We start from the raw sequence: 229615 nt of genomic DNA, 5'->3' as shown, positions 1-229615 counted from the left end.
AGGCACATGCATTTTATCAGAGAGACTAGGACAACAAACCTGTTCTGAAGTGTTTCTGGTGCATCATTCAAAAGAACATACACACACTGTTTCCCATCTCCTGGCATTGTACTCTGCTCTCTGAGGAGAAGTTACAGTTACAAAAACCAGAGGAAAGCCAGGATTCTGCAGAGAATTTGGTTTCATTTTTTCCCTCCTCACGTTTCTAAGTACTGGGTATATACATAAGTGTTTGACTTGTGAGACATAGGACATTTCATAAGTCATCTATTTTTGTCATTTGAAGCATCTAACTCTATTTTTACAGGAGCATGCCAATAAAATAGCCCACAAAAATGTTAATAGTGATCAAAAGCTTTCATTAAATTTGCACAAAGACCAAACTCTTAATTTGTAATTTCAGTATGCCATGCTTTGCGAATTCTCATCATAGCAGAATATTAAACGCTTTCACTCCTTTGAGAAAATCTGCATCTTTTCCATCATAGGTGAGTAGGTAAATAAAATCAGTAGGATTTTTTTGACAGCCTGAGTTCCTTCTATAATTGTCTTCATTTTATCATGTCCATGAGGGTAAACACTGGGTCTACATGTGCTAAGTAGGAGTTGCAGTGTGTTATGTCTTCACCTTTGAGGGTTTAATGGGAGAGTTAGCACATACACACTTCTGCTGATAAACAATTAACTGTGTGCTGGTGTCAGCTTGTCTTGTTAGAAATATTGCAACACAATACCACAGAAAGAGGAATATATATGTATAAAAGAGGAATTAAGTGCTTTTATTGAACGGCAGTCAAAATATACATAATTTACTTTAGCCTAACAACTTTTCTGAATTACAAGAAATCACATTTTATTCTTAGCCCAGAACAGAGGTTGAGAGAGGAGTTCATTAAACTTATTCTACTCCGAGACATAAATGCATTTCTTTTCAGTCATGTGAGAAAAATCACACAACACAAATTATTTGAAGCAGGTTTAAAAAGGTCTGGTAACACATGGGGAACATAGTTTTTCTTGCTGTTTGGCATGGATACTGGTAGACTGCAAGACAACAGCCAGTGAGATTGTATCCTGTCCTAAAGCTTGTAATGGAGTTCCTTAATCCCATTATTTTTTGTATTACTCACATTAGCGATTAACATCAGTTCCTGTCCCCTAAAGATGGTAGATTTGGGTATGTTGCACTAACCAGCACAGTTCTTAACAGAAGTGAATTCCACCATTTAATTTTTTATCCAGTATTCCAACTTCTGAAGCATAAGTCAACAGTCATATTTGTTTTCTTTATTTTTAGTTCTAAAAAATTACAGTATTTATAGATGGTTTCACATGCATATTCAAACCTTTTTTACTAGAAATAGGCTTATGGTCAGAAGACCTTAACAAAATATCTATTGTACAACTCTCACAAACTGACAAGAGTCAGTAGACAGGTAATAGACTTCCTAATTTCTTTGAAACATTTATATTCTGCATAAACCAGACATGAAATTCAGGGTCCTGATCACTAATGTAACTTTTCCTATACTCTCTGAATTTTCAGAAAAATATATTTATGTGCAAGATCTCTCTGTTAATATACAGCCTTAATATAGTTAAATACACTCACTTTCTGAGTAAACAGCAGCTGAAGTAAAGGGAAAGTACCACTTTTCTTCTGCCAAAAACCAGAAGGAAATTCCCAGCTTCTGTTCTGTTCTTTGCTATGGCAACCTACTCCTGGAAGAAGAGTCACCAGGAGTGAGAATCTCTGTTGGGATAACAGTAAAACTAAGCAGTATTTGAAGATTTTCTAGTTCTCTCACATTTTGACTTCATGTATCAGGAGGCTGTGAAAACAAAGTTGCTGCAGCTGGCACTCCTCTAACTCCTTTTTGTACAGAAAAAGCCCTTCCATCCTTCCTTTTCTCATCTGACTTCCCCTTTCTGTAGGGATCTATACATTTTTCTTGAATTCATGGTACAAATTGCTTTTTCCTCCTCCTTCTTATCTAAGATAAGAAGTTGCAATGAAGCTCAATCCTCTGAGCATTCCTAAGTCACTGCTCAAGGACAGGAGTAACTCCAGAAAAGTTAGGAAAATAGTAAGAGAAGAGCATGAATGAAGATAATTTGTGAAAAGGGACAGCAGAGAAGGACAATAGGACATAATGGTAAGAACATTAACCTTTACTTATAATAAGTTTCAGGATTACTGTTATCATATTCCATAGCACTAATATAGACACAGGAAAAAAGAAAAGAGTGAACACCGAGTGAAAGAAAAAGTCAAAATTAGAGAGGGAGATAAAGCCAAGGAACCATGGTAGCAGAAAGAGAATAAGAACTGTTAGTCATTAGAAGTGAAAAACAAATTTAAAGACAGAAGAAGATAGAAGGAAATTAAAGAAGATTGATAAGATGGAAGAAAAATATATTATTGCAAAGAAAATCTTAAAATGTAATATTAAAATAAAATTCAAATAACTTAACTTAGTTGCCAAGGGTTATGACTGTACAGGGGAAGAAGGAAACTAGACTGATCACATGGAATGATTATGAATGCAAGAGCTCCTCACATTCAGATGCAACGAGGAAGCAACAAACACAAGCTGAAGAAGGGATTTTCTCTTGCAGATTACATTGCCAACCCTGATGTGTTCCATATGTGTTTTGTCCAGCAGAAGCAGCTGAGGCCTAAATACATGCTTGACTATTTGACATTGCTCATTTCAGTACTTAATAAAATCACTTTCCGTTGAAAGAGATGCTGCATTTTTGCTCTATTTAAAATTCTTTCTTTTTTCCCCTTCAGTTCCTAAGTTTTTCCTAAGCAAGAAACAAGACATTAATTCGACTGTTGATGAAGAATAAGATCAAATTACTGATTTTAATCTTTTTTAAATTAATTGTATTTGTACCTGTGTTACAGAGAAGCCTAAAAGCCCCAGTCACCATCGCCTTGCTGCTTGCTGCTGTTGACACCATATAAATGTATGGATCCAGTTCAGAGCTGGCACGTAGCCACCCAGTTTGAAACAGAAACAGTGTGATCTTGCATCTCCTCCCAAAAGACCACACAGACATTCTCTGGGGAATTTAGAAATCAGGACCTCCAAAATTTCTGGCCATCTTCCTGAGCACTTGGTCATCTTTCTCTAGAAAAATGTTTTCTGCATCATATGTGTGTAGCTAGAAGGAATTTAGGATAAAGAGCCGTGAAGAAGGCACCCTGTATGCCAAAAGGATTCACCAGTGTACACCCACTGATTTCTACCAGTCTGCATCTTTATTTTTCCGTTTGTTTAAATTATTTTAAGGCACCTCATGCACTTAAATCTTATTTGAAGTCTCAACTAAAAGGCACTATAATAAGGGTGCAAAGGGTGATGGTGTCAAAGAAAGGAAAATTATCTTGATTAATCTTTGTTAAGTACAGCATTTTAACAGAAGATAGGCAATGAAATGCAGACACTGAATTACTTAAGTAATAAGTTACTTCCTATCTTGTAAAGCCTCACAAAGGTTCCCTGGACATTTAGAAGTTCAGGTGTGTTTAACCCAACTCCTCAAAACTATGTTCAGCTCTTTTTCTCACCAGTTATCTCAGAACTCTCAATTCTGCTGATTTCAGTAATTTCTTCTGACTGAAGAGGCACCACCTAAATTCCTTAAATTTTGTTCGTCTGGGAGAAAAAAAACAATTTCTTTGACTTTTTTTTTCTGCTGCCTAGCTTCTTGAATTATTAATAATGCTTTGTTTCACGTTGTTTATCAGCAGGATTTCTGGATTGTGACTATGCGCACACAGACACATACACACACACACACACACACATACACACACACAGAGTCACAACTATTTTCTTTCTTTTCACATTCTGAGTATTCTTGGCTTTCCCAATAATATCCAAAGCTATGCTCTTGGGGAAAAAAAAATAGGTGAAGTTACATGAAGCAGATGAAATAGATGTTTCCAGCGAGACAAACTATGTGAAAGGAGCAGATGAAGCTAAAGAACAATGTACTGCACTGTTCCCCAGTACCAAGTATGGAAAACACCTCACGAATACTGGTTGTAAATGTAAACATGAGTTGTCCAAGGAAAAGAGAAAAATTGGCCAGAAAAACAGTAGGTACTTTAAATAGGTACTTTATTTGAATTTCTGAGTTTTGAAATCAACTTAAGATTTTTGATATGTGAATGACTTATAAATCCAGTGGGAGTCCGAAATTTATTCAGTGGAAGAAAAATCTTTACCCTAAGGCATTACAATTGTTTCACTATTTGTGAACTAGTTTTCCTGAAATTGTCTAGTATATTTTTAAATTTAGATAGGGCTAGTGTAAGATATGCAGATCTACTCCATAGTAATCCTTCCTTTTCCTTGTAGCTGAAGACTGACCTTTCAGTTCACTAGCACAAATTTTCTTGAAATACCTGACAGGCAAAGCAAAGCATCCATCTTGGTTGTACATTTTGAAACAACAGTTTGACCATTACAAATCCACCAAGTATTAAAACATTCCACTCTACATACAGAGCTGCTTTCCTTTCAAATGCAGACTATAATTAGCTAAAGGCTCCCCTCTGCTCTCCTGAGTATAAAGGGTCATGCTAGCTGTGTGTGGAAGTACATATAGTCAGGCATAGCTGGTATACTCATTTCTTGGTTCTCACACTGGCAAAAAGCTATTATTACACAAACAAGACAGTTATCTCCAGAGAGGCAAAAAGTGCTGGGCAGCAGCTTGACATTACATATTTTACATCTTGTAAGCAGCAATTTAATTAAAACTACCAAGATAATCTGAATATCTGTATTTTGCTTTGAAAATAAGAATTATATACAGGACATTTTTTTTCTTGTACAAAGGCAGTAGTTGAGAAATTTGCCACACTCTCAATTATTTATGTGAGCATGAAGTTAGGTTGGCCACACCAACTGAGAGTATGACCTGCAAAACCACAGCTACATTAGCTACCCTGAGGGAATTCTATTTCATTCACAGTGACATGCTTGGGCTTACCTTCTATTCACTTTCACCAAGGAAGAGACAATCACTGATATTTAGATTTTTAAATTTTTTTATGAGGTTAAGAGCAATCCTCTACAATGGACCTTCGTGGACAGCAGTTCATGAACTTCGGACTCTCCAGGGAGACAAGGATCCAGAGGGAGAGTACTCCTTCCTCAGGCAAGCTGGTTTTGAAGGTCCATTGCTGGAACTGCAGAATCAGTAATAAACAAATTAGTCCCCTACTATTGATGGAAATAATGATGCAAAATTATTTCCAGACAACCCCATAACTCTGAGTCACTGATAAGATAGTCACTATTTCTGTCACAGTCCCTTTGCTTTTCAGGCCTATTCCATGTTTCAAATACCTGATCATATTTCCTACTATTACTGCCTCTAAATAGCAATAATCCTGTCTGCAATAATGCCAATCATTAATGATAAACTACATTCCTTAAATAAATGAACAGCTAAGTTATCATGTGATGCTGCCCTTTTTTATTTTGCTTTGCCTTTCCAGGACTCTGCAGACTACAGCCATTTGCAACAGGTCTTCTCAGGACCTTGTCTTACAAAAGACAAAACGTTCTGGCCCTAATCCAGGAAAGCACTTAGATACATATTGACATTTAAGTAGATGAGTGGCCTTAGTGAGGTCAATTGGACTGCTTACTTGTGTAAAGCTAAACCTGTCCTGAAATATTTTGTTCGATGGACATGCACTATTCAACGCTTTGAATGATTGAACCCTTTGCGAGATCATATGCAATTACTATTATTATACAAATATTTTATGTGATAATAATTGCCTTCCAGATTATTTGAAATATGCAATTTTATATTCAGTGAATAATTAATGTCTCAAATTTCAATGCAACCCCATGTAGAAGGTACACAATTACTTCCAGTAAATATAAGGTGTTTCTAATTTGATTTGTTTTCTAATTGATGTTGTTTCCATGCAGTGTTTTCGTCTGTTGAGATTGCAAGGATAGGTCATACCGGAGTCTGAGTGTGACCCCAAATCTGCCCCACAGAGCATGGCTAAGTCTGTCACCCCTCATTTGCTCTCTGGCAAACACCTGCAGCAGTGTGCTTTGTAAAACAGGGCAAATGACCAGACCACAAACTTGCTAGAACTTTTGAAGGAAAAATGACATCAAGATACCTTGGCACTATGTTGCCTCTCTAGTCATAAAGTACTATTGCAACATGGAAGCTGAATGCTGCTTTTTGCCCTATAATCCAGCCGGTCCAGTTTTTAATGATGTAAGACATAACTCAGACTTTGTTTTTATTCTTCCTCTGTAGATACTGAATGGTTGTCTGCCCTCATTACATTTCTTAAGTAGTGTCATTAACAGAAATTCACAAAATATGAGATTTTGTCATCACTTACAGTTTCTTTCTTGGAGGTACAAAGCAAGGAAAAGAAAGAGAATACACCTTTTATGATGTTTCATAGGAAAGTTCAGCTCTGTATGGCACTTACAGACCTCTCCAAAACAGGTCTCCAAAATGGTTTCTCCTGGGATATACTGAGAGCAAGACTTTGAGATCTCAGTGAACCACTCTGCTAGGAGAAAATAATTTTTTAAAAGGGGCATGATCACAGAGTCACAACAACAGGGTTTATCTCATAGCTTCCTCCAGACATCTGTCAAATAACTTAGATTAATTGTAGAAAAAAATCCAGAAATTTCTATTAGAGCTAAATTTCTTCTTGGTCCTGATATGTGTGCAATACCTATATAAGTAAATAGGAAATAATAATTGGTGAGATTCTAATTAAGAATTTTCTAGTGCTTGTCTACTTGTATTTTTATGGTCTTCAAATTGTTCTAGAAGAGAAAATGTGAAAAATTAACACACCAATGTGAAGGGTATCTTCTCCTTTATGCTTTCATCACACTGTCCATGAGCTCTCTGCCTCCAGCAGAATGCCACAGAAGGTTATAATGGAGGAGTTAATCTCTGACCTTAATTTTTCCAGTAGCTAGTAATCAGTGAAGTGATCAACATCCAGAGTGTGCACCTCCTCCTTCTCAGAATTCTGATGTTCACATGAAGTAAAGCACTACTCCACAGGTAAAGCCAACGAGGTTTACAAAGCTTCTGAGTTTAACTAGCTGCCAGAAAAAAATAAAATTTACATTCAGTTCTATTCAAATGAACACCTTGAAATTTGAAGACTATCTCCACTATCACACTTGGGCTACACAGCCCTTTTCACTTCTCAAAACTCTGTTGTAAATCTTGCAGCAATAAAGGGCCCTGCAGCACTTCCTGCTCGCCCTGCGGCAAGGAAGGGCCACGCAAAGAGCGTCTGCCCTGACACTGGTCAGGGGCAGGAAGCCAGGGAGGCATCAAAGAACAACACAATAACCCAGACTCTTGAATCCCTCACCAGCACTTTGTCTGAGCTTGGCCAAAGGTTAAACTGGCTCCTGTGGGCTCATCCCTTCTGCCTTGATTTTATGCTGACTTTCTATTGCTTGTAAAACAGGAAGCAATGGCCAGACTGAACTCCAATGAAGATATTTTCTGGGTGTGTTTTGTGATTATTTGTTTGACTCAGCAAATCTACTCTCTGTTAGTTGTTTGTGTTATGATACCTAGGACCTGTCTAATTCAGAAACTGTCAGAGCATTCTGGCTTTGAAAATATGTCCATGATCATTCACAGTTCATAAGAATATCAGTTCAAAACAGTTCTGCGTGTTTGTTTTGTTACAACACTATCACTGTGCTATTCTAAGGAGAACACACCTTCAAAAAGTATTCAAGAATGCATGTGAAGGAAAAAGGAACACTTCTCTTTCTGAAGTACACAAATTGTAAACATGGCTTGAAAAAATAAGCTTGGCCATTAAATTCAAGTGCAAGAAAATGTCCTGCTGGGCTTTTTGATGTCAAAAAAATTTATGAAACCCTATGAGAACCTTGACCCAAACTCCTCTTCAAATCTACCTGGAACAAATACCAGTTTTATAAGTCTTCTACTCAAGTGTGTGCAGTTGAGCTTTCTCTTTCTCTTTTTCTATCAGTGTTTCCAAAGTGCCTCCCTCTCACTGGTTACCAGGCAACAGAACAATATTGCTCTGCATACACAGCCAGCAATAAATGGCATTATACTGTATTTTTGCAGAGTTTCTCAAAGAAAATAAAGATGTCCTGAAATACTGTCTTGTGAGATAAATAGCTACTGCCCAGAAGTCATTTAAATGCTTAAAATGCTGGGGTTTTTCTTCATAGAAGGCACAGCTTGAAAAAAACCAAACCACTTCTCTAATAGAGGAGCTCCCATCCAAAATGAATTTATAATGCTAAAATAGACCACACTCTAAAAGAAAGCTGCTTCAGTTGACATTTCAAACAATTAACAGCCTTTTAGATTCTACAGCCACTTGCATAAACCTTTATCTTACAATCTAGGCAAGACTAATGAAGCAGCAAGAGACATCAAGGTAAAGTACTTTCAGTGTCCTAAACACTAAAATGCTGCCTGTATGACAAAGCTCTTTTTTCCTGTTTTGTTTGATGGTTTGATGTCAATAAAACTCAAGAAAGTTTAGCAATTTTTCCCAAAAAACTTTGGTTGTGATAGCAGTTATTAAATATGAGCCCAGATCAAATCAAATCCCACACTTTCTCTTAACCTAAATAATCACTGAGAGAGAGGGATGGTTTGCAGCCCTTCATCTGCAATCAAAATGCATTTAAGAAAGGTCTGACTCTAGATCCTGACCAAAGTAACTTTAGATTGTTTTGTGTAGATTTGATTCAGTTTCAGATTTCACATTGTAGGTCAAATTCACCTTTATGTAACACTAAGATAAGAAATTGTAGGCTTCTGCAGTTTTTTCACTCCAAAACAAGGGGGAAATCTTTAATTATAAACAAATATCCCATGTAATCCTACCAGAACATGAAATGTTAATCCCTAATTCTTAAATATAAAGGTATGCACTGGAACCAAAGAATAGCCCCAAAAGTATTTGTGTACTACACAAATATATTTTACAATAATGTCAAGACTGAAATCTCAGAATACTCATCAGCCTATTTCTTTGATTCTGCAATGGTCAAATTACACCATTTTCTAGGACAGTTTTTATTTAAATTTATATGGAAAACTTTCAATTTGTTACACTTCTGTTAGACTGAGTTTTGTTTGCTTGGCTTAGAAGTTAAATTGTAAGTGATTAATGTTTTTAGACTAGATAAAAATCTGTTCCCAGAATGATTTGACACATGACCTTCAGGACAGACAGAGCACTGGGATATATATGACACCTGAAAAATAGTTCCATTCCCTGCTGTTGTTGATTTAGTAGTGGTATAGAGTTACTTGCTAGATAACAGCAGGAAGATTTGTGGTTTGCTTTCTTGGATCTGGGAAAACGCAGTACAGCAAAATGATGCATTCTCAGCTTGTCTAGATAACATAAATAGCATTGCTCTATGCATACATTTGACTCTTTATTTACTCTGAAAGTTAGCAGAGATGAGCATCGAGTCTGTACTATAAACACCTCAGTTCTGTTTCTAGCTCTTGCAGGAGGAACCAAATGCAAACATAGGATTAACTTATTTACAGGATGGCTGGAGCATTAGCTGGCAATTGCCTGTAGTGGGAATATTATGCCTTGGTCAAAAGAAAGACTCCAGTCTGCACTGAAATATAAATAGCAATCACAAGAACTAACACCTCAAGGCATGACCTGGCTCGTAGTTTACTGACATTTCTTCTATGCCAGTCCTTCCCCACACAGAGCTTGTTTTAACTGAGCAAAAAACATTATCAGCTTATTTTACAGTTCATAAAATCCTGTACACTCAAGAGTACTTGGTGAGACTTCTATAAAGTACCCAAGCAGTAGGCAACAGCATGTTTTCTCTGCAGAAGAAAGCAAACAATTATATCAGTTGGGATGAGAAGTGAGCAATAACATGACATGTTTAGAGAAATCAGTTAGATCCCTTATGTGTTCATTCTAACAGTTTATTAATAGAATTTTTATGATAAAAATGTTCTAGTCACACAGCAAAAGAGAGATGGTGGCCTCTGCACTCTTCTGAAGCCAACTTAATTTTTCATCTTATTAAAATTATATTTGAGTAGTCCTACTACACAACAGGGAAGAAAAATACTTAAAAGTGAGTATTTATTTTTTATATGTTGTCAATGATGAGAGACAATATTTGCATATTGAGTCCCTTTCCACATATAAAGGCACACAACTTGCAATCCAATTATTTTAAGCTAAGCTAAATGAAAAACTAGACTGCTATCTCCTAAAAACCAGTCAATAGCAGCTGTAAGGATCAATAATCTAAAAAACTATTGATTGCTCATGTAACAACCTGTACTTTCCATTACACACTAAATACTATTGTAGATCAATATTTGCCAGATGTCCATTTATAAATGAAACATTCTGGCTATGGTGTCTGTCCTTAACCTTGCAAAAAGGGCTGGTCCTTACATTTAATTTTAACATCTCCTGGTGTGCTGCAGTATTCCACCAACAGCATCTCCCAGAAGCCTCATTATCTTCCTTTTCCAAACTTAGTGAGAGAGTTGCTTTCCATGGCTTTTATTGCTCTGCTGGTAACATTGTACAAATCAGTCTTCATCATTTTGACTGTAGAGTGATGTATATTTGGAAAAGGGTCAGAGGAAAATGCCTGATCTAGTAATGAGGGAGAATTCCTTATCTTTGGAGATAGCTGACTATCAAGACTAACACATTGGACAAGCAAGCAAAATTCTCATTTGCACCTATTTTATTAATAGATCTCCTTAAAACAATCACCCTTTGTTTTTTTTTCCTAATGAAAGGCTGAACAATAGAAAAAACCAGCTGTTAGAATCCCACTGCTACTCCCAAACAGCTTTGAGGCACTGAATTTGTTGAAATGTTCCCACCTCTTAGTTGTGGGTGGCATGGGCACAGGGCACTGAGAGCTGTAGCACTGACTAAGGCTCCAGTGGTGGGGCAGAGGGGCAGTGGTGGATTTCTTTCCTGAGAAATCACCGGATTTCTCTCCTGAGTCCTGCAATGAGAACTCAGAAAGCACTGGGGCACTTTGCATCTGAAAGAGGAGCTGGATTTTGTGTTGTCAGGGAGGGAGAGAAGGTTTTAAATAGGTAATTTTTAGAGGCTGTCAAAACTGAAAAGTGTAAACATTGTTAACATCTCTTTAAAATTCTGGCAGGGACTGAGAGCCACCTGGATGTGTGCCATCCCCCAGTTGCAAAACCGTTTAGCAAACCATATGCTGCCCTAGAAGACAGGTCCTAGACAGAGCTTTGCTGATGGCTTTGGGAGCAGCAGCCAGTAGCCATTGCCCAATCCATGCAGCACCACTGCATTTCCTCTTTCTGCAACAGCCTTTGCAAGATGGGACCTAGAGGCAGCAGGCACTGCTGGGGAAAGTATGCATGCATCTCTTTTCAGCCTTTCAGTGCCCCTTTCCATTTGCATTCATATAGAAGGGATTCAAACATCCTTCTGATTTACCTCTACTAAACAGAGCCTAAATCTCCTTTGGATTTGATTTTGCACTCTATGGTTCTCGATAAAATAGTTCCCCTTTATCAATATCATTCTGCAGTAATTTTATGGGTGTCTGAAGTTCTTCATCAGTGAGAATGGATGTGATTTCAGGCAGACATTATGATTTTTCACGAGTTTTCTGTTGCTTAGAAAAAAAATCCGATTAAATAACTGCAATGTAGATGTTTTTAACATGCTGTCAATTGCTGATTGCTATGCAATAAGACTCTGAAAATTAAAAAGTCAATTGCTTTCATTTTACTGTCTTGTCTGAGCAGTCCTGGTGAATTTGTACACCAGTGTATCTGAAGGAGAATTTGGCCCAGTGATGCAAGATGTCATTAGCATTTCAAAATAGGCAATGTTTTGCAATGTGACAAATAGCCTATAACTCACATAAATTACATACACTTGCACAGACCTGTTTGGTCACACAAAAGACTCATTTTTTTCCCTCAGTTCCAAGTGGCTAAATCTGGATGCCTTATCCTCAATCCTGCATGCCTACCATCTCAACATTAATTAATAGTATGTTTCTCAACCCTGTATCTTCTCAGTCTTATAAATTATTCTGACCCTTTCAGTCTGACATTAATTACAGTGCCTCACAATTCACACTGACACACTTTATCTTGGATTCAAACTGTCTCTTAGGGTGATAGCTCCAACCATACATACTGGTCTCTCCCAGCTTTAGTACCTGTAGCCTATCAGCTTCATCATCCTATCTTGTCCACTGCCCATCACTGCTACTTCTGCACTTACCTAGGTTCCCCACTGCTTTTTCAGGCTCTGTGAGAAAACTTCAGACATCATTCACCCCTGTCCACAGCCCTGAACACAAGGCAAAAGGACAAACAGGGTATTTTAGCATTTTAGGGGTACATAGAGAAAGCTTAAAAACACTGAGAGCTCTTGTTATAGATTAATGTCTTTTCCTAGTGGATTAATACAGAAGTTGGTTTGAGCACTGTACTCATACAAAGATTGGTAATTTTTTTGGCTGCTGGCTATAATCTAGATTTCTGCTGTATTGGGGAAAATACAAAGTTTCCAAAAGGGACTAATTTAGACATCCTGGGCAGGCTTGCCTAGTCGGGTAAAAGAGCAACAGTGTGGTCAGCTCCTGTGGGAAATTTCCAGCCCGATGGCTCTGCAGCATCTGTATTTTGGCAGTTTCACCAAACGCTCCCGGGAGCGCACAGCTGCCAGCTGGAGGCTGGCACAGCCCTCGGGGGTGATTGCTGCCAGCAAACGCCCTGGAGGCCCCGCTGCTTTCCCCAAAGGCTTCTCCCAGCTACGGGATGCTGGTGCCGAGCAGGGAAGCCACAGCACCGGAGGCAAAACAGCAGGGAGACAGAGAGAGGTGTCGGGGAGGCTGCAGCAGCAGGAGGGCTGCCGAGCTTTGCAGGAAATGATCAGGTGAAGGCAAGGAAAATACCCAACCTCCTTCTAGCTAAGTACAGTGTTCTTCCTCTGTTGGCCCCATCCCCTTTTTAGGATTTTTAGGAAGAAGTAGACCCCTGCCACCCTGTCAAAACCTCCCTCTTCCTGGTGAGCACACTCCCAGGAGTCCCCCAGGAGCCCCCCAGCACGCCTGGAGTTCTGGCTGTGCATTTCAGGCACAGCCATGGTAAGGCTGTCCCAGCCACAGCCAGACCACTCCAAGGATAGCAAAGCCTTTCCTGCTGTCTCAGGAGATGTTTCTGTTCCCTGCAGCTGCGGCAAGAGGTTTAAAGTGGATGTGTTACATCTGTTAGGGAGCCTGGCACCATGCACTGCCACACTGTAGCAAGCAGCAGGACCGGAGGTAGAGAAATGGAGCAATATTGTCTATACAAGAGCTGTTTTCCCCTAAATGTCACAACTGCTGACCTCCTTGTGACAAGAAAAGAAGCAGAGAGTGGAGCAGTACAGCAGACACAGAAAGAATCCAGGCTTGAGTATAAAAACAAGGGAAGGATTATTTCCAGTCAGAGAGCAAAATCACAGCTTAGCAGAAGGCTCTTGCAAGGGACAGAGTCCCTTTGGGAAGGAAGCCTGCTCAGAATTTTCATTTTAGTCGACAAATCTAATATGATTTTTACAAACATATATGCCAGATCTTTCTCTTACTGTAGCAGGTTATTATTCTCCCTCTCAGCTTTAAAATCAGAAACCTAAACTCCAGCAGCGAGTCACAAACCTTTTTAAAAATAACCTATTTAAACTCTTCTTTATTTGATTATAAGACCATGAAAATTTCCAGGTGCATTTTCTGAAATTATGCTGCCAAGCACCTGAGAATCTTTGTTGTCACTAGTCAGCTAATGCAGTCACTCAGGACATCTGTATTTCAAGGAAAACTACCAGCATCCCAATTCAAACAAAAATGGCTTGGAGAAGCCTGAGCAAACCAGCAAGAACATGACGCAGAAGGCTGTAGAAATCATCGATGTGTTTTACTAATTAGATTAGAATTAGCTGAGTTTTAGTAAAGACATGTGAACATTTACTGTGTCATGTACTCTGCTGACGTTAACATGATGTTAAATTACTGCTACATACGAATAAAAGCTTTTTCAGTGAGTAATGAAACCAATTTTTTCCTAGTGAACTTTTGAACCTCTATTATTTCAAAACGAATTAACATTGCTGGTAAAGGAAGAGAGAGAGATTTATGTCTGATGGTTTGGAAATTCTTGCTTTGTGAGGCATTCTGAGGACAAAACAATCATGAGAAATCTACCCCCTATCTGCCCAAGCAGTTTGTGTTCCAAAGCCAACCAGGAAACCATCCCAGCCAGTATTCAAACAGATGCCAAGAACAAATATAATTTGTTCAAGAAAATATGTTAATAATTCTTTAATCCTCAATGGATGTATCCATATATAAACAGGCCAACAAACTTATGGCTGGAGATGTCACCAATAAAGACTAGAAAGAATCAAGCTATCAAAAGCTACCCTGATGGTAATCAAGTGACACCTGGGGCCTCTGTAACTTGCTCAAGAATGTCCCTGATATCATTGGATATGATATTAGCCAGTAATTTATAACATATTGAAATACTAAGCATAGTTTTCCCCTTTGTAAAGGGAATAATGAAAGTTACTTTAAATCTATTAATGAGAATCAGTTTTTTAACAAATAAGTACTAACATCAGTTTTCATCTTTGTTACTCTCTTTCTTGTATCCTAGTTCTCAGTGATAGCTTTTTATCTTCCATATTATCTTCTGCTGAATATGTTGGTAGAGACTGTCTGGTCTGACCACATGCATGACAGGCCAGAGAGCACAACACAACCATCTATGCACCAGGCCCATAGAGTTTGCTTGGGTTGTGGCCAACAAAGATGCCTGGGTTTCACTCTTTAGTTTTACTGCTCTTTCCCTACTCTTTTCTTCTTCTCCAGCAGGCTGAAATAATTCATACCACTGGAGACATAGGAGCCGTGTGACGCATTTCCTCGCCTGTGGGGTCCATCAGCTGAGAGATTGTGTTTGATTTCTTTTTCTTCATTATATAATTTTAAAATATAATAATTAATTGTAGCATAACTTTGAAATTTACCACAGGCCACAAAGAGACGTAGTTCATTTTATCAGAGTGGAGTCTCTCTGCACAGATATTGCAACAAAATACTGTACCTCACAAAATCCATAAACTGGGATTTGACTTAATACATTGGGAATATTGTTTAAATAGTGAATTTATTGACCACCTTTTTAAGACAAATTATGCAGAGAATTCAAATTCTATTTATTCTAGCTTTGCAAAGAGCTTAGGGACTATCTGATAAAAGATGTGAAGAACTGTATATAGTATTGTATATTGATACTATATTTGTTTTGGATTTATTTTAGATAAATCTTTTTTTTTAGTGGATTCATATTTACAGATTATAGTAAAATTTCTCCTTCCCTCTCTTCTTACTGTCCTTATTTGCCTCTCCCACTCCTTCACTTATTTTTAAATACCTCCCACATTTCCTGGCCCTCATGCTCCCCCTCCCTCCCACTTCCATCTTTTCCACCGTTTTGCAGTATTTTTGTTTTCTTCATTCTTTCTTTGGACAGCCCATCCAGGATCTATGAAATAATTCCTTCTGTACTGTTCATTATTCCCTGCCTGCATACAGTATCTGAAATACCATAAATGTCTGCCTGCATCTCTGCTCCCTTCTCAGAGCCTCTCCCTGTCCCCTGTGCCGGGGAATGCTTTCTGCACATGCTGCATACCCTGCAATCTTCTGCTATTATCCCTCCCGCTATTCATTCAAGCTCTTGAAGCCCATCCAGTTTCTGCTCTGTACTCTGGCTCTTTTTGCTGCCAGAAAATGGTTTAGTTCTCATATTTCTGGGCAAGGAAACAATCTCCATTTCCTATCTCACTTCCTAGATACTGTTTCACCATCAAATGCCTCTGTCCTTTATATTCAATCCTTCTTTCTCCCCAGTCCTAGCAGATCTTAAATTTCTGTCTTGCTTTCTGCCATTTAGAAGTTCAAGTATCACAGCATTGTTTATCCTCAGTGTGTCTCTGCCTCATTTATTTGTAACTAATCCAATGTCAAATATAGATAACCAACCTATCCCAAACTCCTCCAGGAGTACACAGTTACTGATAGACAGTTCTTTCTAGAGAAAATATTTACAGGTCCACTTTCGTTGTAGAATAAGGAATGACATTTCCTCCTGCCTAGAAATCACTACCTCTCAAAGGTACACTTGAAACTCCTATTCAGTACAGTTTCATGTTCTACAGTGTTTTGAATTTAAGCCACAATAGAGATTTTAATTAGTGTGTGGGCCAGGTTAAAATCCTAAGAGAACTAGAAGTTATTTTCTCTGAATATCTTGGTTTTCCCCCATTTCCTAATTCATCTGTCAATTCTTGTTTCTGTAAATATCAAAGATCTTTTAGGTAATGAGTGCTCTTTTGGTCAGTTCTGCTTAGAAATTTGTACATAATTTTGATCATAATTTATTTCCGGTGTCCCAGGTCTCTAAATCCCAAGGTCAAGCTTCCCTTTTTTCCTTCTAAGAATGCCCACTTTACAGGTGACATATTTAACCTTTGGCTTAGAGGCTTAATTCTCTGCTAGATTTTTCTGAGATAACAAAAGTCATATATGGCCTAGCTCTCTGCTGCTTCTTTGAAGGAATTAATTAGAGCAGTGTTTGCTTCAACTCTCCAATAAAGTAGTAGGACCCCTAGATATAGAATAAAGTTTCATATTCAAGGAAAAAAAAAGTGAGCATTTCACTTGGGCTTACAGTTAACTTCTCTAGTCTAGACTTCAAAGTGAGACTGTGTTTATGAGATTCAGTAAGTCCTGAGGGCTCTTAGTCTGAAAGTCACTGAAAAAGTCTCTGAAAAGCAAAAAAGTGTGGGATCTTCTCTTCCTCTTGGAACAAAGTTATGATTCATGATCAGCAAGCAGGCTAAAACCAACTTTGAAAAAAAAAAATCAAAAAGAAAAACAGTGATTATAGTGTCCAGTCATATCATATTAAGGTTCAAGTTGTTAATTCTCAGTCGAAGTAAATTCTGCATTTTTTTCCTAACAATTGCTGAAGGAGTCTTATTCAAACTGCCTTCATTTTGGAGAGATATTAAGCTCAGCTTCTTAGGAATATGTCTGTAAGAGTAACCAGGGAGAAACCCTCTGCTATTTTTCATTGCTTCTAATTCAGTGCCAGGATAGACCCTGAAGATGAAACCTGCCCATCACCTGCACTTGTGACTGCCACAGCTGCTGGTTGCTCAGTCTTGCCCCCTTTAACAAGAAGTTTCTTGTAGGTTACAGAAACTGGAAAACTCTTTGAATAGACCCTATCAGAGAATTCCTGTCCTTCAGCCCTTTTGTTTTCATTTGATATACCAACCACCCGGAGAGGGGATCAAGAATGTTACTCGATGGTCTCTAGAGCACACAAAATGAAGCAATCCTCCCCATTGATTTGCCACTTACTTGGTCAGGGGGGCCTCTGTTTTATAGCAGAAAGTGGCTGTACAGCATTAAAGAACATGACCAATTATTTTCATTACTGTCTATATGGCTCATAGAAGGCTGCTGCCAGCTTGTAAATTCTAGATGTGAAACAGTAGTTTTGATTATATTTTATTAATGGAAGAACAGTCTGCTCTTCTTGGAAATAGTTCCTCCTTTCCTTTCCTCCAAGACATACAAAAATGATTTCAGTTCTTTTCAGCACAGGGATTTCAAAGTGCCCTTTCAATTAAAAACTGTTTTTACTAGCTTGCATGGTTCTCTGGTAACGGTTTGATTTTTATAGTTCTAATTTTAGGAATATGGTAATCTGAAACTACAAGGGACGGAATACCACTGGTTCTTCCAGCAGCTGAAGATGAAGCACATTCCAGGGTTAAATGGCTCTTGGTTAATACTTGAACTAATTTCATCTATAATTATTCTCAATGCCTGAGAAATGTCTGCATAAGTGGGAAGATTATGGTTTTGTGGTTTTTTGGCATGTCTGAAATCCTTCTTGTTCTATTGTGTTGCATCTGTGCGTCTGCTAAAAAAGATAAAATATAGCTGAAATTCAAAATATATGGCTGGTGCAAACTTTGAGGAGTAAAATTTGTGTGGTGTGATTCAAGAGAAAAAAGGTAGCTGGAATTCTTCCAGACATGCCATCCTTGAGCACATTGCCATAGATATTCAAGATCAAACACTTCTCAGTTAGCAATAGCTTTAGGATGGATGCACACATATCCTGCCTCCTCCCACATTGAGCACAGGTATATGGCATTATGCCTGCTCACTTACACAACCCTAAGAGATTAAAGAGACCCTGGAAGAGAGGAAGGAGAGTAAATGATGAAAGTGCATATGGATGATGCATCTTGAAGGTCGCTGTTTACAGAGTGGGTCTATGCACAGACTGCCATGCTCACTACGAGCTACAGGCACAGACAAAAGAAGAAAAGATTTAATCCTTTTGAAACAGAATGACATGGCTTGTTTGACATGCCAGGTGTGACATGATCTTTTATCCCTAGAAATGAAAAGTCTTTTAAAAAACATAAACAGGTTAATATTCTGGTTTTGATGAAAATCTGCTTTAGCATAGGTAGAAACTTTCTGTGAGGGAAAAAAAAAAACACATCAGTTTCACTTGTTTTATGAAAAGTCTATACCCAGCTTTCTGTTTGCTTTAAAAAAGAACAAAATTACCCAAACAACAACAACAGAACTGTAAGGAGGAATAAGGCTGAGAAAGAACTAAGCTAAACTCAGGCTGAGGAAGGCAGAAGAGAATAATAATTTTTGAAATGTTTTGAAACTCTTTATGGGACAAATCAAAACCCACAGCTCCAAGTAAACCTCTGAGCAGTGCAAGAGAAATTAAAACCCCTGCTATCGAATCCCTACCTGATCTACTGCAGAATTTCCCTCAACTCATTTCAGTCAGTATAAATAAGCAAGATAACTGAGTCTGTGATTTATATTTCTCCACCTTCCTACTGTTTGGTTTTTTATTAGGTACTTTGGGCAAGCTTTTACATTAAATACTCTAAGAGAAGAGGGCAAACAATAGTTCAGGAATGTTTTCTGGGCATATATATACACACACACACACATATATACTGAGCAGAGATAGAGGGTGGATGACACTGAAACAGTGCCAGAAGGGGTGAGATGAGGTAGGTGTGACAGGTAAAACTGGAGCCTCCCTGGCTGCCTATGAACAAGGTCTGCTGACCATGTTTTAAAGATGAATATATATCTTTACCTAGGTGAGAGGAGGAAGATCAAAACAAGACTCCCCAAAACCTGGTTCAGAAATTTAATGAAAACTTTCCCCCTCTAGGGCAGTCAATTGTATTCACTACCAGTTGTATTCTATTTTTTATTGTATTTTTATTGTTTTTACATCATATTACATAGTACTGTAGGCATTAACAGAGATCATAAGACAGCCTAAATTTATGCTAGAGATTGTACAAAGTCATCTAAGGAAATGCTTTTTGCTTCAAAGAACTTGAATCTACTGTTGGTTATAGATAATAATATTTAAAAAAAAAAAGGTGAGGAAGAGCAAATTATGAACAGAAGTATAATGATCGCACAGCAAATGAGCAGCGAGGTCTGACTTTGATGTTGCTTATGCTGGAATAAATCTGGAGAGGGTTGACTTCAGCCAGAAGTCCTAAACTAGTTTAGGAAAAGCCACAAATGTATTTTTCATCATAAACAGAGAAAAAGAGAAGTTTAAAAATAACACAGGGTTGAGAAATAAGATGTTGCCACTTGTTCAGGAAGCGTTTGACAGCATTTATAGCACACCAATGCCCTTTCTCTGAAGTGAACCTGGATGAGCCCAGGAGGGACTTCATATAAGCAAAACCATTGGAAAACAATTAATTTGGTGGAAAAGCAGCATGTTGACAGTGCTTCAGGCTGGGATGAAAAGGGGAAAACAAATATATTAGTACAACAACATACAACAGAAATTATGATGGTGGGCCACTAAAGACACAACTCAGCAGGGTTGGAGTCTTCCCCATTTTGCTCCCCACACTCCCTACATGGTGCTCCCCAGCAAGCATTCCCACAGGTCTGCCTGCTGCTGGAGAAACCTGAAAGATGCTGGAAGGACACACAGGAGGGTAAGCCAAGCAAGGGCCACACATCCCCTCCTCCCTGGCAGCCAGTGCTCAGTCAGCAGCTCTTGTCCACAAGGACCTTCCCAGGAGAGGACAGGAAAAACACAATTTCTTATAGGTGTCCCCTACAGCCAGGAACTGAGATTGTCAGTGTGAGTGAGTGACTGACTGCAGGAAAAGCTCTTCTCTGGACTAAGTTGCTATTTCTTAGGGTCATACAGAGAACCACACAAGCCACAAAAATATCTTTCAGCTGCTACAGGGAAAGAAGTTACTTGATGGACTAAGTAAAGACCTCAAAGAAATGCAAGGCACCTCTTTTTGTCTGAGTTCCCCTTTTTGGGTTTGGTTTTCTTCACTTTTAATGTGATGACAATATCATGGGAGAAACATGGCGAGTCTTTACACAACAACCAACCAAGTGCAGACCTGATCAGCAAGATAAAGCTGAAATAATGGACTGCATGAAAAAGGTTTTTAAGTGGAATGATATTTCCACCCCCATATTGCCCAGAGATAAAATGAATACACAACAAAATGAAATTGAAAGGCTTTAGGACAGGTAAAAAGGGTAATTCTAAAATTTAATCATCCCTCTTGAACCAGAGGAATATTAATTCCCATTTTTGTATGCTGCTTAAATGAGAATCAACAAATCAGGCATATTGTTTCTGTCATTTTAATTTTTTGTGCTGCAGCTAGAAGAAGAAATCAATAGATACTAAAAAGGTACATCTCCAGAGAAGGCTAATCAACCTATTATTGACTTACCTACAGTTATTTTTTGAACAGAAAATATCAAGAGAGTTTTCAATACTCTGATGCCTTGATTGAACACAAAGCCTTGGCAACATGTAGAAGAGCCATCACAGTGGCAGAAAGACAACAGGAAACAGATTTCACTGAGCAGAGGTCACAGCTAGAATACAATATTTCACTGCTAAGGATTCTCTAGGCATTTGAAAAAAATATAGAATTTGCATTATCTTTGCATTTTATTTTTCCTTTAAACATAACCAAAATAATATGCAAATTTACTTTGGAACACATAAATGCATATTTAAATGTTTGCTTTCAGTAATATAAATGCTTGTCCAAAGTTAGATATTCAGTCACCTCAACATTCTTGCATCTAAATCTTTCTAGTAGGAAACTATTCATCAGTGTCTACATTCAGAGTGGACAAACCCTGAAAAGGTACAAGTAATGCAAGAGCCCCCTCACACTCTACAAGTCCCAGGACAATGTGTTACATATCACATAACATTCTTTAGTTTTTCTGCAGAGCAATGATTCCATCTGCAGTGCATCTGCTCTCTGTCTGCTGCAATAGCTCACCTCATTCACTCAGAGGATATTTTCTAACACAGAGCTGGTCTCACATCTCAGTTTAAGAACAAATAGCCCTTTTCAAAACAAATATCTGGCCAAACTCTTATAATAATTGCAAATGTTATCCCGTAATTTAAAGAAATATCTTTACTGAAAAAGGTTGTTCCTATTCATATGCCAAGAAGGTTTTGATTTGGTTATTTTCCTGCTACTGAAATAAATTCACATTTTGTACTCACTTATATTTCAATTAAAGAATTATTGGAACATGTAGAATTTGCTTCCTAAATTAAATAGGGGTTTTTTGCCATCAGTGTAACCTAACAGATTAAAATCTTTAAAAATCTCAGGTCAAACTTGATTTTCTGACACACTCAAGTTTATTGCTCAGAGAGGAACATATCTTAATACAGCATTTGAGTTTCCTTTTTCTCTACAGATCAGAACAGTAAGGTGGCTTACAGAATTAATCCTCAGAATCAGATAATTCAAGTCACTGCTTATTGATTTAATAGATGAGGGGTTTATTTGATTTTGAAAATGTTATTTGTAATTGCTAATCATGTTTTTACCTGCATCCATTAGTATTTTTATAGTGAAAAAGACAGTGCATGGAAGTCATCTTAAACACAATAAAGAACTGCATCATCTACCACCTATACCTCTAATCTCTCATCCCGCACAGCACTGAAATTCCAAGTAATCCAAGAATTCCAATTGCATTCATAAACTGAAGTGGTAAAAATTCTTTCATGGCATAGTAAGTGTAGTAGCCTAGTTATCTGGAGGAAAGCCTGTTTTAAAAACCATTGAAAGTTGGAAATTGGTACCTATTCTCAGCCTGCAGACAGGTGTCAATCTTCCACAAGCACTCATGTATATCTATAGTGGAAGAGAGTGGATGCAAGAATGTGACCTTCCAGTGCTGTGCAGGCTGTCACCGCAGCAAAGTTGTTCACTCTGACTCAACAGATATCTCCTGCCGTGCAAAACACAAGTTACTGAGGTATTCCCCAAGGCTGTTATTTTAAGGTCTGTTCATTTTATGAAGCTTTCTGATACCCATTAATAAATAAATTTTAAAATAAGCAGGGTTTTCAAAATCATTTAAATTACATAGGGTGTATAAGACTCTAAATCCAATTTTGCCTAGACTTTTCTTCATACAGAATCAGTTATGATGCTTTAAAGAAAGAGCAAATGAAAGAAATCTGTTCTTTCATAGTTTAAGTTCCAGTCCTCCATGTGAAATTCAGAATAAAATGTGCTCCCAAGGGGCTCACAGAAAAGGAGTTTATAGCAAACCCCAGGGGTTTATAGGAAAACCCCTTTGGAAGGCAATTACTTAAAACTTCCTTTCCCTAACAAAGCCATACTAGCTGACAACATTAACATAATTCAGAATTTCACATCCTGGTGGATATATTAGCTGATGGTATTTGAGTTGCTTTGAAAGGCTGCCTGAGCCTACAGATGCTGCCTTGAAGCACCAACACCAGCTTTGTCAGGTGGCAATAATTCCACTGCTGCTGCATTCAAGAGTAGTTATCTCGCTGTTAAGGCCGCTCCATTCTGTGCTCATGCCTGAGATTTTCTCATTCAGAATACTTGAATCAAAGCCCTTATCTCCCTCCTTCCTCACATTCAAATAAAGCACTATTCCTGCACAATCTGCATCCTTCTGATGTAAAAAGAAAAAATAATCATGACTAATTGACTAATTCTTATGGTAGTACAGCTTTTTCAAACATAATTTCCTACAGTAGTTATGGACAGTATCATTTTCACAAGGAAATGGGATGCTCCAAGAGCTAAATCTAGTGGTTTGCTCCATCTACCCATGTAATCACTTTAGTGGTTTTCTTCATGTTTCTGTGATTCACCTGCATTTCTGACATCAGTTTCAAAGAATATGATCGTATTGGCCTTATGAATCCAAAGGTTGAATGAATTTTAAGTACAGAAAATGCTGGTTTCACATGTTTTTTTCTTTAACTTGGCAACCCTAAATATGATTCAGAGTTTAAGTTTACAAATCATTAATAGTTTGCTTCTTATTTTGACAATCCCAGTAATCTGTAAGATTGGCAGTCAGGGTATTCAACATTTGTACAGCTCAATTGTACACCTCTGCAAACTACTTAAATTCATGTCCAATAAAGTGTAGCCTGTGGCAAACCAGAATGTGCTTAATTTGCAGCCAGAATTTCCTCAAAGTGTTATCAGCAATCTAAGCTGTAAATACACATTATAATTTCAGCAGAAAGCATTGTTATTCATGTAGTACTGGAAACTCAAAGAACCACCTGCCCACATAAGCTGGCAAGCAGAGGACTAGGGAAAAGCTGACCTTGTAGCCAAAAGTGCTTATTGCCTTGATCTGGATCTGTTTATTGCCTGGCCACGGACCATTTATCTGGGCCACAATCCTGATCCTGTGGGTTGAGGTTGTCCCTGTGTCCCAGCAAAGATATGGCTGGTGATGGGGACTGCAGGCTGACTGTAGCTGCCCCCCTGCCTGTACTGCTGGCTCCACAAGGAGACCAGGGCCCCACTCCTGGTGCTTCAATCCCCAAGGAACAGCCTTTCCCAACAGGTGTGAAGAGTGACTGACAGGTTTGAAATGGAGAAGAGAAAATGGAGAAGAAGGTCCTGGCCCTAATATAACCCAGACAGTGCTGACAGGATGCAAAGAACAGAAGAATCCAGATGCATAAGAAGAAGAGGGGCTGATCAAATCTCACTTACCCACAGTTTTCTAATCTGGAGTAGGCAGAGGTTAATTTGATGTACCCTTGAGCTGCTGACAATCAGTTTGCAACTCAGGTGACACAGTAGGTCACTCCATCCCTGTTTTTGCTTTCAAGTGGTGCAGCAAGGTGGAACTGCTATTCATCCTTACGGAGGAGTATCTATATCAAGCTTCACAAGAGATTCCCTTGCCGTCTTCCTTTTAAAAACCAGCTGGTGGGTGGACTGAAAATCTTCCTTTAATTTTCTAGACAGACTGCTGAACAGCAGCAGTGTGCTGCTGGTATGCAACAAATGGAGTTGGATTATTTTTGCAGCCTGTCTTAACATATCCATACCTATTTTGCTTTAGGAGCCCAGCAATTTCCCTGCTACCAGCTTGGACTCATTTGCTCATCCTTGCTTCATGTATTTTCTTTCCTGTATTTTAACGTACCACCTTATGAATCTCTGTCCTTTTACTTTCGAAATGCAGATAAAATTGCAGCCTGATTCTTTCATTGTCAAGTTGGAGCTGGGTAACAGTCTTCTAGTCATTCTATGATAATATCTTTAGGACTTCTCAAATAATTTAATCAAACTCCATACTTCATCTATGTCCAGCCAGGTTTACTTGGTTGGTTTTTCTTTGCAGGTTAATGTATGCATAAAGCAGTTTATTACATTGACATGCTATGCAGTGCTGAAGACGGCATATTTGCCATCACTGAAATTCATTCTGGAGGTGCAGTCTGCTTGTAAATGTTTACTTGTGGATGAAAATACCCCCTGTGTCCTTAGGCAGGTTTCTGGCAATAACTTTTTGACATGAGAAGCTTATGACCAGCTCTGCCCAATGCTAACAGCTCATACAGAAAAACCAAGGCCTTTTCTGCCTAGGGATGTCTGCCAAAGCCTGCTACCCTGCTGTGCCTACAGGCTTCCACTTTTTAGTATCGACTACTACGATTCACAAGTGCTGCACTCCAGATTTCACACTTCTGGGAGATAAGGCAAACACATGCCCTCTTCACCTTTGCCTAGTCTCACCTTCAAAAATAAGGCTCAAATTTCTCCCATTTACCCTCTGCCGATCCTGACTTTTCTTTCCAAGATAAGGCGGCTGCTGCAGCTGCAGCAGTGACTGGTGCACTCGACTCCTACTTATAATTAACAAAGCACTTTCTATTTGCTTGGAGAATGACAGCCTGCTCGGGTTATGCTGCCCTGCTCTCCAAGAGTCCTGGGAAGGGTTATTCTCTGCTGTATCATCCAGACTGTGCATGGTTTGGAACTGCCTACAAGATTCATTTTCTTGTCTGATAGAAATGTCTCTCCCTGTGGCATCCCAGTCACAATCTGGGCTTTTTTAATAGGATCTCTGTACCCCATCCATAGCTACAAAATGGATCTTCTGCCTTAGATCAGTCACAAGAATTGTTCTCTCTCATACTGATTTATATCCATTCATTAGTATCATTTCTTAATATGTGTTGTTCTTCTGTCCCAGAGTTCAATTAAAACCAGTGAATAAATAGAAATATATTTCACTCAGTGTGTGGTTTTTTAATTGATTTTTGCCTTTTTTATTTCTGAAACAAATTATTAAAACAACTCTTTCAGGGCACACGATCTGCAGAAATACTACTGCTTTCAGTAAAAGACAAGCACCAGGATGCAAGGCTTGGCAGCCTGGTAATTGACTGTGTAACCTAGGTGTAGTCAAATATTTTCTTGCCCAAAGCAGAAGGTGTTCTATAGAGCAATAGAGCTGATTTTGGACACACAACTTTAGCTTTTGGGTGTCGCATACTTGACTAAAATCAAGATAACCTCTGAGTATATATATTGGCTGATATATATTTTGTACAAAAAACCTCAACAAACATCCCAGAAATTCTGTAGTGAAAATCTAGTTAGTCGTACATCACATTCAAAATTTTACTATGAGAATTACACAAGCATCATGTCTTTACTCTAGGTTACTTACCACTCCTTTCGAATGCCTTTTCTGCTATTCTCCCATTTTCTTTTGTCTCTAACCATATTTTACTGCCAAATCATGAACATTTAGTCTGTGTAAGTACAAAATAAGGACACTAAGTATAATTAAAATCCTTCTAAGCAAAATTATTATTAGTCAATTAATAGAAATATACAAAAAATTGTTCCTTTATTTAATCTGTTGACAGTGCAACTGCTGCTTCCAGTGGTCTTTCTGTATGCATTGACTCCCCTAGTCAGCAGTATTACATCAATAAATGCATATACCTGTCATGCCCTGATTGAATAACAAAACTAAACACCTGATTATTATCCAAAACCTTCTATCTCACTTAATCTAAATTTTATTTTTCAACAGTTTGAACTTCAGATAGCTACAGTTAAAGCAAGAGACTTTTGAAATTATAGGCAATATTAAATATTGAATACTTAGGGAAAAGAATATATGTTATTTGTATGTTGCAACAACTTCCCCAGATCAAGGTACAATTTGTTCAGTAAGTTGTAAACACTTTTAGAGGGAGAGTATGAAATAGTTAAAGTAGATAGTACACTGCAAGATAAAACCATCTGATTTTACTTTTTCTAGTAATTAGCATATCGAAGACAGAAACTCAGCTGGGATTTCCGTTTACTGCCATCAGAGAAATCATCACATAAATAACTGAAACAATGTTATTTTTAAAGGATACATAAAACAATAGTTGAAAATACTGAAAAATAACTTGCAATATGAAAAAACCCATTACTATACAATAGTGAAATGCAAGAAAGAACGGGCATTGTTTTCAATAAAAAGAAGAATGGGAAGTATATAGTTTCCAGAATTTACCTTGTCAGGTTTACTTGCTTTCATTCCAGTTAACTCTTCTCACAGAGATTTTCTGATAAAAAAAAATCTTCATTAATAGCACAACAAATTGTATTTAAAATTAACACAGAAACTATGGTTTATGCTTTGAGGGGAAAAAAAAAAAATAAAAAAAAAAGCAGTAGCCCCCAGAATGCTCTTCAGTACTTCAAAAAGCACTGGTATGTGGTCAGTGCAGTGTCTGCCTCTCAGCATTGATCATCTATTCACTTTGAAAACAAGGATTACTTTTTTTAGACTTTTAAGCACATGGAAACACCACCTGGAGTAAAACAGAATTTATGAGCAAACCTTACGAAACCTTTGAAGTCTTTGGGCTCTCTCTTGCATTTGAAAATATTGGTGCTATGCATGCCTTGCAAGTGTGTTGCCAGCTGTCAGAGACACCCGACACGCGGCATGCTGCGATCTGCGCACTTTGTACACGTGGCCTGAGAGAGGGGTGAAGGAAAGCGGTGGAGAAACACAATGAGACAGGATCAGGTTTTAAGCTTTTGGCTTAGGGCAACATGTTTACACACCAAAACTACACAATATTACTCTACAGAAGTCAGGAAAATATGAGTAGCTTGAGCCACCTCTGGTCCTCACCTTCTAAGAGTTTATTCCCTCACAGAACAGCAGGATAAGCTGTAGCAGTCAGTCTGTCTATAAAGGGTGCATGTGAGGAACTGATAACACAGCTCCACTGGAAAAGAAATTGCAACCCAACCTCACATTCTTCTCATATTGATATAACTACATGTTGATCAAGCCTTAACAGGGGCAGCAATTTGCCAGGGCTGAGAGTGTCCCTGCGGATATCAGAGAAAGGAAAAGAACCCTGATGGGAGAAAAGCCTGAAAATATATCAAAAAGCATCAAAACTGACTAAAGTCTTAATAGCTAATACATAAAATAAGCCAGTAGTTTAAATGCAGGCAGATAATAGTTGAGAAATGAAACATGAAGTCTTTTTTTAATTCAGGAAGTGCTCAAAACTGATTGGGGAATTGGAGTGTGTATTTGTTATGGTTTAGTGACTGAAAATGATGATACAAATGAAACCACTGAGCAAGAAAGTTCATTTCAGGCTAATGCACAGAGCTAGAAAAACTCAGGGCTCTATTATCTTATAAAAGTAATAATGGCATTCATCTCCACCTGATGTAGCACGCTTTTCTGGTTGAACAGCCTTACACATTATGAGCATAGCCATAGTTTTTCAATAGGGGAGGCATTATTCACAAAGTTAAACATAATTGAAAAAAATCATTTTGCCAAAGACTTACTTTTCAAAGCTTGCAAGAAGAAGAATGTCATTAATTAGAAATAGAGAACTGCCCATCCAGAGATCAATGCCTCCAGAGATCAATGTTTGTCACTCAAGGTATGTCCCTGTCACACGTCTGTTCACTCACTAGGGAGAAGGAATTATAGACAGGAAAATGCAATTACCTTTTTTAAAAGAACTCTTTGTTCACTGCTAACCACAACTAAGTGAAAGATAGAGTGTAAAACTTCATTTTTGCTGATCCAAACAGCATTATAAAAAGGCAGCCAGAGAGAAGGTCAGGGCAAGATCTATCTTCACCTGCACAGCCCTCATTGCCCTGTGCATGTCCCAGCTCACTGTGACAGCATAACTGCAAAAATCCCTTTCCTCCTCTGACTACATTGTGGCCACATCCATCTCCAAATGCATTTAAAGCAGACTATTCACGTCAGTAGAAATGTTTGGTTGTCAAAGAAGGGAATTTGTCTCAAAGGCAACATGCACTCCTCCAAGCGTGTGGTGCCCGGGTAGCCTCCCAGCCACTCACACACAGGCTCCAAGAAACAGAGGTGGCTGTGCTCATGCACAAAGATCCCATTTCAGACGTCCCCTGTTGTCCTTGCCATCCTAAAACATTTTTTTAACCCCTATCTTTTTCCATTCCAAGTGACCAAAAAAAAAAAAAAAAAAAAGTGAAGACAGTGTTATTGTAACATGATGCTGAGGGCATGTGCTGCGCACCGTGAGGGCGCGTAGGGGTTGAGATGGGACAGCAATGGAGGGCTAAGGAGAGGGCAAAGAGCCAAATTAGTGCAGTCTCTACTGCCACCTAGGACAGTAACTGAGCTGAAGCCTCCAGGCACACCCGAGTTTTCCCCCACGGGGAACCAACAACTCCTTTCATCCAAGAGAGAATCTGGGTATGAAGCAACGTGTGAGCACTGTGCACAACTGACACAGAGCCAGGAATGAAGCAGAAAACTACAGCAGATACACCCTACTGTAGCCCCCACAAATCCACAGTGCAGGGACAAGCTTGGTATCATCCTATCCCATCTGTCACCTAGCAGAAGTAGACAGTAAACTAATGGAAAACGTAGTTGGAAAAACTCAAACCAAAGCAAGATAAATACGGTAAAGGCAGAATTAATTACTCATGCGAAATTATATATTCATTATAACTGTATCTGGTTTGACATTATTGAGCTCCTTCTAAGGAGCGATGGGAGCAATGTGGATGTGTAATGTGGAGCGATGGACACAGGCGAACAGTTTGTGACAGAATGAAGATAAACACCCACCACTGAAGCAGTCCTGGAAAACAAATACCTAACTATGTATGTCTTTTATAAAATATTATTAGCTATGTCTGACACTAAATAATCTAAGAATCCCACCACAGTCTGAGAAAACTTCTAATCTATCACTATTCAAAACAAGGACATGCTGTTTTTCTCTGAAAATTCCCTCTGCTGATATGCTAATCATATTATTGCTGATACAGAGAGGTGAGAGGGTGGAGTAACCTAATACAGTGAGAGAAACATGAACCAGGGAGTATAAAACAAGGCACAGACATGCATTCTCATAAACCTTGTTTCACATTCAATATAACTGCTCCATTTTACTGACAGTTTAAATCACAATGACAATGAAACTGAAGATTCCTATTGACTTTAATATAACTATCCAGCACTTTCTTAATTTCTTCCAGCAGCTTGAATATACTCAGAGTAATAAATAAAAATGTGTGTTACAGTTTATGGTTGCTGAGCTGATGTAACATTGCAGATAATGGGGTTTTTTGTAAAAATAAGGCTTTTTTCCAACCTTCAAACAAATTTTCAATTAGGTTGGATTAGTAGAGGTCAGAAAAGACAAACATTTTGTAATATCTTTCAAATATCTAATCCTTTTCCAAAACAATTCAAAGAATTGTTCAGAAGACATCTCCTTGTGTGTCTTCTAGTCTTCACTTGAGCAGTAATAGCCTCTTATCAAGGATGGAATGCAACAAGATGTCCCCTATTGCCAAGATATTCCTTCCCTACAACATCGCATAAAGCATAAAGCTCAGGAGAAAATTATTTCGGTAGTAAACTAGTTCTCTTTCAAATTAAAGTGTGTTGCAACTCAATTTTCTACATAATGACCCTTCTCTCCAGGAACGTTCAATGATGAACTAGCAGCTTGTTACACATCAAGGGCACTCATACACCCCTGCTTCTGTCCAAGCATCTGCACTTGGTACCACATTTACTCCAAAAATCTCCCCCCACCAGCTTGCTTTTGGTGAAAGCAACCCTTTCCGTTTTTCCTGGTGTGGCTTTAGCTAGATTAGCTGATAACCAGATGGTCTTTGTCTTGCAAACAGCAGGCCATCAATTCGGGAGCTACAGACTCTAAGCTAGGTATGGCGGTGATCGCTAAACATCCTGAAAGTCTTACTAGGATATGAGCCAGCTTTATCTGCATGTGTGAAACCACAGACGATCACTCGCTTGAATAAGAGAATTCAGCCTTTTGTAAATCTTTTCTCCAAAAACATCAGATTTAGGAGTGCGAGCCCAATGTTAAAAAAAATCCCAAACCAAGAACCCTGTGTCTTTAAAGCTACTCCACCGTGTAATGTCAGGCCTCAAGTGCACATCCACACTATAATCTCTTTCCATTCATCCCCTACCCAGGAGTCTGCCTACCACTCTTCGATGTCAGCTTCCATACAGTGGAGTTGTGTAACTTTGAATCAGACTGCTTCTAAAAGTATAGTGTGATAAAGAGCTGTGAGATATGTTATCTGGGGCCTCTGCCCTTGACTCAGAGGTTGTATTTGAGCTCAGGGCCCTGCTATCAGTCCTTTCCTGTGCTGCATTATGAATATGGCTGTGCCTGGTTATTTTCTTTGCTAATCCTGTGATTGCTTTCTGATTTGAATTTGCGGCTTGGCCTCAGACCTGTCTCGCCATTACGACTGCCTCTGTGTAATTTGGTACTTTGTCATTCAACAAGCAGTGGAATCAGCGAGTCCTGGTCTATTATGGATCCTCAAATGCTACAATTACTCTTCTCCATCTAGTCCATCCTTCACTCAGAAAGCAGCAGAGCTGCCCGTGCTGTGTCTGCAAGAAGTAACTTGTAGTTAAAGTCTGAGCTCCCAACACACATTACTTCCCCATCCCCACCATGCCTCCAAATCTCTGATGGTGTGTAGTTTTCTGAGCTTCTTTCTCTGCTGAAATGAGTAAATGGAAAGTCATGACCAAAGCAGATGGACCTGTGATAGAGGCCATTTAAACTCTGGACATTTACTGAAGAAATCCATTATTACAAAAACTTAACTTGTCAATGGTAAATGAGCAACAAAGTCTATAGTGTAGACTGTCAGCTTCTCAAGTAAGAACCTAGATGGCATCAGCTGGTACCAACTCATGCTTGTTTTGTCAAGTAAGAAAAACTATGGGAGCAGTTGGAACATCCAGCCCTCACTACTGATGGAGAATTTATAATCAGTGTTATGACAACTCACTGGTGTGCATCATGAACAAAGTGTATTGATTTTGTCTCTAATTCCTCCAGAATGATACATTTATGAGTTATTTGTTTGTCTTGCAGGAAATTTCAGTCCAGCTCAAAGCATAGCAGAGATAAATTAAATTTGTTATGATTATTGTCTGTTTTGCTGTCAGGATGCCATGTAATTTCTGCTCTAAAACACAGACTAAACAAGCACCTTTATATTACTCTTCTGAAACAGCAGCAAAGACTTACCCAACTTGTTCAAATGCTTCCATAGTAGAAGACAGTACTTCTGTGTGTTCAGAGTATTCAGGGAAGATAAAAATTAGCAAAACAAGAAGTCAAACATCACATTTTTAATCTCTTGGTTTGTCTTCTATGACATATATAAAGAAAATAACAGTACTTCACATTTCTCTAAGTCTTTTCAGTGTTAACTGTACAATAACAGGCAAAGGAACATGATCCAATGGATCTGAATTCATGGCCAAAAGATGGGGTGTCACTTTTAGTGACAAGTCAGTATTTCCTCTCATGGATGAAATACTTTTTCCTTGGCTTCTATAAATCTTCTTGAAGAACCCATAATGATTGACCTCAAGTATTTGGGTAAATGTGACTACTATCTCCAGCTATTTCTACCTCATTCAGGAAAGGTAAAGTAGCACGTCATTTTAAACTCTGGTCACTTATAACTATGATTTTCACCAATGCAAAATGAATCTGCACTACGTTTGTTCAGGACATTTTAGATTTCATGCTTTCAACAGTTTTACTGATGGACATAGTTTGGAATGAAGTTTTCATATTATGATAGAAGAATTAAGGAAGACTGAATTACTTGTAATGAGTTTAGTGATGGGGCTTGCATAATTATAGCATTCTATGCTGAACCTGGTCCAGTTCTAGTGAAGAAAGTATGTTCCCCTGAAAGGACAATTTTATCTGAAGTGGCATTTGAAATTTCAATTCTACTAAGCTGATATATTGCAATGTCCTGTAAATGTTCTCTTTGTTTCACAACTCATCAGCTAACACTGGATTTCAGGCTTCTAACTAAAACCACTAATCATTACTTCATTTTAAAATATTCAAATATATGGCATATATTTTAAACACCAAAGTGATCCAATGAGCATCATTTCAGGACTGTGAGGGCTTTGTTAATTTTGAAAAACACAATGCAAATCAAGATTTTAATACAATTTTGCACCTTGAACACTTGCATTAAGCCTGTGTAGACATGGTTGTCTTGCAATCATCACAACTTTATTTAGCGTCTCTAGATCTAACTAAGGACAACATTTTCTTTATTCCTTGTAAAAAATTGTGAAAATACCGACTAAAAAGATATTATTTGTTTGATAGAAACCTTCAGAACAGATCTTTAACTGCTGACAATGCCTCATTCCTACAGAAATTGACAGCTGACAGAGTATATTGCCTGGTTATCACATGAAGTCAAATTCTAACTCTGAATAATGCTTCACACAGCTGTAACTGCTCTCTGAACTACCTCATGTAATTGATTAAAACTGAATCACTGTTATGGGAATGTTTAACAATGTGGAAGCATTTCTGCTTGTTCAGTGTAGCCAACAAACTTACCCCCTGTAGGAGTATAACAGGTCAGGGATGCCAGCAGTATGAGTCAAAAATCACATTTGCAAAGAGGCAGCCAAGCACAGGATTTGTTCCCTCAGGTGGTTTATGAGATTCAGTCTCGATAAAGTGACAGCCTCGGAAAAGATTGATTTGAACAGAACGCCGGCACACATCTCCAACATTAAATCTATAAACTCACAGCCACTTTCTGAATGCAGCAGAAGTAAAACCAGCATCACTCGTTCATAGCACGCTATACTCAGTCCAGGGACAAGTAACTTCCCACTTCTGCTCTTCATGCAGCCTTAATTAAGTGTCCAAACAGCTTTAGGAGGGTGTGAGCGAGGGCTGCTCCAGGCGAACAGTGCAGGCTGCCTGGGCTTCCACAGCCTCGCTGCGCTGGAAACTTCTCGCGCATTGGGAACTTGCCGCCCTCCGGCTGCTTCCAGTGCCCACAGCCAGCCAAGGTCTTTTCTTTTCTGTCTCAGGCTATCTGAAGGGCACCCTCTTCTGTCCAGCACCCAAACTGCAGCAGCACAGTGATTTCCCCAGATGTTTCTTGATTCTACGAAGGAAAATTGCAGTACTGAGGTTCTTCTGTAAGATTAGTAAATGCCATGACCCAGCCTGCTCCATTATGGATGGAAGACTGTTCTGCATATGTTAATGAAGACAACAGGTGTAAAGGAAAACGAAAATATTACATGAAAAGCAGGTAAATTTACAAAGGGTAGAATTGATGGATAGAACTAATTTTCCAGTGGAAATACAGACAGCTGAATTATAAGGACTACAATGAATGTTATTGTAATTCTCTGATGAGCTGTCCTTGTGGACTAAATGCAAGAAGTTTACTGGGTTTTGGGGGGAGTAGGAGGAGGGGTGTGTTTCAAACGGCAAGCTTTCAATAGAGAAGTGCAAGACTAGGAATTGCCATGTCTACTTCCAAACCAGGTTATTTTGCTTAGTTTTGTCAAAATTTTAGAGAGGAATTGTCTGTCCCAGGTCACACCCATTCCTGCAGGTATGTATTTATTTAATTGAAACAAACAAAATGTTTCATTTAAGTTACTTTATTTTCAGGTGATTTTGAAGTGGCTATCCTAAGGAAACAAGGCTTCTGTGGCCACCCTGTATCTCCACTGACTCCTGATAATGATGGAAACCATTGGTCCATTTCAGACCAATCTGGCAGATGGACAGAGATCTCAGACATAGTAAATTCTGGCGAATTTTCTGACAATCAGCAGCTGGACAGAAGAGCTCAATAAAAAGGGGCACCTTAATTAGTGCCCTCACTCAGCATGAGCCCAGAGTCTGGTTAGATCACAATCAGTCAAGCCAAGCTCATCCCACATCCCCAGGGACTGCAAAGGAAGAGCAGAGAGAATGGAGGGGAGGTGAGAGGAGACTTGGAGGAGGAGGAGGTGCATGACCAAACCAAACGGATGTGAAATACAAATCACCAGGAAAGGAGATTCCATTAGGTCAGCTAACAGATGAACTTATTTTCTCACTCCCTTATGCCTCATAGTGGTTTAGAGTAATGTTGTTTGGATTGACTTTGGCAGCAGGTAACTAGAAGATCAAAATGCTATCTGTCCATCTGTCGTGTCAATTACTGTAATTTCTTCCCCTATGTGTTGTTTATATCATGTTTAGATGTTATTTAGAGATTTTTTTATCAATAAACATGGCAATAACTACCAGGGCATACAGATCTTTGACAATGTGAAGGGGGGAAATAAAGCTAAAATTATGCATTTGGTAATGCTTGCTGAATTAAGAGATGGCTCTTCTAAACATAGGGGTTTTAGGAATTGCTTGAGTGCTGTATAACATCCGCTAGGATAAAAAAAAAATTTGGTTTTTATCAACTTTGGTATTTTTCAGCTTTTAGGAGAGAATAAACCTAGAGAGCATTAGTTAAATATTTTTCACTGATCAGGTCATGCCAGTTTCAAATTTTTTCTTGGAAAACAAGGTGACCTTTAATTTCATATTACATATGGTGCACCAAAGCAGGCATGGTCATAGAAAAAGAATTTTACAGACTTTATAAATTCAAGATTTCATAACGTATTTCTAGATAATAAGAAACATGCTGCCTGTATTAAAAGAGATGCACTGACATGCAATTGCATAACCAAGCACTGACCTGACTGAATTTTTATCATACTTCATTGCTATATCCTTTGTTATTTTCGATCCGATCTAAAATATCATACTTCTTTGATGGGGTATGAAACAGGCTATATCTCTTTTAATCCTGCAGTTCTTCATTTCATTACAATCATATGGTTAAATTCAGATTTCTTGGAACAATAAAGAAAAGTTCCCTATGTTTTCCACAACTACAGGAATTGTTTTCTTCAGAGTAGTAGTTTAAAATAGTTTTTCTTCAGACTAGTAGTTAAAAATAAATATTTTAAAATAATTTCAGAATCAGTAATTCTACCTTTATGGTTATAAAGAAAATTTATACAATGCGGAAATGTTCTTTCTAAATTTAAAGATGGGAATTGGTAAAAATGTGTATTACAGCTAAAGAAATAGCAAAGATAAAGGCTCCTCGCTGCCAAAGCTTATACACACCTACCAGCCTCGGATGAACTTAAATGATGCACTAAACTGTGCGTTTAGCACCTGAGGGGTGCTAAACAAGGTGAATGTTCCTCTCTTTGTGCTTCTGCATACACGGGGTACTGAACCCAGAAACACACCAGGAGACAGACCTGGAAAATTTGGATGCCGTTTATGAGCGGAATAATAAAATGGAATGAAATGTTGCAGTGCAAATGCTCTGTCATGCTGCTGGGAAGCAACAAGAAAAATCTTCAAAATGAGCTGAAAATACAAAAAAAAAAAAAAAAAAAAAAAAAAAAGACAGTCACTGGAAACTGTTAGCCACTCAAACTATGAGGCACAATGTGCATAGCTGTGAAAAAGGCAAATATCACAAAGAATGTAAAAGATACGTGTTTCTGGTAAATATCTGAGTTACTGCCATTTAAAAAATTATTAATTCTTATATAAAATGCTGTGTTCCCTCTGTGCACTCTTCAGGAGAGATTAATTCACATTGGACCACAACTACTTGGATGACAAAAGAGAGGGCAGAGCCTCTCTTTGAAATGTAACTGAAAGAGTGCTGTTTACCTTAGTCTGCAAAAATGAGGGAAAATGACCATTAAAAAATCAGATGGTAAATGACATTTTGGAGAAAGAAACCAAACCTAAAGGACAGTGGGTTTTATATGAAATATAGGATGGTATAAATGGATTATGAGCACATTTAACCTAGCGATCAGAAAAATACTTTTAAACTTAGGAGGCTCTTAACAGCTTTTCATTGGGAGTAATGGCAACAAAAAGCTCAATAATTTCAAGATAAGAAGAATAAATCTGCAAATCACAGGATAATATATGTGGTGTGACCTGCATTAGGCATAGACTAATGTCAGGTCTATGTACATATTGTGTGGAAAATGACTCTGTGAAAAGCCAGTGTCTGCAAAAGAGACAGGAGTCCTGCAACTTTATTTGAATAAAGGGAGAGTGTCCACTGGGACGTACGCCCATGGGGATTCTTTCTCCAGGTTTTGGAGGACCCAGTAGCCTCATTTTATCCTGAACTCCTGCTCACCTGTTGCCCTTTCCTTTCCCTATTGGCTGACATATTAGAAAGGTACAACTTTCCTGAACCGCCTGCCACATATTGCCCCCTTGAAGATGTCATTTTCCTCCGAAATTTGGAAATTCAGGCTATGTGGGTCCTGCAATAGACTTTGTGCTGACCCATTTGACTATTACCCTAAAGTTCAGGAGTCAAACTGGTTGGGCTCTGTAACAAGCTTGTGTAGCTCGAGGTTGGTAGAGACAATTAACATCCATTTCAAAGACATTAACATCCATTTCTCCTAAAGACCTTTACTCATTAAGTTGTTTGTAAAGACATTAGCACCCATCTTGCCTATCAATAGCAGCATCCTCAGAAAACCAGGAGCTGTGACTACAAGAGTGCTGTAAAAAGCTCTGAAACATATTTTGGAAATCCAGATATCACCACAATGTATTAATTATTATACTGCTGCTAATTCTATTCGAAATCTCTGGGCAAGTCAGTCTTATGTCACAGTGATGTATTTACTTCCAAACTGAAAGACTGAGTTACCTCCAAGTTATCAAAGTTCCTATTTTCTTAACACTCCTCCTGTCTTGCATTTTTAAAATTTTAATTTACTTAGCTTCTAGACATGCCATCTTCAGTTTTAAGTATTCTTGTGAAAGGGCAGTGTTTCTCTGTGATCTTATTTTACCTCCAGAATTTTTTTTACTTCAGAAATTTTCAGAATCATTCCTCAAAGCTTTTCATAATTGTCACTATCAGTATGGTTTAGTGGAGCCATATAGTCTCTTCTGTGTAAAATTATGGACTATATTTGTGAAGAATTATAAAGCAGAGATTCAAAGGTTTTTCCTTTAGTGCCACAGCTCTAATTGCTCCAAGGACAACTTTATAATATCTGCAGTCCCAGTAGGCAATAGCACAGAAGGAAAACCTTAGCAGTTTTGTTTTTCAAAACCTGCCATGTACTGTAAGCAGTGATGACTTCAGATACAGAATATCAAAAGACACACACAGTGTGTTTCCCTTCATTAAACAAGCATTTGGTTTTAAAGAATGTATTGGCTGCCAACTACAAATATACTGTTTTCTAGATCAAAGAGTCTCTGTGAGCTACAAAATCATTGAGGGTGGTTGTCATCACAGTACTGGATACACATATTCTTTCAGGATACTTTAAACAGGTGCAGCCAAATGTATAACCAGGCAGCAGAAGCAGACCAGCTTGGTAAGAAAAATTAAGCTGTCTGAGCTCCATGCTGCTGCCACTGGGATATTTGCAATACCTGTGCATATACACCTACGTATAAGTAGGTGGTTTATGAAACCACTGCACTGCGGTGTGCAGCACAAATATATCTGCAGATTTGGAAGAAGAAAAGGGAATAGATGGTGATGCTGAAAATGACTCATTGGATTTCAGGCAAGCAGCTGGGATGCTGACTTAGCACAAGAGTTGAAGAACAGAATTGAAGTTATCCACCCTGCACCATCCCTGCAGGAGGACAGGCAGTGAGGTTTGGGACTGAGGAAGAAAACAAAAGGAAAATCCAGGGGATTTTAAGGCAAGACAAAACTGCTGAGGTCTCTGTTGCCCTGTGGTTATCAACCCTCTTTGAAACAAGGCTAGAAATGGCCAATCTAGGGATGACCCAGAGTGCTGACAAGGAGATTGAGTTCAGGATTGTCAGCTGCACTTGGCAGAAGTTTCTACAATTAGCATAGAATTTACTGCTTTGCTGATGGCCTCTGTAGATGTCAGCAATGTCATTTCTTTTTGTTCAATATGAATGGATAAAACCACAGACAATGGAACATTTAGAAAAAGTAAAATGCCCTCAATACAAAAAAAAAAGGTATTCTACAATGTTTAAAATGACAGAATAAGGACCATCTGTGAGGCCTTATCTCCACTTGTTGTGTGTATCCTTTTCATTGTTCATTTGTGTATCGGTCAACATCATGGCTGGTTGTTCTTTGACACTTGGCATCTGGAAGGTTTCCACTTGCAAACCTGAGGTGACGCAGCTGAGGTTTCTGAAAGGTGTAAGATTGTGTTCATAGTTAGGTTACAAACTGATCCTTAGAAGCAAACTGACTGACAGATTGATGTACACTCAGTAAAAAGAGAGGGCTGAATTAACAACCAAAATATTAAAAATTTTATCATAGTGCACACACATAAGATGGCTAAAGACAATTGCTCTGTTACAACATGAGCAAAGCTTTATGTAATTTTTTTGTACTCAACTTTGCAATACTTGTAATGTTCTTTCAACAATATTTGCGAGCTGTATAAGCTTAAGACAATGAAAGGTATTAAAGAATCACAAAATGGTGTTATAACATTAGGCTGAAGTACACAGTGACACAATTCAATCTCTTTCAGGACATACCCATTAGGATGAGAAATAGATTATAGAGTTTTAGGTTATACAGTTATGGCAAGCGCTATAGTTATACAAATTACATTTCCTTGAACAAAGCAGAGATCAATCTTTGATTGCCCAAGCAAAAGAGAGCAATAGGTCAGTTGGGATATAGTGAACAACTATCAATTTGCGATATGACTTACATTAGGAATTTTCAGTACTATAGGAGATTGATAAGAATTATTTACATTTTCAGGTGTGCTGCAGTTTGGCTATATTGTCTGATATTACTATCTTTAAGCCAGATGCTACAGATTTATTCTCACATTGTATTTTAAAATTTTTGTGCTTTGACAGCCATAGCTGGAACTCTGAACTGATGCTGAAATTTTGATCTCTTTTTTACAAAAGACCATAGTTTTACTATATATTTGTACAATGAAAGAGTGGTGCTTTCCTGATACTACAGCAATATAAGTAAACTAACAGATACCACCAGAATAGGCAAAATACAGTAAATCTCTATTAATCTTAATCACTTACTAAAACTTAATTAATTTAATCTGTTGTATTTTCTAAGGATCATAGAAATAGGGTTTTTTCAAGGAATTAAAAAATTATCAAGTATTGGGACTAGTAATTTTCAATGGAATTCTATTGGTATAAATTAGATGATTATCAGGCCAATAGATGAACATTTATCCTTGGTTTACTAGCATAAATACTCACAGTATTGCAATTAGAAATTATATCTATATTTTACAAGTGAAGAGAGAAAGAGCAAGCAATTTGCCCCAGCAATCAAACAAATTCTACATCAGAAGCTCAGCTGCTGCAAAGAATATGCAAAATGCAAGCATGGAGATATATATATATATGAACATTCTGCTCTACGTAGGAGCATATTATCTATATTCATTCAGAACATTAGAATAATTTTTAATCTTAGTTTGAATCCTTGAAGTAAATCATTACTGTAATATGAATTAAATTTCTGCTTTAATTTATGTCAAAGAAATTGCTTGAAAGGGGACTCACTGTTTGAAAAACATTGTATTAACAGTTTTTCAGATTATAATTATACATACACCATGCTTAAAACTTTGGTTTGTGAAGCTTTTTTTTTTCGCTTTGAAACAAATTTTGAAGCAAACCTCATGTGAGTTGGTGTCAAGAGTGAAGAGAAGCGTTTTGTTTTTGAATACATGAGCCAATTAAGAAATACATATAATTCTTTCAAATGAAGTGACTTGCTAACATCCACAAATTTAAGGAAGTCAAAACATGAGTGTCAGTATGAATAGCCAGGAAAGATACTGGAAGGCCTGAAAGAACGAAGGAGCAAATGAAAATTAGCACAGATGTGGAAAGCTAAAGATGTGGCTGAATCAAGTCAAGAGAAATAAAACTGGGAATCAAATGCTGTAATAATAATAAGCCATTTAGGAAAATAAGTAAGAACTATCGTGAGAAAAGTCACAGGAATGAAAGCAATTAAAATGACAAAATTAAAATCTGCATTTTCTCATTTACTTTTTAATCGCACCCAAGAGGCAAAACATAATTCCATGTTAATACAGAATATATTTTGGATTTAGCTCATTGTCAAAATGATTTATGAAACAAAGATCAGATACTAAGGGTGAACAAATAGTAAAGCAAGGTCTTATAGCATTGGATGTAGAAAGGGATATGTGGAGCTGCACAAGAAAATATTGCAGCAATGAATGAATGCAGATACATTCTGGTCTATTTTAGTATGCATTCAGTTCTATGATAAATATGAGCTTCAAAATGCAGCAAATTGCACACATAAAGGATAAGCAAAGAAGTATCACCATATGAAGATTTTACATTATCTGAAGAAGTGAACTGCCAATTCAACATTAAAATTCTATGTATTTCACTAATATATCTCCATCAGCTATAGAAAAAAAAAACATTTATCATGCTACACATTAAAATGCATACTTTAGTGCTATTTTTATATCACATATAAACTAACTTCATTCTACTGCTTCCTCATTTTATGCTATCCCAGTTAACAGACAAATCCTTCAGATCATGGACATGCCCAACTGTGGGTGGTTATTTAGTAAATGGAAAATACCAAATAGCCACATATTCCAAATACATAATTATTTTAAGCACCTCTTTTTTAGGTGGAGAGATTTGATTTACAGTGTGGTAAACTACATGTGCACAAAAGACAGGTCTGCACAGCAGCTAAGGAATGTGACTGTCATGTTTACCAGTATCCTGGGCTTTGAATTATCCATAGCAGGGCAGTTGCAGCAGCACAGACTTCTCCCTCATGGAGCAGAAGACATCTATTGCCCTGGTTTAACCCTATCCTGTCCCTAAGTACCTTGCAGTTGGTTGCTCACTTCCTGTTTCCTTCCCCTGGTGTGACAGAGCGGAGAATCAGAAGAAAAAGACAAAAACTGTGGGTTGAGATAAGAACAGTTTAATAATTGAAATTAAATATAATGAGGATGATGGTAATGAGGATGATGATAATGATACTGATTAAAAGATAAATGAAGTAAAGAGAGGAACAAAACCCAAGACACAGTTCAATTGCTCACCACCTGTTGACTGGTGCCCAGCCTGTCCCTGAGTAGTGATCTCACAGCCAGGTCCCCCCCAGTTTATATACTGGCCATGATGTTCTGTGGTGTGGAATATCCCTTTGGCCAGCTTGGATCAGCTGTTCTGACTGTGCTGCCTCTCAGCTTCTTCTGCACCTCCACACTGGCAGAGCACGAGACAATGGAAAATTCTTTGTCCTGGGCTAAGCACTGCTTAACAACAACTTAACACCATCAGTTGTTTTCAACATTATTATAATCCTAAATCCAAAATACAGCCCTGTACTGGAGAGCAATGGGCAACTAATCTAGGATGCTGACATCTGCTGCACTCACAAGTTTCTATGATCTCTAGATATGCCTCCAGAAAAAAACAAGGGTCTCTAAGGGACGTCCCTTAGAGGAGAAGACCTGAAAAGGCCAAAACTTGTGAGTGGCATGAGTGAGAATGATAAAACGCCAATTTTTAGTTCATGTTCTAAATGCTCCACTTATTCTAGCCTCTGATGTTACCCATCAGACTTAACAGAACTTTTACATTTACAGTTTGCTTTTCAGGTGTGTAAATTCTGCTTGGAGCAAAGCTTGCAACATTAAAGCTCTACTAAGTGATCCCTTAAGGATAACTTTGAAAAGAAGAGTCTGTAAAGAAGCAGAAAGGATAAATTTACTCTGAGCTAAAAATACAAACTCACTATGTAGCCTGGTGTACAATGTTAACTTCAAGTGGTGGAAGAGGGAAAATAAAATCTCCAGGACAACTGTATTTATGGACTGGGACTTCTATTCAGAAGAACACACAGTAAAACAGTTTTAAGCCTTGAAGAACTGTCTACCTTTGAATTTCAAAGTAGAAAACCTTACAAATACACAGAAATGCCTCCAATAGTAGGAGGATGTAGTAGTTTAGACACCTCCCTAATCAAAAATTTATATTGGTTAAACTGTTCACAATTAATAATAATTTTTAAAAATCTTAGGTACATGTTAAAAGAGGGCAGGTATTCTAATGGAATGAATAGTCTGTGTTATAGTCAACATTACATATGACAAAAAAATCTATAACCAACCTTATTCCATGATAGACCAGCTACAAAGGTGGACATATACTCTTATTTTTAGGAGACCTATTATCAAATTAAATAAAAACCTTCTTTAAAGAAGTTTGGCAAAGAAAATAGAGAGAAATAACTAAGTATTTAATCTTTCCAAATATAGTACAGCATGAAGTCTCATTATGAAAAGGACACAATTAGTTCCTTTCTTTAAATTTAAATATAAAACAAAGGTATTATATTTGGAAAGGAACAGTATAAATTTCAGAGTAAAGCTCAGGAAAAAAAAGACAAGTGAGTCAACTGGATGTTATATAAAAGAAGCAAGGACAGTAATGTCATCCAGGAGATGAAAATATTCCTAGACGTGTCCCAGTAAATTACTGATAAGATGAATATTCTTATGAGGTAATAATTTCACTCAGTATTCTTTGTTTACAGAAGTACAAAACCTAGAGGTGCAAAAACTACTTCTGTTCACAGAAGTAAAAAAAAATTGTTTTTCTTTTAGTTACATGGGTCTTGCTATTTTACACTCTTCGGCTCTGCAGTGTCCTATTCTTTCAACCAGTGTTTAGATGAAGTTTACTTCTATTTCCAATGTATTCACATAAACACAGACTCACAGAATGGTTGAGGTTGGAAAGGATGGCTTGAGGTCATCTGGTCAGTCCTCCATGCTCAAACAGGGCCACCTAGAAGAAGTTGCCCTGGGCCATGTCCAGATAGCTTTTGAACATGTATCTCCAAGAATGAAGACTCCACAATTTCTCTGGGCAACCTATGCCAGCACTCAGTCACCCACACAGTAAAAAGTGTTTCCTGATATTCAGAAAGAAAAGACTTTTCTCCCCAAGCAGAAGGAGGAATAACAGGTGATAAACTGACCATAACCATAGGTCAAAAGGGGCACGGTTGGTCTCAGCAAGTGTAGAGAGGTATCATATTATAGCAAGGGGCCAGCAGGAGAAAATAAGGTACAGAGGTTCCTGGGTGATTGCAAGAGTGCTGAGGGTGTAGTTACCGCTGAGGAGGACAACGTAGAGGAGGATAATTGCTAGGGTGACCTCATAGGAGATGGTTTGAGCTACTGCCCGTAGTGCCCCAGTCAGGGCGTCTTTTGAATTAGAAGCTCAGCCTGATCATAGGATGGAGTATACTGCCAAGCTCGACGTGGCTAATAGGAAGAGTAGGCCTAGGTTAAGGTCTGCTAAGGAAAATGGAAGGGGCAATGGAGTTCAGATTGAGATTGCCAGACGTAAGGTTAGTATTGGGGTTGTGATAAATAAGATTGGGGAGGATGTTGATGGTCAAATAGGCTCTTTGATAAATAGTTTTACTCCATCTGCTAGAGGCTGTAGGAGCCCGAATGGGCCAACAATGTTTGGGCCCTTTCGGCCTTGTATATAGCTTAGGATTTTGCGCTCTACTAGTGTGAGGAAGGCTACTGCAGTTAAGATTGGAAGGGCATAGGAGAGGGCTATGATGAGGTTGATTGAGAGAGGGTAGTTAGTCATGGGAGATGATTTGAGTTAAGCTAGGGAGAGGATTTGAACCTCTGAGTTAAAGTACTTTTGTATTTTCCAAGCTCTGCCACACTAGCTGGTCCTTTTCTTGGACGTGGTGTGGTGTGATAGCCTGCTGTACTTCTGATGGGGGAGGATGTAGAGCTGGGAAGGAGGGAGAGGGGGTAAGGTGTTTTCAAGATTTATTTTACTCCTTATTCTCCTGCACTGATTTTGTTAGTAATAAGTTAAATTAACATCCCTAAGTTGAATCTGTTTTGCCAGTGATGATACTTACTGAGTGATCTCTCCCCATCCATAACTCATGAAATTTTATTATATTTTCTGTTCCATGTCCACTTGTGGAGGGGAGTAATAGAGAGGCTTTGGTGGGTGCCTGACATCCAGCCAGCATCAATCCACCATGGGGGTGCCTGGAGTTGTTTCTCTCCAGGTGCAGAAGTTTGCAGTTCCCCTCACTGCATTTCATGAGGCTTCTATCAGTCCATTTCTTCAGTCATATAAATCACCACATTAGAATTCCTTGATAGCTGTAATCTACCAGATGCTGTTGAAGAGCTGACTGCACAGCTAATCTCACAAGTTGACTACACCTTCTAAAGCATTTGAAAAAATAAAGAATGGTTGGTTATAAAAAATGCAACAAATGACACAATCATAAAAAATGCTTAGCATAATTCTTCTTCAAATCCATGCAAACCAGAATTAATCCTCAAAAAGTAACCATGAATCATTGTTTCTTAAATAGATGAAATTTAGGGCTTAGAGAACATGGCTAGTGCAAAAAGGCAATCATACTGAAACTATAAAAAAAGAATCTGCTAAATTTCAGCCCTACATTTATTTACCAAGACCAAATTACTCCTTCATGCTGATAACAATAATAACATTTATGCACAGCTAATATTTATCATAAATGTCATAATAAAAATACAAGATAAAACAAAACTGAAAAGTAGGTGTTATATTTTGACAAACATTTCAGGCTAAATCCTGGTCCAATGAATTCATTATTAAAACTTAACACAGACTTCTACTAAATCAGGACTTTGTTTTCATGCACCTGCAATGGGCAAATGGGCTCTTAAATCATGCAATCTTGGTGAAAATGGTAACGTTATAGAAGCACAATATGCTAAGTACATTTAGCAAAAAGAAGATAAAACTTTTAGCTATTATTTCACAGAAATGTAGAGGTAGATGAGGCCTTGGGAAACTACCCAGACTGAACCTGTCCATTTGTTCTGTACCTCTTATATTTGTCTACACGTTTTAGAGTCATGCAAAATGCAAACATAGCGTTCCAGCTGAGGTCTCACCAGTTTTGAGCATACCAGAATAATTTGTTTCATTATCTCATTCATGACCTCCCTGCAAGTATTTCCCAAAACAACATTATTTCACTCTTTTGTACCACTACTGTATCACTGTCTTATATTTACCTTGCTATCCAGCATAAGCTCTGGATTCCCTCTGCTGTATAACTGACATATACATTCCTTGTTTTGTTTCTGTGTATCTGAGCTCTGATTTCTTAAGCCTTGATTTTCCAGATCTATTATGTGAATTTATCCTGCTGATTGTGGACCATGATTCCAATTTGTTAAGACAGTCCTGTCCTTCACAGTACTTGCCCTCTCTCTCAGATTGCTCTTACTCATAAATTTTGTAAGCACATTCCGCTCTCCACTATCCAAGTGTTTAATTATAATATGAAATAGAAATGACCTTAGGACAGACTCTGCTGGAACCTAACTTAAAATTCCCTCTCAGTTTGAAGCAAAACACTGGTTACTCAACTTTAAGAGCCATTTTTTGCTCTGTCTCTACACTCTGCTCCACTGTTTGCTTGCAGTATAGAACAATGTCACACCCATTTCTAAGAGCAAGATCGCAACAACCCCTTTGGCCATTAAGCCAATTATTTCTTTACAGTGCAGCTCTTGATGTCTCTTTTAGTCTCTTCTCCTAACGAAAGTATCCTGGAGGTTCAGAGGCTGAGAACAGGAAGGCAGTGGTGGATCTCTGACTCTTCTTACCCATCACTGAGGCCTTCAGCACTGCTTTTCTGCTCCAAACAGTAGTAAAGTGTGCCTAGAGAGCTTGGAGGAGAAACCCTGCTCTATAACCCTACACTTCTGCCTCTTCCCTGTCCCATCACCCAGATCTGCAGCATGGAAGATGTCCAGAGAAGAGAGAAGGCATTGCAGATGGGGGACATTGCAGAAAAAACCTACCTAAAATGGCTGGGAACCAGCCTAGGAAAATTGGATTATATTCTCTAGTTTTGAATATGTGCCATTCTAAATTTTCTTTAATTTGTTCTGCCTCCCTTTGGGATAAATTTTAAAATAGAGAAAAAAAAAAAGAAAACGGCTAGAGCAGCTTTTAAAATTTGTTTTAAAAATCCATATGTTCATATCAAAATTACATTGTTTAGTCCCTAAAATGCAATATAAATTTTTTACAAATACATCAACAATGTATTGCAGGAAATGTTAATACTTTAATATCAATCTCAATAGCAAGAATAATCAAATGAATCAATTATACCTATTACCTATTTTTCTTCCTTTCAGTTGAACACAAAGTGAGGAACAAGTAGCAGAGATGAGGAAAAGTAATAGCCTACAGCATCCAGGTTTGAACAGTTACATGTTTGTTAAGATATTGAAAGTCCTGGTTTTACTTTCCTTCTCCTTTTCTTCCTTGTTGCTAAATTATATGGTGGATTTGGGGCATTTACAAAAGATTGATATTTAAAGGCATTCCAGGAAAAAAAAAAGGTTTTTTTCCAGGATTGGAGCTGGTAAGAAACCTCATGAACCTTCATGAGGTTTTATGAAATAGCAGAGATAAAAGGGGTGAGATCTGCATAACAACTGCTATATCAATGCTGACATCAGCTAGTGCTCTCAGAGCTGAGTGTTAAAAATAATTTGGGCCCATTGACACAAACAATACTTTTTAAACAAAGATTTTGATGTCTGAATTACTGTATTAAAGGTGAACTGCAACCAACACAATAGTATAATTTCTTTTAAAAAAATCCCTAAAGGCACACACACTACGAAATTATAAAACACATATTTTGGGGGAATGAAATGCTTACTTTTAAAACAACACTTGCCCTCTTAAGAATAATACAAAAGAATAGAAAGAAGTCTATAATCTTTTCCTTCGGGGATTTCTTAGACATTGTTTTACTCAGGGCCAAGTATAAAGCATTCTGCATACTCCTGGCCCCTATGAAAAAAAGTATGTTGTGTAATTCCTATGCTCCAAAGGACTTCTCAAAGATAGAAGACAAAGAACATGTGTTTCACCTATCTTTTCCTTTTGATGTACAGAAAGAAATATTCAAAACCCAAAATCCACCAAAGCTGTTGGTATAAATTTGCTATATGGGTTATAATCCCTTGTGAATTCCCTTCAGTTATAAGGCTTGAAGTTTACACTTATATGCATGTATATGGTATGAATTTGTGTGAAATTTTCTTCTTTAAAACAAATGTTTAAATATAACAGATGTTCACTTTGTTTGCCTCTATAGTGCTGGGTAAAAACACTAAAGTTGTTCCAATATATGGTCATAATATTTTCCCTTTTTTTGGCAGACATCAGATGCCTTTAACTTCATTCAAACTCAAATGAGCAGTGCTGTAGTCGCAGTGAAGGTCTGATCTCATCTTCTCTCTTAAGTGATGTAAATTAGATGTCCAGGACAGAAGCTGACCCATCTTGTGTTACTGTTCTCTTCTCCCACCCTTGTTGTTAAGTCCAGGAAAGGATTCCCCATCATTCTGCTGGATTTAGTAATTAGGAGGTCAAGAAATGCCTTTCTGTGTCCAGCCAATGGTTCATGTTATCCCCAAACTGACAATCGCAGTAACAGATGCTGCAGAGTGAGAACAGTCTCTGTCCAGAATGAATGTTGACACAAATTTTAACAACAGAGGACAGGATCCAGGACAATGCCAGATACACATTGCTTTTGAAAATGCTCAATTTTATGGTACTTTTTAGAAAGAAAACCATTTTAATATTCTCTCATAGCAGACATAGCCTGTTGTTGACTGTTAAAATAGACAAGATAAAGATCTCACTCCTGTTTGCTCCACTGTTCTACATTACCTTTTTGCTTTCTGGAAACATGTCCCTAATTCTGTGACCTTTCCTGTTGAAAGTGATTGGACACACATTAACCATTATAACATCATTAAGCTTTGCTAATTTGAAAGATGCAATTCCAGATGTGGAGCAGTATTCATCTCCTAAGCACAATCTCTTGGTTTCAAATACCTCTGTGGGCATCCTGTTGGTTTTCATCATTTGATCTTTCTTATTTGTTTTGTTAACTAATGCAACTAAATAATATATACAAATATCAACTATAATAACTGTGGAAAAAAACCCAAGCAGGAAATAAAATTAATTATTACAGCATCTCACTGGCATGATATGTTTCATGTTTAATCTTCAATTCTTTCTCTAAATACCTTTCATCTGTACCACTTTGTCTTTCTGTGCTAATACCTAAAATTGCTTATTCCTAATCCTTAACCCAGCTTGAAAATTATTCAATAATGGTTATATTTTATTACACCATTATGAAATCACAAAGCATTGCTTATATTTTTATTACTACTTTTGACCCCTTCCATGTGTTCTTGACAACCATACAGTTGCATTCACTACTTCAATGACAAACTCTCTGCCCCACCAGAAAACTGAATCAGAGAATAGACCTTAGAAAAACTTCTTTACTTTTTCCCAATCCCCACCCTAACATAATCAAATATTATTTGCTACTTCAGGCATAGTCATTCACACAGACTGCCAGTTTTCATTCATGTTACTCCAGCTTTGTTAAAGATTGTGATTTTTAGATCTTTTGCTGCCAGCACTTTAACGATAAGGATGTTCAGAAACATTCTGTATCAGTGGAGTTTGAGTGGGTGGATTGCCTTCAAGTACTTTGTTATGGGCAAACAACACTAAATTTTGGCATTAATAACCATGACATTATTGGCACAATCACAGAGATAAGAAATTAATTTCTACAAGAGCTTTCAACAGTCAAAACAGATTGATGGTTTACTACATTAAGTTCTATGCCTACTGCTTGCTCCATTTCTTAAGATACTTGTCTAACTTTGGAAGCCCACAAGCAGCTCAATCAACTACTGTGCATGCTGGTAGTAATTTGTTAGAGCTTTTAGAGATATAAGGGACAACTGCATTTGCCTCTTTTGCAAGGGGTGTTGCAACAGGATGATTACAGAGCTTGTATTTCACATAAAGTCATTAATTTTGTGGACAGTAGCAGCATTTGCAAATATACTGTCTTGCTTTACGACAATTATATGGGATGGACAGTCCAAAATTACCTAGCTCCCCTTTTCACCAATAAGGAGAATGCCAGAAGATATAGGTGAAAAAATATCAGTTTACTAAAAACAAACCAGCAACAATTAACCCAGCATCAATAAGCACTAAATACAATGTTGCTGAATCCCATGGACTGCCGGGAAGAAATTAAAATGAGAAGGCGGAGAAGCCCCTCTTCAGTATGGTGGCCTCCCTAGCAGACCATGGATCAGAAGGTAGAGACAATAAGGCAGAGAAGCCCCACATGGCTGAACCTTAGCCCTGGAACAAAACCTGGGAAGTTAGGAGCTTACAAAGCAGTTCTGGTAGCAGGGGTGCCAGCTCCATCTGGTGTAGCTCTGAAACTGCAGTCAGTCCCTTTGCTTTTTTTGGGCCAGCTGGACCCACTTGGTGTGGGTGCTGCAGTTCTGGATTGCTTCTGCATTGTAGCAGAAAGAAAAATGGATTTGCTGAGCACTGAAACTCACAGGCCTGGCCCTGACACTCTGGATCCAGAGATGGGGGTTGCCCCCTGCAACCGTGGCCAAAAAGTTTTTGCCAAATTTGCTCCAAAACATTTTAGGATTGTGGAATGCAGCTTCTTGGAGATCTGTGCCAGGCAATTTCTCATGGAGAAAAAGAAAAGGTATCTGCCTCTCTCTGCCCTCACCCCAGGCAGCTCTCTTGGCAGCGCAGTGAGAAATAAGAACTCCATGTTTCTGTTGCCTGTCTCTTACCGGGACCCTGGGCCAAATTCCTCCACAAACCTGGGATAAAACACCCTGGTTCTCCCCCAGGTTCCCAGGTCTTAAAGTGATAATTTTAAGCAGGTTGGCATAGAAAAAAATATGGAATACAATACGCTTGATTTTGGTTACTCAGAACATAAATACTTCTACACTGGAAATACTGATCTCTAGGAACAAAGGTTGGGAAGATTCTTTACAAGGAAGCTCAGAGAAGTACAGAAAGTTGCTTGAAGTTGCCCACCTGAGAGTCTGAATAACTGCAACGTGATAGCTATTACTTTTGAAAATAAAGCCTCACTGACTTGGACTATTATAACAGTCTGAGAGAGAATTTAAAGAATTTGTGCACATAACATTACATTTTAATCTCTTAGAGAGCTGAGGGGAAGTGAAACACAGGAAAATAAAATTAAATCTTGCAATGATTTGTCAGTATCTTCAGGATTACAAATTTGTGTCTGCTCTATACACTTTCACAGGTTTGCAAAGATACCATCTTAAATATTGTAGCATTGAAAATATGCTACTTTGTAACTGGAAAATTTGGTTTGTATTTGATTAATGTTTTAATATTTTCTGTGATGACACTTCAACATTTACTTTGCATACTGCTTAGCTCTTGATCTGCAAGGCATTTTGTAAAGAGTTTTCTATGGAAACTTTTAAAAATCAGGTATGTCAAATGTCACAGTGACTCAGCAGGAAGTGGAATCAGTCTGACTGCCACAGGAGTTGGAGTCAGTGAAGTAAACTATTAATTTGTGGATATTGTGAAAAGTTCAAAACTGAGCCTCTAACAGTCCTTATTTTTGTCATGCAGGAATCATATTCAAAGGAATAATTGACTCACATCCTTGCAACATAATCATGTCAAGTTGAACCTGACAAAAGCAACTCAACTGTAGGTATAAGTATGCAAATTGATTAATCACAATTAAGTCAAATGCAATTAAAAAAAATATTTACCAATTACAGAGTCTCCTGAAAGGTTAATAGGTTGAGGATTTTCAGTACTAGGAAGTCAATTGAAGACAAGATTGTGAGGCTGAGTGCTTATTTCAAGTCCATGATTTATTAAGCCTTTGGAATCCAGATAGTCTTTTTTTCCTGAGAAGAGCTCTTGCCTTTTAACAAGTTCTCGTATCAAAAGCCTTATTGATCTCTAAGTCATCAGCTTACCAGAAGTGACAGCTTATGACAAAGATATGGGCAGCTTCTCAATTAACAAGAAATTGGCATCACAATTAGATGATTCTTTTTCTTGTAAAAGCATTTCATACCCTTACTATTGACTTGCCACGAGGCACTGGCTGAGATCACAGCATCATTACTTGGTTCAGAACTCCTTTGATGTCTAGCAAAAGCCTAAAAATATTATTATTGAAATATTTCATCACCAGAACTTTTGAAATATTTTCATAATTCCCAAGTTTATAAGGTCATTGCAATGTAAAGACATTGACAACAATATGAATAAAACTCTCCTATATAGACAAAGTCCCACATAAAACTATCCAGTGACTTCTAGTCATTTGAATTTTATGAGACAGAACAAAGAAGACAAATTAGCTGAAGCACACTTTGATTGCAAATGAAAATACCACTTAACACTCTAACAATTGAAAGAGCACAAATATTGAGTAAGTGGTACAACAGATTAAGAGTCTTCATCTCTCCCATGAGGTACACATGAGCTAGAAAAATATAAATGTTTCTATTATTACACTGCATAATATTTTTCTCCCCAGCTCTTCATGTTCATGCATTTTGTTAAAAAATTGATGAAACACAAAAGGGGGATTTTTTTATTCAATGTTCTGTTGTTTTGATTCCTGTAGTATCACATAGTAAAACACAGACACAGATCCCTTTCTCAGCTACACTGTTACTGGTCAAAGCAATGTACTTTCATTGAAGTTGGTGAAATTATAATGGTTTAAGTGTTGAACTACTGACAGGAGTAACTCCAGTACCCAGTTGCCTAACTTCTAACTCAGGTAATTCTCCCATTCAATTAAGGGAAAGAATAGCCCCGCTAAAGTGTAGAAAATCAGGCCCATAGTCATGATGCCAGAGAAAAGGTTGATGTTCATATTTTGTGCTATGAAATAACCTTATATGAAGGATAAATGCTTTAATACCATGATGGGGCATAATTAGTCTCTTACACTAATGTAAGAGACAGCTGCAACACCTTAGAAGGTGTCAAAGACTCATTAAATGTCCCATGATCCACTATTTCATCAGCCAGGGGAGGTACAGGAGGTGTTTCCACCTAGCTCAGCGTAACACAAATCCCATGGACCAGGTGTTTCCTGGATTCTTTCCCCCACTACTCAAGGGATACCATCAGCAACCACCACTTCGACAAGATTCCAACCACTGAGAAGGCCAGAAAAAAGAGAACCAATGGGATGTCATTGAAATCTCTGTAGTGGTGATATTTTTTCTACTTATTCTGTTTGTCTGTCATTCTCTTTCTCTCCCCCTCCCTCTCTCTTTTCTCCCCTCTCTCTACCTCACATTTACTGTTAAATAATAATCTATACTATTGACTTCAGTGTATTGTCTCATTTGTGCCTTTACTACAAAAGAGGCATCTCTCTAGTAATTGTAATAATCAGATCTTAGCATTATTTTCACTCACACACAGTCTATTCCTGTGTTCTTAGCAGGCACTACATGGTAAACAACCCCTGAATTTGTCTTCCATATGCTAAATGGAGCTACTTTAAAATTAGAACTTGACCATCAATTTTCTTCTTGAATACTTTCTGAGAACAGCATCTGATTTGAGAATGCTCATTTGTCACAGATTTGATTTACAGTTAGAAAAGTAGCTTATATACAGTGTTACAGGAGTGAATTTAAGTCAGTTGGAAATGTGTGGAAAGACAGCTTCGATATATTTGGAAAAGCTGACAAAAACTACATCTAACAAATAAACCATGTCTGTAGACACAAAGAGAAAACCACTGTCACGTTTTTTTTAATCTTCCTTAATTATGAAGAACAAAAAGCAGGCATGGCATCTGTGCAAGAGAGAATTGTTGTAGTTCAACTCAGATTTATATGTAAAGTTTCAGTTTCACAGAACCCACCAGGGAAAATACTCAACAAAGTTGAACATAAAATTGAGACAAAAATCTCCTTTCTCTTATTTGAGGAAAGCTGTGATTATTCAGGTAATATCACAGAATCACAGCATTGTTACGTTGGAAGGGAATTTTGGAGATCATCAAACCTTAGTCAAGGCAGAGTCACCTAGAGCAGGAAAGCATCCAGATGGGATTTGAATACCTCCAGAGAAGGAGGCTCCACAACCTCTCTGGGCAGCATGTTCCAGTGCTCTGCCACCCTCAAAGCAAAGACATTTTTCCTCATGTTGAGGTGGAACTCCTGTTTCTGTTTATGCCCATATCCACATCAGAACTTTTAGTAGTGCATATATTTTAGCAAGCCTCCATTTAAAGAAAAAAAACTATAAATGCTAGTTAAAGAAAATTTTGTAATTAGCACAATTTTTCTGGTGTTTCAATAGGTGTTGAAATAGATAAACCATCTATGTTGCTGATTTGCATATTTCAGAATCAAATAAACTGAAATAGTATGGGTTTCATTCAACTGCAAGAGTTGTTCCAAATACAACATGGCATTTGTATTTTCTTCACAGTCTTAAATTAACTTGGCTAAGAGCTATCCTGTAATATAAGAATTCCACCACTCCAGTAATTTGGCATAGCTGCACTCCTTATGACAACGCAGGACACTAACACTTTCTTTCTGGACACCACCTGCATAAACAACACTGACAGACTACCATATTTAGGGGTTGTCAAAACATTGAGACAGCAAGTTTTAGTAATCTAGAATTGGCATCATAATTAAGATGGGCTCAAGTTCTACTGAAGACATAAAATTCACTTTTTTTCATAAAGTGAAATATGAAAAAATTGAAATGAAAAATAAGTTACTTTGCTCATAAAGTGAGCAAAGTAGAAATTCGATTCCCTGCCAGTTTTCAACTTGTTAGCCAATTCGACTGGAGCTCTGAAAAATCATTCTTCCTCTACTTAGATGATGTAGGTTAAAACATACTTTTAATTTAATGAAGATGAAGAAATTTACTCAGCCTAATGGTTTAAATATGAACTACTCTAGACAGAAAATTACTTCAAAGTGGAATTACTATTCTATTTACAGTTAATCAGTATTAGAGTATCAGTCAATGAAATCAAAGCACTCCCAGCATAGACACACTGGGTTTGTACCACTCCAATAAAAACTATCATTCCCAGAAGGAATGAAGGAATGTAACAATAAGAACAGCTTTTTTTTTTGTTGGTTTTTTTTTTTTTAATGAGAGGAACAGATGTTATGACAGAAATCTCCAGAGTAGACACCTGTTATAAAAATGAGGTTCTTGAGCTCAATCATTTAAAAACAGTGGTAAAACATCTAGCAGTTTAAAATCAGCTCAATATATCTGAATGAGAACAGAAATAAAAATTTATTGTGTTTCAGTAAATCACAAATAGAAGGAGTCCTTGACTAAAGAACTAAGGGTAGATTAAATTATTGTAGTTCTACTTTAATTAAAGCCAAAGAAACTTCATTTTTCCATGGACTACATACCTTGCAAGGGTCAACAATATTTAATGCTGAGCATCTGCCAGCTATTCCTTTGCTTTCCATTTGACATTAAAATCAAGTGTAACTGTTTATTACAGACAGCTCTAGAACATTCATCCTCATAGTAAGTATAGAAACTACATGTCAATAGATACTAATTTCTGCCCCAGAAATAGTATTTCAACATACAAAAAGGACATAATTCACTGTGCAAACATTATTTTTATTCTCTAAAGCTAATTTCATCTCACTAGGTTTTTATATGGATATTTGCAGATCCTCTTGCTCTACTGTAGAGTGCATAATCTAGATATTAAGTAGACGCACCAAGGCAATGCAGTAAAGTAAGTAACAGATGCAGGTTTTATCACAAGTGGTATATTTATTGTTATTCAAGTTGAGCCATGTGAACCTATATTTCTTGTTTTAACTTTCCAGTTTGATTATTAGCCATTTAAGTCCCCAAAATATAAAGTACATGCACAGTAAAAGCCTGAGACCCACCCAGAAATCTATGCCAAAGTATTTTTATTAAATGTCATACTTCTAAAATCAATTATTTTTGGATGCTTAATTTAGAACACTTGGTTTTCACAGAAAACTTTTCTAAGTTTTGGTTGCTAAAAATAGCTTAAAAATGCAGATCCAAAGAACTGGAAGAAAAGAAAGCAGACTACACCAACTAGAAATGTGTATCTTTCTCAAGTGTCCAATTTTTAAGGCATACAATGATTTTTTTGACCTAAACTATGATTTTGGAATGCTTGAGATGAAAATATTATAAAAAATGTGACACAAGATCACTACTAAGACATCAGGAATTGCTCCTAATGCCCAGTCACAGGCAAGAATCAACTCTCTGGATGACAAGAAGTCAGTATGCAGCAGCAAATGCATGTGACATCTCTCAGGATACTTACTGCAAATCCCATAGTAGGGCAGAAGTTACCAAGCTAACTGTAAGCAGCTTGGTTTGGAACTAGGGGCAATTTAGCTTCAGCAAGAAGTAACTATTTAGATGCATGGAAACCATATGCATGCAGAAATGTTTACTGGGACTGTCAGAGCCATGACTGATGGAATGGCAGAGTCCCCACTTCTACAGGCTCATGTATAACCTTGCCAAGCAGTGAGAAATACCAGAGAGCTGTGAGCATTGCCAAATCACTAAACTTTACCCTTGAATTTTATAGAGTTTGGCCTAGATTTTGAACAGTCTCCTTTGAACTTAAATCATTGTCCATAACTTCACCATTTCTCTCTTCCAAGTGCAGCAGTAATGATTTAAAGTTCTGCATCAACTTGGTTAGATCACTTCTCCTGCAAATAATGTGTTTCAAACTAACTCAGCCATCTCTATACAGTTGTGTTATGTAGGGGTGCAGAATGAAACTAAATTGGATCCATGATTCAAGGATCATTCAACAGGGGTCTTTAGATATGGTCTTTAGAACTGTTACAGGTTTCCATAAAACACATAGAAAAATAATTAAAATTGACAGAAGAGATTCTACTGTGAGTAAGTGAATGAAAAGGGGAAAGAGAAAAAGCAAACCTCCCAAAATCTTGCTTCCACTTAATTTACTGTTACTTCCTTTCCCATCTTCCTTTAACCAAGACTGAAAAACTACCTCATTAAAAAGCAAATTTAAGCATGTCAGTCCTGTTTCCAAAGAAATAAACAGAAGATTTGTGAGGATGGACAACAGCATGTATGGGCGTCCTTGTTACAGAGATAAGAGGTGGAGTTTAGCTTTAGGGGTGACGCACAATCATGTATACCATATCTTCTCTGCATCAACCCACGCAAGTTAGTTTGGTGTCTCTTAAAGGCCCGGAGTCAGGATCAGAACTCCTGTGTTTTACCCCAGCTCACGGCAGGGCAGGCCAATCCCTTCACTGACGCCCCTGCCATCGGGGGAGGGCGCAGTGCGCTGCTGATCGCGGGTGCGCCGTGGAGAGAGAGCCTGCTGGGCTGCACCAGCGCCCCGGCAGCACCGAGTCCTTTGGGACAAAACCAGTTCTTCCCAGGTTTTGTTTTCCTGCTGCTCCCCACTGTTTTGTCAGTTCTCGGGGGAGGGAGTTTGCTTAGAACCGGGTTGTTGCCGTGTTGTTTCGTTTGTTCTCCCTCTCAGCCGCATGGCCACGCTGTGTCCGTGTTGCCCGGGACAATTAGCAGGATCTCCTCCGGCATCGTGGGTGGGGGTTGAACCGTTTGCCTTTGTACTTCTTGGTTATTGCTGTTTTCTCTTAGTAAACTGTAATTCTTTCACTTATATCTCTGCGCATTTGTCTCCCCTCATTGGTAGAGGGGAGAGGTTAAAACTCCGGGGAGGTAGTTTATCTTGGAGTCTCCACCCCAAAAACTGTCTCAAACTAAGACAGTGAGCAAAAAACGGAAGATTCCAGTGATGTTAACAATAACACAATACAGAACATATTTTCTCTCAGAATTGATAATTTTGTCATTAATTCTGCTGAGGTGTGAATCTGTAGTAATTACATTTAGATCAGCAAATACCTAATGATAAACGACATTTATCACGGTACCTAATGATGTAAACAACATTTTTCAGCTACTAAGTCAATTGTGAAACTCTACCGTTCAGATATGCAAAGAACTGGAGTTTTCCAAAGTGTGATGAGATGATTATATTGCTCATATTCGCATACTTCTTTCTGTCTATCAGCTCTACAGCAAAAAAATAGCAAGTTAAATGCCTGTTAAAATTTAATTGCTTTTCATTATTTTTCTTCTTTCAAAGCTAAGGAAGGAATACACATTACAGGTATCAAGGTCTTTAAATCCCTCTCCCATCCTCCCTTCTTAAAACATTTTCTTAGTAACTTTGAATATATAGCATTTCCTTGAACAAATCAGAAGTGTCTAAGATTTCTCATGTTTCATAACCTTTTGTAGCTAGTCCTAAGTAAAATTCTGACATTCTTACTTGATTCAATGTCAAATCCACAATTCAGTGGCTTTTCACCACTTCTTGGGTTGAAGTATGTTATTTTCACCAGCCTGGACAGTTTTCAGTGTATGCTTTTTGCAGCTCAATCTTCAATTTATGCTCGGCTCTGATGTTACAAGGAGCTATTTAAGAAAAAGGTGTCAAGCGCAGTACAATCAGTTTAGTTACACTGAATGGTTGCTCTCAGGCCTAAACACTTGAGTTATCTCAGCCTGGTACCAGCTAGTACTCGTTCCACTGCCCAAGGCGTTTTTCTTTCTCAGCACCTGTGGCTGTGCTAACCTCCACCTATTGTATAGTTCTGTTCAGTCTACTGTGGCAGCCATGAGGGGATCCATCCTTTGAAAAACTAAGCGCAACAAAACTAAGAACACTCAGATTCTTACACAAAGTTCCTGATTTCAAGCAGATCGTTAACACAATTCCAATTACGAAGTCAAGGATTGCCTGTGCAATGGAGGACACAAAGGAAACAGTGTAATCTTTAATTCAAATTATTCAAAAGTTTTAGACAAACAAGAATTTTCTGAGCTGGTAACTGATGCTTCCCCAAATAAAGAAATAAAAAATTCATTTTGGAAACAAGATTATAAGAGCTTTGTTTCTTTCCTCCCCCTGACAAAAAGCATTTCTTAACATTTGCTAAGTCCACTGCCACACCAACAGGAGACACCAGTCACAAGGCCTAATATAAATATCCTTGACATCAGTCATATTCAGGAAAGAAAGAAAATATCAAAAGCAGACAATAAAATAGAGACTTTCTTTAGAGAAACATAATTAAATTGTGGGGACACTTTATATACAAAGGCACTCAGAAGTATTGGAAACCTCCTTTGTTCTCTGACAGTCATACAACTCCAACAATGTATCTATAAATATCTATTACCATACTAATCTATAAAATTACCTTACTAAAGAAATTTCATTGTAGCAATTAAAGCTGACGGTGAGAAAATTTACTTCAGAACATTCAATGTTACCTACAGTAACTTTGTTAATTAAAGCATGTAAGAGGTCTAAACTGCTATTTATTTTTAAAATAAAATCAAGAACCTAAACTTAGAAACAGGGAAGGGCTAGTCATGTGATGTAAAATCAGAAAGCACAACATACCGACTATTTTTTTTTTAAATCTTGTTCTAATTTTGTTTTCCCACCAATATATTATAAGATTTTTGAAAGAAAAGGAAAAAAATCATAATTAGAACTTCTGGCAAAGACTCTGAATGAAACATGACCTGATTTACAAGTAGTTTTGTATCCTATATATACATCTAGATCCAAATATACATGCCAGCAAAGACACTGCAAATGAAACTCACTCAAAAGTTAATTAATGCTTTTATACACATAGAACTGTTCCTGATTAATTCCATATGGGCCATTCTTAATACAGAAATGCCTCATTCCATTTTGGTTAAAACAAACTGATTTGTTCAGGAATGAGTCACTCCTAAATGCCATAAATCAGAATAATTTCTACACTGTTTTAATTACTTGTGACCAAACGGGATGAAAATACCCCCAATCAGTAGGCTTTAATTTCTAAATGTAGAGGTCCATCTGTAGGGATCTCCTTTTAAGCTTGTCTTAAATTAAGAATCTTCTAAAATATTAATATTTTTACTTTTAAAAATAGATACAGGAAAAAAAAGAAAAGAAAATACACACTTGTGCAAAGACACACGAGCCTTAAGTTTCTGAAGAATGGCTTTTAGATTTCAGGCCTTGTAAATAAATCCCTCCTCTCACTTCATAAACGATTTGATCTTCCTTGAGGGTCAGAACTGTTTCACAGTCCACAGTTGCATGGCAAAGACCCATCAGAAAAGGAGACACAGACGTTTACTATTCCTCCTCTTTGTTTCCTTTGATTCAAACACTTTTGAATACTTGAGAAGTTTTTTTGGCTGCCTTTTCAAATGAGGGACCACCAAATAATACCGTAATGGAAGGAACTGCAGTTTTATTTTTATAACCCTTTACCTATTAGCTTTGTGAGAAATACCTCACAATGATAATCTTTATGGAGTCAATACCCTGTGTATTTCTTACATTATTTAAATTTATTATTTTCACCTGGTAGAGGGAAGATTGAGAAGGATTTGGAAAAGGATTTGGAGAAGGATTTGGACAGGGGCATCTGTCAAGTCAAGTGCATTTTGGAATGCAGGCGGTTACTCCTAGCTTAGTGAGTACAAACACTGCAATGGACAAACCGTCCTCCTGAAGTGCACCAGGACGGTTGGAGCACTCGTGCTGCAGTGAGATGCAAATGCAGCAATTAGCACTGATGTGAGGCACTGATAGCTGGGGAGTTGTATTGAGCAGTTCCCTAGAGGAACAAAGACGGCAAATGTCCACTGCTGGTTTTCTTGCTTCATGGTTTCAGCACACAGTATGGATCAACCAATAACAAGATAGAGAAGAAGCCTGTGACTTTTAGCCATATTTGAAAACAGTCCTAATATGACAAGGATTTGTCCAAGGTTCAAAAAACAAGCAGACATCTGCAGACTATATGTTTTCTTTTTAGGGTTTCCCCATTTCATACAGTAGTGTTAAGAGTCTGGATATAGGATTGCAGGTCATTATTTCAATCATGTTAAATGCCTATGTGATTTTTTATCTGTGGTCAGGAATAATCTTAAAAAGATCAGACCATTTAAAACATATACTGTAAATATAATTTTGATTTAGGATTTTGTATAAGAAAAAGTTTTAAAGTACCTTAATCCCTCTCTGTTAAAAACGCCAATCACTTGTTTTTAAAATTTTCAAAAGTTTAATAGTAATAAAATGGTTATAAAAATAGTAATACAATTAGAGTAATAATAATTTGGACAAATTGAATTAGGACAATATGAGACAATACATACAAAGAGTTACGGACGTCCAGGTACCTTTTTCTGGGCAGCACGAGCCCGAAAAAGGACACCCGTTAACAAAGGATTAACCCTTAAAAACAATAACCTGTTGCATATTCATACACTTCATACACGATGCATAAATTCCATTCAAATACAGGATTCTGTCTGGTCATTGTCAACTTCTTCCTCCGAATCCTAACAGCGCCTTCGAGAGAGAGAGAGACGGGAAGAAGTTCCTTTCTTCTGATAAGAGGGCCATAAATTCTTCTCTGAAAGATTTAGGTGTCCTGTGGCTGCTATCTCGCTGCGAGTCCTTTCTTTTAAAAAAAAGTATCCTACATAGCATCGTTTCTACTTTAACAATTTTTATAACCTAAAGCTATATTTAACACAGTACTTAAGAGAATTATTACAGCATTACTTTCTAACACGACACATGTAATATTCATTTTAATATTTGCAAAAAGCCAATCATAAAATACATGCATTTTTCACACTCTCTCAGTTCTATCCTTTTCAGAGAATAATTTTTATAAAAATGGAAAATGAGAAAAAACAGATAGTTGGGGTTTATTTAATCGAGTATAAAATGGAGACTGTGAAAAGTTGTTGCTTTTTCAGAAGGAAACAACTGAGTGAAAGATGGACTAAATCAGGGGCAAAGCAGAGAGCTGAGAGGTTTCTCTAAGCCATGTTTCTGTAAAGGCTGGCAACCCGCTCAAGAGTATACAGAAAAGCAATAAAGGGTCCTGCTTTTTACTCCTTTTTTCTACAGCAGATGGAAGGGTAATTGTCAGAAATAGGTTAGAAATCTCACAAAACTTGTAAAATAGTTGATAATTGTTAAGCATGTTCTGTTAGTTTGGTTATTATACTGTAAAAGGGGTTAAAAGGGTAGTTATAAGAAATACGGTACTCCACGTACCATATTACACCGAAGTAAAGTGCATCACAACCCCCCCCCACCCCACACACACACACAAAGCAAAACGAACCAGCCTGAACAGAACTGTCATGTGCCAATCAAGCGCCTTAAACCTTCATGTAAATGAAGGATCCAAACAGAAACCAGTCCAAAGGGACAAAAAACAGGATAAAAAGGGGCATCTGACCCAGTGAATCCGTGCCGCTCCATCTGGGACATCGCTGCTCAAGAAAGAAACCAGCGCCGGCGCTGCAGCATCCTCGACGGGACCGCTCCTGCTCGGCCCGCGGGCCCCCATGCTTTAAGCCTTTATTTTTTTTTTAATAATAAATGCTGAAATCACTTTTAGTACCGGGACTGTGGTCCCGTTTTTAACAGTAATGCTCTGCAAGGAAGTGACCAATATCAGACAGTGTTTATTCTATTCGTTCTGGCTTCTACATTCTGTTTTTTCAACACAAGACACTAAGATGAAACACCCTGAAGGAAGGGACGTGGCTCCTGTCATTGCAAGTAATTTGAACTTGTAGCATGGCGAGGGAAAAAAGTTTTCAGGGTCTGTAAGTTTAGAGAAAAGGCAGAACTGCTAACAAACGAATTGTAAAGCAGACAGATATTAAAACTCCCAGTGCAGTAAAAAAACTCTTTTATTTTGCAAAAATTTGTTGTAATTCAGAGCAGTCCTGGAAGCATAGGATAGCAAGGTGAAATTGTTCATAAACATATTTTACTTTTATTATTAGTGTTGAATGAATGACATGGCTCTAGTTATAATGAGAAAAGCTTAAGCAACCAAGTACTTTTTCCATTCAATACCTTTTTGTCCTCTGGCCCTCAGTGTTAAATGCTCTTGTGCATGTGTTAACCCCAAGTTCAAAAAGAGACCACAGAACTTTACACGAAAAATCACTGAGTATCATCAAATACAGTCATGAAAGGGGCTCAGGACATGCTTTGGAGTCTGGCAAGCACAGGGAGAAGCTAAAAGTAAGAAAAATCACTCTACATCTGCCCTGTCTTCACATCCTTTCTCTGGGCACTCCTGGCTACTCTGAACAAAGACACTGAGCTGGAGGTACTTTTGATCTGAATCATGCACAGCTGTCTTTACATATTCCTGTGTATTTGTAGGAGTCATTCTTGTAGAATGTTTGGATGAAGAATATTACATACCTCTGCAACACACTGAAATTTTTCAGTCATGCCATAGTACAAACTGGAGTGTGGACCAGCTTTGCTACAGTAGTTAAAATTTTTCAGGTTAAATTTAAAGAACTTGTCTGAATTTAAACGCCTAAAGGCTAATCATAATTATTGATAGTGCTAAACATAGCCTTGACAACCTTGTACAATAATTTCATCAGTGTCCTGACTTAGGTATAGATAAGTTATGTATGGTTTAGCTCTTAAGTTTTCACTTAGATATTGACTGTATGAGTTAAATTTATTATCAGATGAATTAAAGTGTTCTAAAATAATGTAACTTCTAGAAAAAATAAGCTCCCAAATTCTACTAGTGAAAATTAAATAATTAATGTTGAAAATAATATTCCAGTTTTCATCCAAATCAAGGGGGGGCGGAATTAATTTTATTGGCATATTATATATGCAGAAATTGTGGTTTTTTTAATAGAAGTTTCTTGTGTTGCACTACTTAGAGTCAGGGGAGAATATAAGGAAAACCATTCAGCAAATTAGTCACTACATTTTGAAGGATTTTATTGTACTAGTGAAAACACAGATTGTGTTTTGATTATGGATACTCTAGTGGTTTCAGTGCAAATTATAACAGTGTATATTTTTTAAAAAAAAGTTAGATGTTCATCAGAACATTATGATACATCCTCTTAAATAGCTACTCTAATGCAAAGAGCAGCAAAGGAAACATCCAAAGTTTAACCGGATATAGAATGACCCCTTCAGGGCTTTAAAGCCACTGTGAAATGTATGTGGCACTCTCTCAGTATGAAGTAGGAAACTCAGAAAACAGATATTCAAATCCTCTTTGGTTACCCAGCATCTTTTTCTTAGGCAAGTTTGCTGTCTAAACATTGGGACCTTCTTCTCTTGTTCTTAATCTAATAGCTTGAATATCTCTTTCATATTCTCCTTTTCATATTTATGAATCTCCTAAGAGTAGTAAGCTGTTTTAACTTTACAGAAAGAGTCAATATTATTCACAAGAAAAGATCCCAAAATTGCAGAAAAGTTACGATAAATGCTACAAAAATTCAAATGCTACATGATACCCTTGCTATCCACTTTTAGGTCTACTTCTAGGAAGACTAAATCTAACCTGACTTTTAAAGCATGTAGTCCTGTACTTAGGAGTATTAAATTTCAAGATGCAACCTCTACTATCTGTAATCAGACTGGTAATTTTTCAGGACATATTTTGTAGAATTCTCACCCACTGCAGTCTATCAGATCCCAAGCCAGAGGCTCTCCCTGAATTATTCTGATTTACTAAATTAATTGATTTATCAATGTTCTAATTAAAGACAAAAAATTAAACAAAAAAAATTGGTGTATTAAAGTGGTAAGTACTACATGGTGCAGCAGAATATAAAATCTTTCTTCTTCTGCTACTTAGTGCATTTAACAAATAAATCTATTGAGCAACAACCATTCTAATAGCTGTATTAATAAAACAAGCTAAGACGAAAATTTCCTACTCCACTTCCTCCACTCCTTTTGAAGTTTGTGTATTGGCAGCAGAAAATAAATTACTTTTTCCTTTGTTTTAAGCAACAGATCTTCTCCAGTTTTAGAAGCTAGTACCTAGATAAGGAAAACAGGATACAAGCCTGACCCAAACCCAGTACAAAAAGCTCGGAACAACCTCACTTGTTGCCACCCTTAAGGTCAAATATGAATCCATTACACCAAAGTAAATACTATGTATTACTTTCCCCTCATTGTTGGGGCCCATTTTCAAAGTCTCAGCCATTTCAAATAAGATCTGATAAAGTATTGTACAGCATGCCTTTCACTTAAGTAAGTGGGCATTTGCTGCATGAAAGCCCAGGCATATGCTTATCTTTAGATAATATTGCAACCCCACTAGATTTAACAAAATCTCTTCTATAGGTAACATAAACACATCTATTTGATCAGGGCTTTGTTATTGGTATTACCTAAACCAGCTCTGGGTCCCATGTAAACCCAGTAGAGCAGTCTACTGGAAAAGGTAAACACTTGGTAAACCAATTAAAAAAAATCTTATCATTAGAAGACATAAAATTTGATTGGAAAAACCATCTTATGTGTTAAATACACTCCATCAGTTTTGCTTTCTACTTCAATTTTTCATCCCTAACAAGGATTACTTGTATGTCTTTGCTCTAAGAATAACCAAAACAGAAACAAATTAAAACCATAAAACAAAACCCCAAAACTCAAACAAACAAAAAAGCAAAAAACTCAAACCATAAATTAAACATCTTATTAACCTAGCCCAGTCAGAGGTTGAGTTAATTTTGGTGAGATGTCCATAAGATTCTACTCTCCCTGGAACTTTCTAAAATCAGTATATGTTCTAAGCATTTGATTCTAGTGGTAAATAGCTATTTAAAACTAATTTCCAAATCCAATCTTATTCCTGTAGAATCAGGAGGGGCTCCAGAGAGGTTTCCTTCTAGAAAGGCCTTGGGCCACTGGTGATCAGACAGAAAGCTGGAATTCAGCACAGGCGGTCACAGGATGGAGACCGAGCTTTTGCCTCAAGACGTGTAAAGCCTCTTCGATAACACACGATTCTCAAAACCTCCATAAGGGAAGCACCAGCTCTTGTCAAACCGGCAGAAGCTGCTGCTGCTGTGCCGTGCACTCAACAGCAGCTTCCTGTGCAAAGATGACACAAATGATAGTCGCAGCCTAATTCGCTCCCCCCTCAAAAAAAAAAAAAAATCCAGAAAAGCCACGGCATTTTCGATCCTTTGTCTTCTAAAAGTCAGACACGAAGGGACAGGCGCCATGTGGCAGGGGGGTGGGGGGCGCACGACGAGTGCGAAGAGCGGAGGGAGGGTGTGGCCTCTTCTGTGCCATCCCCCAATGGGGCTATTTAAGGAGAACGGGATTACTTACCGCTGGCTTTTATCGACGTCGGCAATTCAGCTTCGCGAACAAGGAAGAGCGACCGTCTGCGCTTAGTTTTCTCGAAAAAGTTCATACGGGTTTTGTTTGAAAATCCTTATATTTTTTAAGTGTGTGAGCGCAGCCCCGGCTCCAGTGAGTGATGGTGAGTGAACACCGAAGGGGAGGTGCGCTAGGGCGGTGGAATAGGGGTTGTTTGAACGCCGAGCTCCCGTGCGGGTTTCTGCTGGGTGATGTAGTGCCTTGAGGGGGGACCCCAGCGGGCAGCGGAGCAGAGAGTGGAGCAGTAACTTCTTCGGGTTGTTCTTGGGGTGAGAAACGGGAATGCCCTCAGCTGGAGCAGTGTCCCATTGTAACGCGGTGACGGCGCTGAAGCCCTGAGGGCTACTAGCATTATAACTATCTTGAAGGTTTAAACACCTTACAAGGTGAGCGGTTAAGGTGAAGGAGGGAGTACCGCAATTGAAAGGCCGGGGGCTTCTGCAGGGGAATCTCTGGCTCGTACCTGTTGCCGATACGGTGTTTGCGTGGGGGGCGGCTTGGCGTCGGAACACGCTTCACACCCTCAAGCGGCCATTTTGTGACGGCGCTATTTTAGCGCCGTCCCGCACGGCTGGGCGGGCGCCCCGCCGCCTGCCCGTGGCAGTGTACCCGCTGCGCGTAGGCTCCGGCAGGACCCTTTGTCTGGGGCTTGTGACTAGCTTTCATTGTCCTGTGGCGCCAAACCTTCCTGCCCACGCCCCGTCGGCGCTGGGCAGCCGAGGTGTGAGGTAAAATGGCGGCGGCACCACGAGCGGCGCCTCGCCTGGCCGAGGTCCTACGTCTCCCCCTGCCGGAGCAGAGGCCCGGCGTCGCCCGGAGTGCCGCGGGTTCCTCGGCCCGCACCGGCGTGCTGCTTGCTCTTTGTTCTATGTGAGAAACGTGATTTGCGACTGTAGCGCTGAGGCTTCAAACACTATACGAGTAAGGTAGTGGGGCTTTTTTTTTGCTTTGTCTTTTTTGTAATTTATTTTTTTTTTTAATACAGGAGAGGTTGTGCCTACCGTGTAGTGCTGGGCCGAGGGCTCCACTTAGTGCCCAGCGGGAAGGCTGCGGCGCCAGCCGCCTTCTTCCCTCAGGCACCCGCGCTGTCATGGAGACTGCGCTCAGTGGCCGCGCGGCGGGACGTGGGTCACGGGGTTTAAATGTTTCAATTAAAAAAAAAAAACCAAAATAAAACTAATGCTTACTTTAAACGAAAAATGTGCTGAGGCCAGGGAGAAGCCTGAAAAATCAAGGGCTTGTGTGGCCAAAAATAAGTGAACGTTTTTCTCTCCTGGATGAGCGTAAAACTGAGTGATGTTTGTAACACACGTGGGCGGGTAGATAGGTATTTCCTCCACGTAGCCCAACAATCGTCCTTTTCCACCTTTTCTTTTGCCAAAATTCTTAACTAGTCTCCCGACTGCTGTTATACCAGTTTCCCCTCATCAATTTTAAGGTTCATGCTTCTGCTCATCAGTTTAAACTTCAATAATAGAGAGCAAACAGATTAATTTTATATTTTGATGAGAGAAGAAAAAAAAACGCCTGTTAATTCTGATAAGCTGAAAAACTGAATAAACCCCAATATTCGTGGCGTCTGGAAATTTGATTTCAGAGCTACTTCATGAGATAGACAAATTAGACTTCTTTTAGAGTAATTTTAAAGGGGTGAGTCACTTCAGCTGATGCTGTAGTTCCGGTATCATGGGCAGAATTTTCCACTTCAGAACTTTGACTGATTTAGGCTTTGGACACTGATTCAGCAGCAGTGTGAGGTCTTTGTGCATCGTCTATGTAGAACAGTCATTTGTGTAGTGCTATGTTGACAAAATTATTTAGGTTTAGATAAGACAGTAGTTTTTTGCATCGGCAAGTGTTTTCCATCATCATACTGAGGACTTGAAAAGTAGCTTTGGAGGGAGATTTTCTTTCTTTTTGTTCTAGAAGACTTTTACCACTGCATTTTTGATCTCCTTTTCAAGTTCTAGGAAATACAGGTATCAATAAATCTTATTTTTCATGTTGCCCAGCTTGCTAGAATGCCTAAGTAGTCTGTTTATTCTTTCTTTCAGGTACATAATGTGTGAGAGTGTTGAATAAGTTATTTTCTTTGCAATTCTGCATTATTAGTGTGAGACACGAGCACTGCACTTCCATGGTGGCCAAGGCCGTGTGTGACAGGTGTACCAGCAGTGTCTGTGGTTACCAGCAGTGTCTGTGGTTACCAGCTTCCTTCAGCTGGTTCTGGCACTTGCTGGGCTCCTCCCCTGAGAGCCGTTTCCTGTTTTAGGGCTGCCAGAGAGCTTGCACAGCAAAGTGAATACCACTTCTAGCTTGGTTCACTGACACATCCAGAAAGAAAGAAGTAGAAGCAGCAGTTAGGTCAGCTTGAGGAGTTGCCATCTCAGATTTCAGTTCAAATGCCCTTTAGCTGGGTATGCAGCCAAATAAAAGCAGAATACCAGGTGGGTGAAAAACTGCTCACTTCATGTTAATCTTCCTCCCAGATTTTATAGAGCCAGTTTCATTTGAACTGAGAAGTGTTGGAACCAATGAATGGTCCATTTGTGCTATTGAAATTCCTTGTCACCTGCTATATCTATAGGAAGATGCAGGCATTCTGGTGTCTTCAAATGTAATCTAATTGACTAAAATAAATATTTCTGTTTAAATTTTTTAGGCAGCACATGTGGAGGCCCAGCGTTCAAGCACCACAGATGGCAGTGCCTATTCAGCAACAGTCAGTCAGGGCTATGTTTTACCAGAAGGAAAAATCATGCCCAACACAGTCTTTGTTGGTGGAATTGACATAAGGGTATGTATACACTTTTGTTTAAAATGGGTATAGGGTACATCAGTGGAGAATAAGTGGAAATTTTGCTCCTGTTTTAGTGTGGATTTTTAAATTTTTTTGTGGTGGTGGGGTTGTTTTTTTTTTTTTGCCAATCTAGAAGATATTGAAATGTCATGGGAGAATTCTGGAACGTGTCTTCCAAAACAAACTTTTAGTTCTTATGGTAGTGGAAAATGGGTTTAAAAAATGGTACTGCCTGCTTTAAATCAGTTCTAAGCAGTTGAATGTTTCTGAAGATGTTTAAGACCTTGTTTTCTTTTAGATGAATGAAGCAGAAATTCGGAGTGTCTTTGAACAATATGGTACTGTGAAGGAGGTGAAGGTCATCACTGACAGGACTGGTGTTTCGAAGGGGTGGGTAGAATATGAGTAGTTGTTTTAAGTTGCTGCTTGTGTGGACAGCATTCTGTAATAGGTGATATGAGCAGATGCTTAGCAACACACTTGACATGCTTAAGCCTTAATACTAGCTGCAGTCTTCTGTTATGGTGAGTTAATACTGAAACCAGTAAATCTATACTGCCCCAAATTAAATAGTATAATCTTACAAAGAATAGCATTAATTTTTTGACTTCAACCTCTCTGTTCAGGGAAAAGAAGCTCACTGTCACTCAATCATTGAAAACAAAGCCTGACTCTGTGATGCTTACACGGCCAATTCTTTTGTAGGACTCTTCTGCTGGCTAGAGTAGTTAAAAATCAGGGGACAGTTCAGGATGATGAGGAGAATTAAGATGGCTTATTCAGGGCAATGACTCTGCCCTCTCCTGACACTTGTGAGTAAGTTCTAGAGTAAAACAGCCCAAACTTTTTTTGGGTGAAGACTAAGTATGTGAACGAAGTTGAAACAAGGAAATTCCCTTTGAATATATTGAGGAGTTCTGGATTACCATGGTGAAACCCTTAAATAAGATGATGAAGGACCTTACCCTGTTGAGTTCTGGGGAGGCCATCCCAGTTTTGAGGCTATTCCTCCTGATGAGAAGGAGACAGTACCCTCTTGAAGTTCCTTCCAGAGAGAGTTTTTCTTAGATTCTATGCTTAGCTCCTACAGTGTCACGTCTTTTTTCAGCATATATAGCAATGGAAGAGCTGGAAATAAAATTCATTTTCTCATATCCCTTCCTAGTCTGCAAAGTGAACCCTGCTGTGCAGTTAGTGTATGTTACAAGTATTGATAATCATTTGACTTATTCCATTAGTGGGACACAATTGTTACTAAAATGCTCTGAAATGATCTTAATTGTGTAGACCAGATAAACTAGGAATGCAGTGAAATAAACTGAAAAACCTCTTCAAGAATTGCTTCCCTCCCACTGGCGTTACTGTTCCTATAATGCCTGCTTTCATCCAGACCTCTGTAGTAAATGCAAAATTTAAAGATAAGTCAGATCTTATTTAAATTTTTAACTTTCTGAGTTGCTAATATTAATAGCTGTACTCATTTTGAGTAGTTAAAGTGGAAAAATAGGCCTTATTTCATGTTATTCTAAAATCTGGCATTTAGTTTCTTGCATCTGGCCTCAGTCATAAATTAATGTCCTAGTTGATAATTTGGATGTGCAGTATATAATGTACCTGGCATGTTGTTAACTGGTCTTGTTTCAAATAATTTGGCTTATAATCAAATGATACCAATTACTGAGTAGTCTGTTCTTCCTTTTTAGGTATGGATTTGTGTCTTTCCAGGACAATGTGGATGTTCAAAAGATAGTTGAGGTAAGCTCAACTTTGTCCAAATGACTCTAAGTAGTTGAGGTATGAAGGTTAGAGACAAGTTTGTGGAAGCCAAGTTATGTACCCTGTAGAGTAAGTTAGGACACAAAAAGTCTAGGGCTGCCCAAAAGGTAAACTTTCTAAAATGTGTACTGGTGGTAAAATCTTTCTGTATTTGCTTAAATAAGAAGCAAGATTAGTTTTCAGCAGGTTAGTAGTTTTTAGCCTGTTAGTTTTTAGCCTGGTGTGGTCAAACATCTAATGTAATTTTGTTTCTGATTGCTGTCATTTATTTATGTGCTTTAAAGCCTTGAGTTGTTTGGCTGCTTGCTTTTGGTAGTGGATGATTGTAATAGAACCCTTTTGCTTATGGCAGAAATGTAGACATTTAGTTATTGGGATGTCTTGGTCTAAGATAATTAAAATGGGATGCTCTAAAATGAGTCATCTCTCCTTTAGATTAACCAATCCCTTTCCACCAATAAGGAGAAACAAATATGGATAGATATAAGTGAAAAAATAACAGTTTACTAATAAAGAAGGAAGTAGCAAGGGGCAAAAAAATAACACTAATAGTCTCTAGTTACAAAGTTGCTGAAATCTCCTGGACTCCCAGGGACCAAAGAGGAGCTTGAAATGTTAGGGCGACACCTCCCCAAAATAGTGGCCTCTGCAGCTGACCAACCTTGTAGTTCCAAAGCCAAGGGGAAAATGGTGACAACTCTCCCCCTTCTTACCTTTTCATTGATGAATGCAGCTGGCACTCTTCAGCAGCTGGTACTTGGTCAAGGGCTGGAACTCACAGGAGGGATTTGCCTTCCTTGGCAGCCAGGCAAGGCCAGGCAGCTGGGCTGGGGTAGCCCTGCCTTCACTTCTGCAGGGCTGCTCTGTGCTGGCTGCAGACAGGCAGTCGTGGGATTCACCCTGAGCCAGTCCAAGACGCAGGAGAGTATCAAAAGAGGGGGAGAAAAACCCAGAGCAGAGCATCTGCCTTGAGCAAAGACCATGAGGCAAGAGAGAATGCTGTCTCTGCTTGAACTTTGAAAAGGCTGGGGCACTTGCCCCACTCTGCCCCATGGTTGTGTTTTCTGGCTCCAGGGTCTTAGGAGACAGTAACAGTTTTGGGCACAGATAGATGAAATACAATAACATTTTGGGTTCCTAGGGCATAGGAGTAACAGTATCATGGAAGGCAGTATTAATTTTTTTATTTATGTCTCAGTAGTTGAAATATTTCTCTTGCAATATTTGTGCATTTGGATGCTACTTGGAGTGCAAGTATTTTTTAAGCCTCCTAGATTGTCCTGTGGCTGTTCCTGTGTGTAGTGGGTCTAAGTGCTGGCCAAACACCAGTGCATCCACTAGAATTATTTACTAATTTTCTGCTGTGAGATAAGGATAAGGAGGAGAGCAAAGCAGGCTCAAAACTTTAAAGGATGTAAAGAAAACTTCTTTAACAGGACTAAAAACAAAACAGAAATCAGAATAAACCTTCATAACACTTTTCCTACCCCCAAGTCTTCTGTCTTTTCCTACTGACAATGCTAAGAGACAAATGTGGTATTTTCAGTCAGTTTACCGCTTTTAAAATAATCTTTTCTTCAGTTTATTTAGGGAGAGGAGCCTCTCCTGCCATGTAAAGGAGACCAGGCCTGCAGGTGGTCATGGGATCTCTGCTGGGCAGCGGCTGCTCTGGCTGTGTGGCTGCAATGCTGTGGTCAATTCCAGCTGCAGGGCTGCCTTTGTTCTTAGCTGCTGCCAGAAGGATGGCTCAGCAGCTCACAGCCAGAGCAGGGCCAGGCTGTGGCTGGAACTCCAGCCACAGAATCTCCACCAGCCTGCCTGTGCAGCAGAGCGGGGCCAGGCCTGGTCCAGCCAGCGTTCAAAGGCTGGAAGCAAGAGAGTTTTTCCCAGGCTTTGTTCATTTTTAAGTGTGGTTTCACAGAGGCATGTTCAGCTTTTTTTAAGTGGTTTAACAGGGTGTCAGTATTGAAAACTAGCCAGCTGATTGGTTTTATCAGGTCTGAAGAAAGCTGCCAAGGTCCTTTTTGCTTAACTAAAAACCAAACTGCATTAAACCACAACACAGTCACCGTATAGTTTTCCTGTAGCAAACACAGGAGATGAAGGGGTAGAACTCTTACAGACAGTTCTGATCTTTGGAGTTTGGTATTGGAGAAATTATAAATCTCAGCGCTTATAACCAGATCAGGTACTTGGTTCTGATAGACTTGGGCAGGTCACAAACCACTGACAAAGCTTTTTATTTTCCCTCTTTCTCCCCAGCCTGAATACAGTGACTGTGAGAATAACATGTATTGAAATACTTGCCTCTTTAAAGTCTTTGCCTCAGAAAACTCCTGTGTCTCTGGAGGATGAACAGTGTCTCATTTGCTTCTGAAGCTCTTAGATAGGGAAGTAGATCAGAAAGACAAATCCAGATAGATGTGCCAGGCATAAATGTAGTGTTTTGTGGTGTGCAGATGTGTTTACTGGCCATCCAGCTCTGTAAGTGGGAAGAGAATATGTTTGAATAAAGTGGAGAGTAATGAAACCGCAGCAGGACATCCTTGATCCTCACCAAAAGATTTTAAAAGCTTGCTGTTACTTGATGTGGTATGATGACAAAAATATACAGCGACTGCTGCACTGAGCAACAGACTTCATCTGAGAACACCTTTTTCTTTTTACTATGTATTACATTTATTATGCTACATCAGTGTGGAATGCTTGCTCTGAGGTAACAATTTCTGTGGAGACCTCTTGAGTAGCGTTGACATTTGAGCCATGCAGAGTACTGATTTTCTGTGTGTGCTCCAAAACTGGAGCCTGCAGTGTTCCTCTGTTAATATAGTACTTACTGATCTGAGTTTGTATACCAGAGGTCTTGGAAGACCCAGAGGTATATTGTGGGTTTTCTTTTCAGTGCACATTTCAGGTCTGCAGGCAGTACAAATACCTGCCATCTCAGGAAGAATGTTCATGTAGAACCTGTTGTCTTTTGGAGGGGAATAAAGAAAGGAAGAAATTAACATGGGTGTTGTAGAGCTCAAATTGTATGCAAAGGTTACTGCACTAAATCACTTAAAGCCTTATCTGCACTGAGTGCTCAGTGTTTTCTGTAAATAAGCATGATAGAGCGTCTAACTAAAATTGCTCTTGGTGCCTGTGTTCATCTGCCTGTTTAACAAGGCCTTGTAGCCTTGTTCAGCCTGACAGTGTTTTTCTTCTGCTTAGGTCTGTAACTGCACTCTGGTCCAGCATCAATCTGTTTGCAGTTCAGATTGGAAAGTTGTCTTTCTTTAAGTTGGGAGGCCTGTCTCCTAGGACTTCTCATTGTTGAGGTGGAAAAGGTAGTTGCATGATTTTGGGCACAACAGGATTCCAGAATTAATTTTAAAATACCTAAAATCACCCAAGACACTTTCCCCTGAGAAAAAGAAAACCAAAAAAGTCCACCTGTCAAATTAGTCTATTTGGTGCAATAACTAGGTTATTGCACCTTTTTTCACCCTCATATGTCTGTTGAATCATCTTCTCATGCTGATAGAAATTAGAATGAGCAAGATTTTTGTAATCATTGTATTTCTTCTTATTTTACAGGCAACAATACAGTTGCTGTTGCCTGTTCAAAGCACTTCTTTAGCAGAAATGGGAGAAAATTGCAAAACCACGTATTTTCTTCTGAAGCAGGCATTTCTGTAGAGTTGCATGTGATAGAGAATCTAGACAGACTGTCTGAATCCAATACTGACTTGATTGCTTGGTACTAAAATTGTGCTAATGTGGCTAAACCAAAAATCTTTCACTAGAAACCTGAGACTGTGGTCACTTTCCAATAGTACTTTCACCGAGACAGGAATAGTTAAGCCCTGTGTGTGTAAAGCAGCAGGGCTGACAGTCAGTGATACATAGTTGCAAATTCTAGTAGTGCATGTTACTATTAGGGCCAGTGATACATAATTTTGGAGGGCTGGTGAGTAGGCAGCTGAGCTGAGGGCACTGCAGGACAACTGAGGTAAAAGGCACATGGTGTTGAGACAGGAGACTGGAGGCTGCTGAGCCTTTGAGAGTTGATGTACTGGGATGTAGAAGCAGAGCCCAGTCTCTTTAAAATCCTACAAACCTCTCACCTTGCTGATTCCCAGCTAACAGAGAATAACCTGTCTTTCAGTCACAAATCAACTTCCACGGTAAAAAGCTGAAACTGGGGCCAGCAATCAGAAAACAACAAAACTTAAGTAAGTATATCTAAGTAAATTTGTTCATATTGCAGGTATTATAATATAACAAGATTTTTTTCTTAATTATACATAATTATCCTTGCAAATACTTTTATCTGGTGCAGTATGTATATTTCAGTTAAACCTGGGTTCTAACTTCTGTGACCTCACTTGTATGGTGTTGTTTTAATAAGAGGGAGGTTGGTAGCGCAATACAATATAGTTCATGTTGAGTTAAATTTGTGACTCAAAACCTTTAAGATTTTTTCCAGCTTGACTTCAGATTCCTAATGAAATACATGTAGTAATGTCTTAATACTATTTTTATCTGTTTCAAAACAAGATTCCTGCATGCATCCCAGACAAATAGTTCTTGGTCCTCCTCCACCACAGTTCCAGAGCGTGTGGGGTAATCAGGGTATGGAGACATACGTGCAGCCTCCAGCTGTCATGAACCCAGTAACACCCTATGTTCAGGTAGGTCTGCTCCTGACACTGGTTTTGAATCATAATTAAATATTTTTTGAAGGTGCAAGCACATATGACTTTTGGAGTATGTATTGAGATTCCAATCTGATTTTACCCACCTGTTATCATATAGCTTTCCCCAGTAAGAAGGACCCAACTTCAAACCATTTCAAAGGAATACCAGCAACCTTGAAAATTTGATTCAGTGATGTTAACTCATTATAAAACAAAAAGGAGATACCTTTTAAGAATGAGAGCTGTTGAAATTTAAAATGTATTTCTGTAGACTAAGAGTGGGATAAGAAGTTATCTCAGGTACTTTTCTCCTAGCCAAACATATCCTTGGTTTTAAACTGCTGTTGTGTTATAAGAGCACTGTGTTCCAGCATCAGCTGTTAATAGCTGTGCCCAGAACAGTATTGCAGATGAGCATTCATTCTGAGGTGTGGGTACAGTGCTTCTGGCCTGGATATGAGTCCTGTGCTGTGTGAGTGAACCAGATCAGGCTCTCTTACTGCATTACTGTATGATGGAGCAGTACTGACTACAATCTGACCCTGTCTTGTATGTCTTAAACAAGGAGGAAGAACGAACTTGCAGAAATACTTTCTTGCAAGGCAGAGAGCTTGATAATAGTATTCTTGCTGATTCTCTTTAGTTTATTAATTTAAGAGCATTAATTCTCTTAAAGGCTGGAATGTGCCTTTAACTATTCCCTGAAGAATCTCGTAAAGTTCCACGTTCACAGTGTCAGAATACTTTCAGGAAAGAAATACTTGGAAATATCTTAATTTGAGTACTTACCTTCCTTTCCTTCAGATTGTACTCCATTATTTCATAGATGTCAGTCTGCTTCAGATCTACTTCTCAAAGTTTATGGCATGACTTGCACTTCTGAAATTAAATAAAATATCAGTTACAAGTGGAAATGGGATTTTTAGATTTATAAGAGTTTGAATCTCACTTTATAGATGTTATTAGTGCCTGAAGTACTGAAGCAAGCCCTGTGGGAAATCTAAGGGTTGCTTTTAAAAAGTGAGTCTAGTCTGCACAGGAATTGAAATAACAGTGTAACTTCTAAAAGTGTGCTCCTGGCTAATACCTCTACAAATATCATATTTGTAACTTGCTTCAAACTTGCAGGGTTTTTTTTTAAAAAAAAACCTTTCTTTGCAGCCCTATCCATACAGTTCATCACCAGCTGTGCTGCTAAAGCAGCAAGTTCCCATAGGATATCAACCTGCTTACAACTATCAGGTATGTCAAGTTTTACTAGAAGCAGAAAGGCTGTTGGATACCTGACTAAGCTGGAATGAAGTGTTAACTGGAGTCTGATCTTTGTGCTTCTCATTCTTTGGAATCTATCTTCCTTCAGTTCTTCACAGCTACCAAAGCAAAAACAAAATAGTGATGAAAACTGTTGAGTAAATTAGCACACTCTTTTCTTTTTATAGTTTCATTACTATTTTCTTAATTATACTGTGATAAAACAACTTTGAAATTAGAAAAAAGTACGTGAATTAGTACTTGTGGGAGGGAGCTTTGCATTTGTACATGCTGCTGTAGTGTAGTATGTTAGGAACTTGGAATCAGAGTCTTATCAGATGATACCATGTTTGATGTATATGGGTGGGGATGTGCTCTTGCACTATGAAAATGTCAGAGAAAGTGCTTAGCTCATAGTGGGGTTTGAACTCACAAGTGAAGTGGGTGGCTAAGTCCTAGGAGTAACTGGAAGCAGCTAGAGGCTTGAGATCTGTTTTCATTGTAGGTATTTGGTTTCCCTCATTTTCCTAATATTTAGAAATATTTTAAAATTTTTCTTTAACTTGGAGTGAGAAGGCAATAGTTGAATAAAGTAAGGTATCTTGCTGGATGTAAGACTATATTAATTAATTGTTTTGTTAAAAATCCAGACATGAAATGCTATAAACAATGTCTCATACAGAGCAGTTACTTGTCTGTGTTGAAAATTAATAAGGTGGTTTTCTAATTTTTGTTTAAGGCTCAACCACAGTGGCTTGCTGGGGAGCCAAGAAATTATGTAATACCTCCAACTCCGGTAAGTCTACAAAGTTAGACTTCTGAAACTGTCTTCTTAATTAGCACATTGTTTTTACAGCTTGATACTTAAAAAAAAAAGTCTCTTGTCTGGATCTGTGTAATCTGGTCTACAAAAATCTGTAATTGCTGATAAGATTGTATGTAGTCACTCAGAATTTCTACTGATGTAGTGCTTTTTTGAGTTACCTGGTGGAAGAGATCTGCCTGTTTTTGACACCAGAACTACATGTTCTAGTTACAGAACTCTGGAATGCTAAGTAAAATGGAGTTGGTTTTTCAGGAAAAGTTGAAGGAAAAGTAAGTTGACCTGATGTACAATTTTAAGTTTAAAAAGTCTCCATGTTCTTTGCAAATACTGATGAATTTTTTGGCTCCTTCCAATATGTTTTAAAAATTTTCTCAGGCTACTACAAACTGTAGATGGTGCTGCTGGCCTCTGAAAAAAATTCTTGCTTTCTGTGACTTAATGCGAGTAATGCCTGTAAGAAAAAAGAAAAAAAACCCCTCTATTTGTTTACAATGTCAGAATTTAAACTTGCCCTCTGGGTATTTTTGTATATTTAGGTGTATTTATTGACTACAGTTTTGATTAAGTGTTTAAAAGCTGTAGTAAGTAATTTTCTTGTGAATGGTATTCTCTTCCTGAAAGTTGTCAGAAGTCATTGAACTATTGATTACACTATTGGCTTGAAATAGTTTTTTTAATAACATGCATGAATGTAGATACATTATACAGCCATAATGTATCACTTTACAATTCAATGGTAGCAGGCCAAAATGTTTTTAGAGTAAGTGTGCATGGGGGTTTAGTTGTTAAATGCTACAAGCTTGATTGTAGGAGCAGACAAGTTGTTCTAGAACTATCTCATTTAAGCAACTTTAAGTATCATTCTTAACTGTCTTAGTAAAACAGGTCATGACACAATATTTCCCCTACTCATGAAACTTAACAAAACTGTGAAGATTAAACTTGGCACAGTTTATGGATAGATGAGGTGACGCCATAACTGCGTGTTTTTCCAGTGTTACTGAAACATTGTAATACTTAAAACTCTATAGGTGTATACTTCAGTGAACTATCATGGCTCTGAGGATCCAGGATTTATACAGATGGAATGTGCTGTTCCAGAGCCCATGCAGTTGCCTAGCAGCCCACAGAAGGTAACCGCTTTCTCAAAACTTTTAATATTCTTTATCATAAATGCCATGCCCAGAAATTTGCATGTGAGGGTTATGTAGCTTTGTCAAGGGCCTTGGACAGATATCCTAGAAATCAGGATTAGAAATTATAGTTGCTCCTTTCAGCCTCTTGTTAAGTCCCTCCCATGTATCTGATTTCTGTGTACAACTTCAGAAGTCTCACGTTTCCTTGAAACTGTTAGTGCTTGTTTGCAGTGCTGAGGGCTGGATAAAGTGTATGTACTACCTGATTAAGTCTACTGACAAGACTTTGCCTAATATGTGGAAATTACAGGTACTAAAAAAGCAGATTCAGTAGCACTGCCTGCTGTCTTAGGTTGAAGCTTAGGATGAAAATTACCGGCTTAGATTTATTTTAAGCTTCAAATATCTATTTTTCTTACTGTTTTGTGGAAGATGGCTCCAATTTAGTGAACAGTTGGCTTTGAATTCAGTTTTCTAAGGGAGATATTTCATTTCTCTGTGGTCAGCCTCATCCACAAGAGAACTGGCATGTCACTGATCAGAATTGTTACGCTGTAACACTGAATGGGGATAATGAGTTTGTAATTTTAGAAGATTGGGAGGGGGACAAAAAATTACAAGTATCTCAGGGAACACAAGGCAGTTGAGGAATCCTGATTTCCAAGTAAACCCTGTGACACCCTGACATTGCTAGCTAGTAATGCTTTAACTAAGAAAATAACCTATAACTATATATGCACCTATAACTGTATTTCAGAAGTCCGTGGACAGGGGCATGCAAACAGTACTATCCTGTCTGTCTAATCCTGAGAACCAGCTGACAAATGACTTTGTATCACAAGACAGCAATGTAAAGGTATGTAGTGGAAGTAAAATTTATCCCTGAAACATAGGTGACCTTCAATGTATTCACCTACAGGATACTGTAAAGATGAAGCAATTCAAATCTGTGGATGCCACTTGAAGTTTTTCTTCCTTGTACATGCTGTGAGATGTGTGGGTTTGGCTCTCTGTTGTTTCATGATGGAAAGAAGTGCTGAAATTGGATTCAGTGGGTTTAATCAGGGCAGCATAAAAAATTGCTGAACAGTCAACTAATGAACAATTAGAGCATAAGTCTGGCTAGTCATTTCTCAGTGACGTGGCTGAAAGACTAGTTTGGACAGAGGATGCTGGGTTTAAACCTTGATAGTCTGTACAGTGAAATAGCTACTGTGGATGGTGGCTAGTTATGCTTTGTCTCTGCTTTAACCAATAAATCATAGTCCAGGTTGGTAAGCTGGTTTGGTTTTGTTTTTTTGGTTTTTTTTGGTTTTTGTTTTTTTTTTTTTTTTTTTTTTTTTTTTTTTTTTTGCTGTATGTGTTCCATCTTTGTAGATTTGCAATCTCTGATTACATTCCAAGCCATGTAATTCCAGGTTATTAATTTCTAAGACCTTGCTTCCTTTTGTAAAACAACAGATATGTGAACTAGACAGGTGTACTCTGAAACAGGAATGCAGAAGCTGTGTTTTGTCAGTTTTGGAGAGGGGTGAATAGAGTACAGGGTGTCTGGAGATAGTTTTCATGAGACTTTGGTTCCTTTATTCTGATTAATTGAATTTTTTTCTTGTCCTCTTTTCTATCCCATCCCAGGAGGGTAAGACATACCACTTCAGAAAAGGAAAGACAGTACACAAAGCCATTTGATCAACAGAGACTTCAAAGTATCTAAATTAATTAACTAGATGGTACTACAGTTCAATTTAGCAATACGGAATGTAACATTTCTCAAAAGTTACTTCAAGTTATGTTTGTACTCCTGTTCTACGTGTTTTGATACTGTTGTTGTTGCTTGAGTTGTTTGAAGTTCAAAGTTGTAAGAGTTGACAAACTTCAGTGTTACTGTTTGTGTGCTTCCCCTGATAACTGACTGGAATGTTGGAGAGTTTATATGTTTCCTTTAGGTGGATTTTTCTCTGAGCTTTAAGGTACAGTTTGCATATTACAGTTGTTTTTCATTAACACATGGTTTTTTGTTAACTACCATTTGACTCACATTGACCAGTTAACTTCTGCAGTTTAAAAATGGAAGTAGTTATTTGCCCAAGAGAATGTATTTTAAGACTGAGCTTTTAAATCAATGCAAAGGAAGATGAGAAGTTATAACTGAGCTGAAGCTCTGTAAGTCCTGCTTGGCTTTAGACAACATAATCGATGTGATTATGTTCATTGATGATAGTCTATGTACCTGCAGTCTTGAGCATCACTATTATTTTTGGGTAAGTAATGAAGAGAATCCTAAAATTCCTCTATGTAACTTAAAATGCAAGAATGTTATCTGTATTGGACGCTCAGTCAGCCAATACAAGGTTTTTTACTTGAAAAATCTTAGCAATACCTGTATTTTAAACTTCTGAGAAAATACTGCACTTATATAAACCTTTGTTATGTGATGCAAACTGTTAATCAAAGAATATGTGTATGACTGTTTTAATAATCATGTAGATTTTAGGTGTGTATTGTGAAACAGTGAAATAAATTTTTACTTTGGCTTGGTTTCCTAAATTTCTGGTGTGACAAATCTAAATAATAACTTGTTAAAGCTGTTAAAAACTTACTGCTCTATGTGAAATTTCCAGTTACTATAAATCTATAGTAACAAACCTTCATTTTGTGTAGATACTAGCTGAAGCTTCCAAAAAGTAGAACTGAGAAAAGAGAACAGTCTTTTTATATGTCAGGTCCTAGCTTGCTTATTTTCTTCTACTCAAACACCTCAATCTCTCCAGATAATAAAAGAAAAATATGCCTCTCTGGTTAAGGATGTATATACAGGGCTGTTTAGGACTGCCTGTTCAGCTTCAAATTTCCAGGAGATTTAGAGATGGAAATGGCTAGGCAGAGACTTAGCCAGACATACATGTTAGTGAAATATGTAGAAGGGAACTGGATGTATAAGGGAATATGGCTAGAGCAAATGTCCAAGGACTGCTTCTCAGGAGTGTTGTGGATAAAACTTTATTAAAGGAGGGTGGGGGAGAATGATGATAAATTTTTTTTCAGCCACTTTATGCAGCTTTGTACCGATGTTCTGATAGCATAAATTAACCTGGAAAAAGCAAAGCCCATACCAGTTTCTCTACTCACTGTTTCATGTTACTGAAGATAGTATTAAGTGTTCCCATGATACTGATTTGCCATGTTTTTTTCAGATTGCTCTTTTAAAAATAGTGGCTTGATTGTGCTTAACTTCTGTGTTAGCAGCTGTTTTGCAAAGGTTTTTTTAGTATTGAATCAGGACCCTGTCCTTTCCAACTTGCAGTATCTAAACAGCCTGCATGTGGTTTCAAAGCTGTGATGTCAGTTTATTGATAAAACCTAGTTGTTTCTTTGCAAATGCAGATTTCTTTTTGGCTTGATTTACATTGGCTTGGTTGCCCCAGACCTTAGTTGAAGCTTTCTGCTGTAGCCCTTAGAAAATGCCAAGGGCCCTGTGCATAGCTGTCTCATTGAAGAGTTCCACTACCAAAAGAGGAGATTAAACCAAGATGCCTACATAGAGTACACATCTTCTGTTTATTTGACTGAGTGTTATGCACAGGACCATCTGGTGAGCAAGTTAATTGTACAGTGCACTTGAAATGGTACTAGATTCTTACAGGCATGCTGAGAGGTTCTATCACAAGGGAATAGCCAAGGCCTTGTAAATAGAATTTGTTTTTTCTTCCATTAGATCATGTGCTGGTTCTGCTAGCTGTTTACCTGTAGAGCGACCCATGCATTTTTATTGTTCTTTTGAAGTACCCTATAGCATGTAACATAAAGCATAACACAAAACCAATAAGTACATCTCTTTCCTGTTTCATTCAGAAAGTTGAAGCATCTGTTTAATATTGCTGTGATGGAAGGCATTTCCAAAATCAGTGCATGATTGGAGGCTTTACAAATTTGTACCTTGCATTTTTGCAAAATTGCAAAATTTACAAATTTTACCTTGCATTCTCAAATCAAGTGGACCATGTTAGCTGTGAGCTAGCAGGCAGTAGTCAGTCCATGTGCATCTGCATTTGCTTGCACACAGTATGTACATTTTGTGAGAGACTCAAAAGCTTTGGGTGTACTTTAAATATTAAGACAGCTTTTTGTCAAAAGAAACAATTGTTTAGACAAGATGGAAAAATACAATGCTTGTATTTAATTGCTATTCTAGAGCTATGACACTTGGTTTGTTTTACTTCCTGCCTTAAGTACCCCAGTTTGCTGTTTGATGGCCTTTTCATATCTTTTTACACACTTAGCCACCTGACAGAATTATTCTTGGAATGAGACAGCCAGACAGATGGTATTCTTGGATCTCCATTAGAGTGATTGTCTGGCACAGATGCTAATTCCCTGTCAAAATGGAAATATTTTTTTCCTTCTAGGTATTTGTGTGCAAAACTATCTTAATCTGAAGGTGATGTGATCCTTTATTGCTATAAAGAAACAAAAGTGTTTTCCCTTTTGTATTTCACAGGGTTTTCTTTTGTATGCCTTACTGAAAGAGATTTTTTAAAGTCATCTAACGTATCTACACTCTATATTCCTTCTAGGAATTAGTTTCTAGAATTAGTTTCTAGTACTTTAGAAAAGATAAATTTAAGAGTTTTAATGTCTGCCACTTCTAATATTGCTGAGAAAGTTAAAAAAAGGTGATTCCAAGCTATTAAAAAATTGAGGCTTCTTCAGGTAGAGCATGCATCTTAAAAATCACTTAACTAGCTTTACAACTCAGAATCTTACTTCCTGCTTTGTTTCTGCTCTAAAATTTGGGCTGAAGCTTTGGAGACAAACTCATACTGTAAGTTCTTTTAAAGAAAAAGGCCCCAGCTGAGTTTAAAAAGGCCTCTGTGTTGTCCCAGTGACTGTTCAAACTTCAACTTAGGGGCTTGTTTGTGGGGATTTTGTATTATGTGGGGGTTTCTGTTTTATTTTGGGTATTTGGGCGGTTTTTTTTTTCCCCCGAGTAGTGTGAATTTGTGTAGTGGGTGCTCAAGACAAGCATGAAAAGGGTTTCCTACTCCTTCACCTTAAGGTTGTGAGATTGTAGAAAGTATAGAAATGAGGGCAGGGTTTATATTTAAAAACATTCCTGTAGAATATTGATGCTGCTAGTCCAAAAGCAATTACTATATGGATATTTAAAATCAGAAAAAAACTGTCTCAAAATTTCTAAACATGTAGTCAAATAAAGGTGCATGCTGTACTTAATACATTGCTGATTTAGTGGAATATTAGAAGTACTGCTTATAAGACAGTACTGATGTGTCAGCAGTACTTCTCTTCTTGGGATGTGTGTATCATGCCCTTTAAGCTTCTGTTCACCTTTTCCTGTAAGTAGGTGTCCAAATTTCAGGGTATTGTTTCAACTCCTTGGTGTTTATACTAGATGACCTTAAAAGATCCTTTCCAACCCAAACTGCTCTATGATCCTGTCAAGGAGTCTGCTTTCCCCTATCCCATCCAGAATCACTCTGGATTTATTCTTTGGAGGCTGTCTTAAATTTAAAAGAATGTTTTGCTGTGTGATGCCCTTTTTTGTCTAGAACAAACCTAACCAAATCTCTTTTCCCCCATTATTTTTGCTCCTCTATGAAAGACTCTTCAGTGAACTTTTAAACTTCTTGTAAAGTCTTTCTAGAACAATTTAGGATTACACTCACTGATTTAAATAGAGGTTGTCTTCTTTTCCTGGGAAAGAATTCGTGCTTAGAAATGTAAATTAAATTGTGGATCATTTCATGGGATGGCTTGGGTTGGACAGGACCTCTAAAGGTCATCTAGTGAACCCTCCTGCAGTGAGCAGGGATATATCCAACTAGGTCAAGTAATTTAGAGCCCTCTCCACTCTTACCATTAATGTTCCCAGGGATAGGACATCACCACTCCTGGACAACCTCTTCTGGTGTCTCATAGACCTCATGGAAGACAATGTCCAAATTCTGTCCGATATAAATCTGCCACCCTAGTTTAAAACCATTACTCTTTCTATCACAGCTTGCCCTACTAAAATGTCTTCATCTTTCTTACAGGTTTCCTTTAGTGTTGGAAGGCTCCAGTAATGTCTCCCTGGAGCATGCTCTGCCTGTCTTCATAGGAGAGCTGCTCCAGCCCTCTGATCATCTTTATGGCCCTTCTCTGGACCTGTTCCAACACATCCATGTCTTTCCTGTGCCCAGTACTCCAGGTGGAGTTCCACCAGAGTGGCAGAATTGCTTCCCTTGGGAGGAAAGGGGACAAACAACCCAGTGTTTTGGCCTGTAGCAGTTAATAGGGTCATGCTGATGAGTTATGCAGCCATTCAGTTCTTAGCATAAGCTGATTTTATTATTCCTGAGTGTAAGGAAGCAGTTAAATTATTAAAATGGGATTAGTGGCTCCTGTATATCACAAAAAGGTAAGTGATGCCTTCTATAAGACATATAAAGAGGATCCCACATACACATGGTAAAGTAGCCATGTGGAAATGTGTTCTGAGCACACACACTTCAATTTCTAGCCTTTAGGAGGACAGTGAGGCAGGGAATAGAATATGAATTGGTCAGAGGCCATACATGAAATCAGAATCATTTAGATTGGAAAGGATGTTTGAGATCATTGAGTTCAATCTGTTAACCTAACACTGCTGAGCCAAACAAGTCTCCCCAAGTGCCACACTTTCTCAATACCTCTAGGAATAGTGACTGCATCACTTTTTTGGGCAGCCTGCTCCAACACTTGACAGCTCTTTTTCTGAAGAAATTTCTACTGAACATCAAAGGTGACCCTCCCTTGGCAAAATCTGAGACCCATTTCTTCTTGTCCTGTAACTTGTTACTTGGGAGAAGGGGTGGACCTCCAACTTGCGGTGTTGAGTGACAAGGTCTGCTCCAAGCTTCCTTTTCTCAAGGCTAAACAGCCCCATCTTCCTCAGCTGTTCCTCATCAGACTGGTGCTTCAGACTCCTCACCAGCTTTGTTGCTCTTCTCTGGACATGCTCTGGTGCTTCCTTTTTCCTCCAGTGAGGGGTCCAAAAGAACACAGTATTCAAGATGTGGCCTTACCAGAGGGGAGGGAGTTACAATTGCTTCCTGGGAGACAGTTGTCTCCCAGGAAGAGAGTACAGGGACACAATTGCTTCCTGGATCTGGCTATTATATTTTGTGATACAAGCCAGGATGCGGTTTGCCACCTGGGAACACTGCAGGCTCATGTTCAGGCAATCCTGTCTCACTCAGAGCCTAGCAGCTATTTTGGGACTGCTGTGGACCAGGGGAATCTGACTGTTTAATTAAAACAAAGCATTACAAAGGCCTGGGGTGGGTGTTGATGCAATGTGATTTCATCCCAGTGCCCAGAATGTCAAAGTGAAGAAGTTCAGTGAAGTGCAGTAGATGGTGGGAGTGACTTAGGATTTTCTTAAGAAGAGATTGTGGTTGCTAGTGGGGCTCAGCTGCAGAGGTTGCAGCTCCCCGTGGTCCCACCTGATGTCCTTATGGGTAACCCAATTTGCCCAGTGGCATGTCTTGTTCAGCATGGTGTCCAGCTCTAGGCTATGTGGCTCTGAACCCCAGGGGCATCTTGGGGTAGAGGTGACCAGCACTGGGGTTGCCCAGGTGGTCCTTTTCTGGCAGCACAGTTTTCCAGACACTCTTCACCAAGCCTGTAGTGTTTCAGGCAGTTGTGACTCAAGTGCAGGACCTGGCACTTGGTCTTGTTGAGTCTCATCAAATTGGCTCATCAATCCAGCCTGTCCAGGTCCCTCTGCAGACCTCCTTCCTGCCCTCCTGCAGATTAACACTCCTGCTCAAATTTGTGTGTTCCACAAGCTGGAGAGTGAGCACTTGATCTTGTCCAAATGAGTGATAAAGACACTAAACAGAATTGGTCTGAATACTGAGCCCTTGGGAGCCCCATAAGTGACCATCTAGATTCAACTCCTGTTTGCCAGTATTCTCTGGGCCTGGTAGTCTTGAAGATTTTTACATAGCAAAGCATCCACTTCTCCAAGCTGTGAGCAGCTGGTTTGCCCAGGAGAATGCAGGGGAGAACTATCAAAAGTTCTGCTAAAGTTTACTGAAGTCAGGGTGCTGAGTACCCCAAGAGCAACTGGTGGAAATCTGAAGGTAGCTTCTTAACTTATTAGGGGAAAACCAGCTTGTTTTACAGTGCCTCATGGAACTGAGCAGCTCACATGTGATTTTCAGGTAGGTTTCAAGTCTGCTGCAGGTGATGTTTTCATTACAGCCATCAGAGGGCTCTCACATCCAGGCCTACATAACAGACTCTGTTTGTAGCTATGAAATGCCAAAGAGCAATTGCACTGATCAAGCCATGTGCTCACTGTATATAGACAAAAAGCTTACAGTCTGAATAAGATTTCCCTTAATGTTGTTTATTAAATTTATTTTGAGCAATTGTGTAGAATTGATATGCCTAAGAATATTGGGGGAGGAGAAGGAGGGGTGTGAAAGGGCACCTCCCAAAGTAGGTATTTTCCTTTCTGTTAAATGTTTCAATTGTGCCAATAAAAATTACCAATACAGCACTAAATGTTAGGAACATTAACTGAGATTGCTTACTTGCTACTCCTGATTTTACTAGAGAAAAAACTTGGTACTCCTTACTTTCACTAGAGTAGAGATCTTTATACATAATTAAGCAACCTACTTACTGAATCTCTTCTAGAGAAAAGTTTTGCAATGATGAGTTGTGGCTCAACCCCAGCTAGCAACCAAGTACCACACTGCTGCTTGCTCTCCAGTGGGATCAGGGAGGTAATTATTAGAATGGTAGCTAGAAAAACTGTGGGTTGAGGTAAGGGCCCTTGTAATAGAAAAAGCAAAAGCTTCACACACAGGCAAAGCAGAACAAGGAATTAACTCACTTCTTCACATAAACAGGCAGGTGTTCAGCTATTTCCAGGCCAACAGGGGCCCATCAGTGTAACCGTGACTAGAGAAGACAAATGCCACCACTTCAAATGTCCCCCACTTCTCCTTCACCCCACTTTATAGACTCAGCATGAAGTCCTGTGGTCTGTAACATCCCTTTGGTCAGTTGGGACCACATGTTCCCACTGTGTCTCCTTCCAGTTTCCCATGCACACTCAGTCTCTTTGCTAGCATGGCAGTACAAGAAGCAGACAAGGCCTTGGCTCAGTGTAAGCACTGCTCAGCGATAACACCTCTGTATTAGCAGCACACTGTTGAGCACAAAACCAAAACATCCTCATGGTAGCCATTGTGAAGAAAACTAACTGCACACAGATCTTTATTGGTAAGGCACTTCCTGTAAATGCTAGATTCCATGTGTTTTTGACAGTGAAGTAAGTGTGTGGTCTTTGTTACAGTATTCATAAAACCTAAATTGCCAGTTGTGATTATGAGTGTTGCATTGGTTATTCCCTGATTTAGGAGAAAGACAGACACTGAAATTACATATTTTCTTAGGGGATCTGTGATAGTTTCATTAATTAAAAGTGCAATTGTGTTAACAGGTTTTAAATGTAGATTTTTCAAAGTAAGCTAAAAATGATAAATGGTGGTGAAGTTTCCAAAACGGTATTTTAGTGCTGTTGTTGCCCATTAGTAGATTGTGAATGTAGGGCTGATGAGCTTTGTTCTGCTGTGGTATCCTGAGCTCAGAAAAGTGCCCAGCAAACCTCAGAATGCCAGGCTTTAGAAGATGGGCAGCTTCTGTGCTGTGTGACAGCTCACATCAAAGCCTGCTTTTTGCACCGAGACAGTACTAAATGTGGCTGCTGGGCTGAAGGAAGCCTGGAAAGGGATTTTTTTTTTACTTCCCATGCTATATGTAGCTTGACTGTATCTCTTCAGCTTTTAACAACAGCCTTTTAGGCAGTTGATTCCATGAAGATGTACCTGTAAGAGTTTAGGAGCCTTGAGCTCCTGGTGAGTCAGTAAATTGAAATAAAAAAATAATCCTGGAACTGACACTTTAGTGAGTCCTTCTGTGTCCAGGGAAAGAATATCTTCTTCTTTCCTGTGTAAATTCAGGGCCACTGCAGAGACATTTCACGTTCATTTCAGTTTCTCTTAGCTTGGTGGGGAATTGAAGCACATCAAGTTCTGAAAGGGCTCTAATTCATGCTTTATCAAACTCATAAGCAGGCCTTAAAATCAGGCTGGCACTAACTGCAAGCAAGAGTTCCTCCAGGCAAGTAAGGTTTGGTTAAAAAAGTGAGAAGTAGACTGTATTCATTCTTTAAAATAAGCTTTAAAACTGCTCTTTCAAAGAGCATTCTCAGAGAAATGAGACTAAAACATTTTTTACATTTTAAGCCTTTACTTCAGCCTTTGGTACTAGACTATTTGATCCATTTTTGAGAAACTATGCCTGAATATAACATAGATCAGTATGGTGACTGAGCTGGGTACAGATGAAGGTGTAGGAATTCTTAGAAGTTAAAGATACATGAGGAGTTCACTGGTTTTGTATTATTTCTTGTTCGCATTCTGCTTTGTAATAATTCAGTGTGATCTGTCTGGCTTATGTCTGGTTTATAACCATCTCGGTTCTATTTCTGCCTGCTAATCTTCACACTGTGGTGGACCCAGCTGTGCAGTCCATCTCGTACGCAGAATGGTAGCAGTTGCCATGACAGCATATAGCTACCTACTGGTGGCAGAATAATAGCCATGTGTGACTTCTTTGGGAAGTGTCACCAATGTCATTTAGTCGTCAGCCAGCAGGTGGGGCATTAAGCTAACAAACCTGCCAAATACTGTCATTTATAAAACCTTTCTCTTGGGGAACACTGCAGTTTGTCCTTTTGACAATAAAGGCTGTCCATTGCAAAATGTTGCAATTCTTATTGTGGGCTAATTCATTTTTTGTTAAAAATATAGCCATAAGAAATGCAATGAGAAGGCTCTGTAGATTGCCAGAAACCGTGTTATGAGTTGTAGTGGCTTTGGAAGAAATGTGGGGTTTGTGAGCAGGTTTGACACTAGCTCAAGTACGTCATCAGGACAGAGCTGGGCATTCCATAGGGAAGTTTGAAACACTGATGTGTTCCTTAGCTGAAAAAATCCAGCAGCTTATTCATAACTCTTTTCACTTCTTCTCTTTATTGTACAGTGCTTACAGATCAAATCCTTAAATGAACACAACAGTATTTCAAAGGATTATAAGTCCAAAAAGGTTTTGGTTTTCTCTTCTGCTTTCAGGTAAATCTAGTTTATTCTATAATGCCAAGAATTTGACAAATACAAACCAACAAAAAGAAAAGTCTGTAGAGCTACCTAAACTCAGTATATTTTGAATCTACTTATTTATCCACCTTCATTGTTTCCTTTTTTACAGAGGTGGTGTTGAAATGAGTAAGAACATAGACCACTTCTTTAAACTGGATACTCATTCTTAATCTCTCTGTTCTTGTAAATGGAACACAGTAATTGCCAGTGGGAGGGAACTCAGATATGTGGTTTACCCTTCCTACCAGTGCTTGGTGTTACCTGCTGTTTTCAGTGTTTCCTAGGACCAGATTCCTCTAGGTTGGTTGGAAAAAGGGAAGTGGTTATCTGACAGAAATTGTGGATAACTTAATTTTCAGTTGCTATGTCTGCTTCCCCTAGGGAACTATGAGCTCTATGAAATGTTTGCTTTCTTGGATGACATTTTCCAATATAAATGACACTTTATGATAGGGTATTATGAAGCCAACAGTGAACAGAGTAAGAAAAAAAGATTTAGGGTTCACTTACATATTTGCTTACCTTATTACAGAAACACCACTAAAGAAGTGAAAAAATAATAAAATATTATTTTGCTGAGTTCCTACATTTGATAGAGACTCTTAAATAGTCTTAGTTAAGAACTACTGTGTGTGTGTCCAGATCAATGTTTTTCTAGTTCAGTATTGTATGTCATTGTCATTATTGGAAACCTGTCTATAAATGGGAGAGTAAAAAGGAAAAAATAGATCCTTGAGAACATGGCCCAGCTTCTAGTAGCTTGTGTCTGAGGTTTTCATCTTGTCTTTTATTCTTCCTTTTGGTATATATTGAAGAGAGTAGCAAGGCAGGCTGTACTAAACTATTTTGCCACAATCTCATAAAATGCATTTATAAATAAAAAGAATAATATTTGCTGTATGAGTGCAATGTGTTTTCATCATTGCCTTTAAGACTTAGTGATGTTTTAACCTAAATAACAATCCATTAAATGGTAACAAGCCTGTTACTTAAAAAAAATTTAAAAGATGAAGCTAACTTCTTTCATAGACCATTAGGATTCTTTAACAGATTTTTTTGCCATACCCAGTGTTCTGAAAAGGGCTTGAATTCTGTACAGAAAAACCCAATCCTGTGATGGAACTGCCTAAATAAAAGGCAGTCATTAGTAAGAATATGTATTTATACCTGCAGGTCTCCAGAAGTATTCTTTCTTTGTTGTGAATATGGTAGTTTCAAATTCTGTGTGCATGCTGCCTAAGCATCCAAAAATATCCTCTGTGAAGAATTAGAAGCAGCTCCTTAGGCCTCAGGACAAGTTAAGTCAGGAAGGTTCTAGTCTATCTGGTGAAGTATTGACTGAATAAGGTTTTTGTAACAAATGTAAGGGACATTTGTAGCTAATGTCTGATTGTGTCCTGAAGCTTTGAGTTTTGGTGACCGATCCTGTTACAAGCTACCAGAGTGTTCTCAATCCGAGTGGCAGGGGTCTGTGTTTTGGTAGGAGGTGAGGTATTACCTCAAACCAGCCTGCTTGGCTTTTAATGTGCAGCTTCAGAAACTATGAAATTCATGTTTCTGTGTTTGTTCCCTCACATATGTGTAAGCTAAGGATGAAACAGAATTGTGTTAGTTATTCTGGAAAGAATGCTTTTCAATTGCAAAGCAGATGTCTCATACTTAATTGGAAACAGAATTCTATCTTAGGTTAAGGACAAGGGCAGTTAAGGGAATTGGTCAGTTAAGTGCCCCTGGCAAAACTGTGTGGGGGAAAAAGACAGAATCTGTCTTTCCTCATACAACAGCAATTTTTTTTTTTACTTTTGTCTGAATTAAGTAACATGGAGAATTAAACTTCCATTCTGTTGATCTGTTAGGAAATGGAAGTTTCCTAACTTGATTTTTTGATACTACATGTAAGAAATCTTATTAATTACTCTTTCAACCTTTGCGTGCACTTCATACCTAGTGACAAAGAGAAGGTGGAGCTGGTGGGGAAAATGCATTGCTGTGACTAGTCACAAATGTACTGTATATGTTTCTTACTGTATTTTTTACCTGTCACAACAAGGATATACTTATGCTATATATATTTATAATTTTAAGATCAAGGATGAAACTTAATGGTTTTGTTTTTCACTCTTCCCCAAGTGCACTGCATAGTGAAGTAAGGTTTCTGAAGACTTGCAGCACATTTTTTCACCTTACTACTCCAGAAAACTGGAATAGTGGAGGAAACACCAACCTTTGCAGTTACAGAAAGTTGGTCAACTAAATTATTTATTAGTACAAGTGCACAGGTTTGTTTTGTGTCTGTATGTAAATGCTAATGAATACAGAGTCCACATTTGTCTTGTTTGAATGCTACTACTTTGTTAATTCATCATGTGCTCAAGCAGCTTCTTTTCATCACCATTGGCTTTCTGTCTTTGGTGTCAGAAAGTTCTGCATGCTGAAATCACTTTGTTAGTGGAACTGCCTAGAATGATATGATTTTACAGTTTTCAAAATCTGGAAGTAATCCATAGGTACCCTGCTTATGATTTTCTCTTGAAAATTGACTCTCTTCGGAGCAGGCTTTTCTCTCCTGCACTGTTACTTCTAGTTGGATCTAGAATAGAAAGTGCCCTTTGGTACTTATTATCTCCACTGCTCCACTGCTTCTTAGGAGTCTGGGTTAGCTCTGGTCCTTGTTCATAGTGTGTCTTGGCAAACTTTATCCTATTAGGTATAATTGATCCAGTTACACAGAGAGATCTGGAAAGATTTTACTGTGGAGGGTGAAACACTGTTTAAATAACTTTTGATCTGAGAAGTTCTAAGAGAACATAGAGGTAGGATAGTTGAGGCCACAGTGATACTTTTGGTGTATAAAACAATGCACTCAGAATGCACAGTTCATGTGCAACTTCTGTGACATCCTAACTTTGCAGAAGGGACTAATTCATTATAACTTATTTTTTATTCATTTTTCAGATTGTTTAATTAAGTATTGAATTTTCTAGGACTGTATCTATGTAGAGTTTATTCAGATGGTAATGAAGCAAACTCTTCCCACAAGTTATTACCAATCAGGGTAGAATCAATTGCTCAGAACTATAAGATAGTGACCCACTCTTGTATTTTGCCTTGTTTAGCCATTGTTTGTGCTACTGGAAGAGCTGGACTGCTACAAATACCCATCTACAACTTCCTCAGGAAGGGAATTGGTGATGCAGGCATTGATCTCTTTTTCTCTGATGACAGTGACAGGACCTGAGGGAATGGCATGAGGCTGAGTCAGGAGAGGTTTAGGTTGGAACAGGTTCTTCTCTCCAAAGGTGATTGGGCACTGAAATAGGCTTCCCAGAGAAGTCCCCCAGCACCAAGCCTTGTCTGAGTTCAAGAAGTTTGGACAACACCCTTGGGCACATGGTGTGATTGCTGGGCCTGTCCTGTGCAGGACCAGGAGTTGGATTTTGATGACCCTAATGGGTTTTTCCAACTCAGGATATTCCATGATTCTATGAAATTCATGGAATACTACTTTTCTGGGGCATATCTTACCTTTCCATTTACTAGAAAGGTAATAGACTATTTAACACTTAGTAAAAATTGCATGAATTTTTGCATTATTTAAAGTGCCTGGTTCTCCAGGCCTTTTTCCTATTAGTGAAATCTCTCAAATGAGAATCTCAGCTGACCTCATTAATACAGTTAGGCACCAGGTATTGGGTAGGTGGAAATTTACAACTTGGGAAATTCTAATTACTTTCCTTTATATGTGATTTAGCTTAATGCAATGGTAGAAGGGGAAAATGCAATGATTTGTTCATAGTGCTCTGTTAAACTACTGGAATGTTCAGAAACAGAAATATGTATGAGTATGTATCTAACTCCTTATTGGTGGTACTAAGTAGTGCTTAATCTGGATATCCATAGAAAGGGAAAGGCACATACTCTAGCTCCTTCAGTAGTTCAGTGCTTCTTGTTAGCACAAGTCTTAGCCTTCTGCACTGGCTTGTAACTAGCTATAATTTATAGAGGGCTTTCACTTGCAGGTTTTTTGAGTGCCTATGCAAGACAACCAGTTTGTGTTCTGTAATCTGAACAGGTCATAGCTTCTCTCATGCTTGTTAGAGTAGCCCTTCTGACAAGGAAAATTTGGCCACTGTTCTCATCACATTGAGCAGGGGCAGCTTTAGTGCCAACTTGATAGAGCAATAAACCTCTCTCTCTCTCTCTCTCTCTCTCTCTCTCTCTCTCTCTCTGGACAATGGTCTTCAATATGCAGCCATTTGGGGGCATATCTCTCCTGTTTCTGAAGGTTCTTCTACAGCCTGGATTTAACCAAAACTATTAATTAGATGAGAATGTGAAATCTGTGTTATCTGCCAGATGTGTACTAAAACATTCAAGAAAGGCAGAATAAATAGAGATGAATTAAATAAATTGTCAGAAATTCTTAAATGTAGCCACAATTTTCCCCTTGCTCCTACAGAGGCATATCTTGTCAGTACTGATCATGTGAAAAATTACGTCCACACAATGTTATATAACTATGTGTAGGCTTCAGAAATTTATGTCCATAAATGCATTTTAGGTTTCAAGACTATAGAAAGCAGCTTTCAGAAAGAGCTTCCAAGCAGAAAACTGATTATTAATTAAATCTAGCTTCTGCAGCTCCCTAGTAGTTGCTTTCAAATTAACAATAGAAGCACTTCAATAATAATAAAATTTTTAAAAAATTGCCCCGTGCCATTAAAATGCTGTAGTGGTAGAACTCATATTCAAGGTAGTCTCCTTGGGAAATAAAATGTGAGTTTTTTTCAATAATTGGGCTAAAATTGTGAGCCAGTCTGAGTTGTAGACTGCCTCCCTGCTCTGGAACCCTGGAAAATCAAAAATAGCTGCTGCTTCTGAGCAAGGGTCAGATTGTGTGCTGCTGTGGGACAGAAAGGGTTACACCGCCATCACCATTAGCAGCTGGGGGCTGATCTGATTCTCTCTCTACCAGCAGTACAGACCTGACTTCTGCAGAGTTTTCTAATCTGTCCCACTTCTTCAGGCTGGGAAGCAGTTTTCCTGGTATTTCTGAGAAGTTATGGCATAGTTCTAATAACACCCAATGGCATTACTTCTTTGCCATAAAAAAAGAGTTCATCAAAAACTGAAATTTTACATTTCCACTCAAGCTTATCATCACCTCTGTGTCTGGAGTGCTTCAGTCTGTGGAAGACTCCAACGTTGAAAGCTACAAGACATTCAAGTTCTTGTGAGTGCAAGAATCTTGGAAAAACAAACTGGAACCAGACACAGGCCAAACAGTTACAGAGCCTTTCCTGGAGCTAGCAGGTGGCAGCTTGCTTGGCACTAAGGAATTGGGCAACACTGAAGGAATGCTTTTCCCTACCAAACACACCAATTCGTCACAATTGAGGAGGAAATGCAAGTGAGGGAATGATATATTTAGCATTGGTAAGACAGAGGTACTTTCTGCTACAGGACCCAAATACGAACTAGAAATCAAAAATGTGGTTTTTTAGCAAATAAGGAAAAAAGTCTGATCATTGAGTTATACTAAGATGTTTCATAGCAGTTTGCACTGGTGATCTGAAACTAACAGTAACAATAAATGAGAAAAGTATGTCAAATGTCTTGTCTACCTCAAATGGAGCCTAGTTTTTTCTGATTTTGCATTTTCTTTCATATTTTGTCTTGTTAATTAAAAATTCAGTATATCTTAAACTTTATTTTGCAGAGTGGTAGACAAATAAAATTAATTTTCTTTACTGATATTTTAGTATCTCTTTCTGATTAATGAAAGTCAGTCAGAAGTAACTTGAGTTTTGCTGAATCCTGTTCAATGTGATGATGCGGGTGTCTGTTGCTTTTTGACAGAGGAAACAAATTTTATCCTAAATGAGCTTTAAGCCTTTTTCACACAAGTGTGAAAACTAGAAAAATGGGATGTGATTATTTTGAATGCTGGAGTCTAAGTTTGTAGTAAAAATAACAGCAAGTGGCATTGTATTGTCATGCAAAAAAAACCAAAAAAACTTTACTTAGACCAGTGTGGATCTTTCCTAATTAGTTGTTCAAATAGTGCTTGGAGTAGTGAAGCAAGGAGTTTCCTGGTGGCATAACTAGAAACACCTTGCACAAGACAGAAATGCTGTGCATGTGTTTTCATGCTGCTTTTGCCTAGGCCAAAATAAACACAGACATTTGGCCAAGCAGAATTCTTAAATAGCCCACCAGTAGCAATTTACACCTATGCTGAACTTGCCTTACTCAGCTGCACCCAGGACTGCAAAGTGCAAATAGAAATCGTGATCACTCCTGCTTGTGGTACAGTAGGTTGTAGAGCTCTGCACTGCTAAATGTGTGGATTTACCAGAGAGATTACACTGGCTAGACACAGAAATAAAACATTTTAAAGCTCTTCTTAACTCCCAGGGCAAACTAATATTCCCTAATGGAGTGTCTAGGGGCAACGTCTTACTGTTGATTAAAGCAATAAGGTCCTTCAGTTAAATAGATGTTAGAGTAGTATTTTATACTTAATTAAGTAAGTAAATTGCTACTGCTTTGCAGTAGTTTATTGCTCTGCAGGGAGATGTATGTGTATACATATAGATATATATATTTTCACCACAACTCTGAAATCTGTCTAGGATCCTTGTTTAGGATTTTTTCAAGCTGATTAGATTTCTCATGGAAAGACTGTTGGCTGTTTTTGGAGTACCACATGAAACACCTATTACAGATTAAGTTCTAAATTGTATCTTAACAGGTCTTTATCAAAATGGCTCTTAAGGACACAAATAACCCCAAAATATGTCAAAAGTGCATACTTAAAAAAAATAATTGAACACTACCAAGCCAGAATTGAATTCTGAAATTCTCACAGTGGTAATCTAAAAAGAATAGTTTAGATGTATATCATCTTTTTAGATTTTATGCTATGTTTCAGTTTGCATGAATTACATAATTTCAATATTGGGACACCTAAATAGGTGATAACAGAGGCATCTCATTCAGGTAATCAATCTGCTGCTTCTCTAATACACTTTTGTAGTCAGAGGAAAACATGTTAGCATCAAAACACCTATGGAACCAACTTTCAATTCCAATTTTTTTTTCTACTGAAAAGCTCAGGACTGCCCTAATGGGTCATGTATATAATGCTGGAGTAGAGGAATTCCAGGTTGAAATGGTGCATCAAAAACCTCCTACGTGATGGCTGTAAGTTCACAGTCATGTCTGATACATGACCATGAAGTGGGCAGTGGAAAAAATGGTTAGTACTTGCCTCAGTTTGTGCTTTGTGACCTGTTACAAACACTAATTTGAAACACTTTTCATCTGTACAGGACTGCTACTTCATAACAATCTACAGACATCCAGGAATGTTGGTTTTCTGGTTTCCTTTATGTATCCAATAAGATTCTTCTTCTTTGCACCAGCAAAAGTCTTCAATGTTGTTGGACATTCTTTCAATTCAATCCCCAAGGTGTAGATCTGCAATTTCTAAGGTGTTGGCATGGTCTGGTGCCTAGGATGTTCCTTCTGGAGCCATCTCTGTCCTGATGTGTTTACAATACAGGGAAAGCTGCACTTTCACTTCTCCCTACACACTTAGCAATCCTTCCCCATATGCTTTAACAGTGGTATTAGAAAAACAACTCAATTACATGGCACCCTGATGTGACTGCATGCTGCTTTCTCACGTGGTTGGAAAGCCAGAGAAACTAATGAGTGGAGGAAAAATGATAGAGGGCAAGGAAAGAGGAAAACCTGTGTGTATAATTAAAAGAAATGGAGAGGATAAAACCAAAACACACAGAAGGAAATAGAAAAAGGAGATGAGTAAAGCTCCCAGACAAAATGCATTGCTAGTGTTTGTTTCATAGTTTTGTGCTGGTAAACTAACTTGATTTCTTCATTTCCAATGTGTTGATGTTATGCTTTCGGCTACTGACTACTTGCTAATGGTGATGGTTGTGCTTTAAGAGGACTTGAGGCCACTGAATAAATTTTTTTGTTCCCTGATGGCACTTGAGGGAAAAGTGGGGGGAGTACTTTCAAATAGATGTCATCCATCACAATACCAGCATTTAATAGAGAAATATTCTGCACTTAGGAAGGAATTAATGTGCCGATGTAGTGGTTTCTTTATATATTTTTACATAATTTAATTTCGTTTATGCACCTACACACTAGGGAGAGATTCTCAAGTGGACCAGGTGTAGCAAATGTATTTGTGCCTGCTGTGCACAAGGACTTCAAGTAGTTTCCATACTAGTCAAGGGTGTTTTAGGAGATGCTGAACAGGTTTCTGGCCTAATAAGGGAAAGTACAACGAAGGTGGTGCACGAAGTCCCAGACTTGGTTCATAAGCATGGCATTGGGAATGCATACATGTTTTTCTGGAGAGACAGGGAAGATGAGGGCAGAGGGTTGCCTCCTCTGTAAAATGAGCAGCTGGAGCGTATGGAGCTCTTGGACTGACAATCAGACTGGCTGAGAACGCTAAAGATCAGAGGGTTACAGTGGTGGATTACAGGCCAGCTGCTTTTGATGAAAGTTGATTAAAATAGCAGCTCTGTGACATCTATGGGTCACAGACACTGATTCTTGGGGAGGAGTGAAGCTTCCTGCCAGCTGGATGAGTAACATGGTGGGATGGAAACAATCCTGCAAACTTCAGGAAGCTTTCTTGGTAGATATCCTGGGTGTTGCACTAATGGATGTCCAGTAACGATGAAAAATTGTCTAGGAATGTGAGAATGGCAACTCTGGCTGTAGTCATGGTCATACAATGGAGCTCAAGATCCTGAAGGGAGTGAAGATCTCAAGTCTCTGGACTTCAGAGAGCAAACTTTGGCTTATTTGAGGAACTGGCAAATGGGAGGTAGTTTTGAAAAGTGAAGGGAGCCTAGGAAGGCAGGCGGATTTTAATGGAGCCTTTTCCTGATGCAAGAGTGACACATCCAAGTAGGAGGAAATGAATTGGGTTACCAGCTACGCTAAGTGGGGAACACCTGACTGAACTTCATGGTGAAAATATCATGGTGGAAGCATGAACAGGTTATAGTGAAAGAGTTACAGAAATATCAAAGCATGTAGGGAAGGGTGTAGACATACACAAGGGCTTGTGAAATCTGATGTTGCTCTCAGAAACCTTTGTTAACAGTAAGGGGCTGGACAAGGACCACAAAGAGGTGTTGAGTGTGAGCACAGGTAAGGCTGATGTACTCAGAGCTGCCTGTGCCTCAATGACCTGAACTGTTCACTTGGAGGCAAGATTGGAGCAAGCAAAGAGCTACCAGCAGTGGATGAGCATCAAGAGAGGGATTCTTCTGAGAACCTGACCTGGACAAATCCAGCAGGGCTGGGGTTCTGGGCTGTGTCTAAGGGTGCTGAGAAGATCTGGCTGATGCCTTGAGAGCAGCTGCTCTCTGTGCCAGCAAGCCTTACCAAATGTTTGCCATCTTTGATAAAATGTAGGTATTTTCAGGCATGGGGATGGTAGTTGATGCCGTGGCAACTTTAGTAAGGTGCTAGGCACTGGCTCCTGTGCTATTTTTGTATATGCTTAAGACTCTGTAATCTGGGTGGGTAAAAAGCTCATTGCATAGCTGGGGTCAGAAAGTTGCAGTTTAATGGGTTGCACTTTGCCTGGAGGACAGAAGCAAGTGGGATCCTCTTGTATTTTAACATGTCTTTCAAGGACCTGGAGGAGATGACAGGATCCACTGTTGCCATATTTGCACATAGCTGCATACTGAGGTATGATCAAGCAGCTTCAGGGCTGGGCTGCTGTCCAAAAGGAACTGGGCAGGTTCAAGAACAAGCCAGCATGAACTTCTGAAATTTAACAAGGACAAACATTCAGCCTTTGGGAAGGGAGGGTACCTTGCAGAGATTCAGACTTGGGACTGTCTGGGTAGCAGCTATATTGCAGAGGCTGCAGACTAGTAGGCAGTATGACCACAGCCAACAAAGATAACAGCATGCCAGTAGCTTGGAAAAAGTGACGATCCACAGCTATTTGGCACTCACTAAGGCTCTTGTAGACCACATACTGTGTCCAGGTATGTCATTGCCCTCTCAGAATCCAGTGCCAAGAAAGTTGTTGACAAGCTGGGACAAACTCAGTGGCCAGCCAACAAGGCCAGGGATAGAGTATGTGTCCTACAAGGAGAGGCTGAGGGAGCTGAACTCAGTTGACCTGGAGCTGCTTGGAAGGGACAACATCTGGTCCAACCTCCCTGCTCAAGCAGGGTCATCCCAGAGCACATGGCACATGATTGAGTCCAGATGGTTTTTGAAAATCTGCAGTGAGGGAGACTCCACAACCTCTTTGAGCAACCTATTCCAGTGTGTGGTCACGTGCACAGTAAAGAAGTTCTTCTTCATATTCAGGTGGAACTTCCTGTTGCGACAGCTTCTGTCAATTGCCTCTTGTCCTAGTTGTTGGCATCACAAAGAAGAGCCTGGCTCCATCCTCTTCATACGCACCCTTTAGATGTTTTATACACGTTAATGAGCTCCCCTCTCAGTTGCCTCTTCTTGAGGCTGAACAGGCCCAGCTCCCTCAGTCTTTTGTTGTAAGAAAGATTCCCCAGACCCTTGACCAACTTTTGAAAAGGAAATCTTGCGAAACAGAAAAGAAAGACTTACAAACACTCTGTAATGGAGATATGATCAAAGGAAATGCAATTGAAAAAATCCCCAAAAAACCAGAAATTTGGGACATTTAGTGACTACAAGAAAATGCACCAGGATTACGTGAGGTGCAGTGCAAAGGACCAAAACATGCCAAAACTAACCTTACAGATGTTGCAAAAGCAGGGGAATATTGAAAAAGCATGGATACTGAAAAAAAAAATCTTTGCCAAAGTGAAAGCCATCAAAAGGCATGGGATGCCATGAAGTGCAGGGACATGGACCAAAGCTTGCCAAAATTGATCCCCATTGCAATCACAAGATTTCATTTCCCTTCCCATAAGGAAATCTGTCTGCTGGACCTGCTCCAGAAGCTCCCTGTCTGTCTTGTACTGAGGAGCCCAGAACTGATACAGCACTGCAGGTGTATCCCTAGGGCTGAGCAGAAGGGCAGCACCACCTCCCATGACCTTCTGGCAATGCTTTTCCTGATGCATCCCAGGATTCCCTTGGCCCTCTTTGCTCCACAGGCACACTGCTGGCACATCGACAGCTTGTTGTCCCCCAGGACCCCCACGTCCTCCTCTGCAGGGCTGCTTTCCCGTAGGTTGGCTCCTAGCCCCAACTGGTGCGTGGGGTTATTCCTCCCCAGGTGCAGGACCCTGCATTTGCCACTGTTGAATTTGAGATGGTTCTTCTCTACCCAACTCCCCAACCTATCGAGGTCCCTCGGAAAGGCCGCACAATGCTCTGATGTATCAGCCACTGCTCCCAGTTTGTTCATGAGCGATGACGGGGGAGTACAGGGGAGCTGGGTCGGGCCGGGCTGGGGGCTGAGGCGGGCAGTGCGTGAGGGACTTCCCGCCCCGGCCGGCGGGCGGAGCAATCCGCCTTTGGGCTGTGCCGCTGGAGCGGGCGGGAAGCGCGGCTGCCCGCTCCCTGCGCGCCTCGGGCTGGGCGCGGGGCTCTCGCCGCCGCTCGGAGGAAGAGGAAGTGGCCGCGGCCCCCCGGCCGGGCCGAGCGGGAGCGGAGCCGCCGCCCCGGGCTGCGCCGCGCAAACTTTGTGCCGGGCCGCGGGGCCGTGTGGCGGCGTGGCGCTGCCCCGGCACCTCCCCGTCGCGGAGCCGAGAGGGGAGCGGCCCCGGAGCGCGGCGGGCGGGCACGGGCGACAGCCGGAGTAGGAGGAGGAAACGCTGTCAGCGGGGCGGGCCGTCTCCGCCCGCCGGGCATCCTTCAGCACCACCGGGCTACGCTTCGCCCGCTGCCTGCCCCAGGTACTGCCGCGCACCCCACCGGCTCGGCGGGCAAACTTGGTGAGGGGGCGGGAGGGGGTTGCTGCTGGGCAGGGTCTGCGCGCCGGAGCGGGGAAAGCCACTCCGGGGCTGCGACTCGTCGTGGTCCTCTGGCTCCCGAAGTTCGGAGCGGGGCGCGGGCTGGCCGGCGTGCCCAGGTTCGGAGGGGCTGCTGGAGCCCGGCGAGGGGGGGCACTGCCTCCCGCCCGCTCCCCGGCCGGGTTTCCGGGCTGTGCCGCTGCTCCAGAGGGTCCGCTCGCTGCGGTCCTGCCCAGGGGCCGGAGCGGAGCCCGCCGGGAGGGCGGCGGGGCTGGCGGGCGGTGCCGTCCTGTCAGCCCGCGAGTGCGGAGACTGCCGGGCTCCGCCGGGCTGCCCGCGGCCGGGGCGAACCGGGGGCGGCATCGCCGGCAATCCCTTCCAGCCAGTGGGATGGTTATTGGCGTCCAGCCCCGCGGCGCGGTGAGGCAGAGCCGGGAGGGGAGGGAGCTCTGAGGGGAGCCGGGTGAGCGCCCGCCTGCCCGCCCAGCCCGGCGCCGCTCCTCACATGCCGGGCACCTGGAGGCGGCGGTGCCGTGCCATCGTGTGGCTGGCTGGGGTCTGGGATTTTACAGTCGCTGTTTTACAATTTCATTGCTTTTTCAAGTTCTTGATGTTGTTTCAGCACGGTTTTCTTACAATGTAAAGCGGCAGTGGTTCAGCATTTTAATGTCTGAGTGTGAAATACATCTCTCTTCTCTCTGGTTTGTCTAAATTCTTGTCAAAACAGTCTCTTCTTACAGCCTGTGTATTTCTAGAAAAGGGGAATTTAGTTGAATGGACTTTACAGTTCTTCTTTGATACTTTCGGCTTAGTCAAATAATTAATGGGAGACATTTGTTCTCCATTACGCCTGAGCGTGCTTCCCTCCGGAGCGCTCCCGGCTCGGAGCGGAGAACGAGCTGAGCCAGAGGCTGCTGTGTGGCAGGACAGGGAGCGGTGCTGGAGTCCTGGTAGGGGTGGCTGTTGTGCTAAAGAGGATGCTGTATTTAAAATAATAAAAATATAACTATACCTGAAAGAGTGTTTTCAGCCAGAGTTTGGAAGCTGTGGTCTGATTGTATACTGCTTCAATTTTAATTCCCTTTAAAAAAATGTATTTATTTATTTATTTTGTAGGAGAATAACCTTATCAAGCTGTAGCTGGCCTCTAGCTTACAGGGGGAGATCTTTTTAGACATCTGCTTTTATGTTTTATTTTTAATAAATCCAATCCATTTCAGGTCCTGGTATTGAATAACAAGTTAGTGGCAATAACCCTCTTTTTCACAATGGTAGTGGTCACATATGTGTATTTAATTTCTGTTTTTTCTAGGGAAAAAGTAAAGTCTCAGAATGAAGGGTTATTTTAGGAATCTAGCTTAACCTCAAGTAAGTTACATTAGACAAGGGGCTTTCCACCTCTTGAATGTTGGCATTCCCCGGTCTGAGAATGAAGCATGAAATGAGTATATACAGCTGTGATTAAATACCCTAAGGGAGTTCTGAGCTGTGGTACTGGGAAACATAAATACCATGTTGGGTATAATGAACTGGCCTCAGCCTCTGTAGTGGAAAAGCTGGGGTCACAGACTTGTGAAGAATTAAAATCAAAGCTGATGAAGTCTCTATTTGAAGTAAGTAAAAAATATTCACATAACTACTGTTCCATCCCTAACTTCATGTGAGATCCCAGAGCTTCACACCTTGCACTAGTGATCTACTTTACTTTTTGCCTTCATCAGGTGGCTGAGGTTGTACTCCTAGGCAAACTAGCAAAAGGCATAGGACTGTCAAGTCTGTAGTTTCATGTTTTACCATGGTTTTACTCACTGTCATTAAGCAGCTGTGCATACATTGTAATATGCATCTGTTTCTTATGCCTGCTCTCTGTGGGTTCTGAGTGCTGTGGGGTTAACTTTAAAAGAAAGTTGGATTCATATCTAATTCCTGTGGATGCTTTTGTCAGGTTAATTCAGTCTTTATTTTTTAATCTGCTGTGATTTCTCTTTATGTTCTTGATAGTACTACTCTTTCTTAGCGTCCTGGTAGTCTCCTGTTGTCACATGGAAGCAACTTGCTTGAACATTTGCACATGGTATTTTGGCATAAATTTTACCTGTGCATTGTTCAGTGACATTAACACTTTGTTATCTTGACCAGAAATACACTGTCTAAAAGTATTTTGCAGAAAGATGTGGTATCATCTGAATCTTTTGCTTTACTGAAAGATGGTGTTGTGGTACGAGCAAGTGTTAAATATTTTGGATGAATGTTACAGGATGATGTGGGTGGTGTGGGAAGCAGGGGTCTCCCACCAACCTGCTGTTCCTCACATTGCCCCCACTGCTAGCACAAGGCTTGCCTTATTCCTCCACCACTTCTCCCTGATCCTGCTTGCTCCTCTTCCTCCCACCCTGTTGCTCACATGCCCACACACACCCACACACCCCAGCTCTGTTTCCCTAGAGGAGTTTCAGTGTGGCTGGTGGCAGGGAGCACACAGAGGTGGCCTGCTGACTTGCAGGCCCAGGGACAGCACAGGGCAAAGTAAGTGTGTTATGCAGGGCAGCAGAGTTGAGCCCAAGCTGGTGATGTGAATGCTGCAATGAGAACAATAGCACCTAATAAGAGTTTGTTGAAATCATGTTATCATCCTGGTGTGTTATTTGACATGCTGCATGCTAGTGCTGGGCTTTCTGTGTAACTTGTGTTTACAAGACCTGTCAGGGTAGTCTGTTCTAACTTTACTGAATCCATATCATAGTTATCCATGTATTACTTTGCTTTCTTCCTGAAGCTTAGAAACTCTGGAAACTAGACCAGCAATTGTCTTAATTGGCCAAATTATGTTTTTCTCTGTTTTTTTTGTGTAGTCAGTACATTTTCTTGTCTCCCTGGGAGACAGTACCAAATCTGATGAAATAGTTTGGCTTTTAATTCTAGCAATTGGGGCTGCAATTCATCATGACAGGTCTTCCAGAGTTCTTGGTATGAATCCAGATTAGTCCTGATTTGTGTTCTGCTTCTGTTGAGTTGTGGTATCTTTGGCTTCCACCGCTTGCCTTGGCTTCTGGCACATTTCATTTTATGCTGGTGTTTCTTGATCCGAGACTGTTCCTCTGCTGAACTTTGTTCCTGTCTCTTAAGCTCTCTGCTTATTCTACATTTCCTTCTTTATTAGGTAATTCATCTCACTGTGTCTGGAAACCTTCTTATGAATTCTCTTGTCACTCCTTGGGTTCCTAGTTCTGCAGATACTCATATTGTAGTTTAAACATGTTCCAGACCTCCCCTGTACATCCTCCAGTTGCTCATTCCTGTTCATCTTACTAATGAATTCCTTAGTTTTTGAGATTTGCTTTTTGAAATTGAAAACCTTAACTGCAGATTTACTTGGGTTGCTCTGCAGTTTAATTTAAATCAAATCAATCATAAAGGATAAATCTGGGATTATTCTTTCACCAACCTTCCTAGAAGCTGAGATTTAGTTATCAGCCTCAAGTCTAAAATCCTGACAGCACTGGTCAAATTCATAGATATGTGGTGAAAAAAAAATTGGTCAGCTGTCACATCTGACAATAGATGGGACTGATTTATGGTAATTGTTCCTTGTATATATATGTTTTTCAGAATGTTTCAAATTGTTTGGTAAACATTAGTTACTTAAGCACAAATCCCTCCACACAAATAAATATTATTGCACTATTTATTGAAGATATGCTTACATATCTTCCTGCATGGTAATACTACTGGAAAAAAGACTAAGTGGGTATCTCTTAGTAAGGAATTTCCCTCTTAGGTGGTGTAATCTCACAAAAAAACCTGTGCAGTGGTAAGGAAACCTGTGCAGGGTGGGAAAAATTAGGAGAAGTCAGAAGCATGGCTCTTTTTTGGGAACTGACAAAAGATCATCCTGGCGTCCTATTCTGCTTTCTTTGTTTACCTGTGCACCCAGTTTGCCAGGTCTGGTGTTTTTAATTCTCTGCTTTGGTTATGCTGGTTTTTTTTTGCCTTGTTATTCTTCCTCTGCTTCATTGCTTTAACTATGCTGGGAAAGGGACTTGACTATAATTTGCAAGCACTCTCAGGGTTTGTTTGGAGCTGAGTGGGGGACTAAACACTCTGGTGTTTCATAGACTGAGAAGGATGCAAGAATTAAGTGACCACATGCCAGCAAGTGAACTGAGCATGAAGTGCTTATTATTTTGAAAATGGAAAGGTCAGGATTACAGGAGTGAGGGTTTAAGAAAATAAGCATGTCTCATTACTGCACAACAAATGTGAAGTCCTGCAATTATTTGTAAATGCCTTCCAGCATCCCTGTGAGGTACCTAAGTATTACCCATGGAAGGAAGAATGAAGATGAAAGGTCTTAACCAAAATCAAGAGAGAAAACCTGTTAATACATTGCAGTTATCTTGTTTTCCAGCTGCTGCATTCATCAGTAAGAATACTATATTCTATATTTTGTGCAAAGAACCTTAGCAGTAACATAGGATATGTATTTTAAAAAATAAATTAATTCATGATAAAGCTTGCAAAATAGGTTCACTAGTCCTGGGCAATAAATGCTTTAAATATGTTAATGCAAGCAAGCTTGCTCTCACTAATTTTGCTTAAAAACAAGCTGACAAGCATTAATTTTCCATACAACATGTTTTCCTTGGATGCCATTGTAAGTACTAAAATTACCTTGTTTCTATTTCAGCTGGTAGTGTATTTCACTTACACGTTTGCTAGAATACTCAGTCTAATGCTGTATACTTAGCAGTTGATTCTGAGATTATAAGTACTTAAAATGATTGTTTTGGAATTATTTTCAAATCATCCCTCTAAGTAGTCATTGACATTATGCATTGATTAGTTGAAATAAACTATTTAGCCAATATGTACTTAGTTGATAAGCATCCCTTAAATTACTTATTCTGGTAATCTATTCAAGCTTCCATTAGCCATGTGGTTCTGTTACATTTCAGTGCAATTTTCATTATTATTCCTTGGAGATAAATTGTTAAAGATTTTCATGAAAGGATGGATCAATAAATCAGAAGATTAGCCTCATTTATTCCCCATTATACCCCCCAAATGAAAATCAGATAGAAGGCAAGAGGTTTTTTGTTTTTCCTTCTTTTCTTTGTGCTCTTTTCCTTCTGAAAAGGAATCCTGGGGCCTGAATCACTGTTAATAAGAAAATAAGTTGTTAGCTACATGGTATTATTTTATCCTTTTTCTTTGCTAATTCTGAACTTGTTGTATTTTGTCTATTTTGAACACACACTATCTACCCAAGAAAGTGAATTCAAGCTGCAAGAGAGTATTTTAGCAAAGCTGAGGTTCAGAAATCATCAGCTGAGAACTTTACACATCTCTAAAAGAGCTGTAAAAATTCCTATGATACATTCAAGATACATTCATTGTCGTGGATCACAGAGGTGATTAAAAGTGGAAATACTGCTGGCTTTTTTTTTTTTCTTTCTTTTGCTGGCTACAATTTGTTGTAATTTTTGGGGTTTTTTTCATGGCAGAGGACGGTATTGGTTTCAATAAGACTTATATTGAGGAGCGTTCAGGGTCAGGTCATTGGACATGCTGGGATGGGTTTCACCAGGTACAGGTACAGCACTTGTACCTCCAGATGCTCCCCAGAGCTCCTCTGCTCTTAAAGTACACAATGCAGGACAGTACTGGGGAGGAGGAGGTGGCAGCAAGGGGTTTATTCTGCAGTTTGTGAGTTGGGAGTTGGTTTGGGATGTACAAATCCTGGGTTAAAATTTACATTCAGTTTGCAGAAGCAAGCTGCTCCTTTCCTAACCAGTGAAGGCCTTTGCTGGCCTTCACAAGAGAAACTTAGGAATTAATTGGCGAGGCTTTGCTGTTGTTCTGCAACTCAGCATACCTTCTATTCTTGATGCTTTGCAGAGTTAAAGTGAAGATGTAGACTAAAAAACTCCAATCTGTTGTGAGATTGGGGTTTCAGTTCTGGTTTTATCATCATGTGGCTGAACACGTGAACAGTTTTGAGATCAACAAGATCATAGACCACATGTAAGATTAATTTGCAATGTAAGTGAGTTTGTGGACAGAATTAGTTTTTCTGGCATATGTAATTGTAAAAGCCCATAGCTAAATCATAATTTTAGGGGTTAATGTTCTTCATTAAATGTTACTTTTCCAAGGTTTTTTTTCTAAGTATAGAACTTCTGAGTTGATAATTAATTTCTGCATTAATGAAAAAGAAAATGTTTATCTTAGAACCTACTGCAAAGCAAAAAGAATTTAAAAATTTGGCAGCGTCTTTGAAGGATTGTTTTTCAATTTGCTAAAAAGTGAATATTAGTGATAATATTTTTGTTTAATATGAATAAAAGTGGAATTCACATGTAGGTATAGAAAGCCAGGATAAATCTATGTAGTACAGTAACCTTAAGCATGTCTTACAGCAAACTAATACACCTGAAAATGTGCATTGGAGTGAGTTTAGATTACTTTGAATGCATCAGTGATGAACATTTCTTACAGCAGTCTTTGATAACTGCAATGTAGAAAATTAAGAAGGGGAATAATGTCCTGTTGACAAGAAAATTTGTAAGTGAAAAGCAAGGAGATACTTTCAGATGATGGTGGGAAGACTGAACAGCACTAACTTTGCTGTGAATGAAAGGAAGAAGGTAATAACTGATATTAAAAGCCTTTGAAAGGTTGTAAAGCAAGCTGTCCCAGAAGGACATTTGTGGGATAACTTTGAGCAGAATCTGGTGATTGAGTGATGACTTGTCATACACACATCATCAGTATATTTGAGAAAACTTTTAAGGATTCCTACCTCTGTGGAATTATTTTCACACTTAGAGTTCTCTGTTAAAATAGGAACTTAATTTTTGAAGATTTGTTTTCTACTGCTGTGGCATGTGTATTCTAATTACTGTGGAAAGATTGTGATGTTGTGAAACCTAATTTTTGTCCCCTGATCCCTCATTTTTTTCAAGTGGAAGCATCTTTTTTCATCATCCTTTTCCATATGCCTGCTTTAAGTAACACAACTGCCTATACTTAGCAAAATGTGAGGAAGCCTTTATCCTCAAGGATACTATTTGAAGTTTTAGCTAAACAGCACAAAGGTGAAAATCAGTCTTCTAGGAAGCAGTCACTCAGGGAATTAGTAACAAAAAAAAGTGTGTTTTCAGTGCATTCCCAAGTGGGCAGGTAGCTTGTGCTGAATGACTTGTGAGTTCTCTCTGTTCGCAGAGGTCGTTGCTCACATGGGTAGTGAGGGTGGAGGAGTTTTTCTCCAAAGGGCTGAGAAAATGTTTGCTGGAGAAGCACAGGAGAGTGTCTGTGGCTGCTGCTGGAAGTGCAGGCTTTTATTTTTTAATACTTTCGCCCCAGTTTGGGAAAGAATGCAAAACACTCTGCGATGTGAAATGCAGAGTCCCCAAGGCCTCCTTCTGCAGCCATCACTGTCTAAGAGTCCTGTGGATTTCAGACTATTTGTATAACTAAAGGTTGCAGGCACTGCAGCAGAATGACCTCTGAAATGAAATTTTTTTCCTTACAAAACGCTGTGTACTTATGATGTGTAAGAATTACTGGGCAATTGCTGAAACAAGAAATTTGGTACACTTGCTAAGACTTACTGCTATTTTAATTCATCCTTAGCACAAGAATGCTGCTAGATTTGTTCCATTATAGCTCATGGAAAAATACCTAGTGTTTTGTTAGGCTCATTAATATGCAACACATGTTTATGTATTAAAATAAATAACATTTTAGACTGAAACAAATAATATTGCACAGGCAAAAGAAGAAACTGCTGTAAATATGAAAGAATAATCTTTTAATGGTAATAGTTGTCATTACAAAAAAAAAAGGTGGAAAGTATTTTGGAACATAAAAAGATCATGAGGATTTTTAACCTTAAATTCCAAATTTAAAAAAATTGAATCTGCAAACCTCGATTTCATTGATAGAAATTGTTAAAGTAGTTTTTAGCTTTCCTTCAAAATAATCAAGGAAAGTTGTTTTCTGCTGGATGAATCCACCAAATATTGAAACTTCAGGAATACAAATATCACATCATTCTTTTTTCTCAATTCTAGAGGTCTTTGTAGCAAATGTTTTTTCTGCTTCCAGGTTCTATGTGATCAAATATTTACTGTATTACTTTTCTCAAGTTTGATGTGTTGTTCAGTCCTATTTTGATCAATTTATTAGGGACTTTGCAGGAAGATGTAGGTGTGCATTTATGGACTTTGCACATGATAAGAAGGTGGGTGGTATTGCTAAGCCCAGGAAAAACTTTCAGCTCGTTCTTCCAGGGGTGCTGGAGAATGGGGTGAGGCTATTACTGAGCAGTAGAAGCAAATAGGAATAGAGAAAACTTATGAGAGATGAGTTGGAAACTTCTCAGTTAGTTGTGTTGCATAAAAATAAGGAGAAACAGGTTCTTTGTCTGCTAGGAAGTTGACAGTAAACTGTGAATGTGATGATTCAGCTGTGAATGATGATTTTAGGTGCAGTAGGTGTATTATTTGCACTAGAGAAGCATGAATGTTATTTTCATAAGCCTTGTTAAGATCTCATTTTGAGCATATGGCCACCTGTGTTCATGTAGAGAAATGAGAACAGTGATGCAAATGAGAGTGAGTGGGGTGATGAAGGTACCACACCACAGATCCTGTCTAGGAAATGGCAGAAAAGGCAGAATGCATTTATCATAGTAAAATATAGCAAGGGACTTGGGAAATATTAATGAGAATGATTTTGCAAGGAAGTATGAGGAAGGAACAAAATTTATAAAAGTTAAACCACAGTATAAGTAAAAATGTAGATAATTTTATGCAAGTGGTTTCCAAATACATTGGGGCTGTATATTTGCCTAACTTTGTAAGCTCTTGGGGGATGGAGCTGTGGCATAAGCTTACTAGCAGCTCTTTGGAGATGGTGAACCTGAGCAAGGTTTTCATTCTCTGCTTTAGGTTTATAAACTGTCAAGGTAAAGGCAGCTCTGATCTGTACCTGAACTTTCTCAGGTGCTCACTGCTGTGTGTCACAGCTTGCAGGGAGGCTGTGGCACTGACCTTCCTGGTGCTCCATGCAGTGTGTTCACACTATATGGATCCCATGCCTTTGAGCATCTGGGGGGGCCTGTGGGAGCCACTCTCTCTAACTGGGTGTTTATTCTGCATTTCCCTCCCTGTTTTCAGAGCATGACTTTATCTGTGTAGGCAGTGGCAGGATGTTAGGTGGTTGTGATGAAAAACCTTAGGTGCCTACCTGATGTGTCTTCACACTTTTTGTTTTTATACTTGATGCTGGTTGAAATAATTTGCCTGAGCCCCACCAGTGTTGTTGAGAGGAATTAGAGGGTTTGGATCACCTGAATATTTTCAGCAAGTAATTCTTCCATTCTTTCATACCCACATGAGCTATAATGTGCAGGATATTGAGAAACATTTAATGTGTGGCAGGAATGGTTGTCAGGAATAATCCTTTAAAATGTTGTGGGCTGGCAGCTTATTAAAGAGAACCAGATTTATCTAATGCAGTTCTGTGGCCAGGTGCCTCTTCTGTTTTGAAGACAGATTTGTAAAGTGCCATTATCTCCTAAAAAAATGACGTGGGAGGAAGTGAGGGTGTTCTGTAAATGCAGGTAGTTCTCTGCAGAGAGAACTTGCTTTTTACATTAAATTACAAGGCTGGATATTAATTTGAATATTACAGAGATCTGCGTAAAAGTTAATACTAGATGCTCTCTTAGTAACTGCATATATAGAAATTGTTACTAGGCTGACAACCTTAATATTAGCAAGTTATTTTGCATTTTCAGCTACTTTTTATAATGGAATGTGTGTCTTCCAGAGTGTACGATTGAATACATTTGAAAGTTGCAAAATACATACATTAAACTGTCGATTTTCCAATAAAATAATAGTATGTCTGAGGGTAGATATGAGTAGTATATTCTTCAGTTACAGCATTTATTTGATTACGTGATTTTATGTAGTTTGTAGGCAGCTTGCATTTAAAAATTAAAAATCACCCTAATGTACTAGTGAAAAAATGAAAACCAGAAGGAAAAACCTCAAAGTTAATCATGCTTATGCATTTTCCCTTTTCCCTACCTCTTTGTATCAGGAGCTGCTGAAATGGGTTGTGGATTGAACAAATTAGAGAAGCATGATGAAAAACGACCTGGTAATATCTATTCAACTTTGAAGAGGCCCCAGGTAGAAACCAAAATAGATGTTTGCTATGAATATCGATTCTTGGACTTCACTACACTAAATGATAGTAAGTACATAATAATTTTCTTTAGATTTTTTTTCTCTATTAAAGTAGGTGTGTTAATTGGTCCATAATGTTTTTTGAATTGTAGTTATGTTCTTAAAATGTCTTCAATTTCTTTAAGTAAATGCCTTTTCTTCAGTCATAATGCTTCCATGCAGAGATCTAAGTGAGAATTTTGTGTTAATTTTTAGCCTTATAGCTAGTTACAGGGTATCAGATTTTAGGTTCTTTTACCCTTCCCCCATTATCTGGTTTGTTTTCTTTGATTTTTTTTTTTTTTTTTTATGTTTTTACTCTGCAGTGGACCTTTGTTTCCTTAATTTGCATCTTGTCCAATTTTCATATGGTAAAGCAATTCAGGTCTGCAAGGTTATATACTTTGCTTTATTGCTCACTTTCCTTGCTCCCCTTGTGCCTCTGGGCTCTGTGAGAGGTATTTTGAGATGCTGAAGTTAATGTCTTCAGTTTTGATAGCTTGCCATAAATAACTCTTAGGCGGTTATAGATACTTACAGGTGCACCCATGTAGGTGGAAACAGGATAGTGGGAGACACTGAAGAACTAAAATATCAAAGGGGTGAAGATTCAATCTCACGCATTTTTTACCTTGTTTTTTTTTCTTCAGTCTGAAGTAGTCTGGGTTTAATTCTTGTGGCAATCCATAGATATTCTGGTTTTTTCCTTGCTGATTGACGTCAAGCATCTCTGCCAGTATTGCTCACACCATTGCCTGTGCCCTCTTTCACTTCAGAATTAGCCTGTTCTACAAGCAATTACTCCTCACACCATTTGGGAATCTGCAGCTTGAGCAGAAGGCTGGGACCTGCTTCTTGCTATATATAAAACACCACAGTACCAAAATCTGCTAGAGCTGGCTGGCAGGACGCCAGGTTGAGCCTCTGTGCCCTGCAGTGTGCTCCAACTTCTCTTGTTTTGCAAGTCAGGTCAAAGGAGAAGCTGGAGCCTTGAGTCTGTCATGGTGTGAGACAAAGAGCTGCTGCTGGTTTGTCACTTGATGAGACACCTCATGCAGCTCAGCACGGCAGCCCAGAGTAGTGGGAATTGGTTGGGTCTTAAAACCTGCTGCAAGCAAACTTGAGTTTGAAAAAGGTGGAGTTTTAGCACAGGTGGTTGGACAGGACTGCTCTTGCAGGCAGTTGTGAGAGTCGAGAAATTTTGTCTTTGCAGTCTTTGAGTGCCTGTCTTCTGTATTTGTGTTCTCTTATGTTTTTTGATACACTAATTGGGATGCACTGCTGTTATTGAGAGCACCAAGCAAATGGTAGAGGAATTTTTTTCATGTTTATGTATTGCAGTTGTTTCGACATTTATGTGTTTTTATTTCAAAGTGAACTGTTTATGTCCTTTGATAGTTTGACAGCTTTTACTGAGATGTATTGCAAGTTGTGTCATTAGCAAAAATGAATTAATATTGAGGACACACTTCTCTGGGCTTTTCTGGAATGTTCATCACTGTTCTGTCTGAGTGTCTCTCGAGCTTTAGCATGTGCATTATCCTGTTCTCTCATGAAGTCTCATCTTTGACACTGTGGAGGAGGAATCAGTACTTGTGGTAGCAATGTGGCATGCCTCATTGAAGGATGTCTGGTAAAAAGAGAAAAAGTTAAACCCAGGCTTTCTAAGTCTGGTTGAATACATAGGTTCATTGTAAAGCATACTTGTATATGTTTTTCTTACTCATCATAGATTGTTATAATATGATTTTAGGAGGGATGGCTTTAAGGAAACTTAGTAGAAGCACTTCTATCAGATTCTTGGGCTTGCCAAATAGCATAAGCTCTCCAGCTCCACTGAGTTCTGCTTTGGCATGTTGTATCCCCATCACTCCAGTCTCTGAAGATGTCAGCAGATAGGCAGATGTGGGGGGATAGAGTGTTGTTCCTGCTCTTTTTCCTTAGTTACCACTTATGACTATGTGCTCTCAGGATTGGCAGTTCCCTCCCTGATCTAGTCATTGGCTATGTAAAGGCTCATGTTGCACTATGTAGTGTTATGACATTCCAGGCTTTTTGCATCATGAATGGTTCATTTTTGGTTTTGCTGAGAAATAACCTCTGCAGATAAACAGAGTTAACAATGAGTGTTTCACCTATATCTGTGTGGATTTGGAGGCTTCTAAGAATGAAATGCTCCTAGAGGTGTAAAAAAACCATTTGGATTGTGAAGTCTGTCTTCTGTGAATCTACTTTAGCTCTTCCAGTGTGTATGTATATTGTATATTTTTTCCACAGGTTTTCTCCTTCACTGGGTTTTTAGAATAAGCCATGTTAAATTATGAGTGGCTACAGAGTATTTTATTGTATTCTTGTGCTAGGCCTTGTTTACAAAGCTAGTGAGCCTGGTAGTGCAGACGGGTACTCATTTTTCTCTGTAGTTTTTCTACAGCAATGATTGCTCTGATAACTATATCTCTCACAAGTCTTTAATGTTAATGGTGAAAAGGAGGTGATTATCTGCATGTTGCAGGTGGGAGTACTGCTAGAAGTTTTCCTAGCTCTTAGCATTTCTTCCTGTGTTCAAAAAGCAGCTCTTGTTGACTTGAAATATAAAGGTGGATACTGGTCATATTTGCAGTTTAGAACAGCGTGTATTTGCAGTTTTGATACGCAGATAATGAGAGATCAGTTCCAGAATGTGGCATGTGTTTAAAGTCCTCTTTGGCTGGCTGGTTTTTTGGGGTTTTTTTGTAAGTTTTTGCAGCTGTTTGTGGGGAAATCCTGCTCCCCTCTCTTGCCTCCTGTCAGCTCTGTGAATTAATTTAACTTGTATATCTGGCAGGTTATGCAGTTTTTCTGTTTGGTTATCCTCTGCCGTATGAGTGTCTTGTGGAAGGGTCTAAAGAATGCTGGAGTTGGTTGAAGTGAAGGGAGCATATTGTCAGGAAGAGAAATAGAACCTTCTTTAAATCAGCTCACACTCTTATGAACTCACAGAATCACTGAGTGAGCTTGGAAGGGACAACAGTGGGGTCATCTGGTCCAACCTCCCTACTTTAGCAAGGTCATCCCAGAGCACATGGCACATGATTGAGTCCAGATGGTTTTTGAAAATCTGCAGTGAGGGAGACTCCACAACCTCTCTGAGCAATCTATTCCAATGTGTGGTCACTTGCACAGTAAAGAAGTTCTTCCTCATATTCAGGTGGAACTTCCTGTGCCATTTCTGCCCATTGCCTCTTGACTTAGTTGTTGGCATTACGAAGAAGAGCCTGTCTCCATTCTCTTCACACCCACCCTTCAGATATTTTATGCATATTAATGAGCTCCCCTCTCAGTTGCCTCTTCTTGAGGCTGAACAGGCCCAGCTCCCTGAGTCTTTTGTTGTAAGAAAGATTCCCCAGACCCTTGACCAACTTTGTAGCTGTCTGCTGGACCTACTCCAGATGCTCCATGTATGTCTTGTACTGAGGAGCCCAGAACTGGATGCAGCACTCCAGATGTGGCCTCCCCAGGGCTGAGCAGAGGGGCAGCATCACCCCCCTCGACCTTCTGGCAATGCTCATTCCCTTAGCTTCACTCTCTTGAAAACAGGGATAAAACTGTCCTGACAATCATTTTTCTGGAACGTTAGCTAGAAACTTAAATTTGCTTGCTGGCTGTCTTTGGTTACTGTTTATCTTCTGCCATGCACAACTAAAAAAGAATGTAAGAAAATATGCTCCTTTATTAAATTTTTTTATTATTTTTTTAACTTTTGCCTTGCTTGGCCTGGATGCAGATGTATGTCCAGTGGAAAATGATGTTTGATCACTTATTTGAGTGCTGTGTAAATAATGCATAGATGCAAAAGACAGATTTAAGGTTGCAGGTGTAAGCTTCATTTTTATGTTGCTCAGTGTTAGAAACTGATTTACTTGAAAGTGAAGTGTCTATGGAAAGACTATCCAAGCTTTCAAGGAAAGCAGGCTATGAAGAGCCCATCAGTTTCCATTGTGTGCCTCAACACTGATAATCTGCATGGTTCTCCAGAATTGAAGTGGTTGGACTTGCCGCTGTCCTTTACTTTTTGAAAAAGCATGTAAATTGCTATCAGCAAAGGGTTATCTAGTGTAGATTGGCACTTGAGGAGTAAGGGGCACTTTGCTAAGACATTTCAGGCTTGAGGTGGGCATGCTTGTTTTGAGCTGTCTGCTTTATAAATCTGCTTATGAGCCTGATCTTTCTTGTTTATGTTAACGTGGCCTCTTCCAAGAAATCCATATCTGTCTTCTGTGTTGTCCCTTGACAGTGCCATTCTGTGTTCTATTCTTTAGTCATCTGTACTGTCCAAAGCTTATGGGCTGCTTTTCTCCCTCAGGTGGAACCACATCCGTTTTCACCTAAATTAAATTGATAAAATCATCACACATTTTTACTTGTGAAGAAGATATTACTATATTTGTGAATTGAGTGGCTCATTGCTGGTTCAGCAAAATGTCAGAAGTGCAGAGGAAGTTGTCTTCTCACTGCCCTAGAGACAATACTAATGTTAAGTTGCAATGACTGAATTTAAAACAATTAAAAACCCAAGGAAAATAAAAGAGTTGCAGCAAACCTTTTGCCACAAAGCTGGAAGAGACAAATTAGGGTCTGCTCTATAATACTTCAGGCCTTTACTATAAAAAAACCTGAAACAACAAAAGATTGTATCACCTGCCCAAAAGCCAAAAATTGTTTCTATTTTCCATCCTTTGCCTTATAAAAAATGGGATGAAGAATGATCATCTTATATCTCTGCTATCTCCAAGTTTTACTGGAAATAAGAGGCAAGTGGTGAGCAAATCTCAGGAGGATATATGCTGGCAGATGGAATAGTCTTAAGCAACCATGTTTTTCAACAGTGCCTCTATGGGGTAAGCTGGTTTGTTTTGTTTTGGAATTTTGTTGGAAAGAGAAATATTTCAATAATCTGCATTCCTTCCTTGCTCTTATCTGATCTACTTGTTTTGGAAAACTGTCCTTGCTTAGACAGATCGTACAGAAACTAAGCTAACTTATTCATCCTCTATTTCTTTTCTTTCACCTCTTTGGTTATGATGACCTTCTGAGAAAAAACAGGAATCTGATAGTAATTTCACTCTTCACTTCTCAGAATAGTGTGGAATTTTTTGGTGTTTAGGGGAATTTTTTTGACTGACTTGATTGGATTTTTTTTCTGTTTTGCTTTACATTCCTGTAGTATTTCATTGGCCTGATGAGTTACGATAGGTTTTGGCCTTGAATAAAGTTGGCATGAAGCATATGCTAGCCATGTGATGAGAATGGAATGGGGTATAAATTTTTTTTAAATGGGAAAAGGCTATACTCTGAACAAGCCATTTGTGCTGTAAAACCACTAAAATCCAGATGTTTTGAAGGAATGAAAAATACCAATACTACATGTCTCAAAGAAGTTTTTAAGTTATGATGTGAATACATGAACATATGGTTTTTATCCTGATTGTCAAGAATTTTGTCTCTTTAGTAAAAAAAAAAAACAAAAAACCCAAAAAACCAACAAAACAACAACAACAAAAAAAAAAAAAAAACAACAAAAAAACCCCAAACCCAGAGAACAGCATGAAGGAAATTATTTAAAAGGAAGGTTATTAATTACATTCTAACATTCCCACTATATTTTTTGCTTGAATGTTGTAAGTGTTGTAGTCTAAGGACATGTATTTTACCAGGACAGTACTCCTAGTTTAATAAATTTGCTACATACATGAAACCTTCTTATTTGAGGCATTTTAGGGTGTGTGTATATATATATATATCTATATATGTATGTGTATATATATATATATATATAAAATTTGAAAGTGTATATATCTTTCAAGTTCTGACAAGCATATGGATACTTTACCATCATGTTTTGGAGACAGTTATAGTGCTTAAAAACCACTTACTACCATATTATTAAAACTGCTGTGGCTGGGCTTTTGATTTTTATTGATTTTTTTCCTAATACAAGACACAAATAATGTGCTAGTGGACCTTTATGGGGGCATTATTACATTAGAATCAATAGTTAAGAGTATATCCATACTGAAGTCTTTTATTTGAGATTAAATTTCAGTTTTGGCTTAAATTAATAGAAGCCCCCTCAGTTTTCTCCTTGGAGAAGGAAAGAAGTCTGATTCAGAATTTGAAGTGTCATGCACTGGAAATTGTGCAAGTAGAGGACAGAGAAGCATTTTTCCTGTAAAAAGTGTATGCATTTTTGGTGAGGAAGTTCTTTTTGGTGTAGAACATAGTACTTGTTGATTTCAATGCTTACCTTCTCTTCCTATCAGTAATTTTTACATTAAGCAGTTATTTTTGCCTGACTTCTGCTTTCTGTTTCACTTCACCATTCACCTGGGAAAAAACCCAAAACCCAAACATAAAAAATAAATAACTCCAAGCAAGTGGCTGTGTGACTGAAAAAAGAACAAAACCTGCAACTCTGCATTTGCAGGTGTGATTTGATTTAAGACTAGTAAAAGCAAATATTTCCCCATTGGCAAAGTTACCTAATTTTATTTTCATTTCTGTAAGCAGAAGAACATAAATTAAATTAGCATTTGAGTTTTGTATTTCAAGTTGACCAGGTCTGTTACCACCATTTAGTCCTCAGGAGTGATGAAATAAAATTAGCAGGGCAAAACATTGTTAGTTTATTTATGAGATGTGATAACTTGAACCAGACTGTGTATAGATTGCCTATAACTGACTAAAACAATCCTTCAGAGCAGATTAATGTCTAGCAGGTTCAGAGCAGAAAGATGATGAGCAGGAGAGGCCAATGGATTACTGCTTTGTAGCCCAGATTCTGCTAATGCTTCCCCTTTCTTAAAGCTTTGTCCATGTGCATATCTCATTCAACTTAGTCTGATTATATGTGTGTGATCTAAAGAACCAGCATAAGGGTTTTGCTGGTTTGGAGCTTCTGTCCTTTCTGTTAATGCAAATATGAAGAAATGAATTTTTTTGGCTTGGTTTTCTGTTTCAAGTGAATTCCAGTCTGTGGCAATACAGAATCACAGAATATTCTGAGTTGGAGGGGACCTCCAAGGATCATTGTGTCCAACTCTTTAAATAAATGGCCCATGCAGGGATCAAATCCACAGCTTTGGCTTGCTCCAGCCAGCTGAGATAATTTCCAGTAACCCTTCAGGACTTGCCACTTTTAAGTCACAGCAAAATGAAATGTTCCTGCTGTAGCAGTTTATAAAACTCACTTGTGTGTCTCAGGCAATTTGCAATTTGACATAAAAGGAGCATTCCATATGTTGGGAGTTTAATAAATGCCATAAATTACATCATAAATGTAATTGCTGGAAAGAGTCATTAGATTTGAACTTTACTGTTTTTTAAATAAGGATGCACAACTGTGAGATGTATTTTAGTTTTTAAGTGGAAGCTCTGCTTTCCATAATTATTGGTTGTATCTAGATCCTTGTTGTGATAGACTGCATGCACTCACTTTTTCTTCTAACATATGTATATATATATATATGTTTTGTATCTGTACATTAGTGAGGTGTGCAATACACAGACACATATATATCATTGAGAGGAGTAATTCCTGGGGATATGAGTCTTCAATCACTTAAATTTTTCTTTATTTATACACTTAATTATACCAGAATGGAAAGTGCAAAGAGCTTTAGCTGAAGTCCTGTGATGACTGTGACAGAACTGGGAATAAGTCCTGGGTAGTCCCCTGTGCTGGTGGCTAGATCATGGCCTTCAAAGCAAGAAGCTGATCAATGGTATGAATTAACTATTCTAGCCCAAATGTTAACAGCTACATACCTGCAGAAAAGCTGTACCATTCACATAATTATGAAAAATGAAAAAAAGCCTAAAGTTTGCTGACATTTCTTGTCCCCTCAAGATCCAGCTGAACTGTGACATCGCTATTTGGTGTTGTAATAATACATTATAGACTAGATGAAACCTTAGATACAATATGGTATGTATGTTAGAGAATGTAAGTATGATGTGTTTTGGAACTCTGTTTTCAACTTGTGCTTGGAAACAGTTTTGGTTTAGATGCTTTTATGGAATCCCAAGTACACCTAGTGATGTCATAGCCACGCTTTCTGTGTGGATTCTGCTTGTGTATTTAGACAATGGGTGTGTGCAAACCAGAAATGGACTAGGGAGGAAAGGAACATCTGCAGGATGTTCTATTTATACATGTTTCACTTTGTCAAAAAATGTGTCACAATAGTCATGTGGGTACTAACTTTCTAGTCTGCACTCATTCTTAGAATGAAGATTGGATTCCTATAATACTCCATTCTTATCATGCAGTCATTCATTTTATCTACTCTGTGAGCTCAGGGTTCTTCTTAATGTAGTTAGTGAGTTCTTCCAAGAGATACATTCCATCATCACATTTGCATGAATGCTGTAATTCACTCACATCATGGAAAAGTACAGATACTGTCTAAAAAGAGTTCTCAACTTCTAAGAAACCTTTTCTTTCTCTCAGCAACTCAGGAACTGCACATGATCCTTTGAGTGACTGTGTCTTTTCTTTGGCCTCTGGCTTTGCACATTTTTCCAATCTTCATGTGGTTTTCATCCTCCTGATACTGTTCAAGAGCCAAGGGGCCAGATTTGGCAGTCTGCAAGGCTGGCAGACAGGCATTTCTCATGGAATGGTGAAGTTATTAAAGCCACAGCTTTTTTTTCTGTTTTCTCAGAAGCAAAACTTGCCCTGTGTTTAACTGGAGCAGGAGATCACACAGTAACTTCAAATAGTAAAAGTCTCATGGTTTTATTATGAGAGAGAAGTGATTAGGAGTCATTACTGTGGTAATCTGCTGAGTCTTTTTAGAACTTTTTGCTACAAATTCCTTGACATCATCCAGATCAAAGATAATATACAAAATCTGTGCAGTATTGTAATGGAGTTCTTAATATATTTACAAAATAAATTATTGTTGTTTGGCGAAGATCTCCTGCAAACAAAAGTTTAAAATTGGTTCATCCTGAGCGGAGTATAGCCCCTTTGAGAAAAAAGAAACTTTCTGTGTCAACTGCTCTTGACCTTGAGATAGTGAAAGCACCAAACAGATGTACATTGATTGTGCAGGATTTTAAAAAATGTTTGCATTTATATTCCTCATGTTCCAATGTGAAGAACAAAAAACCTCTGTTCTGATGGAAATGGTGTCAACATTCAGCTGTTTCACACAGCCTATAACTGTCTTGGTGGGTCATGTCCAAGGGTCTACAGGACAGGCTGGTGTCAGGCTGTGCATTGTCTGAAGCCAGTAGTGTGGGGCAAGAGGAGCAGACAGCCAGGTTGGGGCAGTTGCTTCTGGGAGTTTACACTCACCATTAACTGTCTTTGAGGGTTTTACTTTGGACAAGTCATGTGTTCTGCTGTACACTGGGCATCCCACTGCATGTGTTTCAGAGCAGCCTGCAGGAAAGGTATCTGCAAAATGCTCCTGTCTGGCTTTGAGCCCTTCTGGGGGCTACTCCAGGACATGCTGGTTTGTCCCAGCATCCGTCTCACGCTTATGAGAGCTTATCTCTACTTGTCATTGTTCTGCCCAAGTGACACTTGTAAAGAGATTTCACATTCAGAAGCATGTCTGATTTCTGTTCTACATCTGTTCTGGGTTTGTTTTCTGTTAATGCATTTTCATACATGCTACCAGTGCAGCTACTGCTTGATGACTTCCCTTGACTTCTTTTTGCCGATGGCAGCTGTGGCAGCTACTCTGTGAGCACACTCCAGATGGGCTGACTGCCTCCTGCTTCCTCCCTAGTGTTGTCTGAGGATGAAGACATGGACAGTGTTTTAACCTTTACAAGTTTTTGCTCTTCTGTGTGCTCTGCCCTACACCCATGGGGGAAGGTACCACGGGTGTGGGACACAAAGTTGGACTGGTAGGGTTAGTGCTTGCCTCTCCACACTGGGGATGGTGTGGTAGGTCAGAATTTGCTGTTGTACAAGCTACTGCTGTGACTTTGCCATTGTTGGATGAAATTCTGGGAGTCCAAACCTGTGTTCACAGGTGGCTGTTGCCCTGTGTTGTCTGTCCCATGATTGCAGTACCTGTTGGTCAGTGGTTAGGCAGTTTGGGGAGGGAGGACAGCTTTGCAGTGTGATCCTGCAAACGCTATTACAAACACTGCTCTTGCAGAGAGGCACAGCAGAGCTCAGTGTCTAGAAGAGAGGAGATCCAGTTTTTTCCTGGTGGCATTTAGCTGTTTATCTCTTCTATATGGGCATAGTTATTTGTCTCTTGCCTGACTTTCAATGCCTATTTTGACTTTTTCTCCCTGTTGGCAGGTGCCTTTGGTTGCTGATTCAGTGGCCCTCAGGAATCATTACAGACTTGGGACTGAGTTTTTTGCTAAGGAAAAACATGGCTGAAAAGTAGCAGCAGCAGCAGCACACCATGTGGGAAAAGGGAGGGGTAAGAGTGAAACTTGTGCCCTTATCTTATGAGAAGTGATAAAGGAGGCAGAACTGACAAAAGGAATGGTGAGAAGGTCTGTCCTTCTGCTCCCCTAACTTGTAGAGAGGAGATAAAGGAGAAGGAAGGGGAATAGTACATTCTGATCAAGTCCTGCAGTATGGAGATCATCTCCCCCCTATTCTCAACAAGCAAACATGTATTTCTCCCTGGGAGAAGCATCTGCTCCTTCCCTGCTTTTCTTTCAGCTTAAAGAGGAAATGGCCTGCCAGTCCTCTTCCTAGGCTTTTGGCTGAAGCATCCTGTTCAGAGGACCGTGCCCTGTCAGCTGCTTGATAGGCTGTCAACACTCAGCTGACATGTCAGCTCGTATGAAGCTCCAAAGGGTCTTCACAGCCAGAATCCTTCAATCCTAGAAACTGCCTCCACACTCTTTCCCACAAAAAAAAACCAAAAAAAAACCCCACCAAAAAAAAAAACAAACCCCGGCAATCAAGATATCTGTCAGCCTTGTGATGAGCTATAACATCCCTAGCCCAGGCTCTGTGCCATAGCATTCCTGGTGCTGTGCCCCAGACAACACAGACACTTTAGGCTTCTCCACTGAAGAAGTGGAGTGGAAGGCACAGCTGCAGCTAAACAGCAGTGGGGCAGAGAAAGGGTTCAAGTAACATATTGGCTAACTTTATTGTCAGACAAGATGAACATGGCCCAAAGTTACAAGTAAAGTGGTAAGAAAAACATGGAAGGAAAGTGGGATCTGGAACTCCAGGAGCAGGGACAAAGACAAGGAAAAAGGATGATGGGGTGCTGATATGGCCTGAACCAGAAACATTCCCCCAGGGACCAGCATGACCAGAGAATTAACTGGAACAAAATTTAACTCAGCTTTGCTGCCTAGCATTGCACCTCCAGTCACAGAGAGAACGTGAGAGGTATGCACCTTGTCTGTGGGCTACATGTTGGAATGAGGGGAATAAAAGCAAGTCTTCCAACATCCTTCCATTGAATAGCAACAATTCAATAGCATTGAATTGTTGAGATGGGGAATAAAAGCAAATCTTCCAACACACTTCCACCGAATAGCACCTCCCCTGGTACAAAATGAGGCCTCCATGCTCTGGCTATCTCTGCAGCAGATCACACACAGAGCTGAGAAGAGTTCCAGGAGCAGGACCACGTTGGTGCTGCTGTTCCCCTAAGGGGGTATGGGACCAGTTGGCTTTTCATGAGTGCAGTAGGAAAGGGCACTGCCCTGAGGCCTCTGCCACCTATGTCTTCCAAAGAGGTAGAGCCAACCTGGCCTGGACCAGTTGTGGGTTGTGGACGTGGAGACCCCCAAACATTGTGTGTAATGCCATTGCTCTGTTCTCCTGTGTTTGGATTGGGAAGGGATTTCACAGCAGCACCTCACTGTGTCTGGAAGCCTAAGAAGGAGGTGTTAGCTTGACACTTACTATGCCCTGCTCCCTTGATATGAGCACTCATGCATGGTGGAAAGAGGAGAAAAGGTCTTCAGAAAGGAGTGGGCATGAGGAGAAAATAGAGCAGATGAAATAGGGAAAGAATATCAAGGGAGAAGAGTAGCTGAACACAAACTAAAAGAATTTGAGGGGTCATGAGTGACTGTAGAAATGGAGGGGGACAGATAGCATTTGACATGTTGAGCAGGAAGAGAAGACATGGCCTTGCATGAGTTTTCAATATTCTGGGAGCTTTCCAGTGCCAGAGGGATGCCTTTTTGTTGTGTTGTATCATTGAAGCCCGGCAGGAACTGCGGCTGTCACTCTGACAAGATTTGCTATCAAGTTCTGCTTAAATAAAACCCATCCTATCATGCATGGGCAGGCACATGGTCTTTTACTGAAGAAGACAACGTACATTTCTGGATTCAGATCCCTTTGGGTCTTTCATGACAACTTCTTTTTTATTTTTTTCCTTCTTTTGAATCTCAGTGACAGGAAAAACGTCCTCTGAGTGTGTTAGACTTACTTCATTATTGAACAGGGGAAAGCTTACTTTAAACCTTAAAATGCTGTCATTTCTAGAAAAAATCAACAGTCAATTTAAATTTTGTTTAGAGAATAACCTGAGAACATTTATGTAGTTTTAATCTATCATGGAACTGCACAATTTCTCACTTTCTTTGCCCTGCTCTGTAAATACATAGAATTGTTGCTTTAGCAACAAGCATAATTGTGACTGCAGTTTTAATTAAGGTTGTGAATATTGTACTCAGCAAAATAATGTAGTTTGCAAACCTTAATTATTGTCTCAATCTTAACTGTTCTTCAGGTTAGTGTTCTCACAGCGTGGGTTTTGTGTGCGAAAGCCTCACCTGCATTTTCTTTACCTTGACTTGGTATATAGAGAGGCATTGATCCAATGCCTGTGAAGGTGCTTTATCTGCTTCAGGCCTTTTTTACTGTTTTGTTTTTCAGTGCCTGTGTGTATGTGCACAGGTGACAGGTAGCCTAGTAAGTCTGTAGAAGATGTAAATATGCTGCCAAGCAAACATCTCACACTGGGCCTGGTATAAAACACCTTTTTGCCATAGTTGTCAGTTCAGTGCTGTATTCCGGGTGCCTGCTGGTTCATGGCTAGTTTGCAGCAGTGTCAGAACTCTTCAGTGCAGTCACTTGGTGAAATACCATTTGATCATTACTGTCTTGCAGCCATAACATATTACAAAGCTGATAAAGATTGATCCAGGCCTCCAGATTGTGGCCTTCTCTTTAAGCGATGAGGCAGCCTGAAAATATGTTCATTGCTTCTGTAGAGGACAAGAACTTATTAGCATTTGCCAAACTCTGTGCTAGTCTTGCTTCCAGTTCCCCAGCTAGCTCCTTTGGCACTTGTTCAGCTATCTTGGCAAAACCCTGGCACGTGTTGCATATTTTTGTCCCATGTTTTAAACAGTCTCAGTGACTTGCTTTTATCATACTGCAGTCATATAAGTGTGTAATTTCCTGGACTGAGAAGTGACACAATTACTACATGAAATTGCAGCCTGCTTTCTGTGAAACAACTTGCACACCCAGCAGACTCTTGGTTTGTGTACAGTAATGGTTTTGCAAATGAGTTGATATTTGTGACACACTATACTGTGTGATAATCTTAGGAAAAGCAGGGGAATTTCCAAGATATGAGGTGGCACGTGAGAAGTTTCAGCTGAGTCCGATGCTTGCTCAGCAGCTGCTGTAGTGAGCTGGTGTGGCTCTTCTGATACGTGGTAACCCATGGACTGTGATAAGGTCTTGCACAGGAACTGCAAGCTTAAGGCTTCCCAGCCAACTGGTTTTTGCAAAACCTGCTCATTTCATATAAATGAAGCTTCTTTAGTTGAATTGTGCAGAACTCGCAACTTCTGTCTCCCCCCAAATAATCATCCTCTCAACTTGAGACTTGCAGTGATTAGCTACAGATTCTTCTTGAAAGAAACAGTCCTTTCAAGGGGAAGAGAATCTCATTAAGCCTTTGCTGTGAGCTGCAGCTCTTGATCAGCCCACGAAAGACAAGCTTGACAGTCATCAGGTGAGTTAAGAACTGCAAAAATATTATCTGTCTCTGTTAAACAGTCATCAGTTGAAAGAGTTCATCTCAGTCTGAGAATACAGAGGCTTTTGTGTACGATGTGGCACATAAAAAATTAAAGACATCAAGGATGTGAGAAGTCCTAAAGGTGCCACGCGTTTCCAAATGAATTGATAAAAGGCCTTAAATCTGAAAGAGAATGAGGTATGAGGTTTACAAATAAACAGGTGGAATTTTTGAGAAAGTTAGAGATAAGCCAGGACGTGGTTACTAGTGAAGTATAAATAAACAGCAGTCTACTGCTGTAGTTCCTCATTTGCTAAGCCCTTTGTGGCGTTCTTCTATTTGAACAATTGTTTCCTGAGTTTCTTAATAACAACTGGTAAAAGAATTGACAAATAGTCCAAAATTGCATGGGTTAATTCACAAGCAGTTATTGTACAGATTACTAGTAAGCAAAAAAAAAAAAAATTAGCATCTACTTCTATCTCAAATCACAAAACAAAAGAACAAAAAGAGAGTGACAGAATAAATGGTCTTTTGTTAAGTTATTGTTTCATAAAGTTTGGAACTGTGTCAGAATTGCCTTTTTTTTGTTTTGTTTTGTTTTTGTTGTTTATTTACTTAGGAATGCTCAGCTCAGATGCAGCATCTGTCTTTCTTTGCAGTCCATCTACCCTATTTTTCCAGCTGGGTTGAATGCCTTGATGAAGCCTTTCAAGTAATCAAATAGATAAAATTGGACATATTTTGTGGGATTATTTTCATTGTTCTTCACCACATGTTCAATGAATACAACACTTTTTAATTGTAACACTTTGTTGTCAAGCTGCACTCTTGCACTACTTGTTGTCATTGTTGTTTGTTTAGTTTGTTTTTTTTTTTTATTATAGTAAATTTTGGTGAAAAATTGGTCTTCTCATCAGCAGATACTTTCAGAGTACCCTTCCAGAAACATTGGTGGAAGCTCAGACTACTTTATCAGTGATATTTCATTATTAGCCAATAGCAGGTCTGGCCTTTTTTGACATAAGAGAAGTTAGAAATTCTATTTTGCAGAATCCACTTAGGACTGGGGAGAAGTGAAAGCGACTTTGACGTGGGCTGTCATATGATTAGAAGTTAGAGCCATGTGGGGCTGCCTGTGACCTCTCTTTGGGTTGCTTTATCAGGAGCAGCAAGAAGACAATATTAGCCAGGGCACAGAGGCACTGTGCTTTACACTTTTCCCCAGGTTTGCTTCTGAGGTATTTTCTGTGCAAGGAGGGGATGACAGGAATAACAGCCTGCAGTTCTGTTGTATGGAAACTGTGAATATGCGTTGTCACACCGCACTGTGCCACCTGTAAAGGTTATTTTATATTCCTTGTAAATAGAACTGTGAAAGTGACCTGCTCATTTGCCTTTGTATTCTATTATTTAATCAGTAAGAATGTGCATTTAAGAAACTAATTTTTGATGTTACTAACCCAAAAGAGATCCTATCCAGGGGGTAAGGCAAGTCTTAGATCTTAAGACTGTGTAATGCTTTTTAATTACCACCTTCATACCGTGAAAGTGTTCTGTCCCTGTTGGACAGGACATCTGTTACATCTTTATTGAATATACTTACTACTTTGGTATTAGATTATATTTACTTCATTAATTTGTTCCTTAGCAGCTTTGAAGATAAGGTTTCTCTGCATCTTTCCTTTTAATTTCCAATAAATGTTGTAGTTGCAGCGCTTTTTCTTACAGAACGACTCTGAGAAATAAGGGTAAAACAATGCCTTCTCATAAACTTTTGGAGAAATATTCTGCTACTATTTGCAAACAAAATTGCAACAACAACCATTTTATTGCAAACTTAAAAAAATAAACTAAAAAAATATAATTTGCTATGGTTGTTCCATTGTAATGATGCTTGAATTTGTGGCCATTTTCCCATGACCCATATTAAGCAATGGATTTCCATGCTATCAGTATCACTGTGTGGGAATTCTTCACTTGAAAACAGAAACTGGCCACATTTTTCTGAAACGAGGGAGTAGGAGTTCAAATTCTGCAGAGTGACAGGAAAATTTGCTCTAAGCAAAAAAAGCAGGATTTTTTTGCCAAGAAAAGCTTTTTTCTTTAGTAAATCCATCACCCATGCTCTAGCAGACTTGCCTAAAAAAACAAAACAGTACTTTTGGGAAGTGCTTTGTTAACTTCTAACAGCCTTTTCCACTACTCTTTGGCATTCTATCAAGCATTCTTGCCAAGTTGAAGTGATGTGGTGTGTTTGGCAGTGACATACTGCTTTTAGGTGCCAGTGGTGAACTATTGCTTGCTAGTAGTTTTCAATATTCTGTGAAAGCCTCATCACTGTTACATACACTGTTAGAGGTGTTACAGAAGGCAATATCCCATAATACCTTTTGCAGGATTTTCTTTCGAGGTCTTTATTTTTGAAGGAATTTTTTTTTTTCAGAGGGTTTGTAGGTGGTAGTGTGATGGATTTTCTGTTTTGTTTCTGAAGCGGTTTCCTAGGGAAACGAGAGTTAAAAAAGGCTCACAGTCTGTCTGTCTCATTCCTCCAAATAATTATAACTGCACAATTTCAAAGCAATTTGCGAGAAATTTAGGCTGCTCCTAGAGCTGTGGAAACTGGCAGTTGGGCAGAAGACTGAGACCTCTATTAATCAGGGAAAGGCAAGGAGAACCAAGATGTGTACTGGGAGCTCACTGGCCAGTGAGCTTGTGCATTGGTCCAGTGTAGCCACATAATCACTGTTCCTCATCAGTTTGAGGAATCCAAGAGGTGGGAAGAAAAAAAAAAAAAACAAAGGAACATTTGAGGCTGTGGCAGCAAGGTTGAAGAACAAAAGCTTCATTAGTGGGAACCACTCTCCATTAGCTAATGGAGAAAAACTTGAGTATTTGAGGGGGAATTTGTATAATAGCACAGGTAGCAAAAAGTCAGCAAGAAATATTTTATCTTGTACTGATCTTAATCAGATCTTTGATCACCCTTGTGTACTAACAGAGTCGGCAAATCCAAAAACGTATGGACAGGAAAATAGGTCCTCTTTGGAACCTCTTACCTCCTTTAACACTTGCCTAATTCATTGCAAAATGACCAATCCATTTGGTAATTCTGACTTTGTATCTTCTGGAATTAGTTTATCTGGTCACTCTAAAAATCATCAGTGGGGTGATACATGACTCTTCCACATGCCAAATTAATCAGGAACCATTGGGAATTTGCTTGATAGGGATTGCTGCTACCCTGTATTTTTGTATTTCCCATGCAAACCTTTGCATGTTAAGTCTGTCATGGGTTTCCTGTGATGACTTCGAATAACAAGGATTCAGACCTGCAAATTTTGCTGCAAATACCAGAACAGCTTCAGTTCTAGCTGGATGGCTCCCTTTGGTGCTGTGGGGTAGCTGAAATGTCCAAGTACAGCTCACCAGTGGCAGTGAGGGCAAGTCTCATGAGGGGGGTGACGTGACGTCTGCTGGGACAGTAAAATATTGATCTTGCTTTTGTAGACACAGACTCTTCACGTGAAATTCAGATACCCTGACAGAGGTATTCTTACAATTAGCAGTGGTGCAAATATATTCTCATTATCAATACTTGAAAAAAAAAAAATTAAAGCGTGGGGCAGGAGAGCTGAGAGGAATAGTAAATATTGTAGAATATTTTCCATTTGGTTTTTCATTGATATTTTCCATTTGTTTTTTCATTGCAGTTCCCCAAGCAGGCCTAGCAATTGGAAAATAAGCCAGATCTAATTTGCTTGTATTCCTTTTTAAAATTTGGTGTTTTCCTGGAAATTTTCATGGAGGTAAATAGCTCAGCATTGACTCTGTTTATAATCCAACAGGCTGTTGTGTTCTGAGTCTTGTGTCCACGGAAGTGTTCATCTTAAAATTACTGCGGGATAATGTGTTTTTAAAAAATCCAAATGCATTATAAGCTCTTTCCTCTGAAATTAATTTACCTGCCCCTGAATATCTCCTCTTTATACTGAATTAATACTTATTTAATCATGTAGCATTCTCTTACCCAACTTTCTTTTCAAAAATGACTAAACCTGGGGCCAAAATCTAATTGAGAGTATATCTTCAAGTAACACAAGTAACACTGCTTGCTTGGTTATACAACCTGTGTTACATTTCTGGCTGCTTTAATATTTATTTAATTTTGCCAGTAAAGCTGAAAACAATTTAACAGACATCTGTGAAAAATCACAGCATTTTCTAAATAGGGGATTTTGATTTAATAGAGACCAAAAGAATAGTGAGAAGTTACACTATATGTTATCTTGCAAATGAAAAACATGTATCATTTGGAAGTGTCTTCTCTTTATCTAAAATATATAATATTTCAAGCTAGGAAAAAGATAGAAAGATGAAAGTCACTATGATGCTTAATCTAATTTAAAATATTAAGTGCTTTGTATCTTTGACTGCCTTTTGAAGAAAAGGAGTATCATTGATACAGTAAGAAATGAGAACATCTGAAACAAGGTTATATATGAACTTTAGAGACAGGATTAGGAAAAATCCCTTTCTAGATTTTAAAAAAACCAAGCCAACTTGGCACACAGTATCATTCTAAATAAGATTTTATAAGAAAGTCTAAAACATCTCTTGGAACAGAAGGGGAGAATGCATGTGAAGCACTGGCGATGTAAAATGACAAGAAACAGAAACCAGCAGGTAATATTTGAATAAAGCCTTCAAGCATTTCTTAAGCTGTCTGTCCTTTTCTGTATATATAATGCAAAGTGTTATGTATAAAATATATACAGGCATGACCTGCCAAGAGGATTTTGGTTTCCCTGGAGACTATCAGTTCTCAGTTGCAGGGGTTGGCTTGGGGAATAAGAGCTATCTTGATAGATCCTAACCTTTCTTCCTGAGGTTATTGGATATGTCGGAAAAATTTAAATCTTCATGTTGAAGGCTGAATTTATAAAATTCAAATTTTTAAAATGTTCTCTCCAGATTCCAGCTTTTTCTCCTGGCATATATTTATTGTATGAAGCAATTACCTTGTTTTTTGGGGGAAAAAAAGAAAACCTTGATGGTAATACTTTGGTGGAATACTTAGTTTTACCTTCTTTGGCTGTGCCAAGTCATTGATTTTAATCACAGTTATCAGTGTGTCATGAAAAATGTGCATGAGATCATAGCAAGTGTATTCAGCCACAGTTACTACTTAGTTGACTTACTTCTCCCTTTTCCTCAAATGTTTGAAATCCTCTTGTCATTTTTCAGTTTGGAAACTAGGCTTCGGTCAGATTTGTAGTTTATAGCTACCTTGTGAGTATGAAAAGAAATCCCATGTAATGAATGCAAGCTACTTCTCCACAATCTCTGCTTGGTTAAAATTGAAAACAGTAATCTCAAGGTTGTTCTCAGTTGGTTTGGATGGAAATACATAGATAGTTATATGTACCTTTCTGCTTTTGACCTCCTTAAAGAATCAGCACCTGCAGCATTTTATTGACAATAGGATATAGTGATTTGGAAAGCTAAGAAATGCTAAAAATTCCGTTTCAGAGGAGATTTTTCTCATCCAGCAAAGTATACCATAAAATGAATAAATTCTGCATAATTTGAAACTTAATAAAGTAGACAATTTTGTACTCATCTGAGGATATTATCTATGCTTTTTACAGTTTTTTTCTTACTTCAATGCTGTTTTCTTACTGCTTGCTTTTTTGTAAAATTTGCAAAGGAACCAGTGTTACTTTATTATATTCTGCAGTTCTAAAATTCAAAATGAAAATTTGCCAGAAATATGGAAAGAATATTGAAGTGAAGCATAAAACAGAGAGGAGAAAAAGGAAAGGAAAAGGAGGGGTTATGACAGGGGGAAAAGACAGAATACATTTTAAAGAGTATGGGGGAGAATGAAGGTTAGGTAGACTGCAGAGTTAGCTGTGAAACTTGCCAGTATTCATTATTATTGCTGCTAAGAAAAATCACAGGTGCATTTGTTAGAGAGGGGTCAAAGCAAAAAAGATGCATCAGCCCTCCAGCTTTTACTATGCCACCAACTTGTAAGATATCAGAAGATCTCTTCAGTGAGTTGTACTATCTTTTGGTCATTGGGTAGCCCCCCTTTCTTTTAAAGTATTTGATAACTGGCTGCTTGCTGTGAGACATGACTTGCTGCACTGCTGGTGGAAGTGATGGGATGTCCTGTTTCACTACTGCTTAAGCTGTTAAAGAGAACAGCAGTCAGTGTTAGACTTTGGCAGCTAAGTATTGCCATCAGCGGATTCATTTTGTGTCTCAACCAGATTTAGGAGAGGGAACCAGTCTTTGGGGGGGCTGTGGGGGGGATGGGAATACATGTGAATCAGCATTCTGGTTCTTCCTGTAATTCAGAATTAAACCTTTCTCTCCTCTGTAGTTCAGTGTAATTCTCATCTTTAGGAACTTATGCAGATAACAAGTCTGTATGGATAAAATGTAACTTTGAACACCTCTTGTGTTTTGTTGGACATAATTGGCATTTCCTTGGTTTTGTGATATGTAAATCGCCTGTCTTTGTTGTCTCTGTGTTTGGTCTGGATCAATTTAGGAAGTAGAACCAAGGAGGAGGGAATGGCAAATAGAAAAGATAGCATTTTGAAGAGCTATTCAAGTGCAGAAGGGATAGGATTTCCTAGGTTTATTTCTGTGCACGTTTAAAGGAGAAGTCCCTCCCCTTTTCCACCGTCTTTAATTTTTCTTTTTGCACAGTCATTAACCCTTTTAACCTCTAGTAGGTGGTCTTCTGTTTGCTCATTTTATATAATTCTGCCCACAGGCTAATGAGTATAAGCTGTGAGTTGTTTAAGAAGTGCTTGTTAATTTTTTTAGGTTGCTAAACTTCTGTTTAGTCATTGTTTTTAACTTAGTGGAGGAGATAGCCTGGGTATTTCCTTTTTTTTCTGAAACACCAGAAGTTAAGCCATCCTATGCATAACCACATCATTGTGGCAAACATACCTTGTTCTTAGGATACTTATCTTATACTTGAAAGACACAGAAATGAAACTTTGACTGGGCAACAAGCAAGGTAACTCACAGATGAAATGAGATTCGACAACACAATTGATCAGATGAGTTCATGTAGTCTCATTGCATCTGTGAGTTATCTTAGTACTTTGTCAGTTTGGCTAATGCATGTATCTGCTGTTTGCTAAAGGAAAGAAAAACATGTTGTGTATATCTCTGTGTACCTTCATACATGTATATGTACATTTCTGTGTATTTACATGCTTTCTAAAGGTGTATATGCAGTTTCACAGTCTTTCTGTGGATTTTCTCCCCTCTACCACTTTAAGATACAGTGCTTTGCTTTTGAATATCTTTAACTTCCATTATTACATTTTCACTAAAAGTAAATACTAGGAGCTTATTGAACAGACACCTTCATTTATGAAGCACTGATTGCTCTTGCATATTCATCCTTACTTTCTTTTATGGGGACATTTATTGTATTTGTCTTCAAGATTGAAAGAAAAACCACTGAGAATGTCATTTAGCATAACTGAAAAATCCATGAGTTATATTAACATCCAGTATCTTGCCTCTGTTAACAGTCTGAGGAGTAGTGCACCAATACTATCTATCTTCTCTTTGAAATTAAGGAACCTATGTATGCACCTCATGGAAGTTCAAGCTCTGTTCAAAAGGAAGAGAGACTGTAGTATAGCTTGTAAGTTGTTGCTCCAAAAGCTTGAGCTATTAGCTCATTGAATTCTAGAATTAGTGTGTTTCAGGTAATTCAAACCATGTTATAGTGTCACAAGTACCATATATTTTCTGCTAGGTTAGTTATACTGCTTTAACACAGTTGTCACTCGGTTTGGTAGGTTTTAGTTCAGAAACAATTATTGGGAACTCATCACAAGACTTGCTAGAAATGTATTTACTGTTTTATGTTCTTTAAGTTACATTACTGGTAGGTTTGTCTTTATTTTCATTAGAAGTACTTTAATAGCTTTGTGTTGGTAGCAAGAAATTATTTGTGGGTTGAATGAGGAAAGAATAATTACAGTTAAGTGAGAGTAGCATGGTTGCATTGTTCTGGCCTACAAACAATTTGTGCTGCATGAAAGAGAGTTCCTTAGTGTTTGTAACAAAGAATGAAAAATTTGCAATAAATGGCTTAATATTTTTTTGTGTGTGTGAGATTGACACTGAATGGAAATAACCTTCTCTCAGGATGAGTCTGTAAGTGTTTTGCAAATATTCAAGTACCAGTTTGCTGTCTTCCCTCCAGAGTAGTAAATTGGCCTTAGCAAGCCTGAATAGTTGGAAAGGATCATGATCTGGATTCCTTCATCTGTTTCAAACTAACTGCTGAATAAGTCAGTGAAAGGTACCTTAAAAATTTTCTTATTTATAGTACAGAGAGGGAGGGGATCTTTTCCAGTCTGTTCTGCATTATAAGAAAAAAGCCAACACTTCACAATAGGTTGTTACCCTGCACCTTCCTTCATTTAGATTCTGATGATCCCCAGCTCTCTGAGAGGTGCTGTGGTACCATTCAGCCCTCAGGGCCTGCACAGAGAAACCCAGGGACTTTGGCAAACCAAAAGATGGCCTGACAGGATGGTCCTCCATTTAGCAGTCAGTGTTCAGCTTACCCAAACCAGCTGCTCCTAGTGACTGGTTTGTTTGTGTATCCCAGTTGTTGTGACTGTGCACCTTCTGTCAATGCAGTTCTACCTTCCATCAGGAAATCACAGTTACAGTAATGCAGGTAATTCCAAAATTTCAGGGGGAGTGGAAATTCATAGAAACACTGAAAACAATGTGCTTATTTAACCACTCTGATCTTGTAAAACATGAATACATTACTTTTATTTCTGAACATTATCCAAATTAAAACCTTTGCTGCAGTTGATGTGTTCTTACTAAATGTTTTAAGGTAGGTGAAACTGCATCTTCTCAGGGTAAACTTTTTAATTAAATTTCTTTGGCTGGTCCTAATGCAGTGTTTTGCTCTTCTAGAAGTTAGTCTGCTGTAGATTTGATTTCTTTAAATTAGATTACAATTGCTGGAAAGAAATTGATATTGAATTAAGGAACAGCAATCCTCATACTAAATAGAAGAAGCATGCTTGCCTTGCAATTCTACAAACTATCAGGGCTGTTATAAACAGTCATAAATGTGCTCATGAAAACATGTGTGAAAACATGGAAGACTTTCTGGACTTGAGTGCACTCCCACGTGTTCTTTGTAGTGCAGAAAAGAGATTTGGGTGCTTTGGAAGCACAGCAGCACAAAAATCGTGCTGAGTAGGGAGGTGCATGGAGGTAGTGAGTAGGAGTGGCAAAGTATGTAGTGTGCCTTAATGTTTGCTTCTTTATAGCTCACAGGCTCAGCCCTGCTCAGGGGCAACTATCTGGCTTTGAGCCCTCAGTGGGGGAGGGAGAGCTGCACTGAGGTCACCCCTGTGGCCCTTCTGTCAGGAACTTCCCTTTTCTGGGAGGGCTCCATGGACCCTGGGCTCCCCTAGGGAGGAGACAGGAGGACATCATTCTTTCTGTGAGTGACCTGAAGCGTCTGTAGTTTGGTGGAAGGACCTGCAAGATTTGTGATGCTGGACGGAGGAGGTACAAGAGGAGCATGAGCAGGTCCATAGTTCACTGGCCTTGAGCAGGAGTTGCTCACAGGAATAGCCATGGATTGGGTAACAGTCTCATCCTGCACTTCATAAAACAGTTGGACCTGTATTGAAGGGTCTGAGCCTGATAATACATGTTAGGCCTGGTCATATGACACGGAGTGCAAGTTTGTGCATGACAACAGGGTAAGTGGTGCAGGTGACACCCCTGAGGGATGTGGTGCCATTCAGAGGGACCCTGGACAAGCTAAAGGAGTTGGCCTGTGTGAACCTCATGAGGTTAAAGGAGCCAAGTGCCAAGTCCCACACTTGGGTCCGTGCCACCCCGAGTACCAGCACGAGCTGGGGTGAAGGAATCGAGAGCAGCCTGCTGAGAAAGGCCTAGGGATATGGGGGTGGATGAAAAACTGGACATGACCTAGCAGTGTGTGTTCAAAGCATCCAAAGCAGAGTGGCCAGCAGGTCAAGGGAAGGGATTCTGCCCCTCTGCTGTACTCTGGTGAGACCCAAGCAGCAGTGCTGCATCCAGCTCTGGGGCCCCAGCACGGGAAAGACATGGACCTGGTGAAGCAGGTCCAGATGAGGTTCACAAAGCTGATCACAGAGCTGGAGTACCTCTCCTATGAGGAAAGACTGAGACAATTGAGCTTGTTCAGCCTGGAGGAGAGAAGGCCCCTGAGTGACTTTATCGTGGTCTTTCAGTACTTAAATAGGAGGCTTACAAGAAAGATGGAGACAAACTTTTTGATAGGGTGTGTTGCAGTAGGAGGAGGAGTGATGGTTTTAAGCTAAAAAGATAGATTTAGATTGTACTTAAGGAAGACAATTTTTACAGTGAGGATGGTGAACACTGGAACTGATTTCCCAGAGAGGTGGTGGATGCCCCAACCCTGGAAACATTCAGGGTCAGGTTGGATGGGACTCTGTGCAACTTGATCTAGTAGAACAGGTCCATGGGCCTTAAAGATCCAGATGATCTTTAAAGAGCCTTCAACCCAAACCCATTCAGTGATTTTATGAAATAGGAGTAATATGGATGCAGCTACAAGGTAACTGAGTTGCTACATCACTTAATAGTGGGATCACTTGCCAATCTGCCTTTGTTTCAGACACCATGATGTGTCACACCTTGAGCAAAGTGTTTTCTTCTGTACCTGGTATGGGCAGAGAATGTGTACAATCTATGTACACTCAGATTTGATCTTTGATTGTTTTAATGCAAAGGCAGAGGGACTGGAACTAGATGATCTTTCAAGTCCCTTCCAACCCAAACTATTTTGTGATTCTATGAAAAAGGCTTATTTAATGTTCCATAATAAATTGAGAAACATTTAAAATGCAGATGAACATGAAAACTTTAAAAGGTAACAAGGAGTAGTTAAAAGGAGTCTCCATTATTTTTGTGGAACATTTTCACCTGTAATGTGAACTGTCATTAAGGGCTCCATCCACCTTTAGCAGCTGTGACTGAAATAAGAGCATAAAGGCTTAATCAGAAAAACATGTTGAAAAATGAAGACCAAAAAATGCCCAACACTTAATTGTTGGGGTAAGCAAACTAAGCTAATGTTACAGGGTAGTAGATAGACAGGATAATAGAAATTTAAAGTAGAACTTTATGCTTGCTCTTTTAAATAAAATATTAAGGATAGGTGCCAAGAAACCAAGACCCAAATTTGACCTCAGATTTGACCATTTCAGTAAAGAGAAATTAAATAAATGCCATTTTGGCATTTAACGTTTCAGCTTTTCTGGGGCATAGCTATCATTCACATATAATAGGAAATTAAAAAATAATAAAGTTCATTTTATCTTTGTCTTAAATGTAAGTGTCAGGAAGAGGAAGTTGCTGTTTATCAAATAGAATAGAGTTAAAATCACGTAATTTTGTTGAGTATATATATTATATAAAGATGTCATGTACTTGATGATGGGTGTCATTAAGCATGGGCTAATAGGTAAATTGAGGGATTATTTATAAGACATACTATACCTTTCTTACTTCACAGTGTTGGTTTACAGCATCTCAAAGGTAGCCAAATCTATTGTTTTAATACACAAAAATCAAACTACTTTTTATGGACGGTTGTTGTAAGTCTCTTAGTATTTGATCAGGAGGTGTCTCCCTCATTAGTGTGGACTATAGCACAGTTGTCAGAGGTCACATGAGATGCTTCAGTTTGGAGCCAGTCAATGGCTGTTTGTTCTCGGTGGTAGAAGCCCTGGATGATCCACTGGGAGGGAAAGAGGAGCTCCTTAACACAGGAAGAAGTCCTCTTCAAAATCTTGTTTCTCAGCCTGCTCTTAGTCCCTCAGGATTCTGGTAATAGACTGTGCCTCCTTTCTCTTTTTCCCATAAATTGCTTTTTGGAGCTACAGAAATGACCACTTTCAAATACACATGAAAACCTGTAGATTTTTATGGAAATTCTCTCCTCTTTTTGGTTTCTCTGTGGTAAGATCAAGGTAAGTGAGAATATCTGGTCAGGTTTTTCCATTAGCAGCAAAGAATGCACAAGTCCCTAGACCCAGGAAAGTCACCTTACAGATATCAGTTGTATAATACAAACTTTCTTTCTTTTTGAAGAGTCTGTAAAGTTGTAATTTTTTGTATGTATCAGGCAACAAACTAATTTGTCTGGTAATCCAGTCCAAAAGCAGCAAGCGCCACTATTTCCACCTTCAACTTTAACCTAAGTGAAGAATTTGGCTTCTTTCATTTACAAGTTTCTTACACATTCATCTAGATGATAAACAAAGGAATCTTCTGAGGCCTCATTGAGAAATACAACAATAAACGTGCAAATATGGACCAGAACCTAAAACTTAGAGCCAACTGCAGTTCAAGAGCAAAAAAGAGGCTGATAAAAGAAGTCAGCATTATGTTTTGGCAAAACAAAGGCTTCTAAGCACTGGTGTTATACAAGTTTTTATTTGGTTTTCCATTTGTTCTTTTACCGTGCACAGGTCCCTGTTGTACACAATTTTAGTCTTCGTTTTGCTTCCAAAATGATATAGTTGGAATTCTCTTTAACAACTAAACCAAGCATTTTAATATATTTTACTGGAAATTGAGTAAGGCTTTCTGAAAATGTAAGCATTTTTCTAAGGTAACATAAGGAAAGACTAGATTGACAACTGATTTGATAAATTAGATGTTTCCAAGTAGGCCAAACTTACAGGTATGCACTGTGGAGGAATTAGCTGAAGAAATAATTGAAATTTTATAATTTAAGATTGGAGACTGTTGAAGAATGAATACAACTCTAGCAAAATGTGATGTCCTTTTTTAACCTACACTGAAAGAGTTTTGTGAGATTGTTAGCTCAACTTAATGCCCAGAAAGATACTGGAAAAAATGTGTTATGAAATACCCAGAGGATGATGTGTAGCAAGGATTTCTGGGGAGGAATCTGCACAACTCAAACCAGTTGGAGAGTAACAAGAAGGCACAGCACAGGTCTGTAGATCCAGAAAACTCTCAGACCTTGTGGGCATCAGTTGTGTAACAGGAACTTGTCTTTCTGCTGTGAAGGATCTCTAGTCTGAGGAGAAATTAGCAATAGTTCAGTGTCAAACAAAAAAGATGTATTAGCTGTAAGGCTTAAGATTGTTCTGGTCAGAGTCTGTTAAAATTAATAGTTTCCATTAACTATTGCAGCAATGACTGCTGAATATATTTATTACAGTTTGCCAGTCTGAGAAGTGCTGTTCATACTGTGAGAGTCAGAATCCAGAATGGCCCTTGAGAAATGAAAGGAAAAATCCTAAAATTCACAAAGAACAGGAAAACTGGCCACTGTTAGTTATGGGGAGAAGAATTTCCTTTGTTTTTTTTCCCCTGGGATGATGTAAACTGACATAAGATGTATTAAGTGTTAGAGTTTTCCATTTTACAGAGCAGTGGTGAGGCTTGTGCTGGATCATTGTGGTCAAAATTAGGAACTATACTTGAAGAAAAATGTGGACCAGTTGAAGAGAATCAGGAGAGAACATCAAAAGTTACTTAGAAATACAGAAGACAGGAGAACAGGAACATTGAAAGGACTGAGTTTATACAGTATAAAGAAAGTAAGATTAAAGCATGAATGGTGTTAGGAGTTATGAAATGCTGTTGCAGAAAAGGAATACTCAAGTGGAGAAGTAGCAATCATGAATTTAAGAGAGGGAAATTTAGGCCACGTGCTAGGAAGGGGTTTTAAGTAGGAAGAATAGAGAAGTGCTGAAAAATGACTTAGGGGGCTTGTGGAATTTCCATTACTAAAGGTTTTTAAAAATAGATGAGAAAAACGGAGAAACAGCTAAACTAGAACTGATCCTGCCTCTAGGTAGTAGGATGAGCTAGCTGAATGATCCCACCCATCTCTATTTTCTATTATGTTTCTTTTTTAATCAAGTTACATCCCAAGACTCCAATTACATGCATTTCCACACTTTTTCCTCATGTTTAGCTTTTAGGAGGAAGCAGCCAGTCTCCCATGTTAATGACTAGACTTTTTACCAATCTTACTCAAGCTATCCTCAGAAGAATCCTGATGCTACATACATACTCCAGTTTTCGTAGGGGATGGTTAAAAATTGGAGCACTCTGACCAGAATTAACAGTGCTGAGTAGTGTTTAGTCATTCCATTATTTTATCCAAATAAACCCCTCATTTAGAAATTAATTACTTGCAGTGTAGTCAAAAATACTTGGAGTCTCTGAGTACAAGAGGAAAAATGGAATTCTCTAAAATCTGTTTCCCTATTTTTATCCCCAGTAGGCTCCAGTAAGTAACTGTTTGGTTTATTATTTATTATGCATTATTCATTGTGCCATCTCTTTTTATGATTCTGAAGTGATTTGTATGCTGTTGTAGAAGGTAGAGCCCTATTGTCTGTCAATGTGCATGTTGCTTGGATCTCATTTTATTTGTTAAAATAATAAAAAATTCTACATCTTAAACTCCTGGTCAAAAAGTTCCATTATTCCCTTCTGGAATGTGGTCTTATATGAGGAAAAAACATACCAAGCACATCTATTCTATTATTATTTAAATTATTCCTTGGTATTATTTGGTTTGAATATTTATTAGTTTTTTGATAACCCCTTAAATTATTCATAAAGGGTAGCCATACGGTTTGATGGAAAAAGCAGTACAATGAAACCTTATTTTGCATTGCCTGCTTATTTCATACAAACTATTCTCCAGTGCTTTTTTTTTAGCAAAGGATTGCAAGGTGCTGGGAGCATTTGCTGTGTTTCTTTCAGCATCTCCTCTCTCCTGGTTTCAGTGGGAGGGAAGAACACCCAGGACCTCACCACTCTGTATGCCCTGGTGTGGTTTAGATGACATAATAAATATCCTCCAAGCAAGATGGAAATGAAGAGGCAAAGGTCAGGAAAGAGAGATGTCGTTTCCCATAAAATAAGAAAAGTGTATGAGGAATTACTGATGTAGAGAAGAAGAGAATAAAAGATTGTTTTAGATGATTTATGGGATTTTCTTTTGAATCCCACAAGACTCCAAAGAAATAAGGGCAGTTGCTATACTGACTGAAATATCCATGTGTATGTCAAGTGTCTGACAGGAGTCAGCAACAAATACTTGACAGGATGGCATAAAACCTTGCAGTAAGCAGATTGGGGAAGGATTATTTTCATATACTGTGTCTCATCCTCACCTCTAATATGTATAGGTTTGCTTAAATCCTGAGGTATAAGATTTAGTGTTTATTCTAAAAGGTTTCTCATTGCTATAGGGATGCATCATTCAACGTTCCTATTATCAATATACCTACAAAAGTCTCTTCAGACATTTTGGCAGATACTTGGTCTCATCAGCATGTTGCATCAGTGATCTCTTAGTCTGATTTTGTGTAGATTGATGCTTCTTTTTATAGCTTTTGAATTTGACATGTTCTGCCTTCATTGACTCTTCTCTCTTGTTTTGTGTTTTTGACTCATGGCTCACTCTTCTTTACTTGCATTACTATGACAACTACTAAAACCTAGAATATCTTTTGACCAACTGCCTTGTTTTTATTAAATTCTTCGACTTATCTCTGCCAGACTGTGTGGTGGATTTGGCATTTTAATGTATCTGATTTCTTGCTTAATTGCGTGAGTCTCTTTTGTAATACAAGTACTTCGCCAAGACAGCCTGCTTAAAATATGAAATACAAAACGGGTCTCAGGAAAGGTCAGTTTTGGTGTTAATATTGTAGATCTGTGTGAGGCTTACTTGACTCTGAAGAGCCTGGATTTTAAAATACATGATAGTCCAGTGTCGGATTACTGACCAATTTCTTTTTGTTTCCAGCTGAGCTGCCAGGATCATCTGCAATCAAGCTCTCCTCCTTGTATGATCTTCCAGCTCAGCTGGAAGAATTGTACCAGCAGGGCTTTGTCTTGGCTGCTGTCCACCCTTTTGTGCAACCAACTGATGAAAAAGAGAAAACTCCCCAGGAACAAATCTTCAGGGCTGTGCTTATCAAGAAAACAGAAAGGTAAAGCACTTCCAGTGAACTGGGATAAAAATAGACAATGTGATTTCCTGCTGAGTTTTGACCTACATCAGGAAATTATAGCAGAGTTTACTGTGCAAGACTTGATTTTTTTTTGTGGGCTTGAATAGGCTTAACATGTTCTTCATGTTTACAATTTGTCTGCAGTTTGGCAAGCGACTTGGAGAATAACAAGTTGAAATATGCTCTGTATTTTGGGATGTGTTGTCATGAGAGCAAACAAACAAGCCCTATGCATGACAGTTTGTGAGGATGGTCTTGTTGGTACCCTTTAAAAATTTATTAGATTAAATTATGACAGGAGAATTGTTTGCTTAGAAAAGACATATTTTGTGTTTAGACGGTTACAGTTAATGCAATTAATTTGAGAACTGTAGTACTAACACATACTTCTTAAATTTATGCGTAGACTTTAGGCCCTTCTTTCCTCTAAACAGTACAAGTTTTAGTCAGTGCAAACTCCATAAATAAAAAGACTGCTTTCCTGCTTTGTGCACTTATTAAAATGTTTTAAGAATATTTTACATAAAGTCTGAATATGAATAAAGAAACAGGAATTCTGTTCTTTTATTATTTAATATGATTTAAAAAAAACCAAAACTATAGGATGTGCTGTTAAATAGCCCAGAAGAAAATTAAAATGTGGATATTTGTAAACATATGATTTTTGGTTAATGATTTAAAACCTGATTGTCTGACCACTCCCAATTCTGCAGCTACCTATATTGTTGCAGCCATTCTCTTCAGTTTCCTACATCAGCTGCATTCCCCAGTCCAGCCCTTCTAACCATGACCAATTCTGAAGGCTGGCAGATAATTAAACCTCCATCTGGCAATCCTAGTCCCTCTCTTTGTGCTGATGCTTGAAGAAAAGGACATAGCTGGTTTATACTCCTATTTAAAAAGCAAACCATTCACCATTCAATTTGCTTCAGTTGATAGAGGCTATGGACAGAGTTGAAATTCTGCCTCTGACCTAAGGAAAAAGTTCTGCATTTTGTTAGCAAGTGTATGTAAGTGTTAGGTGTCACAGGAAATTTGAGCTTCTAAAATAACTCTTATTTTGCCTTGACTTGATTTTAGTTTTATTAATACAGAACTTCATGCTGGCTTGCCTGTTATTATTGTTTAAATGGCTTCCAGTTTTATGGTTAAAGCATAGAATGTTTGGCTGAACAGTGGACTTGTTGAGTGATGGTGGGCTGAGATTGCGTGGTTTTGGGGCCTTGTCTTCCCTGCCTACACATGCTTCGAGCAATGGAAGTGTTTACATGCATGAAAGTAATGTTAAGTAAGTCCTTAAGGACTTCTGTTGGTTAGGGGACTTGAGGGCTCAGCATCTTCTAGGTCTGAGCTCTGAAGGCCTGCCAGGAAAGAGCAGATTCCTTCTCAGTGATGTGGTCCTCAAGCCAGAGTGCTCAGTGTCACTGCTCTCACACCGTGTCCAGTAGTTCACATCTGTGCAGAGTGATTGTGGAAGAGTACAAAATCTTAATTGCCTGCTCACTCACTTGGGTGCCAGTGTCACAGGCTTTAGACAGCTGTAAATGACTATACAAAACTGAAGACAGTAGAGAGTCTTGAGCCAATTATATTTCCTTTTACAGTCACAGTCCATTTCTCTGCATTTTCTTATCTGTCATTTTTGACTGCCTAGGTGAAGCAGGAAAAAAACAAGTACCAGAAAGGGAAATTACATCAGTTTAATGTTTCATGTAGCTTAAATGTTCCTGAGTTTGGCTGAGAGTATGGAAGCAGCTTCTCCCATAGTGTGTGGGTGCAACAAGTATTTGCATTGCCAAGTGTGATGAAGAGAAGTGGGTGTTGCACAGATTTCGGATAACTATGGCCTGCATAGAGACCACCTGTATCTGAACTCCATGTTCATGTCATTCCACAAACAGCTGGGAACTAAAAATATGTAACAGTATGAAGAAAAAAGACATACTGTACTTGTTTTAATTAACCTTTCTCATTACACTGCTGATAATGATGAAATTATATTTTTCCCCCTGAGGACTGTCAGGTGTCTTGTCATCTCAAGGCAGTCTCTGTATATCACAGTTAAATCATGGGTAGAAATTAGGTCTGCTTAGGCTAAGATCAGATGAATGTTTATTTCTGTCATAAGATTTTAGGAGTAAAAGTAGTCCAGCCACAGTTGTAGGATCACTGGTAACATCATTTATGCTGTGGAGTACAAATCTATCCCTTTGGTGGTATGTTGTTCATGGAGAGCCAAGAGTTATAAAAAACTCTGTACCTTGGTGTGGAGCCCATCCTTGGGGGGCCTGGGCACTTCCTGCAGAATGCCTGAGGCTGCAGCTCTTTTCTCACTCCTGGTGTTTCATCCCAGGTGGCTCCAACACTGCACTTCATGTGTCTGTTGTCTAGCAGATACAGAGTGTGTTTTCCACCTTCCTTTTTTTGTTCTCTGAATGGAACAGAAATGAAATTGTTGTATTAGTGCCTACAGTAATGCCAATTCTGTCTATACAGAGATAGAACTGACTGCTTGAATTAGTATTTAGTCTAAGTGTTGCACCTTTCTGTGTCAGTTTTATGGTTTAAAATTAATACTGTTGATTTGTGCTTTGAGAACTTAGTTTTATAGCTCTGCCTCCCTAAAGGTAGGAAGAGGCTATGCCAGCTGCAGCAGATGATGGGTATCAGGAACACCATGCTGCTGCTGTCAGTGAGATTTGCAGTGCCTGAATTTGTTCAACAATAAAATGGAAAAGGTAGTGCTGAGGCATGTTGTGCATTAGAATTCATGGAAATTACCTGTTAGTGTTATTTTATCCTATTTTGCCATTGTCATGTAGTGTGAAAATATTCCTAGTGAATTTGCAATGGCATTGTACATTAAGGTGACTTTTAAAGTCACTTTGATAGCTTTCTGTTTAATCTGGTATCACTGGCTTTATTATCTTGGCTATGTAATCATTTGTGGTAAATATGGAAATAGGAGTCATTCCTGCTGTAGGACATTTGAAGAAACACATCCCTATCATATATGGAAGTTGTACATGTTGAAAATCAATGATTTTCCACCAAAAGTGTTTAGGAAAATATGGAATTAAGGGACAGATTTTTTTAAAAATCAACAATGCAATTGTTTGCAGTGCAAAAGGCATCACGTTCAATAAAGTAAGTGAAATAAATGTAGGGGTGTTTAACTCTTCAGAGGCACTGGGCATGAAGGAAGTCTACCAAGTTGCTAAAAAACTTTGCCATTGCTGTCATAAATTTAATATAATAAATTTAAATATTTCTGTAGCATCTAATGGCATGGTGTACACTAAGCAGTTGATTGGAAAGTGGTTTGAAAGTCATGGAATATAGTCAGATAAAAGAACAATAAATTCAACGCTCATGAATATTTTATTTCCCCCTCTAAATTTCAGTGGACTTAACTAAAAGGCAGTTGTCTGTTCTATTGTCTGTGCTGAGTTCTGAGATATGTGGGTTTCTTAAGGAAGAAATCTTGAAGAATCCTATATCAGTTGTGTGAAGAAAATTCTTTGAGCCCAAGTTTTTGTAGATTTTTTTTCTGAATTTAGGGAAGGCCCCAAGAGTGGAGTGCAGGTGTGGCCTGCTGTTCACACTCCTGCTTGAGAAGAGTAGTTCACACTGATTTACACTTACAGTCTCAGGAAAGGGAATAAAAGCTGGTACCTGAAAAGTGTGAATGTGTGACAGTGGGTCTCTGCTGATGGAAGGAATGGGGGAAGGTCCATGTGTTTGGGAGGTTCTGGCTAAACAAGATCAGGAGAGTAACACATTCTTACATTCCCCCAGGAGCAGAAATCAGTAGTTCTTTGTGTCTGCAATAACCTTTTTCTCCTTGACCTTTTATTTCCACACTCACTGGCTTTTTTCTTTAACAATCTTTGTGCAGGTGTTTTGGGTGCATTCTTATTTTGGACAGCTTGTGGCTGTGGCAGGTTATCTGTTTCCTGCAGAGAAATTGCTAAGTCAGCCCCTGAACAAAATTACAACAAAACCATAGCGCAAAGCAGCTTTAACTTGTTCTCAGCAACCTGTAGCGTGATACCCCTGTCTGATATCTTAAAGGTTCAAAATTCAGTGTCAGTTAAAATGTTTTGATGTCCAAGTGCTCAGCACTGGAAAGCAACCTCCATTCCCTTTTACCAGGAAAGGTACAGGATTTGGGGCTCATAAACTGTCTGCTTATAATAGTTTTGACATGTCTGCAGATGCTTTATTTCACCATGATAGAGAAGCAGGGGATATAAATGGTATTCCAAAGAATTTCTCTCCATTGTTCCAGCTGTGTCTAAGGATGTACCATCTACAGGTTTTGCCTTCAGTCAGTAAAGCAACCAACAGGGAAACATTGCTCTGCAGAAGTAGACTAAGTTTAATTTAATAATAATTTTTTAGAGTTTCTAAATGTTCTAAATTTCTGTTCTGACCTCAAACAGCTTTGCAGCTGTTTTCCCTTTCTGCAAAATAATGAGGTGTCAAGTGTTGTAGAGATTCATTTGATGAGATTATTCTAATTCTATTTCTGTAATTCCTGTGTCTGTTAGTCCTGACAAATTCAAACTATCATCAGTTGGATAACAACAACTCTATTTATCTGCAAAGGAATATGACAGACTGAGTTCAAAAGTTTAATAGTAAACAAAGATTTTTACAGTTTCCTGATTTTGCTGGTATTTCTCTTTGGTGTTTTCACTTTGGTGAAAGTAGGTACTTTGCATAGATACAATATATTTTATTTTGAATATAAATGTGTGTGTGTGTCTATTTGGTTTTCATGTAGGATTTAAGCTTGAAGATGAGAAATGCCTGAATTTACTCTCTTCATGAGCATTAGGGATCTTTTAATGCTCTCTTCATGAGCATTAGGGATCAAACAGGTTTGTGTGCAAATGTAGTCTGTGTTGTTGCTCTCAGCAGGCTGATTTCAACTTAATGAAAAGATAATATTTATTCCATGCCCAAGAGTCAACAGATATCTTCCTTTAGCTCAAAGGACAATGGTTTGAGTTTTGAAGGCTTGTTATCTGTTACAAGTTCAAAGAAATACATATTTCCTCACAATAACTTCTAACAATGACCTGAAATAAATGTCCTTTCATCTGTATTCTGAAAATTATAAACACTGCACATTAAAGATGCCTGTGTATCAATACATGCCCAAACTTTTCTCAAGAAACTTTATATACTGTCATTTTAAAAAGTTTATAAATTTTACTAACAAATAATACTTATTCCAGTGATAAGATTTCCTATAGTAAAGAAAACGTTTAGGTAATAACATTAAAACAGTGTCACATGGGTTAGACTTGGCTCTTAGCATGCAATATACCTGCTTCTATTTTTATAAAAAATGGTGTGGTTTTTTGCTGGGCATCATAAAACCTGTGGATTTTTAGTTGTTGGGTTCTTGGTTTTCAGATACTCTAATTTTGCTGGAAATTTAACCTGAAATTGTAGAGATACCAGCTGCTCATGTCAATCACTTTGGTGTTTTATTTATTTATTTTATTATTATTTGGTTTTATTATTTTTGTAATGTAGACCCGTTAGTTATGAAGGTACAGTTCTATTTGAATGGTAGAGCTATTCTTGTGTAGTGGAAAATCTCCAAACTCTGCTCACATTCTTAGCATCATCTTAATGAGATAGTAATTTTAGAGCATCTCTGCAGTTTTACAAGTGTGTTTTGGCATGCTGAGCTCATGGGCATAGGGAACTTCAGGAAGATTAGGACCAAATGTTGGCTTCCTCAGTTCCTTCTTGTATCTGAAAAGGATTGGAAATCCAGTCTGTAAGGGACACCAAGTTGTCAGCTTTAATAGTTACTGTGTAAGTTACTGGTTTTCCACAGCTGGTTATGGTTTTTCTACCATGAAATGGTGCTTAACAGCAAACAGCTGTGCAGGAAATGACAACCTAGTGAAACAACCATTGTAACATATTTTTGGCCAGTGAACTTCCAATTATAAGTTAAAATCTTATTTATTCAATGTATAATCTTCTTGTTTAGTGGCACTAGAAACCCTGTTTAGGATTCAGGATGACATTTTTTGGAAGTCTGTGGTCCTGAGCCCTTTCCATATTGGTAAAATTTGGCAATGTTTGCGCCACCAGGCCTGTGAATGCTGACCCTCTGCTCAGCATCAGGTAGACTGAAATTCCACCTCAACTCTTTGCCATCCTATGATTAAGGTTGTCCATGGTGAGTTTACCTTCAGTGGCAGAAGAGCCCTTCTCTTTGTTAATGATAAACAACGTATAACAAAAAAAAAAAAAAAGAAAACCCAGGGTGTGTAAGTTGCAATGAAATTTTCTGGCAATCTCCAGGGCTAACCAGTGGTTGTTCTGTCCTGGGGTGGGAGGCAGGAGACTGCTCTTCCTCACTGCAGGGGAAGTGCTGGTGTTGTTCACACTGTCCCTTGTGTTCCCTCTCAGGCATCCCAAAACATGTTACAGTGAGTACAGGGTGTTGTAGTGAGTCTGGATGTAGCAGCTTCTCCAGTTCATCCTGCCTTCCAGGAAGGGCACAGCATTAGTGTATCCAGGTGTGCTGCTTTCAGGGCTGGACCTTTTTTAATTAACCCAGCGATTTTTTTAATCAGAGGAATAAAGGTAATACAAAACACCCAAATGTTTGCAGGAGTGAAGGGAGGAAGATTCAGTTTTCCAACGAAGGAGAAGGAAATGAAGAACTTGATGACTGTGCATCCAGAAGAAAAGGAAGATCTTCAGAACTGCTGGAGCTTCCATATTTTTTTGACTAAACTGATCTCAGCATTTCTCTTTTCTCCTTTTTGTTGAGAAATATTTTATGATGGGAAAGTGAAAATCAACTTTACATAAACCATTGCTTGAATTTTAAAGTATTTTATATGTTGGACTCCCAGTAACATCCTGTGCTATAAAACTGGTAAGAGACTCCTGGGTATGGATTATTGGGTTATTTCTCACGATTGATATCAGTCCTTTTTCAGAAGAGAGCAGAGGAATGCAAGTGCACAAAACTGTGCTTTTTGGACTTTTTCTCTTGCTTCTGGGATCTTGATAGATGTACATTTTGTGGGGGTCCTATTTCATAGTTTCTAGTGAAAGTGGTCCTAAAAGTAGTCCCATTAAATTAATAAAACTAAAACTTTATTAGTAACTGTTAATACAGAATTATTAACAGTTATAGCTGTTTTATTTTTTATAGCTGTATTTATTACAGTTAACCTGTACCTATAATTATCTACTTCTCTATGGCTATACTAATAATATTCAAAGAGTTTTATGAGAGACTTTTATGATATTTATGGCATACTTTGTGATACACGTATGAAATGCACTGTTTATTGCATAGAGACTGGAAACAATTCCTTGCCCACGTAGCTTTGCTTGGAATATTGTTTTTGTGGTCTGTGACATCCACAGGTATTTATTATTTTCACATGAAATGGTATGGATCTTGTTCTGTTTGTTTGTTTTTGACAGAATAACAGGCTTTTAAAGCTTTCCTAAACAGATGAAAACTACCAGTATAAACAAAGACTTGCTTTTAACATATATAGACATAATTTACTTGAGAGCATGGAAAAATACTTATTGGAAATACAGAGTCCTTCTATTGGAAGATTTTAACTATGGATTTTATGGCATTTAGTAGGATCTGTTAAGTGTGTTCTGTAAAATAATGTTCATAACAAAGAGCAATCATATTTGATGCCATTTCTTTCATGAGTCCTAGTGCAGAGGCAGCCCCCAAACTGTTAGAGAAGAAATTATCTCCAATTAAATATTTCCAAGCAGCAAGTATATTTTATAGTTAAGTGATTCTTAAAGGAGTTAAACAGGACATTTTAAGCAGCTGCAGTAATAATCACTATATTTTTTTATGGATATAATCTGTATTTCAGATAACTCTTAGTCCTTTCAAAGCGGTTGGAAGCAGGTCCTCAAAAAATTGCACAAAATCAGAGCTCAGGGAGCTGTTCAGGGGGAGGAGAGGAATTAGGAGAGAGTGGTTCAAGGCCAGCTTCTCTCTTCCTTATACCTGTCTATAAACTTTACCAATACAGGTTGAAACAGATTTATTTTTTCAGGTAGCTAGGGGATTTAAACTTTAAAATGCAGTCTATCTCATTCTTTCAGAGGTATTAGAATAGTGGATTTTCATGTGGGTCACAGCAGTGCCAGAGTTATGAACAGCCTTTGCCAAATGGGTGGGCACATAAAATAGCATCACACATACTTAATTTCCTGGATTTGATATCTTGACTTTGAATTAGTCATATTCAGACTAAAAAAAAAAATAGTAGGTCTGGTTGCAAGTACAGTAGCAGGGAGGATTTCTAAAGTTTATTTTTATGTTCTTGAGTTCATCTGTGGCAGAAAATATGCACAGGATGGATTTTCTTATCTAGGACCTTAGAACAGCAAAAATGATTGTCTGCAGTACACGTGTTGTCCCTCTCAAAATGATTTTTTATTTTCTTGACAAAGTTGTTCTTGCTCTTAAGTTAATTTATGTGTGTCTGTTGCAGAGGAATTGTTCTGGAATACTGTTAGCCCCCCAATAATAACCTGTGTAAATTCTATAAAGAAGTTTGGATAATTTTCATAAACACTTTAACTTTTATTTTAACACTTTGTTAAAATTTTTGTCCAGAATGAAGTAGAGAATGGAACCGCAGGTTGTAAGAAGAAACTAGAAAAGAGGGAAAAAACAAGTAGGGAAGGGTCTTCAGTGTTACCAAACAATGCACAGTCTGCTACCAGCTGTTCAGGTATAAGTGAGATAAGAGGAATGAGGTGAGAGTGTAGCCTGTGTGAAAGTGGGAGGATCAAATGTAGCAGAAGTCTGCAGTATTGCCTAGGAAACACTGGCAGTTTGCAGTCAGCAGCCCACGCACCGCATGGCTCCGGGGAACTGCAAGTGTCTCGGGAAAGCCCCTGGGACCATCTGGAGCTGAAGCTTTGTGTCACACAGTCCCAGTCCCCAGAACAGGCCTTTTGCACAGGCTTGCTTTTGCAAGCATGGCAAGCCTGCCAAGCCCCTGTTTTGCTGTTTTGCTGCTTCCTCAGCACTCCCAGTTCAAACTTCTGTACCTTTCTTTCTGTCGTCTAGGTAGCCAGGCATCAAACAGCTGCTGGCCAGGATTAGTTCTTCACTTAGAACTAGATCTTTTGATTCTCTGGGAAATGTTAGATAACTGCTTTGTTACTAATCCAAAGAATGACAAGCTTGCTTTTATTTTTAATGTTCTTCCATGTGTTCTTCTGAAAAACGGAGAAAGCGAGTGATTGTCTAGACATCCTCTATTGATCAGGTGTATCAGTTTCCTTTCATGGGAGGCAGGAGGAGATGAAAACTGCCTTCAGTAGCACTGCCTGCAGGTTGTTTCTGAAGATCATTCAGTATAACTTCCAAAAATCCCTTGGCATATTTTGACCAATACCTTATTTCCATAGTGCTCATTTGTTCAGCAAATGCATATGGCAGATGCCATTTGCTTTGAATTATTTTAGGAGTTAGTTAGTCTCTTCTGAAAGACAAGGGGACTTCAGGCACTGCTTTACATTTCCCAAAAGCGAAACATAAGGTAAGACTGAAGGTTAAACTATTTTGATTAGCCCTTGATTTTAGATGTTGTCTTGGAATAGTTCTAGATAAGAAGGGGTTTTTTTAAATTGCTGTCTGAAATGCATCTTATATCAGCTGCCCTGTGGGGCTTAGAGCATCTGTCAGACCATTGCATTGGAACCTTTTTGTGTATCCTGAGTTATATCACCCGTGCAGCTCCTTGGTGTTGGCCGTAGATGCCAGGCTGCCAAAGTGTTTCTTGGATAGAAAAAGAGATCTGGAAGTCCCTGAAGCATCCCACCATTGGTGTGATCTGCTCCCCTAGCATGTGGGTCACATACTGTAGCTGCCACTTGTCAGAACTGTATTGAGCTCAATGCGGGGAATGTTTTGTCTGAACCAAAGTTTTGTCTGAAGTTTGGCTCTCCAGGAGAAATACTTATAAATGGGATATCTGGGTATCCAGCCGTAACAACAGAAATTGATTCTTCTTTTCTGTCTACCTCTTTAGGTCTTCAAAAGGTGACATCAATAGTGAAGGATATGTGTTGGAGGTAGAATGCTGCTCCTCTTTAAACCACCTTTCAGAGAAAAAGGAGATGCCTGATTTTATTAAGAAAGTGAGTAAAAAGAAAAGGGGGAGGACCCCCCAGAATACAGTATGCTTTTATTTGCACTATAATTACTGTTTCTAGTTCTGTCAGCTTGGCAGTAGGGATATGTATCACTTGGACCACCTGAAATACTGTACTAGAATTTGCTGTTTTGTAATTTAAAGTATCTGAACAGCAGTTATACTTCTTGAGAGAAACAAGTTTGATCCTATTATTGTTAAAAAATTATTTGTAGGAGAATGACCTCCAACAGATGATATCAATGTAGAAGATGGTTCTACAATATACATTTTATGTTGAAACAATATATATAGTTTCTGTTTTAGTGTCCAGATATCCTATTGGATAGTACTTTACCTAAAAGGCCTTTTACCCCCAGATTATTTAATTTTGTTTCAGTATCATATGGTGTTTAATAGAGCCGGTACTGCTAACCTAAATACTTTTGTGAAACAGAAGACTGTTGCTTTCAATTAAGTATTAAATATATACTAGGGAATTTGAAGAGAACACTGCAATTCTTTATCTATTGCCTTCTTTTTAAAATTATTTTTGACACTATAATATTCTGCCAGACTGGAAATTAGCAGGTTATGTCCATTTTAGTGAAAACAGATTCACATTGTGCTTGTTTTAAATTCTGGAACATCTGTTGTGTCTTGTTGCATGTTATATAAACTAGCATTGAGTAGTGTATTTATTTAGCCACAGGGTGTGAGTAGGATGCTCCCCTAGCTTTAGTTCATTTGCAGTGATAATAGTTAAGAAAATTTTAAGAATAAACTACAGCACAGGCGTTATGAGCTTGATGGGGACTCAGCTTGACAGACTGCGCTGATCTTCAATCTTCCATTTTTATGTGAATTGTAGGAACTGGATTAAAAATAATGCAGCTGTAACTATCTGATACTTAAATATATATAGATTTTGGTATCAGAACAAACTGAAGTTTTCTGAACATATAATAGCATTCAAAAATGTGAACCCAAATTTTGTTTCAGGTCGAACTATGTCATTACACTACTATTCTGATGTTATCTTGGATTATTTCAATATATTCATACTTAGGAAAAACTGGTGTAGTTATTGTGTACCAGTTCCAACATGTTTGATTTTGTTCTTCAGTTCTTTGAGTCAGAGTAGAAAAATAGGCATAACTGTCACAACTGGTAGCAAAATTGTGCATCATTGAAACAGAAAATGTCTTTGCATTTGTAACTTCAGAAAGAGTATGGATAACATGAAAACAAAATGACAATCCAGGAGTCATCTTATTTCCATAAATATCTAATTCTGAGACTCTTTAGAATGCTTTTCTAGACATGGAAATGTTTCTGTTGATAGAAGCCATTTGATTATAGGGTTATGAAGATCCATTTTTGAAAGATAATAATTTAAATTTTAATAGCTAGAATGTATATTTACAGTTTCTCTGTAGGTTGAGTATGTCGCTCATCCTCAGATGTTATTTGATGTAGAGAAATTTGAAGTTCTTTGAAGTTGTTGCTGTCAAGTGCATGCTGTGTCACTGTATCTGATTATGCACATTGTGAAAGTCTCAACACTTTTATGTAAATCTAACTCAGGAAACAAGACTTGTTTGGGAGTAGGAATTAATTGTCATATTAACTAATTTGTCTGAGCAACAAAAATATCCATTGCTTTTAAGGGCATATAAACCAGATATAAATCATGTTTACAAACAAAATAAATGGAAAAATAAAGGATGTTCTTCAAACAAAGTAGTAACAAAAAGCTGTTAGAGAAGGCATTTCCTTTCTTTAAAAAATGAACAGCCTTATAATTCTTCTCAAACTGTAGAATACAATTGAAGTTAATAGAATGTTTTAATTGAATAGAGAAATCCTTTATCTTTTCATAAGCTGTTCATAACAGAGCCTTTTAACAGTTTTAGTATCTTAGTGTATTGCCAATTACTGTATTAAAAAAAAACCCAAACCAAATAGAATAGCCATATTTTCAAAATAGAATGAGAAGTCAAAATTTTCTCCCTGAGCTTACTAAAAAAATTCCTATACACCAAGAAAATTAATTTTATTAATTTTATTGTGCACTGCTGAGCAAGTATGACTTACCTTAAGTTTGAACACAGATGCAATTTTAATAAGTTTTCTGGATTGACTTCTTGTTGCATTGAAATTGTACTTAATATTGAATATTAACTGCTTCCTTCTGCAAACACAATAATATTTTACAATAGGTAATATGTGCTTTTCTTCTATAACTATATAATGTATAACAAGGAGGTTATTTCACCTGGAGAATGCTTCTTGCTCACCAAACCAAAGTGCCTCAGTACAATGTTGACTATAAAACATTTAGGAAATGCCAAAAAAGACTCTCTGGTCAAACCTTTGTTCTGTTGCTGAGATCTTTCTGTGCTGCTGGACTTTATTCCAGTTCTCCACTCTCTCCGCTGCTTTTCTGCCACAGTTTCTGGCTATGGCAAGACAGGGAACATTTAAATATTGGGGACATGATGTTGCATAAAATACACTCTTCCTATACTTTAAAATCATGTCAACATCACCAGAGTGTGCTTGTTCCTTGGATATCAATGTGGATCTAGAGTGACTTAACCTGTCCTAAAGAGCTCAAACAGTCCCATGGTGTCTTTGATACATAATTTGTGGGCAGTGAAAGAAGTAACTAAACTGTTGTGTATATATTGTACTGCTGTATTGGTATTAACACTCCTGTCTTTTGCTCTCAGGCTAAACACAGATTAAAGATTTGCTCACCTGCTTTTTAATAAGCAAAGCTAACTTTTGAACTTTGATCACTGGGGCTCAGATCATTCTGAAATTGTTGAAAGTAGAGGTGTTACTTCTAAGATACCATATTTTGTAATATTTAGACTTATGTCTCATGTCAAATAGGGTAGCCTTTAATTTCTTCCTTAGTTGCTTTTTGTTTCTGTGTATCCTGTTACGATTTCTCCATCTGAGAGTGTTCTCTGGAGTCTATGGAGACAAGTAAGGGAAGGAGGAGCTAGGCTGACGTCCCAAGTAACGATTTATTTTGGACAGACAATCATTTATGAATGCCAAATATATTTCTCATGACCTCTGTTTTCTGTATCAATCTGATACATGTCTAGAATCTACAATCTGGTACACATCTAGAACTGTAACAGGCAGAAAATTTTACTCTTATGTTCACATTTTTGCCATGATGGTGACAGGTTAAGAAATGGAGGATTCTTTCTGTACCATGTCTCCCAGTTTTAACTTCTTAAAATTTAGGAAGCACACTTTTGGATCCTTGGTTATCTCCTTAATAATGCACCATCAGAGGGAATTCTTGCACGGTATCTTTTTTTCAGTGTGACACACCATTGCAGGATTCACACTTCTTGTCCCTGTGGAAGTAGGAAGCATGATAAGCACAGAAGAGCATGGTTTAAAAATGGTGCAGCTTAAATGAAATCCAAATGCAGGCATCTTTCATGTTTTTGGCTAGACGTGAATCTCTCCCTGCTGGTTTGTTTTTACTTGCTTTAGAAATGAGTCTAATTTCTTCCAGCAAACCTAAGGCAGTACAGATGAGTAATTGATTCTGCATTTTCAGAAGTGGACTGGTTCCACTTGTAACAGGACTGCCATTTTGAAACACCTTGATGATGCTTATTGTGCCATGGTATCTGCTGGATGGGACAGTGTGTGTCAAATCTGCTCTTTGCTGTTCCCTCTCTTGTGTCTTGGTCAAGTTCAGTGAGTACAAATCATTACCACTGGCTCCAAAGCTGCCAGTAACGTGTCACTCCCTTAACTGATCCTCAGAACAGGTTCTGTAGTCCAAAGCACCCCACAAACAATCTTGACTCCTGCAGATACAGTGGCTTTGCTGGTAAGTTTCTTGACATTTATTTTATTGCCTAGTAATAGCATTGCTGGGCCATGGAAGCGATGGTACCTCTCAGACGTAAGTGAATGGGACTCCAAGGAGGAATCTGCCAAGAGAATACATTGCAGGGATGCTGCCACCCATGTACTTGATCTAGAGTTGGCCTCTGAAAGTGTGACCCCCAGCTCTCTCTGTTACAAAGGCAAGTTGAGCAGAGAATTGCACTATTTGGGAAGAAAGGCTGTACAACACTAACACTTGTGTGAAGAACTCTCATCCTGCATTGCTGAAAGGATCTACTGTATTTTAGCCCTCTAGACAGTTTTATGGAAAAGTGAATGTTACCAGGAGTAAAAGGGGCATGAGGTATGCCATGAAAATGTTTCAAGTGTTAGTTTATGCTGTGGAAATTAATATGCATTGCTAAACTGTAGTTGAATTCAGTGTGCTTCTGAGGGGTGAGACATTCTTGGAGCAGTTTGATCCCCCTGCTGTTATCTGCCCTCTCTTCCTTGGAGGGAGCCTCAGGCAGGAGACTGGCTTAATGGCTGGATAAGGAACTGCTACACCCCCTGAAAAACTACAGGTCACTCTCACTGCATGTTTCTCTACTTTGGTGACTTAATTAAAATATTGAGATCCTTCTTTTCTGCTCTTTTGATTTTTTTCCCTTCCATTGATCCATAGCTGTTTTGGAGTTTTCAGAATTCTGCTGTCTTAGTGTTTTCTGGAGAGTCATCAGTGTTACAGTTCTAATTGGTGAAGAATTTCTGTGTTAGTGTTGCTCTTAAGAGACAGGTTAATTCTCCATCTTCCTTTAAGTTGCAAGATAGAAGCAGGCTTGAAGTATTTAGGAGGACCTCGGTTTCTCTTCTAAAATAACAGCTAAATACCTATGGAAATTTCCAAGAGCTTTTAAAATCTTTTCCATAAATGCTTCTAGTCAGGGGAGTGATTAATTTATTTTCTACATATTTACTCACATCAGAATGAAAATTTGTTTTGTGTGATCAAAACAAGGGGCTTCACATATCTGTATTTTGCATGAAAGCAATATGAAATGATTCTGAACTCTAAGCTTCTGAGTTTTTCAACTCTCTTCAGCATCTAATTAGGAAATGGCAAGAGGATGTGGAAGATGAGAAACATATCAATGTCTCCCTAATAATATGTATTTATATTATTACTTTTTTGGTTAACAGCATGACAAAAAATGAGAAGACAAAACTCTGCAATTTCCTTGAAAATAACTAATGTAAACATTGATATTATAATTTTTTTACTGATGATAATAATAAGAAGAATAAAAATTCTGGGGTTCATATAGCTGTTCCAACATTTGTCATATTCTTGTCTCTTTCATTACTTATTCTTCATGTCTTAATCTTTAAATTTAGATTTATTTTTTGGAAGGAACAAAGAGATGCAGCTCATGGGTTCTTAGGAACACTGGTGTGTTGGTGGATTTCTTGACTCAGATGCTGCAGTCTTACAGGGCTCTCTTGTGTGAAGTCTGTGTTTGCTTTGTTGGTACCAGGGGCCCTTAGATGGTTATTGTAATCCTAAGCATTATTCTTTATTTTACACATGTTTTAGCTGCTCTGTCCAGAAGTTTACTGCAGGGTGTACAGTCAGAGCAGGTGGTAGTAAAAGAGAAAAGGGGAAAAAAATTGAGTCTTTAATACTGCTCAGAGGTTTGTTATTCAAATAAATAAGCAATTCAGATTTATCTTTGTGGCTAAAAATGACCCTTCTAGAGTCTAGTTTATTACCTAGGATTATTTACCTAGATGTGACTTCAATCTCATCTAAAATAATTTCTGTCCTTAAAACAAACCCAAAAAATCCCACCACAAAACCTTCACTCTCCAGGGTATTTGCAAGAGAACAATACAATATTATTTCTTTAGTGCATTGTAATGAAAACCATTGCTGAGCACTTAGCTGACAGCTTGGTTTTCTGCATGTTTTCAGTGCAAACAGAGCCCCTATTTTTTTTTTAAAGTATTTGGATGTTAGCTGTAGATATGGTCATGAAGTGGAACTTGAAACTCAACATCAATAGTTCAGCTGTTTGTAATCTGCTGTGATAATATTTATTAAAGCGCATTTTGTTAACATTTTCTTAGTGTATATATAACAAGAGATGGTAAAAAATAGCATATACTCTATTTTAAACAGCCTGGTGTGAAGGGAAACATCCGTTCCTGCTTAAGCTTCTTTCAACTTGTGTTCTTTTGACTAAGCCCTGTAAGAATGGTGTTGATATATATCTTCCATGGACATTGCAAAACTATTTTCAGGACTCTCCCAGGAGCCTGGTAGTGCTTTTATAATCCTTTGCCCCCATCAGCTTTTAAGTCATCCCCTTGCCCAAGATAAAAATAGATTATAAAGTATGTAGTTGATATTTTTAATGATCCTACTTCTGTCTGGTGGGAAAAAAATAACTTTTAAAATAACAATAATATGATAATGTTTTATACTGTGCTAAAATAAATTACCAGCAAATTGTTCAAATTGTAATTTTGGCTACGAGTAACAGATGGCTTGATGAAACAATGTGATTTTAAAGAAACACTCTTCAGTTGATATAAAAATAAAAGTAGTATTCCCTGCAAAGTAAATGTAAAGCCTGTAAGTTTGAGACTGAATTCCTACTTTTAAAAATACCGCTGAACCTTTTTTTTTTTGTTTGTTTTCACTGCCTAGAATGGAGATGGACTAAAATCACTCACATTGAATCACATTATTGCCAGTTACTCAAATGGTTTTTAGCTACAACAATCAACTACACACATCTGTAAATCTATAATTTCCCCTTGCTTATGTTCACCAGTTAGTGTAGGAGTTACTCACTAAAGATTCCTGCACAGAACATGGTCTGCATTTTGAAAATGCCAGGTCTCTATAGCAAGAGCTTGGGACAGAATTTCTACAGACTTATTTTTAAAGTGAATATCAAATATTTAGGTTGAGTGAGCATAGCTGGCTGCTCTCTAGCAGTTATTCCCAAGTCTAAAACAAATTGTGGGGAATAAATCCTAAATTATATGAATAATTTCAAGACTTTTTTTCCGAGTTAGGGGAAGGGTGGGAGTGTGCAGGCATATAATATATATATTATGTGGCTTTTGGACAAATACCACACTCACTGAATCTTTGTAGCATGTGGCCAGCAATGTTCACTCTTTGCCTTCAGTGAAGGAACAGGTGCTAAAAGGCGAGGATTGAGAAGAATCAACACATCCAGGAGCACAGAGGATGAGACTGGTTTCAAGACCTGTCATCTAATGAAATATGCTGAAAGGAGCAAGTGTACTTGCACTGTGCTGCACTGCATGTGTAGCGTGGTTCTATTGTTCTGTATTGTTCTCAGGAGTGAATACCATGCGAGCCAGGGAGGAATTCCAAACTGTTAATCTCACCCCTTTCTTGGCTTGAGTAGCAGATGTGTAGTTTGCTGTAATTTAGTATCTCCTGCAGCACTGCCTTGAGATCCCACCTTCTGTTTCTTTCAGCACAGCAGTAAGTTGCAGTAGCTCCTCGCTTCAGTACGTTTCTTCTCCCTGTGCTGTTTGTGGCCTTCAGTTCCCTCCTGCAGAGGCTGCTACCAAGGAACATGTTGTAAAACTGCAAAGCTTGCTTTCTTGTCCAGTGCCTTGTTCTCTATCTTGCTCTAGTTCTTGTGCCTCTGCCACAATTGCAGTGAGATCTTAAAATAGCAGATCAATGGTTTGGGATTATGGCAGCATTTTCCAAGGCATCCCTCCAGTATTTTATCCCTCATGGCCTATTTTGATGTAATTGACTGTGAAAATACTTGACAATTTGAAAACTTGAATGTAGACTGGGATTTCACTCTCTAAAAGCTACATTTATATTTGCTTCTATGTGTATGAATGTGAACTCAAATACAAAATTTGGTGAATGTGTAAACTGGAAAAGGTTAAAAATGCAGGGGAAGTACAGGCTTAAAAAAAGGAGCATTCTAGTCAGAAAGGTTGCATGGTTTGGAAATCTGCAAGCAGTGAAACAGACCAGAGTAATAGGGTAGAAAAACTATGAGCAGTTGATGCTTTGCTTAGCATTTGATTAGCTGACATTTTTTTTTTGGTAATGTGGTATTAGAGATACCAAAGTTTCAAAAGTTTTGAGTCATATAGAAAGAACTAAATCCTCCTTTAAAACCAAGCTTAGTTGGTTTTAAAACAAGCAGTAAACTCTTGATGACTGTTCCTGTCTTCTAAGGAAGGAGCATGTGAGACCTACAGAAAATGTAAGGGGCAGACTAAAAGCCTGTCTTAATTTTAAACATCTGTTTCCATAAATGAGCAAACTAGAAGGGGGATGTGCAGTGTTTATGATGAAACATGTTCTACTAAATACTAATGAAGGAGGACAGATTTGGAAGACTGTAGTCTTGAGCGTACTTTTCCAGTTCCATCTCCTGGCACACAGTACATAGCATTCTCCTCAAACCACAAGATTGTGGGTTTTTGCATGAAGATCTGTGCTGCTGTCTGTTTCCAAAGGAGATTTGCTTGAATTCTAAGATGAAGGTAGAGAAATGCATTGATCTGGTGCACATTATGACACCTAATGCCTTTAACATTGTTCTTTTAGAAACAGAAGCTAAATAAATAGACAGACAAGACATTTCTTTTACTGACTAAGACAGTTCATAATTGGTTTAAGTAGACAGCTCTGAGCAAAATTAACCAGCTATTGTTTCCTAGGCCATATGTTTGGCCATCAGTAGGATTAAGTAGCAGCCTTTCCCAAAGTTCACAGCAGAGCTAACTAAATGAATCTGACCATCAGAAAGTCAGTTCCTTGCTCCTGGAAAATGACCTTTCTCTAAGAGCATTTTTGATATGCGTGTTCTTCATAAATTGTTTCTGGATTTCCACAAAATTCTTTCAGTACCTTGTTATATAATGAACCATCTAGCAAACCTACTAATGAAATGTTCACTGCCTAAACCTTGAAGGTGTTTTTTCCAGGTCTTTAGAAAGTGTAAGCCTTGAGACCATTTAGGACTGCTGTAAACTCAAGTGCCTTGATGACATTAGTAAAACTGCTTTTTCTCTAGACACAGCTCAAAAATGTCTCGCTCCTGGCCTTAAAGAGTTAAGAGAAATTCCTAACACTTACTAAATAATTTGTTTAAAATTATTGTCTGGGAGAGATCCTCATTATTAAATTGCTGTGTGTTGTTTCACATTTGTATTGAATTTGGTGGAATACTACTCTGAGCTCACTGGAAGTGTTTGATTTTCTGTGTGCTGTCCCACAGGGGTGTTATCAGCATCTCCTTGTAAGCAATTGCTGAAGCTGACAAAAGTGTATGATTCTGTTCAGCATGGGATCTATATCCTTGAGTTTCCATATTTATAAGAGTACCATCATGCTCACTGTCAATAGGAGATTATTATGGAACTGACAATGGAGCAAGAAACACAGAATCATAATCACTTTATGGGCTGTACAATGGACTTGCCAAGTGTTTTTATTCAGAATAGATTTGAAAAGAGAACCTGTATGTGACTGTTCAAAATGAGCTTTTGAACATGGGTTCTCACATGACTGTGAGAGCTACAGAGTAAAACAGGTACTTTCCAGAAAAGAGGATTTCATCATTCAGACGTGCTGTTGCCAGGTGTGGTTTTACAGATCTTTAATTTAGACTGTCAGCCATTTTCTAATTAGGATAGGGAGCCTTCAAGAGAACCAGAAATATTTAAAAAGATGGGACATAAATTGCTACATCAACGTAATGTTTAGTGACACTGCTTTGTGCTGCTGATGGCTCCTTTTCTTCCAAATGCAGTATAAAAATAGAGGTCAGGCAGTTCTGAAATAAACAATAACACTTCCCAAATGCTAAGAATGTTAACACAAGTGCCCCAGCTAAAATTCAATTAAGGTAGTGACATCAGGGTTGGACACGGTGCTTGTTCCTATTCCTTCTAAAGTTCGTGGGAAATTTGATATTTATTTCTCAGACAGCGAAGGCTAAATCTGTCATTTTTTTCCCCTTGGGGAAAATGCCAGGTTTCTAATCAAGCAAATTATAGGGATGACATTAAATTGTTAAACTGCCTTGGCCCTCTGTACACATGAAATTTCACCCGTTCTTTAAGCAGATTCTATTTTTAAATGGCCATAAATCCAATTTGTTGCAAGCCAGTTGCAAATGAATTTGGATGTACCCACTTGGGGGTTTATCCAGATTGAAATAAATGAGTTAAGTTCTGCTTCTGTGGTTGAACAATAACGTCTTTTGTGATGGAGATCTGGTCTTGTGTTTGTGGTTAATATCATCCAAGCAGCACTTTATGAGGCAATGAAAATGTTTCTGTTCCCATCTGGGGAAAGAAGCAAAGAATTATTTTTTAAAAAATTTTGTTGGAATTTCCCTTTTCAAAATTTCCCAAGATGTAAAGGGCAAAAGTATATTGTATATTCGAGGTATAAAAATTGTCATAAAATAGTTGAAGTTAGTATTGATCTCCTAGCATAAGGGCATTCTAAATTTAGATTTTTATCTGATCTGAAAAGTGGTAGAGATGTAGTTGTTTTTATGTTTTTTCCTTTCATTTAGTCACACAATGCAGTGTAACAGACCTTTGTTAGTGCTCTACACTGGTGCATAAAGACAAGTAATTATGTTATTTATCTGATCTGGAATATGTCTTGGGTGACCCTGTCCAACTAGCATCACGTTCTTCCCATTCACTTCAGCTTTACCCCTTCTTTCTCTCATTCTTTGCCTTCTTTCTGATTCCCAGCACTGCATCTGCTGAGATATTTTCCCAGAAGGCTGTGACAGACATAACTGTCTGTGTGCTCCAGCACAGGATGCTGCAAGGGGGCCCAAAACCTGCAGGTGGCTTAGAGAAACAGTCCTTCTGTCCTGTGTTAACTCCTGGGCACAACCTCTCCAGTTACTGAGGTCTGGGTTAGGTTTTGTGGGGCTCTCTTGTTTGTTTGTTTGGTCAGTTGGATTAGTTTTTCTTTTTTTATTTATTTTTTTTAAGTTCATATATTCAATCTTTGAAATACAGGATACAGAAAATGTGATTCTACTGGATGGCATGATTCAGTCTGGATGTGAAGGCAACTAAAATTTCTTAATATTTAAACCCTCAGCAGGATTCTGAAAAACAAATTGCCTGTGTAGTTTGAATGTGTTCAGCCTTTACACTTTCTGATGAAAGCTAGCTTCTTCATGGTTTTGTGAGAAGTTGAAAGGAGAGACTGTGTCTGCTGATACATCACTTTCCTGTTCTGCAGTTTGCATCACACTTTAGATGTAGCATTTCCTGCTACATTTGCTTTCTTGAGAATAATGAGATGCTTGGTTCTGCCATATGTCGTTGGGAAATTTTGAACGATATGTTTAAATAAGATTTTGTGTTCTGTATTGTACAGTATTACAGTATTAACAGTAATTAATTACAGTATTAACTTTGTTGGGAAAGGGCCTTGAAGATACAAAATCTTTTTTCCAACTTTCCTGCTAAGCTGTTTGGCCAGTACAGGTAAGACTGCAACTTGGTTTTCAGTTCCTCACATTTCTATTTTGAGAACAAGAGCATCAAAAGAAACACCTCAGCTTCAGGTGCTCCTTAGAACAATCACAATTTATTTGCATAAGCTGAGACTGTAAAACATTGCTACAGTATCTGTGAAAGCTGTTCTTTCTCCTCCCTATCACAGCGTGGGAGTCTGATGTAGATTGACAAGCAGACTTTTGACCAGGAGCAGTAATATTACCACATATGTCCTGTCCTTAAACTCTCTAACAGTTGCATACTAGTTAAATTTCTATAATTAGCTGCCCTGCAACCTACTAAACAAATGTAGTGTTGTGTCTGTACATGAGTAATAAGAGATGAAATGAATGTGTAACTCTATCACTAACTATATAAAAAAGTATTAATCAAGTTACAATGGAGAGTCTGGACCATTGAGCACATTATAAATGCATCTGTCACTGATACTCAGTTAAACCTTCCTAAGCAAAGTAAAAGCTAACTTTCTTTGTAGACAGATACCCTTTTGGCCAGCATACTGCTAATGGTATTTCTATTGTCCTGTTTAGAAATGATCTTTACTTAAGTCAGCATCCCATGTTTCCCAGGCTAAACACCTGTGAAGACCATTGCCTTGTTTCCTGGAGGCCTCTGTTTAAATTCCTGTGATCATGAAATGAGGAGTTAATTTAACATGGAAAATGTAATAGTGGTTTGAAAGAGGAAGTTCTTGTTGATTAGGCATCATCTGCAGGTTTGTGTGTTTGGAGCAGCAACATGTTACCAGGAAGTAAATGATTCATTTAAAAAAAAAGCAACACAACCCGCCCCCCCCCCCCCAAAAAAAAAACCCAACCCAAAAAAAAACAAACAAAAAACCAAACCAAAAAAAGCATGTAGAGGAGATGCAGAGCTGAGCTTCCTCTTAAATTTGAAAAAGATACAAAATTCTTTCTTTTCACTTGCTACTGAAAAAAGTCCCATTGAACTGTTTTTCCTAAGTTCATGCTAACTTGAGCATAGGCAAAGAATTTAGACACTTTAACTCTTTGGAATTGTGTTATGCAGACAAAGTGAAATTATTTCTCCATTCTCCAGGCATTTATTTCTGAAAGATTTATATGTATTTAGACTTTACATTATGTGAAGAGTATACATTAAATGGAAGCCTTTTCATTTTGGTGAATGATTTTGATAAATGAAGCAGTAGACACTCATATGTTTTCACAGAAATCTGTCTCGCACTTGCACTTCTCCTGGGTTTGAGGAGTGTGAGGCTGATGACTCCATAGTGCAGAATCTGCCTGAAACGGATTTCTATTTCTGCTTCATCTCAAACCTTTGTTAGCAAATGCTGCCTTTATCTAATTGTCATTTCTACTAGCCCAATGCTTTTTTTTTCTTAGGATCTTTTGTGATCTTATTCCTTAATTTTCCTCCTTTACCTGAAGTTTAAAGGATTAATGATAGTGCCTTTTAGTTTCCTTTTTTTTCTTCCTAGCTCATGTCACAATGCCTTTTTCTATTCTGAGTTCTGTATCTTCCCCAAAGTGCTGTATTAAAATAGCTTTGCTTTTATGCGCTCATTATGTGAAAGTTTGCCATTTGTGTCTCAATCCAAAATAGGACAAACAACAACTGTTGTTATAGAATTAATAAGCTTTTCCTTGCATAAATGTCATAATCACATACCTAATACAGTAGAAGATATAATAATAAGTCTCTGATTTCTTATGATCAGCACAAAAATATTTTTGTAAGAAATACTACTTCTAGTATTTTATTATAAATTAAATTTTTCTCTTGAAGAGAAATATGTGGGCATTTTCTCTTCTTTCCTCCCCCCTCCCTTCACATTATATCAGATGGTTTGGGCAACTTTTCATCCTGCTTCTTTAGAATGTACCTTTTTATATAAATGCAACATGACAATTTCTAGTGGTAGTGGACAAAAGTAGCAAAATGACATGCTGGTTGCCTTAAAGGGTGTTATTTTCTGTGTTTCTATTTAGCTAAGACAGCTTGACAGTTAAAAATCTAATCTTCTTCAACTTGTAGATTCAAGATGCTGCAAGTCAAGGCTTGAAATTTGTTGGAATTATACCTCAGTACCATTCCCAAAAGAACTGCCTTGTCAGCGCCTCCCTGACACCTGCCAGTAACAACTCTGTGCAATCAAGAGATAATAAAAATGTTTCAAATTACCCCGAGGATCATGCTTCACCGGATGGCGAGAAAATAGACAGCACTGATGGATGCAGTGCTCCAACTCAGAGTGAGCAAAGTGCTGACCAGTGTGCCACATCCAGAGAGGGCTGTCGAGGTGAAGGACAGGCTACAGAAGAGCTGAATTCCAAGTCTGTGAAGGGAAGTGAAGAACAGTCTCAGCATGAGAACCTGAGTGTGAGAGAAGCAGCAGACAAGACGAATGGACTTGCAGAGAATGAAACGCCAGCACGATGTTTAAAACCACTTACTGGCAGTAAGTACTGCAGTGACCTCTTGTACATAAAAGCCAAGTTAAAATTGCCTCAATTATGTTCCCAGCTCCTTTGGGGGGTGGGGATGCAGGGGGGACATTGCCACTGAGGTAGTGGAGAAAAGATGCCCCAAATGAGCCACTTAACCTGATTTCAGCATGGTTACTCAGTTCACAACAACTGAGCAGAAGTCAGATGGCAAAGAGATGATATAAGCGGGTGCACCTTTGTTGTGGTCCATATGTATGCCTGAGTGTGAAGACTTATTTTTGTCTGCTGTTCAGCTGAATTGGTTCATTTCTGTATTTGTTGCCATACCCTGAGAGCTATTGATCTTTGTCTCCTTTTTGTGTGTTTGAATAAAAAGCCCTGTTAATCTGCCTGACAAGCTTTTGCAGCCATAGAAGGAATAATTCACAAAGACTTATCACAGTTAGCCCCTTTGTAGAAGGTGAACAGATAGCTGGAATTAAACCACCGCAGGAGCAGCATGAATATATGTGATCTGGCCTCTAAAGTCTCCTAGTATCCTACAGTCAGTGTGGGGGTCAGTGCTCCAATCAGAATTGTAATAACTGGAAAACAGCAGTTATTTTTGTTAATCTTTGCTAATTCATAATAAAATTTTTGTAATGGGGCTCATAACAATTTGGCTTCCAGTTACTTTTTTTTTTCTTTTAGGATTTTACCCATATACTAGTTTTATTTCTTTCATTTCTTTGACAAAATTTTCCTCAGGTGGGCTTTCCACTTTTTAAATGTCATTTTATGCCATCAAAGACCACAAGTCTCAGCTGAGATCTAAAGTACCCTCCTTAAGGTGTTTGTTGCTCAAAGTTACTTTCCGTAGCAAGAACTGTAGTTCAAAATAGGATCTAGACCAGAGCAATTTAGAAAACTAAAAGGAAAAATATTCTTGCTCCTTTTCTAGTTTAAGCCTCAAAATACATTTCTTTTCTGTGTTTGTTAAAATCCAAGAAAACCATGTTTACACTCATTTTTCTCATTTCTCTTACTGCTTTCCTTAATTTCTTTACAGGCTACAAATCCATGCAGGGGGGATGTGGGTGGAATTTCTAAAGCTGGGTCTGTCCTTGACTTTAATTTATCCCCATTCTCTAAGACTTTCATAGATTCAGTCAAACAATCCTATCCCTTTGGGAATTTCCTATATAGGACCCAGAATGACTTTGCATTGTACTCCCTGGATTATTGTCTGGTTTCCGTTGCAGTTTGGTGTAGTTAGCTTTTGGATCCAATTTGGATCACACTCTAGTAACCTTCCAACATAATTTCTTCAGTTTTTGTTGGGCAAGGGGGCACCCAGATAGGGTCAAAGGTTACCTGTTGTTTGAGCAATCCCTTCTCTTCTACAGCCTTAGAGGTGGGTTGTCCCAACACTATAATTTTACGCATAAAACCTCTCTTAGTTTTATAGTTAAAATTTTATTAGTTATCTGCATGTCTAGCCAGATCAGTTCTCTCTTTTTTATATGCTATCTTTGAGAGAGTTAACTTAGCAAGTTTAATCATCTCTTTGATGCTATTCCTCTCCTTACTGAGCACTGAAATTCTTCTGCTACAAGTAATCACGTTCTTAATATTTCAGCATAATGTGAAGCTGATCACCAGCTGATCACCAGCTGATCACCAGCTGATCAGTCTTCACAACTTTTGTCTGTAACGCCCCAAGATTGCTACTGATTTGCCAGAAAAGAGGGTTATTTTAAAAATGTATTTAGCTTCCTCAGGTATCTTTCTTTGAGTGCTTTTTAGCTTTATTTTTCATGCTTTTTTAAAATTGCTGTTGTACAAATACTTTCCAAGACTGAAGGTCTGAGAAGGCAGTTTTATGTGATAGCTCATCTAAAGTAGAATTTTTCCAAATCCTGTACAACACTGCTGATTTCTTTATTACTCTTGAATGAATTTTTGTTATTACAGCACTCCCTTTTCCTCCCATGGAAAATGTATTTCAGTTTTTTGGCACCAGTTCTCCATCCTTCCTTGGGAGTGTGAAGATTGAAAGCATCAGGTGATTGTTTTTTTTCCCTATGTATTGCATGGGAAGTTACCACTCTTGAACTGCTTCTCCCCTACATAAAACTTCAGGAAAAAAAATTCCTTACTATTTGTGGGATCTCTAATATGTTCTTTATGTTAGGTTTTATACTATTCAAGTGTTATTTTTATGCTTCTTCAGTTGATTCCTGAATGTTTTGTAGTGCTCATTCACTTCCCCTGTTTTTAAAAGGCTTTTTAACACAATGTTGAATAATATTTGCCTGATAACAAGGCACAGATATTCCAATAGTATGTCCAAAAGTGCTGTGTTACTTAGAACCAAACTGAGGGATGTCTTTGGCCATGCTTGAGGATTTGGGGTCACTGCTGAAAACTGTTCTCAGTAGTGATTTGGATTAGACAACACTCTAGACCAGGTTGTCCAGGGGTGGGGCAGTCACAACTTCCCTAAGCAATCTGTTCCAGGGCCTCACCACCCTTACCATGAAGAATTTCTCCCTAATATCTAATTTAACCCTGCCCTCTTTCAATCTGTAGCCATCACCCCATGTCCTATCACTACATGCCTGGTACAAAGTCTCTCTTCAGCTCTCTTGTAGGCTCCCTTCAGGTACTGGAATGTTGCTCTGAGGTCTTTCCAGACTGAACAGCCCAAATTTTCTCAGCCTTTCCTCATAGGGAACGTGCCTCATTCCTCTAATCATCTTCATGGCTTCCTCTGGACCCATTGCAAATGTTCTTCCTGTGCTGGGAGCCCAGAGCTGGATGCAGTGCTCCAGGTGGGGTCTCACCAGAGCAGGGCAGAATCCCCTCCCTGGCCTTGCTGGCTGCTCTGCTCTGGACACAGCCCAGGGTAGGGTTGGATCTCAGGGCTGTGAACACACATTGCTGGGTCATGTCCAGCTGCTCATATCAGTGTCTCAGTATGCACCAGAAAGATCTCCTTTTCAACAAAAGACTCTTCTGGGGGTCAAAATCAGAATGGTGAGAGAAGCATTCTGTGTGTGCTTTTCTGAGGTATCATAATTTCATTTTCTATTTCATTCTAAACAAGTGATGAACAGCAAGAGGATTCACATTAATGTTTATTTCTTTCTACTCTATTTCAAATATAGTTCATGTCTGAGATCTTTAGGTCTCTTTTCATGTTGGTTATGAGCTTCCAGCTCTTCTCTTCCAGTGCTGCCAGCCTGTTTCTGAGCATCTCCCTTCTGATACCTTTTTCAATTTACACACTGCTTCTTGCTCAGTGATGTTTGTTAGAGAGCAATCTTAGCATTTCTCTTGACATCTCTTTCTTTACTTTTGTTGAGGTTAGAACCTAATAGCTTGGAAACAAGAGGAGCTTATTGAATGAAGGGATTTCATGTAATGCCTTTACCTTTCATATTAATACATTTGGGGAGAATTTTTGGCATTTAGAAGCTAATAGAAATTCTACCATTTATTTCCATGTCCATTAATAAGTAAAATGATAATGTCCAAAATTTTTGTTGGTTATTTTAATTATGGTTATACCATTCTGAGAGGGATTTCTGCTTTTAAAGTTAATTCCAGTTTAGGGCTGTGAAAGCTCAGCTTTGCTGTCAGCAATGACTTTTTTTTCCTGTAAAAAACTGCTCCTAAAATATACTGGAGGAGACATGGAAAAGAGTCTAGAAGATGTGCTAATTTTTAAGACCCTTCACAATTCCATTTTTAAAATTCATTTGCTGTTGTGTTAATGTCTCACCTTGGCTCAGATCCAGAGTAAATCAACAAAGCAGCTACCAGAGTCTCAACATGAATGATTCATTGCATTTTCTTGAGATGAGACTGCCATTGGCTTTTTCCATGCTTTTGTGTTATCAAAACTGAGTTATTTAATACTTTAATGGCTGTGATCTACAGAATGCAGTTCCTTCTAAATTTGCAGTAAGATTTCATGTTTGAGCTGATGATTCCCATGAAGGAATGTTGCATCAGTATTCAGGTATTACTGTCTTTAAATGTTTTATTATCAACAGTGAATCCATTGTGAGTAAGAAATACTGTAAAAGCAAGCAAAATACTGTATTGGGTCTTGAGAAAGTCCTGCTGGACTGCAGAAGTGTGTTGAGGAGATAACCACATCTCAAAGAATTTTTTGCTGTTGCACAATGTAATTAGGTAAGGGCAGTGAGTTCTGTATTGTTTTGGGTGAAATTTTATGATATGGTTGTTGCATTATTCCATTTTTTAATTTTTGGTAGAAGCAGAGATCTTCGCTCTCTACAACAAGCCCCAAACTCCACAAAAATGCAGCCAGTATTACACAGTGACCATCCCTATGAGGATCTCCAGGAATGGGCAGACTGTCAACAGCTTAGAAGCAAACTGGCTGGAGCACATGACAGATCACTTCAGGAAAGGAGGCTCACTGGTCAATGCCATCTTCAGCCTTGGAATGGTAAATGGTATGGAAATTACAGAAAGCATTACGCTGTGATTATTTTCCTTTCTCCTCTAATGGAGGTCATTATCTTTGAAGAGAAGTTATTTGGGAGCTGCTTTAATGTAGACTTGGGGTAGATTTGTATTAGATCAACCTCTTTGTGAAATGGAATGAAAGTACAGAAAATATTTTGGCATTTGAATAAGGAAAACAGATTATGTATTGTATTTTTATAAACATACTGGAGATGATTTTGTAATTGCAGAAATATACAGAGTTAATAAACAGTACCAAGTAAAAAGAATTAAACTAATAAGATTGCAAAACAGATGACCTAAATAGAAGGGTGACTTTGCTGTCCAGCCAGACACTGCATCTGGCTCTGATTGCAGGCCGGTACAACAACTTGAGTTTTATCTGGCCAACAAGAAATCAGTTAATTCCAGTTCTCACAGAGACCCTTTCCACCTGGATGGCACACTGTTTTACAAAATTGTCTTCTGTGTTTGTTTCATCTTACCTGTGAGTGATGGATAAAGGTCTGTTTTAATTTAAGAAGATTAAAAATCCTAGCTTTTTGCATGTTGTGGAAGAGTGGCAGTGGGTCCAGCATAGTACTGTAGCCAGTCTGTACCACACTCATGGCCATCATGGCTTTGAAGGCAAGCCTGTTGTACAGATTAAAACTTGGGTGCATAGATCCAAGAGACATAACCAAGAAGCCATGAGAGCAATTCAAGGGAAGTACTTGGACATAAAAATGTTGATGTTGCAGCTGGATTAATTTTATTGGAAAATGATGTGACTGGTATACTTCCTGGTTAAAGTGCTTATGGCTGAATCATTCACCTAATTTTGGTTTGTTTTGCATTTTTCAAAAGGACTGTGGTAACCCAGAGATTGCACATTCCTACCAAGATTAGTTGGTTAGTACATCAAAATTAAAGGGGAGCTGCTTCCAGAGCATCTTCTTACTGTTGGTCTGAATTCCAGAACCCAGGATAAAAAACAGGAATATGACTCAGTTCTGGTAAAAGTCAATCAGGAAATTAACAGGCAATCCTAATTTTTCATTTTACAAACAAATAGCAAAAAAGGGAAGGTCTAAAGTTCAGCTGGTGGAATGCTTCCACACAGCTTCCTGGAAAGCCTTGTAATTGCTAGTTAACTTGCTTAAAAACAAATGGTCATTTACTTTATGTATATAAATTGCACAGAGGCAAAGCTAATTGGCTTTATCAGGCTCAGTTATCAGACTCAGTGGGTTTTTTTAATAAAATCTGCTTGTCAGTTCACTCTAAAAGGTTTTAAACACAGCATTTTTCTGTTATTTAAACTTTTAGAGTTCATTTACATAGCAAAGCCCTGTGGGAGGTTCATATACTTGGATACCAGAGTGAGGAGTGCTGGATAACTGCCTGTGGACGTAGATAAAGTAGGCTTGAATACTGGCAATAAAGTTTCAATGCAGACAGGACAACAAATTGTGTAAAAGTGGACAGATTCAGGATTAAGTTAGATTAGTGATTGAAGAAGAACGATTAATGAACATTTTTATTAGCATTTCAGGGTTACAGGAGGAACAATTTTTGAAATCAAAAAGCTAAACAAGGTTTCTGAAGGTGTATTATGCTGTTAGTAGAACATTTACTAAGACTATCTCTAAGTTGCTACTAATTGCAGTTAAATGTTTTATCATTTAAATCCTAAGCTTTTTCTATGCTGCAGAGAAATGGAACAGCTTTGTCGCTCATATGCCAGTCAGTATCAAACAACACAGGGTAGGCACAAGAGGAGAAGTAGGGGTCTGAGGGCTTCTCAGCTCCTCACTTTTTTCTAAACTTCTGTGGCAGCCTGTCCAGTTCTTCATATCTAGTCTTATTCACTGATTAATCCTCTTCCAAATTAAGGTAGTATCAGAATACTTTCTTTAGTTTGCTATATCACATTTCTTTGTTCTGGGGGCTGATTTTCTTTTTGGCTTAAAGTATGAATTCATTATTTTGCTTATTAGACTTAAAAGCAGGGTTATTATCTTCTTCTTTTCCCCCTTGTCCTTGGAATACCCAATGAAGTGAAGATTTCCAGATTGTCAGTAGTCATAAATCTGTTTCTTCCTTCTGCTAACAGTTTAATAATGAGTCTTTAAAGGAGTTTTAAAGTTCATGGGTAACAATTGTTTCTTTTTGCTTATTGTACCAGATAATTATAAACAGAAAAATAACACAATTGCTGATCACAATATATAAACCATGCAGTGTTACACCATATATTAAATGTATTCAGATTTTGCTGGTAAGTTGGAAACAGTAGCCTGCTTGGTCCTTGAATATTCTCATGTCGCAGATAATAGTTATTTATTTAAATTTGAACCTCAGTTACTTGCTAGTGTTTTTCATCCAGCTCTTGTAATTGATAATTCTGCCTGTAGTCCCTGGTGTAAACTGATCCTGCCTAGTGATCTAAAGTGACCATAGGAATTCACCCTTGCCCTCTTCTAGTGAGAATGGAGTCTGTAGCAGCAAGCTACAGATTAATACTAAATGGAAAGGAAGTAACAGGTGGGTCTTCTTCTTTCCTGTAACAGCAAGTCTCCAATCAGCGCTGTGAGAAGGCAGGAAGAGTCTCAAACCTCTTTAAGGTTATATTTTGATGTCTTAACAGAGTAATCACAAGCCTGTTCATCTGAAGTTGTTTTGAACTGCAGCTCTTTAAGTGCCTAGCATTTTTGTATTTGTTGTACCATTCTGTCTGTGAATTTTCCTTTCAAACCTAGAAAAAGGCAGCCAAAAAAAACCAGCCAGAAAACACTGACAGTACTTAAACACAAAGCAAATGAAACAAAATGTGGCTTTCTTGGAAGAAGAAAGTAGTCAGGTTTTTAAGAGGGTCCGATTGATTGTCTCTGTCATCTGTCTCCGACGGAGATGAGCCGCCGATGCTTTGACCGATTATTGTCACCTTAGCCACAGAAGTACTGGGATTTTTATCATCCATATGGAATTATTTTCTTTGTGTGTGCTGAAGGTGAAAAGATTCAGAAGGGGGGAGGAATGCAAATAGGAAGCAAAGGCAGACATTCAGGTCACGTGCCCCATAAAGCCACAGAGAGCTAGTTTTCCTCATTGAGAGCAACAGCAGCCTAAAGGTTAGTTTGCCTCGATAAGGAGAATTTGTAGTTCAAAGACAACAGGAGGAAAATTGTCGCCTGCCAAGACAGCTGTCATGGTAAAGTAAGTAATCTTTTCCCATATACCTCCTGTAAATCAGAAGCAAGAACATCAGAATACATTTTTGTCAATCGAGCTACATCAAATATTTATACAACCCAGTGAAAATAGCTTTTTGTGCACAGTAGGAAACCTTAATAAAAGATGCAGTGGTAATGGAACATTTTCAGAGGAAGGACATTGATTGTAACCTCTACTTTTGTAGCCTTTTCTTTAAGAAAGAGTGAAAAGATTGGGAAATTCAAGAGTAGAAATTGGGAAGTGATACTACAAACAGCAAAGTCAAAATGTTTTGTTTTATTGGCATTTCTTACTGCACTATTGCAAATGGATGAATATTTGGAATTTCTGACAAATTCTAACTTAGGCTATGTTCCAGGAGCTGAATCTTGAAACAGGAGATTAACAAAGGAGACTACAACTACATCAGAATCAGGAAATATTTTATATAGCAAGCAGTGAAAACTGGAAAGACCAGCTTACCATCTAAACCTTTAGATGAGTGATCTTTGTAGGCAGGTTAGGTAACATCCAGCTGAATAAATGTATCTGTAAAGTCTGCCCTGCAGGAATCTGTGTATGAGTTGTCACCCTAAAGTGCCAATGTAATCAATGGAAATCTAGGCTTGGACTGATCTAGTCAGTAGGATTTGTGTTGTGATCAAACTCATCCTACATGAGGATATGCAAAAAAGATCAGGTACATCCAGATAAGACTGAGATACTTGGTGCTTCCTTTGCCTTAGTCTTCACAGACATGGGCAAAGGTTGCACCTATCTGTAAAAAAAAGGCCAAAAGGACAAACTAGGGACCCTACAGGATGATCAGCCTCAGTTTGTTTCTGGCTGGATCACTGAGTAGGTCCTCTGGGAACCTGTAGACACATGACAGTGATTTGGGACATTCATCATGGATTTAACAAGAGTAGAACATACTTGAAAATGATTGTCCTCTGTCATAAAATAACAATTTGTGGGTGAAGAGAAAGCAGTAGATGTCATTTTGGGTGAATTCATCAAGGAAGTTTGGCAGTGGCTCCCATGATATTTTTGTATCCAAGCTCGAACCATGCAGCCTAGGTGGGTAAAAATCTGGTTACATGGCTAGACTCAGAGGATCGTGGTTAATAGGTCACAGTTTACCTGGAGTAAAAAGTGGAGTATCACAGAGATCTCTCCTGGGGCTTGTTGTGTTTAACAATTTTATCAGTGATGCACAGGAGGCAACGAGGCTTGCTTTTGTCAAAATTGTGGATGATCCCATACTCAGGAGACAGCTGATGTGCCTCAGAACTGGACTGCTGTCCAGAGGAACCTGGGCAGGCTGGAAAAACATGACAGCAGGAGTTGTTTGAAATTCCATTAGGACAAATGTCCTGCCTCTGGGAAGGGAGAAGCCTTTTCACTAATCCAAGCTGGGGGCAGCTTGGCTAGGTAGCATCTCTGTTGAAAGGTCCAGGGGAATTTTAGTGGGCAGCAAGCTGAAGATGAACCAGCACTTGAGAGAGTTAGTTCAGCCTGGAGAAAGGACAGCTTTGGGGGACCTACCAGTGCCTGGCAGTGCCTATGAGAAGACAATCAAAAAGGTGGATCCAGCCCCTTGATTGTGGTGTGTGGTAAGAGGATTGGAAAAAAATGTACATAAATTGAAATAAGGGAGGTCCCTTTTGGCTATGAAAAACCACTTTCTCATCATGAAAACAGTCACTCTCTGGAAAAGACTGCCCAGAAAGTTGTGCCGTCTCCATTCTTGGGGATTTTGAAGATGCAGCTGGATAAAGCCATGAGCAGTATGGTCTGCAGTTGTATTGAACCTGCTTTGAGCATGTGGTTGGACTGGAGACGTCCTGGAGGTCTCTATCCAGCTGAATTATTCTATGATTCTATGAAACTGTTGGATCAGGTGCATTTCATCTAGTGGACCAGCTCTAGAACATGTGACTGTCAGCTTAAGCTGCTCTTAGATCTAGAGCCCTGTGTGATAAAGGTACTGCAGACTCAGTGCATTTGGCTGTTTCTTTGCCCTTCCACACCTCTGTGTAAGAGATGCCCTGAAATTCCTGCTGATCCTGACAGCATAGGATTTTAAGGTTGTAAGTGCCTTTTCTTCAAAACATGACCCTGCTGGCTTTCTCTCTGCTGCATTCTCCTCTCCATTATTCTCAGCATCCCAAATGCAAAGGAATTAATGATCCAATTATTCTTTCCTGTGCCTCCCTTTTTCTCTGGAAGTGTAGTACATGACCTGTAAAAGGTAAAAGGTGTGAGATGTGAGAATTGGCAGGTGTGCATTCGTGACATGAATGTTTAAAAGACTGTGGCACAACTGGTAGAGAGAGGAGGTTGGATCTGCTTGGGAGGGAAATCTCAGTGATTGTCATCCACCAGTTTCTGTAGAGTTTTTCACCAGCATCACTCTGTTGAACAGACACTGTTCTTTGCATTTACAGCTGTCTTTCCATCATCATTTTCCCCTTCCAGTTTTCTCATTTTCCATGGGTTTCTTTACTAGCAAAAAACCCCATTAAAAATCAGTGGATTGTATGATTGATGGATGTAGCCTTCAGAAGCAGTCACTGTACTTCCAACAAGGAAGCAAAATCTTACAATCATTTAGGCTGGAAAGGACCTTGAGGATCAGGAGTTGGACCATAAACTCAGCACTGCCAAGTGAAGTTTCTGCTGCCTGTAGGGTCTCCCAAGCTCAGCTATTGTTTTCTAAAACATTGCATATGTGCCATCCTACTCACATATGTGGAAGCTGTGAATTGCATGAGTGGAATGCTCAGCAGAGTGAAACATAAAGGATGATTTACGAGTGAGTGCAAACACACGCCTGCTGATTGTGTTGTGATCGCTTATTAATTAGCTGGCAAACACGGGCCAAGGAGAGCTCAAGCTGCAGTTGTGCCAACAGTGTGACACTGAATTTCATTAAGGGAATTCACAATACAGGAGCAGTGCACTGGTGCTGTATAAAGCTGCCCTGACGAGATCCGAATGTCTGTGTCTAGTAGGGATCTGCTTTCAGTCTTAGGTGCTCTCCTGTCATCCCTGCTTTGGAAAATTAAAGGACTGTTTGTACATTAGCATCCTGAAATAGATTTGGATATGGGTTTGGGTGTTGGAATGTGATATTTCACAGAAATTGAGTTAGTTCCCCCTTTGTAGTGTCAGGTCTAACAAAGTGCTGCTTTTGAATGAAATCCAGTAATTAAATTTGGACCCTTTGATATGTGGCAAGCGTGCTGTCCCTGTGTTTTCAAACCTGTAACCCAGCTACTTAGTGATCTGGCCTGTTATTTCACAACAAAAATGTCTGTTCTTCTCACTTGGATGAGAGATCTGTCTGGATGACAGGAGTTACTGCTTTGTAGTCCAGCTCATCCACCTTGGAGCAATGTGTTATCCTGGCTTGCTGTAGTGCTGAGGAGTCTTCAGATCTCTTTATTTTAAATAGAGTTGCAGGAGACCTGCCTGTGAAAACAGTGTGAAAGCAGACAGAGTATTTTTCTTTCAGTCTCCCAATAGAATCTCAAGGATAATCCCTAGTAAGTGGTTTACAGCTTTTTTCCTTCACAAGTGAACAAAAAAAAAAAAAAAAAAAAAAGTTTTAGTTTAGCGACAAGTATTTGCATCTCCTGACTTGCAACTTAATGACTTGACAGTAACAGCAGCAAAAGAGGATAAGGGACTGTGCAAACAGAAACAGAGAGGTTGTGCATTGACACCTGCAGCAGCAGTCTTGCTGCAGTGTGTGTGTGTAGACATAAGCCTCCAGATGTAGGAGTCTGGTCTGTTGTGGGCTTTGCCTGCAACAAATTTGTTATTTCCAGATAATAAATTGAATTTAGATCATATAATGACATTGGAAGATGTTGACTGAGATTGTGTCTGCAAGAGGTAAGAAGCCTCTTAATCCTCCTCCCTGCTTCCTTTGTGAAAATTGTTTTTGAGTTTGATATATGTTTTCTCTTGGAGGCAGCAATTCCTTCCTGCTGGCATTTCTTGACCTTGTAACATCCAGCAGGAAAGCAGGATGACCCTGATGAAACACCTAAGCAGGCTTATCCAGAAAACTCCCCTGTCAGTTCAAGAATCTGTCAGTTTGGCATGTGTGACTGCATTTCAAAAACATGTATTATACCAGTTCAAAGAATATAGTGTTGCTAGAAATGTAAGGAAACTATCATGCAAAATACAACATTTGGGGAGGGGATAAGCAAGGTCTTTATAATCAGTCATACAGGGTAGATATATTGTTCATATTAGAAAGGCTGAAAAAGACGCTTTTTGACAATGTGAGAAGAGTTTTCTCTGTTTGTAAAGAGCACAGTCCTGCTTATTTACAGTTTCCCTAAAGATAATTCTGTTGTTCCATCAATCAGCTTATTTCAACAAAGAAAGATAAGGTTGGGTTTTTTTTTTTCAGTTGTTCTGTTTCTGTTCTGTCACGGAGCTGACAAAACCTAAGTTCTGGTGTATGGGAGTGATTGCTGGTTATGGAGTGTGTGGCTGAGTTAAAGGAGAAAGTGCTGCTCAAGTAACTTTAAGAGGATGTGTTGTCTGAAAAAAGGCTGAACGTGTAGGGAATGCAAATGAGAACAGAGAGGCACTAAACCAGATGGTCAAAATGCCTTCATAAATTGATTAAATAGTTATGAATGTATCTTTTCTTTCACACTGTTCAGATATGCCAGATCATCTTTAGTCCGTGTAGATCGCTGTATCTGCAGTGGCTGATCCATATGAAGGGTTCTGTCTTGTGTGAATGAATATGTATGGTCACAAGAATTGATATCATAAATATCATAAAAATAAATCAGTATACCTTCAAAACCCCTTGAAAATAACACATTGACATAATAAATGGTCTAATGGTCTTTAGTGTGTTTACACCTTCAAGTAGGTGAGCAGTACTGCTGAACTGAGGACTGAATCACTTTTGCCTGCTCAGAATGGGAGAGCTATGGTTTCTGATGGCAAAGGAATAACAGACTGGACAGCAATGTGTGCCATTAGGGAGTAGGATTGCTCTTAAAACTGCTAGAGATACAAGTCTCATTCATTTAATAGAGCTAGATTATCAGAGAGTGTCTATGAACTTTATAGTAACATCCTTGGAAGAATATGTTGTTAATAAATTCAGATGCCTCACTACACATGGAGTGTCTTCTATAAAGCTTACAGGAAACCCTGTGTTTTCACAGATTCTTTACACGGGACAACGGATGGAGTGTTTCTCTTCGAAGATTTTGCTGTGGAAGACAGTAAAACCACACAGGGCTATGATGCAATTGTGGTAGAGCAGTGGACTGTCTTGAAGGTATGTGTACAGTCTTTCTTCTTTGTCTTTTTTTTGTAAATCAAAGCACTCCAAGACTCTGAGACAGACTCTCATGTACTGACCTGTGCTGCAGCAGTACCAGCCAGGCAGCCAAAGTGAAGGGATGCAATGTTAACAGTAATGCCTGTTCACCACACTCTGGGTTTGTACAACACACTTCTATCTCAACCTTGTGCTTTTTTTGGAGGGTAGGAAATGCAAATGACATTGAGCAATGAAAGTCAGGGCTATCTGTCTCAAAATTACAGATGTCTGCTGGATTAACTGCACAGAGGATCTCCATTGGTTGTCAGGGCAACATGATCACACAAGTCATTATAGCATCGCAGTTCTAAAGAAGACAGCCCTTTAGGTAGGCAGGCTTAGCTGCAGCAGGAAAGCATGGAGAACTGCCTTGCCTCTGTTTGCCCTCCTTCATATGCTGAAAAAACTGCATATTTTGGGTAGGCCCCTCTAGACAAACCACAACTTGGCCTTCTGCAGATCCAGGTGCCCACACAGATCAGTAGAAGCACTGCTTAGGCCAGATTGGTCAGTACCAGTCTTCCACAGCAAATTTTATACACACAATACTTCTGTGTTTGAAAAGCTGGGCTTAAAATTCTTAGTGACTTGAACCAAAAAGAACATGGGAGGTTGGGGGAAGAAGTAGCTGCATAACTTTTAGGAGGTTTTTTTTGGTTCTGTCTGATGTTTGCTAGAAATAGATGCTGTGTATCTGTAAAGGCAATACCTGATCATTTCACTTGGATTGAATTGTAAAGGGTGTAAAATCCTTAGACAGATAATCCCTCATTTTGGCACACACATACCAGAAGAACAGATTAAGGGTAAATGGGACAGATGCTAGAGTAAGTGTGTAAAATTCCAGGAGACTAAGATTAAGAGCTTTGTTAGTAGATGATGGTTTTCTAGTGCAGCAAGAAATGGCCAAATAGTAACGGCTGCAAACAACTTGCAGAGTTGCAGAGTTAACAAGCTGTGTTAATAGCAGCTTTTCTTGTTGGTGATCTGTGTCTGAAAAATGATTCCTTTATTGCATTAAAATGCTATTCCATTTATGACAGACTTGACTGTAAATTCTTGTTCATTTTTAGGGTCAAATTTCATTGTTGCCACTCAGGAACGAGGTTTTGGGGTAATAACAGATGGTTTCATGAGTGCATTAGGTCAGGACTGATCAAGAAGGCAAATGTTAAGAAGCATTAATGTTAACCATGTGTTTAAAACTGTTAGGAAATGAATAGAGGTTGAAACAGCAAGTATATACTACTTCCTACTACTGTGTAAGCTGTGTTTGACAGCACCTTATTTCAGAAGGCTGTGTTAGCTCAGTAATTGTTCAGAGAAGAGAGTGGGCATGGTCAATGATACAGACAGCTTCCATATTAGGAAGACTTTACATGTGTGTCCTTCAGCCTGGAAAAGAGAAGAGTAGAGTAGGGTAGAGAGGTCCTAAAACATGGGAAAGGGGTGAATAGGGATTATTTGCCATCTCTTCCAGTGTAAGAACTAAATGCCAAATGGTGCTAGTCAGAGCCAGGTGCAAAGTAAACAAAAGAGAGAGATTTCAGATAATTATTTATGCAGCAGATCTGTGGAACTCCTTTCTGGACAAGGTTGTGAGTCCAGGAAGTTTAGAGGATCTTGTGTTCATACAACCATTTTAATTCAGATCAGGAGTGCCTTTTTGAAGTGAACCCACTGATCCATCCTTAATATGCCTCACTTCACCTCACAGAATGGTCCCACAGTGCACAAACTGGCTTTCTTTTGGTAGAAACAAAACCAGACATGCTAAGTACACAAAATATTTGGGGCATGCTTGACCTAGTACATATTACTTTTCCTTAACCATCACTTAAAACCATGTTGGAAATAGCTTTCTGAGTTATAAATGGATTCCTGGCCAGAGCCAGTTTGGCTCTCAAACAACCAATCCAAGGTTCTCCATCTGAATAGGATATCATAACAAAGTTAGGCATAATGTGTGGGCACCAGACAGCTTCTGTGAGGCTACATGACAAGGATAATGGGGATCCTGTGTTGGCAGAGTGCTCTCAGGACTCAGCAGAAGAGTATTTTGTAGCAGCACCCTTTGAAGTGTTAGAGGCCTTAGGTGTGGAGTATCATTTGCTTTCAATTCTAGCAATTCCATGCTGGAGAGCACTGCTGGTCAACAGATTAAGGATTGAACCTCCCAATGCCATCTGGTGTGTCAGGAGATGCTGTACTGCTGCACACCATGTCTTTGTGAGGGCTAATGCCGAGAATCTCCTGTTCCAAACATAATATTTGGGATGTGCAATTTCAGAAACTGACTGATAGCGTATACAGAGCTTGATCAGATTATTCTCTGCTGTAATTAAAAATTTGGATACTGGCTTTCCCTAGCAGTTTTGCTCTTCTGAAATCAAGTGTGGCTGTTCTGTGGGCATTATGAAAATGTTCCCCACCAAGCTGAAAGAGGAAGAATGGGGGGAAGAAAAACCTTTCTGAAGGAAGAACGTTGAGGCATTAGGGAAGTCTTGCAAAGGTCTTACCTATTTGGAGAAAGAGCAGAGCTGGCCACTTTGGTTTTCTCCTCCTGCATTTTTACTAACTGCCAGAATATATCTTGCCTCATGCTTTCTGAGACATAATAGGTGTAGGTAGGTAAAGTCATGGAATCAGTGGAAGGACTGGAAGCTGGCATCTGTAGGCACGTGCACAGTGTCGTACCCAGAAGACCAAGTGTTAAACCTTGTTGGAATTTGCCTTTATTTACCATCAACATGGAATAATACAGTGGCAGAGGAAGGGACTGTAAAATGGGGAAGGAGACAGAGTTCAGTGGTGACAGAAGATGTCCAAGAGCCAGTAAAGGCTTCTTTCTGTTACGAGTTTTACAAAGTATAGTTGTTACAGACATAGTTATGGAGCAGGGGAATGACTCATTATGTAGAAGATTGGGGGTTTTTTGGTGTACATTCAGCTCTCATCTACATTAACATTTTCTATTTGTTATTTCCATTTCTGTCAAGGCAGTGGTAGAAGCCCTGATAGGTAGCACGACATAAATGAATATAATGGATCTTTATTTTAAATTTATGTCAGATTTGGTTATCTGGATGAGCTTTGGAGTTACTCAGATGTGGTCTAAACTGAATGTAAATTTATTGTGCTGTACTAATTAAGAAGAAGAAGAAACAAACAAAAGAATCCCAGCCACAGCAGAAGAAAGCTTTTTTAGAAAGGGCATCGATACATGTAGCATGTATCGATGCCCTTTGGAAAGAAAACCTCTCTAAATGAAAAGGTAAAGGGTTGCTGTTTAACCATTAACACAAAAGAGAGGGGTTGGCACACCTCTTAGCAGGGAAAGTGCTGCCTTTTTAATTGCTAAGGCTAATAGAGAAAACAAGCTGAACAGTGTGATGCACTCAGTGTGTGTGTAAAATGTCAGTTTGTAGAGGATGTAAAGCTCGCAGCTGTCACAGTATGTGGTCCCGCCAAGCAGCAGACAGGATGTAATAGCTCTGAGTAATTTAACTCTTTCTTCTCAAAAGTAGAGCTGTGCTATCCTCTGCAAATGACCACAGGACTTGTTATGACAAAATACTGCACTCATCCTTATCACTTTAACTCTAAAAATGTCAGGACGTATTATTTCCACTGCAGTCTCTGAGATCTGGCCCTAAAACTTATTTGATGGTTTTAATTCTGCTTGTGTAGGCAAATGTGGGTAGACAGTTCTGATTAATCAGAGCCTGCATGATTTCCATCTCCCCAACTCTAAATCTGTCACCTTCCCTTCACCTTCCCTTACCCAAGACAAAATAGCTAATACTGTCTTTAAAATAGAATGCTAAAACATTTATTTTAGATTGCTGCATTGTTCTGCCTCTGAAGCTGTGTTCATTTTGAAAATATTGTCCTTAATTTACATGTATTTTCTCATTGAAAATCTTGAGCTGCTGATTCATCATTTTGTATTTGCTGCTACACCATACCTTTGGTGTACTGACATGAATTAAAATCTCAAATATATTGTGGTGTTGCCATTTCCCTGGCAGACTTGAATGGGGTCAGTCTCCATTGTAGACATGGTAAACCTTTTAAAGTGCGACATAACAAAAGATTTAAAAAATTATCTCTGCTGAGCCTAGGTTGCAAGTTGCCTTAATGTAAGCCTTGAAACAAATTCTCTGGAAATAAGGATTTGATTTGTCTGTAAATCTGATTTAGGTCATATGTCAGTTAAGCCATGTTCTGCTGTCTCTGGCCACAAGAGAAAGGCATGACCAGGTCAGCCAAGGAGCTGATGGCAATGGGCATGAAAAGCCCAGGGGAGTCATGTGTGTGACCCTCTTTACCACTCAAAGGACAGATGTGCTGCTTGGGCAAAAGATTTCAGCAGTGTCTGCAGCTGAATTCTTGTTGCTTTTTAAGAAGAGCTGAACAAAATCCTTTAGGAGCCTCTTATCTTCCAATAATTTGTTTTTATTAATTCTTGTTTCTTTCCTTTATATAACGATTGAAAGCCACATATATATATATATTTTTTTTTCTGCTGAACTCAGTAGACATAGGTTTAAAATAGATTAAAATCCACATGATTAAGTTCCATAGGGTAATATTTTCATTGGTTTTTATGATTAATGTAGTAACAGAATTTAACAATATGAACTTGGAGCGTCCCTGATAATTTCTTGTGGATCTGGTAGCATTGAACATCTAACAAGGTGAATGCTTCTTCCATGTGAGTAAGGGCACTTGAAGTAAAGAAACTGAAAATTCAGCACAGTATGGATTAAAAAATCCTTCCCAGCTGTCATGGTTTTCTAAGAATTAGTTCTCTGCTCACCCATAAACCTTCAAGAGAAAAACGAGCATCCTAGATCTAAACTTCCCACTTAAGAACAAGCTGAGAAGAAGTATTTCAGTCCTCTTTTATACTTGCTGTAAAACCATGCAGGGCACATGTTTCTTTTGCTCAGCAGCTGACTCCAGCCAGCAGCAGTGCCCTGGGTGGTGCATCTGTGTGAGCATGTTGAGGGGTGTGAGCGTGGCTGCAGGGACCCCAGAGGCCACACACAGAGCCACCCGTGGGCGAGGGGCAGCGCAGCGCTCGCCTTCCTGCTGTGGGAGCCACTGGCAGTGGAGGGTCCAGGCTTCAACTGCAGTGCTTGCATGGAAATAGATCATTACTTGCATAACTGGGGAGTGCTGCACAAAGCCTTCTGGTGAAAGCCACATGTTGTTTGGGAATAAATTATAACCAAAGGGGATTGTGTCAGGGAGGCTGCCTGGGGATGATTAAGCTGCGTGTGGAGGGCACGCTGGAGTGTGTAAGTTCTCAGGTAGTGGTTTTCTGTGTTGTATTTTCCCCCCAGAGAATTGATGGATAAGCAGTAAAATCAATGTTCCCCTTAAGGTACACTTCAAGTGTTGCAGGAATTGTGAAAATAAAAATGCCAGATTTATTGAAGAAACTGTACTGATGGATTGCTAGATCACGTTTATTTCTTGTGTTTCCTGGACAGTTACGTGGAGTTGTTTCATCATTTGTACATTGTCTGTGCAGTGGTGAGTTCAGCACGTCTTATGTGGCCTGTGTGAGTTCAGCACATCAGGATGTGGCCTGTGTGGAGAACCCTCTGTGTCAACACATTCATGTTGTCCAGCTTTTGCTGCATCTCTAAATTCCATATTGTGTTGCTGTGCAAATGTACTTCTGTGTTACAGGTGTAGGCAGTATCAGGAGCACTCTGATATTTCTGTTAGTTTATATACATGCCAGAAAATAGGATTTGCATCCACAGAAGTCACAGAGAGAAGCAGGCATTGTGGGCACAGAAGGGTTTTTTGGTTGTTGTTTTAATTTTACCCTAGATGTGGAGCCAGCTGTGAATGGTACTCAGCAGCCTGTGTGTGTACTGAAATTGTGACTGGATTTTCTGAATTACAGAAACACTGTCTTAACACAATGCTGCCTCATACAGTGTTACAGCCTTACTGTATTCTCCAAAATATTTCACATTGCAGGAACTCATATATATTAGTAATTGTAAATAACTCTAAATTACATATGCCCAGAATATTGAGGGAAAAGCCTGCTTGTGGATTTATTTATTACTCTTTTTTTTTTCTATTACTTTTCCAGTGAGGTCCCCATTTGGCAGCTGCTCTTTGTTGGTCAGTGACCCACCTGCTTCCCAAAGCTAGTGGTGGTTTCCAAGGATGCAGGAGCCATCCCACAGCCCCCTGCTCCACAGCTAATAGATGTGTAGCAAGTATCTGCCAGCAGCATGCTCTGTGGTGTGTTACACATGGAGATTCAGGAGCAGCTCAATACTAGAGGAACAAAGTCCAACTTTTTTATTGCTGAAGCATTTGTGAAACTTCCCTTTTGCTTCCAATAAATGTTTTTCATGGTTCAATACTGTTACACTGTCAGCAGAAATTATCTCTTGGAAGAAGTCTGAAAAGGAAAAAGGCAAATAATTCACAAATTTAGAGCTTGAATTTAGTCCCTGTGTCAGCTGTGTTACTGCAAACAGAAAACGTTTGCAGCACACTTTTACTGGGTCATGCTTGCACAGTCCAGGTATTTGATTTCTCTTATTGCATTTTCTTTCTTTTCCACTGCTTTTGCCACTTCCACTTCCTCCCTTCAGTGCCCAGGGACAGAAAAGCTTTGGCTTTGGCAGAGCTGGGGACTGGTAGCCAGCCTTGGCTGGGGGTTCTTGGTGCCGCCCTCGTGGCACCCCTCTGGTTTTTGTAAGGAGCTGGGTTTGAATGAAGTGCCCATTTTCTGCAACAAACAGTAGGTTACACTTTCAAAGCAACTTGTTTTTTTTTTTACTTCCCATCCTCTTTGCCATCTGTCAGTAAATTTTGGTACACAGTCTGTTAGGATTTGCTGATAAAGGTTTTATTAAGATTTATTTAATGGGATTTTCAATCTACCACTCTTTAATCCATGCTGGAAAAAAATATTAAATAGTGACAATCCATAGCTGCCTTGTAACTAAATCACGTTCACTTAGCCCAGGAATAGCCCAGGAAAGAATGATTTCTGAAGAACTTCTGTCTCACAAGAGCTTAGTAGTTGTCTTGTTTATTATCTTGCTGTGGTTAAAATTGCCACAGTAGGGGGGGAAAAGAAAAAAAAAAATTGTTAATGCAGTTGTTTGTGTGGCTTGCCCTAGATATTATTCTTATCATTTTTTCATCTTTTTTTTTTCCCTTCTAATGAGCAGAAGCAACTGTGAAAGGAAAAAATGCTGGAAACAAACAATACAACTACAAATAAAAAGAATTCTTTTCATGTGATGCAAGTCAAGGGAAAATCCTAGCTCAATATGCTCTGGCTTCTTGACACTCAAGGTGTGATCAGAGATTACTTATCATCCACAGGAGAGTGGGAAGCAAGTTAATTAAAATTTTCCACCCTTTCAGTGAATGAAATGTCTCCCAGTTTGAGATGCATTGTTTGAACACTTCTTTTTCAGGAGAGCTCTGGCATGGTTTTTTTCTACTTCTACCGGTGTTCAAATCCAGTATTTGCTAGTTAGAAAAGAGCATTGCACTTTTATTTGAGGGAATGGTGTGCTTGAAATTTCATTTCTATTGTCTCTAATAATAGTAGATAAAATAATTACTGTATTAAATGTAAAACGAATACAAGATTATTCTTTTCCTCTGCACCCATCCCCCAGTATGTTTGTTTAGAAGCATTTTTGCTTTAGAAAGCATTTAATGTGACACCAATTAAAGGTCTGTATAACTGTGACTCCTGCTGGCACACAAATTCCAGCCGTAGGATAGAGTTACAGCCGATGATTCAGGAGGGGGAGGGAGAAATAATTTCATGTGGTCTTAAAAAAAGCTTCAATTATCTGTATTTGCAAGTCAGGAGTTTGAAGCCCATGTGGATTAACCTGTTTATTTTGGAGTGACTCCTTCCTCTTGTCTGTCATCTTCAAACTCAGCCAATTATTGGGAATAGTCTATTCCCCAAGGACCTGGAGATGAGGTGTAGTGTCTGACTCCAGTGAAGGGGAGTTGGATGGAGTTGTTAAAGGGCTTGAGGAGCTCAGAGGAGGGAACACCTCTGCATCATGTACACACCTCCTGCCTCCAGACAGCCCAGCAGGCACACTGGGGTGTTGGGTACCAGCACATGGGAAAAATGAGACGTCATTTTTTTGTAACAACTCTGTACAACTCTTTAAATAGGTTGATTTTTTTTAAGCTGCCAGATTTAAAAAAAGAAAAAAAAAGTTTTTTAGGCCTAATTGACTTAAATTTATTTTCTGGTAACTTTACCCTTTTGAATGTGCTTCCCTTCTGTGCCACTGGGTTGGGAAATACACCATCATCTGCTGCAGATGATGCTTCATCCTGACAAGTCAGACAGGTCCAAAGCCAGCCCTGTCTCACTGCTCAGAGCCTGCAGGGACAGGGGGCTGTGGCAGGAGTGATGGCATGTCCCTGAAACAGTTTGGCTTCTACAGCAGCCAAATGAGCTCTGCGTGGTATTGATGTCCTTCCTCATTGCCATAATCTCCCTCTGATTTCTGACATTTGTTGCACATCCTGATGCAAGAAGAAGGTTCTTCCTGCTAATCACCCACCTCAGGCAATGAATTCAAAATAGAAATCCTCTTTACAACACAAGATGTTCCTCAGGGCACAGACAAGCTCTGCTGTGCCAGTCTTTCCTGATCTGCTTCCCTCCTCTAAATGAGTGAGCTCCTTTTGGTTTTTCCTCTGCAAACACTGTTTGATGGAGGGAATGTTTTAGACAAGTCCTTTTATGTGGCACCTCATGAAGAGCTTGTGATGGTGGATGCTCTGACCTTACTCTTAATCATCATGTTGCATATTTTCATCTTTATTTTTTGTAGGCATTGTTGACCAATCTCATAAATCTCAGCATGTTATTAATACATCTTTTTGAGGCATTACAGCTTAAAGGCATCTAGATACATCATGATTTTTTTATTACCCTTGGACACTCTATTTTAAAAACTGGAAAGAGTGCACAAATAGCCCTCTTCCAGAGGGAAATGGGAGTCAAAGGAGAGAGACTCTGAATCTACCACAATCCCAGCTTCAGGATGAGTTTGACTGCTCCAGTGGACACAAGTTAAGGGCCATGTGGTATTGTCCCCCTCTTGCAGAGTGTCTCATTCCTCTCCCAGAGTCACAAATCCAGTTTGTACAGGGTGATGTTTTAATGTAGCACTTCCTCTCTAAGCCCCCACAAGCCTCTGTACAAAGTAACATTAGTAGTGTTCTCTTGCAGGCACTTTCTGGGGTAGAGATTTTAACATTTTCCTTTTAAGCAGGACTGATACAGCTTCTTCAGCTATTTGCACTTGTAGTCATGATCGGGTTTTTAATAGGTATAGTCAGGCAGCCATTCAGTTATAAAGATATAAGTGACCTAAATTACATTTGTTAGAAGAAAGGAACAGCTGAGATTGGAATTCACTAAAATACCTTGAAATAACTACAGAAGGATTTGGATTAGTTCTGATCAAATGACTATTTCATTACTGTGGAATAAATGGATTTTTTGGAGCTGCAAAACTATTGTGCCTTCCCCTGTGTTGCGAATTGGCAGTTAAAACTCCTTTCGTGCACGTGAAACCAGTATAAGTGCCTGAGCTTTTTGGCAAATGTAATTGTTATTCCAATCAAATTTAGTTATATTTGTAGAGACTAGTAGTTACCATTTGTCTTCTTTGTGTTTATTAAAATTAAAAACCAGTAAATATGCTGTAGCATCTATTCATTAAATTACTGCAGTCTTGGCAATTAGACACCTCACTGGAATAATCTTTGTTGAAACCACCAGTGGTTCTTTCTGTGTGGATTGCAAGGTCTGCCATTTAGTTGAAAGGGAAAGAGCAAGGCTCTGCTGGGTAAATGTGCAGCAGGAGCCAGACTCCTGCACTGAAAGGCAAAGCTTTTCGTCTCGCCCACAGATTTCCTGATTCAAAATAGGAAGGCAGCAATGCTTATTTGTGAGCGATAAAAGGCACAGGCTCATACTTACGTTTTTTGTTGCTGTTGTTGGCTATTTTCCTTTTGATCCATCATGGTAGAGTAACACGACTGATTTCAGTGCAGATATTCAGGGTTAACTGAAGCTTAGACAAGTGCAGAATCTGAGCAAAGCACTTCTGTCATTTTTTAACTACTTGAACATAATTTTTCTCGGGAGGAGATAATTGATAACATACAATGAATTTATCCTGTTCAGATCTGGAACGATCTAAAGCTAGATGGATGAGTCAGGCAGTGTAAGAGCAAGATCACAGATGTTTACCATTTTAAACAAACCCCTTTAACAGTTTGGGATGTATGGGCGGTCGATCATTTGTCTCATGTTTTAGAACATTTCCCTTCCTGCCTAGCTGAACATAAAACATGACCCACTTTGGTGCAAAACCCCATTTTCCCTCTGAGAAAACGCACACATGTATTTTTTTCTTGGGGTTTTTTTTTTTTTTTTTTTTTTTGGAGTCAAGCTGAATGTGGCACTCCAAGTGCTAATGCCAACTGTTGCTTTTCCTTCCCCAGGGAGTTGAAGTGCAGACAGATTACGTTCCGCTGCTGAATTCCCTTGCCATGTACGGCTGGCAGCTGACGTGTGTGCTCCCCACTCCCATTGTGAAGACAAACAGGTAGGGAGGGGTGGGTGCTGCCTTTTGGCCAGGGAAGTTGCTGTACAGGCACCACAGTCTGCACAAGCAATTCCCTGTGCAGTCAGTGTGGGTTTCCTTGCAGAGCCTGCTGCAGCTGTTCTCGGGGTTTTCCGCGCCTCATGAGCCACATGGGGCAGGAAGCACATGTCTGGTGGGTAGAAAGATGCAGGGTGGCAATGTGGTTTCTGCATGAATTTTCTGGGTGTTTCTGCAGCTCTGTAAACTCTGCTACGGTAAAATTCCTGCTCTGGCTCTTCCAGTAACATCCTTTAGAGCAAAGACAAAATGTGTGATAATGTTTGGAGTGAGATGTTGTCTAGCTGAAGAAAAGTAATTTTATTCTTAATAGATGTCTGTCTAATGCTGCTGATACAGTCTAGCTGAGCAGAACCCTGTGAGATTAGTGTGTCACTGCTCGAGTAGCCTTGTGTGCAGATATAATAATTCTGTGGTCTACTTTGCTATTATTTATATTCTGAGGTTTTAAATATAAATGCAAATCACTTAAAAATATTCTTCCTAACTGGTGAAAAACAATCATACCACTTGTTAATCATGAAGATGGTGCTTTCTGAATTTTCACTGGTCAGGAATATATTTATTTGTATATATACACCAATATAATCAGTTGTGATTTTTTTATCTTAATTAATATGCCCAGCTCTTTATGAGATTTGGATGAAGACTACTCCTACACATAAAAACCTACAAAGTAAAAGGCCATCTGTGTTGAGGGAGAAACTGTATTTAAGTTTTACATAAATATTCATTCATAAGAATGAATAGAAAATCAGAGTTATGATTTGTAATCCCTGACTCTTAAAAGATATATATAAAAATAAAAATTTCTTTCAGCTTTCTGTATCCCGCTGATACCTTGAGTAACAGAGGTCGGTGCAGAAGGGCACCCACCTGGTGGTTGTTCCTCCTGCCATGCTGCAGACCTACAGGGAGCACCCAGCCCCATTCCAGATCAGTGCCCCTGGAGGGAGGGAAGGAACACTCTGGTGTTGCTGAGACACCGGGGCACTGGAGCTCTTGGGTTTCTTCCTTTTTGTTCCAAACAATTTATTCTGTGTTTGCACACTAATGCTAAAACATTCCACAAAACTGTGTCATAGGCTGACAGGCTCTATCAGTCTGAACATTCCCCTCTCCCTGCCCCCCAAAATACCAGGCTGCTCAGAGACAACAGGGACAGGCAATGTGAGGATCATTCTTCATTTTGTTCTTCTTTGACCTGCAGAAATAAGTGACTGAGATGGATTTTCGCTTTGAATGATGCTGGATGTGAATTTAATTCATTCTCAGGAGTGTGCATTTGTTTCTTTTCAGGGAGGGGAATTTATCTACAAAGCAAATTGTATTTCTTCAGAGACCTTCTTTGCCCCAGAAAGCAAAGAAGAAAGAATCTAAGGTAAATAACCTTGAGTTTCTGGTTTCTTTGGGTTTTGCTAGTGGTATTTTTATATTGAAATTGATTTCCCATAGAAACAAAATGGCCTATTCAATGTTTCTGTGATACAGTAGCAAGACAGAAGGAATGGAACTGTTCAAATGAAAGAAACAAAAAATGCTCAAATGATGTCAAAGCTCCTAGGTTTCATTCTCTGATGAACTCACAGCAGTGTAAGAAATGCAGATTTTTCTTCATGTAAACCAGCCATAAACCTCCATTTAGACCTAAAATTCTTTGATGTTCGGGGCCTGTAAGGTGGAACCAACACTATTTTCTCTCACCCATTTCCTGTATTTTCTGTTTAAACTGCTCTCTCATTCTCTCTCTCTCTCTCTCTCTCTCTCTCTCTCTGTTTTGGTAGAACCTGGCACAATGTAGGCCTGATCTTGGCAGGTGTTTCTGATGTGTGAATATTAATGGATTCTGCTGTAATTTAACCAAGACAAGCCTCTAGAATCCAGCTAAATTATCCAAAGGCATAGCTGACAGCTAATGATGTATGGATGTGGATGCATGTATGTATTCCCACATCCAGTTTTAAACACATAGCTGTGTGAACCCCTGCCCAAACCTGTCATGCCATACAGCTGGAGAGAGAAATACAGGGACTGGAAACAGAAAGCGATGGCCTTCCTACAAGTGGTCAAATTTGCCTTGCCCTTTCAGGATGCAAGGGATCAGAAAACCCAGATGAAGTATGGACAAGACCTCTGGAACCACGTGTCAGTAAGGTTGCTGACTAATGCAGCCTTGTTTTTGTTCTGGCTCTGTGGGCCTTGCTGAGTGCTGCCAGCCCAATGTCACCTGCAGGAGCGGGTGCTTGAGGCCATGCAGAGCTGAGCTGCAGCAGGAGATGGGAAATGCTGAGCAGAGCTGAGCACCAGGAGCATTTTACCCAACAGTTTAGATAATTGCAGGTAGCTTTCATCTATGAAGCTCTCACTGTTTTGGAGCCTGGTTCTGTGAAAGTTGTCTTTTTGATACAGTGCAGACCAGGGGAGTGTTTGAACTGACTGAAGCAGGAGAGAACTGCTGGGAGTGTGACTGATTTAGGATTTACCCTCTCTCATTAGCAAAGCTGGAGCCCAGAATACTGTGTGAACTTGTTACAAAGCCCACTTTCCTTGTTTTCTCTCTTTGTTTTCAGGTGATTAAAGGGATCTTGGGATGAGTGTTAGAGTGCCTGTATTTGGTCATTCTTTTCCTACCACTGTGTGTGGTTTTAGTGGAAGGGATGGGAGCCCATATGTGGTTGTTCATCCTCAAATAGAGAAAGAAATATGATGCTGATTTCTTGTATTATAATAACACATACATACCATCCAGATGACTTGAAACTTTGTTTAAGTTTTTTTCATTCCAGGTTATAAAAACTTACTTAACAATGTCTGGTTGACAAAACAAAGGACTCAGTCGTTGGCATTGTTAAATATACAGGCATATTTGAGGGCAAGAATCACTACAGCACATTTTCATACCAAAGGTCAGGGAAGGATGACATACCTTGATTATAGTTCTGTAAAGGGATGTTGGACTGGTTCAACGTCCCTAAGTGGTTGTTGTGTCACATCAAAGATGCCAACCCAAGCATTTGATCAAAAGTTGTTGAATATTCTGCACATACAACATCCAGGGCTCTCAGGGATTTTTTTAAACTTAAGCTATGGCATGTTTAAAATGTTTATAGATGACCCTCAGAGGAGGGGAAATAGGATGATAACGTTAAAAGGATATTGCATTGATGGAAAATGTTCTGTCCTATCTTTGCACATCAATGAACTGCTGTCCAAGGTAGTCAGACAAACAGAAAAGGAAATATGCAAGGAGTGGTACAACTTCTCTCTTTAGTGGAAAGTACTCCTATTACTGTAATATTCAATTAGTAATTGTGTTCATTCACTTTGTACAAAACTGATGCTTATTTCAGCAGAAACTGGCTGAATGCATTTTTGTGAAATAACGGTGTAAGTACCTGACTTGAGTACACATACACACACTCACAAAGCCTCCTACAGCTGGATCTTTATCACATTTAGGGCCCTGCTCTTACCTTCTGTCAATGAGAGCTTTGAGTTAAGTGGAGTAGTGGATGCCCAGCCACTTCTGCAAATCAAAGAAGAAAAAACTCAGGTGTCTGAATTTTAAACAGCTGAGCTCTAGAACTGAGATGTTATCGTTCCTCTTTCTCTAAACTGCAGTGCTATTGAAGTGAAAGATAACTTCCTTTAAGTAAAACCGAGAAGAGTTTTGTGAAAGCCAGTTTCTTTCTTTTTTTTTCCCCTTCTGCTTTTGCACTAAGTTCAGGCTACCAGGAGAAAAGAACATTGTTCCAGCTTTGTAATCTAATAAGTTTTGAATGGCTTCTTGATTAAGGAATAAATAGCTAGATCAAAAATTTATGAATACAAAATCTTTTGGCCAACTTCAGCACAGACCCAGTTTCACTGGAGAAAATGGCTTTTTTGAACATGGCTGGGTTTGCTGAATGTCCTGATGAGATTATTTATGCCATCCAAATACTGGCTCCTAACCCATTCCTGAACTTCCATCAGCAACTGACACTGCTGAAAAAATGGCTGTGCACATTCAGAGCAAGCTTGTGTAGGATGGCTTAGCTGTGGCTTGGAACCATAGAGCAAGTCCAGAAGAGGCCTTGAAGTTGGTAAGGGGACTGGAGCACCTCTCCTCTGAAGACAAGCTGAGAAAGTTGGGGCTGTTCAGCTTCAAGAAGAGAAGGTTGCATGGAGACCTCACAGCAGCCTTCCAGTATCTGAAGGGAGCCTGCAGGGAAGTTGCAAAGGAACTCTTTGCCAGGAAGTGTAGTGATAGGACAAGGGGTAATGGCTTCAAACTGAAAGAGGGCAGGTTTAGATTAGATGGTAGAAAGAAATTCTTTATTGTGAGGGTGGTAAGACACTGGCACAGGTTGCCCAGAGGAGTTGTGGGTGCCCCACCCCCTGACAGTGTTGAAGGTCAGGTTGGATGCAACTTGGAGCAAACATGGTCTTTAGGAGGAGTCTCTTCCCATGGCAGGGTAGTTGGAACTAGATTACCTTTAAGGTCCTTCCAGTCCAAGCCATTCTATAATTCTACAACTCTGTGGTCTGGCTTTCCTTGGGGAAAGCTTGATTTATTTTTTGACAAATGAGGCAGATATAATAATGACATATTTGTCAGCCTTTATGTACGTTATACCTGTCAAGTTAGTATTCCAAGGTACTGCTAGTTCCCTTTTTGTTTCTTAATAGTAGTTAAAGCAGTTCTGATATGGTGGCTCTGGCAAGTCCTGCAAGTAGCAGCCTCACGCTTTCTCATCAAATGACATTCCTACAGATGGTTCAGAATGTTTTACTGTTTGGGTATGGTCGTGGGTGTGGTGTTAGTTCTGCTGTTAACCTGGTGAAAAACACTGGAATAATGCCATGGGATTGCTTCTTCTGTCTGCACTTAGCCAGCTTTGCATACCCTTCCCTTCCACACAGCGTAGAGAGGAACCTACCAGGCACAACAGCAGAAGCAGAAAGCATTGAGCTCTCCTTCCTTTCTGAAACAGAGATATCTGTGTGGGCAGAAATCATCTTATGCCATCTGATTTGGTCAGGCTACTTCTTTTTATCTTGGGGTTTTCTGGTCAGATTCAAATTTAGTTTTTGAATTAAAACTAACTCATCAAAACATGTTTACTCAGGAAAGTAAATGTCCGTGTGAGACTGCCTCTAATGGTCTTTAACATTTGGATCCCTTCTTTGTAGTTTCACTGGAGGTTCTCCAAAGAAGACATGCACAACAGAAAAATGAAGAATTCCACAAAGGCTAAATTAAGCACTAGGGAGAAGCAAAGGGCACAGGAGAAGCAGGAATTTGAAGTCACAGAGAACACGAGAAACTTGGAAGCACAAATCTCAAGAGCGGCCAAGCCGGATCCGGAGCAGCAGCCAGATGATGTCATAGACTTGGGAGAGGAGGTAGCCAGGACCAACGACAGCGGTGCCCCCCACGACGGGGCGTCAGCAGAGACGTGTCCTGCCAGCTGTGACACTGGTGACAGTGCTGGGCAGGCCTGCCCCAGCCTGAGCGTGCCCGGCTGCCCCGCGGGGGAGGCCACGGAGGGCGGGGGCTGCGCGCCAGGGCCGGACGGCTGCAGTGGCACTGATGGGGCAGCGCTGGACATGGACTGCTCCTGTGAATGAGAACGACTTTCAGGAACCCTGTGAGAGGCCGATACTTTGCCAAGACAAAAGAACAGATTTTGATAATCCCCACCACTAACTCCATTGCTCAACTCAGCATTTCTTTCGCATATCTTTGACTTACTTTGCTCCTTAGCACTCTGGTATCTTAATGTTTTGAGTATCTGCAGGGCCCAGATTTTTCAACTCACAGAAATTGCAAAATTCCTTTCACTGTACGTCGTGGGAAATGCTCTCCTGGAGCTACACTTTAAATTAAAAAGTAGGGAGGGACAGAAATCATACCTTTTTCCATGACCAACCTTAGCAAGCTAGCTTTGAGCCTGGGTCAGGGCAAGTGTTCCGTTCAGTCAGATTTTACTGTGTAGTACTTTCTTGTCCATGTAGCTTTTCTGGAGAAGTTATTGTGCCAGATGTTATTTTGTCACTAGGCTTGTAGTGTCATAAAAATGATATTTGGACTTCAAGAGGTTGAAACTGGGGTTGGAAAGCTTAGATAAGATGGCTGTTATCTATATCTTTCTCCAGGAGCACACTCACTGATGATACTCTCTTCTGAATTTTATTAACCCTTACAGATCTTCAAGCAATAAGCAAATCGTGTACCTGTTCAGGCACAGGGGGTAAGCAAACCCCCTGGTGAATTTGTGAGGTGGATGATTGCAGTACAGAATGCAATTTCCTATTTGGTCTTTGCCAATCAACAGTTCATTAGTAGCTGTGGGGGCTTCAGAAGACAGAAAAGCAGGAAACGAAAAGGCAGGTAAAAAGTACTTCTGTCAGTGGTTATCCTCACTGAAAAGGGAATTAGATGTTACCTCCTGACCTTTTCCAGGTGGTTTAGCACCACTTCCTCACTGTTACGAAATACCTTGTGGTAAAGAACTGAAATTGTACACAGTGGTCCGTGGCCAACAAATGTCAGTAAATGACCTTCCAAAATGAAAATACCTTAACAGACCATTTTCTGTGGTACAAGTAACCATATTCTGGGACTGATACCTAAGGGAATTCTGTAAAATTACCAACATTTTTATGTTTCAAGCTACATAAAAATATTTACAAGTGAATGTACATGTAATATAGTTTCTGTGCCAATGTTCTCCAAGTACTTCAGTATTTTTACAAATGTAGGAAGGAGTGGTTTCTCTCTTCTTAACCACCTTCATCCTTATTTAGAAGTGGTCAAGTAATCTGATAACAAGATGAGAAAAAATTCCCCAGCTTTTGTTGTCTTAAAGCAAGAGGTAGAGCTCTGTGATTTGCTGTTTTTTCCCTTGACCGATTTGTGCTTGATAATTTTCCTTAGTCTTCAAATCAAAATGCTTTAAAAAGGAGTATGTTCTGTATCAGACATGCACCTAGAGTGGTTCAAAAGCACCTTTTATGCCTAAAAATTACTCAGTTGGCAGAACATTGCGGAGAAGGGAAAAATTACATAACTTAAATATTCATTTAATTGGGATGAAAGCACTCAAGTTTAAACCATTTGATTTCACACACACAAAGCACAGTGGTATAGTTTTGTCATTGATTAAAGAGTGTTATATTTTGAATTCAGCGGTTTAACCACAGGACTGTAAGTAACTTCAGTTTCTGATGCTATTTTTCAATTGTTTCATTTGGTATTTTAAGATTACACTGGGGTTCCAATAGCCTCAAAAATAGGTTGCTGCAGTTGTTCTGCTTAAATACAAGGTCTCTGCTCTGTACAATTTTAAGTTCCTGTTTGCAGATTTTTTTAGCATAAGATCCTTTTACTGATGGTTTCTATCCCAAGGACCAGCTTTGTATTATCTTGTTTAAAAAGTCACAATATTTAATGAACGTTTTGCTAGTAGAAAGTGTTGTAGTAGAAAGACCTCTCCAAATACTTTTTAATAGAAAACATTTATTGGATTGCAGTTTGACCTTGTTTAACTGAATCCCAACTGCTTACAAAACTAAAGAGAAATAAAGGTCATGAGGAGATTCCTTATTTGTGGTGTTTGCACAAATGCCAATTGTTCATCCCCAAAAGGAGGAACTCAATTCTCAAAGTGGTGATGAGGAGAAGCTCCTTATTACTGAATTAGCAGTAGTTACTGGTGCTGCAGAACTGGCTACTTGGTTTTCCTTTCCCAACAGAGCAGGGAAGAGCCTGTGGGGAAGTTGCACTTAAGTGAAGGCTTGATTTAAAACTGTTCCTGTAAAAGCTGGGTTACGTTTGGGAGGAATTGAAGAGAACTTGAATGTTTTTTCACATTCAAAAGGGCAGCTGCTTTGGGGTTTATAATTTCATAATCAGTTCCAAGTTGTGATTTTGAATTACTCTGAGCTGGTTCAGCTGTCTGAAGTTGTGTGCATGCTTGCACCGTGCCCCCATCCCAAGGAGAGTGAGAGAGCCTAAATCATCTTTCAGACAGATGATCCAGATGTGATGAGGGCTGGGGAGGGCAGGTCTGTGGTGCAGCAGCAAGGCTCCACAGCTGTTACCTGCATTTTATTTCAGCTGCCTTTGCCATTTTGGGCCTGGAAAAGCAGGACCACCAGAGTGGCCAGGTGATTGAAAGACAACAGTCAGCAAGTGGTCATCTGAACAAGCCACCAGCTGTTAGGCTGGAGAAGTTCAAAGGAGAAAATCCAGCTCAGGCATTGGAATGGGCTGCTCAGGGTGGTGGTGGTGAGGCAAATGGTGGAGGTGGAGTCACTGTCCCTGGAGGCATCACATCACTGGGTGAGGCAAATGAGGAATGTCAAAAGAGGGGATGAATTAAATGAAAGATGGAAAAGGATTTTTAAATTGCAACAAACAGTGGGGAGCAGGGGCAGAGGGGTACAACTATGATGGGCAGGGTGCCCAAACTCTTGAAGCATCATAATGAAAATAGGTATGTTAAGAGGGGTGAAGTGCACAAACAATGGGACTGGTACTTCAGCTTGCATTATGGCTTTGATTATTGGATCTGCACTTGAAAACAGTATATATGAAATAGCCCAAAGGAGCTTTAATATATGTATGGAAATGAAGCTAAGTATAAAACAATATACCCATTTCTCCCTAATTTGACTTCTCTGTCAGCCTCGATTTCTGAGGTGAGCAGAGGAAGGAAGGGGCTCTGCATTTAGATAGATACCCTACTTTTTCTCTGTAGTTGCTGTGACTCTACATTTGCCTCAGGGAGCCAATTATAGGGCAGAAATGAAGCATCATCAGCCTTTCATGCAGGAATTTCATCCTACCAGAACTGAAGAGTATAAGAAGAGCAGATACTAATTTCTTGCTGATAAATGCTTCTCAAAAGTATGAGAAATGCCAGCGAACGACACGCCTATGAATTGTAGTTGCAGGCACAATTCATATGTCTCTGAGGCTGTTAGTGAAGATGTGCCCTTGCCTTTAAAAGGTGATCCTTGCCAAAGCCTCCCTCCTCAGGAAGGTGCCTGTGGTGCTGGATGTGGCAGCTGACTCTAATCAGTACCTTACCTATGCACTGAAGGGGGAAAAAAGGCTTTTCCATTTTAAGTGCTTTCTGTTACTCACTTACAAAAGCACCCTACTAACTAAAATGATCTAATGATAACTGAATAGCCACTCTTTTTCCAGCTAATTGATGCAAGTACTATAGGAATATTTGATACTCATTGTACCGGATGAGCACATGGCAAACTGGTATAATACATGTCACAGGAAGAAGAGAAAGTCTAATAAGGCTGAAACACCAGGTAACTCACAAACCATGTTCTTAAGTTTAAATATGAATGTATAGATGGATACATGTCTCACTCCTCATCCCTTATTGCAAAAAAAAAAAGTTTTCAGTCTATTTTTTCTCCTTCTACTTTTTCTCCATCAGCTCTTTAACTGATGGCACAAGTGTAAGAGGAATAAACATTTTCCACAATGACAAGATTCACCGAAATGATGAGAGTATTTCTCCAACTCAGTAGCAGCTGAACAGCAGGGGCTGCTCTCTCTAAATGTGATATTGGCCTGCATTGTTCCCACCAGTGCAGGCCAATATCACATTTATTGAATTGCTTGTAGACCATGTGTTTATATGGGTTAATGTTTCTGGGATGTTATTTTTATCTTCAATTACAGCAGAGTCAGATGCAATAACAGACTTTAAGGTGAAACTGACGTCTCACTAAAAGACCAGGAAACTCTTTAGAAAGAGGCTTCCAAAGATTCTGAAGTGTCAACAGGAAAAGGCTGTGGAGGAAGGGGACGTCAACAACTTTCCCGATTTCTTGGCTTAGAAATGGCATTTATTACAAGGTAAGAAAGGACTTCTTGCTACAGTACCAGAGCTTACTACTATTTGGGGGGGCAGGGGGTATGACATAATTGTTCTTGCCCGTGTTTCGGGGCAGTGTTTGTGTGTGTTTCATCCTGCTCTCCGAGTGGGTGAGCCCACACAATTAGAGAGATGTGTCCTTGCCCCACAGCACTCAGGCTGAGTGTAACAGGGGATGACAGAAGGAGGTTAGAGGGAAAAGAAGATGATGACAGAAGCAAAGGGGTTCAAAATGCCTTTTGTTAAATGGACATTTTGGTGCAGGTCTGAGGAAGGTTTGTGAAAGAGATGTAATTTGGGCTGCAGAAAGCCTCTGCATTAAGGGAAGAAAAGGGTATACCAGTTTATAATTCATGACATGATTTAGAAGTCATAAGAAAAACAACATTTAAAGGCTTCTCAGAATCTTTTTATCATGACACTGTTAAAACACAGACGAGCCTAGTGCGTGGCTATTTTAGGGCACCAGTACTTCCTGATAGCAATGGATTGCACGTTCCTAGGAAAGCCCTGCTTCTTTCAAGCATCAAGCTCTGACATGTCAGCTGCGATCTCTGTGAACACAAAACCCCCTGGGTGTTATTTTTTGTGACGAGCACGCTGTCCTATTTACATTCTAGAGTGAACAAACAAGGAAGCATTCATTGAAATAGGGGTACTCAGAAGGAATCTTCCTCTCATTGAGGAGGAGGGATTGGATGAGACATCCCCTCTGGGCCTGCAGTGGCTACACAGGGGGCCAGCAATGGCAGCTGGCAGTGGCACTGCATGGAACAGAAGCACAGACCTAAGCGTAGGCAGCAGAAGGCACAAACTTGGGGGCAAAGCCTCATCACAGTACTGTCCCCAAGAGGCAACTTTTAAAGGTCCATCAATCAGATTCACCCCTCCAGATGGAAAATTGAGCCTGTCCTTAAGTTCTGTGTGTGCTGAGTGGCAGCAGGTATGGCCTGTTCCCTTCAATACCTAGGAAGAACTGGCATTATTTCATTTGTTTATCAGCTCCTGACACAGTCCCAGCTGTGTGCTGCTCCTGCAAGGCCTGGCCTTTCCCAGCAGGGCTGCCTCTCTGCAGTCTGAGGATGAGGTGCACATGGATGTGGCAGTAAGCAGCCCCCAGGCTGTACAATGTACCAGACTGATAAAAAGAGGGTACAACTGGAGTATGCTGCAGCTGAAATGACTTCTTGGGAAAGAGCTACAGCTGGGCTTGAGGCCTTCTTAGCCAGCCACAGGGACATTATGCTTGAAAAACAAAGTGCTTCACACCAAGGCAAGTGCAGCAAGCTGGGAACTGGCTGGTGGTTCAGTGTCTCTGCAACCCCTATTTATGGCAGAGCAGGGAGACACTGATGGCAAGGAACGTGCTGCATTACCTAGACTGCTATGTCTGAAACATGTAACTGAAGGAAAGGAGCCACTAACAAAGGGAAGGCCTTATCCATTTGACATTTTTACTAATTCAATATGAATTTAGTATTTTTGATACTGTTCCTGACTGAGGTCTTCAAGTGTACAGGATGAATCTCTGCCACTTAAGGACTTGAACTGTCTATGCAGATATCTAAAAAACTCATTATATATTTTGTTGGTCTCCTAATTTCTATGATGAGTTTTTCTAAAAGTTGGACAAAGAAGGGTCATTCAGGAAGGGCTCAGGTATTGGCCATTACACCTAGAGGTACACTCATGCCTTGCATGACCAACCTTTCCAAAGACTTTTTCCAAGCACTATGTCCTGGAATCCCCTAAAGCTCAGTAATTTATGCAGCAGGACTGTGGAGATTTCCTGTCTCAGCTGTTGCTGGCCAGTGCTGCTTTTGAGGACATGGCCCATGCAAGCACAATCTTGGCTGAACAGCCTCAGCACAGGATACAGGTTCAGGGGAAGAATTCCTCTGAATGCTGCACTCAACACTTTCAACTCAGGGCTAAACAGGATTGTGAGAAAATATCTCTCTCAACACAACTAACTTATTTATATAAACCACATAAAAGGTCGGTTTTTTTTTCTTCTGAGAAGAAATGGCAAGAGAAGGAAGTCACAACACAGCAGCTTTTCTATAAAAATAGTAAATACATTATATAGAACTGGGGGGGAAGTGTGTTGACTCATTTGGAGCAGATGCAGAGCTTGTGACCTGAATTATCCTTACAAACATATCTGGCCTTGCTGCACAACTAATTCTCTACAAGTGCTGAATCAGGCACTGAAAAAGTCTTTTAAAAGCTGACTAACAGGGCAAGTGTATAAAGTGAAAATATGCTGCCACCCATAAGAAAAGGCAAACCATCGAAAAACTAGAACAGTTAATGTCTTTAATATAAAATCACTTTTCTTTCCCCAAAGCAGCAGCACTGTATTACAGGTGTATTACAGTTAATCATTGAGGACATCTTCATTAAAATCTTCAAAATAATTCATAGTCCATCTCTGTACATTTTATCAAAATGCACTGGAAAAAATACTATAATTTTCTCTTCAGCGGGTGTCACTACCACCATTTCTCAAAGAAAACACGGTTTCTAGGAACACCAATGTTAGTGAGTAGTTTGGATATAGATTCTATCATTGGAGGGGGACCACAGATGTACCATGAAGTATCATTAGATACGTGTTTCTCTAGATCCTTTTCAGATATTCTTCCCTCTGACAAAGAAAAAAAGTAGGAAATGAGAACAGAAATATTAATTGTGAAGTCACTTCAAAAACAGTGTCTGGTTAGAAGTATTTCAAGCACTCATTTTTTAGAAATGCCTGGCCTGTTCCAGGATAATAGGTATTGAGATTTAAGGCTTCCAAAACCATTTTTTTCTGGGGATTTAGATCATTGCTTGTACTTGGAATGCAGAGGGTATTAGTCACTGAAGAGAAACATGGCTTACAGACAAGTAAAATCCCAAATTCACATAAAAAATAGGTATCTCTAACACAAATACAGCAGACATGGAAACATGCTGAAGTATCTCATAAGCAGTCAGCTCATGCTTCATCAATCCCACCTTAAGGAAAGTAAACAGCATTTGCTTAATAGTTTCTGGAATAAAGTCTGCAGTGGGAAATACCCCTGTAAAGTTTAGGATTAACAGAGGAAAAAAAACTGCAAAGAGAAAACTTTTCTGCAAAGTGGAATAAGTACAGAGAAACTGTTTAACTCACATCTCATTTTGAAGCTTTAAATGTAAAAATGCTGGGTTATTATGCACAGCTTCATCCTGTAGGATGTAATCAAACTGGGGCTTCAGACAGGATCTCTGTACAATGACATTTACCTGTAACGTGTGGCTGCAGTTCTTTACAGATCTGTGAGTGCTGCTGGGTGACGTGGAAACAACATGTGATCTTTCCAGGAAACGCCTTCATCAAACCAAGAATATTCTTCTGTAATGTTAAACACACTTGCTTACACCACAGCCCATTAAATCAAAGCAGATGTATGCACACAGTCCCAGAATGCCAGTGATTATTACTGAGAACCAAGACTTTGCATTTCAGCAGTGAGAACCTGATGGGTGTGATTCCACAGGCCTGACCTGCACACATACACAGAATTCCCACACTTGGAATGCAAATACCCTGCCAGCCTTGTTAGTGCTTTTCTCCTTTTCTGACATAGATTACAATCTGTAAGATTTGGACCTAAGAGCCACTTAGGTCATTTCCCAATTTCTTCCCCTTATGAATTCTCAGTATTTCCTCCTTCTACTTCCACAGGGGTTTTCCATTAAAAAAAAACCCTTCAGTATGTCTTTACCATTAGTTACAAACTTTTTGAGTCTTGTCTGGTTTATCTGATAAGGTCACTAGACCCTTTAGTGTCTTATGTTCTTAAGTAAAACCAACTACCACGTAATGCTAATGTTATTTTTACCAGAGTAGAAAGTATAAACTCATTTTCAGTTCCCTAAGTCACAGCTGTGGTAAGTTACCACCAAACCCCCAGTGGCTTTAGTTCAAATCAGCAAAAAAAGAATATGTTAGTCAGATGCTGTAGTTAGTTCTGAAATTAAAATTTAGCTACTGTCTAGATTCTGCATTATACAGGATTTTCACTGCTTCAATAGGCACTGGAAATTCTTTAAAATATTCTGAAGTAAAAATAATTTCTAGGTAAATTTGCTCATTTTAGTGTTTGCTTGTTAAGTAGTTACTACACTGAGTCTGCCCTGGGTTGCTTAACAAAAAAACTCAGAGAGATTCTACTTTGTAAAAAATCTGTTCCTGAATACCTAAAAAGACATGGGATGGAGAGCAGCATATATTGCCACTGCTGTACAGTGTTCCAGCAGCACCTCCACTATTGACTTGCTGTCTTTGTACCCCAATGCTGTTGCTTCTATCATTTGCACTAAGGATATTTCCAGTGCCTCAGCCTGTGACATGAGAGCACAGTAAGGATCAGACCCCACCATGGCATCTCCCTTTGCCCTTGTCAGCCCATACACAGCTGCTCCCTCAGGGACCACGTCCTCCAAACCATCAGTGGTAACCCAGCAGGTCCTCCTGAGATTGTACACAACCTGTACTGATGTTTGTCACAACAGCATAAAGGCTGCTAGGGATTCTGTTTCCTCAATCCTCTGCACAAAAGTGAAGAATTTTGACAGCCATGTTCTGGATCTGAGGGACATGTGAAGAATGAAGGAGGGATATATTTTAAGCACTGTGCATGATGACACTGTTTTCTCTTTTGTCCCAGAAGCTTTAGTGCAAAAGTTCTGCTGTCGTAAAACTGCTTAAGTGAATGCCAGGAATGTCAGTACTGGCACTGGAAAAACCTGTGCATGCTTAGAACAGACTGGAAGATCAGTAGGTGGCAAAAGGAAGAGCAGATTATTCCACTTCTAGCAACAAACAAATGACTTTTCAAAGAAAGCAAGTATTTCCGTATCTAGAAACATGCTAGAAGTACAGAAATAAAACTAGTGATGGATCCTATACACATTTTCTGGAATCATGACAGCTCTTCATGTCACAGTCAAAAGCTTTCAATACTTAAAAACCCCATAAATAATTTTGGATGCTTCTTTACAGAAGCTGTGCTAATTTGACCCTAAGATATTGTCAATAAACCTTAATGGCTGAGTGTGACAACTGATTGTTAACTGCTGAGTAAATGTTGATGAAGTACTGCAGTAAAACAAGCAGTTTTAAAAGCAGCTATAAATCCTTCATTCATACACTAGTACTTATTAGTAACTAATACATTATCAATAAAAATCTGCTGTTATTTTAGAAAGTATTCCTTTGGATAGAATTATTCTTTTCTAGTCTTTACATTCAATACAATTTCTACTTAAGACTATGTCATTACAGTATTATAGCACTATGCAGACTATTAGTGTGTATATACATATATATATAATCTTTAGTATACTATGATGGTCTTACAAGATCATAGTAAAATGCAGGGATATAGTAAAATTCAGGGGTAATTGACTTATCAAAATCAATGGGAGCAGATGTGTCCAGTAACAGCCTTACTTTGTACACTGGCATAAGTAGTTAACAAAACACACACGGGATTTGAGGCAGGAAGTGACTTTTGTCTCTGTTTGTACAGTGTCTTAGACAGAAGGACTCTCTGGAATTTGGTAACATTGATATACACACTAGCAGCTGAATAGCTGAGACCTGTTTTTAAAAAAAAAACTTTTGATTTACCTTAAATAAGAGTTCACTGGTATTTTTTGCACTGTAGTGCAGCTTCGCTGTTCCCAATTTGTGTCTTTTTCCTTTACCCTCTTGGTATCCATGAAGATCTGCTATATGCAGCAGTATAGAAAACAATGGATTAATTCCAACACCCCCTGCTATCAGCACTAGGTTTACTGGGGAGTCACCAGGCTGAGGATCAAAGAAGAAATCACCTCCCACTCGCAGAGCCACTTCTGAGTCAAGAGTACACTAGGATGGAAAAGAAGATATTTAATTTCAGAACTAAATGCAAAAGTTGAAATCTTACTCTTTTTGCATCCCAGTCACAAGGTTTGCTGGGCTGTGATTTTTATTTAAATTGACCAGTGAAAGAAAACCAGAAGGACTTTAAAATATATACACACTTTCCAACTATCTGAAGTAACCCAGTGTCTCTAGGGATCTAGTTCTACTTTCAAAAGTTTCAGTCTTATGGTAAGGCAGGATGGTGACTCCCCCTTCCTGTCCCCATAAGAGTTGAAAGAGGAACAATTCACACAGAGTTTTCCAACAACAATGTGTGGTTGTGAAAACCCGAGCTCAACATGTGAAATCACACTTCACCCAAAAGCAGCTTCATGCCAAAAAAGGTCTTCCTATGAGGTCACTGAAGGTCAGAATAAGTTGCATATACAAAAAGTTTTCCATCCCCATTCCTTAAAATTAAAATCCACTCAAAAGTGAAGCAAGTATCCACAAGAATGTTTCTTGCAGAATCATTTCTGCAGTTGCAACTTCAGAGACTCAGAAGAAGAAAAATCAGGGGAAAATCTCTCTTACTCTCCACTTGTATGTGAGAAATTACTTCCTAAAGAAATGTGTCCAAGCATGTTTTTTTTGATACATGGAAAACAAAAGCTACAACAAAAAAATCCACTTGGGTCAGTATCTCCTTGGTAAACCAGCAGTGCATCCTGTCTGAAGGGTGAAGCTGCAGTACAGAGAGGTCAGGTGAGTTCTTCCACATCACTGCATGCTGACAGAGCAAACAAGAGCACTTAGGCCATACATAGGTTTTAAAAGATAAAATGAAGGGAATAGGGAAACCAAAAAAAGTGGGAATGGAGGACAGAAAAAGAAGCTATAGGAACTGCTGAAAAATTAGTTTAGAGAATGAAAACACTTTCTCCAAAGAATTCTTTTCACAGCAGGAAACAGCAAACTGAAACAAAGGGAGTTCCATTAACGAAGGCTGCACAGACAGCTAAGGTGTAAAGTGTAACAATTCCACCAGGAGCAAGAAGGAGGCCCTTGGATGCAGGTACTGGATAGAACACAGGGGTTCCTAAGATAGTATGCATGATCATTAAAAACACCCAACAATTTTCTTGCTTCTCTTAATTATTGCAGAACTTTTGTCTCAAGTATACTGTAGGGCAATGAGGATTCATTATCTGTAATGATTTCTCTCTCCCTTGTGATGTACACTGCCACCCTTTCCCACCATGTTTTACTCTGGTCTAGAGAAGCACAAATCCACATGTTCCAGATCCATGTGGCCAAAGGAGGACACAGAATATGGTACCCTTTGAGGAAATAAGCAATTTTAGGGAGAAACAATCTCACATCTGCCCCCTTAACCAGCCATAGTTCCTCAAGATCGGACATGGGATTTGGGGAGAATCTCTCTTAACCAGCAGCCTTCCAGATATTTCCATGCTTTGGCCATGACAATGATAACAGTAAGTTAGTATACAAGAAAAAATAGTAAAATTCTGGAGTAACACCATGAGAAAGTGTTGTCCTTTAGCCTAGTTTATAGACACAGCTCACGCAGAGAAGTGAAGCAATCAATACATTACATGGATACTTTTTAAAGAACAGGCTACATCTTCCTCAAGTTATGTAAAATACATGGTGCTAAAATTTACTATTTTATGTACAGTAATATTAAGAAATAAATACCTGTAAAAAACACAAATACAGTGAGTAAATCAGTGTTAATTACTCCCATAATATTTTTAACCTGAGATACCAACTTCCTTTAGGACAATTTTTAAACAAGTACCAGTTTTGTCACCATATATGCAACATTTCTGAATTCTAGGTTGCTATTTTTTCTGCTTGTTTCCTGAAGAAAAGCACACACTTTTGTTTAGCTAGAAGAGTCCATGTATACCCTGGAGGTTTCTCCATGGCCTCAGGTTTGATGTAGGTTACCCCTTAACTAAAGATTTATCCTATAAATTCCACCAGAAAACTCAGCAATAAAAATTGATTTACAACATCAAAAATTCTTAAATAGTTTCCAGAGACTGTGAAAAGAACAAAAGTTGATAGGACAGATCACTGATGAAACATGTGACACATCTGACAAACTAAATGGGGTAAATGATGAACAAAACACCATGAGGCCAAATCTCAGACTTTACTTTTCATACAGCAAAAACCCAAGCCTTGTGTTATGTCTTTATACAAAAATATTGTGCATTTAAAAGAATACTATGGATATTCTGAAATGTTTTATCATTTCAGAAGAACTGCTCTAAGTATCTTCCTTGGCTCCCCTTTAATAATCTCTATCTGTGATTTGTCAGCGATTCCCACTTTATATTTACAGAAATAGTCAAGAATTATGAAAGGTTATCAAAGGTAACTTTGTAATGTGTAACACTGCCTGTTCTCAGGGATATAAGTTAGAACAGAGGTTTTTCAAAAATTCATTAATTCCAGAGGAGTGAGAACCCTTATATACACTAACTACAATATCACTTTAAGTCCGCTGTAAGCACAAGTGGTGTCAAAAGATCACAATAACCATATTTCCATATAAACATCCAGTTTCAGTCCCTTACTGAACAAAAGGTTTTAAGATTTATGTTGTATCAAAAATGCTTAAAGAAGTCAACGTGAATTTTGCAGTTAATAGCACAAAGTGGTCTAAAACTACACACCATCCCCTTTACCTCAAAAAAAAGAGAGCAAGCCCAATCTCCCAGTTAATGTCATTTACCTCAGTGTGAATCCAGTGAGCAGGAGGATGAGCAGTGTGCTTTACTGCCAGCTCTAGTATTCCTTCTCGTTCTAACAGGCCAGGGCTTGAACATATTGAGAATCCCCCAACTACAGATACTCCAGGAATAAAGAAATCGACCCTAAAAATAGATCAGACACGAAAGTTTAAAAAAGAAGCCAACAACCCCAAACATGGACAACAATAGCCAAAATAATGTGGCTGCCTTTGTTTCAATTATCTTTCCTTTACAATATCTTCATTTCTGTAATGTAACTTTTCCAAAAATGGAGTTAACCTTGAACAACACCATTTCCTTAGAATTATTTTCTTCTAGAACCATGTCATCGTGTTTGCTAAACTAGAAGGTTTTCAAACCATTCTGCTTTTAGCATTAGATGTCACATCTCACAACAGACTAGAATTCTAAGTGTTTTAAATCAATTATTTGCATATTAGAACAAACAAATAATTATGGTCTGATAGAGTAGCTTAATTCACACTCTTTATGGTCCTTTTGACGGGCTCTTCAATTTTCAAACATAAGAAGATTGGCATTTTAATTTTAGGGAAATTACTTTATATTAAACACTTTCTTTTCCTGAGTAGATGAAATATCTGAAATAAAACCAACAGTATGTAAAAAATTTCCCATATAAGAAGTCCACAGTTGGCAGCAGAACTGCAGCTCCCTCTGGTGGCAGATATCGCTTTTTTAGGTTATATGAAATTGAACTGGAATAAATTGCTACTTTTTTTTCCTTTCAGCTTAAAAGCAAACCATGCATGAATTTGTACAGATAAGAAGGTAACATGTGGCTAAGCTTCTGCAATACCAGCCATTAGAGAGTATGGAAGGCAAGCCATTACTATATATGAACTATAATTCAGTCTCATAAAAGTACGGCTTTGATAAGCCTTGATTAGGCTTCCAAAGAATTCAGAAAAAAATTACAAGTTGATTTGTGATCTATCATCTGCACTCCTCTGTGTTCCATAAGTCTTTAAATGCTTCTGCTTTCTACAGCACATAACAAAAGCACTGTATTTCACAATAAACCAAATGCCTATAACCAGTTGTGCTGGTCCCCTTAGGAAACAGCCACACTGATAAACAATGCCAGGTACTAGAAAAACATTATTCAATTCATGCCTGGGTTAGGCTGGCTCAGTATTAGTTAAGTGGGGATGCAACAAGAAATACAGACTGACTGCTACTGCACAGGTATTTTCTTTAAACAGCAAGGCTGTATTCTTCACAGACACCACAAATGCTTGAGGAGAGAGAAGCACTTTGAGTAGGTCACCACTTTTTGAAGAAAAAAATCATGTCTGCTTACTCCATGAAAAATTCACCCTTTGAAGAAAAAATCTCTTTCTGTCAAAGAATGCATACAGTATGATATAATTTTTAACTTGATGCTTATAATATCTTGATAGTGCATAAAGATACCTGACTGCAAAAGAATGGTCTAGAACCAAAAAAAAATGACAAGCTTATTTCAGTGTCCTCAGCTTGTGCAGCCCCACTACCTGTGGGGCCCAGCTTTACTGACGGTCAGGCCCTGGCAGCTGAGAAAGGTCAACTCTTGAATTGCAGCGTTTATCCTGCCAAAGAACATCTCACGATGCTGCTGAAGCTCTTTACCTCCCTCTGGTGGAAAACAATCTTCCTACTTAGATCACCTTAAGTTAACAAAAAATATGAGAATTTGTGCTGTAAAGTAACAATTTATATTTAAGTCAAATGTTCTCCTTGGCATGTAAGGGAAACCTTACCCATGCCTGGTGGGGAAGCACACAAACATTATTTGCAAAACATGTTTTTTACCTTTTTTACCATCAAGCATGGTTTTTACCTTTCCCAAATACTAATGCAGATGTGTTTTTTCCCCAAGTACATAGCTATGAGAGATTTCAAGGCACAGTTTACTATCTTATAGTGGACTAGCTTTGATGGCTTGTCTCAGCCATGTTAGGGAGGGTGAGAGGGCTCCTGAAGAAATGCTACCTGTGACAGCCTAAGAGAAAAGAGCAGCAGAAGGGAAAAAGGTGAAGAAAACCCACAACAAGGAGTGGCATAAATAGATGTAAACTAGAGATCCCAGGGTGGTTTTTTACTTCCCTCCTTTTAAAACCCACCTAAACCATATCTTTAAGAAATGAGTAATAATTGCCCATTACTGGAGTGAGAGATCAAAAACACTAAAATCACAAAGCTACTTCTTGAAAGTATTTGCAACATGCATACACCTCAATGCATGTTTTAGTAAATCAAAAGGTGTAACAGCAACAAGTCTCTTCATTATTATTTGAAGTCAGATAAAAACCAGTATCTGCCAAAGTGCTTGCAAAACAAATTCACTTTTGCTTCTGAAAAACTCAATAATTAGAACACTTTCAGAAAATGTAAACATTTTAGAGACAATCTTTGACTGTAACATCTTACTATAGCAAATCCTAACAGGTTAGCCTTTTCTGCTCAGGAAAATGTGTTGCTCATCAAAAAAAATGCAACCTAAGATATAGATACAAGTACAGAGAAGTTGGTGTGTACCTTACAATAGCATTAGAACACTTTCAAGGAAGAAGAAAATGAAGAAGAGTAATTATAATTAAAGCTTTCAGTTTCCAGCATGATCATTTCAAAAACATTTTTGGAGGGTAAATGTATGTTGCAAGTACTGGCAAGCAAGAATTTAATATGAGTCACTGCACATGTGCAAAAACTGTAGCAAATTACTTCACAAACAAATTATTGCTAATCAGCATCTTGTGTTCTGGTTCTAAATTTAAAAGCCAGCATATTAACACTCCATGAGTAACATATGCTGCTAGTACCCCAGCAGCTATACTTTGATTTCAGCAAAACCACTTTCAGATGGCCAAAACCAATAAAAAGTTTAAGAACATTTAAATGTCCATTGCCAAAAGCAACTACTCCTAGTTTTAAATTAATTTCTAAGGGGAAAAAAAACAAGTTACTGAGTGAGAGTATTTTTAACAAGGAAGGAAGATAAACATGAAAATCCGCTACTTCCTTGGGAAAAAAAGCCTGTAAAATTGTTTAAACAAATGGCTAATTGTTTCAAAGGCTTGATAATTCAAGATTTTTATTTTCAAATTTGTCCATTTATATTAATATATTAATCTGACTTAATAGGCTTAATTTTCAGAGTGGAAACTTCAAGGGGAAGAAATAAACCAAAATTAAGTAACTTTCAAATCAGCAGTCTCAGCTCCACTGTAAAAATAACTTGTGCATAAAGACAGCCTACAGAATAAAGTGCATTGAACTTCAAAGTACTCCTGAAGAAACAATGTAATATAATCAACCATAGGAAAACACCAAAACACTATAACTGAACATTTAAAGAATATCCACTTCTGCCCTTTTAATAGTAATATTAGCATTTTTTATAATGACTGTTTAAAAATTATGCCAAATATCAGCTCTTTGACAGAGTATCCAATAAGAAAACATAGTATTATATAAATTAACAACTTTTTTCCAAGGCCCAAGGACCAGAAACCTTTCATCACTTTGTTATAGTGGAATTCTCCTAGTAATTTCCCCCTCAAATGTACCAGAAGATCTTACCATTGTCCTGCTTTGAAAGTAAAATCCTTATTTGCAATTGCCAAACGAAGCCTTTTGACTGTCTCTGATTCATTGGTGATCCCACACACTTTTGCTTGTGTAATTACCTAGCAAAAGAAAAAGAAGCCATTGTGATATGTACATATAATCTGCAGCAAAAGCACTCAAGAAGCCATGCATGAGACATCCATCACTTCCCATGTTACCCATGGCATTTCATTACCTACAGCACCAATATTTTTCACTGAGATGATGAAACAAAAATGGATTCTATCCCTGGAAGTGTTCAAGGCTAAGCTGGACAGGGCCCGAAGCCACCTGGTTTAGTGAAAGGTGTCCCTGCCCATGGCAGGAGGTTGGAACTGCATGATCTTTAAGGTCCCTTCAAGCCCCAACCATTCTATGATTCACTTAAGTAGTCATTGAATGGAGAGCAGACTTTTTCTAAGACTATAAACAAACTTACTTTACTTGAGCTGAAGAGAACATAGCTCTAAGGAGAGGGGATTGCTAGTTATCACTTATCAGATTCTTCAGACATCTATACAAGACACACACTCCTGCATCCTCCAGCAACAAAGTAAAAAGATCTCTGATATAAAGACAAAGAACTTGTAAAAAATCAGTTGCAGATGAAGTCCCAGGGACAATTCTGGATCTAGATTGATTTAAGTAATTAAATGCATTACTGAAAGATTATGCATTAATGTTAATGCATCAGTGAAAGAAAACCAACAAGCCTTGTGTTATTGCATTTATCCCCTACACCCCCATCTGACCACAGGAAAACCAAGACACAAGGTCTCATGGCTGGTTAACAGAGCAGATTTTGTTTGGCAGCCACATGGGAGGGGATGTCAGAGCCATAGTTAATACTACTTCTAAGGAGTTTTAAAAAAAGATGAAAAATGAAAAGCAGACTTTGCAAAAAGACCCATTGGGGATGAGCACCCCACTTAAATTCTTTGATGCCCATCAGTGTAACATGGATTTTCATCCCTTCCCTACCCTTCCTTTTCAGGTTTTTTGGACTATAATTATTAACCTTTTTTCCTCTACAAAGAAAGCAATGCCCTAAGTATTTTCTACACAGAGCAATACACAGATCTTACAGTTAAAAATGCTGATGTCACTTACCACACAAGGAAATACTCAAAATACCACAACTCTCCCATTTATCATTTGTCTAAGATCAAACAGATCAAAAAATTTTAACTTTAAGCAACTATGCTGTAATTTAAAACATATGTCAGGAAATTATTTTATTCTTAAAGCAACATCTGAACATGTTCCCTGTCCCATTAAACAGCAGGACATTTGCTAATTTAAAATGAAGTATAATGGATTCCTGTTCCACTTTAGCAGACAGTATTAAATGAGAAATGCAGTCAGTCAAAGTTAACAAGAGAAATGTCAGATACATGACTTCAATGGTTGTTCTGATGGAGAAGTGCAGGAAAAGGACATTAAATTTGGACTTCTTCATTCCCTTCTTTACTCTTCAGTACCCTCCTTAATTTGTTATTTGGCTGAGAGAGCTGCAAGAGTACTGGAAATCTAATTCTTAATTGGTATAAAGTTATTTCAAAAATTAAATTTGGGTCAGGGTGATCAAAGACATTCAGCCAGTATTTTGGACCATCACCAGAGTATCCAACTGATCAGAGCAAGGCTGCAGTGAGAGGAGGGCACAGGACTCTGGATTTTGCAGCTGTATTTCAAGAAAGCATAAGTCCATTTTCCTTGCCCTGGTCCTTCACATTATCACTCTTCAACAGGCAATGTTCTGTAGCATTCACAGTAATGCAACACAGATTTATGATTCTTTCATCTTTTACAGGACAGAAATGGCCAAATAAGGCAATATTGGCTGAGGAAAGTCAACTGCTGATTATACGGAATTTAAAACCAAGCAGAGGATTTAAAATAAACTGATTTTAAAGTGGTCAAAACTGAAGCAACAAAGAATAAATCAAGCATTAAAAAAAGAAACACCATAATCCTCTGATATGCAGAGAATGTGCAGTAGCAAGAACTGAGCCCTGCTCTTTCACCTATCTCATACAGCTTCCTTCTCTTTCTTGTGCCTTACAGTTCCCTGCACCAACCCTGAGCTTCCAACACCTCATAAGGATCCATTTTCCATGTATTTTTCAGGTACTGACATTGAGCAGAGAAAGGAAGCAAGCCAAACAATAAATACAAAAAAACCCCATGGCTGCACCACTCAGAAATGCCATCATTTTTTTCAGGTCAGAAGCAAAGGAGGACATGCATTGGTCTGTGCCTGTCTCTACATCCATTTTTTTGGGTAAACAGGATCCTCCAGAGCAGCTGGATGTCCACACGCAGCACTGATCTGTACTCAGGGAAGACTGGCATTAGTGGGAATAGCTGAGGCACAGCTCTGTGCCTCCCAAAGCTGGTGACAGCTCTGGTGACAGGCAGAACCAGGCTGCATTTGTCTCATCCATCCACAGCCCAGGTCAGACAGGGCTGAATCTTCTTTCTCAGGGCTTACCTACATATCCCCTGCACCCAGCTTCCTCTTGGGAAAAATGGGATTTATTCTCCACTACTGTTAAGGAAAAACAGCAGAGAAGGACTTCATGTACACACGCTGACAGATGTGTGGTGTGTTTCCATCTGTGTGCATCTACTTCAGCTTATTACAGAAAGGAAATATCTGTATGGTACAAGAGTATGTTCCCCTCTGAACATTATGAAAAAGAATGCTTGCTGCTCAAAACTGAAATCCAGAATAAGCCCTTCTGGATTTGATGGAGAACAATGCTATATCTTCCTTGTATTTATGAACTAAACTAGATAAAACTGAAGATCTCTTATCATCTCTCCTTCCAAAATATCTACACTTTATGCCTTACTCCTATGTTATAAAAGGACATTTTCCACATTTTAAAATCTCAAACCTGAACCAGAATTATAGAAATCCATAAAAATCTGAGAAGTCAGTTTAGAGATGAGAGGTATCCACGGGCTTTTATTAGTCATTATAATCCATACTTGGCCAGAAATCTATTAAGTTTCTTGTCCAGCATAAAGTAAACAGCATCATATCACTGAAAAACTTAAAAACTCATTACATTTCACCCACTGAGCACTAAATATGCTAATTTTATACCAGCAACAAATATAAAAAGTGAGGAGAAAAAGAAGAAAACCAGATTCTAGCAGAAGGCAAAATGGAGCCTAGGAATTGAATACTATTATCCAATATAATTATCTTTACAGCAAAAAAAAATTAAAATTACTTGCATTGTAAAGAACAGAACACTAACCTCCTGTCGAAAATTATTTGCTGTCCTCTCTAGATGATCCATTTTCCTTTTTGATTTTATTGTGCTGCAAGAAAAAGCAAACAAAGATAATTGTCATTTTGACAGCTGTGCTACTGTCCCTTACTGATATGAATTTCTATTAACATAACAATTTACCAGGGTAATCCAGACTACAGATGACACAAATCTAAATAAGAGTTAAATACAAATATATAATTGGGAGTTAGATTAAGCATTTATAGGTCTGTAGTAATTTGTCAGTTTGATTTTGACAGTGTTACCATGGCATTCTCTTAAAAAAACCCAAGGAAGTGGATAACCTACCCGTTGCCTGTGCAGTAACAAAAAGCAGAGTGTCTCAACACCCCCAACGGAGAATGAGAGGGAAAAATTCTGCTCTGAGCACCTCTCAGTAATTGAGGAACAGTGCAACCCACATAAATAGTAGCATGAGCCATGATGATCAGGCAGTCTTCAGAATCACTGGTTCCTGAAAAAAAAAATCATAAATATTTATTAAATGAAGCATTCAGTGTTTGATATGGCTTGTTTCCAGCTTTTATTTCCCTTAAATCAGAAAAGCCAAAGCTCAGCTGGAGCTAAAACTAGCAACAAAGTATAATGAGAGGGAATTTTGAAAGCATGAAAGTTTCATAAACAAGTGAAAATGTGCATCCTTCAAGTGAAGGGATGTTATGCCCACTCCTAGAGGGTAAAGTGAGGTTCTGGTTAATGGATTCCTTGGGGCAGATTAGAGTGAAATGACATTGAATTACCAGTGTTTGTTTATGTTTATATATTTATTTATTTTTATATATGTCTAATGCATATTTGTTTTAAAACAATTTGATTGCAATGAAAATGAGTTACAGAGCCCTTTTAATTATTATCTAGAAATGAAACAATATAAAAGCATAAAAGAATCACTTAAGAAAATATATAAGGAAAAGAAAGGCAGAGAAAAAAAGGATAAGAGAAGATAGAGGAAAGATATCACCAACCATGGATCCAGTGACAAGAACTGACTGTTGCAATTTCATTTAGTCAAAGTGATGGCTGGACATTTGATCCATTGGGGTGAGGGAAGACCATGAAACACACATTTCAATGGGTTCAGTCTGTTCAGGTAGGAACACCCAGGCACCTCCCTGGGGTAGTTTTTCACTGTCTGTTCCAACACTGGGGACCATGTGCAGTGGTCTGGTGGAAGGCCCCAGAAATGACTCTGGGGGCACTTTGGGGTCTTTGATGGGTCATGACACCCTCTAAGCCATGCCAGCTGCCTCTCATGCCAGTGTAACTGAGCCAGTTCTGCCCCCCAGGAAGGGATGAACGCCCTCAGGCCCAGCTGGGCACAGGAGTGTCCTGATCCCTTCCCTGGGAGGGGGGATCTACAGCTGGCCCAGCTGTGCAAGGGAGGACTCTGGCAGGATAATCAGCATTACCCACCTCAGCAGCACCTGCTTCTCACTGGCCTTTTCCCTCATCTGGCTCAAACCCAGCTTGTTGCTAAACCAAGGTCAGTTTGTTGTGGTCATTCCCTGGTGGTGGTGGTGCTCACCTTCCCTGCACCTGGGCTGCTCTTATGCAGATCAGAGGATTCCCAACACCCACCCAAACCTCTCCTCCTTTAGTCCAGGGGTGCAAACCTGACCTCAGCACAGCCCCTGTAGCTTTTCCAAAGGGGAGGACCTTGTCAGAGATGATATGGAAAAGGCTGAAGTACTCAACATTCCCTTTGCCTCACTCTTTACAGGAAAGGCTGAACCCAGACCCCTGTTTGTACCAGTGGTGGTTGGGAAGGAGAGGGATAAGTAAGAGCAGGGCCAGCACCTGCTGAGAGATGCTGGATGCACTCAAATGCACAGGGCCAGATGGGTTACACTCAAGGTTGCTAAGAGACACAGCTGACATGCTCGTCAGGCAAGTGTCTATTACCCATGAAAAACACTTACCACACACTCTCCAACTGACTGGGAAAAGACTTACATGTGCTCATTTTTTAAGAGGCAAAATGCAGTGCTTACATCCAGTCAGCACCATCCCAATAACTGGAAAAATGCTCAGAGCTTGTCCCCTAAGCTAGGTGAAAGCTAAGAAAGCAATCAGGAAGATGTGACTCAGATTTACCAGGGGCAGGTTATGTTTGATAAACCTGAACAGCGACAGTGATGAAAGGTCTGGTCATGCAGCTAAGGGGACAGGATACAGCACACCTGGAGTGTCCTGTGGCTCCTGGCCCCTGAAGCACACACACATTAGTGTGTGCCAAGACCAGATGGGTGGTTGGAGTGGCTGAAAACTTGTCTGGGCAGACAGAATTGAAGACTTGATGCTTCAGGTTTGCTTCACTTGTTGGCTAGAACAGTAAGAGTATCCTGGGGCTGATATAGGTCAATACATTTATCACTAACTTGGATGATGAGACAGAAGGTGTCCTTTCATGGCATGGTTGTTGGAACTGATGATCTTTGAGGTCTCTCTGGGCCATTCTATGATCAGCAAACTTGTGGATGATACTAGGTTAGAATAGTAGAGCTCCCCTTCAAAAGGGAACTGAGAAACTGCAGGGCTGGAAAGCAGAAATTTCATGACAGAGAGGTCTATACCTGGGACTGGCTTAATCCAGTGTGAACAACTGTCCTGCTCCAAGCATGAATTCTGACTGGATGATGCTCAGAAGTGCCTTCCAGCCAGCTTATCTGTGATTTTAAATGATCAAACAATATTCATGTATGAAAGATCAAACACTGACTGTGCATTCCCTTTCTAGTGGTAAAGTGCATTCCCTTTCTAGTGTTAAAAGGTTCTGGGTGAAGAATTTTATAAACTTTAATTAAACCTATTTGTTCACAGGTTTATCTAAAAGGACATTAATCCCTCACATTTCCATGTACCCTACATAATACAACTCTGAATTTAGAGTAAAGAAAGTGGAGGACACTCATATGCACTGCAGTAGGAACACAGTGTGAACCTTCAAATAGCTATGACAGAGAAAGCTAAACTGACATGCACAACATTCAAGGTTAGTCAGAAGTACCTTTCAAGTGTAGGAACAGGTTCATAGAGAGCCAAGAGATATTTCTCATTCCTTGCAAATCTGCCTTTATTTTTCCTAAAATGGATTAGCATAACTCTCAATCATATATCAATCACCTATCAAATTATATTTATTCCCATTATGCAGTCCATTGCTTCTTTAAAGCATTAATATTTTACTTTCATTTAAATATTTTTTCCGTGCATTCTTTTAAGGCGTGTAATTTATTTTCAAAATGTTTTTCATTTCTAATCCCTTGAAATGGCACTGATCCAGCTTGTTGATAACCAATCAGGCCAATACTCTCTAGGATTTCACTAACAGCTGCACTGGCTGGTCACTTAGTAATCTGTCCTGTTTGTAATCTTGTATGAATGAAGGCAGAGCTTCCATAAATTAGGCTGCTCAGAAATGGAATACATTTACAGTCACTACTCAAAATGCCCATTTTTAAGCATAAGAAATACTTTCTGCAGCTTTTAACTGTCCATAATTTTAATAGTTTTTCAGCATTTAATTCCACAGCAGCTTGCAACTTTTAAAAATGGAATTACAGAAAAGTCTTCTACCCCCAGTGAGCAAAATTACTTCAAAATTTTTTTCCACAACATCACAGAGTACTTAAAGTGTACTTAAGTGTTTAAGCAAAACATCAACATACTTTAAGCAAAAACACTTTCTACATCAAATGTGTAGACACTATTGATAACAAAATTGTTAACAATCTCAAAATATTTTAGTAGAACAAAATACACATCTAATGAAGTCCCAATCCCCTACCTTGGCATATTATCTGTTAACCCAGAGTGCTCAAAAATCAGTTTCTCAAATTCATGAGATCACTTTATGATCTGGAATCTTTCATATAGCACATCATGGTTATAGACATCTACATCTCCAACGAATCTATAGTTCAATATCAATACATAATATTGGAAACAAAAGAAATGTCAGCCTAATTTTATAGTCACAGCTGAAAGACCCTATTGATACAACTGCTTGAAGGCTGAGTCTCTATCCTAAATTAGAAATAACTCTTGAACCATACTTCAAGAAACTTGCTCCATTTTTACTATCATCACTTTCCAATCATGAAAAACACAATAAAAATAATTTGCAATTTTTACTCTGCAACCAATAAATTCCTAATTGTCTTTTAATGAGTCCTGGTTCTCCTCTACCACATACAAGCGTGACTCATGCCTTTACAAATTGTGAACAGCTTTTCCCCCATCTGTCACCTCTGTGATTTTTTCACTCATCCAGCTCTTTGGCAATTCCCTGCCCTCCATGAAAGCACTGTGCTTCAGCTTCCCAGGCTCCTGTCAGGGGGGATGTTCTCCCTTTATTCTCACCTTACCCAAGCCAGTACAGAAATAGCCACTCCAAATACCCTCTTTTTTCACAGTGGTTGGAAGGGACCACAGGGGGTCATACAGTCCAACCTCCCTGCTCAAGCAGGGCCATTTGAGAGCACAGGGCACAAGACTGCATCCAGATGGTTCTGGAATATCTCCAGTGAGAGAGCCTCCAGTACCAATGGGCAATCTGTTCCAGTGCCTGGTCACTCACACAATAAAGAAGCTCTTCCTCACATTCAGGTGGAGCTTCCTGTACATCAGTTTCTGTATCAGTTTCTGTCCACTGCCTCTTGTCCTAGTGGTTGGCACCCCCAAGAAGAGCCTGACTCCATCCTCTTGACACTCACCCTTTACATATTTTTATAAACCTCCTTTGCTCCACAGAATGAAACCAGCACTAATTTTCATGACCTCTTCCTCTCCTCACTTAAAACCAAAGAGCTATTCATTCTCTATCCCCTCTGATCCACTAGCCCTAGGTTAGTATCTGTTGAGATATCTGCATCTCTTCTGTCTCATAATCCCACGTCACTATCTGAAGGGAGAATTACTTTTAGTTCACTTAAATGCAAATTACGAGGTAGGTTAATGCAAGAGAGTGCAGAGAAGGGGGCAGCAAGGGTACTGAAGCAAGCAGCACAGGAAGCCTTTTTTCAAAAGCTATCTCTGAGTAAGAAATTCCTTTAGACAAATAGACCTTCCTACAAAAGCAATCAAAGAGAACAAGGTTTTCCCCCTTTTCCCGGGACTGAGGGGAACACGGTGAGCGCTGGGAGGAGGCGGGTGAGGTGGGGAAGAGGCGGCGGCAGCCTGCGCCCAGCTGGGGCGGGGCGGCACTGAGGCGGCCAAGGGGCACGGGAAGCACACGGCTAAGGGGCAGGGACAAGGAGCAGGGCAGGGACAAGGACAAGGTCGCAGCAGTGCCCGGCTGTTCCCCCACAGCCCCTGGGATCGCCAGGCAAGACGCCAGGGCTGGAAGCGGCAGCGCCATCGGCCGCAGAGGGCGGCCCGGCCACCGCTTCCGAGCGGCGTGCGGAGCTCCCGCCGTGAGGGAAGGGGGAGCCAGAAGGACTCGAGCGCGCTGCCCCTCAGCCCGCCGCCCCTCACCCTCCTGTCCCCCCACTCCCTCCTCCTCCCCAGCCGACCCCTCCCTGCGATCCGGGATCCCCGGCCCGCTCCCCACCACCCCTACCCGCCGCCGCATCCCGTCACGGGGAGCGCCGCCCTCGTGCCCCCTCAGGCACCGCCTCTTCCCGTCAGCTCCGGCCCCGCTCCGCCGCTCCCCGGCGGCATGGCCGTGTTCCACGACGAGGTGGAGATCGAGGACTTCGAGTACGACGAGGAGACCGGGACCTACAGCTACCCGTGCCCCTGCGGGGACCGATTCCTCATCACGCGGGTGAGGGGCGGCCGGGCAGGGCTGGGGGGGCAGAACGGGATGGTGCGGCCCAGGGGCCGGGCAGGCGGCGGGGCCTGACCGCTCTCCCGGCGCTTTTGCAGGAGGACCTGGAGAACGGGGAGGACGTGGCCACCTGCCCCAGCTGCTCTCTGATCCTGCGCGTCATTTACGACCAGGTGGGTGCGGAGGGAGGGCAGGCGGACGCGGTTTCAGCCGGGTTCCTCCGAGGCCCGGTTCGCCGCCCCGTGCTGGAAGCGCCGGGCAGTGTTTAGAAATGCCTGGTTTGGAGCTATATCTGCTGCCTGGTCTCTCGTTTTTCTTATCTCCTCCTGCCGTGTTTGGGCTTAAAAAGACGCTTTTACCTGGGTGGTGTGGGGTAGGATACAGAGTCAGCCACAGAAGAGTTCCTGTGGTTGACTCCAGTAGCCCTGGCAGCTTTTCTCACCTGATAGGCACGTTGCGGCTTTCGTGTTTTGGGAGACAAATTCATACTATAATCACTCTGATTTCCAGCCTGGGTGTATGTCGTGATGTTTGTGAGGTAGAAAAGATCCAAAAATAATGTAAATCGCCTAAATCCCTGCTTGCTGTCTTTAGGAGCAGTTCATGCGGGATGAAGTCGTGGCAGAACCTTTGCCAAACAAGGAATTGGTCAAGTGCTGATGAATGCATCGTGGACTGTGCTGCTTTGGGATGAGAAAGTATGGGCATGGTGACTGCAGAAAGACTTGTGGTTCTCCTTCTGGAAGTGTGTGTTGCTGTGGGATACAAGTGCAATAATTGTCTGTCTTCTTAACAAGAGTGAGAGTTTGCTGAGACATTAAACACATGAATGCGTTTTGTTCCAAAGGGTTATACTTTGAAAAAATATATAAGTTGCTCTATGTATTCCAGAAGATTTGAGGATTATGATCCTGATTTACAGCAAGTCAATACACAGAAGAAGAGTGTGGAGTCAGGAAATTAAAACATTTAGTCTAGCAGTGGCTTCTTAGGCTGTGGAGAAAAACAGGCCTTGTGTGGGTGTATGCAAGTGTGAAATGGCACAGAGAGCTGAAATGTTGGGAGGCAAGGTTTAGGAGTCCATAGGACACACAATGCCATACGGAGTTAACACAGCGCAGCTTCTCCCAGCATGGGGCTCAGGTACTTCTAGCCCATACTGAATGTGGGGAGGAAACAAGAGACCCAGAGCCAACATTTACCCAGTGTTGGCAAATTGTCTTTACTCCTGTAAACACGGGGAAGGTGCAGTTGTCTGTGTATCTGCAGTGGGGGCAACACTTGATTTGGGGCAGATTTGTTGCTAAATTGCTTCTAAAGTTGCATTGAAAGAACTTTGGTAGTTGTTACCAAATGGCTCTGGCATAACAGTGATCCACTTTTGACGGTGTTCTGTGAAATGGAGTCAACCTTTTTTTTATCCCTGCAAAGCTGCTGACGTGCAGGACTGGAACTCACAGTGGTTTGTATTTTACCCCTGTATTCTCAACAACTTTGTGATTTGACTCTGGCAGTAGATATAAAATGGGCTGCAGTTCTTTGTGCCATTTGTAGTAAATTTCTCAGCCCTTCTTTATTAGGTTCTGTCACATCCTGGATAGGAGATGGATACATTTCACTTAATTAATAAAGGCATTTTTTAGGGTAGAAAAGAGTTGTGAGAACATAGTCCACATTGATTCCAAGACTGCTTCTTGAATTACAAGCCACTGCACTTGAATATTTCCTTAAAATTGTCGTCATTCCTGTGTTTTAATAGGATTTAACATCTGTGAAGTTAAATTTGGGGGAAGGAACCTGTGAAGAGTGTATGTGGCTGTTTTGCTCCAGGCACTAAAGATAAGCAAGTTTTATTGGATTCTTGCATTGAGTTATTTTTGTTCTTACTTCATTCTGTGAATGTTGAAGATGAACATTCTAGTTACTTTAAGAAAAGGAGAGGAAACAAAAGCCTACATCTAGTTGGAAGTTTTGAGTGCAGTAAGCACAACCCAGAGTGTTTCCATGCCTAAACCAGGAGGTGGCACTTGTGTTCCTTTGACATATGTGCTTAAAAAAATAAATGTTGTGGTACTTTGGTTAGCTATGCCTTATCAAATATTTATTTTGACTATTTAAATAAAGATGTTTAAGATTCCATCAGTGGTTATAATGGGCCATTACTTATTCTGTTTCTGCACCAGCCATAATGATTTCCAGAGGTCTTGAGTTGCTGCTGCTGGGGTGATGATAGTGGAGGTTTTTCACATTGGTTAATAAAAATTGTGTCAATCTATCAGTAGACGCTGTAAAGCAAACTCACAGGAACCCTACCTAAGCCCCTGTTCAGATTTCTACTGCATAAATACCTTCATGATTTTTCCACAAATATTCTACATAAAAGGAATTGTAGCAATTTTCAAATGCAAGACCAGGGAATGTATGCTCTGATCTAAGGCATCAAAGTAAGTTGCCATCTTATCTTAAGTATATCATCTCTAAAAGTTCATAGATTTTGAAGAAACCATAGACCAGATTTTGTTATATAATGAAGGTCAGGCCCTTTCTGACTTAGGAAACTTGTGTAGAGGATTATTTGTACTCTATATGGTTAAATTCCAGCATGGTTGTAAAAAGAGTTTATCAATTGAATTTTACTTGGCAGGTCCCAAGTAAACATGGCATGTAACAAGTTTTTAATTGATTCTTTCTAGTATTTCCCACTCATCTGAAATACAGGTAATGGCTTTCAAAAAGTAATTTAGCAGAATTAATTTGTTCATTACATCAGTTGGGGCTGTCAGGGCTTGAAGTTTCTTACCTGGTGTGAATAGGGTCCAAGTTGTGTAATGCAATTTAAATGCACATTAAAATCACTTGATCACATAGACTATGTATCAAAGCTTTAACAATGTGTGTTTGCATACCTATGTGTTTTTTATTGTGTACTTATGCAAATCATGTTTGCTTTTCTGGAGGTTTTTTTACAGCTTAACAACAGAAAGATGTTGAGGCTGACTGTTAGAAAAGGATGTGCCACATTTGCCCACTTAAATTACTTCCAACTCTTGTCTCATTGCAGAATCTCAAGACAGTAGTTGACATCCCCTCCAAAAAGGAGGAAAACCAAGGATGGGTGTCATGTTCCTCTCTTTTTGTTGCCCCTTGAGAATCTGAGATAGCATTTAAAAACTGTTGAGCTATTCTGTTGTTTTCCCTTCTGCTCTGCAGCGAGTTCTGCAGCAAGAATTCATTGTTCATGAAGGTTCAGCAATGCTAAAGCCAAAGGGTTGCCCACTTTTGTCTTTTGTTAACTTGTAAGAAGCTTTTGATTCCAGTGATTGCAGTAATCTTTTAAAAATATTTTTTCATAGTGTGTCATTCCAGAGCAGCAGTCAGGGCAGTCTGAGCAAGCCATCAGAAATGTCCCTTGTCAGGAATTCAGTCACAAGGTTTCCTCCCAGCGCCGCAGGCTCTGGCCCCTCACGCATTACTTGTGTATTACATGCTCTTACAAACCAGTAGCTCACTTTTTTTTTCTCAAAAGGCAATTGTGTAGGACACAAAGAAGTCTTGTTTGCTGCTTGTATCTGACAAGCAGATTGATTGATTATGTGTTTGATTAGGTCTATGGGTCTGCACTGAGGAGGCCAGTGTGGTGAAAACAGCATCACGTGAATGTTAATGAAATAATTCATACTTGGTAGAGACTAGAGAGGGTGAAACAATTTATGGGCAGTTGAGAACAAGCAATACACTCTGTTGCCACAATTTTATGGAAAGGAATGGAAAATTATTTGCTCTTCATTAAACTAAAGAGGCTTAGCCTCCCTGATCTGTCAGATTCTTGTTTGCATTTCAAAGAAACTTGCTGAGAAGGTCATTTACTTTTGGCTCCTTGTGCTTGTATATCCGTGGTGTACATGATTAGTTTTGAATAGTTGCTCTAGAAGTCTGTGACACAGAGCCTCCAAGAGCTGAGGTCATTAGGCCACTAATTTTGCTGTTGCACTTGTTTCATTGTCCATACATCAGGGAAGTCCTAGTGTCCCAGAGGACCCTTTCTAAGTACCTTGACATATCATCTCTCCATCACACTTCTTAATTATGATTCTCAGCACCTGCTGAAAAAAAAAAAACAGGTGTTCCTTGCAGAGGGGAAAAATTAAAGATCATTACATAGATTACCAAGTCTTTCTACCAAGAAGCAGATACTGATTAATTTCAAATAAACTGGCAAAATTTCATGTAAGTTAGTGAACTGACAACTATGTATTGTCACAAAGACAAGCAGTTCTGCATGTTCCATCTCCATCTCTTCTATTCCAATTTAATACTCAGATCATGCTAACTGTAGGGATAGGTATTTGTTACACTACAAACTTCTTGAAATGTTTTCTAAAATAGGGTTTATCAAGGTATTTGGTATTTAAACTTGCCATGAATTTTCTCCTAGCAGTTCCATGTGGACTGCTTTGATTCTACTTCATGGTAACTTAAAATGCTAATTTCTTAATGTCTTTCCATGGCATGGAGGAGACAGAGAGCATCCTGTGAAGACGCTGGGCTCATCAGCCCTGTAACTGGTCAAACCTGTTGAGTGATAGAGGCAGCAACTGACAGAAGCTGTGCCAAGAGGGAAAGCATCACAGTGTCAGCTGTGGTCAGGGAGGAAGTGGGTCAAAAGGGACCAAACAAAAGGGTGGAGCAACCTTCCCACCTTAAGTGACCCATCATCACTCATTCCCACCCCTTGCTGTCGCCATTTTCAGCTGTTTGCACACCAGGTCACCTCTCCAAAATTCTTGGCAGCTCACCAATCCAGCATAGGTTTCCTGTCATGTGGAAAGTCACTGCTGTGCCATTGACCCTGTCAGTGAGTGCAGCCAGCCAAGAGAAGCTCGCTCTGAAGGCACGGTGGTGTGCAAAGGTCAGAGCAGAGCTGCCCTATCCAGGGGGTGGTCAGTTTTTATTTCTATGTCAAAACAGAGATCTTTATCTTGTTGTTTGAATGCTGAAGCTGTTGCTTTAGGGAAAGATCCAGCTATCAAGACTAAGGGTAAAATCAACAGGAGCTGGCAGTAAGTCACTTCTGTGACTTATTCAGGCCCTTTCCTGCTCCATGGCAAATGGTTTTATTTTGGTCTCATTTGTCCTTCTGGACAAGTCAGAGGACAACTTTTTGTTACATTCAGTACTTCAAGTAAAAGATTTTCATCCACGGGAGCACTAAATAGCTACACCACTTCTTAGCACGATTTTTATGTATGTAGTCCTGTGGTATTTACACAAAATATAAATTTCTGGTGTACTTTTAGTAACAATGACTATTTGACACTGCCTAGAAAAAAATCACTATTTTCAAGGGAGGGGTTTTTTTCTTTTCCAAATATCTTGAAAAAGATATTGTTCAACAGTTTTTATTTCTGCATGTCTTTTAGTAGGTCTGTTGATCCTTTCCATGAAAATTGTGTACCTATGCAATGCAATACCATCCTAAGGTATTTGGTTTTAGACAATAGCAAGACTGCAGTAGAAATGTATCATTTTTATCACTATAATGGATTAGAACTGATTTTGTAGCCTGTGATGGGTTTTAAGGTTATTGTTAATTTAATTACAAAACAAAAGTGGATAAAATATGAGCCCCTACTTATCCTACTTTTTCACTTATTAGGGTAGAACACATTTGACTTTTATATTATCCAGAGGCTTCTGTGGTCTCCGGTGCACTGCACAGGTGTTCCCACATTGATGGATTCTGGCATACATCCCTTAGCTAGAACCAGATTTTGAATTTAGGTATGTAAACAGTGCAGAGGCAGAAATCCAGACAAAACACCTGTCAGTCTCACAGTCCCTTTCTTGCAGAACTACTCAAGAGGGTCATTTCAGAGCCAGTAAGGAAAGCTCCTGTCCTGGAGGCTGAGCTGAGCTGTGGCAGCAAAATATGTCAGTGCATCAGAACAGGACTGACTGTCCCAGGGCAGACCAAGGGTCTTCTTGGTCCCATCCCATCCCCAGCACTGCCCAGCAGCTACTGAAGAGTCCCTGACCCGGGCAAGCCTTTGGGGATACTTCCCTACAACCCTCCCACACAATTTGAAAGTCATGGACTTCTTGAGACTGATGCATTGTTGTTAAATACCATGAACAATATATATTTTTCCAAGAATTTGTCTAATCACTTTTTGAATCCACATCACAAAATCCATTGCATCCCATGGGAAGGAATTGCCCAAGTTAAGTGTGCCTTATGAAGAGACATGTCACTCTGTTTCTGTTGAACCCATTGCACTGGGGTTCATTTAAAGACATCTTTTGGATAGGAAGAGACAGTTTTCTGTTTTCAGCTCTCTAGCCTACTGAGGACTGTTAAGATTTTTTTTCTTCTTTTTCTGCTCCATTTTTGAAAGGGAAATAAGAACTGTGCACAATTCTAGACATGGATGCATTATGCATACATTTGCATAGGGATATTTGTTCTCTATTCTGCTCTCTTATTTTCCAAAAATTCCTAACATGATGTTGTTTTTTGACATTTGGTGAGCACTGGGCTGACAACTTATATTTAAGTTAAAGAAATAAGTTTTTAGAATTAAAGCCTTAGAATAACCTTGCCTTTATCCTCCTGTGTCTTCCTCATGGCCTAGGTGGTTTTTTAGAAGATGAGGTGATCTGGATTCAGGTAGTTTTCCTGCTAGTCCCTCCCACAACCTCCTAACAGCAGCTGATGAAGGTGTGCAAGCTCTATGCACTTTGGTAGGACTGTCCAAGACTGGTTTATGTCCACTCCTCCCATCATTTAGCTGGCTTTATTTGTTTAATTTTGTAATGTGTTACTTCCCTTGCATGTTCATTTTATTTAGCCCTATTGCACTTCTTACATGACTTCATCTCTTTAAAGCTGCATCTGTGTGCCTCTCATATTTCTTTGTCTTTGCTACAGTGGCTTTTCTGAGGGATATCTGAGTTTTCTGGCCAGTGAAGCCTTTTATTTGAGTTAATGCAGTTTTTCAATGTAAGATTTCTTTTTGTTTTGAATACACTATTTACTTTCCTAAAAGAAGTGGGGATACTGCCCAAGATGCACATATAAAATAGTGTCCTTTTTGAAAGGGCAAAAATATTTTCTTTCATTCAAATCTACTATTTCCTTGTAACTTTATTTCCTAGTATTCACCTAAGGGGGGAAGTCTTAGCCTGAATAAATGTTGAATGCTAAATGTGGTAGACTGAAGGATTCGTGCTTTTCCTTGTGACGAAGGGGTTAACTATAACTCACAGTCTCTCTCCTCTTGCAGAACTACTCAAGATGAAGCTATTTCTTGGAAGAATACCCTTAGGAAGTTAGTGACCTAGAATGAGCTTGGCATAGAATTGCCTTTTAGCCTTAACTATGATATTTGCTGCTGCAGTCTCCTAGACAAATGGGTTTTGACAGGCTTTGCAAACAGCCTGAGGTCAGAGCCTGTGAGCTTTCCTTGGGCAAGTAAAAGCTGTGGAGTTGGGAACTTAATACATTTCTTGAGACGAACATCAGAATTCCCAAACTCGTGGATGGTGCAGCGTGGGACAGTGACAGGCAAATGCAATCCCTCACAGGACTGTGAAAAGGACATGGTAAGGAGAGAAACATGGTCCTTGCCAGGGATGGTTCATAAAGTTCAAGCTCTGCTTTGAACTGGAAGGAAGGTGGTGTTTTTAATATCCCTTGACACAAGGCCCAGAAAAGAGCAGGTGATGGCACACCAAACTGGCACCATGCCTTGGGCATCAAAGTATGCTTCTGTGGCCCCCACATCTTCACCACAAACTGCTTAGCAACCTAGAGGTGAGATTTTGCTGTGGAAGCAAGGGTGAGCAGCAGAGAGAGCTGATAACTAAGCTTTTCCTCAGTGGGTTTCCTCTATGCACACTGAACCGAGAGTAGTGGGGCAGCCTGAGGGGGATGCAGTGCTTCAGGATCCACTGCCTTCTACTTACAAGAGAAAGGGATTTCTTCCCACCCCAGCTGTTTGTTCAGGCACCAACCTTAGAATTTGTTTCTCGGTAAACCTTACAAGTATCCCAGTAGTTAGGACTGCTTGGTTATCTCCTGTGCATACACAGGTAGGGGGTGATGTATAAAAGATGCATACTGGAAGAATTTAATCTGTCCCCTAAAAAAACACTCTGATTCTTGCAGATATTTAGATATTTTTTTCCCCCTTGATTTTTTTTTTCAAGTTTGGGATTTTTGTAACTGA

The 229615-nt window shown here is 39.2% G+C and overlaps 4 protein-coding genes across 8 annotated transcripts; 3 read left to right on the top strand and 1 right to left on the bottom strand.

Annotated features, from left to right (window-relative positions):
- Positions 1-67067: 67067 nt before the first annotated feature.
- Positions 67068-80725, top strand: DAZL (deleted in azoospermia like). Its single transcript, XM_071429908.1, has 12 exons — positions 67068-67204; positions 67320-67458; positions 68997-69131; positions 69433-69524; positions 70838-70889; positions 75061-75127; positions 75453-75586; positions 76754-76834; positions 77583-77639; positions 78701-78802; positions 79563-79661; positions 80441-80725. Exons 1-12 carry the CDS (start codon positions 67068-67070, stop codon positions 80492-80494), a joined length of 1149 nt encoding a protein of 382 aa, XP_071286009.1. The 3' UTR covers positions 80495-80725.
- A 21077-nt stretch (positions 80726-101802) lies between these two features.
- RFTN1 (raftlin, lipid raft linker 1) lies at positions 101803-197728 on the top strand. 2 transcript variants are annotated; one of them, XM_071429292.1, is made up of 10 exons: positions 101803-101930; positions 112101-112256; positions 142106-142292; positions 152393-152501; positions 165962-166385; positions 170640-170843; positions 179262-179377; positions 189977-190080; positions 191437-191518; positions 195313-197728. In XM_071429292.1, the coding sequence occupies exons 2-10, from the start codon at positions 112112-112114 to the stop codon at positions 195748-195750; spliced, it is 1809 nt and encodes a 602-aa protein (XP_071285393.1). In that variant the 5' UTR covers positions 101803-101930; positions 112101-112111; the 3' UTR covers positions 195751-197728. The 2 variants fall into 2 exon arrangements, with proteins under 2 accessions (XP_071285393.1, XP_071285394.1); XM_071429293.1 differs by lacking the exons at positions 101803-101930; positions 112101-112256 and adding an exon at positions 141859-141985.
- Positions 197729-202335: 4607 nt separating this feature from the next.
- On the bottom strand, positions 202336-221297 carry OXNAD1 (oxidoreductase NAD binding domain containing 1). 4 transcript variants are annotated; one of them, XM_071429296.1, is made up of 9 exons: positions 221178-221297; positions 215906-216071; positions 215582-215645; positions 212283-212389; positions 208682-208823; positions 205902-205938; positions 205696-205796; positions 203304-203412; positions 202336-202680 (listed from the first exon to the last, which is right to left on the bottom strand). In XM_071429296.1, the coding sequence occupies exons 2-9, from the start codon at positions 216037-216039 to the stop codon at positions 202526-202528; spliced, it is 849 nt and encodes a 282-aa protein (XP_071285397.1). In that variant the 5' UTR covers positions 216040-216071; positions 221178-221297; the 3' UTR covers positions 202336-202525. The 4 variants fall into 4 exon arrangements, with proteins under 4 accessions (XP_071285397.1, XP_071285399.1, XP_071285395.1 ...); XM_071429298.1 differs by having other exon boundaries at positions 205696-205793; XM_071429294.1 differs by having other exon boundaries at positions 205696-205938; positions 221178-221296.
- Positions 221251-223526, top strand: DPH3 (diphthamide biosynthesis 3). Its single transcript, XM_071429299.1, has 3 exons — positions 221251-221384; positions 221486-221560; positions 221982-223526. The coding sequence occupies exons 1-3, from the start codon at positions 221277-221279 to the stop codon at positions 222045-222047; spliced, it is 249 nt and encodes an 82-aa protein (XP_071285400.1). The 5' UTR covers positions 221251-221276; the 3' UTR covers positions 222048-223526.
- The last annotated feature ends 6089 nt before the right edge of the window (positions 223527-229615 follow it).

Source organism: Agelaius tricolor, unplaced genomic scaffold (genome assembly GCF_023055355.1).
Source record: "Agelaius tricolor isolate 1412-34295 unplaced genomic scaffold, bAgeTri1.0.p SCAF_6, whole genome shotgun sequence".
Classification (NCBI taxonomy): Eukaryota; Metazoa; Chordata; class Aves; order Passeriformes; family Icteridae; genus Agelaius; species Agelaius tricolor.
Note: the sequence above shows the minus strand (reverse complement) of the source record. Positions and strands in the feature narration are given on the sequence as shown.

Bases quoted from the DNA above. Each gene is read 5' to 3' on its own strand.
- DAZL (XM_071429908.1), top strand. From the start codon at position 67,068: ATGGCGGCGGCACCACGAGCGGCGCCTCGCCTGGCCGAGGTCCTACGT. The intron at 67,205-67,319 runs GTGAGAAACGTG...TTTTTAATACAG, and splicing joins CTGCTTGCTCTTTGTTCTAT to GAGAGGTTGTGCCTACCGTG. The intron at 67,459-68,996 runs GTGGGTCACGGG...TAAATTTTTTAG, and splicing joins CAGTGGCCGCGCGGCGGGAC to GCAGCACATGTGGAGGCCCA.
- DPH3 (XM_071429299.1), top strand. From the start codon at position 221,277: ATGGCCGTGTTCCACGACGAGGTGGAGATCGAGGACTTCGAGTACGAC. The intron at 221,385-221,485 runs GTGAGGGGCGGC...GCGCTTTTGCAG, and splicing joins ACCGATTCCTCATCACGCGG to GAGGACCTGGAGAACGGGGA. The intron at 221,561-221,981 runs GTGGGTGCGGAG...TGCTGTCTTTAG, and splicing joins TGCGCGTCATTTACGACCAG to GAGCAGTTCATGCGGGATGA.
- OXNAD1 (XM_071429294.1), bottom strand. From the start codon at position 216,039: ATGGCTCATGCTACTATTTATGTGGGTTGCACTGTTCCTCAATTACTG. The intron at 212,390-215,581 runs GTTAGTGTTCTG...TTCTTTTGCTAG, and splicing joins CAAATAATTTTCGACAGGAG to GTAATTACACAAGCAAAAGT. The intron at 205,939-208,681 runs GTAAATGACATT...TTTCCATCCTAG, and splicing joins CTCACTGGATTCACACTGAG to TGTACTCTTGACTCAGAAGT.
- RFTN1 (XM_071429292.1), top strand. From the start codon at position 112,112: ATGGGTTGTGGATTGAACAAATTAGAGAAGCATGATGAAAAACGACCT. The intron at 170,844-179,261 runs GTATGGAAATTA...GTGTTTTCACAG, and splicing joins CAGCCTTGGAATGGTAAATG to ATTCTTTACACGGGACAACG. The intron at 179,378-189,976 runs GTATGTGTACAG...TTCCTTCCCCAG, and splicing joins AGCAGTGGACTGTCTTGAAG to GGAGTTGAAGTGCAGACAGA.